The sequence below is a fragment of the Cinclus cinclus genome, chromosome 14 (assembly GCF_963662255.1).
Source record: "Cinclus cinclus chromosome 14, bCinCin1.1, whole genome shotgun sequence".
NCBI classification, from domain to species: domain Eukaryota; kingdom Metazoa; phylum Chordata; class Aves; order Passeriformes; family Cinclidae; genus Cinclus; species Cinclus cinclus.
Window position 1 is genome coordinate 11134436 of NC_085059.1, and position 288358 is coordinate 11422793.

Here is a 288358-nt window from a genome sequence, read left to right on the forward strand (position 1 = left end):
CTGAGAGACAGTCATAAAGCCTTGTACAGGGAGGGAAAAAGGTGGTCTTAGGGAAAAAAAATACAAAGGCATTATGGCATGCCCACATCTTTTATGAATAACCAGATTATTGCACACGTCTCCCCAGACTCTATTCCTGTGTTCCTGTTCGTTTTGTTGACCTGCTGTAGGGTCATACAGGGAATTAGCCATTATCTCCTTACAGAATTGAGATCTTGACCTGTTTTATTTATGTTTCTTGTTTTACACAGCATCCAGCCCTCTACCAGGCACTCTGGCAATTAAGACCTAATCATGGTATAAATCAGTAAGTACCTGTCAACAGGTCACCAGGACTGGTGTTCCTCTTGGGCAAAGATGTGTTCGTGGAAGTCAATGTGGCAAAATGGCCCAAGGCCTTCAAGGCAGAGTATTTTTCAATAGCCCCTCATGAAGTCTCTTTTACAGGGGGAACAAATCCAGCCTGTCAGTTCCCATCCCCCACCCATTCTGCAGACAAGCCCATCAAAATATTTTGGTACTTTTGTTGATTTTCTTTAGTGATATATATATGTGTATATATATATGTAAAGTATTAAATGATAAGAGTATGTTTACCATCACAGATTCCAAATAAGCGAATTGTGAGTTGTGCTTCTAGTTTAAAAGTGGATGGTTTCTGAACAGGCACTTCCATTCAGAAAGTGAAAATATTGAGGGAAATACTAAGACAAAACAGCTTTTCTATCATACTGCTGTTTAACCTCAGTGATGAAAGGCAAGTGCATCTGATCTTGGCATGGGAGTCTTAGTAGCAACCAAGGATTATTTTTCCCATTATTCTAGTGTCAGAACATCCTACTCACATATGATTGTGAAGGATAATGAAAAGGTCATTAATTAAATTTAGATCAATTACAATGATTAATTAATAATTTAGTAACTAGGATTAAATGTGAATTGGCGGGGAACCAAAATTATAGTGAAAGAAATTGCCCACAAGAAAATATGGTCTCTTTTTGACAGAGTTGAAAGGCAAATATGAGTTGAAAGATTTTTTTGAGTATATATAAAATTTCTGTGTCAAAAAAAAAAGAAGAATAACAAATGTGCAGCACTTTAATGTCAGATTTGACTGTCATTGGAACTGTTCACAGGTAGTGTGGACAATCTAAATTATACTTCATTTTCTAAATATGATATATAACCATTAGGATACTTTAGAAAAACATATCACCAGAACTTGGGCTGGAGAAGGAACAAGGGGAACATCTTTGGAAGGTCCAAGTGGGAATTTTTTCAATGGAATGCTATTCCAATACTTTGCAACAAACAGGAAAAAGTGGGGTCTGTTACACATCTTTCACAGCCTATATATAAACCAGCCTCAAGAATATTTACCTGAACATACATATACAGTTGTTTGGTTTTTTATAATATTCTTAAAAAATAATATTTGCTTGATCTATGACACAATTAATGTCTCTATAGGGAAAACTTAACACAGGCAGAATAAAATACTCAAGTCATCATAGAAGGTAACATGAGAGCAGTGTTTGGCCTTGGTGAAATACATTTAGGATGGCTGCAATGAATAGATACAGCTTTGTTCAAGAAAGGAGCTGTGCATATTTAAAGGTACTTACGAAGCTGGTCTTCTCCTTTCTTTGACATGGGATATCTTTCCTAATGGGATGAGTACAAAATCATGGGCACCATGCATTGCTAAAGGAAGGCTATGCCCATCTGTTTTACATGTCTGTGTTGCAGTGATGAAAGAGTCTCTTCTAACCCCTATGGCTCATAAGTGAAAGAAATGTAGGATTCAGCATATGGGTGTTGAAGGACAATTTCAAGGACTTAATGTTTAATGAATTCATATGATTCAGCTCCCTTTCTTCATGTGTTGGAACAGATTTTTATATTCTCTATAGAACTGAAATGGTGTGAAATACTTCAGATCTAGAGCCATGCTAAAATGCTGGTCTTCTGATAAAGTTAAACATTTCAAGCGAAGATTGTCAGTGTTATTCTGTATCCTTCTTTCTTAAAATCCCTCTATGTGTGTTGTGGAATGGGTGACTTTAAGCAACTGTTGAGGAAAATAATTCTGACACCACTACCTATCACTGCACATGTTCAAGGCCAGCTTTCTACAGGCTCTGGGCAACAAGGTCCTTGACAAACCAGGCTGGATCTTTCCAGAGGCCAGTGAGTGGTTCCAGTGCTACTGATATATACCTGCAGAGAGGTTTCACCCACCTGAAGATCCCATTTTCCAAGTGATGGTTACAGCTGCTTGGATGGCACCACTTCTTGCCTGGCTCTGCTGCCACAGCTGCTTTTGCTCTCGTTACTTCATGGTGATAGATATAGAAAGTCAGAAAAATGCAAACAGAAAAGTTTTTTATATCTTCCAAGTGTGAAAATAAATGGCTGTATGTTTTTACGGGAACTCGACTGAAATTTCTCAATGCCAGCTGTTGCATTCTTGGACAATTAACTGCTTTTGCATTAATGTCTTTGCTCATACCTAAAAGATAATTGACTATAAACAAGTGTACTATAAATAGAAAGAAAAAAAAAAAACACAAAGAAAAATTGTTTCCTGGTTGTTCTGAAAAGAAATAGGCAAATTAAAGCTATGACTAGAAAACGAGTTTTCTATTAAAAATAACCTCTGTTATTTTAACTGTTATTTTATGAAGAATGAAGTGATTCCAGTGCTCCTAAATATTTAATGAGACAAAACAATGATTTCCAGAAGTGTTGTTGTCTCTTGTGGGAATAGCCATAATGAATTCTCTGCCTGCAAAGAGTAGATTTTGCATATTGTTCCCGAACTGACCACACTGAGCTGTTGAAAGACTAATGCTGCCTTCTCAACAAAATTGTTTACATAAACTGACTTCCCCTGTCAGTTTTTTCCAGCTTTTTCCAGGCCTGGATGCGTAATGGCCTGGATATTTCATGGCAAATTTCTCAAAAACGATCGCACAAACATGCACTGGAAGAGTGCATCATCCCATTGCCTTCAGTAGGACCAAGAGCAAAATGAAGCGCAGAAGCAAGGGAGGTGACAGTTACTATTTCTGTGATGCCTCCTTCAGAAATCACATCAGCAAATCCTCTCAAAGCCATCCTGCAGAGAAAACTGATCAGTTTTCATTAAATCACTCTCCTAGGTTTCTCTGGGTTGAAAACTCCTCAGTAAACTGATGCTTACTTTGTCTCATCATCCAAAGGGGAATGAATATTCAAAGGTGAGTAGTCCTCACTACTGCTGTCTCCCTGTGCTGGGGTGGGGTAGTTAGAACATCCAGCAGGCAGGGGATGCAGGAAAGAAAAATGATTCTTGGGCATAACATAAAAGCTCCTCAGTACGAAAAGTCAAAATCTGTTTTGTTCTACAGAATTATTAGGTTTCGTGGCTTGTATGATATCTCAGTGGAGATATTATTTGCTTCCCAGCATTTTTCTCATAACCACAAATCATACCCATAAATAAAAACATCCCTTCAAAACCACTTTCTATTAGCAGAGCATACCTTATATTATAAAACTTGCAAGTAGACCAGTGTTGTACCATGAAGCCTATACAGTGTTTTTTGTCTTTTTCTTGTTTTCCCAGTGTAAAAATATACAATGCTACTGCTCATTTCCTGCAGTGTAAAGGTCCAATTGGTCCTTGCCTGCTGAAGACTACTGCTGCCCTTTCATACCTCCCCAACCCAGACCACTGTGTTACCCCTCCTTATACCTGAAACCTCACAGCGCAATGTATTTTGCCTCCCATTTATAACAAACAAGGAATCTTTAGCTGGTGTAATGAGATACTGTCCAAATAATCCACTGTCTTTCATAATTCTGTTGTGGCTGCTCCAGGGCCAGTCTTTGGATGTGATAGGGTCTTTTAAATTCTTCAGTACATTCATTCTCCCCGTTGACAGCTCTACAAAAAGCACATCTGTTTGCAAATGTGAAGCAGCATATATATAGTACTGATTGCCTTCAGTGAAAGAGGGTTGAAATGTCAGATCAGATACGTGTATGTTTGTTTTTAAGTCATACATCAACTTGATTTCCCCTCGGACAGTTAGAGCCTGGACTCTGATCCTGCCGCTGCCTTCGTCCGCGCTGATGAGATAGCGCCCATCAGGGGACACGTGCGGCGTGCCCGACACGTCACCGTTGGGGCCGACGATGGCGTCGCTGACGCTGTCGATGATGAGCTGCAGTGACGTGGCCGCCGAGTGGTTCCTCCTGCACTGCACGAAGTAGTAGCCACCCAGGTGCGTGTACGCCATGGCCTGAGGCACGCAGCTGTAGGCTTTGAGGTTGATGGTCTTGATGTGGGTCACCGTTTCCAGGTCAATCTTGTGAACCATGTGTTCTGACTGGTTAAAAATGAAGCCAAACCTGAAACAGAAGACAAGACACTGAAGGCACCTCTGGAGACATGGTGACATGCTTGCGCAAAGTCAGCAGAATTAGGAACATTTTATTCTGTTGGTTTTGGAAACATGTGAAATAATGCTGTCTCTTTTTGTAAGAAATGTCTTTTATTGCTTCTAAAACATCCTAGAAGGAGGGGTAATTTCAGTTCAAATTAGCAACCTCCTGATCCTGGAAATTTGAATATGTACTTAGCTGTTTGAATCTTCAAGAGCCAAAGTCGTTTATTGGGAAGATCAATTTCTACAGAAATTATATCAAGGTTTGGGTGTTCAGGAGGTTTAACACTGTCTGAGATTACAGTAGTGAAATTCTATATATACTCAAGCATTCAATCTCAAAATACAAAAGCATTCAAAATAAAGCATATTGCTGCCAAGTTGGGGTCGGAATGTAACTATATGTAATAAATATAGTTGTGTACAATATAATGTATAACCACTGAATGAAGACCATATCTAATCTCATCTCTTAACTGACAGCACCAGAGGGAAACTGTGGAACCACTGCAGGAGATGGCAAACCTGCAGTGCAGAGCAGACTCTTAAAAACCATCCTGCCAGCCCAGGGAAGGTGGAAAACATTTACTGAGGAACATAACCAGGGTGCCCCTAAAGATAAAGGGTCTTTATTTTCTGTCTCATGACAGGCAAAAAACAGTGAGCAGAGGATAAATTTTCTGTAAAAGATATATGCTGCAGCACATCTGACCTTTGTTGAAGACAAGAAAAGGTCAAGAATAGCCAAGAAAGGTTTCTGCTTAATTTGACAGGTAGCCCTTAGAAACAGCCTGTTTGTGTACTGCTGGATTCACTGATACTGACTTATAAAAACTAATTTTACATCGAGTATTTTTTCACCCATTCAATGCAGACAGAGGGAAATGAAGTGAGTGCTTTGTGTTGTATCTCTTCCTCAAAAGATGTAAAATTGCCTTTTGAAATGTGGAGGACAATGTGCTTCTGTGCAGATAATACATACTTTGTTTGAAACACTAGGTTTATTTCTTTATTCTTAATCCATCTGCCAATGAGACACCCAGTAATGATTTCTAAAGAAGGAGCCAATGTAGTGTGTGATCCCACGAAAATCACTGTGTCTTTCATTTCCCCATTATACTCACATACATTAGAGACTTCACAAAATATCTGCAGTTGAGAGTTGTAGTGCACTGTGTGTGTGGAAATTGGATATGACACTTGTATTTAACCTGGATGAATGCATTTTAATTTTAAAAAGTTCTTTCCCTTACAGCTTCTCCCCCCCCCCCCCCCCCCAAAAAAACAACCTTCCTTAATACTTGCCCAAATGCCTTAAGAAGTTAAGAAATGTTTATCATAAATGGTCAGGATATATTTTATGGGCCCACAGTTGCAGAAAAGACTCAGTCCTTGCATGAAATCTGTGATCTGAAATCTCTAATTAAACCTTGTTCTTGGAGAGTTTTTAATAGACATCAGTCTACCCCTGGAACTAATAAAAATGGATGTATTTCTAGATCCATCTGGATCCATCTAAAATAAGAGGCAGCTGAAACACATATTCAGGAGTATTTGCATACAAATATTATTTGGCTCATGGAAGAAATTGCTTAAATGTTCACCTTCCTGGGAAATGTTGGTACTGCCATTTATTGTTTCTGAATGGAGAATTTAGAACATCATCTCAATGAGTCACATTAGCCTGCAAGGAATTATTTTTTTTGTGCTGAGGGTGAGAGAGAACAGACAAAGATCTGGCCCTGAAAAAAGGCAACAGGAAATCATGGACAGCATTTGCAACTTTGCACACAGAAAAAATATAAACAATAATCTATATTTACAATTTCAGCCAACTAATCACACTGAAGCAAAAGGGCAATTGAATAAACAAGAATATGTAACTGTTCCACTTTCCTGTCTTTGAATCCAATTCTCACCTCAGCTCAGGCTTTAACATTCAGTAGAGTCATCTACCTCCTGGCAGTGCTATTAGTCATAATGAAATTGTGAAAGAAAACTGGAAATATGAAGTAGAGAGAAATTGCAAATGACAGCCATGAGGCATGCATAATTATTTTGTGTTTCAGCAGGCAAAATTATTTATTTTGGAACAGATTCAACATACAATCATTTAAGTGTAACCTCTTCTCTCTCGGCGTTTCCTGCAGGAAACCTAAGATGATTCTAAAGAGTTACATCATGCTTTTTGAGTGTTTAACTCAGTTAAACTATAGAGAGGACAGAAGATGGTTTAATAGTTGTTATGCTATAACATGGAAAGAATAGTATAAATTGTTGTGCAGCTATTATAAATTTTGATAATGTTAATGGGAGGCTTCCTGTGTCTGCTGGGAAGCAGCCAGTATTACTCCAGGTTATTAGTATGTTAGTTACACAACCTCATTAACCACTACATCACATTAACATTCAAAACTGATCGTTCATGGAGGGGGTTTTTTTTTATGTGCAGTGCATATAATTTTTCTGCTCCAGCCATAAACTCCATGCAGAGATCCAATACTTGAACAAGTTGGAAACGTGAAAGAACCACATCTTATGCTTCAGGCAAAGTATACTTTTACCACTTCAAGCAATATATCCTTTGTGGAGACCCTAAAAGGCAGTCCCTAGTTAGGGAGACACAAAAGGGTTCTCTCATAGCAAACCCTGTTCTGTAATGCCAGTGTACCCCTGTTCTGTTCCTTTGGTAGGCCCGTGCCCCCTTCCCTGTTCCTCAGTCTTTCAGTCACTCTCACCCTGTTTCCCCACTGGTTCCCATGCCCTAACCCTATCCTTGTGCCACCCCCATGTCCCCAGGTAATTGGTCTCTGATGCTCTCCCTGCCCCAAAGACCAAGGTACTTAAACCTAGACCCTCACCAGGAGTCTGCCCTTTGCCTTTGCTTCTAACCCCAGACCATCCACATGTGTGGCTTAAATAAACATCTCTGTGGAACCCATGCAAAAGCCCTTCCTGCTTCTTCACCTGCTGCCATCTCAACAGATACCCAGGTCACAACAATCCTTGACACAGATTTCTTCCCAGATCTGTAGAGGAGACGAATCCCTCTGCAGATATCCCTGTGAGGGCCCTCTGGCACTTCCTTTGAGATAAGAAAAACTACTTGCTTAGAATGATTCATGTTAGAAAAAATGCAAGCTCTTCTTATCTTTTTAGAATATTATTGGTTAGGTTTGATTCTTTATAATTGGTTGTCCCTAACAAAGAAAGATAATTTACTTGGCCAAAATGTGTTAACCCTGTTTTCCATTGGTTTACTTGTGATCCCCCCAAACCCTATAAAAGTACATGTGTGATCCCCCATCTTTGGATTTGTAGCCTGACCCCTTCAGGGACGATAATAAAGCCTGTGGAAAAAGTCTGAGCTGCTCTCCCAGTCTTTTTACGCTGGCTGGAAAGTAAGGTTTCTGTGAGAAACCATGAAGCTAAGTGCCTGAAAGGCCAGCACTCACAAACCTTGGAACTGTCCCCTGCCCAAGAACAACAGGAAAAAGTTACACAGATCCACAAGTTTTGTGGCAAGGAAGGTGATTTTTGGGCCATCAAATTCCTGGCACAAGTAAGCCAGGGCAGAGTGCCATAAGCTGCAAGGAGGAATGGCTGACTAAGGTGAGGTTTGAATACCTGTACATGGTCTAAGGGAAGCCCAGGATTGTTTCTTGCTGTCTTATTGATTAGCTGAATAACTACTGGCAACTTCCTCAACCATTTCTCCATTTCATGTGTGAAAATGGGGATAAATATAGTTAAGATTCATCACAAATTCATTCATTCATTCATTCATTCATTCATTCATTCATTCATTCACTCATTAATTCATTCACTCATTAGTTCCTTCATTTGTATCTGCAAAGTGCTTTAAGGTTAGGAGAAAGGAGCAGTATGGTCACCACTATTCTTCATTAAAATAATTTCTCACCTGACATGATTAATAATAAGATTTGTAGGTGGTATAAAAAAATCATCTACTCCTTCAAAAGGTGTGTGGATAACATGCGGATCCTCCCCAGTGCTCGCCTCTGGAATTACCTACAATAAATACACACAGGGTTGAGCACAGGATAAACTCTGAGTAAGGCAGAAAGGTAAATACAGATTAAAGACATGCATGGTACCGAGGGGCTCTTTCCAGGGTGTAGTAGACTCAATTGACTTCAAAACACCGTTTGGTGCATTTGTCTTGCAAAAGTGTGCTAGCAAGTAGTATTTGAGGCTTGACATTTGTAAGGTAAGTACATGACTTTCATAAGTTGTTTACATCTTGAGAAAGAACAGTCAAGCAGGAGCTGAAGCAGTATGACAACACTAGAACCATAATGATTTATCCCCCACTGTCTAAAACAAACATTTACTTCATGGACATATTTATTAATCTCACTTAAATGCACAGTGATAATTTACCACCCTGAAGGATCAAACACTAACTCACAACAGTTAATTATCACTTTGAAGGAGAAAAACTGCTCATCCATTTATATAAAGTCCAGGGAGAAGTGCCCTTTGGCTGTCCCCTGGTCCTGTCCTCCAGCACAGCACAGATCTCCATGGACAGGGGAACACACTGTTCCAGAAAGAAGTTTTCAAAAATTAAAATGTTAAACACTCAAATTGTTTGCTGAGTTTAAGATGACTTTAGTCCATTCATTAGGACCTTCTGCTGCTCTAATCTGTAGCAGTTGTTGCTTTGAATTGATAGCTACATAATTAAAGACCTGCTAAATCCCTAAAAGATTTCCTTCAGACAGCTGTTCTGCTCATGCCATTTAGATTTCTTCCAATTAGATTGCTCAAGAAGGATGCCCACCCTAGCACAGCGCTTTCAAGAGGCAAGACATTTGCTTCCAACAAGCCAGTAATGGCCAAACAGCAGCATCCTGTTAGTTGGTTGCACAGGCAGTTTGATATATACCTGACTTCCAGTTTGATATATACCTGACTTCCAGAGAACGAGTGGAAATTTATATCAACCTCTGCAGCAGCAACTTCATTAAAAAAAGATATTTATTGCATGTCTGCAACCAAACACTGCAGGTTTTAAGAAGGAACTTTGCTCAGTTAGTCATTGCCCACCTTTTGGGAGAGAAGGTCAGAAAAAAGAAAGGATCTGCTGCTGCTGATGCTAATCTCACCTCTACGTGTGTAACTACACATCATAAAGATAACAGAAAGGACTATCTGAGTCCTGGAGCCTTCTAACAAGTTTCCAACTGTGCAGATGGTGTGTTCTCCCTAATAATGACGTGCTTGTGCCATCTCTCCTTTAATTACAGAAGCTTCTCACAGCTGGATGGAAGAAAGTAAGTCAGAAAGAGTAAAAAGAGTCCATTTTGTATCCTTATAAGCTGTACAGGAAATTCGCATTCCCGAGTAAGACAACCTGGTGCTGCTGCCCTGGAACCCTTCATTTATATGCCTCCATTCTGGTTCTGGCATCTTTTCCTGAAATTGTGTGTGATGAGTAGCTGGTCCAGTTTTTATTATTGACTGTCAGCACTGGATGGAGCATGTGGATGGTGGGGATGGCTCACCCCATCTTCATGGGGCAGTATTTCCAGCGGAAGCCTTGGGTAGCCCCACAATTAATGTAGACTCCAATTTGTTGTTTTTTAGGTCAGAAAGCACAGCCCCCCTTCTTCTCCGCCTGTTGGGGAATGCTTTAATGTAGACTTAGCAGCAAACACCTCTGGCAGAAGAAGTATTCATATGACACCTGTTTCCAGAAAGGTTGGGCAGCAAGAAAACAGCTACCAGAGAATGGGATGTCTGGATGGATCAAATCACATCCATCAACTGGTGTCAAGTCTGTCATACAACATACAGCAGCAGAAAAGTGCACCACTAGGTGGCTATTCTCCCTGTTCTCTGTACTTTCAACAGAACAGCACATCTGCCAAGGTGATCCAGATGTGGAAGCTAATTTAGTTGTTCTAACTCGTGCAGTGCTGTGTGCCAGTGTCACTGTGGGTCTGGTGGTGCTGATCATGGAGGAGTTCCATGGATATAACTAGCACCCCTGCAGTGGAGTCACTAACATCCAAATAACACAATTTGTCCCTGAACTTTTACTTCTGTTATTTATTTATTTATTTACTCATTTATTTATTTTTATTTTTTTGTTTTTTTGATGCCCTAGAGAGGCTCTTTTTGCATTTTACTGTGAGAGAATCACAGAGTGACAAAATTGTTAAGGACAGAAAAGCCTTCTAAGATCATTGAGTCCAACTACTTCCCCAGCACTGCCAAGCCCACCACTGAACTATGCCCCCAAGTGTCACATCTACAGGTATTTTCAATCCTTCCAGGGACAGTGACTCCACCATTGCCCTTGGCATCCTGTTCCAGGGCTTGAGAAAGTTATCAGTGAAGACATTTTTCCTAATACCAACCTAAACCTAAACCTCCCCTGGCATAACTTTAAGCCATTTCCTCTTGTCCTCTCACTTGTTACGTGGGAGGAAAAACTGACTTCTATCTGGCTCCAACCTTCCTTCAGGGAATTGTAGAGACTGACTGAGCTTCTTCAGCTGCTTCTCATCAGATTTGTGCTCCAGACCCTTCCCCAGCTCTGTTGCCCTTCTCTGGACACATCCCAGCATCTCAAAGTCTGTCTTGTTGTGAGAGCCCAAAACTGAACCCAGGATTTGAGGTGCTTCACCAGTGCTACAGAGCACAGCAATCTTGTCCTGCTCACAGCCAACTGCCAGTCCTTGTTGTATAACTTCACGGCACTTGGCTCTCTCACCAGTCTTAAAACAAAACAGATTTGGCACAAAGCAGCCCTGCTGTCAGCCTGTGGCACAGTCATTGCTCAAAACCAAATTAAGCAGCAGGAAAAATATGTAAGGCTGGACAGAGGAGGGATGAATAAAACACACTGGATATGCAAATGAAACAGCAGCTTTATATCCAGGCCATTAAATGCTGTTAATTACCTGAAACACACCAGCCCCCAGTGTGTTATCACTGATACTGAGCCCAGGAGAAGCAAAGTGTAAGGACTTACCTGCAGTGTGGGTGATGATTGCCTCATATCCCCCCAGCTGAGCACCCACACTTGGTCATGGGACTTGTCGTAATGTAATTTGGTTGGTAATGGGTCCACATCCAAGAACTAAAAAAAACCCAGAGAGAGTTATTTACACAGTGACCCAAATGTACATGACAAATACCACATCAGTTCACTGCAGGAATTCTCATGCACCACTGTTATGTTCACTGTGAAGCTTTGTCTTCAAATCAAATGGGGGATCAGCAGCAATTGAAAAAATTAGCTGTTTATTGCCATTTTCACTCCATCTTATGCTGTTTGTTACTTATAGCCAGTAGATCAAGGGCCAATTTCTGTCTGAATTGTATCCACACCAGCTCCAAGCTGCTTAGAACCCAGGCAGCTAAGACAGGAATTCATCCCAGTGTTATTTTACCAGACTCACTGTAAGCTTGGCTGCAGAAGCAGCCCTGAGACTGTGATCTCCAACCCACAGAGGAGTTTATTCCTGCCATTGAGCTTAGAAAACAGTGAACCCCATGTGATCCCACTGGTGAAAGCAACATAAGTCCAGCTCTTTAGTGACCAGCAGATCTTTGCCCAGAAAATCCACTGGGAAAAATCTGATTTTTTGTCCTGTATCAAGTCTTTTGCCATTAGTGAATAATATGTTCACTTGTAAGTACCTGTATTGCTTTTTGAGTCTCGATATCAATTATCATTACTCTGTTATGCTTTGGCTGTGTCACATAAATGTACTTGTCTCTGACATTGACCGCTGAAGCCCAGAGGCAGGACTGAGTGTCTTCACCTTCCACTCTAGGACAGATCTCCTCCTGAGGGGTTAAAATATGAAAAGGTTTAATTTTTACAAGTTCCGGACCATGTGCACTGGGAATCTTAGCCTTGTAAACTGCAGGAAAAAATCCCTGGGGATTCCATTAGGATGATATTTCTCCCCTTTCTTTCCTGGAAAACATGAAATAATTAATTTATCAGGTACCACACTTCAGCCTGGCTCTATGCAATGACATTGAACAGCTGGAGCTCTTGCAAACTTGCATTGAATTTAAATAACCACAGAGCCTATGGATCGATCTTTTGAATCACACTGTGGTTCATCAAGACTTGCAGTGCTGTCAGCATTTATTAGCAACAAATATCACACTGTGCTTTGAAAAAACAGTGATTTACATTAATTGAGTCACTGCTTTATATTTTTTATAAAGTCTTCATTTTCTGCAGAGGAGAGTATGCTCTAAAACATCTGTGCTCAAGGAAACAGATGCAAAACAAGCAGGATCCTACAGGTATAGAAACTTCCCCTGTTCAAAAGGAACCATATTCTGCTGCTTTGGGCCAAATTCTGTTCACAGCTTCTGATGACATATTTTGTCTCTGATCCTCTACTCACTGAGTCCTGTGCAGAACTGGTACAGCTACCCTGAGTTTGAAGAGTCACTTTTGGTCTCACCAACAACTCTCTGAACGTTTTCTACTCCTCATCGCTCTTCCTCTGTCAAGATGATTTATTTGAAAGAGCATTTGTGTGGGACCAGGCTGTGGGGAGGAAATGGGGTAAAAAATGAGAATGAACATATATAAAATTCATTGATTTTAGATCATATATTGCGTAATATTAAATAATGGCCCAACCTACCTAAGGGAAATGTGATTGGAGCTATATCAGAGCTTGTTCAGGGGAAGAGGAGGTACAACAACGTCAACACTGTCTGCATTGGAGGAATGGAATGGAATGGAATGGAATGGAATGGAATGGAATGGAATAGAATAGAATAGAATAGAATAGAATAGAATAGAATAGAATAGAATAGAATAGAATAGAACAGAACAGAATATCCTGAGTTGGAAGGGACCTACACCGTGTGCAACAATTATGGATAGAAGGCTGTTGTCTCTAAGCAGCACAGCTCTGCTGGCTGAGTGTCTTGGTGGAGATCATGAGTAAGGGTTGAAGATACAAGACTCAGTAACTAGGCTGCATCTTCCTTTCTGTTCCTCCAGCCAGGCTGGGAATCTATGCTACAAGCTAAAAGATGATACAAAAGCTCAGGCTTGGGCTTCCAGCAGCCATTCATGCAGTCAGGCACCTGCCAGCCTCCACACTGCCCTCCTCATCCTCAGCTCTCACAACACAGCTTCCATCCAAGCCAAGGGGAGCAGGGAAGGGTCACCAGTCTTTCTGCTACAGGTCTCAGCTGCATCTGCTCCACCTGCTTTTGTACCCTCTAATAGCAAATGACGCAACCTTTTTTGTAGATCCACTCCTGAAGTTGGGCTGGTGTCACTGTCTGTGTAGCAAACACTCCAGATAGTAAAAGGGAAAAGGGAGGAAAAAAAGTCAATCCCTCCCTTTGAAATCTGTAGGAATTCCTCAGAGGCACCTCTGAAGAGCAGCCAAGTGATGTTAAAAATCCCTCTTATGCACACCAGTGTGCTGAAATTATTTCCTTAAGTGCCCTCTCTGTTTTTTTCTTTTCGATCTGTTTCTGCAGGACCATTTCTTCAATATTTACAATTCTTCAGAAAAGAAACACAGGATTTCTGTCGTTATAAAGCTTAGGTGTGGCTTAATAGTATTAAGTCCATGGTAAGGACTAGCCTTGGGGTGAGCATCAGTCTGGACTTCTCCTAAGGTATATTAAAATCTAGTGGAAAAAAAACCAAACAGTATCAACCACAAATTTATTGAGATTTAGAAAATACTTACTACAGACTCATAAGATGATCCTGACCTATAGCAGCAGAGCTTGACCCAACCTGCAGGGCTCATGACAGTAATTCTCTCCTTTGATTCCTCCCAAAATGGAAATTAAGGCTGAGCCCTTTTTTTCAGAAGAACCACATTCTTTAACCACATTTTCAGCCTCCCCTTTTAAAAATTAGAAAGTAAGTAAAGAAGTGACTAAAAAAGCATTTCTGAATGTATTTCAGCACCTGTGGTTTTTTTAGAACTGACAGTTTAATGAGGATATGCTGATGTATGTTCCTGTGCCAGAGTACATAACACAGGTCACGAGAACACTGACCCTCACAGAGCCTCCAGGCACGTGTTATCCCACTGGCCATGTTGAGCTTCACTGCCTACAAGCCTGTGCTTGACATTCCTGATGCCTGAAAAAAATTTTCCTTGTGATTTCCTAAAGCAAGGGCTAGGTAAATTCAGTGCTGACAGACAAGTGCCAACAGCAAACATGGACAGTGAAGTCTCTCTTTCAGTGGCAGAAGATGAAGAGGACATCCATGGCACCACCATTTTCTGGGCATTTTTATTTGCCTCCCTGCTGTGGTTTAACACAGCAAACACTTCCAAAGGGCAGAAAGTGGCCCAAATTAGCTCACTTCTTAGCCTATGGAGTCATCAGTAAAAGGAGCACCAGTGAATGATGTCTCTGCTATTGACTTTTGCAACTTCCCTGAAGCTCAGTTACAAATCTGGGGCATGCAAAAGTAAACAGATCAAAAGGACAAATGAAAATTTTGCTAATGTGATAAACTAGCCAAATTCTCTGCAGCATGTCAGTAAATCCTCCATGTCAGCCTTAGAACTTACGTGGATCCCCTGATTTTCAAGAGAAGATGCTAGACCTCAGGGATGCTGCATGAAGCTCACCAAGCTCCAATATCCCTGCGGCAAACAGATCCTTTAGCAATAACAACCTTTGAAGAGATTAAGAGAAAGTTTCCCATCTGTCAGCTGTTGCTGCTTGGGTTTAGGACTTACATAACTTGTGAAAATCCTTTCTTCGGGCCTGATATGTCTCCGGATTTCACATTCATTTGGCTGAAGGACTGTGATCCCATCATCAGAAAAGACATAGAACATATTCCAGACACTCAGGCCTTAAAGGGGGATAAAGAAGAAGGAGTTGGATTCTTTCTTTTTGCATGTATCCATAGCTGTTAGGACTTTTTTAAAGAACTTGTCTTCCTCTCCTGACAAACAAAATCTGCCTTGCATAAAAGTTGGTCATTTGGATGCAGTTGGAGCATTCACAAAATCAAATTTCATGTCACAAGGGCTCAAGGAGTGAAGAGGTACAAACACATTCAAAAATGCATTGTCTTGGTGGCAGTGGTTGTACCCAAATAAATATGACTGGGTTTTGTAAATAGGTACCAAAGCAGGACTTGATCCCAAGATGCCTGCCTCTCTGTTGCTTTGCTACTCCCCCTCAGATTATGAATTTGTTTTTTTCCTATGATTTAATTAAAAACAGATTTACAATTTGAGAACTGAAAGAAAAGCTTTAGTTAAAATTAAAGGTCATCCTGTTACAGGCAACTTGACCGTTGGTAACTGTAATGTTAAATGGAAGTGTTTAGCATCTGTACCATGAATGAAAATATATAGATTTCTCTATTTTCTTAAACTATCTGAAAGAACAGCCACCAAAATAAATACATTTTTGAAATCTTGCAAACTGTAATTCACAAATGTGGAGTAGTTCAGAATTGCATTAGCACTCATTTATCCAACGGGGACATTCCAGGAGATTTGGAAAACTGGCTGATTGTCATTGCTTTGCCATTAGGAGACTGTGTTTTATCACTTCTGTCATGCTACATAGAATTGCACTGACAATTTAAGAAATGTTCAGGATCCTATCAAACACTCTAGTTTCAAAGATCCAATCATTCCATTTTTTTTCACACCACCACCAGTAAGTGTTTGCAATGACCGCTGTCATCCCTAGCAGTATTGATAGTGTACTTTATCTGCCAACAATATGGTGGTGCTATAATTTGTACATTCTAATTAACTCTATTTTTCCCATGAAGAAATAAAGTCCCCATACTATGGTTCACCGTTCAGTGTTAAAAATTCCCTTTGCTGGTCCTGTGGAGGCAGCTCTAAATACTATTCACAGAGACAGAGTTTCTCACATTTCTTAACTGTTTGCAGGATTGAGATCTACATCATCACAGGAAATTTGACAGCAAAAATATGGATAATTTGGACAAATGCATTTTTGGAAAATTTTATAAAACACATTGCATTTAGTAAGGCTAGAAGGTGTTGTTTTTTATTTTTTGTTGCTTTTTTTTGTTGTTGCTTTTTTTTTGTTTGTTTGTTTTGGTTTTTTTTTGTTCTTAACCCCTTTATTTTGATGCCAAATAAGTAGCTTCAGAATACAATGTGACAGCATGTGCTGTTTGCTGTACTGATATGGTTCGAGTTGTGTGTCTGAACCATAGCACAGGAATCCCCCAGTTAGGGCATCAGATGGGTACAAGAGCTGTGATCCTCAAATGTGATTCCACAGAGCAGTATCATGCATCTAGGAAAAAAAGCTAAAAAGGCTCCATTGAGAGTTATTTCACGAACTAAAGGTTATTTTTTTCTTCCCCAAGTATATTGGTAAAACATTTTAATTCAGGCACTTTCGACCAAAACCTGCTCTCCCAGCATCCACACAACTCCCACCTGCTTTAGTGGGATTTGATGAACACATCAGAGGGCAGAATTTGACCATGGCCTGGAATGAGTGCCTGTATTTCATGGGTAAAGGATTTTAATCCTAAGAAGTGAAAACAGGCAGGCAATCAATTATGACTACTGTGAAGATGTTTATTATTAGTTTCATGCACAAAAGTAGTGTGATTTTATCTTATGATCTTATTACAATAAGGGTGTATTTAAGAATTAAGACCTTAATTATCCATAAAAATACTTTGATTAAAAATTTTACCCCAACAGGTTTAGAGTCAGAGACTTGGCAAGTTCTACTACTTGTTTTACAGTAAATTAAGTCCAAGTTTTTCTGCAGATGGATTAAAATATACTACAAATTCCTGAAAGCATTCAGTTACTATCTTTTTTGAAAAGTTGGTCAGTTTAGATTAAACCACTTTTTTCCCCAGAGATTGATCTTCACACTGATATTTAAGCCAAGCAGGATTTTACTAGACAAACTAGGTATTTTATTGTGACTTAAGAAACATTTGCCAAATCTTGGTTGGTGTACATCCTAAACAATCTCATGGACATCAGTAGAACAGACTCAGTTTTTGATTATACTGATGCAACTCCTTGGTGCAGGGAATTGGGAATTATTTCAGTACAGAGGTGGGCAATGAGGTATTTTGTGTTTTTCATAGTAGTGAGGCAGGTATAAATTGGGAAGTGGGGGACTAATGACGAGGATGAGGAATTTGTGGTTTTTTTCATTTTCAATTGAGGACATTTCAGGTTAGGTAATACAACTAGTTTGAAACCTAAAGGCATTATGAAAGGCAACATACCTCACCTGCATATCAAAAAACCCATAATACAAAAAAAGCCATTAAGAATGGGGAGGGTTACCTAAACATAACAGTTCTTATTTGATCCACTCCAGATGAAGTTGGCTCTAACAAAAAAAAACTTCAGGAGGACACCTGATATCAAAAAGAGCTTATTTGAGACATACAGTGTCTCCATCAGTGTGCATTTACACATCCCTCCTTTGAGATCAAAGGGCAAAACTTTTCACCATGGAATACTCTCCTCTGATCTGATACTTAAGTAATTTTCTTCAACTTAATCTAAATACTTAAATTTGGTAATGAAAAGGCTTTCAGCTTTTTAAGTGCATACATTCACATAACTGCTGATGGCCTGCTGGCACAAAATTCTCCTTTTCTCCAGGTGTCAAGTAAGCAATGCTCACTACGTAAATGAACACTGTCATGAAAACAAATCTCTGCTTTACATTTGGGCTACTCATGGTTTTCTCTGGACTAAATTAAAATCTATTTGTTTTGTTGAATAAATACTGCACATGCTTCCAGCCCTAGGTCTAACTGGCTGGTTGCCCTATGAGCACTTATTTCTTGAGGTGTTGCTTGTACATAGTCTGAAAGGTTTTGAGAACAAACTGACAGACTAACTTTTAAAATTAATAAATAGTTGTGTTAAAAGTTTGATTTGCAGCAAAAGTTTGTTCTACACCATATTTTGTTTGGGCATTTTCCCAAGGTTTTAATTACTTCAGACCTTGTGGGGATGAGGTTGTGATCATTTTAAAGGAGCTCAAATCTACCAATGCATTTGTTAATATTGCTACTTGCACATAGTAAGGTATTGAAAGAATACATTAAAATGTTAAACAAAAAATACCATTCCTGTCTTCCAGCTTTTTCTGTGCCAAGATTTCACATGCTGAAGTATATTCTAGAATGAATGTGCTCATCAAATTCTACGGAACAACACAAGCAGGGTAATAAACCTGCTTTACAGATACTGAATTGTTTAGGAACATCAATAGCAAATCTGCTTTACTGGCCATGTTTTGCCTCAGCGTTGCTCATACTTTTATTTAAACTGTGCAAGGTTGATAAGCAGAAAGTCCATTTATTTAGCAAAATTATATTAAGAGTTTCTGCAACCATCTTCTCAGCTGTTCTTTAAATATGACTCTACTATGTCTTGCTTTCTTCAAAAAGGAGCATAAGGGACACTGTATATAAACAGCCATGGAGCATCATCCAGGTGATGCTGGACTGATGAGATGCATTAGATATTTCATTTCCAAGCAGAAGGGAAATAGCAATTCTTAGTAATCATAATGCCATTTACAGGAATGTCAGCAGTGAAGATTCCTCACAGTCCTGCATGAGGAACCTGTAGGTGGGGTGTTTAGGAAGAAGTGCTGGGGAACTCTCCTAGGTGACTGTGCCACCTCTCTAACCTCCAGGGAGCTGCATTTGGCTTGCATTGGAAGGAACTTCAGAAATAAATTAGTGTATTTTCTGTATGTGTCTGTGGCCAACAGTGGAACTGACGGTGTACACCAGGTGTTTGCACACCCGGGCCAGGCTGCTCTGGTCACCATGCCCTGGCACCTTCCTTCTGCCCCTGAAATCCTTTGTGCCAAGCCCAAGCTACCCAGAAAGCTTCATGCTGAAGCCTGGAAGCCCAGCTATTGCTTTAGGTACCTGGAGGCACTACTTACAAAAGGGCCTTTGCACCCTCCAAAAGCAGAGTGAGCCTGATGCCCTTCTTGGAGGAGCAGTGTGAGAGTGTTTGGGTGTTCGCAGGGGGCAGGGAGACATAGCCAAGAGCAGTTTGTTACTGCACAGCAACTTTTCCCACACAGTTTGAAGGACACCAAGGTTTAAGCCGCCTCATAAGCAGTTGGCAGATGTTAAGAACTAGTTTACATCTGTGCTTCAATCTCAGAACCTTCCTCCAGCGAGTAGCTGTCCTGCTCACAGCCCTCCAGGAGCCCAAGGTCACAGGGTCTCTGCCACACACTTGGGCTCCACACCTACAGAGTCAGATGAAAAACCTGTGTGAGTGCCCCTCGGGCTGTTGCATGACGCTTCTTACTGGGTATTTTGGAAATTAGGACAGCACAAGCATGTACAAAATAAGCTGATTTTAAGTGCCTTCATAATATCTTTGAGGCAATTAGTTGCTCAGGATGGGGTTTTTCATACTTTAGCTTCCAAGATATGCAGTTGTTGACCTTGTGAAGGGCACACTGTAAGTTTGATCAAAGTAGAGCTCTTAACTGCCAATTAAAACAAGGAGAAATAGGGCAACCTTTACCCTGCATTGATTCAAAGGATAGAGGGAATAAAACCTGTTGTGGTTTGGATTTTTGTTTTGCCTAACAGTCAAGAACACAGTTTCTGTTGCTCACCTAGAAAACATCAATACATGCTACTTAAAAGGAAGAGTTTGAATTACTTGCTAAAAAATGCAGTATATTGAATTTATGCCTTACTTGTTCAATTATGGTAATTTGGGAGCACTTCTGACACTTGTGTGATTGCTAATGCAGTTTGAAAATCTCAGGCTACTCACATTTTTGGCAGTATATATAAAACTAATATTTTTATATCTTTTATGGTCATCTGTTATTTCATAGTAGGAAAATGCAAGAAGTTATAGGTAAAAGAGAAACATCTCTTATTTGAAGAATTTAGCTTTTAAAAGTCTGGTCTGTACTTAATCTGATGACTGTGAAAGTTGATAGGGTTAGTGGCAAGTCAGTGGAGAATGGCCCATCATGGAATTATTAAAGCAGACAAGCACATTATCACTACGACAAAAGAACTTTACTGCAGTACCTTCCTCTCGCCACAGTATGTTTGCAACTGCAGCATCAGAATATTGGGAAAGCCAGAAAATAATTAGGAAAAGAAAAAAAAAACAACAAAACATTGTCAAAACTTTCATTGTAACAAGTAACTGAATAAATACTCATGTTTACATGAACTGTTTAATTGGTGAAAATTTTGTAACATTCATTCAAATAAAACACCAGGAAAAACAGAGTTATAAACACTTTTGCTCCTTCTAGAGACAATTCAGAAACTTTGACATGGGAAAAATCATTCCTGAAATGAAGACAGCTGTGCAAAGACCAGTGACCTACTAAAGAGAAGCTGTTACCTTCAAATGCAGCTGGAGGTATGGTAGAGCCTGTGATTTTCTGTACAGGTTCAATAAGGAAACACAACATGGAATTATAGAATCATCAGGGTTGGAAAAAAACTCTAAAATCATTGAGTGTAACCATTAAACCAGCACTGTCAGGTCCAGCAGCATCTTTCAGAAGAAGCCTGAGACTGGCAGCTACAGCAGCTACAGCCTTGAACTTCATGCAACTGCATTCTTTCAGGATTCACATAAGCTTTGAAAGTATGCCTGCATTTGAATTTCTGTTCCAAAGAGATCCAATTATTTCTCAACATACTGTAATTTCCCTTGCTCAAGTATTCAAAGGAAAATGACCAATATTAACACGAGTACATAAATCTAATTAATCTCCTTTAAAGCCCATATGGATAGGCAACTTTGTTTTCAATTCTTGCTCTATATTAGCAGTCAGAAAAGCAGCAAAAAATCCCATTTGCACCTACACTTTTAGTATCACCATAAACCCAGGTAATCTCCCAGGCAGTTAAGATGGCAGAGCTAGAAAAGATTAGGCCTCTGGGAGCTTTTTCTACTGGGACAACTGATCATCTCCTTCAGCAATTCTGTTTCGGGGTCAGTGTGGTCAAGATAACTGCTGCACTCCTATGGGAGATGTGGGAAGAGTAGCTGGGAGAGCATTTGTATAATTTCATGCTGAGTAAAACCAATTTTGCCAGTCAGTGATGTAAAAACAGTTAATATAAACAATATTATCAACATTTTTCAGACATCTAAATACTCAAGAATTTTGACTGGTAATCTTGTACAGAAATCAATGAGGTTTATAGAATTTGACAAAATATTACATTTTGGATTCCCTGATACCTGAAACTATTGCCAATTTGTTACTCCAATAAAGCTGTTACCCATCACACACCCAGTATACTTCTGGCACATGAACGACCCCATCTTCCTGGACAAGATTTTACCTTCTCTGCATGATTCCTACCTCAAAAAGTGTCCAATCCTCTGATCAAAGTGCATTCAGAACTATCATTACCTTATGTAAGATCCAACTTACTGCATGCAATAGCCCGAACTATTAAATTACATGTATACCATCACATTCAAAAACTATTTAAAGAAATAAATACATGGAAAATTGAGCTTACGGGTCTTTCTCGCTGAATCTTCGATGAAAAGGGAAGATATGTCCTCGTCCACTCCCACCTCATTTTTAGCAATGCAGGTGTAGGCACCAGTGTCTTCATACCGAACACTACTGATATGAAGTTCACTTCCATTTGCTGTAAGAGAGACACTCATAAACAGTGCTCCTCACTGCTGCTAATTGCCTTCCCTGCCTTAATTATTGCCACAGCTGTCCAGTGATGGCTAAACACAGTGGTTCTATGCCATTGTGCTTCCCCCCTATTTAACTAGAGGTTTTTGGGGATTCTCATGAGAGCTGATGTCTTGCTCCTTTCCATCAGCACATACACACTCCACATCAGAAAAGAACAAAGAACAATCCCAAGTCAAACTATAAGTTGCATTTCATTTATTTCTTCTTTTTGTTAGAAAAATGCTTTGGTTTTAGTGAAGAAAAGTTAATTCCAATTTTGCAAACTGTTTTTCATCAGATCACCAAAAACTTTGGTTTAAAGGGGTCTCTCTACAGTTCCTCCTACCATTTTGCTTTCTGCAGTGGGACCATGTTTGTTTGGAATATGTCAAGATATTGGATGAGTTATGCAGTGGTATCAGCGCTACCAACACAGGCTGAAGGCTACAATCCACCAAAGCCAGAGTGGAACATGTGTTGAAGATGGGGATTGATATTTTTAAACAGAAAATTGCAAATAAATGTTTTTGCTTTTTGCTGTCCCTGTTGCACCCTCGTTTGAACAGGGACCTAGAGGAGTAAAAGTCCAATTCCTTCAGCAGAGCCAAGTGGGAGACTGATTCTCAGCTGACTTGCATCCAGTGTGGGCTTAGGCATGAACAAATAATTTAATGAATTTCTCTTCAAATAATTTAATGCATTTCTTTCCTGCTGTTCCATACACAAGAAGCAAGGCAATGAAGAAATAGGAAGGCTGTCCTTGAACAGAATGAAATTACCACTTACATCAATCAATAGAGTAATTCCCAGGAAATTTACAGGAGAAAGAGATAAAAAGAAAGAACAGGGGTTTAATAATTTTAAACAGGGGTTTTATAATTTATAATTATGATTTCCAACAACTGTGGCTTAGCAAAGTACAAGAACTTCTGGTTTAAACTGCAAAATAATCCTCCTTAATCCTTGTCTACAATACTTTAATTAATCAAAATTCTGTTCTTACCGAGGAGCGATAGTTGTTTGGACAGTTTTGGCATGATATCAATGCCGTTCTTTAGCCAGGTAATTCGGGGATTAGGGATGCCTTCAGCGTGACATTTCAGGCTTGCTGACACGCCTGGCTCCTGTGCCTGTGTTTCGGGGTAGACGCGAATCACTGGAGGCACTGTGGGAAGCAAGGAATTGGGAACTTGAAACCCTGTGCTGGGGCTCAAGAGCTGCTGCTGTCCTGCAGTCCCACAGGGGGCTCTGAGCTGAGAACTAGGGAGATAAGCTTGATCTGGCTGTCAGTGCAAGCTACAGGAATGATTTCACTACAGTTTGACTTTGGGGGCAGAAAATAGAAAATAATACTTTTCCAAGCACTGGCATATGAGAGAAGCTGTGGCTGCCCGTTCCTGAAAGTGTTCAAGGCCAGGCTGGATGGGGCTTGGAGCACCCTGGTCTAGTGGAAGGTGTCCCTGGCCATGGCAGGGGGTTGGAACGAGATGGTGTCTAGGATCCCTCCTGTCCCAAATCAGTCTGTGATCCTATGATTCTGTAACAGAAAAGAGTAAACTAATATACCAATGCCAGGGAGCAGCCTTGTGATCCAATTCTGTATTTAGACTGCTCTTGCTTTCATTGAGTGACTAACTAAATTTACTAGTTGGATTAAAACCTAACATGGGTACTGATATATTTAATAATTAAAATATAAACTTCAGATCTTCACTGAATCTAGGAGGGAATTTGAGATCTTGCCTATGAGAAATAACTTAATATTCAGTATTTAATTGAATATCCATCAGGAAGTAGCTTGTGTATTCACCACCTCTTATTCTGAACAAATAGAGTGATTATTAATTACTTCTTTTCACTGAGAGATTTTCAAAACATGACTTACCTTGTTTCGCAAAGGCACTCCTGAACTATGTAATAGACTCCATTGGCAGAACTACTAATTATATTACAATTTCAGAGATGTTCATTGATTTTCAATCATCTTTCCTTCCGTGCTCAAACCAAGGCATAATACCACCCATTAACCATTTCTTAACAATTTACTCAAACACTTAAAAATTTTTTTTCAATATTGCAACATCAGTGAAAGATACCAGTGACACTCTTTCACCTTGAGGGAAAAATAAAAGGAAATGTGAGGATGTCTCATACCATGGCTGATGGTATTTGTGTTTCACGATCAAGAAGTCAGCTTTTCTATCAGATTAGGAGATTTTGTGATTCAAGATGTAGCTGTTGAAAGCTGTACAGTTTTGTAAAACCATGGCCAGAGTCCAACGTGGATATGTGATATGTGGGGAGCCCAACTTTGTCCCCAAGGAAAATAAATAACTGCTAGTGGCAGTGGTGGAAGACATGAAAATTAGTGGGTTGTGTCTGGCTTTTTTAAAAATAAAGCCTGAACGATTTAACAATAAACTTCTGGAAATCACTGGCTTAAGATATCTAACTCACTGTTCTGTTTTTATATAGTACATCATTAGGCACCATGATTATCAAAATTAAATTGTCTTAACCATTGTTTTAGAATAAAACAAAATCCTGGTTTGCAGCTTGCTATGTGTCTACATATCCATATGGGTATAGTTTAAATAAATACATTCAGTAGCATATACTTCCCACCTTTCTATATTTATTTTTTTATGGGCCTTACCAGAGAGAGATGTATTTCACTTCTATCTTCTGCACCAACTGCCAAGAGTTAACCAGGCCTGAGCTGTCAGCTTGGAAGGAAATCAGCCACAAGAGAAAGCCCTCAAGTCTACTTGGGTTTTATAGCTTTAAAAGCAAGAGATTGTTGAAGTGTAATCTCAGAGACAATGCCTACAGCCAACTGCAGAGGAAAACAAAAAAATAAAAAAGGACCTCTAGCAAAGGAATGGCTTTGAACTCCACCTCTGCACTGGACCTGTGGGTTAGGTTCCCTATTTCCTTTACCTGAAGAAAGGGTGTTGTAACATGCAGGACGGTGAAGGAAATACCATTCAAGAACATTTTAATCAGCGGGTTATCGAAAAGAGGGTTTGTTTAATTGAGTTTTCAATTTCTAAATAGAAGCATTTTCTAGCATTTTATCTTCTCTTTCCCCCATTACTGTCAGGTTTGTAGCTCCTCCTGACTTCAGGAGGTGCCAGATCAAGGGGAAGGCAAGCAGGGGAAGGGACCTGCTGCCAGAGATGCTGTTGGCTGTTGGAGCCATCCCTGCTTTATTTAGGAATCAGCATCCCAGCAATTCAGCAGAACAGGACTGAGAGTCAGGAGCTCCTCATTTTATTAGTACTTTAGAAAATTAAAGTAAATTTCTCTGAGTCAGTGTCTCTAGGGATGATAGGATAAAGGTAATTTTTGTTAACTTTGACAGAATTTTATGAAAGTCCTGCACTTAATGATTTGCTTGCTACTAGTAACATTTATTGAATGAAATTATTTAGTAAGTGAGGTCCATTGAAGGCCTACAAGATTTATTTAGAATCACAGCCACAAGACGGTGTGCCTCCTACAAATACAGAGGAAAACTATTTACAATATTCAAGAAGGTTTGAATTTCAAATCCTGGTTAAATCAACTGACTTGGCTGAGATCTCACATGGCCAAAGGCACCAGAGAAATTTTACTCCAAGCCAAGTGTTTTCTCACCTGCCAGCTTCCAGAAACAGAGCCCATCCCAGTCATCACCTATTTAATGCTCTCAAACCAATTATGGTTGTTATTTACTTAATATTAGGGTTTCTTTAGGCTTTCCTGATCATCTTGGCAACTGTGTCAGCACTTCCCAGGATGGCCACAGCCATCAGCTCCCCAGAATCAGGGCACCCCTACACCAAACAGACTGTACTTTCATCTCTCATGCCTTGATAGTCTTCACATGAATAATCCACCTATTTTACCTGCAGGGCTGAAAACACAATAAATTTATACTGCCAAAGGTAGCTCACAGGTCCTAGACACTGAGTCAGAGCTCTGCATGAAAATTAACTTAGAATTATAGCAAGGTGTCTTTTCAAGAGTAATTAATAAGGAAACTCTTTGTTTTCACCTACAAAGAATATGTGCTTCACCTCCATTTCTGCTCTCTTACAGTTTTCCTTCTCCTACTATTTTTAAACATTTTATTTTTTCTCCCTTGATTCACTGTACAGGTAAATTATTGCATGTAAATGCCTTGTGATAACAGCAAACTGCAGAATATATTTTTATTGTCCTTCCTACAAATTAATACATTCCAGGTAAGCACATTAAACTTGCAAAGATTTCAGTTCCAGACTTTGGGATATATGGATTACCCTTTGCTTTTTCCCTTGGTGAATATATATCATTGCTAACCATTACTGTGTCTGCAGCCAAGGGCAATATAAAAATGCCATTATCTTGAGCAAAGTAGGGAAAAAAAAAAGGCATTGAAACAAGCACGAGATTGGGTAGATTGCCTACTACTGTATACTGAGCAGCACCTCACTTGTGAGCAGACCAATTCCTTATTATTAAACAGCTCAGGTGATAAAGCACATGATGAACACAGATGGTGGCACCAAGGTCCAAAGAGATCCATCACTACTGTAGGAGCTCTATACTCCAGGGTCTAGCAATAATTAACAGATTAATAATTTACTCGAGAGGTCTTACTCTTTCCATTTATGATTTGAATGGACTTTGCAGCATTTTATGTTTTCTCCTGAAAAGCTATATTAACAAAACATCCGTGCTTGTAACATCTGGCTTACTGGAAAATTTGGACCCTTATAATTGGGCTCAAATGGCTTTTTAAAAATTATTTTCAAGGAATACAATATTCTGATTTATGCTGATGTTTTCCTGAGTGCAAGGACCAAGGAAAATGATGCCATAAACTCAGCACTGATTTGCCAACTATCAGTTTTCATAGTTGATTACTATTTTATACGATTCTTTATCCTCAGGACCTCTTTTTTCCTCTTGAAAGTGCTAAATTGCTTCCTCCCTACAGTGTAGGAGGAGTGAGGGAGTGTATGCTGTACACATTTCCCAAGCAATTTCCTTCCTTATGTGGGAGAGAATATAATTTTCATGCTGTTCTTGGCTCCTCCTGATCGATGATACCAGAACGCAGGATGAACTTTTAATTCTTAAACTGTTTAAACAATGCCTTTCAGCAATTTATTTTCCTCCAGAGACCTTAAGGGCAAGCTGTATAAATACACTGACTTAAATTTTACTAGTAACTGTGAAGCCTAAGATTGATGAGCTCAACCAAACTTCTCACATCAAACAGGCTGATGTTCCCATTTCACATGTTTCATGCTTCTTGCCCAGATGTGAGCCAGCAGTTTGGGATATTCACCTGGTGATCTTCACATTTTCTGCCTAAGAGGATTTTCATCTCTGCTTGTCAAAATAAGCATCTGGATCTACCCCTGTTATTGGGGATATCCTGAACCATCTGATAAAAAGGGAAACACTGCATAGCATTCAGCAGTTGAGCAGTAGAAGAGCTCCAAATCTCAAAAACACTTATCATAATTGGGCTGCAAACTTTCTATTTAAGCTTGTATTTCCTTATTTTCTATATTACCTAATCAATGTGAGAATCTAGTGTTATATTCTAAAAAGAGGCAAAGAAAAAATGAGTTAAAGATCATCTAGTATGTTGGATAAGAGAGCACATGTAACTAGGATCAGATTCTTTTGTGAGCTCACTGATGGGTCTTAGTGGGAATAGTAAAACAGCGCCCAGGTGGTACAGAAAAGGACCCAAGGATGCTGGAAGAGTTACTGCAGCTTTGAAAACACTGAATTAACTAAAAAACAATCTAAAAATTAGAACCTGCCTGTATAGACACAGTGGGCTTGGGAAGGGCTGGGGATAAACCCTTTTACTTCGAGTTGGTTCTTCTTTGTCTGCTCTCTCCCACCCCCAACTCTCTCCCAGACAAACTTGGGAGGCGTGAAAAGAAAAATTCTGATAATTTTCTTAAAATAAAAAGCCACCATATTTTTGATGTTGAAAATAGATCAGTGCCTCCCTAGGGGAGACAGGTGAGAACATACACCTGAGTTCTGGCTGATTTGGTTCTGTCACATTCTCTTACCATTTTAGTCCAACACTGGAAAACAACAAATGCCCTTCCATGCTGAAGATGGAGTTTTCAGTTTGATACAGACAGACAGAAACAAGCCCCAGCACTGAACAGAGCCCATCAGCTACACTTAGATTGTCAGCATCTTCACTCAATTCAGTTTGGCTCAGTTTCTTCCCTCTACTCCTGTCAAGAAAAATTCCTCAATTTGTCCTTTAAGTTACTGAAACCCGAGGTTTCCTGGTGAAGGGTTCTGCCTTGGGAACCCTCCAATGCACCTGAAGGCAAACAACGTTGTCCTGCCATCAGGGCTGTCACCCCTGCATCAGTTGCTGGAGGAAACTGTGACGCAGGCACAAAAGGAGGGAATGTAGTGATGTGGGCAGCCACATCAAGAATTGCAAAAAGCCAGATTTGCAAAGCCTAATAGCTCACATGGGAATATCAGATCCTGTGAGACAAAGATTTCTAGACCCCGCAGTGTTTTCTTGCAGGCCTGAGTTGATACCAGAATGCAAGGCATTTTATTCTGCATTTAGTGACTATATAGCACATTAAAAAGTACACATAGATAGTGGTTTTTGTGCAACAGCATTTTTCTTTTGGTAGGAAAGCCCCCATACAGCTATGGTATGAAACTTGCACTTAAAAAGAAAATGTGATCATTCAATAACAAGTTAAATCTAAGTGGAAAGTACGAGTATGGAACAAATCACCATCTTCCCACACTCCATCCAGGTTACCTCTCATTCTGGTTTAAGTTTCAAAGCCTTTGGACCTTCTATTCTCAGTCCTGATAATGTCTACATTGTTGTCTGCCAACTAAACTCCATTCAGACCTCAAAATACATCACATAATAGATATGGGATTAAGTTGTTAGCTGGCTTTTCTTTCAACTGCCATTCATCAAATAAACAACACTTGGAGGAAGGAAACCTATTTTCTCAGCTGCAGCATACATGACTTAGTTATCCACTCTGCTGAGATTTACAGTTTACTTTCTCAAAAGATGACAAATTATTATGTAGAGACATTAAGTCAGCTTTCATTCAGATCAATCAGATACTTTGTGCTCTCCTCCAGGTACTTGTGTGGTGGGGTGAGCACTTATACACATCCAGCAGACCTGAGCTGCTGTCAAAACAAAACTTCATGTCCACAACAGCTCTTTTTAGAATACATAAGTATGCCTCTTTACTGTTTCTCCTCTTGTTACTGACCTCTGTGTTAACTGTCTGCTCTTTCTAGCTGAAAGCTCTCCTTTGTGTGGGTCAACACACACCTAGAGAAAGGACTAAATATTGGTTTTCCTTTTATTATATAAACCCAGTAATAAACTTACTGAATTCTCCTAAAAAAAAATACTTTAATTCCAGAGTACAACCCATAGTGTACATCCCATTTCATACCAGAATGCACCCATAGTTAGTAATGGGTGACCCTGTCCCCTGTTCTGGAGACACTGCTGGGCACCATCAGCACATGTAAAAATGGGTCTAAAGTTGAAAAATGCTGGTTGCTGCTATGGAGGTGGACACTCTATGGGCTGGTCCCTTGATTAAATGCTGGCTTAATCTAATGTAATTTTAAAGTAAATTTGACTGAGGGAGTTTGAGGTCAGGAGACAGATAGTGAATGCCTGAATATAAGTTCCAGCAGGAACAAATGAAGTCCAGGGGATGGAGGTGAACAAGAATGCTGGAATATGGACTATGTGATTCTCTTACCTGTAAATTGGTTTGCCCTCATTTTTCAATCCAGTGAGCCAGTGTAAATAGCCCTCAGCAAAACAAGCTCAGTATAACCAGGTGATAACCTGAATATGTAGCTGGGAGTTAGCAGGTTTTGGAAACATTGCTGTATTTATTTAAATATCTTGGGCTATTTCATGCAGCAGGAATGATTTGCTGGAAGAAGAAATTATTGAGGCAACACTTCTGTTGACAAAAGCAGTAATTACTGTAAGAGATACTTGGAAACGGTGCTCTGAACTCAATGGAAATGTCACTGACAGCTTGTTTTACAGTGAAGATACCTCCTGAAGCCCAGGTAATTATACACATACACCCTTTGATACTTTTAGTTTTGACTGCTTGCGTGACAGTGTAAGTGAGCAAACCCAAAGCTGCGTTCACTCTCATGCACAGATAATTTAGGCTGTGGCTTTACACATCTCTGTGTGAATGAGGTTAAGACACAATTTTTCTTAGGGAATGTTTCCATGGAATGTCATATATGCAATTTACTAACCATTCACCTGAAGGATGTGGGTCTGATACAGCTCTTCATAGCCGTAGGCATGACAGGTGTAATTGCCCATGTGAATAGTTGTTACCTTGGTGATGTAGAGGGAATCATCTTCTCCAAAATCCTGAATGGAACAAAAGACAGGAAAGGTGCCTTATTATTTAGTAACAATATTTTAAACACTACATGAATGGAGACTACCTGTTCAGAGGTTTTGATAGCAATGCAGCCTGGGGACACAGCTTGAATTTTGAACAGTAGGCTATAAAGTTCATAAATCAACATGCAGGGAGAAAATGAGCAGCGATTCAGGAGCAAGGTATAGTAACTCATCTGAGAATATGGACTTTTGCACTTGCTGCTAACAATGTGCTCTTTGCACATAAAGAGATTGCCATTTCCAGCTGTTTAATTTATGGGGGAATTTAATATCTACCTGTTAACCTCAGATGCATAAAATGCTAACATTTGGGTGGGTTAAGGTCTCCTTTATCTGTACTGGTTCTTAGAAAATGCACTTGCAGCCTTGAGACTTGATGAAAAAGAACTGAAGATCTTTTGTCACTTATCTCAGACAATATCCTAGGCAGGAGACAAGGAAAGAGACAAAAACCCTTTTCTCAAACATACCTGTTTAGTTCTGTAACTGCTTAACAAGTATCTTTCTTCATCCCCTTCTTCTTCCTAGATCTGCTCTTGCATTGTTTCAATTTTTGATTACAAATGTGAAGGATTGAGTTAGTAGACACATTTTTCGCATTTGAATATGTTGTACAAACACCCTGTGTAGGAATTTATTTCAATTCCTTATTTATTTGTTAATTTCAATATTTATTTACTGAATTATAGTTAAGAGAACCACAGCACTGACGGCTAAATGAAGCAGCTTCTTTTGTTACTCCACCAACCTTCAGATTTTCTGCAGCTTCACTGTTTGTGTTTCTAAGCAAACCAAGGAGGATACATTTAAAAACAGTTCATGACTGACAGAATGATTTTTCTGTAATCATTTCCCACATGTGAAGTATGCTAGATTGAACTCTTTGAGCAATTTCACTGCAGTATTAAGGGAAATTTCAACTTTGAGTCAGGTTGGCACAAACCCAGTACAACTGGGTGAATGTTGGAGAGCGGTTCTGCTTATGAAAACACAAGCACTTGTTTTCAAAGCACCAACACACAGCTGCAAGTCAGCCTGCAGCCCAGGGTGTGCAGGGGAAGTCCTTCCAAGGAGGTCCTGCCTGCTGCCACCCTCGTGTCTGGACTGTGCAGCAGTGTGTACAGTGAGGAGGTGACAGCTCATCACCTCCTCTGCTATGGCAGAAACCACGAGAGGGGACAGATTAAACAGGAACATCACTTTGATCTGCTGGCTCAGAGTCAAGAACTTGGGTTCTTTCTTTGTGCTGGAGGAAGGGGATCCAAACACAGAAGTTCTGCTGCTGCTCCTTCCCTGCCGCACCCATGGCAGCTCCAGCGCTGTAAGGAACCATCCACATCCACCTGCTGCTGCCAACCCCTGCCAAGCACTCAGAGATTACAAGCAGGAGTTGTTTGATCAGTGGATGGGCTGATTTCTAAACACAAACCTTTTGGGGCTCCTTACATCTTACATTTCCTGCCTCTTCAGGGTGCATGTTCTTTGCAGTTTGAACCTTCCTTTCCAGACACCACACTTTGAACATTTTTTGAAGGAAGCTGTGATTCTGCAGCAGATGTACAGTACCAGCTGGCACCCTTCAAGAGAAGTACAAAACAGCCTGTCTATTGCAGTATGGATTAATCTGGCACTACTTCTATCTGCTCATGAATCTTCTCAAAAATCTTCTATTTGGCACTAAGAAGCATCTTCATGACTCACCTCTCAGTGGCAGGTCAGCACTGGTAGAGGGGAGAGAATTTTGAGAACTTGCCTTGTTTTGAGACATTTTTAAACAAGGCAGATTGAAAGCAAGCACTAAGAAATAAGGACTTTACTGGCAGGACTTAACCCTTGCCAAAGCACAGACCATCACCTGAGAGGGTGCAGATATATCCACAATTATAACCTGGTTCTGCTGGCTGTGCAGCTCCAATGGACAGATGTATGAACAACTACAAAGAATCATATTAAATCCATAGATGATGTGAAATCCGTTATCTATAATTAAAAGCATCTCAAATATTCTTGTCACCTTGGTGTCAGGCATCTATGCTATGGAATAAGCTGGTTGAGTTATCCAATACATTATTACAAATATGTACTCAAAAATCCCCATTTCAAGCATTCACCCATATTTTGGTCAGCTAGATCTCTCCTGATGGAAAACAAAGATGCATGAGTAACTGCTAGTAGAAAAGACACCAACCCTGGTCAAATGATATTTGCATGAGATACAGAAAATGCCTGCACTGAAGGGGACTTAATAACAGTTTTTTTAAGTTAAAAGAAACGAAAATTGAATTTAGATCAATAAAAGCAGGATGGCTACTTTAGTAGAATGATTTATAAGGAGTTGTGGAAAAACAGGGCAATATAATCTTCTATATTTTAGTTTGCTATTTTATTTAAAATACCACAGAAGAATATTCTGAATGCTTGGTTTGTACTCTGTAATTGTCTTTTCAAGGATGATCTTTTTTCCCCAATGCATAAAAATGTATTAATATAAGCAAAAACTCTTGCACAACCAAATAGGTGCAGCACTATTGGATTACTATCTTCCTTTCCAAATGTGTTTTTCTTGAGAAGAGGGGCTTGTATTGGAAAAAGCACAGTTTGTGACTTTTAAAATCTATTTTTTATACTTCTGGTGCTTAAAGGAAATTATCAAAGATGATTTATGTTAGCCCCATATCACCATATCAGGCATAGAAGGGAATTATCAGCTGTGTATTAGAACTTCCACACACAGTAACTCCATACATAACTATAACATTATTAAGAATTAAAAGTGTTTAGGTGTGGGAAGGAAAAAGTGATTGTGGCATTAAATATTTAATGCTAAACCTTTTGTTGCTACAAAAAGTAGGCTGAATTCTCTAACAAATTAATTACTTTCTGTGTGTTTATTGCAGCTCATGGTTTCTCCTAGTGGATATAGTTAGTACATTAGGATTTCAATGTTACATTTTGTATCTATGGATGCATTCTTAGGCACAAGCACTTTCTTTGTGTATTTCATAAGAGTGTATTTGGAAGTGCTGTAAAAACCCAAGCCCTGAAGCATTAAGAAATGATGACTCTTTGATTCCTTAACAGCCTCTAATGTCACATCTTGCAGTCAAGAGTGCTGTGTTGCATTTGGAAGCTGTGAGGTGTATTTGGAATGTGTCCCATATCCCCCTCCATGCTGCACTGCCTCTGGGAGCTCTGAGGAGCTACTCAGCTGCTCACAGACCACTGCCCTGCACTAACAGGGTGTGAGTGGGCATTGACAGCTGCTGAGCTGCTGCTCCGGTTTGCTGGGATGTGGATGGGGTGGGTTGAGGGAATGGGAATAATTCACAATGGGGAAAAGTAGAGGGAATATTTCCACATATTTTGACTTAGTTCAGATGGCTTTTGCTTGTTAAGCCAGTTCTCCAAGTCACCACAAGCCTGAAAGCAGTCAGAGCAGAACAAAAACATCTACAAAACTGATGCAACATAATTATTCTCTCCCCAGATCTATCCCACCTTTAAGACTGAGTATTTCAGGGCTGTCTAGGAGGCTTAGCAAGTGCTACACACCCCAGGGAGCTGTTACTACCCTACTCGATCCTAGTAATGTCCCACAGTGAATTGAAAAGATATTTAAATGTATCATCCCATGAAGAACAGGCAGTGAAGAAAAAGGCAAACAAAGTTAAGTTCTGAGACACGGTTTTCTTCATTTCCATGGAAGGTGAATTATCATGGAATCATGGAAAAGTTTTGCTTGAAAGGGACCTGTAAGCTCATATGGTTGAACCTCCCCTGCCACAGGCAGGGGCACCTTTCACTAGACCAGGATGCTCCAAGCCCTGTCCAATATGGCCTTGAACAATTCCTGGGATGGGGTGTCTCTGGAATGGACGTGGGGGCTCAGGGATGGGGTATCTCACCATTTTCTTGTGAAAAGGAAGAAACAGAAGTGATGAAACTAGAAGGAGTACACATCTAACGTCACAGAATCATAAGCCCTGCATGAAAGCAGCCAGATAAGGACAGGTTGTTCATCACCTCGACCTTATGAATTTCATTATAAAGTAATTATTCTAATAAAAAAATTCAGAAAGCTATGCCTATAATTTCTTAAGATTGATAAGTTCAACTAGAGGCAGCTGATAAATTGACTACTCTAGCAGTTTGTATCACCTTTTTTCTCCCTTTTTCAAATAAAAAGTTCTCTATCCTTTATGAGCTTCTTTGACGACTTGCATTTACCCTTCAACCAAAGGATTGATTAAATGATCTCAGAATGTATTTCAACTTTTCAAGACTTAAAAAATGCGCCACCCTGCATTTTACATTGATAACTGCTTGGTAATCTATAAAATATTTTTTAAAAAGTTGTCTTTAAAAATTGCAAAGCAGATCCTAGAAAATGGATATATGTATTTACTTTCCTCTCCATCACTACTGATTACCCAAGGCACTGGACTCTGCAAACACAAGATTTTTCGTATTTATTTATCTCATTCCCATTCTAAAGCATTATGGTCATGTACTCTCCTGTGGTTTGGAGACACTGCACTCAGAGATGTATAAAAGATTGCATATTACTTGTAAATCATGTTCACATTCTGTGTCAAGTGAATTCCAATCTATGATTGTAACACTCACAAATCTTCTGCTCTGACACCCAGGAAGGAGCTGGCAGAGAGGAGCCACATTAACCCTGGATGCTGAGCTAGCTGTGATGCCACAAGGTGCAGGACACTGCCACCCACCTTTTGCTTGTTTCAGATGCATTTACATGAAACTTTCTAACATTCCTTGGGGCTGTTTCAACATTTAAAACCTTTAAATTTTTGTCAAAGTTTCTTGGTTTTCAGGAAGTGTGAAGAGGAATGAGCATAGATGCTTATTATTTTTTATGTTAACTTCCAGTTGCTTGAGAAAAAAAAAACCCAACTTGACTTCAAACCATAAATAGGAAGAAGAAACAGAAAAGTCAATCCCACTGACATAAAGCCTGAGATTCCCCACATCCCCAGCTCTCAGGGAGTGCACACAGGCACCAATCACCCCACAGTATAGCACTATGAGTTACACACCCTTCTCAAGCCATTTAAACCCACACAGTGATATTAAACCATCCAAGTTAGATATTGAATGCTCCTAATAAATACTGGGGGGAGGGGGGGAGAGAGGGGGAGCCCTAAAGACAGTCAATATCCTCTCACCATGATGGTTTAAAAGTGTGCATAGCAGAAATAATGGCAGAAGAATTAAGTTCCCTGAATGGTTCTTAGGAGATTTGCTTTCCAAATACTATTATTACTCCTCCTCCTACTACTAATAATAATTCACATAATTTTTAACCCCTACAACTAATAGTAATTCATGTAATTTTTAACCCCTTCCATTTCAGCCCCTTCCCAAGCCAGGGAAGCTGAAGACATTCTCCATTTGGCTTGCCTACTGACAAAACCAGTCCTGGCAAAAGGGCTTGCTGGTGTCAGCAGTTTTCCACTAGAATCCCAGGATACTTTGGGTTGGAAGAGTCCTTAAAGCTCATCTCGTCCCAACTCCCTACCACAGGCAGGGACACCTTCCACTGAAGCTGGCTGCTCCAAGCCCCATCCAACCTGGCCTTGAACACTTTCAGATGAAGAAGAATACCATTCTGATCTCATAATCACTAGCAAAGCAACTAGTATTAACCAGTTCACATTTAAAAAGCTTGCCTGATCCTTAGAGTCCTATAAATCTCTCTCTGATAATGTTTACAGGATTTTAAAACAAAATGTACCCAAGCATTTAATGAGATTATTATTATAAAAAATCTACAACAGTGGCTATTGCTTTGGAAATGATTTCTCCTCACTAATGAAATCTCTCTGATCTTTTTCGCAATAGATTAATGAGTGACTAATATAAAAATAATAAACACTAAATTAAACATGGGTCCTTAAATCACTTTCTTTGATGCTTTTAATAATTCATTTCTATGGACAAGCTGAGAACTTACACTTCATTAATATTATTTGTTCTTGGTTTTATACATCACTTTAGCCATTTACACAGAGAGAAATTCAGCCTTAAGCAAATGCCAGAATGCTGTTGCAAACACAGCCTGATGGGGCATTAATTTATCTTTTCTTGTTTTTCTGCTCAAAGAATTTAACATAACATAAGACTCGTGGTGAGTCAAAAAATTTTTTGTCTTGAAAATATGGAAATGAATTTTTTAGATAGTTGTGTAATTATAATATAAGTAAAAAATGGGTGAGTTTTACATCCTGAGAAACTAAAAAGATAACACGACAAGGAATATAAATAGGTACATTCCTCTAAAAATGTAAGTGGATACAATTTGTGTAATCTTCATTATGACAAAATGTGAGACTACATACTTTTAGTAGTAATTTTGCACTTAACCTCTATTTTAGAACCTGCAAATACCTTAAGAAACTATAAGCAATTTCATAAACTTTGATTTGAAGGAGAAAAAACTTGCTTCCAAATATGCAACTTTTTGTAACTTGCTCCTATCACTGCATTACTGCATTATCTAGGATGGCCCAGGGTTTGATCATTTTAATGGCCCTAATTCCATTAAGAGGGAATTAATGGGGTTATTCACACATGAGCTTTTTATTATTTAACAGTGAATCTGCATTAAAAACAACATGAATACATTTTCTACATACAGACTGCTTTAATGAGAAAAGCAATCCCAGTGACTTGCACTTTAACCGTTGGCTGTTTGCTTTGGGTTTTAAATATTGTGCATGGAAAAGGGACATTTTCATGAATATACATGAAATCAAGACAGGCAGGCACAGCTCTTGTAAGGGCCATGAGATGAACATGAAGGTGATTTCCCAGGTGGATGGGGAGTATGAGCAATCAAGGCTGTAGTCTGGAGCTCTGTGCTTGTCCCTGGGTGGGATGTTTTGAGAGAGCAAGGCCGTGCCATCCCACCTGATATCAACAGAAATTAAGAACTCTGTGTTTGCACAATTGATTATGTAAAGCCTGTTTTTGAACTAATGATCCAATGCCAGTGTGAGTTAAAGTGTACAGATTAAAATGAAATGAGTAATGAAAGACACTAATGAGCTTAGGCTATAGCTACCTGCATTACAACACTTGGTAATTCACCAAATTCTTATCTACCTCTACACCATATTCATTTTCTTATGATAATATTCTCTTTCACCGTGCTTCTGAAGGAGCAACTTATATTTATAAATTTGATCCATTTACACATGTTTCTCTGGAGATAATATCAAGTCATGTGAAACAATATCCTATAAATATTATCTGCATTTGACTCCATGAGGAATTTATTTTATTTTCAAATTGAGGAATGCTTTCATAATCACATACTTGAGAAAACATATCGCTTTTTCCTAAGAGGCAAAAGTATATTATTTTGAATGATGACACATTTTAACCACTTCACTTTTGTAGTCAGAAATCAATTTATAGCTATAACAATTTTATCAGTTTCAGCCACATTATGGTTATTTTCTGCCTGAGAAAAGTTGATGTGACTTTATAAAAGTGGAACTGCAAAGGGATTTCTAATGGATAAATAATATGGATAGGAAATTTATGGAGAAATAATATTTTTATGCTAAAAGCAATCTTAAATGCTTGCAAGAGAAACCATTTAATTACATGTACCATTAGGATGGCTCTTTTGCAATAGCTATGTGACAACTCATTAACAGAGCTCCCACAGACAGGACATGAGAAATTATTACTAGATGCTTATGGAAGCTTCTGATTAAGAGAGCAATGAAAAATTATAAATATTTTGTTGCCAGTCAAGATATCACATAAAAGTGATTTAACTAATGCAGTTAAACAACTAGACTTCATAGTAATCTTCAATATTTCAGTTCTGTGCAAATTTAGGATTATCTAGGTTTGTGTTGACTGTCTTTGTCCCTCCCAGTATTACTCTGGAACACAGGTTACCTTCTCAGATCACATTTGTCATGAATCTGGAGAGAATAAAGTAACAAAGGACACTTCAGCAATGCCTTTCCTCTGCTGCTCTCACACCTAGTTGGCAGGATTCTGTTTTTTTCAGAATTGAGCTTCTAATTTCATCGGATTTCTTGAATTAGTATTTAGAAGAGAAAGAGTTTAATTGAAATATAATACCAGGATTTTTCCAAGCGTGTGACTATCCTGTAGGGTCTCAATGTGATTAGCAATGTGCCAAGAGCAGTGAGGATTTTCTTGAAGTTAAAAAGGTACAATTAATCTCCTGTTGCACTTCCAATTAGCCAAATTGCCAACCTTATTGTGAAAAGCAGAAATGCAATTGAGTTTCTGCTTGAGGCGTACTAAAGGAAAACTGAAGTAATTTAATTAACTGCCTTCAAGTACATTAAGAATCATGCTGCCTTTACTTTCTGCTGTCAATGCTTTTAAATAGATTATTGTTTAATGTGAGTTTCTGTACCCATTTAAGGCTGAAGGTTTGAACTGTCTGCTGCCACCCCCTGACCTGAGCTGTTAGGTATCTAAGAAAAGACCAAGATGAACAGAGGGATGGAGCGCCTCTGCTGTAAGGAAAGGCTGAGAGAATTTGGATTCTTCAGCATGGAAAACAAGGATTAAGAGTGACCTAATGTGTCCTTCTAGTATCTGAAGGGAGCCTGCAAGAAAGTTTGAGAGGGGCTTTTAAACAAGGGTATGTAGTGACAGGACAATGAGGAATGGATTTAAAAAGAGTGGGATTAGATTAGATATTAGGAAAAAAATCCTCCTGGTGAGGGTGGTAATGCACTGACACATGCTTCCTATAAAAGCTGTAGATGCCCCATTCCTGGAAGTGTTCAAGGACAGGTTGGATGAAGTTTTTTGCAACCTGGTCTAGAGGAAGGTGTCCCTGCCCACGGCAGGGGGATTGGAACGAGATGAGTTTTAAAGCCCCTTCCAACCCAAACCATTCTGTGGTTCCATAAATAAAAGGCTGCATTTAGCAGCTGAAGGACTATCCCTGCTGCCATCAAGTGCTTCAGACATGCAGGTGCCTATCCTCAGTAGCCAGAGAGTAGACATGCCTGAGCTTCATCCACCGTGGAAGAGGGAAAATAAAAAATGGCAATCTTCAAATTGTGCCTCCTCAAGCAATCAAACCAGAATACAGATGGCAGTGTATATACAGAACATTAAAAAACTACACAGTGTAATTAAAGATGAAAAAGTTCTGGAAGTGTTCATTAGACTAGCAAAAATAATGTTCACTACTAGCAGGTGTTACATGACAAGGTGATAGAGGTCATGAACTGGTATGTGACATATTGAGGCATAAATCTTGTTTTTTTTCCTTCTAAAATGTCAGAGTGCTTTTCTGATATAGTTTCTCAGTGATATACTAATTGAAACAGACCAAAAAGTGATTTTCTTCCTGATGTATTATACTCCATGGGAGTGTTGAATCATTCAGGAAGCAGCTCATGTGCAAGGACATAACTCTGCCTCTTAACACAGAATCACCAATGAGATTATAAAATTATATAAAGTTATGAGATTATAAACAAACCAGAAATCCACTTGGGCCTAAATTATTAGTGCTAAATTATGTGAGGAACGGGCATTTCAGTCTGAAAACGTATTCAACATTCTGTTTAAAATAGTAGGAGTTGCAAATGTACCCTCAGATCCAAGTGTCATTAGTCCTTCAATAATATGTTTCTACTCAGATTCTTGGACTGTCATTTTGTGTCCAGCTCACCCATGAACTTTAATTCTTGAAGATTAATGTCATCATAACCACAACTTCATAAATGTAAGCTAAATACCTGGAATTTTCATTATTTTTTGGCCAAAAAATCCTACGACTGCTCTTGAGCCTTCAGAGGCTCTGTTGCATTTCCATGCCAAGCTCAAAGCAGTGACAAGAAATACAAAAAAATTTAAAAGGATAATACTTGCTGTGATGAAAAGAAGATGTTGAGGTGGTTTTAATTACTGAGTTTGTGCACACAGTAATTACCTATATATGGTGCACATGATTTTCCTGCTAAGGAGGAGTCAACAAATAAAGTAACTGAGATGCTATGTGTATTTCTGTCACGTGTGCTGTAATTTTCACATTTTACTGCAGAAGAATAAACCAAAGATTTTTCCCATTTCAACAATCCGGGATACACAACAAATTAGGGAGCTATAGTGTTGACTGTAACAACTCTGAACTGAGTTATCAAATTAACAGGAACTGAACGAAAATATAAATCAACTCTTGCTGTAGTGTAATTAAAATAAAACCTGATTTACCAAATACTCGAATGCAAAGAGAAATTAAATACAGCCCATATTTTTTGTACAATACTTTCCACTCTCTCCATAATGAAATGTTATTAAATAAATCAGTAAATTTATACCATCATTCAGGTATTGTCTTTACGACCAACTGTGTCCCACAGATCAGACCAGCACTGATTCGTCTTCCTTCCTGCAAGGACATTGCCACACCCTGCTGAATAATCCCATTTTTTAAACTGCTTGTCAGAAATAACAGCCAAGGAATGACAAAGGAAAATTGACTCTAAGGCAAGTGAAACAGGAGAATCAGAGATAAAAATGGATTATTTGGTTTAAAGAGAGGAGAGATTGATAGCCAACCATAAATGTTTTGTTTCATGTTCTTGATGAACGTGTTTCGTTGTACTGGGTAAGAAACCCCTGAGGACTGAATGGTCTCTAGAGCTGTTTTTCCCTGAGTTTCAAGGTCTCTGGACCACAGGTTGCAACAAGGAAAGAAGTGTAATTTCATATAACATATTCCAAGTACTCCTGCTCGCCCCTGTATATACGCTGCTTTGCTTTTGTTTCTTAGACATATTCACATACAATCTAAATATTACACCAGCTTCCACTTTCCATAATAATAAGATAAAAGTTGCACCCTTGTAACTACCATCTGTTAAATGAGGTCATACTCAACGTCTTGATCAGACATGACAGGAGTGGCTCAGGACGTACGTTGATGTCCTCCAGGTCGAGGAAGTTGAGGATGATGCCGTTGCGTTTCCAAATGATGGGAGGCCGCAGTGCCCCATGGATGCTGCAGGTCAGGACGGCGCTAAGGCCAACGGTGATGGTGGTCACAGTGACCCTCTGGTCCTCTGGCAGGCTCAGCTGAACCACCTCTGCAAAAGGCAAATTAACAGGGATAACATCAGATACGATACAGGGAAGCTGCTCCTCTTACAAATTACATCTGTCTCAATCAAACTCCCTGCACCCCTTTCCTGATGTGCCTTTGCTGTGGCATGAGGGCACTAAGATGGTCAGCAGGCCAGGCTGGCTGCAGTAGTTTATACAAAGCAGTCAGCAATAGGAGGACAAGCAAAGGCTCTCTGGCTTGAGATTATCTGGGCTTGTTTCTCTAGAATACTCCTCCCAAAGTCTTTTGAAAAGGTACAAGAATGAGTCATGTTTGTTCCCTGAAGAAGAATAATTAAGGTCAGACTGCTACCACTGAAATATAGATAAACCTAGTTTCAAATTACCCAAACACTGGAAGTCACCAAGCATGAAAACTTGTTTACTAAACACAGTCACATATGGCACCTCAGATGCAGATGTCCTAAAAAATAAAAGCTTTCTAATATTTTATTTAAATAAAACCCCCAGTTACTTTGACTTACACGTGCCACACAAGAAACTCCTGCGGCGGCAGCAGACCTTACTGAAAACCTCACCACCAGCTCTGAAACCACACTATGTCACATTGTTTTTTTCTGGCCAATGACACCAGATGTGGCTCCATCTTTTGTCCTGTGTGGTGACACAGAAAGGACAGACCTGATACCAGAACTACCCTGGGTACAGATTGCTGTTATGGAGCATTTTGGCAGCAGTGAGGCAGTGCCTGGGAAGTCAGGCCACATTGTCCAAACTCCTGTAGCCACAGCTTTTTAATTTACATGATGGCTTTTGCTTCTTCTCAGTCCCAAGCTCTGCAATTATTAAACTATATTGCATGAAAATGATGAAAACTCATCTTTCAAGGCAATGGCCCATTGAGAGGAATAAGGAGTGTTCACAGCTGGTGTTACTTTGCTTTAGCCAACTCCAAAACCTGGGCTGGGGAATGAAACAAGCTTTCTCAGCACCAATACTTTTCCTTCCTCATGTCCACTAGCAACAATGGCAGTAAAACAGAGATGAAAGAGACTGATGCTGCCTCACTCAAGGCCACGTACTTTGGGAAAAACCACTTCAAGCAGTGGTGGCACTGTAAAATGACACAGAGGGTCAGGTTACCCTGACCCATCAACTGATAAAATTACTCTTCATCCTGTACACTTAGCTCACAACTCTGTCATTACATCCCCCACGGATCTGAATGTCACTTGCATGGGAAAAAAAATGAAAAAAAACCAGGCAACATTTGCAAGCACTATTTTCTACCTTTTCACATATCTTCTGATTAAAAAATTGCTTTAACATCTCGTGAGTGGCCAATGTCTTAAATCTGTCACTAAAATATTCAGCCTATTTCAGCAGCCTTGGGCAGCCTGGACAGACTCAGTGCTCTGGTACAGCAATTGATTGTGAAGAATTAGTGGAAAACTTGCTTGTGAAAACATACTCCAGCAGCTAGGTGCCCCTCTTCTGCTTCTTACACCTAAGTGAGAAGCTAATGTGTCAAAAAGTGTATTCAGCACTATGGATCTGAGGCTGACTTTGGGCTGCAGGGTCCATACAGCATTGGTGTGTCTGCCAGCAGTGAGCATTTCTCCCACTTAAAATTCCCAGTGGTATTTCAGGAAGAATACAAACTGTTTTCAATAAAAGGTAACTATAGTTTTTATAGATGATTGATCAAAATTATGAATATTTGACTAATGTGATGCTACTCTTTGTGTTATGGTGGCTCCCAGAGGTATTACATGAGAAGACTGACACAGTCTGACCATCAAACCTTAAAAATCAAAAGGGGAGATGAAAGAATATTGGGAAGAAGAACATTACCCATTTAAGATCACTGAGCGGGTTACCAACTAAGATGGGAAGTCATAACACATGACTAAATTGCACTGCCTTCAGGTACCCCATGGAAGAAATCAGGGATGTAGCAACTCAGGGGCAATGGGAATAGAGATGTCCGAGGGAACCATTGAATGGTTTGGGTTAGAAGGGACATTAATGACCATCTTTGCAACCTCTGCCATGAGCAGGGACAACTTTCACTCGAGCAAGCTGCTCCAAGCCCCATCCAACCTGGCCTTGGACACTTCCAGGGATGGGGAGTCCATCCCACCATCCTCATCAAGCTGCCTGAAGCATGTAAACAGCATATAGGGCCAATAATGTAGTTATTTTCCATATAATAAAGAGCTTCTTTTAATGAATAAAATATTTGGAGTGCACTTGACAAGACAAAGAACTGATAATTACAATGATTTGTAGCATGCAGTAGGGCTAATGAGGACATCTCTCCTTGAGAAGAAATTAAATAGAGGGCCATTCATTTACAAGAGAATTGTTTTTCCATCTTACTGCTGTTTTCCTTAATTCACTCTGCTTTTTTTCATGGTGCCTTGAGCTCCCTGGATCATGCTGGGTTTCCATAAACTCCTTCAGCAATGTTTTTTCAGTGCTCTCTTGCACTGGAATTTAATGCTTCCTGCCCATCTTTATGAAAAATTGCTAAAGAGGCTTTAGCTTTTCCTTTTTAGAGGCACAGTAATGAAAAATACATTAACTTTTAATTAAAAAGGCACCTTGCACAGCTGCCATTCTTGAATGAACCATACAAGGCCAAGAGATGAGTTTTTTATGTTAAAGCATGTAATTAGCACAGATCACTTTAACAATACACACTCCTTTTTAGAGTATTTCTATGGAGTATATTTGACAGCATCTTATTACGAGTACATCTGAGGGACTGTTATTAACATCTAAAACTCCTTCTACTAATACAGAATTATTTTGTGAGGTTTCAGTTATTGCTTTTTTGTTTTCAATAGAAAAGAAAACCTTATACAAGCAAGTGTATTGGAGAGGAAACAGGATTCTCTAAGATGTTGTGAGGGATGAGCTTTTAAAAACTCTTTTTAAAGACTCAATATTGTATTAAGTTACATAACTTAGACACTGCTGCTATTGTTTATATGTAAAAATTATTCAAATCACCATAATGATTTTGTGTAGAGTTTTTAGATTAAGTATTGAACACTGTTCATTTTATTTTTAAAAACCTTTAGGAGATAAAAGGTTTTTTACCATGGGTATAAAACTGAACAGATCAAATAGGCAATATTCAAAGGGTGCTCATTTGCAGAAGAACACAAGCTGTTTGGGCCTAATATCAAGTAGTGTTATGTTCATTTGGAAATCCTGCAGGATGATGCATGCAAACCATTTTTCTACATTCCATAGGTTCAATCCTTGCTGACCATAGTTATCAAGTTGTGTCAAACCTGATAGTCTACTCTGGGATTTTAGCTGAAGTAGCTCCTCAGCTTATTCCAGCTGGAAATAAGTTCCTGCCAACTATTCTGCCATCAGAGAGATGCTATCATCAGAAAATGGGATGTTATCATTCTTCACTCAATTTTTAATGGTTCCAGACAGGGGTAAAGCCTTTGTAATGATCCCCTTTAAAAAGGAATTGATGCAAGCATGTGTCTGTGTATCAGAGGACCAGGACTAATCCCTAATCATGTAGATGAAAGCACACCAAATGTGGAACAAAATCAGGGTCAATGAAAGGCAACCAGGACACCAGAAACTCTCCACTGTTGATGGCAGCAGCTCAGTGCCTGAACACTGTTTGATTCAGGAATTAGGGCAGTGCCACCTTCAGACCCATCTGTCTTATTCAGAAGGGAAAGGGATCCCTCCCTGCGTGCTGGGGGTTAGTGCCAAGGGGTTATTCAGAGGAGGGACCACTCTTGTCCATCCTCTCCCACTTTTCCTGCCTGGTATGATATTCAGCCTGAAGCACTGAGCACCTTCGGTGACTCAGTTGTCACCATCTTGTTTTTACATTAAATTTCTTGCAATACCAGGTCCCACGGTGACATGTGACAATGTGAAGCCTTAGTAATTCCTTTCCTTGTAAAAAAGAGTGAAGATATTGCTGAACATTTTCCTCTGTTCATCCTCCTCTCCAGTGTTATTTAAGGTGCTAAGTTGGAGTTACACTGAACCTTCACAAGCTGTGCATACTAATGCAGCAGGTACTACCTGTTGTGCTGGTTATCATGGAAATCTTTTTCTCTGCTGTCATTTTCAGCCCACCAAAAGTAATCATAAATTCACAATGAAAAATAATTGAGGCCATTACAGGGAGCAACCTGAAATGAACATCTATGGAAAAATATGTTGGGCACCTGCCTTTGCTTGTGCTGCACTACCTACAGAAACAGGTTTCACACTTTAAATAGTGCTTAATATCATTAATGAGATCCGTTTCCTTAAATCTAAAGGAAATACACATTTTAATGCCTTGTTGCCAGCTTTAATTGCCGCTACAGTTGTGCATGGATATCTTGCCTTGCTGAAACAGAGTATTGTAGAATTTCAGAATGGTTTGGTTTGGAAGATCATCTCACTCCAATCTCTTGCTGTGGTCAGGGACACCTTCCACTAGAGCAGGTTGCTCAATGCCCCATCCAACCTGGTCTGGAACATTTCCAGGGATGGGACATCCACATCTTCTCTGAGAATCCTATGTTAGGGCCTCACCACCATCACAGGAAGAATTTCCCCATAATATTTAATTTACTCTTGTTCTATCGCTTAGATCCTGCTTATGAGACAAGGCAATACTTTCAAAATCCTGTAACTCATCTTCAGAAGGGAGACAATTAACCAAAACATAACTTTGTTTGATGTTCAACAGGAGAATGACTTTCAAAGAAGGTCTCCAGCACTGATTCTTGCCCTCAAATTAATGCAGAAAGTTTGTGAACTGAAGCATGGGTAACACAGTCCTAAATACATTGTGTTTCTCCAGCAGTGGTTCAAGTCAAGGGTGATTTAATGGGATGGAAACTTTAGTGTCTACTTAATTCTCCAAGTCCTGCAGCTGTGTTTATGCACTGCATTAGTAAAATTGTTTATTGCCTTGTGGCCATGAAGGTCAGTAGTGATTTTAACATTTGTTTCAACAGATAAAGGAGTTCTCTAGCTGAACACATTCTCAGGTGAGGAGTTAACTGAATCAAGAAAATAAAAACAATTAATAGAACATAGTTAAAAACAGTATATACCTTTTATAATTACTCTTTTCTCCAATAATTTTGATGAGATGTATTTGACTTTTCATAGAGTTTGGAGAAATTTTAGACCCTCTTAAAACGGAGCGAACTGCAGCTAATTGATTTTAAAATGACTTGTGTTATATGTGAGATGCATTTCTAAATGTGCAACTGAAGGTAAAGTTTGGCCAGCTAAGGAGGGACTCCAGTGATACTGCTGGGGACACACTAGGATGGGATGTCATCTTGTTAGTCACAGCAGGGAGAGGCTAAAAGCCTCTAAAGTAAAGGGTGAATCCATAAAACATTGTATAATATGCTTATAAATTACTTATGTTAGGATTTGATTTAGTTTCTACCCTACTCTATAGACCAAATTAATGAACTAATAACAACCTCAGAACACAAATTACCCTGAGTTTTCATGCCTTTGCAAACCTCTCCCACTGGCTGTTTCTAGGACTACGTCTAGAAGAAACACTGACATGCCATTCCATTTTGCTGGTTATTAAGGTTCAGCAAGCTGGTCTTACCCAGACACATTTGACATCTTCTCACCTGCCCAGAGTCAGGTGAAAGGATTATCCATCACCCAGTGAAAAAAACTCCATTTTCTGAATGCCAACTTAGAATTAGAGGAAAGCCAGTCACGCTACTAGAATTGTTTATGTTATTATTTAACAACCTTAGAGTCCTTAATGAACATGATTAAAGTTGTTCACAACTAATGAACCCAGAGAATTCCTACAGCTCCCACATCAGTTCAGTGCAGGTGACTGGGATGAGATTTCTCTCTTTATAACCTGTGAAAAACACTACCAGGAACTGACTCTGCCTCTGGCCACCCTTGGTGTGACCCACTACTGCCCAGCTGCCACTGTGGGACATCTCAGGAGCTTGGTGTCCCTCAAAAAGACATACCTCTAAGGATTGCAAGCTTAATTAATGTGAACAGGAAAATGATTTATAAAGCTGAACAGAAATGTTCCCGTCTCAGCTTTATTTTGTAACTGCAATAATTCAGGTTCTTAATGCAAATTATAAATCCTCAGGACCTTTTGTGAGCTACTTCAGAAAGCATTTTATTGTAAATTCTCTACTAAATTACTAATGCTGTTTTTTAAGTCATAAAAAGGTATAGTTATGTATCTAGCAGAATTTGTACCTGAAGCACTCTTCTGTCATTACTCTTGATGGCCACAGGCTATGACTGCCCAGGGCAGGTCCCAACCCTACATTTGAAGCTAAACCCTGTCTTGTTGTGGAATTCAAAATAAATGTGTGTGCAAATCCCCATGAGACTCAGCTCTGGTGTGGTGGCAAAGACACTGCTTCTCATCCCTATCTAGTCCAAGTCACCGTGACTTAGAACAAATGTAAGAGAAAAACAGCTATTGAAATAATTGAATATTATGATACTTTTTACTTTTCTTCAGCAACTCTGTCCATAATATGCTGTTGATGACATTTCATAGAATGGTTTAGGTTGGAATAGACCTTCAAAGCTCATCTTGTCAACCTCTTCCCACAGGCAGCGGGAACAAACACAAACAAGTTCCACTAGACCAGGCTCCTCAGAGTAGTCAATTATTTTTATAATGAGAATATGCCACCAAAAATAAAACACAACTTGAAAAAAATATTTAATGTCAGAGTTTGGGACAGTTTCTAAGGCATTAGACTTTCAAACAGATGACATTGTCCTTTTTCTATGAAATAGCAGCATGTTGCCCTCTGGAATGAGTGAAGAAATGCCCCAGGGGAAGGATAAGCTTCATTTCCAGAAGTTGGATTTGACAGCATCTGAGGATCAATTCAGATCTCCTGAACCTCAGATTTGGAGGCTGGTGGTCTGAGAGGATGCCTCAGTCCCCTTCTGAGCCCGCTTGGGATCCTGGGTCACCTTGCCTGGCTTGGTGATATGCTTCCAAGGAGTGACCAGAGAGAATCTTCAGATGCGTAATTCTGAGCCACCTGCACTGGAAATGTCACATCTGGAGAGCCAAACTCTGTTCAAACAGCTGCTTAAACAATTATCTAAATTATATATAAATGATACATCCCAAAAATTATACATATTTAAAGAAGTCTTGTTCTCTCATATGAATTTGTATCAAGCATATTCACGTTGCTAATAAATTTGCTTTAAAAAGTTTATATTGACTTTTAACCAAACACAGCTTTTTATGTACTTTATCCTAATGATCAATCTTCCTTTTTTAGAAAAGAAAATAACACACCTTCCATCACAAAATCCCATCACTGTCCTCCTGCTACTAATCAGAGGGAGAACATTAAGTTTGTGCAGGAACGGATAATTAACTCATTCTTGAAAGCACATGAATAAATATAAGTTTTTCAGTGCTTAATTATATAATCTCCTGAGGGTAGTGATAGATTCATTATGTAAATGGGCATAAGTAGTCTATTTTAGAGAAAAGTTTACACAAAAGCGTTTGTTTTTATTTTAAATTCCTGTTTCCCACAGATGAGAGCCATGTTGATATGATTAATTTCTGATAAAATATTCCCATGTTGTACCAAGAGTGTCCTGCTGAGATTGTAGCAGCCATGCATTTCTCCAGCCACTTTATTAATCTGAAAAGTGAAATTGCTAATGGGCTCTCAGAATTCCTTCAGGGAATCATAGAATCACAGAATGGTTTTGGTTGGAAGGGACTTTAAAGTTCATTTTGTTCTACCCTCCTGAGCAGGGACACCTTCCTCCTGACCAGTTGTTTCAAGCCCCATCCAACCTGGCCTTGAACACTTCCAAGGATGGGACAGCCACAGCTTCTCTGGGCAACTTGTTCACACAAGTTTAACATGAGACACAAAAGATTTGTCTCTTTCTTAAAAACAGTCAAAATCACACTACAAAGTCCTCCTCTGCCTCTTTCCCAATAACTGTGGGAGAGTAGAAATAAAATATTTCATTGACCCCACCAAAAAATAAAGAACATGATAAGTTTTTGGAGACAGATTTGAAGTGTTGCAGCTGCTCTCCAAGTTACACATTTTCTATCCTACTGGAACTGTAAGACACAATTAGCAGCAGTTGTTTCATTGCCACAAAAGCAACAGTTATTTCTTTTAAAAGGTTTATTTCAGCATTTTTAGAAGTTAAATAGTTTCTCCAAATCCAGAAATTCCTTAGCTTTGAGACTGAGAACTCTTTAGCACAGGCAGGCTCTGTCAAAGCAACACGACTTTGAATTGCCACCATCTGTATTCAAACTACGGTATTTCAGAGTTCCAGAAAAAAAAAAAGTACAAAACCACTAAACTTATTTTTGTAGCTTTTCTAAGCTACAACAACTGAACTGATTTATACCTGATTTAAGGTAGAAGAATATAGCTTTTGGTGGAGGATGTGGCATGCCAAGTTTCTCCCTGAAGTGAATTTTTATGGATGCTCTATAAACACCTAGGGTTTATCATGGAAATACTCTCAGAACATTAAGTTCAATGTGACTTGTGGGAACCACTAATATGTGTACATAAATTACTTCAAATATAGATACAAGTCAGGCCATGGGACATTTGGGGTTCAAGAAACATTCATATATAATTTAAAACCCCTGAGTCATCAAAAATGGCCTTATCACACTGCTCTAATCTTTTTGTTAATCTTTCTCTGTCCATCTTCCTTTGACTTCCTGGCCAGCATTATGCAATGAATGTGATACATGGAAAAATGGATGAAACAGGAAACAAGGATCCTAGAAAGTAAACTTGCATTTCTTATAAATATCAGATTAAGGGTTTGTAAAATAAAATCCAAAGCATTTAAAATCAAATATACAAATTGCTTTCATATTCCCACATTTACTGCAGTCATAAACAACCAAATCAGAGAGACCACACCTTTGGAGTCGTAAATAAGCATTAGTAATGTTTTCATGGAGTTTTCTTTGTTTTCTATGGATGACTACAAATTTAGCTGTGGTGATTATCTAGATTTTGCAACTTTCCTGACTATAGCTACATTCAGGATGCTTAATAAATGCAAGAACTCTGGTGTCCTGTGCTCATGACAATTCCAAGACAGAACCTGACATACTTAAGGTTGGATGGGGCTTGGAGTAACCTGGTCTAGTGGAAGGTGTCCCTGCCCATGGCAGTGGGGTTGGAACTGGATGATCTTTGAGGACCCTTCCAACCCAAACTATCTGTTTTGCATTTTTTCTCATCCTGATGTGCTGCTGGTCCTGCCCTTGAAGGTGACCAATTTAATGTCTGCTGCAATGATGTAACCAATCTGGAGATGGCACAAACAGCACAAATTTGGCTAGTGGGGATCCTGAAAGGTTACAGCAAGGTTGCTCTACAGGAACACTTATCCAGCTAACATCTTGCATTTTCAAAATACATTAGTTGCTACAAACTTTGGCATCAGCACTTTCACTATGTCCTTCCCTTATTCAGAGCTACCTGACTCAAGTTTAGGAGAAAGGAATGTGCAGAGGAACAGCGAAGAACCAGGTAATTCAATAACATTTCTTTCTGGAGAGGATGGTGCAGGGAAAGCAGAAAGCAAAGTACAGTTCCTAAAGAAAATTCCTGGTTTCCTGCTACCAGCAGGAAACACAGCAGTACTTGCTGTGGGCCGGTTTTGTCCTGCTTAAACCCTCCTCTACAGAAACCCCTGCAGAGAAGATTCTTTAACTGGGTAATTCATCAGAGCTCTAGTGCAATGCTGGGCAGGCAGCTGGGACCTTGGGACAAGATTTGTGATCAAAGTCGACAACAAAAAGTTTGGAAGGGACCAGTAAGGAATGAGTAAGTACAGCCACCAAGGTGGCTTCTTCAGCGGAGTGGAAATCTGGGCAGAGAGCTCCAGAGAGAGTGTCAAGCTGTAGCCATAGCAAGAGAAGCAGATTTCATCTTTGTCTAGACAGTTAAACCTGACTCTGCCTCAGTTTCCCCCATATGAAACCTCTCCAGGACATTCTAGGAATAAGGTGTCTGAGAAGATTTCATGGAACCATGATAATAGGGGTCACACAAATACCCACAAGCATGTTGTATTTCCCATTAAAGCCCCTCTGAGGTTCACAGATAAAATCCACATATAAAACTGAAAATTAATTACACAAAAATACTTTGAAGCTGAGATTTGAAGCCTTTGCTGCAAGAAACAAAAAAAAAAGATAAATACTGCATCCTTGAAAGGAATGGGAAAAGCAAATCTCCCAGACTACCATATGAAAAAGCATATAGAAAAGCAAGATATGCTGGCATAATGTGGCCAGTTGTACTTTGTGTACCAGCCTGACACCTGACACTTTTATATCTGCAGAGCAAAATGATTTATGGAAGCTGGTTTTTATCATTCAAGCTTATAAGTCTTATGTCACATAAAACCCTCTGGCACTGGAAGAACATTCTGATTGTGATAGGAAGTGGCTGCAGAAGTGGGGAGTGGTGACAGCCTCCATCACCTGGGCTGTCTAGCACCCTTCTCATTCTCTTGGCATACATCAAATTTGCACAGAACAGACAGGACTTTTTTAGAGAGCAGCTATTCAACAATTTTATTTTTCTTATATCCTCAACATTATTTTCAACTATTCAAATGCAGCCCTGAAGGCAGAAATGATTAATTGCTCCCTGGATTTTTCTGTAACACCCTTCACCATTAAATCATCTTCAGAAATGCTCGTGAGCACCTTTGGCATGGTTTGCTTTAGCTGATTTATGAGGCCTCAGAGAGAGATTTTCCATAAAGAACTTTTTAGCTCTTCTGCCTAATTTCTGCTCAGCCTGCTCCCAGCTCTGACCTGTCCAAAATCTCCCATTCCTGCTGAGCTTCAGTCACCCCACCTCACTGACTGTAACTGCGACTCACAGCTCTCACCAGTCATCCCATGGACAGCTGGTGCCCATCTCCCTTCCCCACAGCCACAGCAGAGCTCTTGCAGCACCTCCGGATTTGATGCCTTCCAGGTTTAGCAGAGGCTGATGGAACAAAGAATGGCCTGGTACTGCTTCTGCCTCTGCAGGGGCAGCCTTTACCGCTTCTCACCAAAGGAATTTCTCTGCCAAAACCCAAGAAGTTTTTCCCCGAGTCTGTGTTTTCTGAGTTTGCATCTCAGAACTTGGCCCCACTTGGGCTGTGCCAACCCCTCCAGTGCTCAGCCCACCTCTGCTCTCCAGACCACCAACCTGCTTCAACATGTGTTTCATCAACTCTTCCAAGCAACAGTATTTAAAATCATAGAACTATAGAAGCACAGAATTATTTGGGTTGGAAGGGACCTCAAAGAGCATCCAATTCCACCCTTCCTGCCCTGGGCAGGGACACCTTTTACCAGACCAGGTTGTTCCAAGCTCCATCCAACTTGGTCTTGAACATTTGCAGCAATTGGGCAGCTACCTCTCATCTCTAGTGGGCACATTTCCATTCCTTCTTCCTATGATAATGTTCTTTTAATTTTTTCCTGTATTTTAATTGTTTCCTTCTCAATTGCCATCAATTGTATCTCATTATCTCTTTGTATATGACATTAAATGGCTTTGTGCTACCCACCACCTTCTCTCTATACAAACAATTACAGACCATAGCAGGGAGATTTCTTTTGTACTAAAAGAATAGGATTCTAGATCTCACCATTTTGGTGAGGGCTGTTAATATTGACTTTTTAGGCTGATTGCAGTAGATACATGCCTTGTTTACATTTAATGATCACAAATTAATATCAGCTCAATGAACTGAACATTTGAGGAATGCACAGTGCACTATATATAATGTATTACTGTTGACTATGTCTATAAATTAAACTCAATCTTTAAACATATATTTAATTTAAAACAAAATTGTTTTGAAACCCAGTGGGCCAAATGAACAAATGGGCTAAGTAATTTGCCAGCATAGCCACCATATGCCAACACCACAAATAACAGTATTCATCACATCAAGAGTCTGACACAGTTTATTTTTAAGATCTTTAGCACAGCCCTGATCACAAATATTGTCAGCCAGATGCTCTGTTTTCCCAAGAAATAATGCATGCTTAATGTGAAGAAGAGCCCAGAAATTCTTTCAGAATGGATGACCACGTGCACATCACTACCATATTACAGAAATGGTAAAATGGTATCCATCCTCAGAGATGGTTCCTGCTTGAACATGAGCCTTCCTCACCTGCTCCAACCAGGCCTTCTTCTACATCTCCTTTATGAAGACACACAGAAACAACATTCACAATACATTTATTTACTTACCAAAGGTCAGATACCAATTAGTACATCATAAAGAGCCAAAACATCAGCCCTGATGGCTCAATTGCTTTTGAAATATTTTATTTAAGTTAAACTTTGGTGACAGGAAAACTACTGAAATCAAATTAAAGCATAGTTACTGGTCACAATGGTAATGCCAAAGTTAAAAATTCCCAATGCAAAACCCTCAGCCAATACGAGTATTAATAAGATCAGTGTTTTATTATCCATTGTGTAAATCAGGGCTTTGCTAATGAAATGATTTACAAAAAAAGTAACATGACATGCATTCACTAAGATACAACATACACCTGCAGGGCATGCAGTGAAAAGCCTTCTGCTGTATTTTAATTGATGTATACTCCTTTGTGGCTTATACTCCTTCAAAGTAATCTTAAATTCTACATTTAAACTGGCTCAACTGTGTTATTAATAATTTGAGTAAACAGTTAATGGTAATTTAAGGAGCTGTTTCATTAGTCCCAATGCTGTTACAGTGTCACACATAATGCCTGAAGCGGTTTGGTTTGGATTCTACATGTGAGCCACAGACATAGAAGGGCCCAACCATGGCCAGGACTTCACAGGGCAAAGCTGTGTTCAAAAATATATTAAAAATATTTTAGAAATGCACTTCCTACCCTAGAGATGTAAGGAAAATATACAACAAAGCCAGGAGATAGAATGGGAAATCAAGACATAGCTAGGGAAAATGACCTGTGTTGAGAAGAGCAAACCTTGTCTCCCTACTCCTGAGCTGTATGGACAAAAAAGTCACAAATTAGTGCGGGAAAAATTGTTTCTTCTTGCTGAATTTTGATTTAATGTCTTTTTACTGTGGTGACCAACTTAGCTACCAGTATTTGGGATTCCTCTGTCTCTGGCAAGACCCCAGGTACATGAATGAATGTTCCTGTCAGTGGAACACACAGAGTGTTCCCGTCAATAATTCTAGATGGAAGGGATTTAATAAGCATTACCTAGATTACGCTATTTAGGTGACATAAGTATTCTTTTGTTTGTTTTATGCCTCATCTTTTGCCAAAACCCTAATTTATCTATCTTTTGTGTTATTTTCTCCCTTCCCCTTATTAAGACTACATTGAGCAAGGCAAAAAAATGGCAACATATGGAGTTGAAAAGATTGCCTCTGATCCTACAACAAGGGCATCCTGTAAGTGAAAATGCCTCTAACTAGTGCCAAAAGCTGAGAGACGCTGCTTTTTATTCCAGGTCAGATCAAGGAGGATGTAATTTTCTACCCCTGATTCATTATAAGGAGACGACAGTACTCCTGCCATGAGTCAGGCAAACCTCACCTCCAACCATGGGCAAGATGAACTTTTCAGGAAAAAATCCCTCAGACATTCTGCAAAGCAGTGCTTGGATTACACAGGCTCACAGCACAGCAGGGTTATGGTAATGCTTGATAAACCTCACCAGATAGGCTGGAACAGAAGTGTAGGATGAAGTCTGTACCTATTCCTGAAAATGAAAAGCATCAGTGCACCTCAAGGTGTGCACCAAGGCATCCTTCCACAGGCATCCCTCTTCTTTCCTCCATCTAAAACTATGCCTGTAATTTTAAATCCCCCTGCCAAAGATATGACTGTTTCACTTAATGCACTGCCAATCAGCAACTTTTAATGTAAATCAAGAGCAATGTGGATATAGGAAACATCAAGGATGAAGTCAGGGATATACTGTGAAAAAAGGCTCTTAATGATTCAGAGTAATGTATTTCAGATGTCTGAGCAAACAAAGCATTCATAAACTGCAGCAGAACTGCAACAGAGGTTGGACATAAAAAGCAAGGAGATCCCTTCTTCTTAATCTCCCATTAATGCAAGGCACATCAGCCCTGTACATGCTTGAAGACCACTCTGAGGAGAAGTCTGGCCACCACACCTCCCAGAGCACTACTTGTGCAGAGAGGAGAAACCTGTATGGATGGTCTCTTGTGGACACAGTCTTGGGGAGACTTTAGGTCTAAAGCAGCCTCACTTCAGGACTTTGGGATCGTGTCACTAAATCTTGTGATTTGCTGTAACCTGCAGTGGCAGACACAAACCTGCGCTTGCTCAAGGCATGAACAGCATTCAGTGACCAAGAACTCAAAAGGGTATTTCATGAGAGAAGAGGACATGAGTTGTGTATGCTTGATGATTGACACTGAGTGGGAGAAGCTGGGATTTGCCCAGGATGTCAAGGTTAACAACCGTTCTATTACAAAAAATGTTATGGGTAAATCTTAAATGAATACAGATGGTCAGGTGTTGATTTTGCATGTCCTTTGAAAGACAGTACTGTCAGCAGAATAGTGCCATCTAACCAAATTTTGAAGTTCAATACTCTGTCAGCAAGGGAGAGTGTTGGCTCTTTGACTCACCAAAATACTGTTTCCTTAGTTACCTCTAGTGACTTTCATTTGAGTACTGCTCTGTGGCTGACTCACCAGGACAAGAATATCTGCACAATTCATAACTGTTTTTTTTTTTTTTTTCCTCTCCCCAGTAATATTCCTTTATGGAAAAGAACATAAAAATCCTTGCTTGACAGATGATGAGGTGAAGCAGAGATGGACATTATTTAGCTGCAGTAACACAGTGTATCTGAACCAGAATCAGACACATGCCTTACTTCCTAAGGTTACTTTCCCAGCCTCTCTGAGATTATTTTATAATCCCATTATGGGTGGAAGAGCTATGTACACACAACTGCCTCCTTGGATTGCTCCTCTTAAAATGTGAGGAAGGTGTGAGTTCTCAGTGATCATCATGCCCTATTTTGGCCTCGGCTTCTGTGGGGATTTGCAGAAGTGCGGAGTGGGGACAGTTACCTTAGAACCTGAAAAAACAGCCTGAGAGGAGACTGAAGGCTGGGCTAAAACATACAGCCATGGAACTAACAGCCTAACACCACAAGAAATGTCATCTTAAGACTTTCTGCACCTCCATGCTGTTACATTGCAATATTATCTGAGCAGTATTGCTGGAGTCTTTTGATCCTTGCTCAGCTTTTCTATGTGCTCTGAAGACAAGCTCCCCCTCCCAAGAGAAAAACAGAATATGCCACCCCATGGCAATACTGTCTATGTGACAAGGACAACAAATCCCCTTCTTTGCTGCGCTGGCACCTTTCTTGCCTATTTTCTACCTCAGATAGAAGCTTTTCTTCATCCCCAGTTCATTGAGAAGATGGCCCTGTGTTCTAGGGAGGGTGGGGTCCCAGCAGCACTGCTGTGCAGTGCTCTGCTCCTCCTGGGCTCCCTCCCAGCCTCATCATCCCAACATTGGTGTCACCTTTATCACTGAGTGATGCATGCAAACAGAAAATACAATAGACTAACTAATTTATTTCCACTTGCTATTGATGACCTTTCAGGACTTTCATAACTCTGCCTTGCTCTAACACTCATGCGTTATAGGGTCATCTGTTACTCAAGAAAATAAATGAAGTTTACCATCAGTCTTTTGTATATCCCCATTTATTACCTTTTAATGACCAACCTTTAAAGTTTTATCCTGCTAGTATCTTGTTTTACAGTGGTGTGACATTCAGATGCAGGGATGTATACGAATCAGGCCAAAGCATTTGAGTTGGGTCGGGTTTCAGTGGAGAAGTGCTGTGGTCGGTCCAGGTACAAGGGCTACTTTTTCTACACCATCAGACCATGTTTAAACCCCTATGATGAAATTATGCAAATGCTCAGGCTCCTTTGTTTCTACTAAATGAGGTACAGTGGTTTTTTAACCTAATGACTAATTCACCTCAAGATCACTTGTGGATCAAGCTTATCCATAGAAATAACAATAGTCATCACACAAATTATTGGTTCAAAGGTTTGGAGATGTTTGAGAGCTACTGCTAGAGGTTATGATGCGTGTACAGTGTTGTCTACAACATGCTGAATAATAATCCCTTAAAAAGCTTCAGCTGCAGCATTTCAGAGCAAGTGCAGTGCTGCTTTACAGAATACCTTTTGTCTGTGACCTGTCTGTAAAATGCCAGAGTACTGAAATCAGATGGTATAGTATGACTCAAGGTAATACTTAAAATTCTTTGTCTGCATTTATCACAGGAGATCCTGTGCCCTAGGTGCTTCAACCAGTATCGTGAGACAGGGCTGCCTTTGTGTATACCTTCATGGCTGTGCCAATTCCCGCAGAGGTGCTGCAGCTCATTTGGGAGCATGATAATAAATCATGAATTGAGCCATGGCCAGTGCTGTCCGGGGGACAGACATCCATGAGGTTGTGCTAAGAAAAGTAGAGCTGGACTTGCTGGACTTAGGGCAAGTGATGTCTCTTCTCCATGCAACAGAAAACCCCTAAGGTCTAGAATCATAGAATTGTTAAGATTGGAAAAAACCTCTGAGATCATCAAGTTCAAATGTCAACCCAGCATCACTACAATATTTACCAATAAATTTACCATGTCCACCCTATTCACATGTTTTTTGAACCCTTTCAGAAATGGTGAACCCACTGCTTTCCTGGGCAGGCTGTTCCAGGACTTGACAACCCCTTCCATGTAGAATTTTCTCCTAATAACTAAGCTAAGCCTCTCCTTGCACAACTTGAGGTCAACGAGGTCAAGCGGTTTCCTTAAGAGTGGCCATAGATTAAACCATGAAGAAGACTAGGGCTGTCTTCTAGAAGTCTTGTGTGAAAAAGAAGCTGCAGATGCAGAAATGAGGTGCTGCTCAGCACAGGCAAAAGTGAAATAACCAGCTCCAAGCACAGACCCCATGGTGGGAACAGCTGCTGACTAAGGCACTTGCACAACTCTGGGCAGGACATAAGGGTTAATTTATTTATCTATTTTGAACAGAAACCTGTAAGACCACCAGTTAGTGCACAGAAAGAAAGTCAAAGCAAAGCTATTATGCCACAAGAAAACAAACAAATTTGTGACTTCGCTTTTTGATTGCTATCTATATGAGGTGCCAGCAAGGAGCAGTGTCAAACAGATACTACAGCCCCAGAACCAGCCCAAGACCAGAAAGATTGAGGGTAGGGCATAAATAAAGGAATTTCCTCTTAACTTATGAGGAAAATACTGAAACTGCCCACCGAAGCTTTCAAAAAGTGAAAGAACTGAAGACCTGACAATACTGATATATTGCTGCATTCACCAGGAGTAAGAGAATGCTATAATAAGGAAATATGGGCAGACTTCAGAACCCAGAGCAGCTTCACAAAATAAAACAAACAGACCTTCAAAAATATTTTTTCAGGCAATTGACTGAAGTCAAGAATATGGAAGGAACACTGCCTTCCACAATGGGCTAGAAAATAAATTGAAAAGACATGGAATTCTCTCTGAATCATGACCAAATTCCACAGCTCAGGGGACCCCCTTCTACTGACTTCGTGGAAAGTAATTTACTCTGCAAATCCTAATGTAATGTCCTTCCTTACACCCAAATGAAGATTCACCCTACCTGGACTGCAGGGAGCTCCCCAACCCCATTTCATGCTGAAGGGCTTATTCCCCACAGATCAGAAGGTGGAGGAAAGAAGGGACAGGGGACTTGCACCAGCCTTGAACCATGGCTGGGATTTGACCCTAGAAAAATAATAGAACTGTGATCCCCTTCCTGAAAGGATGGGAAAAGAAAGAATATAATGTGCTTAAATACCCACAGCTCTTGGGAGAAAAGATCAGGAATGACCCTCTGCTTTTCACATAAGAAGTTCCTATTTCAGATCACACTTGTTTCATTTGCACTGGGAAAAAGCATTTCCTCAAGTACCCCTTCTTTGCAAAATTATTCCTTGTTTTGCAAACCAGCAGCTTCCCAAGTAATATTTCCCTACAAGTCCAGGTAGCACGGGTCTGGAGGAGCTGAGTAGCAGAGAATACAGCTTGCTGAAGACTGTATTGGCAGTAGGGTAGAAGTCTTTTACAATTCTTTACGGGTGAATGGGGAAAACTCAGTAATGTTCACTATCATTACTGAGTATAGTTATGAGCTTTGAACATTTTCTGAAGTAAGCCTGTCATTAAGATGAATGTCTTGTTAAGGGTAGGAATTTCCCAACTGAAGAATTAAAAATCCTGTAATGCCTGCATCATTAGCTGACTTGGAAGGCTCCTCTACCCTCTCCAGCTCCATGTCACAATCATCAGTGCCACCTTCAACTCCATTAATCTGCTCCATATCTGTGCACACATCCACTCTGGAACCTTTCCCATCATGATTCTTACACTCCACAAAGCCTCTCATGGCTCTGCCTGTGTGGGTCCTTTGTGTCTGCAGACAAAGAGGATCTCTACACTAACCTGTAGTGGAGGAGAACAACATTAGAAAAACTATATGACTCCCACAACTAAACTTCCTATGTAAGGAAAAGGCAACCAGAAAAAAATGGGCAAAACTATGCTCTCCTGAAAATACAGACCGACTATCAGCTAGATCTTGTCTAATTCTGTGCCCCTCTGCAGCTCTCACCTCCTCCTCAACCCACTCCCTTAGCTACCCATAACAGTACCCTCAAAAATCCCTTTTCCATTTCGCAGCTCACTCTGTCTTAATTTGTTATCATTTATCCAAATGATACCATCCAAAACAAGAGAGTAGGTGACTTCTAACAGCTGTGATCTACAAGTCAGGATTATGAAACTGGAGGTGTCCTCCATACTAAACACAGACAAAGTTGGAGGTACCCATCTCTAACTTGTGAAGGCAGTGAAAGCCCAAAGTAATCAAGGGATTAATTTAAGCCCTTCAGTCAGATGTCCTGATTATGTGGGATGAAAAAAAGGTGCCTCAGGACATACTTACATCACCTTTCTGTAAATAAAAACCATGTTTTCTATTACAAAATGAAAAAAAAGTAAAAAAATATTTTATAGCCCTGAGGGGAGCTGACATGTTTTTCTTTCCCTGCTAGGTTGAAGCCATTTTGTGCTCCCTGTTTCCATACAACAGAAGTAAATATTTTCAGTATTTGTATATGCTGTCCATGGAATCCAGGTTCATACCAAGTGTTTGCCAGCACATATCATGGAAAGGGTCACTATTAGGGAAAAATTACAATAATTTATTGAAAGATTTAACAATTTATATCTCTAAGTCATGATTCCTGTTTTCCATAGCTTGACTTTTAAATTTAACCTGATAATCAAAATTTTAATCTTGACAGAGGTATCACTGAGCCTCTGCTCTGGTGATACCACCTGGAGATAGCAAAGATCACCCTGACCTTGAAATAACCTTGGCAAAGTAACTTCTGTTGAAATAACTGGGCTTCCCAAGTTCTTCTCAAAATAACAGAAATTAATCTTCTGTAATGTAATTTTAGAACTAGCTAGTAGGCTGAGGGTAGTTTTGATTTTATTGATACTAGTTTAGTGAATACTGTATATTGTAAAACTGATAGAGTGGGCAAATGACTTCACTAGATTATCAAATTTGATGGTAGCTGACTACAAATGTAAACATGGGACCTATCATCTAAGGAGGTACTCCGTAGTTCATTGTGGATTTTTTAATGTTTCATATTCAGAACAACCTAAAACAGTGGCCCTGAAAACAGTAAAATATGCTTGTGCAATACTGCCATTTATGTGCATTTACACTTCATTATCCCCATAATCTAACATGGTGGCTCAAAAGGAGAAGCCGAACATTTTCTGAATGATTTAACAGGATGTTTTAATGATGTACTGAAAATGAACATTGACCCTATGTAATAGGTGCTAAACTGACACTCTTAAAGGACTCCATCCGTTTCACTCAGAATGACTATCCTCCTTAAATCATTGCTGTGTCATTTTTATGATGCAGATCCATCTACTGAGACTATGGGACTGTGAAATGTCACAAAAAAGGCAATAAGAAAAAAAAAATAAGTTGCAGGTGGCAAGTATTAGCATTTCAAATATGTTCTGTTGCATTACACTATTATTCCATCTCTGTCAAGGGGCAACAAGATTCAATTCTCACCTTCAACGGCCTGTATTGTTGAATGCATTAGCTCAGGCCATGAGAAGCTCCTGTGCCAGCTGAAAGGCATCTTGAAATAAAGGTAAAATATATCTAGGACTAGATTTGATAGGACACAAGGGTTAGCCTCCACTTCAGAGGACAAAGCCACCATTCCTTCTTTTCTTTCCTGCTGTGTTCCTAAGCTCCCAGGATTTTTACAAATTAAAGCCTTGAAACTTTTTTGCTCACCAGAAAAGCTGAAATAAAAGGCAGAGGGTCAAGGAGTTAATTGTAATACTAAAGGTTGGGTCTCCAGCTGGCAGGGCTCTCTGCTGTTTATGCAGTGCAGACCAAGGACACCAGGACAGCAAAAAAAGTGCATCCCTTCAGTTAATTTCCAGCTTTAAGCTGAAGTTAGATACTTGACTCCAAGTGTAGCTCAATTGCCAGGTTAAAATCCAGTACTGCAAAAAATCCAGTATTAAACCTTCACACTGCGGTAGTAATAAGATTTTTTTTCTGTAGCAGGGACTAAACACTGCACATTTTTCTAATCTCGTTACCAAAAGCTGCTGAGCAATTCTTAACACAGTTTCCAGCAAGCAAATTAAAACCACAAATTTATTTTCAGCAGGTTTCTGGGATGAAGAGTTTCAGTGCCAACAGATTTGGACTGGCAAAAGTGGGACTGGAAAGGAAGTCCCTATGGGGAGCATTGAGTGGATTGTGCTCTGTTTTGGTTTGAAAAGACAGGTGTCTGCAAAGGAAGGCAGGAGCCTTTCTTGAAATGGAAAATGTAGATTTTCTCTTTCTGAATTATTATAATTTTGAAATTAAGGAGCTTTCAGGAAAAGATATGGGATACATGAATAACAGTTATTTACTAGGAAAATTAAAATAAAAATACAGTAATACAAAAAAAACCCAGAACACTGGCAGAGTCAGAATACAACTTGATGCCCTGTTGGTCAGGGTGTTGGTAGTAGTTCATTTAAATGGTGGCTATAGTCTTCTTGGAGCGAGAGATGTGGTTCTGTGGAAGCAATGAACCTGAAGAAGAAGTAGTTTTCCTCTGGAGGTCTAGTGGTGATGAAGATTGGCCTGGTCTTTTTTTGGGAATCTAGTGGAAAAAGGCTGCTTTGATGCCTAAATCTTAGATTTTATCTAGGTAGGAGATGTTTGGCTCCTCCCCCTGGGTGGAGCATCTCACAATGGGATGACGTAATTTTATTGGTGATGCAGTGAAACTTAATGGCCTATTAACAGAAGATATCTTCCTGGACAAACGATGGGTTGTGGAAGAAATAAAGAAAACTGCCCCACTTGTTTTAATAGCTGGCCCATTAACAAAGGATATCCCCCTCAGAGTTATGAGGGATGGCTCCTAGAAGAGATAAGGAATACTGCTTCACTTGGTTTTAACAGATGGTGACAGAATACTGGTTACATTTTGCATTGCAACCTAAGACATGCTCCCAGCCTCATGCACAAGGCACATGGGCACCCCAAAGCCCCAGCTGGGCAGGACTGGAAAACTTCGTATTTTTCCCAAACTCTCCTCTTTTCTTGACTCATTTGCATTTTCATGCCTCCTTCTGAAACCATATTATAATTTCAAAGCCTTGACCTTATTCACCTCCTATGTCTTCTCCTCCCATCTCAAGTTTTGCTTATCTTCTCTCCATGACCAATACTCTGTCCATTTCAATAAACTCATCACAGGGTGAGAGAGTTGGGGTTCTTTAACCTGGAAAAGAGAAGGCTCCAGGAAGACCTTAGAACCCCTTCCAGTGCCTAGAGGGAGCTACAAAAAGCTGGATAGGGACTTTAGACAAGGGCATGGAGTGATAGGATAAGGGGGAATGGCTTTAAATTGAAGGAGGGTGGATTTAAGTATTACTGAGATATTTTGAAGAAATTTTTCCCTGTGATGGTGATGAGGCCCTTGCATATGTTTCCCAGAAAAATGATAAGTTGCCCCATCCCTGTAAGTGTTCAAGGCCAGGTTGAGCAGGGTTTGGAGCAACCTGATCCAGTGGAAGGTGTCCCTGCCCATGGCAGGGGATTGGAATGACATGAGCTTTAACCCCTCTAATGCAAATCATTCTGCAATTTTTGATCATCGAGGATGCAACGGGACCACAAGACCCACTGTCCTGCCCTTGGATCCTATAGGTCCTGCTGCCCCTCTACCTCCAACAGAGGCAGCTTCAGTGATCTTCACAAGGATTCAAAGTTTGTCAGTGACCAGAGGGCTGGAGCTACTTCCACTGCTCACAGTTCAATTTATCTTACTTATAATGGAAAATCTGACATACAATGATTTTTCAAGTTCTTGAACTGGCAGCCTCTTTTGTTCCCAGTATATGAATGTGTGAATTCCTCTATCTATAGATGCACACATGGTTACATACTCCTAAAGCACATCAGTTTAGGCACTTCCCCCTAAACCTGTTCAATTCCCAGATGGAAATGCACAATAAATACTTTTGCTTTGCCTATTTGTGCAATAACTGAATTGGGAGTGATTCACTCCTACAGTACGGAATTTGCAAAACACATTCTAACTGTTTACTATATCAAACAGCTTAAATTATGACTGCATTTTATCTTTCAATTCACAGAAGGCTGGCTCTTCCTTCACAGAGGCATTTATCTAATGGAATTCTGAGTGTGTTGCTTCTCCTGTGACTAGGAGCAGGAGTCTTTAGTCAGCAATTTGTCTCCTGGAATAGGTTTTATTTCTACAGGTGCTGGAGTATGAGTTACTCAGCAGTAAATAAGCACTAACCAAGCTGCAATGATTAAAGATCAATTAAGGCACAATACATTTTATAATAGATTGTGGAAACAGAAGATTTTTGTGCTTCTTGCTTTAAGGATTGAACCTCATAACACTGGAAAAGTCAAATGATGAACAGTTTTTCTCATTTTCCTTGATTACTCAATGGAAGATGGTCTATTTGGTTACAGTAAGGAGGAAAAATGTAAAGGAGGAAGGCAGAGGGTGGGAAGAGACCATGTTGTGATACTAGCACAATATATTGTCCTTGAGTTTCCTGAGGGATGCAGGTAAAGTTACGCTCTTTACTCCTACTGAAGTCAAGAAGGGAAGAACATTTCAGCACTTACATAAATATAACACATTAGATATCTCACATATAAAATTGACTTCAAAGGCAGCTGCATTTCTACTAACAAGAAGCTGACAACATACCTAACACAAAGCAGGTTCAATGGGCCAGTGCGATTTGTTTTCCTACCTGAAGTTTTCCCAGCAAATGCTTTACCTGCCAGCAATTAGCATGATGGGTGATTGAATTGTATGAGCTCTACAAAAGCATAGGACAGGGCTGTTCAAGTGAGTCATCAAATCTCCAGGGCAAACAAAAGTAATCTCCATCACATTGGAGTCAACCTGCTTGTTAACTGCATCCCCTGGTGCTCAGCTAAGTCACCCAGGGAGAGTCACCAATGCACATAAGTTAGCAACACAAACTCACCAACACCCTCTCACTCACCCCAGAGGATTTTAGCTCTGATGCTGAGTACTCAGTCCTCTTCCCAGAGGAAACTGGGAAGGAACTAAAGTTTTTCCATGTGACCATTAGTATTCTGATGTATTCTGGTGGATTTATATAAAATATATTATGCTATTGACTGTAGTTAAAGTGGCTCCCAGTACTGCTGTTGTTAGGAAGAAACATTTAAAACTGACAACAAACACTTCAAGTGCACGTCAGAGAGGAACTTTATGACACAACAGAGCCAAACAGCACCAAATTACTTGCCCATTTTTGAGAACCAATGGGACATATTATGGGCCTTTTACCCAGCACCAGATCTTAGTATTTCAGATAACTTAGGTTTTAAATATATTATATTATCCTCATATTCTTATTATTGTAATATATTACTGATCTTAAATCGCAATTAAATTAAAAATTTCATCTGGAGATAATTTATTCCATTCTAATTACTAATGGAATATTGCAGACTTGTTAGCATTTTCATACAGCAATGCACCTTGCAGTACTACTCCAGAAAAATAGAAATTATATTTCATCCCTTGACCATCATTGGAAGAGCTGGATATATCTTGCTTTGCATTTTTTCTGCCTGTGCTGAGGGAACATTTAAACTAGGAGTTTGTTAATGTATCAGCATCATTGTGTTGGGTGATGCACCCAGGACCAGCATCAGGGTGGAAGCAGAGTGGATGGACATTGGGCCCTCCTAGACAGCTTACATTCACAATGACCCCAGGGAACAGCAGGATGTGTAGGCAATAATAGGAATATTATTATTAGGATGATAAAACGGTATTTAAATATTAAAAGCTTAAAAGCAGTAATGGATAAAAGGCCTTCAGAAAGTTATTAAAAGATTTTCAAAAGTCTTCTGGTTATACAGAGGGTTGAGGAACAAAATCAAAATTGAAGATAGGTGCCTGCTAGGAAAAGGCTGCTGATAGTAGTCCAGCCATGATAAGCCACAGCAGCAAATCTGCCTTGTCCACGTGCCATTTATATGGGCATAAAATGAGCTTTGCTGCTACAGCTTATACCAGCCATCAATGAAATACCTATCCTGGCAAAAACACAAATGTGCTGAGTCCAATGCACCAATGATGGGATTATTTCAGGTATAAAAATATTATAAAAAAAACCTTCTACCCTGGAAGGGCAGAACTTGTTGTGATCAGTGGTCTCATTCACTGCAATGAAAAATAACTAGAGACAGTTTCTGTGCTGGAATACCTTTACGTAAATTACAGAAAGAAGAAAAGTACTGATTTAAATTCTACTTAGCAAGTCAATGGCATCACACTGTGTCCTTCAATACTGGCTGGACCTCCATGGACATGTGGAGGCTGGACAGGGGGGTGACCTACATCTTTGGTCCCTGATTTTGAGAACACCAGGTTGCAATCACCCAAAATTTCTACTTAGTCATCAGCAGTGCACATTGCCTCTTCATCCTGAGTGTGACTGACCTATGCAGTGACTGCCTTATGTGACAACTGCCTTATGTGACAATGCCTCGTGCTCCTCTCTGGGACCAGGGGGTGCAGAGCACATCACAATCTCACAGCACACAGGGAAGCCCAGCTCCATCCCCTATCAGGTTTTGAGGGTGAGAATGTTGCACAGCTTGAGCAACAAGATGCACACACTTGCTGTTCGTAACTGATGAAGGGCACTTGATGGTAATTTGCATCAGAAATTTAAAAAATGCATGTTGATTTTGTTTAAGATGGAATCTTGCAAGAGAGAACCACATGGATTGCATGGATTGAGCAGAACAGTGTAATTTCTGCTGGTGGGGTTTAGACACAAGGTTAACCACATCTCCTCCTACCTCCCCCCTGCCTCCCCGTGCTGCGGTGACCAGGGATGAGAGATGTCCCTGCTAATTAGAGGTAGATAATCACTGTGACAGTGATAAATGTAACTGAACACAGTAAATTTAATATTACAAACATTACAGTTTTTTTTACTGCTGTGTCATAGCCATATGTGGCACATTCAGCATGTAGATTATGAAGGAAGATTTTAAAGACTTTCCCTCTAAAAAGGAACAAACCCCAGAAAAGGTTACTCCAAGGCTCATAGATCATTAGCAGATTGCTCCTTAAACAGAGCATGCCTCTGACTTTCTGGTTATGGTTCTTGCATCGAGTTTAAATCCCAGCAATTTTGTAAAGCAGCAGTTTAGCTTTAATGCCCTGATGGATATTACAGACTTACTTTCATTCACTTTGCATGAATACAGAGAAACCCCAAATCCAGGAACAAATACTGCACATTGCTTGATAGGTAAATTACAGATTTTTTTGAGTTTTTTTTCCTAATTACACACTCATTAATAAAAAGATTTTATAACAGAGAGGGATGCAAGATCCCACAGCATTTGAGTAATGCTGATGGTGCCCGTATGATGCACTGGTGTTTTGCATCCAACAGGAAGGTTGTGGATGTTTCCTATAGACATACTCAACACATATCAGAGAAGGATAAACTCTCTCCACTTCAAAAAGTGAAACATTGGCTTGCTCAGCCCATGAAAGACTGGGAAAAATGTACACTGAGCAAAAACAGAGTAAACCTCCAAATTAACATCAGGAAAATAGCACCCAGGGATAGTGCAGAATGGGAAAGGGAAGTGCAGCTAATGGTCCAGTAAGGAAAACATCTCAAAATCCTCTTCCATATGGAAAAACAGGCAAATGCACAATCTTACTTTTACAGTACTATATCAAGACTCACAGCAGGGATCAATAACACTTAATTAACTAGCAGCACTAGAATTCTAAAATTATTAAAGTTAAGGTTTGTCTTTAAATATGGGCAAGGTCACGTTTGCAGGAATATGTCTCTCACTGCTTGATGTTCCCAACTTAATAGTCCTAAATATCCACTTATCTATCAAAATCCTTTAATCATAACTGAGCACTGATTAAGGGACCAATTGTTGTCCTTCTCTACATTATAATGCCATGTATTAGACTACTGGGAGTAGAAAGAAAACGTTACTCAAAACCTCCTCAGGCCCTGCGGATGTTATATACAACTTTGATTTCCCAGACCCTAAGCAGTTTATTTCCTCTGACCAGGACTTCCACTTGGGTCAACAGCAGACCCCTGAAAATGTCTAATGAAGGATCAATAGGAAAACCAAATCAAATCTTAGCTCTTATTCCCTTTTTCACTGTAGTTACACTATTAATGTCCCACTGCTTGGAAGGGACTGTACATGCTACTTGAAAGGACAATAAGATAACGTAATTAAATTGAAAGCTCTGTGTTTGGCTCTTATAGACTAGAATAGTCTAATTTTAAATTATAATAATTGAATGTAGATATTACTCAAGCAAGCTTCACCTTTTATAGTTATCTCTTTAATTTTAAATAACTGCAAGGTAACATGCACAGATGTTACTTACATGCTACCTAAAACAAGATATTCGAATAAAAATCCTTTGTAGCAAATGTGTGCACTTAAAGTTGGCATAACTGAGAAAATAAATCAGCAGATTGAGTCATCACGAGGCCAGGTCCATATCAGGTACCTCTTTCTCTACAGTTTTGCATTTTTAACTATGGCACATCATCACCCCCCTCCCCTCCTCCCACTGAACTTGCCTTTTTACAAAAGCAGTGACCTGCCTATTGCATTCATTTGAAGTCCCATTTGCTTATTTTCTTAGGAAAATAAAGGTTTCCTGGTCAGTACAGCCCTCTAAGTGAAATCTGCAGCACAGCATGAATCCAGCAATACCAACAGCAAGAGTGAAGCAACCTCAGGTTGCTATAGAACACACGTGGTTATTCAAATTATGGTTTGGTTTGTAAGTTTTAACAAATTTCTCAGTGAAGCTATGTGCATACAAAACATACAAAAAGGCACTGTTGCACTTTGGGATGGAAGTTAACAGTGCAAACACATCTGCACATCTTTTACTTAGGAATATGTTTGCAAAATAATGACATGGCAAGAAAACTAACATAATTAAAAAATAATACAATGCAAATGGTTGTGGAAATTTAATATTCTAAGCATGCCTTATTTCTTACTCCACTGGAAGTGTTGAAACAAAGATATTATTGTTGGTATTCCATAAATTTTATCTGGAATGCTTTAATGATTTCTAGGTTGTGATTTTATCTTGCCCTTTTTCTTTTTTTTTTTTTTTTTAACTACCACTTTGTTCAAGATGCATAATAAATGTGTGACTTTCCAATAAAGTCCCTGCCTGGCATGGAAAGCTGTTCACTTAGAATAAGTGAACTTAGTTCATTAGAATTCAATTTTCCTTAGACAGCAAAAGAAGCAGGAGGGCACAGCAGCATCCTCCGACTGGTCTGCACTATACAGTTCAGAGCATAATTTTTTACTGTATCAGCTCTAGTGGCAAAAACTCTCTCAAGTTCATACCACCTATAGTGGTATAAAAATCACTGATACTGGAGGAGAGCACTCACCTTCACTCCCCATGATAGGTTTTTGCTCCAGGCAGCTTTTCCCACTCTTTGCAGGAACCGTCTTGCAGTAGTGACTCTTCCACTCCTCAGTGTAGCAATGAAATGTTGGAAAGGTCATCTTGGCTGTAATAACTCTGTCATGTCCTTCAGATGTGCATGCCCCCCCCCCAGCCTTTGAAGGTTTTTGCTTTTTAAATGACTAAAAGTCAGATTTTATTAAACTGAAGTAATTAGAAATGATTTTATATTTACAGAGGGACCTCAACCCACTAGAAAAATGGGCCACCAGAAACTACATGAATATGAGTAAAGAGAATTGCCAAAGATGGAAAAAGTATGTTCATTCTCACAGGATTGAAAGACCTGACTCCCTCAACCCAAAGACTGCTCTCTTTGGACAGGTTCAAGACACAGCTTAGCTTTGGACTCACGGCAGCTGCTGACAAGGTCTGAGAGCTTGTTACACTTTCCACAGGCAGCTCTGCCCACACTGCTTCACCAAGAGAGAACAATGCTTTTGTCCAGAGCAAACTGATCTGGTTAAAAAAGAGGAGGTGTATCCAAAGGTCTCTGCATGCATTAAGTTATGTAGTAAATTTCCCATCAGCAATTCCATCCATCTCTCCCTTGTCATACACCTATGTGCATTATTTACAGATAAGTAAGAATGAAATGCAAACTCCTCCCAGATGAATAAGATACACAAGCTGTCTCACTGGGGCTCTGCAGCAAGCATTTATATAAAACAGCCTATGAATGGATGGAAGAGCAGCTCCTTCTATTTTGTGGAGACACTCATCCCTGTCCGATACAGAAATATTATTACAATTGGGCCCAGCTAGAATTGTTCATAAAGTTCAGGATTTTATTTCAAGTGCACCAGCCTAATTTCACAGATGTACACAAGAGTATATGAATTTCTGCAGAGACATGATGTTAGCTCAATGATACTGGAATTTATTAAAGAGAGGTTTTAAAATTGCAATTTTACTATTTCTATTCCTGCAGGAATGCTGCCAAACATTGTCAACATTAATCAGTTGGTTGATCTTGAGATTTTTGTTCAAATGAAGAATTTATTAATTCGAATGAAGAATTCAGTCGTCTTTCACTGATGAAAGTAAAAGTGCGCATGCTCACCTCATCTGCTGAGCATTGTGCTCCACATACTCAGCACCCACCACCAGATGTAGGGACCAAGATTTGGGCAGCTATGGACACTCATGGATTTGGGGACTGAAAAGGCCTACAGGAGGACTCTTGGGGAGGCCCCATCAGAAAAAAGGATGCATATCTGAAATGATCAGCAACTGAGTTCTTCTCAGAGCTTCAGAGGGAAGACAAAGCAGGGCGCTACACAACCCAACCGCCGTAACCGCCATCTCTCCACTCCTCCGGCTGCACATTGAGAGCTTTCCATGACAGCCCCATTATTAACACTATAAATCTGTTACACGTTTTATTCAAACATGCAACCAGGGATCCACAAACCTTGTGACAAGTAATTTACTTTAAGGGACATTAGAGGAGAAACCTTGTAAATCAATTTGCCATTTTAAAAAGGTAAAACTCTCAGTTTCAGATGAAACAACTTATCTTTCTATGTGTATTAGATTGGTGAAGAATTGTGGGTTTAAGATTCATGTTGAGATTTTATTAGCGTATGAGACACTGGGATAGTTTACTGCACTTGAGTGCTCCCTATGTTTTGCGAGAAGATATACAAAATAAATTATCATCTGTAATGTTTGCAACGAGCATTTTTTTCATTGAACTTTTTCATGCACAAATGAAAAATAAAGATACGAATGCATTTTTATGACAAATGTATTTTTTTCTTTCTGATCACTGAACAAAGAAATCTGATTCCTCTCTTCAGTCTGCAGAATAAACCCCTGAACACCAGAATTTCATATTTGAATATGGCACAGCTCTTTATCCTGGGCTGGTGTCACATCACAGCTAGTCTGTAGCTGGGCAAATAATTTGGCCATAAATAAGAAACCTAGTACAGCTAGCCTGGTTTTATAAACACACCTGTGGGTGAAAGGATAGGTTGGATTCAAACCTAGACAGGGACCTTCAGCCAATCTCATTCAGCCCTAAATGAAGATGTATCACTGGTCAAGGAGCTGGGCGGTGTTAAGACCTAAATCAGTCACATGTGCCAGCATGGGAAATTCAAACCCCTATAAACAGGGGGGGCATAATAAACTCAGTGCTGTTTGTTGATGGCCCTCGGTGAATTTGTGTCATTCTCTGTCTCCAGCCAATGACCCTATTGTAATAGGCTGGAATAAAGACAACCTGGGCATTTTCCTTGGGTTTGTATCCCCAGAACCCACACTTGATTTGCAAATTTAATCAGTGAATGGCACTCACACACCTACAACTCTGTCTCTATCTCCAACTGTACCACAGCAGAAGATCTATATGTTAAGGCCCTAAACAGGATTTGATGAACTTGCCACAAATCAACAACAGCTAAAAAATGGGAAGGATTTTGTGGCTTCACTCCATGCAGAATTGCGAACTGGGATGGTCCCTGTATTTTTTTTCTGTATCTGGCTATTTATTCTCATTTGGCTATTTGTTAACATTTATTTTTTAGCATCGTTTGGATTTTTATGAGACTTCAGGGATGCCCTAGCAAATCTTCATCTCCCACTGAGAAGCCATTTAAAATCCGCTCTCACACTTCTGAACTTCCATCAGGTATTTATGTCCTTTTCGAATGATTAAATGAATGTGACAACATGATCTGTATCATGTGGTGCTGTCCTCTAACTCTCCCTTGAGCAAAGAATGCAGACCTGCAAGACGTTCTGGTTTTCAAAACTATATAGAAAATTAATTCAATAATTATGCTATGGTAACAAACTTCTTGGCAGGCAGAGCCATCTTTCCAAAACTGTCGAGCCCTTGTTCAATCTCCTACTGAAAACCACAGGCTGAATTTCTCCAAAAGGAATGTATTACAATCCTCATTTTCTCATAAAGAAGTCTCAGCCAATGTCCTGTGAGGCACCGCGTCCTTTTGCAGCTCCCAGCAGCACATGCCGAGGCTTTTAATTGATGCACAGAGCATCCAGCTCTCCTCCAACCCCTCATCCTCATAAATCCCTTTGCAACTTTGGAAGGATATGGTCCTACTGGTATTTCTACTAACCACCTTCTCTTAATCTTATGATATTTCCCACACTATGCAAGCTACTGCCACAATATTTATTTCCCAAAATTGTTAAAGAATAAAAAAGAACGATGTTATGTTGAATGAGACAGGATTTGAATCTTTATCTAGTTTTCAGTTCTGATATTGGAATGCTTCTAAGCTTCTGATCCTGCAGATTCACAGTTAGTTTCTTCCATGCTTAATAAATACTATCTTCCACTGAATCAAGGCATTATAAACAGCCCAGTGCTGTGTGTAGTGCAGTGGATGTGACCACACTATCAGAAATAGTTCACCCTTGTGCCATCCACAGAATGAACTAACAATCCCACTAATCACATCAGGTAATGAATTTTAAGATATTTGCAATTATGTACCGTAGCACTTTCTGCATGTCAGACCACCTGGGAAAAGAGTGAGCATCTGTGCAGTGATGAACTGGGATTCTATACGTGGTTGTTATAGTTTGGGTTTGCTAATTTTAAATACATTTATTTTTTGTTGTGAAACAGAATTAGGAATAAAAGCAAAGCAGGCTTAAAACTTAACACAAGAGAAAGAAAAACTTTATTAACAACACAAAGAAAAATAATAATAAATTCAGAGCAGATCTTCAGATCACTTCCTTCTTCCTCTTTTTCGTATCTTAACAGCATACAGAGACACTTCAGTCAATTCCTTGCTTAAATAATCTTTTCAGTTCATTTTAGGGAGAGAAGTTTCTTTATGTTTAGCTATAAGGATTTTTTTTTTTTTCAAGAGAGGAAATAACCAATTCTCTCCTGACTCCACCTTTTCCCTGAATAACAGCTGCCTGGGATCTGCTATCATGAAACTCTTCCCACTTTCACAATCTTCCCAAAACTGTACCTGTGGGCTATGGTAAAAAAAAAGTCACGGGGTATTACTTTTAAGGATGAGTTGCTTAAAAGCAAAAGCTCTCTCCAGCTCACTTGTTTCTGTTCATACATTATTCCCAGGAACAGAGATCCCCCTTTTTTCCTCGGGGCAAAGGATTCTTCAAACACTTTACATACACCTTGCTCCACCCCGCCATGTCTCTCTTTTTTCATGGTTTAAAGGAATTTTTTCATGCAGTACAGTCCACCCCTATAACTTACAAAAAGATATTTCAGCCAACCTTCATAGCATCTCCTCATTCTCCTTCCATTTAGAAACTTAGCTTTTATTTAATTGACTTTAGTGTATCCTTTCTGTTCTTCTCCCTCTCACCCAAGGAAAGATGAAAGTCTGTAAGTCTTATCTGAGCACTGAAAAAAATAAATTAAAATCTCACACAGAAGTCGCAGGGTTTTTGCCAGGCCGTGCTGGAGCTGTGTCAGGATCTCAGGCCGCCCAGGCCACACTGGAGGGTCAGGATGAAAACTGCAAAGCGCAGCCAGAGGAGAAATGGGTGCCAAGGCTGTGTCTCCACGGTTCCCCCGGCGCTGCCCGCCCCCAGCTCCAGCCGCAGCCCGGGGGTTCTCCCTCTGCCCTGCCCAGCACACAAAGCCCTGGGGGCTCTCCCGAACCGGGCCCGGCTGCCTCCCCCCAGCCCGTGAGGGCGGCCGGGCGGGCTCGGCCACCCCAGGGCTGCTCCGAGCCGGGGCAGGGCAGGGACACACCGGGAAAAGGCGAGAATCCCAGCAATGGGCTCTGCTCCCCTTGGCCACTGGGACCCCTGGTTAAAAACGGGGCCCGGCAGCCTCCGGAACCCAACCCTGCCTGGCCTGGGCCAGGTCAGTGTTACCTCGTGAAAGGCCAGAAATGCAAGAGAGCTTTCCCGGCGTTTACTTGCTTCAAATGTGATTCACGGAGCGAACCGACTTCTCCAATTGGTTTCTCAGGCTGTCGACAACTAAACCAGCCTCCAACTGGTCCCATCAATTCACAGAGGAAGTTCTCATAGAAAAAACTTTCCTAGTGTGCCCTCCCCGCTGGTGCTTTCAAGGTAAAACCAGCACAGTGGTGGACACTTGTAGCACCTGTCAAGTGATCAAGTGATGTGCCCATGAGTAAATACACACCAGCTCACAGGATGGATGGGACAGTCTCCAGAAAGGGTGTGACAGGAGGAGTCAGAGCCAGTGATGCCAAGTACATGTGAATTCTGCTATTGTGTACAGAAATAACCCCTACTACACAATAACACCCAAATATGGAGCTCAAGGAACCACCAGCTGAGTCTGACAGAGAAGTGGAAAATTAAATGTCTCTTTGGAAAAGATCTCTGTCCTTTTAGACTGAGAAGAAGTTTGGATGTCTGGGTTGCACACAGAAGCAAGAAGACATGAACTGTACATGTGCATAAAGAGGTATGGATATGAGGAAAGGGTAAAGGTTAATGCAATCTGTATTTGTAAAAAAAAAAAGACCCTTTTTAAAATTAAAAATATATTTTAATCTTTTTAAGTAGATCTGGTTTATGGGTGATGGGCAGTTAATGCTATACACTCATAGTAATAAATATTCCACAATAATGTTAAAAGGATAGGATGAAGAGACATGCTCCAGGGCTGCATCTGAATTTCTAAAATTTAAGACTGAATCAATTCTCTGTTTACAGCAATCAGCCCATTCCTGGAGGGACAGAAGTGTTCTAGTAAACTACAGCTGACACACACAATGAACAATTCAATTTCTTCAAGATTCAATAAAAGATAATCTGAAGGGTCAAGTTCCCACTGCTGACAGCTGCCAGGTGAGAAAAGGGATTTGCTTTTATTAAAGACAGAGAAAGAACCAATAGGATTTTATTCACCAGGATCTAAACAAATATATGCTGATGAGTTTAACATTTTGGAGGGGGTTTTTGTTGTTAATTTTTGAGTATTGTCTTAGTTAATTTTTCTTTTTTCTGTGAGCTTATTAAAGAACTTGGCCACATTGGATGGGGCTTGGAGCAACCTGGGATAGTGGAAGGTGTCCCTGAACATGACAGGGGGGTGGAATGAGATGAATTTTAAAGGTCCTTTCCAACCCAAGCAGTTCTGTGATTCCATGACTTTGCTGTAGACAGTAATGAGTTGCTGTTCATAACAGATCTCACGACTTTGACCTGTCATATTTACTACTGTCTTACAATGAAACTATAGACCCCTCCACACTGGTAATCCTATTGCAGGCCTACACAAAGGGCTACTTGTATACAATCAGGAAACTCATGCAAACATTAGTGTTTTCAAGAAATTTTTTCCTCCACTGTCACAATGGAGAGGTCCTCCTTCTTCACAACGAGCGCCCAAACTGCCGAGCAAATCCTTGCAGAGCCAGCAAAGAAATAAAATACCATGAAGATGGGCAACTTCGAACTACATTAGGCTGTTATTAATGTTAAGTCCATGACAAATCCATTAAGTCCTGTAAAGCTCCATAAATAGCTTGCCAGGCTGTAAGAACAGAATGGCCCTAATATCAAATGGTGCAGCAATTTATACTCCTATATAAAAGATCTGGTTTTTCTGTTAAACCTGTGACTGGAATGATTTAAAACTACATTGCGAAATACACCGTGTTCTTCCCATTTCCCAGCTACTAAAACCATTGTTTATAAGGTATTAAACTCTAAGAAAAAAGGCAGATATTTTTAAAGTTCTCCAGCAAAAACTGTGTTTGCATCAATTAAAAAAACCCTCCACTTTCAAGCAACAAGCCAAAATCAAAACCTCACCTTGATAATATTTTGCTTGGAAACTGGCACTTCACCCTTTTACTCAAAATATTGCTGGACATCTGGAAGATATTAGATACAGTAATAATTTCTCTGCCTTCAGCCTACATTTTTCCTCTCGGTCACTCATGAAACATTTTTAATCCTATAAAATAGAAGCCTAAATCAAAAAGTATAGATTCCAGGTATCTTTTTTTTTTTCTCTCCCTGACTCAAAGCACTCTCTGCTGGGCCTGATCCCTGCACGGCTACATTGCATACTGAGGTAGAGCACACCATGATCCCAGATGTGCAAGACACAGAGTGACAGAATCCTTGGATTGGAAGGGTCCCTAAAGATGATCTCATTCTAACCTCCCTGCCATGGGCAGGGACACCTTCTACTATCCCAGGTTTCTCCAAGCCCTGTCCAGCCTGTCGTTGACCAAAGGATGAGGAAGCCGCAGCTTCTCTGAGCAACCTGTGCCAGGGTCATTACCATTTTACTTTTACCACCCCAAAAAATTAACCTGGCTGACATGTTACACCGTAAAAAAATGCGTAGGTGACATTTCACAGACACAGAAATATCTGAAAGAAAGCAAAGTTCGAAGGCAAGAGTCACAAAGAAGTCCTAAATCATTCCTACTGTATTAACAGTGACCAAAAGTCAAAATATCATCTGTGTTAATGTGAAACTTGGGTAGTTCTCAACCAACTATAAATATTAAAATCCTTATACATCTTCTCACAGTCCAGGTATAAATTATGACTACTTGGCCAAATTCCAGTTTAGCTAATTACAATCTCACATAAAATAATACCCTGTCTAATTTAATTGGAGTATGACATAGTAGGGGATTTCTATTAATCAGAAAATTCTGGAATAATAATTCATTTAAGGAACAATTTCACTACAGAATTCTATTAGTGGCAGTTTTCACCAAAAAATGTAAGATGTAACCACCATCTTATTATATTTTTGGAGTGATCCGTCTTTGGGTTTTGTATGATTCGCAATTTCTGTAGCACTTGAGTATATGTGAAATCAATAGCAATATCAAACCCCATAACTGGATAATGAAGTTTCTAAAATGACAACAGAGCTGAGATCTCTTCTCTAGCACCCTTGTTCTCTTCTGCTGTCATTTTAATTTCAGGGTTTTGCTTCTGTGGTTTTCTTCATGCTGTATTTTTTTTTCCAGCAACCACACAAGCACTTGTAAAAGAAGTATTGCAGAATCTGACATCAAATCTGATGCCTGGAAAACATTGGAATTTTCTGTCATGGAGCTTTTGAAGAGTGGATCAAATATGGGATGAGAGTTTCATGGAAAGAGGAGAACACATGTTGACAACACAAAACTGGAAATTAGTTCACAGCAGCAAAAAGAAGCATGGAAGTGACTACCTGACGTCACTGCCCATGGCAGCTGTGTGGTGGCCACAGATGCTTCCCATCTATTAGTCATGGTGAGCATGGCAGCCTTGTGTCCATTCCAGACAGAGAGTGGCTGCACTCTAGAAAAACTCCACTGATTCCAACAACATTGCCAGTCCAGTGATGTTACATGTTACTTTGCATTTAAACACCTCAAAACAGCATCAGTGCATCAAATTATGCTCTTTGGGCTTGATCCTATGGGGATGGGTCGACAGATGCCAACCCTGATTCAGGGCAGGACCTGCCTGAAGAACCCAAGCCCCTGATGTTCACTCTGCTGCTGGGCTGCCTGACACACAAAACTGGAGCTCCAAGCTAAAATTCTGATGCACATAAGGTTATGAGCCCTTTAAAATATCTGGCCAAGGGGTACCCATTGCTCTGGGCAGTCAGTTCCCTTCTATGCCCTGCTGGGCACAGGCATCCAGCCTGAACTATGCATAAACCACAAGCTGGGTAATAAAAACATAGGATTTGTGTGGCTCTGGTAAATAAATGCAACCCAGAAGTTGCTGTTATGGAAGGTTCACAGCTAAAACAAAAGCAGGTGACAGCAGGTAGCAGCACATAGTGTGCTGGCAGTGGCATGGCTCCCACCCCAGACACACATATTCCCCTTTTATTTAATGCTGGGAAAATAAAATTATAGGAAGAAGCTTAGATAATTTCTTCACTGAAGCTACATGCTTCTTTTACTACACAGACTGCTACCTCTAGCAATAATGCCTTAAATCTCCCTGGGCAGGCTAATAAAATTACACAGTAATAAAAATCTCTGTGCCCTTTTTATACCTCAGGTGCTCTCCCAGCAACAGCAGTGATGAACAACATCTTTGATTTTTTTCCTAGTATGGAGACACCCTTGTCTGTCATTGCTTTTCGTTATTGGTTTCTTTCCTTTACTTTCATTGCTGGAAAAACAGACTTCATAGTTTGCTGGGTGTGGCTGGCCTCTCCCAGAGGGTTTGTATGCAGCCATCAGCACTCTGGGTAACTGAGGTATCTCTTTGTGCAAGGCTCTCTGAATATTTGCCCACCTGAAAGGGCATTCAGACCACATTTCTCACAGTTAAGAACCCTGAACATCACTTCTCCATCTTGACTACACAGCTCAAATGCCCATGTCATTTACATCAAGTAAGATGAGGATTCTGGCCCCCAGGAGCCCAAAGCCCTAATTTCATTTCACTTAGCCTGCAGTCACAAGATTTTTTTCTGTTGAATTGTTACTGTTAGCATTAAGATATATGGCCTATCAAATATGTTTAAATTAGTATTTCATCCCCATCATCACCAGGAGAAAGCTAACAGAATCTGTCCAATCTGTCTAAATGGAGATGGGAGGGAGCTGGGAAGAGATTGCAGCATTTAATGAAGTGAAGAACGGAGGGTTTCTAAAGAGATGACAGACACTAAATAAGTAAATAAAAAATGGCAACAATGGCCTGAATGCCTAATTACATTGTCACCACAGGCTTATTTAAATCAGTTGTATGTACTTATTCTCTCTGGTTTCTAGGCAGACACAAGCAATCCTTAAATGATACAGTCCTCTGATTGAAGAACTGCAGAATTTTATTAGAAATATAAAAATCTATAAAAAAAGCTGCATAGGCCCATAGGTCACCTGTTACTTGCCACAATAGCAGAATGGTGCATCTGACGCGTGATGAAGGATGTGGCAAAAAATAACCCATCTCAGCCTCAGGACACATCACACCCTGCAGGTTCTCACCAAACCCTTAGCTTGATGTCCACGCACAACCGGTAAGTATTTACTTTTTCTTGTGAAATATATACCTTATGTGATTAATTAAGGCCACAAAACCTTGATGGGAAAGCTGCTATGTTATTTGATGAGATAATGGACAAAGGGAACAAAAGACAGAGGAAACAATCTACTATTGTTGGAATTGTAGAAGTAATGTATTTAAGAAAGAACAGGGAAAGCATTCTTGAATTTCCTTGTTAGACAGCACTTCAAACAGCCCACACCTCCACTGCATTCTTTACCAAAACAGGGGCACAGACCCAATCTTTATGTAAGTGTGCATAAAATGGACTCTTGAACACAGGAAGTTGTTCTACCTGAAATCACTCAACTGGTTTTAGCTTAAGTTCAAGCTACCAGAACATCCCATGCTTGTATTTAAGTGTCATATTAACCAAAAAGAAGCAATGAAATAAGAACTGTTTTTTACTTATCTCAATTAGTCCAGCCAGGCTGAATCTATCCAAAAGGCTCATGGAACTGTATTTCCAACTTTCATTCTTTATTTTCTGCATGAGATGATGCAGAAATTCTGAATATATACACAGCACTTAGCACAGAACAAATTTAGATAACTCAAAAAAATCTCAATCAACTTCTAAGAACACAGGATAGCATCTGATTGCAATGTATAGTTTAGCTTAAAACAACAATACCCAAAGTCAATTGGTTTTCCAAACTCCCAGTTTTCTCTATACCATGTGAACAACCAGGGCACAGTTCTTGTCCTGAGGATTCTGTGGTGTGAAATACTTTGCCAAGCTACAACTTCACCAATTTAACGGAACTCTGTCTGTTTTATTTTCCTCTTTGAGGAGAGAAAAATACATATAAAGAAAATAGTTTGAATTTTATTATTATGCAAATACAGTAAGATAAACTCTATGTCCTCTCTTAATGTATTTCTGCTTGCCCACAGGTGTAATAAAGAGGTGACTACTGTAAGCTTTTCATACCTCCAAGAAAAGAATAGAATAAAAGAGAAACTATTTCTCTAAACAATTCTAAGCAGTCAATTTGTTAAGCAACAATGCAAGTTCCCTCTGCTTGGAGCAACAGAGCAGTATCAACGAGGCTGTGAGCTGCCACATAGGCTGTATCAGGATTAATTATTTTATATTAAAACGTCTGGAAGTAGGGAAAGCGAAAGAATTAAATGGGACTTTATGTTTTCAGCCAGCAAGGGCTGTTCAGCCTATTGGCTTCTGTAAGTGAAGAGACAGCTTAAAGGAAAATGAATCTTCCTCCCTGGCCATATGTAACCTCCTGGAATCTGAATGCTCAACAATGAGTAAAGCAGAGCTGAATGGTTTGAAACACAGATGTGCTGAGACATGTTTAAGTTGGGCTGGGTGAACTGCTCAAACCCCTATTTTCAAAAATCTTTCAAGAGATAAGAAGAGATGATTAATAAATATCCTGTGAAAAAGCACATCCTACCAGGAAAAGTAAAACATGGGTTGTAATAAAGTCATTCTGCTTTTACTGTTATTGCAAACTAATACAGTGAGAAGGGAACTTAACAACTAACATCGGAGCATCTGATTATGCTTACAAAAGGGCATGTTTCAGCACTGGAACTGGAACAGTTTTGATTTATCCAGCAGCAGCCCAAGGTAGGTTGACTTTAGCATCTAAGATTATGTGAGCTCCCAAGGACGCTCTCAGCCTGTGGGAAGTTTGGCAGGATCTTCTCATTGGTGTGTCTCCCTATGTGTCCCCAGGCAGTGAGTTTATTCTTCAGTGCTCCCCTCACCTGGGACAAAAGTGCAATTTTTGTTTCTTTTTCAGTTGCTTTTAAAGATATTTTGTACATTTAAAACTTCTGCCTCTCAAGAAATGTGACTGAAACTAGTACACAGATGCAACAATTTTAGGGGAAGTGGGAAGGAGAGATGAAGCAAACAGCTACCTGGCAAATGCGTGAAAGGGATCAATACTGAAATACTGCAGTCAGATCCCAGACTGAACCATTCCAGACAGCCCATCAAATTGGTCATGAAGGCTCCTTCCTGCCTCCTGTAGCAGAGCTTGCTCAGAAAAACAAAATCTTTCCGTATGTCCTTATTTGCTGTTTCCAGCCAGGTAACATGATGGAAAAAGACCCATTGTTTGTACCGCCCTGACGTGGCAGGTAATGTAAAGGAACACTGCTGCTTTTAAAAAAGAATCCCCTACAAGGGAAATGACAGTTGGTTCACTGCTATACATTCAGGTTCACTGATTTAAGGACACAGAGCCTTGGAGTACAGATGATACCGCATTCTCTTTCTTACCATGTTCTGCAAGAGATGCTATTTTTCTGGGAGATAGTCAGGCTGGACAGTCCCATATTCTGCAGGGCAGAGTTACTCAGTTCTGCCTCAGAGGTTTTTTCCATAGATCCTTTCTTCATGTGCTCCTGCCACTGTTAAAGCAGATGTAGCTGCAGAAGAGGGTAATACAACTGTTCTCAGATATCACAAATATTACCCTGCAACAGTCAGGGAACCAGGCAACTCCTAAGCGGCTGCTGCAGACAGCTGCACCCAGGGCAGGTGTGCCACCAGCTCACCTTGTTCTACAGCTCTGGTCCAACAGAGTCTTGCTTAGTTATGAAAACCAGGAACTGCTTCTTTGCCTTCTTCCACCAATCAACCACAACCAACCATCCTCTCCTTGCTCCAACCCTGTCCTGTGAGGATGCTGCTGTCCTTTCCTGAAGGTGCTGTCTGGAGGCAGCAGTCCCCATGTCCTCCTCAATGTTCCCAATCAGAGAGACATGCTCTAACTCTTGGTGTCCATCCAGGACCCAACACTCCCTTTTCTGCATGCTCTGGAAGATGGTTATAAACTTAGTCTGTATCCTCTCCCATCAGCAGAGCTGCTTTGTTCCCAACACATGATGAACAATTTATTATTTTCTATAAAAATGAAACAATACCTTCTCTTGTAAAGTTTCTTTCATGGTCCAGGGTCCTCTAACTTTTATGATCACAATTAGGCTACTTATTGCAATGATATGATGTTATTTAAATAATTGGAAAATCTGGCACTTCTGTCCTAGGGTTTCTTTTTCTATCTGGTGAAAGGGGGTTTTGAGAGGAATCACCTACTTTAAAAGCAAACACATTGCTTTTAAAAATCCAGAGCATGATTCTTTACCAAGTTTGTAAATCACTCCTCAGCATTACTGCCATCTCAACTTTAAAGTCACTCCAGTCCCTGTGTGTCATACATGAGTGTGGCAGTCTCACTTTAGAGAGAGATAAAGAGTGGCTGGTGGCAGTGGTTCCCCTCAACACCCAGCTCTCAGCAGCTTTGGATGAAGACAGCAAGGTCAGATTCTGGGGAGAAGTCACTCTGAGGCACAGTGAAAATAAAGTATTCTTCAAAAGTTTAATTTGAGCTAGAAGGCACTTGGGCTTTAGCCAAGAGGGGAAAAAACTGCAATGCTCAGCATGAAAACCCTTTGCGGCAGTGAGTGACAATGTCCTTGTGAGGGGATCTGTGTCTGCCAGGGCCATGGCTAGCACTGAGCATCCCTGGCTACAGTGGGAGCTTCCTGGGCCAGGGCCATCTTCAGGCACTAGCCCTGCTCCAACTCCATTGACAGATCTCAACAGCTGCCTGTTTGGTGCTGGCTGCAGGAAGGGAATCTTTATAGTTTCTAAGTTCATTGCTGGAGGGCAGAAAAACAAAAAGTTGAGTACTATTAAAAACCCACACAACATTTTTCTGAAAGCTAAGAGGCTAAGTCTGACTGGGCACCCAAATGTTCCCCTTGTCTAGCCCTGCTGTACTGTAGCAAAAAGGGAAGCCTGAATCCCATTTAACAGAGACTGATTACTCTCAATTCTAGGAAAGCATTAGGCTCAGTGGAAATGTGTAAGTAGCTATGACAGGGAAGTGGTTGATCCCTTTGCTGCATTGAATAAAAAAAAAATTAAGAAAGTAATTCACGAAGATAGGAAGACCAAGAAATTTCTTGGGTGGTGTAATAAATAATCCCCAGTCATAATTTGCAATTTTATAAATTAAATCTTCAGAATAGAAATCACAAGGAAGTTACCCATGAAGGTCTTGCTATTTCCAGAAGTTCTTCAAACTAATTTCAATGTGTTTGCTGTACAAACTCAGACTCGAACCAATTTCTTCAGGTGATGGGTAAAATCGAAGGAAATTTCTTGTCATTTTGGTTTAACTAAAACCCTGTGATCTGATGAGATTGTGTGGTTGACATTGTACCTGTGTTCAAGCATACAAAATCCTGAAGACTTTATCTAATATATGGATTATTCTCTCCTTCACCTTGCAGCAGACACATATTTCTGCCAGGAAACACCACTCCCACAGCTACAGATCACACAAATCAACACTGAACAGAAAGACCCTGTTTTTTTGGCAGGGGCATTTCCATGCAGCTGACACCAACCTCCACCATCATGGGACTGACTACTAATGGAATGAGCAGTTTTAAGAAAATTACATAATGTGAAATCTGGATATAGTTCTTGATGTGCTGCCCAACTATTCAGATAAAAGAAACTCCTGAAGCATTGCTGCAGCAGGGAGATGCTGTCCATCCACTAGAGCAGGGATATCTCCCATTGGAATCCCTCCTTAGAAACCAGCAGAGCTTGCAACATCTAATTCACTTGGACAAAATCCCACCATTATTTCCACATCTAAGGCTGATGTGGATGTGTCTAAGAAGTTTGTAGCACAGGGATGAGCAGTGTAGTGCCAATATATTTCATTCTGCACTGGAGAGCACAGGGACATCAGAGACAGCCCACGACCAGAAGAGAAGGATGGTAAGTCTTGCAATAGATATGTTTAGAAGGACTTAAGATCGTGAAAAATTGGTTTCTTTCTTACTCTGGACAGAAAGAGATTTGTGAGATAAGACACAAAAGTTACCCTTGACTTTTCCAGCATTTCAGCACCTGTGAATTGAAGTGAGATGCTATAGGCCCTAACATCTGAGACCCATTTGCTGTTGACCCAGAAAAATTTCCAAGCAACAAAGGAAACATCTCTTGGATACCCAGTCAACTTTTTAATGAGCTATGCAAGGACAAGGCTTAGACATATAATATGCCAAAATAGGAATTGTTCCTGTTCCTCTTATGCCTTAATGTGAAAACCTTTCCCTTTATTTCCATCAGAGTAGAAAGAGGCAGGTATAGGAAAATATAGGCAAATTGAGAAGAGAAAGCCAGGCATGTGAAGATGGGGGTGGAGATGCTGGTGGCCATGGGCAGTCAACTTCTATGGCCCTGGGTGGGCAGCAAGAGGGCACAGGAAACCAGCAGGCTGCAGGATGCAATGGAATGCCACGTGGGATCCCTGATCCTGCACTGTATTAGCCTTCTGAAGGTAGGGAGTAGGTAAAAATAATATAAATTAGCAGCTTCTGTTTCTCCCTGGGATGATTCTCCTGCATGGTTGTTACTGGATTATTTATTTATTTTTAAGGCAGGCTGCCCTGGTGATCAATGTCTTCTTGATTTTATGAAGTGGGCAGAAAAAATGGGTCAAAAGAGACTGCAAAAATGCAAACCAGGAACAAGTCCACTTACAAGTAAATGAGCTTTTAAAAAATTACTGAAGTTACAGGCAGAGACAATTACCACCAGACCAGGTTGCTTCATCCAAGCCCCATCCAACCTGGCCTTGAACACTTTCAGGGATTGGACATCCACAACTACTCTGGGCAACCTGTTATTCCAGCTGACAACTGGAATAGGCAAGGACTCTCAGAGTGTGTAGAATACACATTTCAAACATAAACCTGATACATAACAGATTTACAAGAAGCAACACGCTTCAAAGTCAGACACTGCTGGGTTTGCTGGAGACTGGGCACACCATCTGGAGGCAACCGTGCAGCCCCCACATAACCTGGGGCTCACTTGGGCTCTGACAGCACAACCATCCAGAAGACTAATTAGATAAGACTTCACCACAGCAAAATCATCTTGATTATTCCGATTTATAATTAGGTAATTCTTCACAAGGAACTGAAAAGACAAACAGTGAGTCTCAGACAGCACTTTCACTGTCTCTGTACAGGTGTTAAAACTGCAGCATTTGCTGGGCTGCTTGCAGAGCCCAGCACCAGTTACCTCCACTGCACTGAAACACATCTGTTATTTCAAGCAACTTAAAATGGACTTTATTTGACAGCTTTTGATGCTGGAATTTTAAATTAGCCAGGCCTCACAATCCAGTTCCTATGGGGCATTGTCCATAAAAACTAATAACAAAAGCAATAATAACCATAGGAAGTCAAACATCCCCACAAGTCATATAACTGCTTCGTAAGATATTTCAACCTCTTCTATGAGCAACTTGTATCTGTTCCTCAGAGTAAATTATCCAGTAGGCTGACATGAGACATGTAATAAAATTACTTTGCCACTGGCCTTGTTGATTTCTTCAAAGTTTCTTCCATTATAGGAAATTAATGGATCACTAACACTTATTAAAGCACTTTTGGTTTCATGGGCTGCTTGCAGAGCCATATGGAAGATCTGCCCCTCAGACAGCGACTGCACAGGAGGATGAAGGTCATGGTTCTGTACAGTGCGGTAGCAAGTCCCCCGACCTTCCTCTTCCCTTCTCTTCTTCTTTCTCCTTATAGGAAATTACACCTGCCAAGTCTTCTCTTGCCTAATGTTTAACAAAAGGAGTACTGACCAATGATGGCTCAGAGCTGTTGATCCCCTCCCAAGAGCCAGAAGGATGAAACAAACCTGCCACTCTCTTTTTTATTACTTGTAAAGCTCTTGGACACATGATGCCTGGTGCAGGGGAAATCTTTCATTCCTCAACGTCTGCTATTAAAGAGCTCTCACAGAGCAAGAATCCAACAGTGCATTACTTTTATCTGCTCAACAGACTTTTGACATAATAATGCCTCATTGCAGGGCTTGAATAGTGAAATCTGAAAAGTAGCTTTTTGCCACTGGTTTATGTGTTTGCCAAAGCCCTGTTCATGTACTGGAATACAAACCACATTATTTGCAGCTCATATAATTTGTTTAATGCACTGCATTCAGAGGCCACCTGTGCTAATGCATCACAGCAGTAAGTGGGTTCCTCTCACCATGTTTGAGAAAGGAAAAAAACATTTTCTGAGCCAAATCCATCCCTCAATGTACTTGTTTTCACTGAATTCAACTTGGAGAAGCTGCAGGATAAAGGACAGGTGGAAGGGAGGACAAGGAGGAGACACTAGCTATGCTCACTTGGATGGCAGCAGCCAAGATTGTTCTTTTATGTCCTAAGCATCCCTCTCATTCATGGATAATGCCAGAGGGATGTGCAGCTCTCCAGAGGAGTTCATGCATTAGCAGCCCCTTCAACACCCACACTGTATTTCTGCCATGTAAGTAAGTTTTGCTATTGCCAAAAAACTCCCGCTTAGCAGAGAAAATGCATTTCCATTCTTTTTGAGAGTTCTTTGACTTGGTGGGTGTCCATATAGAACTGCAAGATGAATGCACACTCTGTCCTAAGTCTGTTTTCATCTTCCATTCAGCTACAGTCACTGCATGTCAATGTAATTATTACAATCCACAGTGCCTATTCACCCCATTACATGGAGGTATTCAATAAATACAGATTAACATATTGGAGTCTTTCTGTGAGTGCATCTTGGAGTGAATGGGTTAACAAAAATACATCTTAAAACAAAATGAGGAGGATAATAGCAATTCTGTAACAAAATTAGCCTCATTTTCATCTCATATTTTAGCAGATGATTGCTTAGCAAATTGCATTAAAAGTTACACAGCTCTCTAGACTTGCCAGAAAACACACTACAGGTCTGAGCAGACTCCAAGGCCACTCTATCTGGGAGACACACTTGTATTCTTTGTGCTTAATACTACACTTAATATATATTAATGGTAAAAAAAACCAATAATAATTAGTATTTGAATAAGTAGAGATGTGCTAAAACAGCAAAAACATATCTCCATTTTATACCTTCTTAAGCCTATAAATTACTTCATGGACTGTTCCAAAGGCTGGAGATAAATTTGGTGGCTACCAGTGTTACAGGAATTAAGGATAGACAGAGCAGACTTTTATGATGTTTAGTGTGGGAGAATCTGGCACAGAGCTTTTTTTTTGTTGCTACAAAAAACTGCAGTCCCCTGAAGTGAAGAGACTGAAGGCAACCACCTCCACTGTCAGATGCTAACCAGATGCAATCACTTGCTCTGAAAGAACTTTGCCTCCAGGTCCTACAGGAATGTAAACCCTATCTAGTGATGCCTGCATATGAGCTACAGAAGCCAGGACTGACAAGTTGTTTTTTGGGTATTTAGGGCAGAAAAAGGAGTTTTGGTTCCAGCTGGTTCAGTCTGTTGATGAATGTGGGTTTTCCTGCTGCAGGAGGATGAGAGATACCCATGTGCCACCCCAGACAAGGTGTCCTCAACAGGAAATTAAAGCATCTTGCTGCAGAACTAAAAAGATTAAAGGAAAACACATCAGCATTCCAAGAACAATAAAGAAATTAGACTCCTGTCCTGAAAGTTAGGACCTGAACAATGGTTATTTTTTAAGTTCACTGTTGTAAACTGCAGGAAATTGTAACTTTACATGTGGACTTATACCCACAATAGTCATCCTCTAGCGGAACCTTTTCCCAGATCTGTAAACTACCAAGTTCTTAGGCAGATACTGAGTAGCACATGACACAGCATATCATTCTGTTTCACCACACAAATATTAACAGATGTTTCTCCTCCAGCTCCCAGTTTTGAGTTTTGTTACAGGATGCACTAATGGACAGGCTAAACACTACCAACAACATTCAGCATGGACCAGCAGTAGCAAGATTCATTTCCTCTCATCAGTTTGCTAAGGGCTCCATGCACATCTCCCGAATTTTCCTGGCAGAAATTATGTCTTTTCCACATCCCAGCAATGCATTCCTTAGATCAACAGCCTTTCAGGAGTGAGCTGAATGTAAAAGGGACCATTTGTGCAGCAAGTTTTATGAGCTTAGCTGTAAGAGTTATCAAATAATAGCTGTGAGATGTTGTATTAAAATATGCATATATGTGTATTAAATATATGCATGTATTGCTGTAAAGGTTGGACTTGATGATCTTGGAGGTCTTTTCCTACCTTAATGATTCTATGATTCTATAAAAAACAAATTGTGCAGTGACAGTGCCTGACCTTGGCCATACAGTATCAGGACCTGTGACAGCTCTCAGGTTTTCACAGATCAGGGTCAAATTAACCTGGGTTGTTTTTGCTCCTACATGTGGACAGCAGGACAGCACCCCTGGCTACATGTGGAGCTTCAGCAAAGGGCTGTGATTGATGATGTCGCTTTTGGTAGCCCAAAACACTGGAGAAAGCTGAATTTTCTCCATTATTACAACAAAGTATGAACTACATGGAGAACCACGTCACAGAGCCAGATAGGAGAACAAAATCACAGAAGAGTCTGTCTGGGCAACATCTTTCAGGAAAAACTTCAAAATCAGTCTGTACCTGAAAGCAGTTCTAGCAGCCAATCCATCAGACCAGAGCCCTGTCCTGACACTGTAGGAAACTGGGATATGGGAGAACCCTGTGAAACACAGTTCATGTCAAAATACAGTCTGAAAGGGTATTTGAAATGCTACCCTGGTCTTTCAAGTTCTCAATTCACTCATTTAATTTCATATTTAAAAGGTACATATATACCCTATGAAATCCCAGGGTGAGGATATTTTCATTCTCTTCTCACTCCACTCCTTTTTGGTGCTTTGCTGGGTAATCATTGTCATTCCCACTCCCTGTTCCATTACCCTCTGCATTCCCCCCTCCAGCAATTTTTGGGGCTGTGGTATATGGTGCTACTAACCAACGCTGGGTTTCAGATGGCCACAGAACAGGACACCATTCCAAGTGCTTCAGTATCCAGGACAGGACCTGTGATCTTTACCAGTACATTATTCAAGTTTATATGATGAACAGAATAACAAATTATAGAGAGACATATACTTAGCATATTTCCTTTTTTTTTTTTCCTTCTTCCATTAATTCATGGCCACAAATTACTTCTCTAAGCAGCAAGTTTCAAATAGCACTGCTGGAATATCAGTGTCTGAACTGTGGTGAAAGCTACAGGAATCCAAGTGTGGCATAAAGCATGAGTTCAGTAGTGTCTGTACTTGTTTGCAAAAAGAGAAACAAAAATTATGCAGATGAATTTTATGTATTGTAGATGGAAAAGCTGACAGCAAGAACAGTGCTTGAGAGGCACATCAGGGCTGAGCTTTCCCTTATTTAAGTCTATCAATGGCTCTTGATATTCTTTCTCAAGTTTTGGTCATCAGGAATCTTGACACTAAGTTTTTTTATGGTGGTACTAAAGACAGATATTAGCAACAGCTGAGTTTCACCTCAAATCTTGATGCCACTGAAGCATCTCTGAAGCTTTTTACTCTTTTCTAAAGACTAACACCCTTTTAAATTCTTTTTGGAAGTATTAAAGCAGAACCAACCTTTGAGTTCAGCTTACTCAATTTTCTACTGCTATTCTTTTTAAAAAATTTCTATCTGGGCATCCTGGATTTGTCAAGGAGATTTTCTCCTGGCAAGAGCATGAAATAAAAACATCTCAGCTGTGACCCTCCATAAATTGTATCACTGCACGGGGGTATATGTACTGCGCTCAAAAAAAATTACTGTACTGTAATTTTCTGATGTCTGCTCTGGCATTTTGATTACAAAATTAGCACTGCAGCTCTGTAATGTTGTACAGCGTCAATAAAGTCTGTCCTAAATGAACTAAGAACTGGCTGATGGACAGATCTCTAGAAGCATTTCTCAGAGGGATCCATTCAAATGGGGCTGTTTCAAGAGCCATCCAAACCCCAAATTTGTTCAACATCTCCACTGTGATCTGGAATGAACACAGAAATACCAGCTGACACTTTGGTCACCTGAGAGTGTTGCAGTGGGAGGCAGGACTGTTGTGCTGAGCTTTTGGGGCTGGCCAGTAACCTGCCTCTGTGCATGGTGCAGCACTTTAATATAACCATGTATACAATTATATATCAAAGAGTGACCACACGGCCAGGAACAAGGAAGGCAGGGCAGAACTATGAAAAGGGATCCAGATGAAGTCACTAATCCTGGGAAAAGGGTCAGAAAGTGACAAAACACACAACAGCAGCATGATCCCTGCCTGGATGGTGAGGAAAGTAATATGGGAGAGGAAGGACAATAAAGGAAGTTTTACCCTCTGCACCTATTCCAGTGAGACTGAGGCTGTGTAAGTAATTTATATATTTTTTTATATATATCATGGAATGTTTTATGCCTTAAAAGCTATGAATCTGCTCAACCAGTGGAAGAAAAGACAAAGAACATGTAAATGGAGAAGCAATTCAGAGCATCCAAGAAGTGCCTGTAAAGGCAGAGAGACCATTCACAGCAGCTCTCCTCAGATGAAGGCAGATTTTGAAAAGAAAATAAAAGTCTAGCAATTACCCACTTGGAAATACAAGGAGAAAAAACAAGAAAGAAGAGGAGAACTGCAGATAAAAATGTTCTGGACTGTATCTAATAAAACAAGATCTGGCTCAGGATCCTACTGTATCATGCTTCTGACTTCATATAAAGTCTTAGGCATTGTAATTGTAATTTTGTCCATTTTTAACAAAAAGTCATTTTTGCTTCATTAAAATACTGAATTTGCTTCAAAAATTCCTCAGAAAGACAGAATATGACTAAAAATAAAAAAAAAAAACAAAAAACCAAAACAACCCAAACAACACAAAGTTTGGGTCCAATTTTCCTTCAGAAATGGCCTCTGGTTTTACAAGACCGTAAAGAAGCCACAGGAACTCCTGCAATTCTTCATTCCCAGCTCACAGAAAATGAAAATTATACATTTTAGACCCCTAACGACATGACTTGAACGTGCACAGAGAATCACAGAATCATTTTGGTTAGAAAAGCTCCTTAAAATCATTAAGTCCAGCTGTTAACCCAGCACTACCAACACCACCACTGAACCATGTCCTCAAGTGCCACATCTACGCATCTGTTTAAGGGTTGATGGTGACTCAACATGTGTCTAGGACTGTCAGCCATTCTGTGATTTCACCAATATTTGTATTTGCTCTTCAATTACATCATTTTGTGTTTTTAAGTAACTCAAATTACTATTATTTGTGCATGTAAAATTGTTTCAGTGAACACTGCTGGTGCAGATCAAATAATTTTTTGAGATATGGTATTTGCCTGGTTTATGTGCCAGTGAGTCACTTATGCATACTTATAAATATTTAAATATTCTAGTCTTGCAAGACTGTGTGTAGACATTTGATATGGTTTCTACTACTAAAACCAAGATTAACAAATCAATGCACCCTGGAAAACATTTTAAGATCAACCGTACATTGTCTTCTAGTGAGTTTTCTTTACAATTTGTAGACAATAGATTTCCAATAACAACTTGTAATTAAATCACTTTCTCTTATTCAGTCGTTGCATATTAAGATTGTTAACGTTTTACAGATGGTATCTTTGTAAATGAGAGATAATGAACGAGGGGGAATGGCTTTGAATGAAAGATCCTGGGTTTAGATTAGGTATTAGGAAGAAATTCTTCCCTGTGAGTATGGTGAGGCCCTGGCACAGGTTGCCCAGAGAAGCTGTGGGTGCCCCATCCCTGGAAATGCTCAAGGTTGGATAGGGCTTGGAGCAACCTGTTCTTAGTGGAAGATGTCCCTGTGGCAGGGGGTTAGGACAAGATGAGGTTAAGGTCCCACCCAACCTAAACAATTCTGCGCTTCCCTATTGGAAAAAATACTGGAGTTTGGCAATTGACACTTGAGTGTGCGGGTTCTGACAAGGAAACAGCCAAACCAAAGTGGGAGGCACACTCTCTGGCTTCCCATGAAAAAATGTGGCCTCTGTTCTTGACATGAAACCACAATCATTCTAACCACATCTATGTTTACTATTAATTCTGCTAAAATTTTATTTGAGGAGGTTCTCTTAATTGAAGTAATAATGCCCAAATGTATCAAGTGGGTAGAGTACAAAGCTGAGCAGCAGCCCTGATTAAATGAATTAATGTCTGATCTGAACATGGAAAAATATGCCTTTTTAGCCCAAGGCAAAACCATGTCCCACTCTCCACTGGCAAACATGCATCCACATACAACATAATTATTCTTGATCTGAGCACTTTTAACTTTTTCTCTGGAACCACATTTCAGCTTTTGAAGCATTTTACTTAGATTAAACTTGTCTTTCTTGCTACAAATTAATTCTGATTTATTTTTCTTCTGAGAAGATACCTTTTGATTTGTTCAAAATGCAGCAAAACAATTGAGACTACACAACAAACCTGATTCTAACAGCTGTTTTGTGGAACTGCAAACAATGCATAGCACTTTACTGGAGCCCTGAAATGTATTTTAGATTTGAAGTACAAAAGGTTTGCACAATGAGAAGAGCTTTAAAAGAGAGACAGAGAAACAAATAAACTTTTTTTCTTTGCAGAAGGTGTTTCTTTGACAGCAAGGGACAAAGAAAAAAGACTAAAAGAAAGAAAATCCAAGAAAGAAAATTTTTAACATTCAAGAAATTAGCTGCCCATTAAAATGCAGTACAGATGAACTCACTGTGATATCCCCAGCTGAGGCATCCTACCATACAAAAATTACATTTCCAGGTGCAGCAGGATTATTCCTAGTGCTCAAGCAAGCATCTTACACTGCATTTATGAGCGAGGCAAGGGGTTAGGTGCTTCTGAAAACGATCTAAAGTCAAAACATATTGAGAAGGGAGATCTCAGGAGCTGATCAAAGGAACCTCCATCCTCGAGCACATGCCCAGAGTTCAGCCCTGCCCACTCACAAGTCTTTGGGCACTCTTCCCTGTGCTGAGCTGCTGTGTTTGCCTCCAACATACACCAGCTCCATCCTCAAAATGCCTAAAAACCCAGCACGGTGTCAGGGCTCAGCTATGGGAATGCTGGTGACAAAGTGCTGTTGCAGTGGCTTGGGTGCTTGTTAGGTTTTTCTGTCATCCCTGTTTAGACACTTGCCACTTCTTGCAGGAATCAAGGTGAATTGTTTTCAAGTTCTGCTTTTTCCCTTGGTTTTTTAATATTTTTAGTTTTGTTTCTGCTTTAAGATTGCATTATTAAATTAGATTAATATACTAATAATGATTATAATAACATTAACAATAACAATATTACTACTACTTCTGCTACTACTACTGCTACTCCTTAATGCCCAGTAACTTGCCTTCATCCTCAGTAACTCATCTGTACACTATTCCTCAAAGCAATCAAGAACATGCTGCTTTGGGCAATTAAAGGAAACCTCATTTCTTTCCTGAGTAGCTCCTCTAACACCACATCAAACCAAAAGCAGAGGCCATGGCTCCCCAGCTTGCTCAGCTATGTTTGAAGATGGGATATCACATCACTCACAGGAGTAACAGTCAATGCTGGTAAACTAATGAATTATTTCCAAGTTTTTATCAATATCTGCAGGAACATGAAAGAAAAACCACATACTAGGGAGATGACAGCAGGACAGGCAGAGCATGAGGCACAAACTGTCAATATTTCAGACTATGATTCGATTCTGTAGATAACTGTTGCTACAACATTGCTTAAGAAAACACTGCAAAACAAAACAGTATCACAGTTTTTTTATCTCACAGTATATTTGTCCAATATAATTATCTGGACTTGACTAATTCAGTTGGAAGGAAACAGCATAAAATACCTGGCCGTAGGTGCTGTGCCATCAAGAACAGCTTCATGAATTTGTGACTAAACACTTCATGTGAATGTAGATTTTAGTGGTGCAATTGCTGCAGGAACATCTGGCTTGCCACATGTATGTGGAGTGCATATACACACACACACAGAGATAGCAAATAGGGGTATTTGCTTTTCTCAAACAGTATTTCTTTACCATTATCACCTTGTTTATTATCAGACCACAGAGTTGGATATGCTGATGTATCTACCAAGAATAGATACCCTGCTGAAAGATTCCTCCTCGCTTAATATCTTCCTCTCCCACTTGACCCCTCAAGCCTCTTTTTATGTTACATTCCCTGCTTCTCAGTGTAGAGCTTTGCTTTTTCCCAGTCAGCATCAATTCCCACAGTTTTTGGGACAATTAAAAGCTCTGTCCTAAAGTAGTTTCTAGTGAATCAGAAATATACACAAGTCAAATACAAATCTGTCTTATACTCCACACTTCTCTATGAGTGAGCCTCAGTAGGATGGCAGAGGAATCAGGAACGGACTGCTCCCTTCTCTACACCACATGGCTGTGGGGATTACAACTCCTGGAGATTTTAGGATCACTGCAGTAAATCTGGAAGCAGTCCAACACTGCTTCTCTGCATTGGTCGTGATTTACCTGACACCCATGCCCAGCCTAGGCTCTCAAATTCATGTTTTCACCCAGTTCATTCAAATTCAGTCTGGTCTCCCAGTCCCTGGTGGTAGTGCTGGGAGAGCCCTAGGGCCTGGGGCTGGCACCATCTACCCCTTCCTGGCTGTTATCCAGCATTTCCCTGACCTCCTGCTGAAAGTACATATATCTCATTTTCATATTTCTTCCTTGTGCTTTTTGGGTTAATATTAAGGACATACTTAAAAAGGGAAGATTTGACCTAAAACAGAACCAGGGAGGAAAGAAAAACATCATCTTATATTCCTTAATTGGAGTTAAGAGCACATTAATCCTGTAGCTGCTGCTGCATTCATTCCTGCATGAAAAATGTCCCTACTTGTGTTCTTTAGATAGCAATATATCCATAGATGACATGCCTCTCATCTTACAGAAACGGCAATTTCCCATCTACATGTAACTTATATGCAATAGACCATGGCACATAACGGCTGGACTGAAAAATAACAATTTAGTATTTTTCTTTCAAACTTCTTTTGTAGATTGTTTTGGTCCAGCTATGACATCAGGAAAGTACTTTAATAGGCCATGATCTAGAATTTAAGGGGATTTTGTTGGTTTAATAACTTCTTATTAGTTAAACAGAGTTGACAGGATAAAGGCTTTTTGATTGAATGCATCTTTTCTCTCCTCCTCAGTTATCTGTATTACAAATTGACCTGTCCATACTGATGATGATGAAGATGACAATGATGATGATGATACAGATCTAGAAAATTATGGAGACTTTTTTTCTTAAATTGGGCTTTCACATCTGCCAACCTGCCACTTGCCTATTAGGAAAGACAACAGGAATGCCAGAAGTGTCATGCCTAATTCTAATGACCTCCAGTCAGATACAGTGCCAGAAGTTATATCCAAAAACCACCCATCTGAGCATTCTTAAAAGTATGACTCAGCTGAGTGATATGCTTGCCAACTCACCAGACTATCTCCATGCTGATGAATTAGATGCATGCACTGCTTTAGCTCTTACGACAACTAAGACTCCATTTATTAATCATGTACTGAATCTTTGTGACAACTTAAAGAAAAGATGACAGACAAATAATCTTTCTAGTATTCTATTTTTGGCATATGAAAAATCTCAAGATCATAATATCAGATTTTTTTTTTTAATTATGATCCTGCAACTTCTTATCTAATGAAAATGTATTAATGAAGAATTAGAAGACACCTACAAGTGGTTCTTACCAGAGCTGTCAGGAGAGTGCCTCATCTGTCTTGTGCACTACTTGTGTATGATTAAGGCAATTTGAAGAGTTGACACTTTAATCCTATGTTAACAGATGTTTCTAGTCATCCTCATAGACACAAGAAAACTCTTAACAGTTCTATTCTTGGGGTTAAGGAACAAAAGAACTTTCAGAAAACCAGAAGAACAATGGTAGGTTTAGAATGAAGGCCACTATTTCTGTCCATAATCCAAAACTGTGCATTAAAATATGTATGAAAATTATTAGCATGGATAGAAGTTATGATGAAAAACAGCACCTATTAGATGTAGTGCTCATACTGGTAAAACCACTTTTCAGAAAATGTAAGACTCTGGATTTCTCTCATCCATGCACTTTTCATTTATTTATTTATGATCAACATGATAGGGAAGAAAAATAACATTTGGGTCCCTGGGGGTCTTAGAGAGAGAGGATGGGTCAATGGAAAGCAAGAGACATACATAAAGTGAGAGGAAGAGGCCATTTAGTGGCTCTGTGAGTTATAGCAAGGCTACAGGACTCTCTGAAATGAAATGCAACTTCTAATGCAGCACAAGAATGTCAAATTGGGAAGCTCTTCACATTATCAAGGTCATTTTCAAACCTTTCCAACACTGCGACACTCCACCAGAGCACAGAGCACCAAACAGACGTGACAGAGTTTTTGAGAGAATAAATTAGATTGAGACTTTCTGATGTCACTGAATTCTGGTAATTATGTTACTCAGCTTGCTGAGCAGCTGTGTCCATATCTTGCTGCCAGCCTGTGGCAGCCACAATTCATGGCTTGGGTGAACTTCAAGCAACAAAAAGTTCTTTCTAATAGGCAAAAAATAGGGGAAATGTTCAGGATGCTGTAGCTTTAAACTACTGCTGCAATAAATTCTGCACTAGTAAAATTCTGACTCATAACAAAACAGTAATCTTATAAACAAAATTTTCATAAATAAAAGTATGCCCTTAAGTGTTTAAAGTATTTCTGAGATTTTTTCCTACATCATTTAATAAAGGGAAAAAGTATAGTTTAATCAGCTACTAAATTTTCTTCCAGGTTTTGAGAAGCTGCAAGCAATTACCTTTGGTTTTAAATTAAAAGTTGGTGAGCCATTACCAGCTGTTGATAAAAATTGGGATTCTGGGAAAACTGAAAATGGAGAGGTCAGTCTGGTTTTCAGCTTCAGATGGTGAGCAGTTCTGTTCAGATACAAAATTCCTTGGACAAAAAATCATTGTTACACCTTGTGTTTTGTTACAATACTTTTACAGTTTATCAACACTATTGGTATTAATTAGTTAATATTTTGTACATGTCTTATTTTCATTGCCTACTTAAAATTCACTGAACCAAAATACATAGAAATGACTCTCAGAATTTAGGTTTAAGTGGATGTGACTGAGAACCCATTGATCCAAATATGCTCCCAAATAACTGCATGTCAAGCCTTCATAGCTGAGTTAATACACTTTATGCCTTCTTAATGTATGAGATTTTATGTTTTACTGTATATCTGCTGTGTTGAATTAAATGCATGTGTGGTTCAAACAGGTCCATGGTGACAACCAGGGTTAATCTTAAAGCACTTTAAACAGCCTTCCAATATTTAAGGGCGGCCTAAGGAGAGCTGAAGAGGGACTTTTGACAAGGTTATGGTATGACAGGACAAGGGGGAATGGCTTCAAACTGACAGAGCGCAGGGCTGGATTGGATATTTTATGGAGAAATTCTTCCCTGTGAGGGTGGTGGGGCCCTGGCACAGGCTTCCCAGAGGAGCTGTAGCTGTCCCATCCCTGGAAATGTTGAAAGCCAGGTTGGATGGGGCTTGGAGTGAAGTGCCAGGTGTCCTTGCCCATGGCAGGGGGATGGAACTTGATAATCTTTAAGGTCCCTTCCAACCCAAAACACTATGTGATTATTATCTATTTTTTTTTAATGAAAAGCTGTAAATAAAGAAAACAGACATTACCCTCTTTAGAACAGAATCTTGCTTAAGAGGTAACCAGCTTGTTATTGGCCCTTTCCCTGCACTCAACAGTGCAGTGTTTGAATCCTGCTTCATTTTTAGCCATGTCTTAACCACATCCAAGTTCTCTGTAGCTCACTATCCTGATTACTAACCCTCCCCTTTTCTCTTTTTCTTTAGTATCCCAAAGGAATGGGCAACAATACAACTTTCTATCACCCAGATGAAGGAGACAGTGTGGGCCTTTTCCAGGGAAAGACATCAATGAATGCTTAACTTAAAGCAAGAACATAAATTTATGAAGATAAATGAGATAACACAAGTATTTATTATATCCCACTGTTTACGTAGCTCTGTGATCCCCAGATGCTTGCACACGATGCTGATATTTATATCACGACTGCACACTTCAATACACTCATTAACATGGAAACAAAATGTAGAAAACATAATTCCCAGGCAAAATATTCAGTAAACACCTTCCCCACAGCAAACTAACTCATATTATCACAGCACCTTTGGACAGGTTTCCATCTTGTTTCTTTAGGGTTAATCAAACCACACACTCAGGTCTTCAGACCTTGGCCAGGCCACCATCTCTACTTTGCCATCAAGAAGCACAAAAAAACACAGAACAAAATAATAAACTTGACACACCTGTACCAACCTCCTGCTTCATGCTCACACTGTGCAGCACAGACACCTTTGGAAACAAGCCTTCCAAAGTGTTTTCATGGCATTAAAGACCAAAAAGGGATCATCTTCGCTGACCAAATCTTGGAAGACAACAGTGCCCTCATAGATATTCACATGCTTCAAACACCCAGGACAGACCAAAGCAGGGACTCACGAAAGGCTGTGTAGAGTTCCTGCAGGGTCAGGTGGCCGTCGTTATTGTAATCATCAAACTGGAGAAGGTCTTCAAGTGTACAACCCAGTAAATCATCTTCCAGGTCCTCCATCTTCATTAGCTGTAGCAAAGAGAACAGGCAATCTTACATGTAATTCCACACACTGCTCACCTTGTAGATTTTCCATGAAATGACCTTTGGGGACATAGATAGATAGATAGATAGATAGATAATCTATCATTATATATTTTCTTTCTATCAAGATATTCATATTCCTGCAGCACTTCATGGACCATGGACTGAAGAGCCCCTTCATTTACCAGAGTACAGAAATGCATTTTCATTTTGAAAACAGACTGAAAAATAAATTTTCAACAGAGAAAAACAAAAGTGTGCTTCTCCTTTCCCCTCTGTAAGTAAGGAAAAAATTGTATTCCCTGATTTTAGGACTAGAACAGGCAACTTACTCGACATTGATGGGCTTTTACAACCCTTGACAGTTTGCTTCTTCTGTTTTTTTAACATTTCATCTGTGTTCTCTGAATTTTTTGTAGAACATGAAGAAAACTGTTGAACTGTTGTATCTTCCAGACAGGAAAGCTTCTTCCTGTAGGTCAGGGACTCTTTTATTTACTATTCTAGTCCTGACCCATTATGCTGAAGCAATTTAAATAATGCTAAAAAAATGACCCTTCACCTAGGAGGTAAAAAATATTCAATAAAAGTGAGATCAACCATAACTCCCAACATCAATCCTCTAAAGATGGAAATTTCCCTCTGTCTATCCTTTGTATAGACAACTGATTAACTTTTTATAAGACTGACAAGTTTTTACTAGTCCTTTTGATTTAATGGTAGGAAAAAAAAAACAGTGGAAAACACTTCAGCTGTGACACACTTAGTTGATTTATAAATCTGACTTTAAAATACATTAAAGATTTAAATGGAAAAAACATTCCAATCACCATCATTGTTAATAGCCTTATCTATCCATGGTTGCAAAACTACATGGGAATTTCACTGTTGGGTCCAGAGGGAAAATACTGGATAGGATCTACCAGCAGAAAGGAGGCAAACCAGCTGTAAATAGAAGGGGATGGGGCATCTGTTGTCATTGTTTTGCTCAAAGCAATTCTGTTATGGAGAACAAACAAATGGGTACTGCATCATGAAGTACCATCCCCCTGGAGAGACTCTCCTTTGCCATGAATCCCTCTGCAATGAGCCTCCTGAAGATCCACTTTCAGGTCTTAAAAACTGCTTCTTACTGCAGCAGTGCAAGTTACCCATCTTGAGTTTTCGCTTACAGACAAGGTAATAGCACTCAAGAGATTATTCTTCTTCTAAATAAAACAAAGCAAAGGCATAGCACCAGCTCATCCAGCAGTCTGAGGAAACAAGATCTCACTGCATCATGTTCAGCCCAGCTTCCTCTGCCCATGGGCAATGAAATTGCCATTTTTGGGGGAAATTTGAAGTTATAGACAGGTAATGCAAATCAATCACAAATCTACCTGAGAAAGAGGAAAGAATAGTTCTGTTATGACTATAACCCGGGTTATTAAAAATTGCTCATTACCTAAAAAAATGTCCCTTGAATCCTGGGTGGATACCGGTCTTGTAAGAGCACGTAAAAAACCATCTTGTTAAAAAGAAAAAATAAAGAATTGGCATGATACAAATAAACTGTGAATCCTTCTGCTGTGAAAGCCCAGAGCTGCCCCACAGATATGTACCTAGCTTGGCTGGGACTCAGCTTGGGCACTAAGGCGCCCAAGACCAGAGCCACTCGACTCAGGATTAAGGGCACTCATGGCTTATCTTAATTGTGCATTAATTGGCATTATTTTGTCTTTTGAGAGGTGATCTCACTGTCAACTCAGCCATGCTGGTGGCCAGATTGTATAGAGAATGGTTGGGTGGGAGGGCTCCTGGCTGAGGCTGAACTTACTCTGGTCTATCAAACTGTAGTGGGCTCCAGATGTTCAGGCACATTTACTGATTTTGGTAACAGTGAGAATAATTAAAATAAAAGTAGCTAATGTCTTACCATGCACTTGTGAGAGAGACCTGGGCTGCAGGCACATCTGCAAACAAAATCCAGAGGAACTTTGAGGCAGACCTTACAGCACTGTTTGTGCTCCTTTGTAATAAAAGTTGCTTGCAGGCTGCCAAACCTTTATTTCCGTGAGAGTTTTTAAATCCCAATAAAATAAGTTTCATGTAAAAAGGGCAAAAAAATTAGAGAGCAGAGCAGACACTTAGATGCCACTATGTAAAAGTTGGCTTTGAATTCAGATAAAAGTGTGTTCTTACAGTTACCATGTCTTTATGAAAAAATCATTGCCTTCAGAGGAAATATTGCATGTATTCACAGCCGTCAGATCTAAGGGAATTTATGCTGACACTTTGCATTGTATGGAAAGGATCCAAGCATCCTGCCAACAGCCTGAGGACTAAACTGCAGTACAAACTGTCCTACAGAGGAGTAGGCTCAGGGAGAAGCAGGCTCATGCCTGCAACACGCTCTCTGTTCCCTGGGAAGTAAGAGCGCAAATGAGACACTCAAGGGTGAACTTACTCTGAACAACCTGGTCTAGTGGCAGGTGTCCCTGCCCATGGCAGGGGTTGGAATGAGACAAGCTTTAAGGTCCCTTCCCACCCAAACTATTCCATAACTCTATGAAGGAACAGCTGTGGAAGCTGGAATAGGTCCCAGATAGGACTGGCTTCCAAAGGGCTCTTAAAAGGCATTTGTTTCTAATTCTTCTCATGGATGATATAATGGAATGGAAAAGACATATTACAGGACTGTTTTCCCAGGTCTGCATGCACAAAAAGCAAGCTGAGGACACAGACTGAGTACCCAGGATGCCTGTTTGGTTCACTTTACCAATGAGATGAATTCCAACAGCACAGCATGCCTCAAATAACAGTTTTTTCAAGCTCTTATCTTTTCTATCAACTTCTGCTAATCAACGTTTCAGCATCTGCCCAGGGATTCTAGGACAATAAACCTGCTGAAAAACATTCCAACTTTGCTGCCACATTAGTCTATGTTAATGCACAGTTCAGAAGGCAGGAAGAAGAATGGAAAGATTTCTGCCTAACTTACATGCACTTAAAAAATCTAAATTAATTCTCCCCAAGCCTGCTAACTGAAAATACTTCAGAAGATGTCAGATAGCAGAGTGTTGTAATGCACATTCATGGTTTTATATTGCACTGAAAATGGTTTATCCCATTTCCCCCTCTCGGTCTGTAGCGTGGTTCATCCCTCCCCATAACCCCACCCCTTTTTCCCCGGCCAGCCCTGATTGGCTGTGACCAGGGTTGCTCCGCCCCTTACCGAGGTTTGAAAAAGCCCCGCGTTGCCCACAATCCCTCCCTCGGTCCCTGGAACCCTTCAGGGTAATGAGCTTGGATCATCCCGGGAAGGAGCGCCTCCTTTGGTCTTTTACCTTTGTCCATGCTGAAAACCCCTCATCTCTGACCCGGAGCTAGCCGAGGCAGGTCAGAGAGACCGGGGGACCCTGGCAGCAGAGCAAGGATTATTACCTATTTTGAGGAGTATGGGTGGGGCTAGAAAACTGCCATGCTTTTTTTGTTTGGAGATGAGCTTCAAATGTTTAAGACAACACTGATTCCTGGGAGATGCAGGGTGAGACTCATTGCCTGTGTTAGATTTTCCTCTTCTACCTGCAGCTGACTGGAAAGGTACAAATGACCATTCCCACATGAGTGCTGCTGTGTTACATTCAATTCACACTTTGAATGAAAATCCACTTCATAATTCCATTTTCACTGAACAATAAACCTACCTGAGCCAGTTCAGAGCTGCTGAGATGTTCATCACCGTTCAGATCCAAGTGCTTAAACAGCTCTTCAATTAGGAAGCGCTTCTGGGCGGCTCTGTCCTTGGCCAGGCTGCTCGGCGGGCTCTGCCGGCGAGCCTGCAGGTCCAGCAGGATGCTCTTGAGCTGGCTGTAGTCTGCCATTGTGCAGGTGTCACCTGAGAGATAAAACAGCATTACTGCACCACGTGCATTTACCTTGATCTTTTCAAAGGACTGAGGTCCTAAAGGGAAAAATTAGGCACATATGTCTGTCTGTGTATTCCGCTCCACTCAGCTCTGCACTTGAGGAGCTCCTGTAGTCATTACCTGTTGTAATAGCTGGCAGATTTGCTAAATCCTGCTGACAGGCATACACTCCAGCATGTTTCCTTCCAGATTTTATAGGGCTTCAGTTACAGACTTCTACAGTCAGTTTTGTAACTCTCACAAATATTAAATTGGCTCTATGCTTTTCTGTATGAATAAATTTATCCCCTAAAGTAAAAAACCTGGGGAAGCTGATGTTTAGGAAGTTCCACTAATGTAACTGGCAGCTCAGAGTGTCATCCTATGTCAAACATGGGGCTGATCTCAAGGACTCCTTAGAGGTGGTAAAGTCAGAGGAAGGACAGTGAGGAGCGCGGGGCTGTGGGGAGCCCCTGCAGCTGGGGTGTCACCAGTGCCTGCTCTCATCATCCTGCTGCAGGCTGAAATAAATGCTCTCCTGCCTCTGACCAGGGAAAAAGGTTATAATCAGGGAAAAGCCCTCAAGCCACTCTCTCTGAAGTGACTCTGGCTTGGCTTAAGAAATCAGATTGAACCCTCCTGACCCTGAAAGCTCACACTGTACCCCCAGCATACAGCTCTCCCACAGCTCTTCTCCTCCTCAAGGAAATACATCCATATGCCCAAAGTGGTTTAGGATATTATTACCCTTTTCTGTTCATCTGTTGTCTGGCAGAACTCAGCAAAATGAGAAATGGCAACTATGTTTTTGTGCAAATCTTTGTTTCCTTTAGTGCAGAGCACAGCAGCCGGTGCCTTGCAGGAGCCTTGGAGCAGACCCTGGAGAACCCTCAGGCTTCAGCTGTTCCACACTCTGGGTATCAACCATACTCCTCCAACAGCATCAACACGCTCAGCTGCTCCCCTCAGATGTCCTTATGTCTATAATGTAATTTCCCTACAATGTAAATAGCCTTGCTCTTTGCAATACTTGTTTTAAAACAAATTTTTTTTCTTTTAAATCCCAACACTGATCCTGTTGGATTAAATCAAAGAGACTTAATCTCTTAAATCTAAGAGAACATGGTCCCACTTCAGTTTAAGGGACAATACCCTTGTAGATCAGCTCCCCAAAGACTAAACATTATTCCTTTGAAAAATAACAGAAGACTGTCACAGTCACAACTAATGTTCCTGTCCTTTTCTTGCTGAGCTGCAACATTTTGGCCTTCTTGGTCCCACTCCAACTGAAATCCAAATAAAATTCCAGGTAGAAGGCATTTCTCTAATAGCAAACCCATCTACTGTCAAGCTTTTTTTTCACCCTTCATATTTTGTGCTCACACCTTCAAAAGTGTCATGACTTGAGAAGGTGAGAGAGGACACAGAAGCTGAACATGTGCTCACCAGTCAGGTCAGTGCCCTCCTGCTACATGAACAAGAATTGCAAGACAAGGCTTATTTCCTACCCTGAACTCAGTCCCATCTAGTTTCGAGAGTTTCTTGCTGCTCAGGGATATTAAGCAGCTGATAAATTTTTTCTTCCCTCTAAGCAACCTCCAAAAACCACCGGGTCCCACTTGGAATCAGTCTTGTTTAACAGAAAAAACAAGACTATTCAGCTACTATTAATTGTGTTTATTATTCTTGATTTCTTTATTCCCAACCATGTTATTTGATGGTTTGTGAAGGCAAGCATGAATTCTTTTTTATTCAATCATCAGGTTATTTAAGAGAAAATCTGATTACTGTATCCATTTAATCAAGCTATTCTGTTGTAAATACTGTTTTAACTACTCCAGTATTTTTTTCTCTGAGCTGGAATTTTATTTTCTGTCAAAAGTCAATCCCAGAAATGTATCAGGGGGTAACGAGGGTAGAGAAAGTGATTTAATTTTCTTCAGCTTCTCTTTCTGCTTTGTGGTTTCCATAAGTGAGCACCAGCACAGCTACAGGCAACACACACGGTGACACCTGGGTGGGCTGACCCACTGCTGACACTGAGCTGGTTTATAGGTCTTGGAGAGCAAAGCTCTGTATATCCCCTCCTTTCCTCTTGCCCTCTCCTGATCTCCTGACATCTGTAATCTTCTTACACTATGCCAAGGATCTACCACCTTTATCTACTAAATACTCTCTTTAGGCTTCTGCCACCTCTTGTTCTGTTCTTCCAGGTATTATAAACATGACTGCTAAACAAAAAGAATGTCATAGAAACTGTCTGTGTGCCCTCTCACTTATCCCCAGTCTCCTCTCTCTCGGCTGACTGTCCCCAGAAGTTTCCTTTGCAACACAAGCTCATCATAAGCAGTTCATCTCATCTCATCTCATCTCATCTCATCTCATCTCATCTCATCTCATCTCATCTCATCTCATCTCATCTCATCTCATCTCATCTCAGACTGCTCTCCTTGGTTGGCCTTGTTAATGGAAGTCTCTCAGTTTGGTTTCCTTGTTAGAGCTCCCCAGGGATTTGGATTCTGCTCACAACTGCAACCTGCATTGGGAGGTTTAGGTTGGATGTTAGGAAAAGGTTCTTCCCCCAGAGGGTGGTTGGCCACTCCCCAGGGAATGGTCATTGCACCAAGCCTGACAGAAATCAAGGAGCATTTGGACAATACTCTCGGGCACATGGTGGAATTTCTGGGGTTATCCTGTGCAGGGCCAGGAGCTGGACTTGATATCCTTGTGGACTTCTAACTTAGGATTTTCTGATTCTATGATTTTAGCTGACCACCACTGCTCTTCAGAGATGGGTTTTGAAGCGTTCCTTCCCTTCCCTGTTTCTAAACATCAGAAATGCCACCACACGTGTTCCAGGTTCCTGTGGGTACTGCCAGCTGACCCTGTGTGTACTCAGGCACCATCCCCACCACACAGTTGGGGAACAAATATACAGAGAGACACCCACACAAATTCTGGATGAGCTAAAACTGCTATCCTGTCATGCCCTAAACTGATTCTTCAATTCTAGTTCATTAGTTCCCTCTTCATGCTGGGGAAGCTCTCCAAAGAAACAAGCCCTTCTTACCAGTTTAGAGCATTTTCATAGCCAGTGAAACCTGCAACTATTTGAATAAAAAAACCCAAAAAAACCCCAAAACAAACCAAAAAAAACCCCAATAAGATAGAAGAGCAGTAAAAAAAAAAAAATCTAGCATATGAAGGTCTGATTGCTAAAATGTGGTAAATAACTATCAAATTTACATGCCCTGATCACTCCAGGCAATGGTGCTTCTTGCCCCGGTTTGCAGCAGCAATGTAATTCATCCTATTTAATACTTCTGCATGCTTTGGCAGATAAAATATTGATCAACCTGCCAAGAAACACAGAATGCCGTTATATTTTTATTTCAGAACTCAGTAATGATCTTCATTTATCAAGAGCATCCTCCCCGTGAAAGGTCACTGGTGAATGTGGCTAAATTGTGGTAACAGCTCATTAATCCAGCTCCCCCAATAACTGGTCTCTTTAAAAATTTTACTCCTGGTTTCTGTGAATTGCTACAGGTTTTTACACTTGGATCCCACAGCAATCTTCAACCCAGTTCTGAGTAAAAGCAGGTAACAGAGGAACAGCCAGGCTGGAGATGAAAGTGTCCTTCAAAGGAATGCAGAGTACAAAATAAAAATAAACTGAGGAAGTGAACGAGGAAACTAATCTCCCAGTGAAATATTACCATGCAAGGTGCCTTACAATACTATGATTACTCGAAATGTCAGTACTTCTTTAAATATCAAAAATGATCTGATAACACCTACAGAGTACCAATCTCTGAGACCCTGATGTGCAGATCACCTGACAGCAGATGTGAGCCGGAACATACACAGAAGTCTTTAGAGGATTTGAGTCCCACTGGTTCCTGAGCTATTTTTCAGCAAAACCATATGGGCTGCTAGAATGGCAGAGGGCACCTGCAGCTCTTCCTAAAATCCATGAGAGAAGCTATGCAGCCTTTAGCATCCAGGCTAAGTATAAGAGTGTGTGACTATCAAGAAACACACAAGAAGGCATACAAAGAGATTCAAACTTCTTGTGACCCTTCAAAAGCTCTCCAGAAGTTTCCCCTGACTGGCACCTCCACACAGCTGGAGCACAGGTCCACATGCTCTCAGATCTGTGGGCTCAAGCCCTTGAAAATCTGCAACTGTGCTGCCACTCCCAACACAGGATTAGACTCAGTGTGTTATCACTGCAGGTGAGATAAGACATAACCTGGCATCCCACACAGAGCTGCCAGCCCCATTTGGCTCCTGGATCCCACCATTACCTGCCTGAAATCCACCCACCATGGCAGTGCTCCTGCTCACTGTCCCTGGGGGAGGATGATAACAACCCAGTACAAATAACCCACCACTGAAGGGGCATCTCCAGTGGCACTAATTTTCTAGGCAACCCTTCAGCACCACCATATATGGTAATAAAGAATAGTTTGAAGCCAGCTGAAGAGTGTAATTTCTAAGGCAGGAGGCATCAGGGATGTCATTTTATTTGATAGATCATCTCAGACCATGCTGACTATTTTCAGCTGCTCCTATGGCAGTTTTCAAGCTCCAGGAGGAAATTCAGTGCGGGAGATGAGAGCAGTAAGATTTGTTTTCTCATCTGTACTATAGGGCAAAAAATATATTGTTGCTGAAAAAAACATTTCTAGACAAAATTAAAGGGGTTGGAGAAAAGTTCTGTTTTCAAAACAGCCCTTTCCCTGTATTTCACTCAGGCTTTATCTGGCATTGTTAGAACGATCAAAAAACAACTAAACTAAAATGTTACAAATTTATTTCTGAGTGTGGCTTCTTAATTGTTGTGCCATTTATGGCAAAATTCCTCATCAACACCAGCCTGTTTTCCTACACACAAAAAAGGAATGTGTTGGCTGAACAGTGGAAATGTGGTCGCAAAAGATCAGACTGCTGAACCTGAGCTGACTGCTGAACATTATGTGAACTCTTTACCCCAATGATCTGTTGCCTTACAGCCTGTTTGACTCGACAGAGTAAGTTCACATGGGGACAGGAAAATTAAAGATTACTTCAGTTCTTCAGGGGTCTACTTGCAAATCCCCATTCTGCCATGCAAATTTTTTATCTGTCTCTTTCTATCTTCCTCTTCCTTTAATTGCTAGTTTCTGCACATGCATGGAGAGTTTAGCTGGATTTTCCTCCATTTTCCTGTGTGGTTGGAAAGAAGAAAACAACCGCTTTTCTCAACAATTTACATGAACAGACTCCTCTGAGCAAATGCAGCTGCAGGAGCAGAACATCAAGAAACCTTTTTGGAACTGACAGTTTCTTCCCATTTAGAGATATCTGTGAGTTTTGGATCTTCCCAACTCTGATTTTTATAGGCTGTAAATACTACGGGTTGAACTCAAAAATTCTCCATTGAAACAGCAGTTAAACCTTGGAACAGGCTGCTCAGGGAAGAGGCAGAGTCATCATCCCTGAAAGAGTTCAAAAAATGAGCAGAGGTAGTGATTTGCAATGGGATAGTGGTAATGTTAGTATAGGGTTAAATGTTTCTAAAAATCATGTAAAACTAGGCTGAAGGAATGCTTTGTATTTGGGATAGTTCAGCAAGCTAAGATGTTTATAGTAATGGGGATCAGTACATGGGGTCTCTAAGATACTTATAGATAAGATTCGTACATGTTCGTACTAGCATGGGCTAAGTTCTAATGAAGCAATATTGATAAGGTTTAATGATAAGGTTGGTATAGCAATTAGTGCTACAGCTAAAATTGTATAAATATGTGCACTTTGGACAAAGATGGTGGAGCTAGATTTGGGTTGCTAATACCCCTAGCTCCCACACGCTCCTAGTAAAGCACCTGCATATAATCAATCTGTGATTATGTGTGGTCACTAACACTAACAGTAACAGGGATATTTGGCTGAATGTTGGACTTCATGATCCTGAAGGTCTTTTCCAACCTTAATGACTCCATGATTCTATACAAGGTCTGAGCAAGCCAATTAAGGCTGAAGAGAAATTAACACTAATTTTAATATATAAAAATCTGTGATAACAACCATTTAACTTCTGATCATTCAGAGAAAGCTTCCTATAAAATATCAGGCTGTGTTCTGCAGCAATTACACTGCACATAACCCCACTGCAGTGTTCCTGTATCACCTGATAATAACACAGGGAGCTTTTTGCTGCCTCCAAACATCACTGAAGACTATCTCTGTGCACAGAGGAAACCACACACCACAGATGTGACATTTAGGCAACACTGCTAATTACATCCTGCTCCCTCACAGCATTACTTGCCCACCTCCTTTACACACAGCCAAGTCCCTCAAAGGCTGAATACCTGTTTTACTCCTGATTTGAATTTACAGGTTAAGTGAAGCTCTGGTTAAGTTCCTGCTAAAAGGAGCAGATGTTTAACATCATGCAAATTCATGAACATCCTTCAGTTGCCTCTGCTAAAAAATGCAATTAACAATAAAAATCCAAATGAACTTGCTTATCTTAGGGATGTGTTTCAGCTAATAAGATGTACATTTATCAGGTATCCATATACAATTTAGCAGCAACTGGGAGCTCACCAAATTTGTCATAGAAATGGAATGGACTATATGCCATGAAGTAGATACTATTAAACAATAGACATTTATAACCTGGAAAAATTAAAGCTTGTCTCAGTGTATATTTGTTTCAATAGTTCATTTTATTACAAGATAAAGAACCCATCTAACTCTGTGAGTTTTAAAAATATATTAAAAACTTACAGCATGAGAATATTAATTCCCAGTTCTATAAACAAAAATTCTATTTCTACCTTAGACTATATACCTTCCAAACTGCATAAAGCTAAATGTATCATATGACTCAGACCCGAATGCACTGGAAGAGATGGATGAATTTTCAGCCTTTCTTGGGAAGCCCAAGAATTACAACTTGGTTTGCCAAGTCCAAAGGCAAAGTCCAAAGTCCTGTGTCCTACCAGGAAGGGAGCAGGAGCAGCCCCAGGGAGGGAGGCAGAAAGAAGCCTGCAGGTGGGAAAACACACAATAAACATAATCATCTGATGTTACACCTGTCCTCTCCAAGGAGCTGTGAGATACAATGGCTCTCACTAAGGCAGCTCACATTCTGAATGACTGGGTTTTCTCTGTTTTCTGGAAATTTTAACCCTCTGTGGTTGGCAACAAAATGACCATGGCCATCTTTGCAAGAACCTGTTTTTGGCTTCTGGTCAGCAGTGGGCGGCTCTTCCAAAATTCACACCCACCCACTAAGCTGGATCAGACCCTCCCTGGTACTACAGGGTGATACTGCACTGCCCACAAAGAGCCCAGACACGTTCCCAAGCCAGGGATTTCTAGATGATTTGGTGGATGATTGCTCTCATTCCACCAGAACATCTCTCCCAAAGATCCATTCAGACTGCATTCCCAAAAACTATTTAGCATAAAGAAGATGTAACTAACAGCCATGCCTGGCCTGGAAAAGCACAAAAGCAAACAAGGCTATTCTGATTATATTTGCTGCCTTCTGAGTATCAGCTGTTATTTGTGTGTTAAAAAAATAAAAATTATGTAAAGCCAGAGGGAAGAAACAATGTTATGAACATCAGTGCAGTTGAAGGAACACCATGCAGTCAAGGCAAACAACTCATAACTTTTATATCATTCTTTTATCAGCTATTAGGTGAGTGTAAATATAACAGAAATCCTGAGTGAATTATGTATGAGTCCTATACTGAAAACTGTGTGTTTCTAATGATTAATTTACCCAAAACACAGCCCACTCTGCTATAAATCTATTACTCCACACAGAGATGTGATCTTAGACACATACACTCTCGCACACTCAACTCTCTGTGACTGTTGTTCTGCTTTTTAAAAGCTATTAAGCTAAATTAGTGATGCTGCATCCTAAGGTGCAGACAAGAGAGAAAGTGAGCAGGAGAGGAAAATGTCCCTTATGCGGGGGCACAAATAACAGAATAACAAATAACAATAACAACAAAATTAGCTTAAGAATGTCTAATCACTTAAGATCCCAAAACAAACAGTGCAATGAATTGCTTCAGTGATTGAGAAACACTGTATTGAAAGAGCCAGGGAAGACAGTGAGGTTTTTATAAAGGGTAAGAAAGAGAAGAAAGTAAGACAAGAGAAGTGACTAGGCAGGTGCAAGGTGGGTGCTGGGGATTCTCACTCGGATCCATAAGGGATACTGCATAATACTTGTTTCTCATATGGAAAACAAAACAAAACAAAAAACAAAAAAAACCCAAACAAACAAACAAACAAACAAAAAAACCAAAACACAACAAAAAAGTAAAAATACTTATTTGTGAAAAGATATATTCCCAGCTAGTAAGTAACAGCTGAGCAGCACTCCTGCAAACAGGGGTGGTTCTCTATTTCTGTTTCATCACTTAAGCAAATCAAGGGTAATTAAAGGTAAACCTACTCTATGACTGACATCTCCATTTGTGTGATTTGCACTTCCTGGGCTCAAATAATCCATCCCAGAGCCATGATGCTGTGTGTGCTGCTCCATGGCAGCACAGTGGGACACTCCAGGAGCCTCCACACTCAGTCTGTACAGAGTGGCAAAATGAAACACTCTGCTTTAGCAAGAATTAACTAGATGGTATCCATTTTACATATTTCCTTGTGCTTTTGCTGTAAGGATGGTTGGATGACAGGTTTCTTTCCATGTGCTGAACCTTTGGGCCACCAGCAAAGGCAGGAAGGCTCTGATCAGCATGGTTTCATTGTGATGAGTTATGAAGGGGTATTTGGAGGACAGCTGTAGATCAGCAGGAAATTTTGGGGTGTTGGGAGCAGTCTGTACTAATCTACAGACTTCTCCCTGTCCATATCTGTCCAATCTTTAAAAGGCTTTCAGATAAGGCTCTTGCCATGCTTTCAGAGAGCTCCTGGCTTTCTGGGTTTAAAAAGAAAGCTCTGGCTTTCTGGCTCCTTGGGTTTAAAGCCTCAAGTGCTGCCCAAACAAAAATAGTAGAATAAACATGGTGCAATTGATATGCTGGGACCCTTCTATCTGTACACATAGCAGCATCAGATGCTGTGTCAGTGATGGATTACAGCCTCAATACAGAGGCAGTGAAAGCAGGAGACGGACAAAAAGCTGAGAGATATCACCCTCGTGCTTGATCCACGTGGCCTCAGACAAGGGAAAACCCAAACCAAATACATCAAAAGAGTTGTCTGAAAGCCAGTAATATATTTTGCAGTGTATCTGCTGTAAGCACCAGTTTACACCTCATGCTGAGCTTTAGCTTAATTCTTTGCACCTGAGATTGCTATTTTCAAATGAAGGGAATTAACCTGTCAGACCATTAATGTTTAGGGAGTGCTGCTTTGTTGACACTGAAGCCAAATGCTTCAGTAAGTGATGTCACGCAAGCTGCAGTTTGACATTTTGTAAACCTCTACCTTATTCCTATTAGAGAAAGCAAAATTCTCTGTATTCCTCAGGGAAGTACCCAATGCTCACTTTTTATGGCTGACTGGTACATCTATCAAATACTTCTAGACAGAAAATGTGTTATTTGGAAGCTTTAATAAACATCAAAGTCCTCTGGCACTAATGCAAATCCTGCTGATTTTGTTCTGCTCTGAAACACCTTTCCAAACAATTCACTGGCCGTGCTGTCAGAAGGAAAACTTCACTATCACTCAGTGCTTGTGATTTCATGAATCTGTTTCCCTGGAAAAGGTATTTTTCATTTTTACTGCCTGGTGTCTTATCTGTATGAAGTATGCACAGGAAAAGTGGCCAGCAATGTACATTATAAAGGCTACCATGCACCATCCTTGGTGATGGATGCAGTCAAGTACATTTTTTCTTTTTCTTGGGTATTTGTATGCACAGGTTTTCTCTGATAACTTCTTGGAGACACTCATGTTTCTATCACAAGACCACAGGATCTGCCACAGGACAGCTTTGTCCTCTATCACAGAGAACATTGCCTATGGCTACCTGTTCTCTCAAGAACATCCCTACTCAGGTGTGTGATTTTAACAACAAGGAGAGCAGAGGGTATGTACACACACACAGAGGGAAGTAGTTCTCATGACATTTCCAATCCAAAAGCAAGAGGAAAACACCATAATTCTCCCCAGACTGTGTCCTTCCACATCCTCAAAGGCGTCCAGAGAAATCCTCTGCAAAACACTGCTGATTTACAGCACTTCCCCAGCTTGCACTTGAATTGTGGAGTCTCTCATATCCTCTTGCTGAGCACTAAAGGACAACACATGTAATTACAGTAAGCAGGAGTATTTATTATTGTTAAGGATGTGTGTAATGGTTTGATAACGATGTGCTGTGCCTGTTATTCAGATGTCATTAGGAGACCTCTCAGACATCTCATTAGTAGACCACAATATACACCCTAAGGGCATTACTGCAATTATAAAATGTTAACTTCTGAAGAGGAAAACATGCACACAAGGGAGAGACAGTACTTCTAATGGGGAAAGAAAACGTCAAAAAGGAGTAAGAAACTTCACACAGAAAACTCTTAAATTAGTCCAGAAACAACAGATTAAAGGGAAATATTTACAACATGCACATGTAGACCTAATCCTCCAGAATTTAATGAGGTCAAAAGTACTCCATTTCATAGATATAAAGGTTTGCAAAAGAATAGTTGGATTTTTGTTATTATAATCACACACATATATAGTGTCATACACGTATGGCACTCCAGAAAACAATACAGTCTTCCACTACTGAGAGTGAAATTGTACCACATAATGACACAATGGCCAGGCTACATAAAGTGATAAACCCAATTCTTTCCATGTGACACACAGGGCAGATGAAGACTCCATTGCCTATTGCACCAACCTGCCCAAACAACCATAGCATTTGACACAACCTCTTAATACACCTTGACATGCCTATAAAAGGCAGCAGCAGGATTTACAACTCTGAGGGCTCCAACAGAGAGAAAAACACAAATTCATCTACTCTAACTTCCTATTTACACCACAAATCCACATCTTTGCTTCTTGTTCTCTCCCATCAGAGCCCAGGCAACATAAACAAGAAGATTTGTATTTCTGCTCTAAATCCATGTCATGCAACCAATCAAGCAACAGAATGAATAAATAAAAGCTCGCCAATGCTGCAGGCTGAATTTTGGGGATGAATTCCTCTCCTCTTTCTCTGTGGGATTTTTAAAAAATATTTTCTCTTGAGCACTATAATGATGGGACATTATCTGAGCACTGGAAGTACTTTACTACTGACAAGTCAAATCACCTTTCTGCAGCTCAGAGTACCAGTTCTGGAGTAGATCTGCTGGAGGCCTGTCAAGATAACAATATCCCCACACCAACTGTTGGCAGTGGGATTTTTCATTATTATGTCACTAAAGTACTGAGGGAAGCTTCTTACCACAGGAATAAGGGGAATGAAAACATACTTTTCATGAAGATTTTCAGCACTGAGAGTGCCATATTCCATGATAAACCATGAATGACAAATCACTGTTTTTTGATCCATGAGAGCACTACATTGAGAGGGAATTAGCACAGTTTAAGAACTGGGACAAAGGGAGCAATGGCCCCAAGGGATCTGCCTTGCCAAGCTGGCACTGGCACTTCTGTCAATCTTGCAGGGCTTCAGCTCATGTTCTGACTCAACAGACTCCCTCTAGAACTCCATAAAGAAAGGGGCTCCCCAAATTTCCATCTCTCATATGGACGTGAAATGCCTCGCCCATGGCAACACATCCCCAGTATCAGAGAGGGTTTGGAGGCTAGAAAAGAAAGATGGAAGAACATAAAAGCACATCTCTAGATTCACCCCAAAGAAGGAGTTTAAGCCATTTACAGGACAGCCTTCAAAACATTTTCTATCTTGTTCCCTTCCTGCCCAAATGGCACTGCAGCAGACCCCCAACTATGAATTTGTTTCACATCCCAGGAAATCCTTTAATTTCATTCTCTGCTCCACATTCATACCACTCAATATTTATTTCAAATGCATTAACTGTAACACAAGTGACAGATCCAAACGATGCATCCTTTGGCTCCCAGGGCTCTAATGAACTGACATGGCTTCGTGCCCTTATGCTCAGAGTAACCTTTAAGTGTCACAAGGGTTTGGGCTTATTACCAACTCACAGCCAATCTTCATCGCCACAAATCCCACCTAGCTGTTTCCAAACAGCACAGGATCCAAATGAAACTCAAACCCCTGGAGAGGATAAAACTCGGAGGTTTATTACAGTGGAGTTTAAAATTCAATATTGAAGCAGAGCAAAATGTTAAAATGCTGCACAGCTTTAGCTGTTTTTTGCTCAAAGAAGCAGTTAGGTAACAGTAAGTTAGGTTCAACACAGTTTTACTGACATAAATTCTATTTGTTGAGGGCTCTAAAGAAGAATTGATACTTATGCCTTGCACTTCCAGAAACAGGGTACCCAAAGTAATTTTCTTTCCTTTTCAGGAGACTAATGCAGCTCAACCTGCAGCATGAGGCAGGAATAAGTCACTGCATTGCTCAGCACCTGTGCTGGCATTACAATGAGAACAAAGGTCTGGATACTAAGTACTCTGAGAGTAGTTAAGGTTTATGTAAGGAAGCCCTTCCTTCATGGCAGGTTCTGTAAATAATAAGGCTTGTTGATAACGCACTAGTTTTCTCAGTGAAAACCTTCCCATATCATCTGGGTCTTTTGCTAACACAACCTGCAAAGCCTCAGTGATAATGAGACTCAAATCAGTCTTACACAAATGCTATTTTTTTTTATTTTTTTTTTTTTTGTCTTTAGCACCACATAGGAAATGAGTGAACGTTCCTGTTCAGGAGGATGAACCAAGGAATTTAATGTTGTGAGACAGTCCCTCAGTCATTTCAGGTCTTTCTAATACACCATGTGGTTTAGTGATATACAAAGATATATCATTCTAGGTTTCTTCTACTAAGCTGCTTGAAACGTGACAAAGTAAAAGTAAGAATTAATATTCAAGCTTTAATTAAAATTTAGCCAAAGCACATGGAGGTGATGAAATCAACTTGCACACCATTGATCCTCATTAACTTACAGTCCTGCCCAGCTTTTATGCATCTCAAAACCACAGCAGGCAATCAAAACAGCACCAAAAGTCTCCCACCTTTATAATTTTGCCTTTAAAGGAAGTGAAAGCTAACATATGTAGGCTGCAATTACAGGGTGATCACATTTTTCTCCCCTTGTCTGCTCTTTTTACAGAGGACTACTCCCACTCTCCTCAGCCCAGTTTTACCACGAGGGACTATCACTGACTTTGCTGGATTTAGTCTTCATTTGCAGCACAGAAAAGATGACTGGAATCAAGATCTGTGTTTATTTCAAGAGCTGTTTCCTGCAGCCAATAAAAACTAACTAACTAATTAACTTTTACAGATGGGTAATGCGATGGTTGGCTCTCGCAATTAAGGAATGAAAATGATGTGCATGTTAAGAGAAGTTGTACTGACTTATAGTTACGTTACTGTAATTTGTTCTCCCCGTAGTCCTCTTTCCCCTCATGCACCCGAGCGCCGCACTGTTCGGGCAGTTGGGGGTGAAGGAGGCGGGGCATCACAACACCTGACTGCCAATCAAATTGCAGGAGAACAGCTTCCACCAATGGATGGTGAAGAAGAGCTGATTGACAAGCTGTGGGAGGGGCCAGCATTGCCTGATGCACACCCCCTCAGGGACGTAAAAGGCAGAGCGGCCATTTTGTGAGTGAGCCGCTGGCTGAGGGTGACATGCTCCTGGTGCCCTGTCTCTTACCTTATTCGGTCCTTTGTGGTGTTTTGTTAAGGTGTAATAAACCTCTGAAAATTTTAAAAAGTGAGCGTAGTTTCTCACTCCCTCCCTCCCTCCATTTTCCCTGTTTAATTTCCAACCCATATAAGATACAAGTGTGGTACTTTCGTCTCCTTGGGCTGGAATGACCTCTATAAGAAAAAAAACCCAACATTCAGACCATTATTCATAGCTTTGTCTGCATCCACATCAACAGATTGAAAAAAAATTAACCATTCCCTCTGTTGGCTGATGCCAGTCACATTAAAGGGACAAAGCTCCCAGCTCAAACTTACCCAAGCAAGTAAAGTAACATCTTGAGCTTTGTTATTTTTAATACAATGGCAGCCAAATAGCTGAAGACTTTAAAACCTAATATTCTAAAATTTTATGCTTCATATACTAGAATTTGTAAAATCAGAAAATGTTTTGAGCTGCAATCGCTGAAGTAGAAAATATATCTATGGCTGTCAGATAAATTTATTTTCAGCTGTGAAAAAAATATATTGCTATCTCACATAAGGCAATATCCTGGCATCCCAAATACACCAGCCAACAGCCCATTTGTCTAATTTGTATATCAAGGATATTGCATGTGGCCCATATATGAAATGTGATGGTGGTATTTTTGAGTAGATTTGTTGCAGCAGTGTAAACTCATTGACTTTTATAAAAGCGAAATAGAAAGATTACACACCTGGATCTCTGCTAAGGGGTGCTGAAGGTCACCAGCAATGCCACCTATGCAGTTGGAGATGTTTGTACCACAGACACAGTGAGAAACTACAGAAATGCATTCCCCCACAGTTGTTTCCTTGCAAATCACTGTGCCCAGCACTTCTTACCTCCCACATCCATGGAAAACACAACATACACTAAGGCCCTGACCAAACCAGCAAATGTCAGAGGAGCAGCATCTTTAATAATACTCATTAAAATCTGATCATTGTTTCCTATGGCACACAAAGAACCCAGACCGTTCTGTGGCTGTGCCACTCAACAGGTCACCTTTTTTCCATGTCTTTGAAAACCTTATTTAGTCCTTGTGACTTCCAGCTCATTCACTCCCTTCTGATAGAACCTGCTGTTCCCTCCATACTTCCAGACCTGAGGAAACTGTTATAGGAAACCTTGGGCATTTCCTGCCCTGGAAAGCCAGGCATGGTCTCCTCCTGCAAATGAACAGCCTTTCCCTGCAATGGAGCTTTTGTCTCAGAAGCTTTGTGGCATATTATGGCATAATTGCTTTCTTACTGATATTCAAATGTCAAAACTTTAATTCATTACATCTTACAAAAGAATTCAATTTTCATGTCAAGTAGATCTCCATGGTATTCAGGTTCCCTACCCATGGCAGGGGGTTGGAATGAGATGATTTCTAAGGTCCCTTCCAATCCAAATGATTCTGTGGTTCTTTGATTCTAGGTTAAAAGACATTTTAAGGAAGTTAAGCCTGAACTTAAAAAAAAAAAACCAGCCCATTATTAGAAACCAGAGAAATAGAGAAATAAATTAGTTTTCCCAATTTTAATTTATTAAATCCTTAAAAGCCATTTAGGAAGGCTTTATCTGAGAAGGGGTCATGCTCCATGACCACACTTTTTCCATGGGCACATAGTTGTAATTGAGGGAGGTGTAGTTAACATACATTTGGCCAATACCTCATTCCATGGTACTTCCCACATGCTCCCTTGGCTGTTCCTCTGTGAGGGAGGGATGCAATGAATACCTCAGGTAAAAACCAAATCACATACTTCAGGATGGTGATAATGGCACGTTTAAAACAACACCTAGCAGAAGTACCTGCAGATGGGACTGAGTCATAAAAGAAGAGACTACAGCTGCAGTATTTCCTTCAAGGAATGCTGACAAAGTACAATTGCAGGAGCCTTGGCACTAAGTAGGTTGACAAATCAGGACACTTCTCAAGGAAAGATATCACCAACAATATCCTCCATCATTCCACCATGATGACACTGCTGTGAGACAGTGTCAAGCCTTGTGGAGGTTGCACTAGTAAATAAAAAATGGGAGCAGTCCTCAGCATCAAGCATGAAACTAACCCCTTAGCTCCAAAGTCATCAGCTATTGTTTATCTGCACATCAGCTTTTCTAATGCACTGCCTATAAGCTTGAAAATACCCCAAATCTGTATCAAGAGGTAGGGAGAAGGAGTTGAGGCTACCTTTTAACAGTGCTTTTTCACAGACATTAGGAGACTGCCTTGCACTATGAGACTGCAAATGCAGGTTTTGACTCTAAAACAACAATGAAATAATCAGCTGCATCTCTTAAATAGGACCTGGAACATACATTGATCTATATGGCTAGGATTATTTTTATGCCTTACAAGTTCAAATATGAAGTTTAACTGAAGATCACTCAAACACACATCATGATTCAGACCATGAAGACATTGAATTCCATTATTCCTCCTCTCTGCTAAGGCCAGAACTAAGGTTGGGGAGCATCATGACCTAGAAACTCAGGAATTTTTTAATCAAAACTATCATGATCTTGGTGGCAGCACATTGCCCTAAATTCAACCATTTCAGCAGGGCATGCATATTGTGATAATACCTTTATATACATTTATGTACACACATATAGCGCACACACAAGGACACAGTGGAGCAATAGTAGGGCCCAACTCTCTTTGGGTCTGAGACAGAAGGACACAGGGGAGCTGCTTGCTGGCAGATGCAGCACTGGCAGCCTTACAGTCAAAAATCATGCCCTAAAGTGCCAGCCAGGTCCATAATAGGAGTGAACCTTGGGACACAGATCTGCTTTTGCAGGTGAGCATCCACTGCATGGGAAAGCTTATGTGCTCAGAAAAACACATTCCAGATTAGAAAATAAGAATTTTAGGAATGGAACTGTACTGCTTTTCCTTTAATGCTGTATTCCTAGGGAAATATTAGTATTTTCTGCAGAAAAAAGGCATGTAATGAGTCAGAGCCAACAGCTTTCAAAACACCTAGTTTGGACTTGTTTGCTTCATTATTTTTTTCCCTCTGTAATGTTTAAATGGTGTTCTTCAGCAGGGATCCATCCCCATCTACTCATGCCATGGAGAGAAAGTCACATTTTCACCCTTCCAGCCTTAAACTCTCCTAACCTGAATGCTGGCAATACCTGGAAACAGATGTCTTGGCAGGAGAGCTGTTTATGTTTGACACTTGCTTTAAATGCAGAGCCAAAAGAAATTTCATTTCATTAAAATATATAATTAGAGATTCTTTTTAAACACTGGAAAAAAGTCCCGTCTTGTTTTGGATAAAGAGTTTCTGCTTCTTTGACTTGAAACAAAAAGAATCTGTTTTGGCAATCTCCCACCACAATTATACATCAGTTGTTAAAAACATCTTGAAAGGCACAAAATTAAATGAAACACTTCTGGAGCCAATTTGCACATGTATTTGTTTTCTAAACAGTATTAAACTCATATCAGTATCTTGACATGATAATATAAGCACATCAAAGTCAACAGAAATAATGAGAAATGGCCTTATTCATACCATGATTACTATCTGTATATATTACCAAAATACGGGTGGTCATAGCTCCTAAATAACATAATGGAGCTAACAGATCACAAAATCAGACTGAAATTAAAACTAAATATAAAGCCAAGCCCTTCAGTGACTCTATCCAGTCGACCTGCAAGAGGGGCAATACTTCAACATCCAAGTCATGGCTACTTGGAGCAGACAGGAAACATCCTTTACTTGTGTAAAATCTATGCTTTATTGATTCCTCCTTAGTGCAATTATTCAGACACAGCAAACATGCTAGCCTGTAAAATGCAGTCTATAGAGCTGTGTTTGCAATCACAAGCTATGTTCTCTGCAGAACCCCTAAAACATAAACCAGGTTTTTAGCTGATACAGCACAAAGGCAAAAGTTCAGTATGCAATGCCTGTCAGTGTCACCATTCCCATCTCTGATACTCAGTAAGCAGGCATGCACATTGCTCCATATCAGTTGCACTCTTCTCCACAGCCCTGCTCAACAGGCTCATGTGCTGAGGAAGAAGCGGATGTGATCAGGGCCACAGCATGGCACTGGGACCCACCACCACATTCATGTCAACATACACAGCCCCTGCTTCCCCCACCTTGAGCCTTGAGCTATCATCAGGACCTTCTCAGAGAGCTGCCTTTGGTTTTAGATGGTCATGATTTTTTGGAGTGGAAAAAGCACAACTCATGGGTTAAATCAGTCTGGTGGTTCAGGAGAAAGGCATGATGCTATCAAGTGCCCTTTCAGGGTGCTGGAGGTGTGGAAAGCACAAAACAAATTAAAACATCCACCAGAAAAAACCCTTTCCTGTGATGAGAGCACCTAATGAGTTTCAGAGCCAGCCAGGGTGCCACACGTATTGGAGTGAAACATTCTCTCTCACAGTCCCCAGACCGCACTGGGCTGACTGAGAAATAAATAGAGATTACTCAAGTTCATAATTTGGTCTGCAGAAAACAGCACAGATAAAACATCAGGACCATCAAGAAGGGCAAAATTGCTGGTAAGACAACAAAGTTTTGGAAAACATAGTTGGAAGTATAGAATGAAACATGACAGAATTAACTAATATTGTCAGTGACACTTTCTGGTGGCTGGGTACTTCCAGCAGTGTTTTCCCCCCCTGCTTACAAATAAAACATTAAATTAATAGAAGTAGAAAAATACACAGTTCAATTAAATGTTCACATTAATCCAGGGAGTTAAGACACATAGGGATTGAGATGATCTGTGTGGACCAAGACAAACATTTCCCAGCCCAGTAGCTGGAATAAAATCTCTTTTAAAAAATGCTGTAGTCTTGCAGGGTAACAAACTTCCAACAGTCTTCCTATAGAGACTTTTTCCTCCCAATTATTCCTAGGGACACTGGGCTTTCCTTGGTGGAGTCAGCCACCATGAAAAGATAGAGCATCCCCCTGACCTGGCCCAGCATCCACTCTCCTCTGTTGCTGGCACATTTGTGCTAGAGCAGAGGGTTTTACAGATGCCAGAAATGAAGCAGAGCAAGGTCAGGAGGACCTAGTTTACATAGTAATATGTCTTCAGAAAAGTCGGCTGTTCTTCCACCTTTATTTCCAATTTAAGAGCATCTCTTTTATATGGACAATGAATAAGGAGCCATGTAGTAATTCACAGCTGCCCTTCCTGACCTCTGAAACAAATCTGCCATTAGAGGAGATTGGATGCTGATTTCCAGGGCAGAAACCAGCACCGTTGTTAGAGGGTAAGTGCTAAGGACCCAGAACCTGGCAAGCTTTGAAATGACCCTGACTCACTGCAAGGAGGCTGCTAGCACAGGCAGTGAACACTGAGCCCAAAGAAGAGCTAAGGCTAATGCCACATATGACTTCCTCATGCCTCTGTGGCATCCTCAGAAGAACACACTCCATGAAGTCACAGTTCTCAGAGAACTTGGCATCCTTCTCTCTCCTGACAGGAAAAGTGCTAAAAATTCAAAACATAAAAATATTTTTTAAAGATATGTCCATTTTCTAAATAGGTAACCAAAATGCTCTGGTGCTCACAGGAATCAAGCAGCTCATATCCCTAATACAGGCAGATGATCGCCTCATCAAAAACCAAAAGATAATGTCTTTTGAGACAAGACAGAGCAACATCCTCAACATCTGTCAAGGATGAACTGTCCATGTCACAGGTGATAAAGCTCTTTACTACCAGTGATGATTGAGGTCTTAACATTGGCACAGGTTACCCAGAGAAGCTGTGGCTGCCCCATCCCTGAAAATGTTTCAGGCCAGGTTGAACAGGGCTTGGAGAACCTGGTCTAGGGAAAGATGTCCCTGCCCATGGTAGGGCGTTGAAACCAGATGGTCTTTACAGGTTCCTTCCCATCCAAATAATTTTGTGGTTCGATGAGTAAGAATACAAAAGATTACATGGCAGCAGGACCAAAAAAAGGTGCTAAAATGAACAATAAAATGCAGAAGGGAAACCTGAAAGACAATCTCAAACATCTTAATTAATATGAAAATCTTGAAGAATGAAACACCATAAATCCAAGCTGTATAGTCATCTGATTAAGGTCTGCTGCATTGCACACTGCAGAAAAATAAAAATGGTTTTAGTCTGCAAGCACATTCAGAACATGAGAACACGGTTTTGCTTTCCAAGATAAAGTAGAAAATTATTCAACTTAACAATCAAATGGGAATTGGGGACCCATGCTGAAGCTGTTACCAAGGACAGAGGTGCCTGGCTCACGCACTGATATTCTGGAAAAGAGATAAAGTAAAATAGTGAAAAAAGATCCAATCCTTCTCTGTCTTTAAAAAAAGAGCATCCATATTTCCTCAGCTACTCCTGCTGACATGACAAGTCTCCTCTACAAGGTGTGCCCACCAGATCTAGACCAAAATTAGAGAGGCAAGAGGGAATGAGGAGTAAAACATGTAGGTCAGGAGGGCTGGGATGTGGCTTCCATCTGTCCTTCAAGCTGCTTGTGCCCCAACACCCATCACTCCTCCTCTCAGGGCTGGAAAACCAAATGTAACCCAACCAAGCATCTGTGCAGCAACAGCTACAGCAGAAGCTGGATCTAGGTCCAGTACACAATAAATGCTGTCCTTCCCTGGGGACATCCAAGAGAAGCAGAGGCTTTCCATTCCTCTTCCAAGTTCTGGCACCTAAGTTGGCTGGCTCCTCCTGTGCAATGGCACAAAGTTGTTCCCAGAGCACTGGGACATAATGAGATAATCTCCAAATCTTTTCATATATAATGACTCTCTGTTATATCAGTTCTCTAGCATCTCACAAAATTCAGCTCCAGTCTTGACCTTCCACAGACAACCTCAACAGAGGCTCAAATTTCATGAAAACCACCATCCAGCTCTGCACCACTGTTTGTGCAGTTTGGTTGAAGTTAGTCAGAAAGTTCACAACACAAAATAGAGCACACTGCACTGGTCCACAGTGCAGTGATCCACAGTGCAATGATCCACAGTACTAGGAAGACATTTACTTGAACAGTAGCGAGGCACTGGCACCTTGCACAGAGAAGCTGTGGATGCCCCATCCCTCAAACAGAGCCAGCCCCATCCCTCAAGCAGCCACCTGGTCTAGTGAAAGGTGTTCCTGCCGATGGAAGAGGGGGTGGAACTGGATGCTCTTTGAGGTCCCTTCCAACCCAAACCATTCTGGAATTCTCTGGCCATTGAGAACCACAAACCAAGGTCACACCACTCTAAGTCCCACCTCCCTGCACAGAACAGAGCACAAGTCATTAAGGGACTGTTGTTTCCAAGCTGCTCCTTGCACTGGTATCTCCCCTGGCAAACCAGTGAGATAAAGAGTTGATAAGGATATGGTTTCCGTATCAGTGTATGCATTACCCTGTGTCTGCAAGGAGCCAGTTTTGTTTTCCACTTAATCTGGAGATATTATCAATAATGTCATCTTTTTGTGGCACTGAAAAACAACAGAAGGTCAGCCAGGGCTAACACTGAGACTCTTCCATTAATTCATGAGATCGTAAAGAGAAAGTCACATAGGGAAGGGAGAGCACTTCTCTGGATGTGATTAGGAAGATGCTATTTTCAAAATTACTATAAAACTGAACAGCAAGAGAAGATTGTACTTGATCAGAGAAATAAAAGAAGTGCTACCGTGGCCATTCCTGTGTGTTTCAGAACTCACTTTATTTACATCCCACACTTTCTCCAGAGATTATGCATACAGGCCTTACACATACTCAATTCAGATAATCTGAAGAGATCTTTTAAAAATAAATCCAAGCCAAGATTTTTTCAGAGTTTTCCATTCAGTGAAAGCATCTGCAGGTTGGCACCACACAAAGCACATGAACAGCTGCCCCTCTCCTGAAACACAGCAAAATTTACTGTACTGAGAGCAAATATTTGAGTTTAAACTGTGTTCCTTGAAAGATGCATCATATGCATGACATACATCTATTTGTACCCAGCTTGAGCGCCTGCATTCAAAGAATTGAAGTGTCCAAATCTCTTCAATAAAACTAGCTTTGCACAAAATGGGTGGGATTTTCTTAAGGGCTATTTTCCCATTTCCTGAATGCTTATTTTTGTTTACAATCATAGGACAGCTACAAGGCAGAGCACAATGAGAAACAAGGAATCATTCAGAACAGACTCTGAATTTTCAATGTAATATTTTAATTAACCCATAATTCTCTTCAAAGCTTTATAAAACAAAAGGGTAACTTTTTATGAGCAAGATTACTATTTAGAAAATAAAAGTATCATCAGACTTCAGACATATGCATGAATTTCACCGAATGAAAACATCTAAAAAATTTTAAAAAGCTATCACAAAACACAAAACAGGGTCAAGTGCGCTAAAATTAAAAACATTTTAAATCTTTATTTTGTTTTGCAAACAAAGGCAACATAGTGTGAATAGAGAGAATTTCACTGTCAGTAAAACCAGGCAAAGTTCTACAATCAAGCCAACATACTTATTTCCTTTAAAAGATATCAGTAAGTATCTTTTAACAGGGCTACCTTACTGTTCAGATTCACAGAGAAACCCACTGCAACCCAACCTGCCGCACATCAAAAAGTACCAAGAAAAGTATTAACAGTTTGGGTGTTGATTAAGAAAAACAACAGATGAGAAAATTGATGCCAACCATCATATTTATAAAATTATAGAATACTTTGGGTTGGAAGGGACTTTTAAAGACCATCTGGATCCAACACTCCTGCCAGGGCCAGGGGCACCTGCTGCTAGACCAAGTAACTCCAAGCCCCATCCAATCTTGAGTGGAGTGCTTCCAGGCGTGGGAAGTCCACAGCTTCTCTGGGCAACCTGTGCCAAGGCTTCACCACCATCACAGAGAATTTCTTTATAATACGTAATCTAACCCTGCCCTCTGTCAGTTTGAAACTATTCCTCCTTGTCCTGTAACTCCAGACCCTTGTGCAAGCTCCTCTCCAGCTCTCGTGGCCAGTTTAGGTATTGGAAGGTGCTCTAAGAGCTCTCCAGAGCCTTCTCTTCTCCAGGCTGAACAACCCCAATTTTCTCAGCCTTTCCTTACAGGAGAGGCAAAAAGCCCATCTGTCTGTTGGCAGCATATCCAGATACACTTGAAGGACTTCAATGCCAGCTGGGAAGCCCAGCACTGTGCAGATTCGTGGATGAAGCAGGGATGGAATCTCCCCACCTGATCAATTCATCATCAATACACTGAAGGACTCCAAAACAGCTTTCCATTATTTCACTTTTGCCCTATTAGACTACAAAAACAAATGACAAAATTATGAAGTAAAAAAACCTCTACCCTCTGCCCACAAATATAAATGCATTTAACTGAAGACAGAGTTGTTCTGATCCTGCAAACATCCCCCTGACATTCCCAAGAGCTCCCTGTGCCCATCTCACAGGGACCAGAGCATCAGAACTGCCCTTTTCATTTGGATAGGCTTTCATACAATCAGACCTAAGAGCCAAGGAACAACCTTTTTCACTTTGTGATATGCTCAAACCAGTATTTGCCCTGACACAGGTTCTGAATTTTCCTGAGCTGAGTGGCGGGCAGGGATTACATGCTAATAGCAGTTGCTCTCTCAGACACATTGCAAGACAAATCTTTGTGACTAAAAGGTTTATTTTGTTGGCAGACTTGAGAGGGTTCATAATAAGTGATCACCATATGTCACCAATTCTTCATAAAATACAACAGAAAGAACATTTTTTTTCCACAGCAAAAAACAACCCACAACCATCAAAGTGTAACAAGAGCCATAAATACACTGTTCTGGAGTATCTTTAGCCATAGTATAGATTCACTTTTTCTGATACATAGATAAAACACCTACTGAAAAAGGAACAAGGCATTCTAATGTCAGTGCTAGTGACAAGCTCTTATGAACAGATACTGACTTCACCCCTGCCTCCAACACAACGATTAACACATCTACAGCAGCACACTTGGCTCCAGCCCCCAGCACTGAATGCACCCCCATCAATGGAAGTGGAAAGGACCAGAGGAAATGGCCTCAAGTTGCAAAAGGGGAGGTTTACATTGGATACTGGGGAAAACTTCTTCATAGGAAAGGTTGTTCAGCCTTGAACAGGCTGCCCAGGGCAATGTCACCATCCAGAATCACCATCCCTGGAGGCATTTAACAGATGTGTGGCACTTGGGTCATGGTTTAGTGGTGGACTTGCCAGTGGCAGTGCTGAGTTAATGGTTGGACTTGATCTTGGAGGGCTTTTCCAACCTCAGCGACTTTATGAAGTAACACAACCTTGCAACCCAAGAGAACAAAAGGACAGCTGGGAATAGGATGATGCATCTTCATCTCTTTTTAAAGAAAACATGCAAGAGGGTAAAAAAAAAAAAAAAAAAAAAGGAAAATAAGTTTGTCACACAGACAGTGTGCTTTCCTAGGGGAATTCCCCAAGATGATGCAAATTAAAGGCAAACTGCCATCTAAACATCTACTCTGGAGCCCTGGCATCCTGGCATCTCTATCCAGGGGGTTTAAGCTGAAGACCAGAAGGTGTTTTCTCTTGCTAAATTTTCCCTGGCAATCCAAGAGACAAGGCTTCCAGAGGTAAACTACACACTTCAGCTGCTTATATTGCTTTTCCTGTTTTCAGATCTCAAATCACATTTGGGCACTGTTTTCATTATCAGCACAGAAAAGTGTCAGAGTGACTGCCGTCCCAAATCCATCAGGACACGTGTCACTCATCCCTGGTGCAGTGACACATGCTGTGGGTATACAGGCTGCCGCTCCAAACATTTAATCTATTTCTGCCTCCGGGTTGCTTCAAATGAAAATATTCTGTGCACAAACAGTGCATTGCTGCATGCAGAGCTGTCAGTTATGTTTATTTCACAAGCAGTTTAAGACATGACATGAACTGAGTTGCTGGTAAGATTCTACTACAAGCTATCAAAGACTTAAGCAGACACCATCTATAACTACTTACTTTCATCCTCACCCTCGCTGATTCACCTCCCTGTTCCAGCAGCAAGCACAGCCCCAGCTTCCAAATCCCACTGACTGTCTGCAGAGCTGGTATTATTTGGGCACTCATAGAAACCAAAAGTCACCAGGAGAAACCCAAATTTGTGATGGTCAGTCAGCAAACCCAGGAGTTTTCACTGCACAGGGGACACCAAACTCAAACCCATGCCTTGCCTCCATGCAGTAACCTTTAGCCATTGGAAGACTAAGAGATACATCAATCTGAGGAAGTACTAAAGTGTCCACAAGAATTTAGGAACAGCTACTAGGATCCATCCATGTACTGGAAAGCCAAGAGCTCCCTGGACTTACTGCTGCCAAGTAATTCCATTTTAATAGAGGTTGATTTGGGATAAGCCTGCAGAATCAAATGGCAAAGCTCTGCTGTTATTCTGAGGCTTACAGAGATATTAAGAATTATCTGTACTCTGTCTGAGCTCACTGGACATACGGCATTGACTTCTAGAGCAAATTATGACACATCAGTTACTTTTTTTCAGGCTTCAGGGACTTGGGGTGCAAAACCCAAGAGGTCCTCTATGAGCATCAGCCCACAGCCCCGGCCTGCAGTTTGGTTTGCTGGAGCTGTACTCCTACTCCAGATGTAGGGAAAATGCTTAGCAAAAGTGTTTTATCTTAGGCTATGACCCCAGCAATTTCTCAGGATATCAACAAGTCCTCAGAAGAACCAGGAAAAACCACCTTCAGCTGAAAGCTGGAGGGTATGAGCAGTTAAACCAGAATCCATTAACATGATGAGACACTAGACAGAGCGCATGACGCTGTGGAATTTCTTTGTATTAAGAATATATTTGGCCACTTCTACACATGAATCCAGTCTGAAGATAAAGATTTATTTATTTAATATTAAGGGGTTTCTGCAGATGGTGTTTCAAAGCAGCTCCTTAAAAATGTAAATTTACCTGCGAGATATGAGGACACATTTTACACAAATAAACATATTCACATTTAATTTGCTAAGTTCTATTTACATACACTTTTTCACATTTTATTGCAGTGTAAGTGTTGAGGGCTTCACCAATTAAGGCTTTATCCAATCATAATAACATTCAAAAGCAAAAAATGAAATCCCAACTTCGGTAAAGTTGTGTAAGGCCCCAAAAGTCCAAATGCAATAAAAAACCCCAAATCTTTACATTATGTAAAAAATTACTTATTCATATTGCCTCCTTGATGTCTTTAAAACATGTGCTCAAAACCAGCAGTTGAGCTTCCTATGGGAGTTATTCATATAAAATTTTGGGTGAGGTTTGTGTGTTCAATAGATGATGGACATAAAAAGGATACATTCCTCCTGAGGAAGAATGAAAGCAGCATCTTCTATAACACCCCACTCATGCCCTGCACGTCTCCTGCATGCACGAGAATTCCTTGCTCCCTGAGCACGTGCCTTTTGTAACAGATAGGCAGACTTTGATGTCAGAGTCAGCACCCAGTGGATGAACTCTGGGTTTCCCTGTGCTGCACATGCTGCTCCTCAGTCTCCCCACAGAGCTGCTTTCAACACCAGCCACATATCTGCTGCTGCTTGCTGAGCACTGACAAATCTGGCTGTGCTGAGTCTGGCAAGGAGCTTTGTTTCCAGCTGAGACATCTTCAATTGCTCCTCACATCACATATTTCCTGTTGCTCCACAATCAGTACATCTGTGCTGTTAAGCTTCCCCAGAAAAAAAATGCAGCATCTTGAGTTACAGAAAAAAAATTGAAAAGCAGGGTGAAAAGATGGGGAAGAGAAGAAGTGAGAAGGTAAGACAAGAGGGAAAAGAAAGAATCAACCAAGCCACTCTTCCTTATCTACTCCAAGCATCTTGGATACACTTTCTTGTAGATCATTTCGATAAATCAGGATGTACAAGCCATCTCTAAAGGGCCCAAAGCAACCTTAGACACTTGTACCTGGCTTGTGGGGGCTCTGCCCAAACTACATTTGGTTTGGAACTAACTGGAATAAGCAGTTGCATACATTTTGCACTAACATAGTATTACTTTACATCCAGTCTTTATATGACTCTGATCTCCTACCTGGAAACTTTTACAGAGTAAGTGCAAGTTTGGGCTTTTGGAGGTTGTTTCCAACAGATGGCAGAAATTTAGGAAAAGTGCTGGTGTTTCCTTTTCAAAAACTGTCTGCTGAAGCTTCCAAAGACAGTTCTGAGCATCTTCACTTGCAACTGTCCCAGCAATAAATTACACAAAAGGTACATAAAGGGGGTTATTGAAGCATGCAAGCTTTGGAACTCACAAGAGGAAAACATGCATGCAAACAGTAAATAGGATGTTGTGAAGTTGCAGAATTCACAGAGCTGATTCACAATGCTCACCTGCAGCTTTTAGAAGCTTTTTCATTGGCATAAAAGGAGAATGTGCCTCCTCTTCTCCCTTATCTTGTAAGGAAGTTTTGATTTTAGCCTTAAGAAGAGCTGTAATGCCTCAAAGACCCCAGCTGGGCTGAGGATGCTCTCCCAGCAAAGCACAGGATGCTAAAAAAAAATGGTAAAAGGGAAAAAGAAGTGGAGATGGGGAAAAGAGGTCAATGAGGTTGGAGGAAAGCATGGGTTTATCATGGCGAGTAGCAGGCCAGAATTCCACCTTCTGGCCAAGCTGCTGAATCCTTGCCACCTGTCTGATTACATAATGCTTCCTCTAGTTTATACCTAACAGCTTGAAAACTGGTGTAGAACATCAAGCTCTAAATCAGTGCTGCATGCTGATACACAGTATGTCAGCATGTATTTAGGTAGTCACCAAAAGTGCTAACAGCAATTATTTAAAAATTATTACAGTTTATTCATGCAGAGAATTCCTTCTTGCACTGACTCAAATCCTCCAAGACAAGAATTTTTTTATGAGCTGCAGTTTTCCTTCATTTTCAACCTGATTTTGTGGTCTTTAACTACTTTAATTTAATTTTGGTTTAAAACAATGTACTTTATTACTGAAGTATTCATTTACAGTGCTGTTTTTAAGAGAAATTATTTAATGGAACAAAAATTAAAATATTTTCCTCCGAAGCATGGCATTTTTCAGTGTTCCTTTGGTTCTGCAGAAGCAAGAAGACTGTCCTGTCTCCTGGTGCTGCTGTTTAGAACATCTGACCACAACACCTGGCAACAGCATCCACAGAAAAACCAGTAAAAAAGCCCTTCAGTGCCCTTAGGCCTTTCACTCAAGAGGCAGATAGAAAAAAAGCTGCACAGCAGAGCCTTTTTATAGTGTGCAGTCTCCACCACCCAGCTTGATGGTTATAAGTCGGTTGCTAAAGGAAAAAATTATAGTGTATAAATCCACACAAGGACTTGAAAATAAAAATAAGGGAGTAGAAGAGAGAGCCCATTCCCATGGGCTTTTCTCCTGTGGCACAGGCAGACCTGGGATGCTGCAGTCAGCACTAACACAGGCTCTCTCCCTCAGATGAAGACAGCATAAAGAAAAAGTTATTAGTGTAATCAAATAGTGAACTATTTAGCAGCTAATTAAAATACTCAAATAATCAATTTCTTCAAAACAGTCTGCTAAAAATGGGTCAATAATACCCACGAAGAAAAGAAACAGCCTATTTTGTCTTTATTTGGTGCCTAGCACTGCACACCTAATGGCACCTGCCTGACAGGGATCCATGTCGCAGGCAGCTCCCTGAACTAGATCCCAGATCCCTCAGACCAAAACTTCAGACCAGTCTTGCATCGAAACTGCTGATGCCTCATCATACAAATAGTATACAGAAAAGTGTAAATCAACCTAAAACAGGGGGCATGGCAATTCTCCTCCCTATTTCATGCTAACAAAATAGATTTTTCCATTTGTCTGCACCTTTTGCTGTATGGATCAGCAGTGCAGGGCTGGAGCAGAATTTTTTATGAAGCCAGTGGGAGCAGGGAGCCACAGTGGCACTGGCTTCACAAAAACCTGCTTGTGTCATCCATCATCCTTCCAGCTCCTCGCTACTTTTAAAATCTGGGAAGAATTCACAGTACTAAAAGGCACAGAGGGAAAAATACTCCTTCCAGTTTCTATCTGTTACAGGTACTAAATTCCTACAAACAGCCCTTATTGACAAAAAGTTCTTTCTATCATTGGGCTCATGCTTTCCTCATCAAAGATGACTGTAAACTGATGGTGGAAATACAACAGCAATAAATCAATAGCTGATGTTTTACTTGCTCCATGCTTTTTTTGTTATGAAACATTTGGGGGGTTGTTTTTTCATACTCTAACAAGCATCAAGCCAAATGCAATAATGAAGGAAAATTAAGACCAACATCTTCCAAAGTGCTTGGGAGTTTCCTCACATAGAATCACAGAATCATTAAGGCTGGAAAAGACCTCCAAGATTACTTCACAGTATTTACCATTAATGTCAGAGCAGAAGCTATATAGAAATAATAATACTTTGTTTTAAACTTTAAAAAAAATATGAATTTGAGTGCTAACATGTATCTTAGAAACATGCACACTTCATGCAGCATATAAAGGCAGGACTTATCAGAGAAACTAATTCATAAATACAGCTCCTGTTTATTCAGTATTTGTACTGTCTCAAGAGAGATAAATCTCACCTGGTTTGGCTTTAGACAGCAGCTGCTCACTCAAAAGCTCATACAAACCAAGACTACTTATTAGAACATTATTTCTACAAGACTGCTAAGCATTTCCTTCAACACACTCAATTAGATTATTCTTCTACCTTTCTTTGAACAAGTTTTTAGAAGGTTTTCCAACTCCGTAATTCAAAAGCCATGACAAAAGGATACAAAAGAAGCCGCTGCCAAAGGATACAATGAGCAACAGTCATGTGCAGTGCTAGGATATAATTTCCAGTGCCCCTAAAAATGCTCTTCCTGCATTTTAATTAAATACTGGTATTTCTTTTTTGACAACAACAAACATCAATAATCCTATTCCCAGCTTCCTTTGAACTTACTGATTGCAGATGCCTGTTATCATCAGGCACATTTTTGAATTTGGGTAAAGCCAAATAGGTAGGTTTTTTATGCTTCAGAATACAGCTGAGGAGGACCCTGAGCTACCTGATCCTTTCACTGCTGATGCTCTCCTTTGCCCTGCACTGATTTTTTAAATTCCAGCTTCCTTTTACAGTTTATCTTTCCTGACTAGTGCTCCAGCAGCAATGCTGAGCTCTGTGTCCTGACTGACCAGCCTCTTTACATAGGCACCTGAAATATAGCTAAAAATATCTGTCAGGATATTTTTATATATGTCAGCTGCTTCTCATGGGCTGACTCCAGTTTATGTTTGGTTAGGAAATCCCCTCAAAGAGCATGGCAGCCTCCTGCCTGACCCTGGGCATATGGAGATTTCTGCTTGGTGACCAAAAAGAGGAGAAAATTAGAACCACAAATAAATGGGGAAAACTACAGAAGCTTAAAAAAAAATCAAGAACTATAATATCCCATTCGATTATCGTATAAATAGCCTATACTTTATCCTATACAATGATTTCACATTCCCAGATCAAAACATTTCATGAAGCATTTTGCAAATGTAGCTCCAGGATGTTTTCTGATCCAATGAACATTATGAGATGATCTGAATGAAATGTCAGTAAACAGGTTAAAGATATCTGGAGATGCAGTAATCCTAACTGATTACTTTGAAATGTCTGAGTTCTCCAGTTCCTTGTTGGGGACAATGACTTTCTCTGAACCCTTTCCAAGGAAGAGGAAGACAAGATTTGGGGATTCAATACTACGTCTTTTCTAAATACTGTTAGTATTTTATGTATGTTAGTGTTAGTAAAAATAAGTTATCTTCATGATACTAAGTTATTGCAAAAGAACACTTGCCAATGGAACCTAACTGCATTCCCTGAGCTCAGGTTACCAAAAAACTTCCACTTGTGTGAACAAGGCAGTACAGATGAGATGCCAGTACAAACTTCATGGGTATTACATGGGTGTAACAGTATCAAACAGGATAATGAAAAATTCCTTTAACAATTCTCCAATTCTTCATCTTTTATGAAAGTGATTGAAAGGAAGTGTTAAGTAGATAAATGCACCAAGATTCAAAAGATGAAAGAGGATAAAAAACAACATTATGAAAAACACCTCAGCCCAGTGCAGAAAATTTAAAAAAAAGCAAACAAACAAAAAAATCCCCAAATTAAAAAGAGACACAGTGTTTCTGAAAACAAAAAGAAGCAAATTGAAGAAATCCAATCTATTAGGAGACTGCCATCCTTTTAAGAAAGTGGTGATATGTGACTTGAAGAAAAAAAAAAGCCTGCCAAAAATCCCATCAAGCCAGAAAGAGGGTGGATTTGGGAGAGAACTGCTCAGGAGGGAAGGGCTCCAATGATTTTCCTGGGCTGGTTGTAGCTGGAGCAGGCCTGTGTGCTGCTTGTGCCACCTTTTGCAAAGGAAAACAAAGCATTTCTGTTTTAAAAGAGCCAAAGGAATTAGCTATAACTGACGAGCCTGGAACAGCAGCCTGCAACCTGTTCACATTTCTTAAGTGAGCCCAGAGTAACTGCACTCCAATTTTCCCCAACTCATTATGTAAAATAAAAGCTAGCTCAAAGCCAGCGTGGGGCCACCAAATGCCTTCATTAGCTTTCAATTCTGTTCCAGTAAAAATGCGGCCAAAATCTACTGAGTTCAGAGAGGCTGAAATTTTAGCCTTAACAGCTTTTTACTTCCTCAACACTATACAGCTTCATCAAGATTCTCTGCCAGTTAGTTTGGACCTAACAAGCCATTTCCCCATTAACACAAAACTCAATGTGTCCAGGAGCATTAAGCATTTTCCACAAGGCCCTGTTTTACAGTCACTCCAAGAATGGCAATGCCAAATTATGAAACTAAGACAGATGTTTTCCAGATGTGCTGAACACCTTACTTAAATGTTGGATGCAGAGCTCCTCAGAATGCTGTAAGGGTTGTACCAGCTGCATTTAGATAGGCTGACCCCTGAGTTTCTGCTTATGAGAAACTATTCCTAAGGAAAAAAAACTCAAGAAAATGGGCACATCTCACACATGCCTATAGGAGGGTGAAGGATGAAGTCTGAAGTCAAGGTAACCATTGAAGGGAACAAATGGGAAAGGAATGGGAAACCATGTATGGAGAGGTGTGTAGCATTGCAAGCACGACTTCATATTATCATTTTAAAATGGTTTGGATTGAAAGGGACCTTAAAGCTCATTTCATCCAATTCTAACACCCTGCCATCAGCAAGGACCTTCCGCTATCCCAGGCTGCTCCAAGCTCCATTCATCCAGCCTGTCCTTGAACACTTCCAGGGATACAGCTGCCACAGCTTCTCTGGGAAGCCTATGCCAGGGCCTCTCCACCCTCACAGGGAAGAATTTCTTCATAAAATCCAATCTCTGCCCTCACTGATGGTATTGAGTCCACAGGAAAGAGCAGCTCCCTCACCACACGCTACTGAGACGTGTCTGTACAGCTTACACAATGGAGTGTTTGAGACAGAGATGGTGCTCCATGCTGAGCGGACTGAAGTCTCTCCCCTCCCTCCAAGCACCTGCCCAGAAGCACCTGAACATGTAACACCCACCCCACAGTCCTGCACTCTCACAGCCTTTGCACAGCTCACAGTGAGTTCACAGCACTTGGGAGTCCTTGCACTAAGTAGGTATTCATGCCACTTCATTTTTTTCCTAGTTATTCTGGAATTCAAGTATAGATACTTGAACACTCACCATATGAAAATAGTACTGCAGCAATTTTCTTTTAAGACTCTTTTACAACTCAAGCCAGGAGAATGCAGAAGAATCCAGAGTACAGTTCCCTTCAAAGACTTACACATTACATGACATGGGACATGCAAACCAAAAATATGTATTTCTAAATCTTCTCCTCAACACAGCTCTGATCCAAAAACCAGACCAAATAGAGATTCCTGCAAGCCCCTCAAGAGATGCTGCTATTGTTTCCAGTTTATCTGCAAGGCACTCAGGTGCTGTGCCAAGGGTGAGCTGCACATGGTTGATCCAGCTGTCTGTCAGTCTTTATTCAGAGATAGAACTCCATATCAGTTTACTCTTTATGAGTAGCTATGTATACCCTTTATGAGGCTATGAGAATCACATTTCCAAACAAGATTTGCTTTAATTGGCTGTTCTGGTTTTCCCAGAGGATTATTAAGATGGGGCTTAGATAAGGCTCCCACTGATGCAGAGACAGATTCTCTAACCAGTTAGAAGTTAGAAAGTGGTGTGATTATTATGACATTGGGTACACCCAGGAGAAATCTCCCACAGACATGTGCAAAATTGATGGATCTTATTTTATCTACAAAAGTCTTACATATTTGTATGATTATCCAATACACCTATACATATACATTACCTAACCCTGACTGCCCCCACCCCCATCTCACTTCATATTAAAATTTGGCAAGCTCTGTGGTCCCTGGCCATAGTCCAAGATCCCCAGCCTGGTTCTGGCTGGTTTTGGGGGCCAGGTGCAGTTATGGTTTCTTCATTCTGACAATAACCCATCCTCCCATCCTGACACAACAAAGGCAAACAAATGATACAGTGCCTTGTTCTACTAGCCCGTTCACTAATAATTAACTGTTCTACATTGCTTCTATTCTAATCATTATATGTATAGCTTCTATCCCCTAGCTAAGATCTTGACCCTTTAATTCTTAATTCACCAGAGCAAGTAACTGCAAACCCAAAGTTAATCTGCTTTTCTAACAAATATTCAGGAACATTTGCTTCCTGGCAACACTCCTGTAAATAAACCAATTTGCTAAAATATTCATGAATAGCAAACTACAGGACCATGGATACAGCAAAATGCTTACATATGACAGTACTACTAAATATACACCACAAATGTTATCACAGTATTTGGTTTGCTCTAGATTAAATGAAAAAAAAAAAAAACAAAAAAAAACCTATTACTATGACTGTTGTCATTGCTAACTAATTGCCCTGTGCCTTCAGGATTCTTGTATGTGGCAAACACTGCAGAAGCACCAACATAAGTCACCAGCATCTCCAAATCTGCCACAATACCTCCTGGTGAGCTGCTGTGCCAGAACAGGTAAATAAGGATTAATAAATAAAACCCTGCTAAAATTTCATATATTACTCTGAAATAATTTGGAAAATGAAATCCCCCTCATTATTCCTGAAAAACAGCAAAACTCTCAACTAAATTGCCAGCATGGTAGACTAAAAGCAAGCAAGGAAGAGGAAAGCCCTGACAGATCCTGACGGGAGCCTGCAGTCACTTGCAAGCCCATGCCCTCCATGGCAAACCCCTTCCAGGTGAGCCTTTGTTCAGCCCATCAGGCTGTTTGCAGTGCAACCAACCCTCATTCAAAATGTAAATGAAAATGTCTTCCTTTGGACACATGACACCAGTCAACTTTTACTGCAAAGGTTACATTTAAATATTTAAATACTTAGATACATTTCAATTGTGATCTTCCTCTCCATTGCATGGCTCATTCCTTCACAGTTTTTTGACGAGAAGAGCAGAAGAGACTGAGCTACGTTTTACTCCATCACATTGGGTCCATTACCTTGGGGATATTTTTTTTTCACCAAGATCATTATGAGATGAGGAGGCTGCAATTGAACTTACATATTTCCTTTCCCTTCCAGAGCCACAAATCCAAACACAGGTCATCTCTTTATGCTAGGACAGCATCCAGGTGGCTTTCAAACCCTGTTGTCCTGCATGCCAAGTACAATCCCACATTTAAAGACACAATGCTCCTCTTTGGACCACTCATTACCAGTTTCATCCCTGCGTGGGCACAAGGATTCTGTGTTCTGTAGCCCTGGCCCAGCCATACCCCTCCTTCACCCCTGCCAAAATGTATAGAAAAACCAGCACATGCCAGGGGATTTTATAGGGACAGGGAATTTAGAGTTGGGATCATTTAACATGAATTCTAATGCCTTTTTCTGTGACCTTGAGAATGTCACTGGCTCTCCTCTAGACTGCAGCTGCTCCTCTGCAGTGGGTGGATTACTATTTTCCTGGCATGCAAAGGTGTTGTGAGGTCTAATTCATTAATCTTTGTAAAGCATTTTAGGACACTTGATGGAAAATGTAAAATATTATCAGTAAAGGCTTTCCATTTAAATCTCACCTGGAAACCTTCCTCTTACTCCTTAATTTGTGATTGATCCCCACTCAATTAGAGGTAATGGGATTTACTTGTAGACTCCAGCAGTGGAGCAGACCCCACGGGAAGGTGCCAGCAAGAGCAGCAGTGTTAATCCACAGGAAGGAGCTGGACAATTGGTGCCTGCACTGCGTGATCCATGGCTGAATGCTGCATCCCTGCACTGCACTGGGACCACCTGAACCAGCTCTGGGCAAAGGGATGGGGCACAGACCCCCCTGCCACCGCAGCACCCATCCCTAGCAAACACCTAGCAATGACAGGACAAGGGGGAATGGCTTCACGCTGTCAGAAAGCAGGGTTAGATTGGATGTTGGGAAGAAATTCTTTCCTCTGAAGGTGGTGAGGCCCTGGCACAGATTGCCAGAGAAGCTGTGGCTGTCCCATACCGGTAAGTGTTCAAGGACAGGTTGGATGGGGCTTGGAGCAACCTTGTCTAGTGAAAGGTGTCCTTGCCCATGGCAGGGTGTTGGGACTGGATGAACTGGAAGGTCCCTTCCCACCCAAACCAGTCAATGATGATTCTGTGATGCTCTTACATCCTGCCCCCCCACCCCCATTCCTACAAGTGCACTGATAATTAACTATGTACTTTACATTTGAAATCAATCCCTATTAATAGGATTTCTAGCAGGAAAAAAAGTTTATACTCAAAAAGCCTTCAAGCCATGAGCAGACAGAATAAACCTGCAGATCACTCATTACCTCCCTATGTCAAGTTTTACTATTTGTGGGAGCAATTCCATTTCAGGCAGGCGAGCAAAGGCAGATAACCTCACCACAGCACTCGGTGAGCCCCTGATGAGAGAACAGCTTCAATCTACATGCAAAAAAAAAAACAACAGGGAAATTACAAAGGGCTTCATCAGTACCCCATGCTGTGGAGTGCTCATTTTAAATTGTATTCCCATGACTTCAGGACATCTCTGGTAGGATTCAGCTCTCACAAGCATGTTAGCAAGAACTGCCTGTTAAATCCTGGTGGAGAGAGGCAGGAAGGTAGTGAAGGCTGGGGGATGCTGGACCAACTTTTTCCTTGCAGCCACCTAATTGAATCCACAGCATCCAGCCTGCTGGCTTTCCCAGCTCAGAATCTCAATTTACTCCACAGATTTTTATACTGAGCTCCCAGAAAAATTAGCATTTGTGCCGAATAGCTTTTAATCAGCTATTTTAATCAGTTCTTTTTATCTTTAAAGCATTTCTAAATCTCTGTGCCTCAGTCTCCCCAGCCCTAAAATTTATTCCAGCCCTTTGTTTTCCTTCATTCAGCTTCCAGCACCCTTTACCATGATCTAATCATCTTAATCTTTAATGCTCATCTCTACCTTTCAACCTTTTCAGTTTTCATTTAAAGCAATCTCTCTATCTCTCTCAGGTTTGGAGCTTTTTGGTTTTTTATTATGAAATTAAGGTTTTCCTTGGCCCCTGTCTCAGCACAGAGCTGGAAGTGTCCTCTGGAGAGTCCTCTGGCATCAAGCTGCATGTTGCTTCTCAAAAAGTGACTTGTGGGGGCCTTAAGTAAATCAGCAATTTTTCTATTGATACAATTTATGTAGTTTTAGGGAAATAAAGGCAACTTCGAAAGTATTACAGTATTTGGTTTCATTCATTCAGAATTACTTGGCATGTGCTATTATTTCCTTACACTGGGAAAACTATGGATGTAGATACTTCATGGAATATTTTGGTTTGGAAAAGACCTTTAAGATAATTGAGTTGGGCAAAAAAGCAGATAAACTTTTGAGCATCCAAACTCTTTTCAGGATTGTGAGAGGTTCAGCAATGCAGAGGCTCAGTAAATGTGTCACTTTTTAATCACATGACTTTGTAATACCATGCCCCACTTTGCTGGCATTTCTCCAATTTTACACCACTTAGAGCATTCTGGAAAATCACTGATGGAATGGTGAGAGCTAATACTAAATTTAACACACTAAAAAAAGCAAAAACTTTCTTTACTGTTTTCTACATAAGTCTCTTCAGTATTTAAATATGGTTTGAGCTCCCAAATTAGTGTATAATAAACATGAATGTGACTTGCAAAGAGAAGCGATGTGGACGCAGTGAGTTCAGACTGACACCAAATTGCAACAAGCACATGTCAGAAGAGCACACAAAAACAGACAGAAAAAGAAAGACAAACACCCCCTGACATAATGAGTATCGCAGATAGCAGCACCAAAGCTGGCACAGGAACTTTCACTGGTGAATACAAACCACCTCCCTGATTCTCTTCCCGTACACTTTAATTTGATTCTCCATCCTCCTCCTCTGCTCCATCCCCCATCACAACTGCAAAGGTCGTGCTTCAAAAAAAGCTTCATTATCACCTCTCAGCTTTCCTGAAAGCACTGCAGTGAAGGTTTAGCAGACCCAGTCTTGGAGCAGATGGCTCTCTAAAGCTACCTGCATCTCATTTCCCTGCCCTCAAGAACATGAAGCAGAAACTTGGGGTGTTTCAAGTTGAGACCACCTCATGCCAGTATTGTCTTCCTCCGTACCACGGAGATTTAGGCTGACCTTTTCTATTTTCATGTAAGCACTTCCTCTCATAATTTACGTTCATGGAGGGTATGCACTGCTACACAGTGCTGGATGCTGGCGTGGTCCTCCAGCAAGGGAGCCAGGCTGCCCATTCCATTAACCATGGGCTTCAGTGACTGCAGTTCCACCAGTACATCCTCAGTTAAAAGGGGGGAAAAAATCAAAAATATTTTCTTTTTTAAGATATTAATACTGCTGCTGAAATACCCTTTAATTCCTTTGTTCACTAGCTGCTACATAATATGAAGCTTTTTGGTTTTATGGGAGATATGGCCATACACATCAAGATTGGGAACTGGAGAAGATTAATAGACTGGGCCTTAAATAAGATGAGACAGATAACAGTCACCAAATAAAATTGTTCATGGGGATCATGGTCATAACTGTTGTAAGCAAATGTTACACAATTTCATATTTAAAAAATAAAAAGCCACATCACAGTTACTCCTGCACTCCCCAGATGGCTGTTGTCTCAAACTGGAGCTATGAAAACGCCAAGACTGCTGGATAGGGATCATATTAGATAACACCACTTTTGCCACTAGCTCTATCCATGGTGTGTGTTCCTCCATTTCAGCTTTACTGACTGGAACTAAAATCTGTCACTGGACTATGCAGAGTCCCAGCACTAGGGAACAGAGACTAATTCTTGCCAAGCAGAAGCAGGTTATGGCTCCACTGAGAGGAATTCCAGTGGGCATAATTCATCTTCTGATTGATCATGTCAAATTCAGTGTCCATTGCAGTATTCCAGTCCCAATTTCTCTCCCACCTGTGGGATTCCCATTATAGCCATGAGGTCCCCAGCAAGGGTTTTCTATTACTAATATCTAATTAAAGAACCCTATTAGATTTCTTTAGGATCTCTGCTATTTTTGATTGTTTTTCTTATGCCTAGGCTTTCCCCACTATTGTTACTGGCATTTAATTTCCAGTCAAAGCCCACCTGTATCAAGGAGTTTCATGACTGAAAGCTAGGAGCAGACTAGCAGTCCATTGTTCGTATCCTTACATGTATCAATGGAATTTTCATAATTTACCCCAAAGATTGCAGTCTGTTTATTTGGTATAAAGCTATTAATCACATCTAAGAGCAGGTAGCCTGAAAAGCCAGGTAAAATTGATCCCTCCCAAAAAGACTAAGTGGAGGGAGCTGAAGAAGCAGTGTGGGAATAGAAAGGAATCCCTCTAGAATTCAGTTTATTATGAACTGTATCAGCTGTACTGACAGCAAACACATTCCTTCATTTTATATAGCACTTGCCTCTCTTTATTACACTTTAAACTCCTAATATATTTACACTGGACACTGAAATGATCATTAGAGGCTCAACCTCCATGTCAAAGCCCCCAGCCTCCTCCCACAGGGATTGTCTTCCTCCCAGCATCCCCCTTCCCAGCTCGCTGCCACCAAAACAGTCTGTCAGCACTGCTGCAAAGTTAAACTGGCAGATACTAATTGCCAGCTGGGAAAAGTGCCATTAGTTTGCACTCAGATTTTTTCCAGCTGGAAAGATAGAGTGTTAAATGGACCAGATTTCCTTCCAGCCTCCAGACCAGCAATGGAGCGGGTTTGCCTGTTCTGCAAACACATAATGAGCAAAACATTCAACACCTTCCCAGGGATGTTTTGAAATGCTATTCTATAGAACAAATTACTTCTGGAGGTAACAAAGCACAAAACTAACACATAGACAACAAATAAAGTACAGAAGAAATAAACCACCACCACCTGAGGCTGAATTCATATGTATTTGAGATTACTGCAGTGATATGAGTTATTGGTCTGCTTGTTTTTATTTCCAGGTTTGCAATTTAATAACATTAAACGTAGAAAATTTTCTGTCAACATGCAGAAGATTATCATTTTTCTCAATTAAAAAAAAACTTTTTGAGAACTGGAGGAAAGATGAAGTAGTTGAAAATTAAAGATGCCATATCTAAGGTCAGAAATCATAAGATTATGGGATGGTATGGGCTGGAAGAGGCTTCCATCAAAACATTTAGTGCAGGTCAGACTAAATTGCTCAGGGCTGTTCCCAGCCAGGTTCTGAAAGCTCCCAGAGATGGAGATGGCACCTGGGCAGCCTGTCCAAGCACTCAGCCAATCTCCAAGAGAAAGCCTTACATCAGGCTGAACATATCGTTTCAGCTGTGCCCTCTGCTTCTCATTTCCTCACCATGCAGATCCAGAGTCCATCCTCTACTACCCTACCTGTGCTTAAATGTCCTGAAAGAACACATTATTCTGGCTCAGTCAATGTGCAAGCACACTCACACGTGTGCACATGCACAGCAACCCAGCACACAGGCATCCCCAGTTTGGAAGACTTTATATATATAAATTCAGGGCATGAAATACTGTTCTGAGCAACACTGTAAGCCTCAAACCAAACAGTGGGACTGTGTGTGTGTAACAGAAAGGAGAAAGGCAGGTGGTTTTCACAAACATTTCTCATTAAATTCTGTACAAAATGTGTACAAAATGATGATTTATTATGGGACAAGAAACAACTTTGTATAAGGAGGAAAATTACTGTAAGATACTTGCTTTAAAGAAAGAAAAATAAATATATTTTAAGCAGTGGGACAAAATTATTGAAAAATTAATACTGACATTTCAGCAGGGAAGGAAGAAACAGAATGGGACCGGAATACCAGACATGAACAGGCTTTTACAGCACAATGTCTCTCCATATAAAGTTCCGTCAGATTTCATAAAATCAGAGCTTTGGTACAAGTTAGACCAAAAAAAAAAAAATAGGTATAGTGCATTTACATAATGGAAAGTTCAAGAATTTGGTCAGCTAAGTTGAACTGAATTCATGCCAGAGCAAAAACTCAATCTGACCAGCTGTAGCACAAAGCTGCTATACAGGCTGGCAAGAAAAGCTGAGCTTTTTATAAAAAACCCAATCCACCTGGATAAAGAGAGGATGTCAGAACCACAGAAAATAACGAATGAGCTTGGGCAAGCAAACATGGCTGCCTTCCTCTAGCAAGGGCTTGGCTGATGCATTGGAGCTTTGCGATTACTGATCAAGCAGAAAAAAGCAGAAAGAGAAAGAGAGAAAGACACAAAGAGAGAGAAATTACTTCTAAATCCTGGAAATGGAAAAGCACCATTCTAAACCAAATTTCTCTAATGCAAATGGCTAGGGAAGTGCATTGCTCTGATGTTTCTGGAGGAAGGAAGAGGGTAAGGGAAGAAAAATTATTGAACAGTGTCTGCACGGCTTTTGCTGGCCAAAAACAATGAGAGAAAAGTGAGTGTTTTGGGAGCAATGCAGGATGCAACTGAAAGTATGCATTCTATCACCTTCTCTTGAAACTAGGTGGGACAGTGATCCTTATCTCCACAGGAGATATTTTCTGTTAATGTGCCATCTGTTAAAACCAGGTGGGTCAGTGTTCTTGATCTTTTCCACAACCCACCCTTCCTCCAAGGAGATATCTTTTGTTAATGGCACATTGAGTCCAACTGCATGACTGATAAAATTACATCATCCCATTGGGAGATTCTCCACCCAGGGGGAGAAGCCAAGCATTTCCTGCCTAGATAAATACTGAGATTTGGAACATCAGAGCAGCCCTTTTTTTCTGAATTCCAGAGAAAAACCAGACCCTTCTTACATCACCACTGGACCTTCAGAGGGAAACTGCACCCTTCTCCTGACCCACTTTCAACTGAACCACATCCGTCACTCCAGGAGGACTGCAGCCACCATTTAATCAGATTGCTACCAACACCCTGACTGACAGGGTGTTAGGTTGTATTCTGACTGTCAATGTTTTGGCGTTTTCTCATTACTGTATTTTTATTTTAATTTTCCTAGTAAAGATCTGTAATTCCTATTCCCATATCTCTGCCTGAAAGCTCCTTAATTTCAAAAGTATAATATTTGGAAGGAGGGGGTTTACATTTTCCATTTCAAGAGAGGCTCCTGCCTTTCTTAGCAGACACCTGTCTTTTCAAACCAAGACATTGAGGGAAGAGACAGTGTAGGTGTAGACAGTCAAAAGGAAAGAAAAATGAAAAGAAGTGGAAAAAAGGGGACTACTGCTATGAAAAAGCAAAGTACAGTCCAAAATACCATATTAGAATTATATTACCTCATTATCCAAGGCATGTATTCAAGTAGGAACATTTTCAGGTGAAGTGCTCATTCTGGACATCCATGGGACAATTGTTATTATGAGCAGAGCTATCTTTCCAGTCTTTATGAGTATTGGGAGAGCTTTTGCAGAAGAAAACCACCTTTCCTCACCAGTTCAGCACACAGTAAAAGCACTTTCATATTTATGTGTTTTCTTACCCAGTTAAAATCACCAACACCCCAAACAAATGACTACGAAAACTCACAAAATAGTGAAAACATAGAAAATTTAAAAATCTACCACATGGTAGAAAAGTCTTAAATAGAAGATTTTCCTATGGGAAAACCAAACTGTATTTCACACCAGGAAAGAAAACCAGATCAAGGAGAATGCGAATGGCTATCAGTGGGATTGATGTTTATCCTGAGATATCTGGGTTTAGGACTTCTGCTTCATAATACTTCCCTTGTGACTTCAGATTCCCAGCTGAAGTTTCCCACCTATTTATCATATACTTTATCAGCTGAGGAAAAGGGACTGCATTTATAGCTTTCTGTATGCGGAACTGTACTGCAACAGAGGCTGTAGGATAAAGCCTGGGTAGATCATTCCTGTTGAGATCTCTTGTTGTTTCATTACATTTCCACAAGGTTTTTTTCAATGTTTTGGACTCTCAAGATTTCAAGGAGCCATTTTATTCCACTCTGGGCCAAGGAGAAATCAGTCATTTTCCCAGGGATAAATTCTTTTCTGCTCTTCCTAATACTATTGCTAGTACTGCTTCTACTCATACAGTAGTATCTGCTACCCACTAGTATTTACAAAGCACTTCACATCTGATAAATATGCTAAAAGATCAAAAAATCCTTTCCCAAAATACACAAAACAAATCTCTGCTGTTTGCTTTGTTATCAGTTGACTGTGGATAGACCTACCTCAGTCAAAGTAGAATCAGGGTATTTGATCTCTTAAGTCCATCAGTTTGTCACTGATAACTGGGTAAACTGGCAGAGTCCCTCAGCCCTCCACAGGAATTTAAGTCTTAACTGAACAAGTCAACAGGGACAAAAAAACATGAAGTAGCCCACTCATCAGTCTGAGTGCACCCAAATAATTAAATTATTTACTTGACCGAAAGCAAACAGAAAACATTCACTTAGTGATGTACACCTGAGCAGCCTGGTCTAGCAGAAGGTGTCCCTGACCACACCAATGGGATTGAAACAGGAGGCTCATGAAGACCCCTTCCAACCCAAATCACTTTGGGATTCTGTGAATTTGCACCTTAAAGGTTTTTCTCCAGTCAAAGTCTTACATTTCAGGTTACACTTATAATGGTGCTTCAAAACCTGTACCTTAATTGCTGACTGAAAATTCTGATTTAAAAGAAACCACTATCATTCTTGATTTAGAAACAGGTAACTATAGTACCAATAAACAGAGCAATACACAGAAGGTTACTCAGGAACTGCGTGGTGGAAGAAAGGGCTGAAGCCATGTATTTCTATGGAGTCCCACTCTCTGGGATTACTCCCCACTTAAGGTGAACTTTTTTCTGTATGTTATCTCTGCAAACAGGGCTGTGAAGTACATTTTTATTTATTCACGTGGGAAGAGAAGTGAGCTTGTTTCTTTCTTCCCTTCCATAAAGCTGTTATTCTGCTGAAAAGCAGATTTGAGCAGTGTTCCCTGGCAAGAGTTCAAGGGTTACTTTAAACTGGGACGCAAAACTCCTACTTTCTGACATAATTTCATGGTGCGTTCAGGGAAGTATTCAAGTGTGACATTGTATCATTAGGCATAATACAGCCAGTGTAGGGGCTGATTACTGCAATAAGAACTCATTTTCTTTAACGCTATATCCGATAAGGAACAAATAAAACCCCAGGCCAGATGCACTGTCATATAGAGGTGGGTGATGTCAAGAATGAAAACCCCAAGGAATGTTTTTGGTAGTCAGGAGAAGAAAATCCTCTGACTTGTGTGTGGGGGGGGGGGGGGGATTGCTGAGCATCTCTGAAATTAAGACTTTCCCTTTCTATGCAAGGTTTCTCATGCTGCAGAAGAGCCCCACCTGCATCTTACTCAGGGATGGACACTGTTTCCAGCCTGATCCATACCCTGACTTGACACCCAGAGGCAGAAGTACAGCAGTTGGAGCAAGGCACAAGTGTCATTTTTAGATTCTCCTTTTTAATGAGACAAGCAAAAAATCCCTCTTTGTCTTGATATTCTCATGTGCTTGAAATATGCCTTTGGGTGACCCCTCTCCATGATTAACTCGCTACAAGATCTACTGATCCTAATTACCTGCTTTGGTAAATTTAGAGGCTGCCTGTGACAAACTAAGCCAAGGTGTTCAACAAATTGATGCGCTGACCAGCTGTGCTGTCCTCTCCACAGCTAGATCTTCAAATCAAATGATTTGAAATGCACTGCCTACATGCTGCTGGAAAAATTTTGGTCACAAAAAGACACAAGGTCTTCTCCAAGGCACAAGAATGGCACTGTTTTTCTGTCTCCAAAGGGTATCACAAGGACATATTAATAAAACTCTTCAAATGGGCTCCTGTTTCTTAAATAGGTTCTTCTAGCATTACTTAGCAAAGAACTCATGATGGATAGCTCTGTATACAGCCAATCTCCATGGGGGCTTAAGTGAGCTGAAGATAAAGGAATTATTTTCATATTTGATCACATAAATGTCACTGGATATATTTGCAACAATCCACTCAAATCTTCCTGTAAGTATATGGAGTCATATTTGACAATGAGCTTTCAAGATATACTCTAGTGAGGCCCTTTATGAGACTTCTCATTAGAAGTAAAATAATTTACAGCTTCTTCCATTCCCTGGCATTTTATCACATGCTCCTACTACTCCTGCAGTCTCCCTTGATGACAGGATGGTACATGGCATACAAAATATTAATGGGAAAGACATGGGGCTGGCTTTGGTGCAAAGATGATAATGAACTTTGCTATTAAACTAGTAAAAGAGCTCCAGATGCATGCATCCCACTGTTAAACAGAATTGTCTTTAAAGTTATTTAAAGACTGTACCCATTCCTTATTTCATTTAAAGAGTTCCTTTCCTTTGCCTAACTAGATTTTAATTTCTCAATGTTGCAGCAAACTTTTGTTTATACCATCTTTTCTTAACATCTTTGTCTTGTTCAAAGCCTTTTCAAATTAATTGGATTGTAAAAAGTTATTACACTAGCAGCTGAAAGTACTGAGCAGCACAACTACAGTGCACACAATGCATACAGTGATGTTAATTGTTTACCAGTTCCCAGTATGATTACGTTTTGCACGGTGATGGCACTCAGGGGCTTAACAGCTGCATAAAACATTGTGTATGTTCTCTGCTGTCCTGGAATAAACAATCCCTGAAAACTTAGCTCTTAGAAACACAACATACCATTCAGCCATTTACCAGGATTACAACAAGTGATGAAAGCTCTACAGCGGTGTGTATTTTCAACAATTACCTACCTTTGAAGAAACAGTCCTTGCTGTGGATAATGTAGATTTTCTTCCTCTGCAGACACGAGGCTCGACGCAGCTGACAGTGATTTTCATAGAACCTGCCATCAGATCCGCAGATGGGCATGTAGTTGGACTTGCAAGCCTCAACACACCTGCACTCGGGCTGGTTTGTGTCCCTGTTCACCACACACGTGCTGCCCTGGCCGCAGTACTTCTTCTCACAGGACGCGCGCGGGCCGTCCTGCCCGTAGAGCACTGGGAAGAGCAGAAAATGCCACCGTAAGCCACGTTTGCCTCAATAGACCACACACGGCTGCTGCAGCAGCACAGCCCTGACGAGAGCAGAAGCAACAAAGGTTTTGGAAACAAAAACGCTCCCCTTTGAACAGCAAGCAGCTTGAAGAGACTGCTTAGATCTGCACTCCTAGACCTCCACCTCTCCCTTATCACAATACTGTGTGTGTGCTCAAAGTGCTTTATTGGAAAGTGATGCTCTTCTAACTCTTCACAAAACTGGGGCCCAGAATAAAATCCAGTGAGAGCATTTCAGTGCCCACACTTTCACCATGATTTACATTCAGAAAGCAACCTGAAACCCTACACTAGTCCAGCCACAAAACTCAGCAAAGTACTTAAAGTGTCAGCACTCAGCTCCTGTCCACATTTTGAATCTAACTCTCACCTTGGGAGCCAGAAGCTCCCACACAGAAGCAGAATATCCCCCAGGCTAAAATTCACAGGGGTTTCAAGGAAAGCTCAAACAACTACTTAGAGTTTTGAAAAACTAACCCCCAAGAAAGACTATTACTGAAAGGAATGTTACTGAGTGTCACTGAAGGGAATAAGATGGAAAAACACTTGTCATTGTAAAAGTGACCATCAGCATCTATTCCTACACTCCGAGTAATGCCATATAGTGAAAAAGAACTTTCTACTACTTTCAAGAACTCACTGGATATAATATTCTGACTATTACTGTGCTGTTTGATACTGTTAAAAGGGTGAGGAAGCTGCCTTTGTGCTATAACATTTTCTGTTTATGAAGTTTCCTCACTTAAAGGCTTACAGAGGACATTACTATAATTCACACAGGACAGGGCACTTCCAAACAAGCCACTACTCAGAGCAATAATTAGCATTACACTCAACGAAGAGAGTTTAAGGAAATTGGGTTATTCTATGCTAATTGGAATTCACCAAGTTGAGCATTACAAAGGGGAATTGCAAAAGGCATAATTATACCAGGAATAAGCCTTTCCTTGTGAAAAAATCCACTGCCAGCCTTGCACAGCCAGGGACTCTGGCTGCCCCTGAGCTAGGGACTCAGTCTAGACCAGCAAGATGGCTTGGAGGCAAATCCCTTTTCTCTACATTCACCACATGCAGGTTTGGTTCTTGCAAAGGTTTAGTTGTGTGCCAGCTCTCAGAGGAAATTCAAGTGCAAGCACTACTCCAGATGTGGAGTAGTGTTCCACCCAGTAGAACACATCCTACAGCCACATCTTCTAAGGTACATCCAGGGCTTTTCCCTTCAAAGATTTTTCCAGCAGCCAAACAGTTCAGTGTAGGAGCACAGACCAGATCTCATCCATAGCCCCTTATCACATATAAAAGAGATGTGAGAAGCATCAGTACCAGCTACTTCAATCCCACTTTATCACGTTAATTTCCCTGCTAACATCAACGAAGCCCTCCCTTGCCTGCCCAGCAAGGGACAATTTCATGCCAATACAAAATGTCCCAGTGTTGAAGCTCCATTTCATCTACTTGTGGTGAAGGGGTTAAAAGCATATGCACAGAGACAAGCAAGAGTTTCTAACAAAACTCCATTTTCCTGGTCCCCATTAAGCCTTTGTTTTTATCACTGTAAATCTGAAAGGGAAAAACGTCTGTTATTGGAGGATTAACTATTTGACTCAATAACTCATTAAAATTCCTCCAACTTGGCAAGCTAAGAAATATTGACTTTTCCTGACTTGTAATAAACTAGAAGGTCAGAGCATCTCTGGGCAGTGGAAAAAGTACAGTCCATCTCACTATTCTTTACTTTACTAATTGTTCCAGAATTTTTGCAAATTATCCTCAGAAATGCAAATTTTGTGACCTCAGGGAGACCTCACTGTAAAGGTCATATTATTTATCAGTGCCTGCTGTAAATCAGAGCAGCCCAAAGGATGAGGACCTGAGGAAACTCTGGTCCAGCATCCTTGTCCTCTTCCTCCCTGTCTCAGTGGCAGGACCTACATTGGTACAAGCACTTGCCTTTTCCATCACAATGTGCCTCAAAAGACTTGTTTCAGAGACTGTTGTTGATATTAAAGTTATTTAAAAATCAAGACTCAACAGCTATTATTGTCTATATAAATGCAATACAGGTATAGCTACAGCAAAGACATGCATGAGCTGTCTTGATTGCTAAAAATTGATCTCTCAGAATTTCTACCAGCCAAGGACTGTGTTATGTAACTTGCTGAAGGTTATTGCTGCCTCCTCATTCAAGGTAGTGCTCTGATTTAATACAACAGGTCCCATCTGCTGCACCCTGCCCTGACAGTACCAAAAACCCTCTTAAGAGCCTCAAGTCTCAGACTGACAACTCCTGTTTAGACACCTTAGTTTGGTAAGGGGATAAGAAAGATCCTGCAGCCAGGCAGAAAGGAAATAGTCAAGTATTCAGGAATCCACATGTGCTTCTCCTACTCCAAGTCCTCTGAAATCTGTGTGTCTGCAAGCACAGTGCTAACATCAGTTGTTGTTGCCAGAACCTTGTAACGCTGAGAGCAGCTCTTTAATTCAATTATTTCCATAATCCTTTGAAGAACTAAAGCTCCCCACAAGCTCACTGAGCTGTATCAATGTAGCCTCTGTCCAGCAGGGTGTGAAACAGAACAGAGCAGTGTAGATGGAGAGGAAATGAAGTGTTGGACTGTAAGATCACTGTTGTCTTTATCAGAGTAACTAATTCCTTTGGAGCAGCACCACGCATTATGGAAAGGGACTTTCCTTGATTGCATCAAGGTGGAGCCCACAGGCAGGACACTGGTGTGCAGCTCACAGGCATGAAACATGCCTTCCACTGCCTTTTTTTTTTTGGGAACCACTAAAACTAACTTGAATTCCTCATTCTTACAAGGATTATTAAAAAAAACAATTGGGAAGGTAATCAAATGAAACTACCAACTAACAGTACAAATTATTTATGAGCCCCACTGTACTTCATGGGAAAGGCATAATTTATTCAATTTATTAGTCACAAAGAAAACCATTTACATAGGTTAGAAGTTTATCATCTCACAAAACAAGCCACTTTTCAACACTAATTAGCTATACTCAACATAGTTAGAGTGTGAGGTGGTATACTGCATTGTCCAGAAGGATGGACAAAGGAAGCCCAGTCTGTTACACCCATGAACACCCTTGACTTATCAAATCAGTTCCTGGTTGCCCCTGAGAAATTTGGGATTCTAGTGGAAGACTGACAAGAGTTTGGTGCAGGCAGAAAATAACTGAATTCAGGAATTCCATAAGGCTGGTTAAGAGGCTGCCTGCTTCTCAAAGCAAGACTTCAATGAGGAAATTAAGAGGTTCCTGCCATGTTGGAGAATGCACATCCTCTAACTGCACATTAATTCTTAAAGACAAAGACCTCATCTACCTTTTGCACACTACTAAATGCGTTACAGATCAGACTAATGCATGTCAAGATTGTTATAGGTTTAGGTTCTTCAAAGAGGCAAGAGTAGTTGGTTGCTGTAAAGTTGTTTATTTGTAGAGGCACATCAGTCTCAAAGACAAAGTCCAGGCTAAAAGTTTCCTGGCATAGAATCCCAAATAAAAGGAGAAGCAGCTCTCTGGTGCAAAGTTCCAAGAAGAGGAGGAAGTGCAGCAGCAGCTCCTATCTTATACCAGGTGGTGAGGAGAGAGGAAGACAGAGAGCTCTCCCTAATACACAGAATTTTGTTAATTACCCAGTGCGCTAAAAACATGAACCTAAAGCATTTCTTCTAAACCTATTAGAATTTCAGTTCTAGTATAAAAGTGGTCATAATTCTTATGCATAACCTGTACATATAGCTCTATTTACCCAACTAGTTCTAGCTGTTCTATCTAAAGAATATAAGCAATATTCTTACTATGTTTTTACTGTGTCTAGAGTTAAGTTTCTCAACTCACAGTGAATCTTGCTTTCTACACTACTTCCTAAGGCTTTTTACTTTCTTAAGGCACTTAAAACATTCTTTCTTACTTAGAACTAAGACTCCTACTTCATATTTGTGTGGCTTAGTGTACTTTAATTTCTCTAAAGATTTTAATTCAATCCCTGCATTCCATTCTCTCTCTGAGGGACTCAAGAGAGGCCTCTGTTTTTCACACTCCAACAAAGGCACACATGCTTTTTTTCATTGTTCCCAAATACAATCCTAGTTCTTACTTCCTCAAAACTCTCAAAGGAAGGTTGGGTTCAGGACAAGCACTGGTTTCACTTAGGATCAACCAGACAAACCCATTGCAGAAAGTAAACCCAAAAATCAAACATCTCTATCATATCACTGCTCATAAGAAGTGACTTATACACAGCAGAAATGTAAATTATTACATTTATATGTAAAAAGCAAGTTTGCCCTCAAGTAACAGTGAGCTCCAGCAGGCAGCTGAGTATCCAGGTTTATTGCTGGAGGAAGAAGTTTAGACATTACATCACAGCTAGGGCTAAAACTAGAAACTTAAATTATTTATGACTTAAACTGGAAGCTTCTATGCCAAGTCCTTCCAAGGCAATGCTGCACCTTGCAAATGCTGTATGAAAATAAAAATAAAACTAAACCCTCTATGACAGTGATATACAGAGTTGTGTAGTTCAAGTATGTATTTACATACACCCATTCACACACAGATTATACACAACCACACACTTGCCATGCATTTCCCTTGCCACAACTAATTTTTTCTGATGATACAAAGTCAGATGCTAAACACAGCTTCCTAAACCTTCCTTACCCAGCACATCTCCAGTAGATCCCTGAGTAACTCATGGTTGGAAGCAACGAAAGTTGAACTACATACTGAGCTTGAGTTATGATCAGCAAGCAAACTGTGTGCTGCATATATTACTGTCATGATACAGTAAGAAAGGAAACAAAGCAGAAATTTCATAATTGTCTGCTCTAAGAGTTTCTGGACTTTTCATTGCATGCCTGACATAAGAGTAGAGAGGCAGAGAAGCTGTGGTAAATCACCTGGGGAAGGTAACAGCAATTTCATTGTCTCTGTTACTAGCCTACTGTTGCTATAATTTATTCATTTTTACAAAGCACAAATGGTGACTTGTCCTGGAGAATAACACAGAGAATAAGATGTGTTTCAAGCATATGATCTGCTATAGGTGCAAACTATTTTCTTTCAAGATCCATGAGACAACTCTCTGTGTTCGTGCGCATCGTGGAGCACGATGGAGAGGAACACACAAGCCTTAGAAGAGGAGTACAGAAAATCAACCATTTTCACCAGTCTAGGTGATCTACATGAAACAAAAGGCAGGATAATATGGACAGCCTTCTCAGAAGAAAAGATAGCCAGACTTCCTAGATAGTCATGTTATTTCAAGAGGATTCACATAGTTTAAAAAACAAAACTGACCTCAACAGGTAAGGAAAATAGACTCTGGAGAAGAGGGTTGTAACAAATAGGTGCACTAAGGACACCAGAATGAAGGGAAGTGCTGAAACCTGTGTCTGCAGTTTAATACCAAATGAAAACAAATTGTAATTGCTCATCGGAAGCTCAGTAACAGCAAGCAGTTATCCTGAAAACAGCACCAAGGAAGCACTCAATACTATAGAAAGATTTTCTGTATCAATTTTTACCTCTGAAAATGGGAATTAATGTTACTTTCTGTATCTGTCAGTACTCTGAAAACCAATGGAGGTCATACAATGAAAAGGCATTTGAAAATCAGAAGTAACTATGCTATTCTTAGTGTGATTAGCCTAATTTTCTCCTATTTCAAATCCATCTAACCACTATGAGATCAAAAGCTTAATCAAATATTATTTTTGGATGGTATTATGGCCTGTGAGGCTACTAACAGGAAAAAAGAGACAAAAGACACGTAGAGATGAAAAGATCCAAACTATGTAAAGTACATACAGAGATTACTGAGGAAGAAACACCAACACAGGTATGACACTATATATATTTAGATCCTTGCCATTAAACTTTACTGTGCACAATTTTTCTGATTGTTCTCTTCTCAAAAGATCTTAAAGAGGCAATTAATAAAAATGTTCTTTATTAAATATTTATGTAAATTTGTCTTTGATAGGTACTGCACACTGAAGGCAAATTTATTACACTATTCTTGTGCAGCAAGTATAGACAAAAGGTAAATTTGTGCAGTTCCCATTGGCATCACGTCTCCTCGCATTTGTGAGCGACTTAGCAGGTCCCTACAATCTGCTGGACAAGAGACAACACAATGTTTGCAGAAAATTCATATATTTCCTGCACTGATCAGAAGGACTGAATGTTTGGGGCCAACCTGCACATTGTTTGGAGCAACCTGGTCTAGTGGAAGGTGTACCTGGCCACTGCAGAGGAGTTGGAAAAAGATGAGCTTTTAAGCCACTTCCAACCCAGACCATTTCATGATCCTGTGATTTAATTTGATGTTTCCTTGGGCACCCATATTTCCAGTGCTGTGAGAAACCCAGTGAAGCATAGTAGCAACATGCATATGCACATACACATGTATTTTATTGGACTGTAGTTTTAATTTTCTCAGTATTCCACAGCCAAAAAAAACCAGCTGAAAAATTCTGTCTCAGACCTGGAGGGAATGGATCACATTAATAATTTGGTTCCTTTGGCAAAACTCTGTCTTCTGAGGGAAGGCATTGAAATTCCTGTAAGTTGCTACTCAAAAATTCAGTCTTGCTGCCTTTAATATCTCTCATGAATCTTGCGACTCTTCTGCTTCTTCATTCTTACTCTCAGGACAAGCCTTCCTTGTTTTCAGTGGGTTTTTATCCTTTGTGTCATGTATGTTTCTGCTATTCCTTCAATGAGAGACTAGGGGGAGGTTACCATCCAGTAATAAAACAACTATGGATGACTTGCCTGTTTTCATGTCGACTTCTCCAACTTCATTACCAGTGGAGCTCCTGTAGGGAAGCTGAACTGCTTGGATCTTTCCCAGCTGTTAGCCCTTAAATCTGTCCATGGATGTTGCCTTTGACTTGCTCCCCTCTCTCCCTGGACACACAATCCAAAGCTTTTCCCCCACAAGATGCTCAACACCTTCCCTGGCTCCTCCACCACCACCATGAACCCAGAGATCTTTGCACAGCTGCCCCCAAAGCTCCATGGAACCAGGCAGAAATCTCTCACTTCCACCTATTTTTTAACATCGAATTCTAAAATTTTCATGGTTTTGCCCTCACTTGGATCATTTCTACTTGGAGGAGGGTGGAATTGATAAACCAAGTGCACTGGACATGCTGCAGTGGCAGAGAAGATGCTTGGGCATCACTTACAACAGCTGTGTAAAAACATCTTGCAGTATTTCCAATGGTTCAAAACCAAAAGACACCCTGTTCCCATCTGAGGAGCATTCTTCAATCTCACAGATATCTCTTCTTTTTCTATTTTTTGACTCATTACTTCTCAATAAGAACATTTATTAGAAAATAAATCTCTTTACTGTATGGCTATTTTCCCCTTATATATGCACAAATGCAATATTATTTCAGATTGGATAGAAAGACCGGTCCAGTTTCCTATTTATTTTCTCATTCAGACATCAGTTTATAAAGCTCATTGAGGCCAAAGAACAGAAGCAGAAAGACATTTCATCATTGCAGTAACAAAAAAAAAAAAAAAGAACATTATTCTGATTTATTTTTAATTGGAAGAGGAACAGATAAGAATCTATAATTAATACTCATTTAGTTTTCTTATCACATTACTCCTGAATTCAGCTCTATGTAAATTTAAAAATTGTCTGACTTGCACCAAACCATTCAAATGCTGCTGCAGGAGGTTTCATAATGACAGGTTAGAATCTTCCATTAGTGCCACCACAGTGTCAGCACTTCCAGAAGCAATTTTCCTTTAAGTGGCACATGTCACACACTTCAACCTTACAAATGAAGTCATGTTCTTGATTGACATCTTTAAAGCTTTGTTTAAACACAAGCCAAAGATGTATAAGAGGTAGAAACAACAGATTAGAAAACTATGGAGGTCAGCAGAGAGTACAAGCTGAATATACAGTAATTAAATCACAAGATCACAGAATGCTTAGGGTTGGAACAGACCTTAAAACTCATTCTAACCTCCTGCCATGGCCAGGGACACCTTCCATTAGGTGAAATTGCTTCAAGCCCCATCCAACCTGGCCTTCAACACTTAGGATAGGGCAGAGACAGCTTCTGTGGGCAACCTGTGCCAAGGCCTCAGCACACTCAGAAATTTTTTTCCAAATATCTAATCTAAATCTGCCCTCCTTGCTCAATCCCCTCACTGGAGAAAAGACCATGCATGCTATGAAGGAGGGAAAAAAAATCTTTAGGATGATAATGTAAAAGAACAATTCAGCTTGATCTACTGGGAAACGGAACCTATAGAGTCCTTTACTGTCCTTTCCTTCTGCCCCTTTGTCCCAAGCAGATTAATTTACAAGGGTAAAAGCTTCCAGATGGAATCTATCAATACTTCCATCTATGTAAAACCTGCAACACTTCTGTCATTTACCACTACACATAAAGGAAAACAGACAGTTCTATGGGAAAATTAGGGACTAGATTAATTTTCTGAGTCTGCTTCTGAGAACTGATGCTTTTCTGTAAAAGTTGACATCCGCTGAAAATAAAAGGGAAAAAAGTATTAAAGCAATTAAGTTGTAATGGGATTTCTGTTAGTGCAGGCATTTTGTGTTTGGGTGTTTTTTCCTCCTAGGTAAAGCCAAACTTGTATTTGACTCATGGACATTTTTCTTGATTGAGGAGCAGCCCCAGCAACAAGATTAGTGCCCCTCCTGCATCACACCTTGTGTTACGTTGCAATGCAAGATGTAACCAGAAGTATGTATTCTCTCACCATCTGTAAAAAACAGGTGGGGCAGTGTTCTTTATCTCTTCCATGACCCATCCTTCCTCCAGGGAGATATCCTCTGTTAATGGATCATTAAGTCTCACTGCATGACTGATAAAATTACATCATCCCATTGTAAAATGCTCGACCCAGGGGGAGGAGCCAGGCATTTCCTACCTAAATAAAATCTGAAATGTAGAACATCAGAGCATCCTTTTTCCACTAGATTCCCCAAAAAAAGACCAGGTCCATCTTTATCGTCACTAGACCTTCAGAAAAAACTACACCCCTCTCCAAAATCATTGTATCAACAAAACCACATCTGTCACTCCAGAAAGACTGTAGCCACCATTTAACTGGACTGCTACCAACACCCTAGCCAACAGTGTCAAATTGTATTCTGACTCTGTCAGTGTTTTGGTTTTTATATTACTGTATTTTTATTTTAATTTTCCTAATAAAGAAATGTTATTCCTATTCCCATATCTCTGCCTGAAAGCTCCTTAATTTCAAAATTATAATAATTTGGAAGGAGGGGGTTTATATTTTCCATTTCAAAAGAGGCTCCTGCCTTCCTTAGCAGACACCTGTCTTTCAAACTAAAACACCTAAATCAGAATAAACCTCCAGCTCGAAACTCTTGAGGCTGCACAGTGTCTTTTCACATTTTTTCCCCCAAGATATTTCATTTATGTTTTCCCAGCTAGATGTGTTAGAGCCTCAGATAATGAGTGCAGGAGCATTACCACACAGCACAAATATGAGGCAGGAGTCAAACAGATCCATTATGGGGAGAATTACAATCACACAAATACTGAAGAAAGACGTGTTCTAGCTGCATTGGGCTTATTGTTTTCCTATAATCATAGAATGGTTTGGGTTGAAAGGGATCTTAAACATCATCTTGTTTCAACCCCCTCACTGTGGGCAGGGACACTTTCCACCAGACCAGGTTGCTCCAAGTGCCATCCAACCTGGCTTTGAACACTTCCAGTGATGTGCAAGGCAGACATATGAGGCACATTGCTGGCAGCGTGTGCAGGAACACATCCCACCTCGGGATTGCCCTTAAAATTAGTAAGAATAGGATGTGTTTTTAAAATGTTCTCTACATACATTATGTAGTGCCTGTCTATTACAGTTCATAAAAACTCAGGAACAAAGCACATTTAAATGAAAGCAAATCCAAACAAACCAAACATCTTCCAATGGGACAGTCATGAAGAAAAATGTACATGTTGCACTGAGACTGCAGATAACCCCAAAATTAACACACAGTTCTGCTCATTGGTGGCATCTGCTTAGCAGCTCAAAGGTTGTATTCAGATCATTGCTCAAGCCAAGCCATGGAGCAAAAGCTACATTTAGGTGTGTGCATGACCAGGCAGAGTGAGTTGCTTTTAATTGCAGTATTACTAACATATATGAAAAAACCACAAGCATCCCAGCCAAATTCTTGACTCCAGATGTGCCCCTGCAGCTCCCCTTCCTCTAGCACAAGAGACTGCAGCGCTCCAAGCTTTAATTCAGTGCTGGTCAGCGACAGTCAGTAGGAAATGCTTCAGGAGCTGGAAACAAGACTGAAACATCTCCACAGCCCAACACCAATCAATAACAATTTGTAATCCCCTTTCCCATTTTCTGTTATCCTTAATGAACTCCTGTTCCAAGTCTAAGAAATAAGGACAAGCGCTATTTTTAAAGCAACTGCATGCAGGTCTTCTGCACCTAGTGCTAATTTTGTAGTTCTCCACTAGTTCAATTTTCTATTTGTTGTCAGGACACTTGTATTTTGTGGACACACAAAATATTTTGTTCATCTCCATCTGAAGCCAAAATTAACACATGGACACCTTGATGTCACACAGGAAAAAGCCCTTGAGTCTGTCAGCAAGTGCCCATCAGACCTAACAGCCATTGGTAATACCCAGACTTTTGAGGCTTTGTCCCCAAGGCAAACCTAATTCTCAACCCCTCCCTGAGGATTTCACTTTTGCATCAATAATGGAAATTACTCTGACTGTGATTAAAGATTTATTTCCTCCTAATATGACATTTCAAGATCTCTTCCTACTCGAGGTAAATAACCCCGGTACTTTTCCCTGTGCTGTTATATAAAGGAAGACAGCAGAATTAATGCCATTTCTCCTGCATTACAAACCTTTTACTCTCTCTGTATTTGCTCTGTGCTGAAGGAAGCATTTTAAAGTGCATTTACCTGATGGAAGAGTTATCAGCTACTGAAACTACTGAAAGGATAACACAGTAACATGAAAAAAACTAGTAAAAAGCTATTTTGAAAGTGAAAAGCTTTTAAACTTCATATATGTTAAAACTGGCTCTGAAGATACCAGTGCAGAAATGGAGCATTAGCATCAAAATGCTAAGATTAGCTGCTTTTCCTTTTAATGCTGAGGAATAGAATGCATCATTGGTTTCTCAGGTTAAGACTTACAAACTAAAAAGAAAAATTCAAGAGATAAAAAAATAGCCAAAAATACATAACTAATTAAGGATTTATTCAATGGCTGTATTTTTGTTTCAGGTAGTTTTAATTTAATATGATTTTTCTTAATTTGTAAGGCTGGGCATCTGGTTTGGGAAATTACCCAGGAGGGCAGAGCCCCTTCCCCTCAACCCCACAGTGAGCTTTTTCCCTTCCATGGCATCAGTGCTGGTCCACAACCATGCAGACAGTCCATCCAGGATTTCCCCTGCTGCCAAAGACAGCAGCCTGCATTCAGGGTGTGGGAGCCCTCCTCAGTCACCCACACCAGGAAACCATGGGGAGAGCTAGATCTGAAAGGGTGGATATGAAATAAGAGTATGTGTATTCGCTCCCTTCCCTTTGACAGTGCTCCATACATGGAATAAAAACAAGCAACAAGTGATAAAATCAACTGAACACTGTTTCACTTCGAATACAAAGGCACCAAATGAAAACTAGAGGGTCACATTTAATAGCAGAAGAGGAAAAGCTTGAGATAAAAAGCTGGAATAAGTAGCAATCACCAGCTCATCAACATCAGAGTATATTGGGCAAAGGCAGCATTATGGGGCTTTTTATTCTTTTAAGAAAGGGAATGGAACAAAATGCATTTTGGTGCAGGGCATGTTGTGGGGCTGATCCACGTGGATATGGCATAATTACACCAAGAAAGGAGTACAAGGTGAGCATGAACACCTGGGAGCTCAAAGCAGTAGTTACATCTGAACACAGATGAGATGAATGCCATGAAAGCCCCAGAAAACCAGTAGCACCGATTTAAAGCAGAGATGTGAGATGCCCAGCATGAGCCAAGAACAGGGAGGCACCATATTTTGGATAGGAGAGAGGAACTGGGCTTTTCTACTACCTTGTATTTCAAACTCATTCCCTGATGTGTTAGAAAAAATGAAGTAAATCTCATTGTAAAAAGGGGGGACAACTCAAGAAACTCCCTAGTTTGCTGCCCCCCTCTCTGTATTGCCACTTGTCCCTTTGGATCAGCACACAGAGCTCTTGGGCAGCTTGCAGGGAACAAGGGAATGATGTAACAGATCAGAAGAAAGAGGCAGCACTTCCACCAATTTTTTTGGATGACTAACCATAAAGAAAAAAAAAAAAAGGCAGTTGAAGTCACTATATTTGACTCTTCAAGAGTAAAAGCAATAAACAAACAAATACAAATAGTAAATAGGAACATCCTGTGCCAAGGACACAACTCTTTTCCACAAGCACATAGAGCTCAAGTGATGAATTACCAGCAGAGAGGTAGCTGGCACTGCCCTCTGACAAGGAACCTAGGTACCCCCACTCTGCAGACCCCATCCAGGACCCGCCAATGCCTTTGCACCAGCCTGGCATGCTGGAATATTCTATATCTTAGCACAGCAATACAGGAGCCTAAAGCTTGCAAAGAAAATACACGAGCAGCATCACAGGGATGGCTGGGAATGCCTGGGGGAAAAGTTCACTTCCAGAAACATTTGCTTTAGAGACAAAAATTGTGTTTGATCCCTTCCAGCCTGGCTCTTCCCAATCACATCATGACTTGGAAAGGGCTGACAGTCCCCACCCATGGCTGGGCAGTGTATCCCTGTGTGCAGCTCAGTGGATCCACGGCAGCACAAAACCACGTCGGCCCATTCATAACAAAACATCACATCCATCAGCCAAAATACAGCTGGCATTTTGTGCTCACAGTAAATAGGATTACTGGCAGCAATGAAAGGTGAAGTCCTCTCCTGAACAACACACTGGGGATAGCAGCTGCTTTCCAGTCTTGGACTGCAAATACTACCTTGCCAAAGCTTTCTGTACTAATGGGGCCTATTTTCTGTATAGGAAAGAAAAGGCAGGAGAGAACTCAATTTTTATGCTTCTGAGTCTCCTACTGATGTGCATGTTATGTGCACTCTGTTCCCATTAATACCCAGTATGGGAGATTCAAACAACTTCAGAGCTGCTACAGCTGGGGTTGTCCATGAGATAGAGCTCATGCTAAATATATATATATATATATATATAAACTGAAAATTTTCTAATTTTCTGCACTAAATAATACAGCACAGCTTTGACTTTAAAACCTGCACTTTTCAAGGGAAATATTTGTCTCTATATAAAGCACAAACCAAAGCTGCCAACTATTCATGTTCATAATCCTCACTGGCACCAATGGGAGCTGCATCTGCAGAGCAGGTCCCCACAGGGATCCTGGAGGGTGATTTACTGACTCCAACATGACCTTCAGGCATTAAATGGCTGCCTCCAGGTTACTCAGGTGGAAGAACATACAGAGGCTTGATTTTGGGGGAAAAAAGGTCTTAGAATGTCAATAAATAAAAAACCCCTTGGGTCTCACTGTAAAATGGAGTGAATGGCAAGCTGGCAAGGAGGGCAGAGGGGAAGAAAAAAGAAAATGAGAAACAGGCAAATTTCTCTCTGTGTGATGCCAGGAGTGATTCTGAACTGCAGTCAAGTTTCCCAACGTTCACATTTAAAGTCCTATTTGCCTCAACAATGCCCACTTTAGTGGCTAAAACATATAAAACGATTAAAAACTACAGCATCCCTTCCTGTGCAAATATCCCTTCATTAGAAAGAGGGCCCAGATTCTCAGGAAAGAAGTTTAGGGGTGAGGAGAATGACCATTTTTCTTGGGTTTCTTTTGTGTGAAAACTCAATGCATGTCCCTGATCAGTAAGGAACCTGGGACAGGGGATCAGTGTCCCCAAGTTGGCACAGGCAGCTTTGTGGGCTTGAATTCCCTTATAAGACCAGAGCTACCAGGCTCCAAAAACTGTCCAAAATTTCCTCCCAGTGGATTTGTTGCACACATTTGTACTGGCAATTCCAATTGATTTTATACTGAAATATTGCTGTGGGATTAGATACCATTGTGTGAGGTGCAAAGGTATTTAACAGAATCATCAGTAGCAAACACACAGTTATTAAACAGAGGGGTGAGAATAAAAAGATGGTATTCAATACTCTTAAAAGCAAATACTGCATTTTGAAAGGAAAACCAAGGGTCTCATCTCTTCTTGGGCATCTCTCCCAGCACAACTATTCCCCATGTGCAAACAACAAAAACAAAGAAATGCCTGAAAGTCTTGGAGGGCATAAATTGGGATAGAAAGGAAAAAAAAAAAAAAAAAAAAAAAGAAAAAAAGCTGCCAACACTGAGATTTTTACCAGAGGGTCCAAAGGGAGTCCACAGCAGGGACACAGCAGAATGCATTAAATCTCAATCAGATCATAGCACACAACAAAGCACGGAACATTCTCATCATATTTGCTCACCGAAGGATTAAGGGATTTTCTTTGGAGGTGTCTCTGCTTGCAAAGCTTCTTGGGGATCACACGGCTCTTGGCAGGGAAGAACGGGCACCTCTCTTTTCTGTCGTAATGAACTGCACCCATTCAATGGTCTCATAACAGTATTTTACACATATACGTGCCAGTGAGAGACTGTAGCCATGAAGAGACACAGTTCAATACTTTGGAAGGGTTTCCACAGCACTTTTGGTAAATATATCTTACTGGTGACTGTCTGGATATGCCAAAATGTCAAAAATAGAAGTGCAGAAAGAAAAATCCAGAAAACAGAAAAATAAGAAAAATATGAAAGGAAATAAAACTTTGATGGCATACATAACATTTTAAACATTACTGTAATAAGGTAATGTTCTAGCCACTTTCAAAGCAATGATTTCAGCAATATTATGAAGTCATTATATGTAAATGTGTTTGTTATACAATGCTTACTATTAATAAGAACCTCCTAATTATGCCTGTAAGGAGTATTACAGTATTATAATATTGGCAAGCCAAGTGCCCTCAGAAGCCTGATGTGCAGCAATGGGCAGCAGAGCTGGGAGCAGTATCCAGCCCAGATTCCCACTCGCTCCTGCTGGCTGGTCCTGCTGCATGAGCTTCTATGGCAACACCTTGTTCTGCAAAAGGATCTGCAGGAGGATTCATTTGGCCACATCCAAGAATTTTACATCCCATCCCCATGTCCTCTGAGCAAAACTAAGATTTGCTTCCATATGGCTTCACAAGCCTCAAGACTTTTTCTGTGAAATCACAAAATCATGGAAACATTTAGGTTGGAAAAGCCCACAAGGCCATCACTATACCATGTCTTCAAGTGCCACATCTACACATCTTTTAAATCCCTCCAGGGATGGTGACTCCACCACTCTCCTGGGCAACCTGTTCCTCCAGCACTGGGCATTTCGAGGGCTAGCAGCAAGGACAGGCTTCACCCAATGCAAACAGTTTGCACTTTCCTCCTCAAGATCAGTTAATGAAGTGCAACACTTCAGAGCTCTTTAATCAAAGTGTTATTGCTTGTAAAAGCAATATGCCAGAGAGTGGAGCTTTCTTCATAATTAAGCAAGAAAAATAGTCTTAAATTTTATGTTGAATCCAGATGCAGCAACAGGAGTGCAGACACACTGTTTGGAGCTGCATCATATAGTTTACAAACACCTGCTGTTAGTACACCTTAAAACACACATTATTCAATAAATGCTGCAGAAATTATCTTAAAAGCAGCAGTGCCTTGACTTGCTTCTACAAAAGTTCTACGGTATCCACACGCAGCACCTGCAGCTTGGCAGGTCCCCATCACCTTTGGAGTGTGCTGCTTTAATTTGCTCCAGGCAAAGCCATTCCCTACCCACACAAGAGTATTCAGTCAACTAAGTTAATAGCTTGATAAATGCATTCCACTGCCACACATTTGGGCTGGAAAACTTCAAAGCAAGGCAATCATAATATTTTCATTACAGACAGAAGCTATTATTCCTCCCCACAATGAAGCCTGGAAGACAGGCTCTAACCCCCACAACAGAGGGCTTCAAAAGCCCATCAGGGACATGGAGTTCACAGCTATGAAACCTTCCAGCCTCGGCAGGTCAAACCTGGCATCAAAGCACCCACCCTGTCCCAAAATAGCTCCAAGTTTCAGATGTTATAACTCCCTAAATGGTGAGGGTACAAGCTATATGGTCATAGCCCAAATTATGTTACACATCCCCATCCCCTGACTGCAGACACAGAGATTATGACTGCTCAGCGCACTCAGCATACACACAGTCACAAGGGAACACTAAAAGCAAATTCTAGCCCTGTCTATCATCCATAATTCAAGAGAAATCAGGGTTAAAAAAAGTGCATAAGCAACTGGCATAATTTATATGCTGCAAGCAGGAGAGTTGGCAGTCTCTTGCATCATAAACTTTAAATAATAGTAGCTTAACATCAGATGTACCCAGAGCTGTATTGCCATTAGCTCCATTACACCGTGGAGCAACCGCTTCCCGAGCTGCACAGCCCCCACCTTGTCCCACCAACAGCTTGCTTCACACAGGATTTCACCACGAATGATCAGTCAAGCACAAACCACTCGGTACTAACAGCAGGAAAAAGGAAAAACAAGAAAAAAAAAAAATCAAACCAACAAAATCAACACACCTTGAAAGGTTTAGTGATGCAGTTGCTATTGAAGGGTACCTTTAAAATTAAAGGAGGAAAGAAAGGAAGGTATTGAGCAGTGGCAACAAATTTTGGAGATGTTGTTGCCAATTTTCATCAATATCATGACATTCATTGTTTCAGGATATGATTTCTTCTTGTTGTACACTAACAACAAAAACTATTTTTCTTTACCCAAGGGATTATCAAATTAATTCACTGTGTGTGCATGCTGAGGGTTATTAATTGATCATTCACTCTAAACCAGTCAATATTTCTTATGGAAATGAAAGCTGGAACAGTGACTGCTTTGTGCCACCTTTCTCAGGTTCACCCACAGCATACTGTTTTCAGTGGAAAACCTAAATTCATAGAAATTAGGGATCCCATGAGGGTCAGGAATTGGGAATGAGGCTGCCAAAAGTACCACCTGAAAATTAACTTTTAAAACCAATCCATTCTCTGTCTCATCAGTCCCTCAACTATTAGTCATAGGATGACTCTGAAGCAGTACAATGTAACTTTTACTATCCTCAAATGTAGAACTGAATTGAGGGAATGCACAGCCTAGAAAGCCCAAGCCAAGCCTACAGTCTGGCCACAGCTCCTGCTATTCAGAAAAACTCTTTTCAACAGGGGAGTTCTGCAGAAATCAAACAAGAACTTGAAGACAGGAATCCCTAAAGTAAAAGGAGTTAATGAAAAATCACCTGGTTTCACAGCACCCTGAACTTATCAGGACTCCATCACCACTCTAAGTACCACTGTTCTGCAGTTAGTGCTGTATTACCAGATTTTCAGGGGTTTTTCTTTGCTTCCTTCTTGTCGTGCTCAGCTGACAAGTCTGGCTAAACTGTGCCAAAAATAACTAAAAAAATAATAACAATTAAAAAAAAAAAAAACCAAAACAAAACATCAGCACAGAGCCTGAATCTTTGGTCCAAAAGTCATTTTTTACATCCCATGTGCAGATTCAGCACATCCATGTTTATGACACAAAGAGGAAGAGGCACATCCCAATTTAATCCTGAAACACAATTTCCCCTTCCCCCCCAGTCAGCTGAAAACAGTAGCAACAAAGTGGAGCAGGTATGGTGGCAAGGGGTAGCAGTTGCACCCTTCTGTCTCTCAGAGCAGAATATGGAAGCTTGGCAGAGAGCTGAAGCCTCATATAAGAAAAACCCAAAAGACTCAATCTCCCCTTTTTACCTTCAGCAGCACCAGCACTTCTTAATTTCACTGCATCCCAGGAGATCATTCTCCATCCCCAGGTGTGCTGAGCATGTTCCATATTATCTGAAGGAACAAGAAACCCTGAGTTATGGAGGCGCTTTAACCTTTTATTTTTCCTTTCTAGGTCATTATATTCTTATCTGAGCTTGCAGAGCACATCATCCAGACAAACTGTTGTCTTTCTCCCCCAGTTGCACCCAAGAGCATGCTTGCATGAGGAAAATAAAAGGTGCCCAAGATTTGAAATATGGCAGTGAGCATCCCTTTAACACAGCCATGGAAACTGTCAGCAAAAAGTACTTCACAGGGGATTTACAACATGGCTTCTTCTACTACATGAGGTGGGGAAAAAATCTGCAAAGAAGGCAGATCATAATTTAAGTTTATTTATTGTTTATTACAGTGGCTGGAGAAGACTTAAAACAGGCATTTCCAATGCTTCTTTGAATGCCTGAACCACCAGACACCCACGAAGCTCAGTAAAAGCCCCGGACTATGTTACCCCTGACTAACAAAACACAGTGTATGCAACCCTGCTGCCACAGCATTAGAATGCATAGCACATATGGAACTAGCAAAAAATTTCAAGGAAATTAGTAAGATAAGTGACTTGAAAAAATCTTTATGTCTGAGCTAGACAGCCTAAGGCTGAGTCATGAAAACATAGAAGAAAAAAAAAATATCAAAATCCTGTATTCTAACTTGAACATCCAACCAGAGGACTGATGCAGCCTCCTTTAGGCACCAAAGGGTATCTCTGCATGAAAGCTTTAAAACATTCCTTAACTTGCTCTCTATTGAAGGATCCCATCAGCTTTTCCCAAGTCCTCTCCCAGCCACATGGAACAGCAGAGCAATGGATACCTCATTACCAACAACAGCTGATAGTGCTGCAATGACCCCAGTGGGCTCTTCCAGGGCTATGAATGGTACAGTCATTCAAAATCATGCTTAAGAGAGAATAAGGCATCCCTGCTACAGAAGCACTTCTCACTGACCTAAGGGGAAAGAAGTCCTTCATTACAATTACAAATCAGAATTACTCTACAAAGTATTTTGATCCCACTTGGATGTGCCCCCACCAAGCACAAGCCAGGCTCTGCCTCACCTGGCTGATAAGCACATCTCAGGACACAGACCTGCTCCTCCAGCAGCTGGGAACTTCCAGCCCCAGGCTTATTTTGGGTTTGTATTTGAGGGGGCACAAGATTGATGCTTTCCAGCACACACATCCCATTTCTGGTTTTTTGCCACCATAAGGAGCATTGTCTGTCCCCTGGAGCATAGAAAAAATGCACACTTCACCTTCCTATGCCACACATTTTGGGTGAGCACCAACCCTTGCAGGGGATCCAGGACCCTCATTCACACTGCACACCTGGCAAAGTCCTGCCAGGTCATGCCAGACATCAGACCACCTGACTAGTCTAACCAGTGCTTACTCACCTGCTATATCCACCTCTGCCTGGTACACTGCCTCCTGCTCACTATTCCTAATCCTCTCCCATAATATGACCACAGAAAAGCACACCAAGGCAGCAACTCAAGGGAACAGAGATTTACCAGCACTGGAGGTTCCCCACCCTACCTCCCACCAGCACCACCAGGTGTGATGCATCAGCAGGACTCAACCTTCCTTTGCCTGCTCCCACCCACACCTGAGCCCCATCACATTCATCTGCCTGATCTAGGTTCCCAAGAATCAGGGTATAGGCAGGTTACACAGCAAAAAGGGTTTTTTCCCTTCAAATGAAGCACAAAACAATTGAAACTTTGGAAAAATTTACACTTTTTCTTTTAAAAAATTGTATTTTAAAAATCGGAGCTTTAAAATCCACAACATTTTAGGGACAAAGCAGTTCTACTTGCGAAATCCTTCCCACTAACATGGGTTGTCTGACGACCACCTTACGAAGGCTTTCCCTTCCTGATCCTTGCAGTGCCTTTCCCATTTAGAACATCTGGAGATCACAGCCCTTACAGGAGGCCTCAGCACAACTCCCTGCCCAGCAGTGCTCAGTGTTCAGGTACTGGCAGAAAGCAGCACAGTAGCACCAAGAGTGCCTTCAAAAAGAGTGTAGAATTCTGGTTATTTGTATATGTCTGCATTTAACACCTCTGCTCATCTTCACCTGCATTTTGCCCCACATACAAATTAAAATTTGCAATTTGTAAAGTGCTGAATTTAAGGACAGTGGAGTTAAAGCATGAATGTGGTTAACAGATGCTGCATTTTACACCTACCACAATGAATTACAGAATATCCTGAGCTGGAACGGATCCATAAGGATCACTGAGACACAAAGGAAACTAAACCCCTCACCCCCTTTTTATTTTCTGGAAGTGTTGTTGGGGTCTCACACTTAACAATAATTTCAGAATCTCCTGGAAGTACTGTGGGAGTGCCACCATTAAGATCGGTGGGAAGACAACTCCTGGTTGTATGTATTCCCTCCAGACTGCCAAGCTATATTTAAATCCCATTTCTCAATCGGAAGGAACTTAACCAACCTGGAAAACAACAAATCAATGCTGCTTGCATTGTTTTTCATGTGAATCCACATTAATGCTGTGTCAGACACCATCAGCATCAGAAGAGGCTACACCAGCCTTTGCCAGAACTGTTGCATTTTTTCAATGAAAAAGGGAAATAGGTAAGAGGGATGAGAAAATTATCCATTTCCCAGGATCCTTTTTGTGTTGCACCTCCCCTGTAATTTGGGCAGGGCTCCTGCCCCTGTAAACAAGAACTAGAAGAGAGAAGCTGTGGCTGGCTCTACCCCTGGAAGTGTTCAAGGTGAGATTAGATGTGGCTTACAGCAACCTGGTCTAGAGGAAGGTGTCACTGTCCATGGCAGGGAGTTGGAACAAAATCATCTTTTAAGGTCTCTTCCAACCCAAACCATTCTATGTACCCACACTGAGAATAGGGATTTCCTTACAGTACAATTGGTAGATGGAGAATTAGTTTCCTCATCAGTAAAAATGAGCCCAGTGGGAAACTCTACTCTCTGCACCAGATCAGGACATTTCCAAGCAAATATTGAGCCAAAAACTCAACATTGTGCTGTCAAAGAAAATTCCCCTAAGTGCAGCAGCTACCTCCCCACAGTCTTCAAAAACCTGATAGCATGTGGCATCTATTTGTCTCTGTTTAATCAGCTCTGGTTAATGAGTGAGACTTGTTTGCAGCATTTTCAGGGACAAGTTAACTCATTTCAGAATACAACTGCACTTACAAGGAAACATAAAAAACAGACAGTAAAAACACAGAGGGTTTATGCATATCCTTTCCTGATGTGTCTAGCTGCATTTGAAATGGCTTCAGTTGCAGATCTGTTAACAGTTACGTGAGCTGGTCTCCCAGGGAATCCTGCAAGCTGGAGGGACAAGTCAAAGTGTCACAGTCAAGAAATTATAGACAGCAACAGCAGAAGCCATGTGAGTGGAACTATTTAATCCTTTGCTGCTGAAAACTAATTGGATATAGGAGATTAAATATAGAATACTGAATACATAAGATTGAATACAGAAGATATAGAAGAACTATTGAATATAGAAGATGTATACAGCTGTATGTAAAGGGAGATGAGTAAGGAAAGGTTCCAAAACCAGTGCATTTGGAAAGCAAACGTTATCCCACTGAAATTCAGAAAAGCCTGCAAAATAATTTTATGTCTTCTCCAATAAACATTCAGCAGAACATAAGGAATAAAATTAAACTCTTTGTACAAAAGATTATTTAAATACATTCTATTACTAAATTTTTGTGCAACTAAGAACTTGTAGCAAAGATTGAAAAGAGTGTTCATAAAAGCAATAAACATTACATGAACAGTAAAAATACAGTGGAGATTTGCAGACCAAAGTCTTCTATCACACCCAAATTAAAACATAAACCCATGGCAATATACTCTCCCTGTTAGCTCTCCTAAAGCCTTAACCAAAGTACACTGCAATAGACTGTGGAGACAGAGAGGAATGTCTCCTCAAATACAATGAAAACAGCTTTCCTGAAGGACAGGTGAGCTTATGGCTGTTTCCTGTGCATCGTGGACCTTAAGGATGCTGATGTTTAATAAACCTTAAGGACCAATAAAGAATGTAAAACAATCCTTTAAAAAACACCTACAGGGCCTTTAAGAAACCATAAACAAAATTCCATTACATTTTCAGAGATTTACAACACATTATCTTGGCTGTGCGATAAGGGGAATCCCTTTGCATGCCAGAGAACCTCATCCCAAGCATCTGAGCAATGCCCAAGGTCCTGCTCCTGCTGAGCTCACACCACAGACCCTGGAGGAATTGACTGCTGCAGCAGCAGGTTCACTAGTGCCACAGCAGGGACACGCAGGCTCTCTGCCTTGGGAACGCCAGGCTGAGGTCCCTGCAGGAGCGCAGCTACGCTGGCAGCAGCACTGGCACTCACCCTGCCAGGACCTCCCAAAGCCCAACTAATTCAGACAAATGGAAATGCATTCTGGACAGGTGAAGCTTTAATCCCCTCCTTGCAGCTCCACAGCCCAGTCAAATTACAACAGTTTGCAGACTATCAAAGCTCTGCATCTGAGCTGGACTATTTAGAAGGATGGGACCAGCCATTTTAACAGTCAATTTCTGTGTGACATTCTTTGCTTTTGAATATTTGAGCAGTGCTGTGTTTTCACCAGCTATGCTTTTGTAGCCAAAAAAAAAAAGTGCTTGAGTGTATTAAAGCATCTTTGTTCACACACAGCACTGAACTTCTTTGAAATATTCAAAATTTAACCGATTGATTTTGCTTCCAGCAAGTCTCCCTGCATGTAGTATTGCTGAGTGTGTAGATCTCCACACTCAAAGAGCTACTTATCACCTACATGATCTATTTATGGAAGAATGGGCAAATATCCATTAATACAGAGTTAAAGTCTAGGAGAGAGAGCATGGTCAATATGGAGCAAAGAAATCAGAGTAAAGAGCAAGAAACTTTCTTTGATGTAGAATCTCAACTTCCACTGCCTTTGCTTGGCAATACAGCAGGAGCAAGAAGGATAAATGACAGAAGGGACAGGAATGCAAAATGCTAATACCCATTCACTTTGTCTTGTTTGTGGCTTGCTGTTTATTCATGGATTTCACATGAAGTTTACATCTGGAAAATCATGTAGAAATTTATCACCATGCCCATTCAAAATGCCACATAAATATTAACTGTCCTTAATTGTTGTGTGGTTGGAATTAATGAATGTGTTCCTTAATGCAAAGAAGTTTCTATATGCAGCCAAACAAATCATTCTAGATCCATCACATTTCATGTTATATCATCGAAACTGTTAATTTGGGCTGTTCCAGAGGAAGATGGAGAAGCAAGACTCAGAAAATGGTTAAGGAGGGCTGATTTTTTGAGAAAACAGACTTAACCTCCTGGCCTTGTGCATAAACATCTCATTGAAATTCAGTGCTTAATAGTAACTGGGTTCCTGGCACAGTGATGAGATTGGAAATCATGATCTAAAGCATTACATGTGGATTGCTTCTCTCATCCTGAACTATTCTGGTACCCAGACTTTGCACTTTTTTTCCAAGAACAGAAGTAAACAGAAACACTGTCCTTGCCAACTGAAAGAACAAGTCTCCATACCACATTTTCTACTAATGCTGTAAGATTCAGCTGTCTCTAAAAATGTGGTTTTTTTTGCTTTCCAAATCCACTATGCCCAGTGACAAGTGGATGGCAGTTGTCACATAACTGACACTGCTGGATCCTGACACTGCAAAGCAAGGGGGACAAATGAAACTTTCTGCAGAAGGTGTGCAGTTTCCCTGCTGGTTTTCTGGGAGACACTCCCAAGGCTGAGCCATCCTCACTCCTGAGGCTCAGTGCACAGCCAGACCTCCTGTAGCACAGGTTCCATTGGTCAGGCTCATGTCAGCAACCTTGGTGCAAAGTAAGCACTAAGAGTGAGACCACAGGACTGAGTGTGTTAACTTCCAGAATGCAAAAGGGTAACACAAAATAAACCTAACACACTAACAGTTCTTTTTAGAAAGGTCTTTGCAAGATAAATGATTGCTCTGTTTTGTTTTTTTTTCCTTAATACAAATAGTTACATGAAGAGACAGCAGTATTCCTATTCATAATGCCTTAAACAGACCCTAAAGGTTTCCTGTCTTCAATTTAACTCAGCCTCTAATAATCATGAAAATCTATGAAAATGCCAGTTGAGCCAATGTAAGCTTAGATGCTTTTTCAAGATACAATTTCCTTTATGTTTCAGAGATACTCTTCACATCAGACCAAGCTGTGAAAAAAAATAAGCTACCCCTTGAAGTGCTCCAGAACTTATCAAAATATTTGAATAGTTTTCAAAAGACACCTTGTCACTTTTCTCTGAATGTAATTAATACCTTTCTCTTTCAAGTATACAAATGGATAAACATACTGAAGTATTAAAAAACAGTATTTGGAGGGTTTGTCCTTTTCAGAACTTTACTCTTTGCTCTGTTCCTCTGTCCTATCTTGTCACCTCAACCATGCATTTCTGTTGGTGGGACTTTTCTCTCTAGGCTCAGTGACAGCAGAATTTATTGCAGCATGAACACCTCTTCCATGCCAGACTGGTCCTGGAGGCTCCTGGTCACACCATGCCTTGGGTCCCATTTCCAGCACAGCTGGGTAATGCAGGTCCTCCTATCACAGCTTCATCTGCAAATCTCAGCTCATCTGATGCTTCCTTAATCAGGAGTGTTGAAAGCTGCCTGTAAAGCCTTTTACTGTGCTTGCATGTCTCCTTTATTAATTCTCACAATTTTGATGCAGTTAGATCTCAAAAAAAGTTATTCACAGCCCTATTGCAAGGTTCACAGAAGCAATAATTTGTATATGTCCTGAAAGGTTTCTAAATAAACACAGCCCTCAAATGCTGATGGGTATGAATGCTCCTAATTCCTGACCTTGGTATTACTTCAGCAATTGAACTGAAGACTTACAGAGCAAAATACGCAACAGGTGACAAGACGAGAGAAAATGGCATCAAGTTGCACCAGGAGAAGTTTAGATTAGGTGTCAGGAAAAAATTTCTTCATGGAAAAGATTGTCAAGCATTGAAACAGATTACATAGGGAAGTGGTAAAGTCACCATCTCCAGGAATGTTCAGAAACATGTGGCTAGGGCACCTGGGGACATAGTTGAATGGTGATCGTGGTGGTGGTGCTGGGTTGATGGTGGGACTTGATAAAGGTCTTTTCCAACCTTCACAATTCTGTGATTCTGTGAAAGCGATATAAACTTTTCCCACAACAATTAATTAGCACCATTGTGATTTACCATCCCATTATTCCCCTGAACAGATGCAGCAGATACATTCCTGAAGGAGTCATTTAAGCCACACAAGGCAGAGTAGGGCTTTGTTGCAGGGATTTTGGCAACCTGCAGTCCCAGACCAGTAAGCTGAAGCTGGTCACAGGCTGCCTGAGCTGCAGTTCAGTGCCAGCACCAAAGCATGACCTCATCCAGACTTCTTGCCCTTTCATCTACCTTTCCCTTTCAAGGACATTCATTTTTATGCTAAACCAACATGTATGTTAAACCTCCAACTCATCACTCATCTCAGGTATCCCAAGGACAGCTCAAACAGGATTTTCTTCTCACCAGAGGAATCCACACCCTGGCCATGTTACTCATCACCACCATGGCATTTCCTACAATGCACACCCAGACATCCTGCACATGTTGCAGCTTGCTTTATCATATCTTGAATCTGTGTTTGACTCTGTTAATGCCCTAGAAAATGTCTGTGTGCCAGCTTCTCTACTTACTTGGAGAGCTGGTGCCATCTCTCATGGAGAAGGAAGAGACTATGTATCAGCAAAGAGAATAAAGGAAACACTTTCAAGCCTGAAAATATTCCTTCCAGCTCTTTGAATGCATTGCAAATTTAATTGCAATTTCTTCTGTGATTTTTTGAGTTTATGGTTAGATCCTCTAGGCCCATAAAGAATGATGCTGTGTAGTTACCTAGTAAGAATGTTGGAATTCATGTTCTGAAGTTGCTTCACTAGTTTATTTCATGCTTTCCAAATGATCAAAGCAGATCTAAATTTTTCATTAAGAGGAAAATTGCACCTTTTGCATGGTAGAACAACTGGGTTAATTGCCAACATTAATATTATATTTGTTTCTCAAGAAGCCACCAAGAATTTCTGTCATAACTTAATAAATATGAATCAAGGCACAGCCAATTCAGAAAGCAAGGAAAGCTGGGTCCTTCCTTCAAGCATTTATACACATCAACAGCAGTTTGGACCTGCTATTTCAGTTTTACATTTTGGGATGATCAACCACCTACCTCCAATAGCTCATTTTTGCACAGAATGGGAAACCTTAGAGCACTGCAAATATGGATGTTTTTATTGGTAAGAGGCATTTATCCAATTTTCCACATTCAGCTTGACTATTTTATGTTTTAGGGAAAAGAAACTACATCTTCCTTTACAGCTAAAAAAACGTAGCATATCTTGAAGCCTTTAATGAAGCTTGAATACCTTCCTAGAATTTTCCTTAGTAGTTTAGTAGCCTATGGGTCATCACATTGATGTCCAGATCACAAAAGACACTATAGGAATCATCAGGTGAAGTTTCACAGGTTGGATTGAAGCAAAGAACATAACTCTAAACAAACCTTCCACTACAAAAGTTGATACTGAATTTGAAATCTGGCCTTGGTGAGGTGATACCCACAGCTGCTTTCTGGCAAGTCAAATGGAAGATATGGGTAGGGAAGAGAGAGATGCTTTGGCTCCACAAAACCCACAGTTTCAAGCTCAGATGGTGGGTACCAGTAAAAGTTGCTGATGGGTCTTTTTAATCTGAATCTGAATCAACTCCAGCAGTGGGAGGGGAGCATCAGACAATGTGCTGATATCACCCATTTCTTTGTGAACCGACAACATCAAAATAAGGCAGCAACCCCACTCCTGCAGACACCCTCCTTCTTCCTTGGGCAGAAGTGACACATTACATCTAAAAAGGGAACTTTAATGAACAGAAGTGAACTTCTAACAAAGGCAGTATTGATAAAATGTCAAGAGCAAGGGCTCTGCTTCCAACTCATTTAAATACACTTGGAGAGAGAAACAAGTAGTTATGCTTCTCAGCTTCCCCAGGGGTGTGGCACATCTTTCTCAGCCCAAGTCCCAGGGAATGACAGGAAGGGAGTGCAGAAACAGGAATTAATTGCTAGGCACAAGATCTATCTGTGCTGCAGAGCATGTGAGGCTGCACAGGACACTGCAGTGTGCCTGCACACACACCAATGCCATCCCAGCAGCATCCTGCACACTTTATGTCTGAAACAAGAGAAAGAATAGAAAAGACAAGTCTGGTTCCCACAGAAGAAGTAGAAATAATGGGAAAAGGATGGGACCTGGGACCTGAAAAAACCATGGGACTGCAGCAATGCTGCACTGTGTTATTCAAAGCTCCATTAACACCATTACAGATAAGGATGTGCAGCAAGGAATTTTCATGCACTTCTACTACAAAGTACATTTCAAGAGACAGGGCTTTTAAAGGTCTCTGCTTTTTTCTGTCTGTGCAGTGTACTTGTTTTTCCAACCTCAACTCCTTTCAACCTTGTTTTATGGAGAAAGTCCTCCAAAAGCACAAAGTCAGTACTTACCAGCTTGGTATGCTGATGGCTCTGACACCTCTCCCATGAAACCTAACTTGCAGCATCTATTTTGTATGTAATAAGGAATTCTGAGATTTTTAATGAACACAGCTCTCTGTAGATGACGTATGGGCTTCCTATTAATTGGGCACTGCTCTGGTTGGAAAAGCAGCAAGGAAACTTAAGCTTTGCTCCCACTGTGAAGGGCAGAGGTGTTTGAGAGTTCAATGCATCAGTGTGCCTGTGTGGCTTCTCTGTGGTGATTCTACAAAGCCACGGGACAACAGCTTGTCCAATGGGAAACTGGAATCTGAGCAAGACTGACTAGATCACCCTCAAAAAATAAATAAAAGACACAAAAAAGGAGGAGGGATTTACATAGAGGCAACAGAGTAGTTTTGCATGGTGGATACAAGTAGCAAACTACTGCAGTAAGGCAGAAGACTTCAGGCTTTCATTAGCTATTCCAAATAACACCTCTAGCAGAAACTGCATCATAAGATGAGGTTTCCTCACTTGGCACAGGATCCTCATTTCTGGATCAAGCAATTTCAAAACAAAACAGAAGAACGGAGCAGAACTATATTAGCAAATATTGGATCAATTAAAATGTATTTTAATGTTTTTACAGAAAGTACCAAAAGAGAAAAGAAGCAATCCTCAGAAAAAGATTCACTACCATCACAACCATAACCATTTGACATCTGTGACAATACACTCATTAATCCTTCTAATGCAAGCTATATTTTCATTTTATGGAGTTGTGGGTATTAGCCAGGTTTCCTTATGGAGAACGTTCTTTACTTGCAGTGTTTTAACTGAAAAGAAGGACAACAGCCTTGAAGAGAAGCTGGGCAAGGTACTATGGCATGTGGACATCCTTGAATCAGTTTGAAGGCATTCACAGAGGTATTGAAGCATTTATAAAAAAAAAACATAGTTATAAATGCATTTTGGAGTCTTAACTATGTGGTCTGCCAATGCCAATTTTCCGTTTTCATTGCAATGTGATGTTTACAACACTCCTTCATTCAGCTTAACTAAATGTCTCCCATCATATTTACTCCAATCACACTTTATTTAGAGATCAGTAAATAAATAGTGAGATTTTGTTATTGATGATGATGTTTGGTTTCATTGTAATCTCATTACAGGATGTATTTTACAGCCTGCTGTCTCACAAATGATTGAACATAACTGCTGCCATATTACAGACCAAGTAAAATTAACATCCCCTTTTACTTCTGATCTTTTTTATTAACCATCGTGTTTTAAAGTTATAATAAAGCCACTGTAAAAGCACAAAGCTTTGCCTGACTCTAATCCCCTCTTTTGTGCTAACAGAAAAAAACCCTTTAAAATTACCTTGATCAAGAATACAACTTAGTGTGCAATCTCACAAGGGGCACTCTCTCACCAGGTGTATTTTAAAGTCTACTTTGTTGCCACATGCAGGGACTTCAGTGACTGACAGATGTACACATTTCATGTTGCTATCAGTTTCCAAAGTCATTATTTAAATTTTCAGCGACATTGTGAGTCCTTCCTTGAGACATGTGGATTCACAGAGGAGTTTAAAGTCATTGATTTCAAATTCTCTTGATGGAATTGCTTTAAAAGTAAAGCAAGAGGCATAACAGGAGTTCCTGTGTTTTAAATAATTGAATTGCTTCACATATTGTGTGTGCTCCTAAGTTCCTGACTTTAACAAGATTTGAAATGGTTTTTCTATAAGAATGAATGACCTCCATGTGGAGCCACAGACATGTGCTTATTGGAATCAGGTTTGGTAATTACACTGCCCCATTGAAAAGTAAGAAGTGCATCTTAAACACTCCTATCTCCAAGGAAAAGTATAGATTTGGGATTTAGAATTGATGTGACAGTTAAATCACAGAAACATTTATGTTGGAAAATACCTCCAAGATCATTAAGTCCAAACTTTGAATTCTTACAAAAGAAACCCCTGGCTTCCACATGGCTGAACAAAGTTAGGGATGCTTTAGCAGACTGTGCAATAGTATTAATTAGTAGAGGTTAAACATTTGAGGAAAGAGAATTGTCTTAGCCAGTTCAGCTGCAGGTGTCAATTGATTCTATCAATTACGTTTACCTTGTAAAATAATTAAGTTTTAAAAGTCTGCAAAAATACTCCATTTTACTCACATCTTCTTTGTGAAAGGATCATTAAGATTTGAGACACCAAGACCTGAGGCTGGTTGAGACCTTGCAGTAAAGCTAACAGCCTTAAGGTGTCTTTCAAATGTGGGCAAGAAATTATGAGAGGTCATATGCTCAAATTATATTATATGCTAGTATTGCTCAAATTATTTACAAGTTTCTCTTTTCTCTGTCACTCTTTCTGCTTGTACTGTGCTATGCTTGTACTGCTTCTATGCAAGAACAGGGAGAAACTTCACATTGAACTTTTACTCTTTAAGACTCTCTAGAGTAACATTTATTCTCAAGTAACCTTGCTTTGCCTGCTCCCCCATCATTATCTCCTCTCTTACCCCTGGAAATAGGAAAGCAACATCTCAAGAAAAACTTGTAATACTCTTAAAACATCCTGTGAAAGGATGTGATTTAAGAGCCTTATACACTGATCAAATTTAAACATGCTGGGCTGGCCAGAAGTGAATTATTTTTGGAAAATAATAAGCCTATCATGGTCCTTCCCTGGTAGGAATTAGAGCATTTTCCAAGACATTTCCACCACTTTTACACTTGCCTGGTCCCACACTCCCAAAAAGCTGCTACCTCTTCAACACATCAGCTTGATATCCCAGCCAAGCGTAGAAATTGCACCATCTCCAAATATCTCCTCTTTCCCTTCCCATTCTCACACTATTTACCTCTTTCTCTCCTCCTCTGCATCTCTTTCTAGTAAAGCTTCTGAAAATGAAGAGCAACAACCAGGCCGCTAAATTGGTGAAATGAAGTCTTTACTAATTTTAAATGTTTTGGTTTTGCCTTTACTGGGCTTTATTCTGATAGAAAAATCTAGATCAGTTTTTGTCACCATAGCAAATAGCATTCTAGTTTGAAAATCCACACTAGGATAAGCTGTCCTTATCAGATAAAAACACATTCTCATAGTGACTTTTGACTGTCTGTACCACTTATCTTAAAATCCAATTGAGAAAGCACTTTCTTCATAAGCAAAAGTTTCAATCACCAGGACCAGAGACCTCTGCAAAGGTGTGGTCAGAGCTGCTGGCTGGGCAGTGGGACCTGCTGTCAGGGGTTTAGAAGGGAATTCAGACAACCCTTCAGTTAAAGTGCAAAGCTGCTATTGCATTTCATACTGAAAATATTCATATAAAACACTTTACCAAGTGATTTTTTCTTAGTTAGTATAGTTATTCCCAAACTGATTGCACAAGAAAGTACTTTGCCACGTCGGTAAACTCCTGTACATATTGTCAGATTATTTTTCAAACTGATAATGGGAAAGGCTTCTCCTTATTTCCCTGCCATCTGATGGGAATCATCCCAGAACATCACTAGGGAAAGCCATGCAAAACCCCCCAAGAAGGATGCAGAGTGAACTAGAGATGCACATAATTATAGAAACATTTGCAGAAATATGCAACAGCAAAAAGCAGCAACTAATCCCACAAAATCCTCTGAGAGAACAGGAAGATTTTTTTCTCTCTAAAATGTGACAATGAAAAAAATTCCCAGATGCTCCACCAGATGAACTCATCTTGTTTCAAAGTTTATAATCAAATATGTTAAATGCATCAGTCCACTTTCAAGATTAGTGATAATGATCTTAAATTTCTAATAGAGCCCTTCATCCACTGGGATTTGATGTGAGCTTACATAGGCACTCCAGGACTGCTGCAGTTACCTGTAGCTTGAGATGTAGCAGCTGTTTAATGTCACTGCATATGATGTAAACAACACACTGTTGTACAGAATAAGTAAAGGATACTGTGTTTGTTTTGCATGGCCTGGTTTTTGGGAGCAAGGGTCTACAGAGGCGGCTTCTGTGAGAAGCTGCTCGAAGCTTCCACCATGTCAGGTAGAGCCGATCTCTGATGGACATGCTGCAACGAGAGAGGCTGCTAACGCCTCTATGAAAACATATTGAAAAAGAAAAATCAAAATGAAGTGAGACGTGGAGATTCAGTAGCCTAGTCCAGCCAGTGAGCCAGCCTTAGCCAAGGTCAGCCCTAGGCTTTGGAGAACCCCACCCCAAGTTCAGAGACATTGTTTTTTGAAGTTACAGCTACAGTTTGTCCGCAAAGGATCACAGGGGTTATTATGTTAATATGGGTTACATGTACGTCTGTTATTGGTTAGAATGTTTCTAGAATGATCATTACTAGGCTATGTAAGTTGTAGTCCCCCGTTGTTCAGGGTCTTTGTGTGCCTACATTCAGGAGCGTCCATGCTGTTGCATAATAAAGAACCCTCAGATTTCACAAAAGACCCATCCCTGCTCTTCATTTCTGCAGCTGACCAGTCACATTAGTGCCTGTCCCCGCAGGCAGTGGGCAGTGTGGCACGACAGAGACACACACAATTTTTCATCGAGTCAGAGAAGAGGAGGAAGTGAGAACATGTGAGGAAAACAACATGGAGACACCAAGGTGAATGGAGAAGGAGGGGGAGGAGCTGTTCCAGGCACCAGAGCTGATATTCCCCTGCAGGCCATGGTGAGACCATGGTGAAGCAGCTGTGCCCCTGCAGCCCATGGGGATCCATGGGGGATGCAGAGTTCTACCTGCAACCCCTGGGGAAGGTGTCCATGCCACAGCAGGTGGATGCCTAGAGGAGGCTGTGACCCAGTGGAGAGAGGGCCCTGCTTCCAGGCTGGAACAGCTGTCCTTGGAGGGCTGCACCCCATGGAAGAGTGACCCAGGCTGCAGCAGTTGTGGGAGGACTGTGTGCCTATGGGGGAATTCACATTGCAGCAGTTTTGGCAGGACTGCTGCTTGTGAGAGTGGACCCACACTGGAGAAGTTCACAGGGAACTGTTTCCCATGGGAGGGACTCCACAGCATAGCCAGGGAAGGACTCCTTCCCAGAGCAGCAGAAGAAAACCTCAGGTGACAACCTGACTAAAACCCCCATGCCCTATCCTCCTGCACTTATTTTACTTCTCATTATCCTCCTCTGATTCTGATAACAATAAATTCATTTTGTACCTTTGAGTTGAGCCTGTTTTGCCCTGAAGTGTTTTCTCCCAGTTCTTATCTTAACTCATGAACCCTTTGTTAATTTTTTTTCTCTCCTTTGCCCAGCTGTGGCAGGGGAGGGTGAGTGAGCAGCTTTTGTGGGTGCCTGGTGTTCGGTCAGTGTCAAACCGCAACAGTCTTCTTGGTGGAGAATTGTGGGCCATCATGAGGACTTTGATATAAAGATATTAATTGGGAGAAATAATGGGCAAAACAAGTATTCAATCATATTAAGTAGAATTATAGTAGGAAATTGTACCATAACTGCAGTGAAGGGTCTAGGACTGGATTTTTGTGTAATTTGTCTTTTGTGTTCTGTGCTGTGATTATTGTTGGATCTGGTGTGGAGAATTTTTTTCCTTCTGTTTAGTTTAGTTGCTTGTGTTGTTCTAAGTGAAGATTGTGTCTTTAATGTGGTTTTGATGATAATTCCTAAATATGTTATCAGTGTCAAACCACAATAGACACTCAGAGTAAGGATGTTAGAGGAAAGCCTCCCTCAGCCCTTCCCTTTTCCATAGAAGAGGTCAAGAAAAGAAAAAAGGATGTTATGCATCACTAGAAGAGAAGAAAACCACAAGGACCCGCAGCATTTTATATCTGTTGGGAAGCACATGCAGCATTTGAGGCAAAGACCTGAAATTGCAGCTTTCCAGACCCAACACAAGAACCACAGAGTGGAACAGAGCTCCAGCATCCACTGGCTGGGCAGCAGCACCAACTCCTTGACTTAGTCACAGGAAAGAGCTGAACTGGCACATGTTCAAATGGGCTGTAAACAAATCCAGTGTCATGGCTGACCACTTGAAAAGATCCCCCGACCTTTCGACCATGCTGGCTTTCTTCATTTCCAAAGAGAACAGCTGTGATCAGAGAAGCTACTGTAGAGCAAAAGAACTGGCATTAAAGTGTTCAAGAAAATTTCCTCACCTCTGGACATAGCCCTGCAGGGTCATGGCAGGACAGGTCACCAAATATAGACTGTCACTATGGGATGAATGGAAAAACAGCATCACCCCTCAAGAACATCCTGCAAACCAGCCTTGAACTCTAATTTACAAACAAGACCTTTGATTTCTGCTCTCAAGTGTAGCCCTTGAGCTTTATCACAGGTAACTGGAGATGGCAGAAGAGAAGCCATTTAACCTCTTCATCTTTAAATCATGAGGAGTCAGCAGAAAGTGGCAACATAGAGAAAAGCCAGGGAGTTGTTGGAGCTACAGCATGAAATAAAGTGAAAAAGGAAGCCTTATGATTGATTTTAATAGGTTTTAAATTAAGCTCTTCAAACTGGAGAGCAGAACTGAAGAGATAACACAGATGAACAGACTGAATGTTACCACTACAGGTGATATTACTAATTCCCAATAAAAAATTGTAGTCAAGGGCATGTCTGAATACTGTGATGGAGGTACAAAAGTGGGAGATGTATTGTAGTTATTCAGTTCTGCATTCTTTACTTTATTCTTTTTTATAAAGATAAGCTCAAGCCACAGAAATTGTTGAAGGGCTTTGACTTTCCTTAGACACCTGCAAGTCTTCGTACACTTTCCAAAGAAATATTCCCAGAAAAATAAGTGTTGCTTGCTGCTAACATTCTGGGCTGAAGGCTTAGCATGGCACACAGCCACTCTCCTCATCACAGTTTGAGGCCTAACTAATCAATAACAGGTTCTTAATGCCAATGTATTCAGACCAGCAGTTTGTTTTTAAAATGAAGTTACTGAAACAAAACAAAACATTGCCTAAATCAAATTAGCTGCACTAGCAGTAAATAATTGAAGTAATAAACTAGTTCATAAATGGAGAACATAATTTATTTTACCACCATGTATAGCAACATCAATACTGCAGCAAGATGGAGTGCAGGGAGCTAAGGCAGTTTTGCATCCACACACAAGCAGCACAATAGCAAAATGATTTGATACATATAGAAATCAAATCCAAGCAGTAATAGAGAATTTTGGAAGAATAAGTAGTTGCTGAGAGGCAGATAACTGGCTCAAGCAGGGAGACACTGTGTATGTGAAATATATTTTGCAAGGCTGAAGGAGAGATAAGGACAGAGCAGGATGAGTTATTTGTAGTAAAATCTTCACTAGCTCTAGATAAAGCACTGTGCTCATGATCTGTTCTTGCTGATGCCACCGTGTGCCCTTTCCTGTGTTCCCCATGACCACAGACAAATCTGTAAAGGCTTCAGTCTTCTCTCACCTCCTACAGATAAGCAACCAGGAGCAAAACACAGGAAACTCAGTACTGAAAATGGGATGTGCTGGTGGGTTGCTGCCATGCCTTCCTGGTTCAATCATTACTCAATTTACACTAAATGCATGCACAAGTTCCTGCACTCCCAGGATTTGGGGTCGCTTGGTTTAACTGAATAGAGGATCACAGATGGCCATGAAATAAAGATTTTGTTTTCTGTCTGAATGTATTAGAACAAGGCAAATGTGCATACCCATATTCTTTCATGACTCTGGATCAGATAGACACACATCTGCTTTTCTTTTACTAAAGAAAAACCTTTCAGGACGAGTAAGATCTGTTCAAATAATGAAATACAAAACTGAAGAGATTTTACAAGTGTCAGCTGCAGAGTATTGCTCCAGTACTACAGTATTAACAAAGCCTGGCTCTATTCAAAGAAAGTAGTCACAAAATACCAGGATAACAGTTATCTCATGCTGTGGCAATGTTTATTTGTTTTTAAAGGAGCTAAGTGAAGCCCTTGCAATCTCATCTTTCTCTCAATGGAAAGCACTGCCTTCTCCAGAGAGAGCTCTAAGAAGCTGTTTTGAAGAGCTGTGTATTACAAAGTCATTGAAGGCTGGTCCATAGCACAGAAACATCTAACCAAAATAATTCAGCACAGCTAAACAGAGCAGTCTTACCCCCTCTGACAGCAGAGTTCTCTAAAGACAATTCACCTCCAGCATCCTTAGTGCTACTTGTTAAAGGTAGGGAGGGTATCTTAAAGGGGCACAGTGATGTCTGACAGACAGAGGGGTGCTGGTCTGGGAGGTGGTGGCTGGGATGTCAAATTCTGTTACTTTTTCTTTCCCTTTAAGCTTGCCCTTGCTACAAGAGAAGCTCTGAACACAAACATCACAAAGATTCTCTTTCAAAACGTGCTCAAGCTATAACACAAACCAGACATTTCATCGTTATTCACTGCACACAGCCACATCCCTCTGTATGTTCTGTATGATCTCTCCAGCTGTCAACAAAACAGGAGACCAAGCAGCTAAAGGCCAAATTTGCAAACACAGCCAAGCACACAAGTCCCACTGCTGCCGCCAGAGACACGGAGTGAGCAGCACAGTCTGAGGGGGAGTGAAGGCAGCTTAGCAAGCAGATCTGCCCCACAGCAATTCTGCAGGGTCACGGGAAGGAGGCCATGACTTCCAGGGAAATTTGGGACAGAAGGACAGTTTTTCATACAGAAGTGAGGCCAGCAATACCCTGTGGACCAGAGCACACAGCAAGCTTCCAACATTGAAAGAACACAAGTATCTGTCTGTTGTGGCATGCCATGCTAAAATGCCCTGTGTTTCCCTTCAGAATGCACCTAAGAATGTCAAGCTTTATTCTTTTGAGTTCTTCAACAGGAGAATCACTAGCTCCAAATATGCACACAGAAAAAGCACTAGAAAGCACCAGCAGCTGCCTGGCAAATCATTTCTGCAGAAAGCAAACCCATCTGCTAGCATCCTGGAAGTCACTGCCTTACCTCCATGAATAACTAAGTCAATCAGGTTTTAGGCTGGTAAAGCAGACTAGACCTGGGGCTTTTGCCTTCCCAAGTACTTGCTTCCTTTTGTTCCACTCACCTCTCTCTCACCCTTTCTAATCGTTACAGGATAGAATTTGAGATCTTCCTCATCTTCCTGTACTTCCCTCCTAGTTTTTCTCCCTAGAGCAAGCAGAGTCCCTGGCAGCCTTTCAATTTTGCTGCTGTTTTCATGGGGGATCCCATCAACTTTCCTTTAGCCATTAAGTTTTCCTCACAGAGAAATTTTGAAGTTCTTTCCGAAGAGACTTGAAGAATCCCTTTCCCTGCCCACCCACACATGATGCAGTATTGCAGAGCAAGCCCAGCGGGAACTAGAGACATTTCAATGAGGTTCCCAAAGATATAATGTCCCCGTATAATTTTATATGTAACATCTGACAGTACCAGGTACACTTTGGCCTGAACTATGTTGCAGAAAAGAGCCCTACTGGATAAGGGGTCAGAGAAGCACAGCAGATGATGCCTTCACCAAGCACAGAGGTCCCCCCACTAGGCTTCTGATGGGCAAATCGTGCTCCTGCCATATGTCTTTCCTTCTACACATCCATCAATAGGGGACAAGAGTCTGAGTGACAGCCTTCCTGTCTTAGTAACCTAAGTAAGAGAGAGATGACCTGCATACCTTGAAAGGGATGCTGCTGAGGAATATTCAAACCTTACACATCAATACCGGGCAAGTTCTGACCCAATTATCACAGTGGCTCCCCACCCCCTCAGTAATTTTAGCAGGTTTCTGTACCTGGCTCTATCACTGATCCACAAAGTGTCATCAACTGAACCTCGGCAGAAAGCAAAGTACATTGCTGACACACACAGATTTATTTTAAAGAGACCAATATACTTCAATCACCCCACGCAACATTTCTAAGTTTACACAGTGTTATCCCCATTTCACACATGAGAAAGGTTACTTGCTATGATTAAGATAACACAGTGACTTTTGGGGTAAAAACCCAACAGTCAATTGAATTCAATATAAAATGCCGAAATCCATCTGAGAACATACATATAGTCCACATAAACAAAGAATTCCTCTTGTTTTCAAAATTATGTGACTATGAGCTAAATTATTGCTTCATCCAAGTCACTCAGGTATCAGACTCAAGATAGTCAAGATAGATCCTAGGGTGTCCAAACCCATGAAGGCCAAACAACAGGTTTATCAGTTACACCCTGATTTGCCAAAGTAAAGCAACTTATTGCTGAAATAATGTACACAAACCCAGTAAATCCATACACTCAGTGCAAGCAGGGCTGATACATGATAAAGCATTGGAGCACCAGCATTCCAGAGGAGCCAGCAACTCCCTGCTGCTCTTCCCAATGCTATGCCTGCTTTTCCACTTACAGCTTGATGGTTGACTGATATTACCTTTCCTTTACACCTCCCTCACTGAAATCACAACAAAGGCAGAAAATAACAACTGAATGAGGTTTTCATACAGAGAAACTACTGAGACTAACTAAACTCCAGTAATCAACATGACCTTTAGTCACTCTCAAAAAATTTCTTCTTTGCTTCTGCTACTGGGAGTACCAGAATAGATGGAGCCTCTTGGGCACCAAGAGAGTCTAGCTCATGGTATTCTGGTTTGCTTCCTCAAAAGCTTTAGTAAGACATGACATGTCAGGGATGGGGTCTTGGCTCATGGCCTTCAGTGATCAGCCACTTTGCTGTGCTTCTAATCTTAAAAACTAAATACAAACAACAGCAAAAAACAGCAGCAGAAGAATACTCCTTCCTGTACATTTTCCTTTTCCAGGTGATACGCTAAAAACGTGCTCCACATTAGTCCCACCTAGGGAGGAAAGCTTTCCTCTTGCCATGCAAAAAACCCTCACTTTTTTTGACAAATAATGATCCAATTACATAAATAACTGTGGGACTGCTTATCTCACTAATACCAGCCCATCTCACTCAGAGGGTCACATCTTTCTTGCAAACTAAGAGATAGCAATTACAGAAGGAAATGCTAAAAGCTGTGCTCCAATGTTGCAGGATATTCTGCTACTGAAGTTTCTTTCCTTTTTTCCTATACAAGCACACAATTTTACTTATTTAGAGCTCAGAGTCAATAGAGTCGGATCAGCAACATGACAGACTGCCACTGTCAGGCAGCAAGACCTAAAGGATTCACTAACACTCTGTAAGGAAAAAAGCACATCGTGACTATCAGATTAGAGAATATTGACACTTGTGACAGTATTAGAAAGTTAAATGTTATGATAATTACTTTTTGCTGATTTTATCTCTGAAAATCACACCAGCTTTAGTGATGCTTGCATTCCAGTGAACTCTAGTTCTATGGGGCTTTTCTTATCAGAGGATGCAGAAGAACGGAATCTTGAGGGGAAAAATGCATCACTGAAGAAGTGATCATTACTTTTTAACTTCTTCTATCAGAGTTAATTCCTGTTAAATCCTGACCGAGGTCTCAGTGCAAGAAACAAGAATTGCAGCTAAAACCCTCACCTCTCAGTACCAGCTGGCAGACTGGCCAGCCTGGCAGCATGCACGGGCAGAGAGCTGGGATCTGGATATGCAGCATCACACCCTGAATCTGCTCCATGAATTTTAATTTCTAATAACCTAACTCCCAAATAAGGTCTATCTCTGGGCAAAATAACACCCCAGACAGCTAATACAGAAACTGTGCCACACACTGGGCATTTAGCTGCAATCCCCATACTGTCATCCACACAAAGCACAGAAACAGAGAAATGTTTAGGCTGGAAAACATCCCTAAGATCACTGAGTACAACTATTGATCCAGCACTGCCAAACCTACAACTAACCATGTCTCCAAGTGTCACATCTACATGCCTTTTAAATCTTTCCATGAGAATGTGGGCTCCACCACTGCCCTGGGCAGCCTGTGCCAGGGCTTGGCAACCCTTCCAGTGAAGAAATTTTTCCTAATATCCAATCTACACCATCTCATATAACAGCATGAAGACAGCAGCACTCCTTATGGCACACATTATCCCTGCATAGATGGGAACCTTGGTCCCACTCTCAAGAGGACAGAATGAACTTATAGCAGGACTGTAGGGGACACTCACAGCAGGGTGGCCCCACCCAACAACAAGAAGAAAATTCCAAAATAACAAATATAAATTGTAAGCTAGAAGGTATATAAAGGAAAAAGGAAATATACCCATCTCAGACTCCATTGTCATTACCCCCCATTACAGTGTACCTGCAAAGTATTTGCTGGCAAATCACACTCAGTTACCTAAGTCCTATAGTCAGTTGGCATCACAGGAAACACTCTCCAAAGTTATCCCTTTTTTCCCATCAAAAGAAAAGACAAAAAAACAAAAAAAAACCCACAAAAACAAAACAAAACAAAAAAACAACTAACAAACAAAAACCACCAAAAAAGAAAAAAATTAAAACAACCCCCAAGGAGATAAGAATGGGAGACCTGAAAGCTGTTTTTATCTTAATAGCTGGCAAACACACATCATTAGATACTGATAGCAAGTAAAAAGACTGTGTTTACACTAACTTTAAAACCAGAAAATTCTGTTTAAGTATAAGGGGAGTTAATTCACTATCTGACAGTTGCAAGTAACATTCTAGACCTGATGAACAGTCCCTATGCTCAACAGCTTCCCACATTTCCTTTTCTCTCCACTGGCCTAGTAAAAGATACTTCTTTACCCTACAAACCATGACCTTCATATTCTAATGCCTGATAAATTAGCAGCACAGAAACCAGATTTTTATCTGACCTTAAAAAATAAAGCTTGTGTGTTCTCTCAAGGACTAAATGAATCTTGTTAAACAAAACCCAATCCACTGGCTTTAGAAAACTTTGCCTGTAGCTCATGAGTATGTTCCTGGAAACCTCAGACCTTCCTTTTGTGATATGGCATTGCCTGTAGGAAAACAGGGATAGTACCAGCAATTTTTACAGTAGCTAAAAAGAAATACTAACATAAGTGGCATTTGTTGGAAATAACACTTATTTTTACTACAGCACGTGTAGCATCAAGTAGTGAGGAATTTGTTTCATTGAAGATCTAGACAATGCTTAGCTTCATCTCTGTTCATAAAGAGGCAAAATCTGAACTCATCCCTTCTTACCAGAAGTAAAAATACAAGAAAAAAACAAAACAAACAAAAAAGCTTTGTTGCATTTAAGTCAGCAAAAATCCAAGTTTTAATAATTATTAGCTCATCTTACCTTATTCTTGCTCAAATACATTTTACCTATAAGTAATGCTAGAGGGTGCCTGTTTACATGTTGGAGATGAGATTTTGCGAGTGAGCTAAAAACATCTAGTTTGGGGTTGGGTTTCTGCCTGTTTATTTCAATTGCAAACCCAACAAAGCAATTCTGACCAACCCCTTCTAACTATTTAATGACCTAAAGCCCTTGGAGCCACCAAAGATGTGCAGACCCCTCACCGCAGCAGTGACTAATCAGCATGGGTCAGCACACAGCTTGAGAGAGCTCCCAGGAACACTGCAGTGCCAGGTTAATGCCTGGATTCAATGATCCTAGAGGCTTTTTCCAACCTTACCAATTCCATATTTCAGTGGTCACATTCTCCTCCAAGCCTTTCCCCAAAAGCTACATCCACTCCTCCAGCTGCTGAGGAGAATTTTAAGCCAACAAAGGAGTGCTTGTTTGTGCTAAAAAAGAGATTTAATGACTAAATTAAATAAGTGCACTATGCTTAGCTCCCAACGACAAAACAGCTGGATATTAATGGCTCTCCTGCTGGAGCTGGCTCTCTCTGGAGAGCTGTGCTCACACCAGCCGTGTGCTGATCAGCACACATCAGCAACGGGGGCACGCACGCACTGAGCTGTGCGCCCCCTCCCCGCTCCTCCCTGTCTCCAGTTAGCTTCCTGAAAGGAATTGTTCTGCTGTTTTGACACAAATCCTTTTGTCTCCTGGGAATACGCTGGAAGAACAAACCATAGGTTTGGTTTAAGGAAGGTCTGAAAATTATTGCTACAAAATCAGGAAAGTGAAATTGAAACTTCACTGGTAGAGGACCGAGTCAAAATCAGCTCCTGGAGGCAAAGGAAATGATTTTCATCATGTTCCAGTTGCTAAATGAGTACAATGAAAGATGTTTCAGTTATGTAATTCCAAACAGTAATTGCTGTGACATTTGAAACTGAAAATAATCGCACAGGTTTCCCAAACAGAGAGAAATCCATGTCTGCACAGTGGTGTTCAGCAAGGCCAGCAGTGCTGTTCTCCCAACAAGAACAGCCTCTCACCCTCCAGTGAACAAAACAGCATCCTGAGAAATAATCACATTAGAGCATCTGCCTGTTGGAAAGGCAGAGGGGTGAAAGGAAAGACAGAGGGCTGTAATTATTGTTCCTGTTTCAGAATACTAGTGGGTGCTCAGTTAAAGATGTTGGAATGATGATAGGATCATCTAATCAGAGCCAACACAGCTCAGATGTGATAAACAAGGCCTGATGAACATGCTTCCTCTGAAGAGGGAACTGCAATGCCCAACACACAGATCAGGCAGGACTTGTTCTGGTGATGTTATTTATATTGGGTGAACATTAAAAGAGTGAAAGAGTCATTCTCAGCATTGTCTCACAGTCAAACAGAAATTTTCTTGACATTTACTCAGAGCCATTACTTCCACCAGCACCTCCACACTTCCTAGGACATGTTAGGATGATCCAGTGATAATACAAACTCTTCGACTCACCAAAAATGATCACTTAGCACTCTCTCTAATCCAGCTGACCTGTTTGGAACACACTTAGAAGTGTCATCCAAATGCAAATCTCCCCATGTAGGAAGCATTTGTTATACATCCAAAAGGAAAAGAGTCTTTCTGCCGTCTCTGCTCCTTTACTGCTACCTTTGTGAAGACAGCTCTAATTGGGACACCTTGTAGTACTGAAGAGCAGTCAGGGTTTTCTGGACAATTTAATGTACTGGTAAGGGCTTCGACTTAATCCACATGCTCTGCCTTAAAGTAAAGAGTTGCTCCTTACTGGTCTTGAAACCCCCAGCCCACTAGAAGCTGTTACAGTCCTATATCCAGCACACACACTGGAGCCCTGGCTGGCCAGTTCACCATCATGAAAGCAAAACCCATCCAGCTTGGTTTTACAAGCATGTAAAAACCTGTACTTCTCTCCAACTTTCCTATCACTCCAGCTGCTTGTTCCAAAATCAGCATCACAAACAGGTACACTAGTCCAGCCACCTGAACCAGCAAGAGCCCCTCTCTGACATACCCACTCAGGGTCTCATCCTGTCTCCTACTGAGGGTCTCTGCTTAAAGTATCATGACAGAGTTAGGAGAATGTGCTTCTTTATTCATCAGAATTTTCTGTGGGTCACACAGTTATTTAATCATTGCACATCAAGTGTTCAGATATGGCTTGGATCCCAACTCCTGCATACCAGGGAAATTCCATCAGCATATTGGGTTGCACACACAGGCATCTCACAGGCTGGGATATCTGCTCAAACCACAGCCAGCCTCTCATTTCACAAACTGGTGTTTTCCCATGAAAATGTCTCTGGCAATGGATCATCTCTCACTGACATTGGTGCCAACAGAGTTGGACCCGTTGATAACAGCAGAGAAGCTGCACAGGCTGCTTCCAATTTCTGGCTTCACTGATTCTATTTCCCAGGGAATAAGAGTTGCCACAATGTTGATTCTGTTAAAAGCAGCTGATGAACTTCTGTATTTAACAGGCAATAGGAGCTCAAATCTAAATATGACTATAATATAATTTATGGAAAACTAATAATTTTTGAAAAACAAGTATAGGTAAAGAAGAAATAATTCTATGGAATAAAATCTAACTTCAATAATGGAGAAAAATTATTCTTTAAAGCATTCAGATATGAAAAATAAAGAAAAAAGATCCTATTATAAGCAATTCATATAATAGAATTTCAATGGGAAAAGCAAAACAACTAGAAGCAGGGGCACTGCATGCCACTGTCACCTATTCTGCAGTTGCAACAAGAAACTAAATTTAACTTGTAAGAAGTGACATTTTGAAAAATTTCCATATCTGCAGATGGAAAACACAACACTTTTTTCTTGTATTTTATATTTTCCAAGCTAGAGCATAATTTGATGCTATTATCTGCTGGCCGAGCAAGATAGATTTCAACCCTTGCAACAACTATTGTGCACACAAACCCCAGGAACAGATGCATTGATAACAAAGCTGGTCCCCCGTGCTGAACAAATTTAAAAGCCAAAAATCTAACTCATGCCTTTGGAAGGAATCAGCTTGTGAAGTCTATTGGTCCAGAATCACTTTTCACATATGCCAGTTTCATCCTGGTAAAACATATTTCAGGTATCACAAAACTCATCCAGTAACGAGTCAAATAGTTTTACACTCAATTAGGAAAAGCATCTGGGTCAATATTCAGTCCTAATGACTGTAACATCATTGGAGACACTTTATCACACAGAACTCAGAAGTTCAGTAGAAAGAAAACACACCTTAACCTCACTAAAACTGAGAGAGTAAACAGAATGACAACAATACATACCACCTATTGCCACCTATGAGGGAGAGGCAAGGATAATAATGAAGAGGAGATGGGGACAAAAATACGAGGATCATTCTCATGCTACTTCATAAATACACAGTGCCCATTATGTTATATGCAAAACAAAAAACCTGTCTAATATTCTTCAAAAGTTCTCATCAAACACAATCATCAGCAAGGCATGGATAAATAACTCCTGTCTCATGACAAACAAGGAAATATTTATGAAAGTCTATTAAACTTGGATAACTGAGACATTGGAGCACTTGCAGAGTGGCCAATCAGCTCTGCTGACTAAATACATATTTATAAATGCTTTACCTCTTTTATTTACCCAATTGACCAAAATGGCTTATTCATTCTGTTCTGGTTTTATTTGGGTCTATCAAGTACAATAAATGTGTAGTTAGATGCATAATAAAAACTCCTTTAGAAAAGTAATTACATTATCTTACACAGAGCGGATTTTTTTTCCCAAGCACCAAGAACAACTGGACCATTTCACAGGCTCTTAAGTTCTTATTAAAAAATATACTGAAACATGCTAATTACTGAAATGAAATCTTGCTTAGAAAGTAAAGTCCAAAAGAACCATTTATACACAAAGCAGAACCCCCTGAAAACCACTAACTTAAGCAGAGTATTTGCTATGGCAGCAGCCAGAGACATGGCTATAGCACCAAGCACCTGAATGGTTCATTCTTCACATCCTATTAGGAAAAAAATTTTCCCTGAGAGGGTAGTGAGGCCCTGGCACCCAGGTTGTCCAGAGAAGCTGTGGCTGTCCCATCCATGGAAGTGTTCAAGGCCAGCTTGGACATGACTTGAAGCAACCCGGAATAGTGGACAGCATCCCTGACCATGGCAGAGGGCTGTAATGAAATAACCTTTAAAGTCCCTTCCAATACAAACCATTCTGGGATTCTATGATTCTGCCAGTTTTGGCTAGAGCAGGATGTTGTGCAAGAATATAACAGCCCCACAGTTAAGAACTGCAAGGATCACTGATGGTCTCAGTCAGTACCCTGGTCACCTCCAGGAGAGGCCACCAGAACTCCCTTAGAGCCTCCCCCGCCATAAAACAGCACCCCTAGCTGGGCTGACCCAGTGACAGGCTCAACAACTCCATCTGCCACAGGCCAAGGCCATGACCACCTGGGAGTAAGTACCTGAACTAAGACAGAACCAAGAGGGTCATTCCTCTCTTATTTTTAGCTCATATTTGAGTTGAAGCTCAAGTAATATTAATCTAATTGCTCTGCTTTACAGTTAAAGCTCAGTTTGGGAGGAAATGGCATGTTGAAACCTATTAAGTCTGAAATTGAAAATACACCATTCTCTTACACATATTAGGTAGACTAGTAGCATATTCAAAAATCATTACTCAAAAATCTGACTGGACCCAGAAGCGATCCTGCACTTTGGGTGTTTTGTCTCCAAGTCCAAGTCGACTCTTTTTCTGACATCTAAGACATGCTGGATAAACTGATTTGTTGCAGAGTGTTTGCAGATTACATTATATTGCCATTATCAGAAACATCTGCTGCCAGTTTCTTATTCAGCTGTTACAAATGAGTTTATGTTATTGCTGGTCTGAAAACTCTGGGTTTACAGTGCATTTGCACCTTTCAATATCATGTGCATTCATCACACGTCTGCTCCGTATGAGAGGGGCCTCCACACCGTGCAATGCTCTCCATTACAACAGCATTTCACCAGAGTTATGTGGCTGGACACAAAAGTAGAATTTCATAGAAAGAACCATGCATCACTGAAAACAACCAAAAAATTAAATCCAACATGACTTCAAACCTCACTGTGTATTTCAAACTGGCTGCTGCTTATGACACTTAAGAAAAGACCATTTATCTGAAAATACATCATCCTATTCATAAAGACACGTTCTCAGAAGACCAGGGCAAACCAGTCCTGCTTTACAGCTCTGGGTCAACTGGAAAAAAGTGCTTTAGTGAGGATGAAGATGCAGCCAAAAGAAGGTTCGTAGGACAAAGCAACATCTTCCAAAAGACTGCCAGATTAGATGGAAAAAGTAGAGAAGCTTGTGGAGTCAAGGGATGACAGAAGCCAACAGCACAAGCGGCTTTTTCATCTACCAAATCAGCAGTTTGTTCTGATTTCAGAAGGAAAAAGAGATGCTTTCAGGCACATCCAACTTCAGCACTCTGCACTGGGGAGACCTATTTATGATGTATAGTGGTATGGAATACATATATTTATTTTGTATCTCCCTGTAAGTCCTCAAAAGGCCTCAAGATTTCTGGCTCATCTCCAACTCCTCCCTCTTCCCACACTGGGAACTGAAGTCTGTCCACTTCCTAAACTCGTCTACAAGCTCCTTGATCCAACCTGCTGCTGGGAAACAGTTTCCTGATTTCCTGCCACTTGAAATTTTTACTTCAGGTCCTTCAGATGCATCAATCTGCTGCTCTAGCAGCAGATTTACTTACTAAACATTCATGCTCATTCTACCATGAAGAGAATTCATTCCTCCTCCTGCCCCAAAATATTCAACTACAGAAACTGATGGATCCATTTACAAGAACCTTAACTCTGCAATACCACTCTGTTTCCACCAGTCAGAGAGCTGGGCATGCAAGGGGTTTGCTATGCCTATGGCAAAGCTGAGCTAAACCACAGCTGCATTCACATTTTCAGAAGTAATCCACCTCCGTGAACAGCTATTTGTCAGCCAAATGTGAACACCAGGACCAGCTCTGTTTGGTTCAGGAGCTGCTCAGAAACTCCCTGGCTAAGCTGCAATTCTCTGCTCTTCATCCCAGACACATGCACAGTATGGACAGCAATAATAAGACTTCCCAGGACCATTCATATTTCTGTTTAACTTACTACTGCGCCTAACACTGGCTAAAGTGTTGATAATTTGATGTTCTTTCCCCTCCACATGCTTTTACTCCCTCTTTTGAATCCTGCCACTTAAAAGCATGAAATATGCCAAGTTATAATTAAACACCACTGCTGATAGATGTGTGGGAGCAAACAACTTTGCCCCTTCCCAACTAGAGCTAGGCTGTTCAAGTAGGATAAAGCACAAAAAAAAAGCTGAGAAACTGTGGTTTCATAAGATTGGAAACACAGGCACTAAACATCAGACTAACGTCTTGATGTAAATATCCTTCCCTGGGTAACAGATTTCAAATCATATATTATCAATGAATGGCAAAGCCAGAGATAAAAACCTTTCCACAAAAATAAAGCAGCTAAGACAGGACGAGACAAAAAACTTTGTCTGAAGTGAAGACTGAGTTATTGTTGAAACCAATATAACAAACATGGAAAATATTCCAACTTGTGATTCAACAAAACAGGTATTTTTAGTATAAAAGCTGTCCTTCAGACTTTGGAGGAATGTCCTGAAATACAGACAGCATGCTTCTGAGCACCCAACTCTGTACAGCGCATATACATAAAAATATTTACTTTCATGTCAGATCTGGATGTAACTGGGATAGCCAGACAACCAAAATTCTGGGGGTACAGTTGCTTCTAAAGAGCAACACAGGCACAGGTACTGATTTTTGGTGGGCTTTGACCAAGTCATAAGGAAAACAGATTTTCCGGATTCCAGTAACAGGAAAAAAACAACATAATGATAAATTAATAGGTGATTTACTACAAAAGTAATTGTGGCTGACCACTTTGTGTTTGTGTTCCTGAAGGATTTCAGGAAAGCAACTTCTCATTCCTGCCAATTTTGGAGAGCCTGTCATCTTCCATGGAGAGGCAAAAATTTGAAGAGGGCAAAAAGAAAGGAGGAAGTAAATAGAATTTCTGAAGGGCATTACTGTTTTATAACCATGAGTCACTTCTTCATGTAGGGCATTGTGGTGGTTTGTATTAATTTCTTTTTTTTTTTTTTTTTTTAAGGAAGGAAAGGAACTAGTATGGAAATAACTCCCCGTAAGGACCTTGGCAGCTTCCTTTAGACCCAACCAAAAAAACCCAATCAGTGTCTAATTTTTAACACATACTGACAATGTTATTACACCCAATGAAAAAGTTAACGAGCCTTTGTGAACACAAAGGCGAATAGGTAAAGACAAAGCCCAGGAAGTCACTTTTCTTTCCGCCCTGAGTACAGGTGACAGGCTGACCAGGCCGCAGGGCCGGCCCAGGCCTGGCGGGGGCCGCGCCGGACGCGTTCCCCCTTCCAGCACGGCCGGGCTGAAACGCTGCCCTGCTAACAAATAGCTGGCATTGAGGCCAGGGAAGCTGCGGGAGCAGCCCTGGACAAAAGCCAGAAAACAGCGATGGAGTAGCCAGAGCGGTCACTGTAAGCAGCTCCCACCCGCGCCCGGCAGGGAGCACGCGACCGTCCGCAGGCCCGGGCAGGATCTTCACTCTGTCACGGAACAGATGAGACTTGCAGACCTTTCATCCCCTCTTGAGTGAAAGAAAAAGAGATGAAGACACGCACAGAAACAGCATTAAGATACCAAGGTCAGGAAGAAGGAAGTCAGGTCCCACTTGAGGGAGGGGATGGATGAGGAGATGTCTTGGACTGAAATTCTCTTGTAAGCTATGGAGAAGATATGATGGATAAATCAGACTTTTTTTTTTCCCCTGTAACTCATATAATGCCTATGGGGTGGTGGAGCATTCACAATGTAGACATCAGCAAAGGCATTCATGCTAAAGTAAGCACATGTTGAAGTATGTGTGATCTCATGAGAAGTTTGAACAGAGAGAGAGACAGCGATGCCCTTTGCCCCCAGGGATGAAGAGAAGATCTCTGTCCCCAGAGTTGATTTCAGAGTTAGATGAAGAGAACTTTGCTCTGAACTGCTCATCCTTAAAATAAAACCCCATGAGTTGACACGGCCCATAAATCCAGCAGTGGGACAACTGAAAAAAATGGGAGGGATTTCACAATTGCAGATTTCCTGGGTGGCTTGCTATTTGTGGAAATTGAAACCACAAGAGAACTATTTCTTGTGGAAAAGTCTCCATACACTGAACACAGAGACCCCTCTCCCTAAGCTAATTGGAGAAAGACTATTCTAGAGATGGTAAACTGACTGATTTGTTTCTGTACATTGTCAGTGTGAAAGAAAAAAAGGGTATGGGGGGAAGAGAAAGTGTTCTGAGGGTTTTATTCTGATTATTATTATTCAATTATGTTAATAAAGTTTTCTTTATACCCTTCAAAGTTTATGCCTGCTTTGCTCCTCCTCCTAATCCTATCTCACAGCAGGAAATGAGTAAATAATTCTAGTGGGTGCACTGGCAATTTGGCCAGCATTAAACCCACCACATAAATCAGTGCGTTGGCTGGGAAACCTTAAATTGGCAAATCAAAACATGAAAATGGTGTTTCTACCCAGTTACTGAAACCACTACAGACATAAAAATTAATGTCAAGTGGAGAATGAATCTACCACTGCTGATTGATGCAGAGATTTTTCAGTAAAACTCTGGCAATTTGGGAAAGCTCAGTGTATACTATATTCTATTCCTCTGTATTGTGATTAGGAATCACAGTGTAACAATGAGGATTGTGCATTTGTAATAAATATGTACAAATAGGACATCCACAACACAGAGCTTGTTGAAAACTTCAAAGAAATTTTAACTCAAACCAGTTATTTAAAGTTTGTATCTTTATGGCAGCGTGCTGTCATCTGTCTGAATAAATCTAGAGTTGCATCTCATTTAGTAAGATTATATGGTCAGAGCAGAAGCAATTTGCTTGAACATTTCTTGGCTGAATGGTTCCAAAAGCATCTTTTGACACTAATTTGTTGAACAAATGATTGTGAACCACATAAAAACAAATTAAAAGTTTTAAGTTCTTGGGTTAGATTCTCTCTTGGGTTAGCTGGTAAAAAGCAAAGGTGGTCCATTAATTCAGCAGAGTTTGGTTATTTCTGTCTGCTGAACACCTGATTCTTTATGCTAAATGTGACTATACATATGCTTGGGCATAGTTCTACTCAGGAGACAATTTGTTCTAGTACTCAGCATCCTTCAGTACCCCACAGTGCAAACTGAAATGGGAACACTTGTCAGCTCCAGAATATGCAGAGATTAGTTCCTGCATTCTTGCCACTAAAATAACTGGGGAAACCACTGGAGGCTCTGTTCTGCCAGACATGGGGAATTTAACAGACACAAATACACATGGCTTTAACACATATAAGTTGTATGGTGCAATTTACAGCAACAGGTAAGTATTATGCATTCATGTATAAGCATTACACAGGGAAAAGTCACCAATCTTTAAAATTAAACCCTGCCACTGTCCAGCCTAGTCTGCACATGCTTTCTATAAACTTCGTCCTGCGTTTCCAACAATCTAACATACACCCTCCAGTCTCCCAGCTTCCTGCACAAGGTCTTCTCGTCAGATTACACAGATTTTTTCAGAAGAAATTCTCCCCTGTGAGGGTGGTGAGACACTGACCCAGAGAAGCTGGGGCTACCCCGTCTCTGGAAGTACTCAAGGCCAGGTTAGACAGAGCTTGGAGCAACCTGGGATAGCAGAAGGTGTCCCTGCCCATTACAGGGGGTGGAACTTCCAACCATTCCAACTTCCAATGAAGTGCCATTCTGGCACTTCATCCTTTTCACTACTCTCTTCATCCTTTTCACTAAATGCCTGCTATGTCCACCTGATCCACACAAACTGCTGCTTTTCCCAGCTCCCTACTCCTGTTTTGCTCTTCCCCATCTGCTCTCCTGCAATATTGCATTGCCTGGGACAGTGGACAGGAGTGTGCATGTTATTCATCTTTTGGCTCCATTCCCCTTTCCTATGCATTAAGGGCAGGAAAACTATGGAAATTTAACACAGAAATGGGAAAAGAGAAAAGAGTCAGTTGGTGAAAAAAGATCTGCCTGCCCAAACATGCCCTATGGTTTTAGTTCAACAGAGCAATATGGAGGGCTGGTATTCAAATCCTGTGCTTGTTTATCACACGATGGGGTTTCTTGAGTTTGCATTTTGAGGTTTTTTGGCTAGTTGGGAGTTTGTTTGTTTTCAAAGCACAGCACAAAACCTGGCACCCTACCCCACTGCATGTGCACAACACAGATTGATACCACAGTGGGTCATACACGTGACCAACTTGGAGACAAATTTCAAGTGAATTCAGTAAAATACTCCTGCAGCTTCTAATGAAATCCCAGATTAAGTTTTTTTATTAAAATATTTTTAGTCAAAAAGGGAAATATTTGCACACCAGATAGGTATCCCAGGAACAAAACAGTTCTGCAGCTGTTTCCATTTCATTTAATAAGAAAATCAGTCTCCAAACATCACTGAGAGGTGGCTGAAAATTGCAGTCAGGGAAGCATCTCTCCTCCATACCACAGCAATTAAAAGAACACGCAATTACTGCTGATCTCATGCCACAGAAGTCAAAGGAAACCATTCATTGACTGTAATGGGCTTTGGAGCACATTCAAAGTTTCTCCAGCATATGAAATCCAGACACTTTGGAAACCAAAAGCCTTCCAGTTTAACTACACTGATCCACAACCCAAAAAAGGAAAAAAGTGTTTTCATGCTCAACAACAATCAAGGCTTTGCTCCCTTTGAAAGAAAAGTGTCTGCTCTAAATCTAAAGGATTCAAAGCTTTTGTCCCAAAATAAAGAAAAATTCTGAAAAGTCTAAACCAGGATTGCCCCTCCTTTCACCAAAAGCTCTTTTTCTAATTGTCTTGGATCATCCATAAGCCTGGTATAATAAAAGCAAATACAGAGTAAGTCTGCTGAGCTCCCCCATTTATGGGTGCTTCTATGAGATATTTTTTAGTTTTTCGGCTTTTTAAGAGAAAGCCAAAATTTCTACCAAGAGAACAGAACAAGGATAAACCTTCAACCCCCAAACTCCTCCAATCATCTCATTTCTTCAGGTAAAAACCATTCTCTGCAAAATTTACCATTTTTAGGGGAAAAAGGCTTGCATCTTAGAGTCACCTCACACCATATCACAGAATTTACATGAAATCCTTTGGTGTGCATAATAAGCATTCTAACCTTCCTGATATTTTCCTTACACCAAATAATATCTTCTCTGTGCACATTTTAGTACTGAAGAGGTTTCTGAAGGAGCCTTTAGTCGAATTATTTTACAGGCACTATTGAGGGATAACTCCAGAGAGGAAGATACTTTAAACAACTTTAAACATTGCTGAAAATCCCCACGGAGCTCTGGAAATCCACAGGCTTTTGTGATCAAGAGGTATTTACCATGTTTGTTAACATTTTCTTGACTTCTGAGGAGTTTGCAGTTCTTCAGACAGACTTGATAATCCACATATTGCCTTGCTGGGCATAAGCCAAATTTGTCCATCATTTTTAGTCCCTCAGTTGCCATCCCCTTCACTCCAGCCATAGATCTAAGAAGCTTCCAACAGAGAAGTCCATTACATTGAATTCACTTCTGAAATAAATTATGGTTTTACCCCTCAAAATAAAAGTTAAGTCTTACCCATCCTCTTCAAGCAATGACCAATCAGCCTCACTTAGCCTGGAAATTTGATGTCTTGAGGCACTGATCTCCAAATTCCATTATTGTTCTGAAGTAAGACTCTCCAAGCACGTGATCTGTAAACTCAATCCTGATTTCAAAAATTGCTGTCCCTAAGCTCTCATATGTGTTGGTTACTGTGATTGGGAAGAAAGCTTTGGAAAAACAGAACTCATCTGAAAAAGGACTAGAGGTACACCCACAATACTGGATTCAGTCTCAGTGTCTATAATGATCTGTACCACAAACTACAGCCAGAGCATGCCTGAAATGTGTCCAGTGTCCACAATATCAAGATGCTTTTCTGCATCTCAAAGCAGCCTTGACACACCCAAGAGCCATCCTCAGTTTGAGACTGAGGGAAGTACAATAGAACTGGATTTCTTTATGAAGAGTGGCAGAAGTTTGATCAAATACACACATGCACTGGATATCTAAATGGAATAGATTTCACCTTTAGCAATAGCTGTATTTTTAATTAATTCAATCCTCTCTGCTGCCTCAGCCTCATAGAAGAAAAAAACCACATAAACACAACCACAAAAAAATAGATTTGCCCAAATGACAAGTACCCTTGGACCTGACCTTCTTTGATTATGCAGTAAAACATTGGTAGTTACAACCTCTTCCCAATATTCAGGATGCCTGAAGCAATTCAAGAAGCTGCTGGAAGGGAACAGGGAATGCATTAATCCATTGAACAGGAGAGTGCCACCTGCTTCACATTCTACCAAGACAGATGAATATAGCAACTGCCTGATCCAGAAAACATCTGCTGAACAAAATCAAAATTAATGATAACCAGAATGAGCTCTTTGATGGCCAATCCTCCCTCAGCTGCCAGGAGCCATCAAAGAGCCACTCCTGCCAGAAGCCAACTAGTTACTGAGGCAGCAAAGTTCCCAGGAGCAGGAGCTGATCTCAGAGCATCAATGCACCTTTGCACAGAGCTGAGGTGTGCTGAGGCATGGAAAGCCTTGTCTGCACCTTTTTCTCCCTCAAATTCTCCAGGTTTTGAGTTTATCACAGAATGTTTCGGGTTAGAAAGGACCTTAAGATTCATCCAGTTCCAAACCCCTACCAGGCCTTCCACTATTCCAGGTTGCTCCAAGCCCCCTCCAACCTGGCCTTGAACACTTCCAGGGATAGGGCAGCCCCAGCTTCTCTGGGCAACCTGAGCCAGGGTCCCATTGCCCTCAGGGAAGAACTGCTTCCTAATATCTAATCAAAATTATCTTCCTTTAGCTTAAAGCCATGTAGATGCTCAGCCAGCACCCAAACCTTGACAGGCACACCCAACACCATCATGAAATTCTGCACTTAAAGAGCACCTTTTCTTTAAAAAGCAATTAAAAATTTACAGTTTGCAACACTAAGAACTGTCAGACAACTGCTAGGCACAGACTGTTGGAAAAACCCACAGCAGCACCACCTTTCAAGTGTGTGAACTCATGCTTGTTTTACAAAGTTACTACAAGCATACTCAACACAAACACAAAGAAAACTGGTTTTCTTACCTTTTCTTCTTGTAACTTCAAGCCTTCTGGAGTCCTATAAGGAAAAAAAGAATTTTTTGTTGTTTTTCATTAAATACAAAAATTGTTCAAAAGCAGGATGAACAAAACCCCCTAAAAACATTAGTCACTTAACAGGGAAGCATATATGAAGCTCAGTACAATAATTGAGGAGTAATTACAAGCACTCATTGCAGTTTGTCCACAGATACTTAATGGATATAACACCTAAAATTACTCATCACTGTGTGATACATTGTGAAACACAACATTTGTCTTGAAAACTGGTTTTTTTTCCCCTCTATTGATGCAAAAAGGGCGCAGTTAGGAGAGTTATTGCTACATCAAAGATTTGGGGTTGAGGAAGGAGGTACCATTACAGATATTTTTAAAAGAGACTTCTTCAAATATCAGAATAATTTCAAAGCTACTGGATGACTCATGCTGAAAGCTGAGGGCTCATTTCAATCTTTGCAAACCTGCATAATTTTTTTGCATTTTTTTTTCCAAATCATGACAACCATCTCTAATATGGAAACTTGTTTTAAATCAACACTGTCTCAAAAGGTACTGCATTCCCAGGCAACACTATCTGCTTATACTAATGGTCAGACTTCAGAGGAATAAATATTGAATTCCACACAGTAACATTATTTATGGGTTAATTTCAAATATGTCCAAGTTTCCACTGTTACTTCTTGCAGCCAGTATTAGAAAGAGTAGAATTGTGAAGACCATCTGGAGTACCTCTGTTGTGGAGACAGGCAGAGTGAGGTGGGGTTGTCCAGCCTGGAGAGAAAGCTCTGGGCACCACACACTGCAGTGCTGTGGGTACCCATTTACTGCCTACAGAAATGCCCCTTTCTGCCTCCTGCCCCCTGCCAGAAAGTACCAGGGCAGGACAGAGCCACAGCTGAGGTCTCCTCCAGTCCAGGGGCCACCTCACATCACCCACGTCCTGGCCCAAACATGGTCACAATCTATACTGTCCTTTTTCATCACTTGTGCAGGCAGCAGAAGCTGCTGCTCCTTCCTTCAACACCATCACAAGCAGCCTTCCTCAAAGCTTCCACCATATTAGAGAAGGATCAGAATAGCAGAAATTATCTCCTTGGCACCCTTCAAGTCAGCTGAAGGGGATAAACAACAAAAAAATGGATATTTGCTTATAAAAATACTGTCATTATTCCCTGTAGGATACCGCCTCAGTGATCTTAAACAATACATAAAATGGCATTCAGGATTAGTACAGACTTCAAAACATTTATCCTCTTTATGCAGCAGAGCTCTGAGCTGTGCAGGAAGATATACTCAGGGACCTCTCCAAGCTTTTCAAAATACTAGTTTGAGAGGTGGGGCACAGGATAAAAAAAAAACCTCAGCTACAGCTGCTGTCATTAGGTCTTTATACATGCAATACATGCAAAAGGGAAGAATACTTCTAAAGCATCCCAGAGTTCTTCACACTAACAAGTTGTTTGAATTCTCTGCAGTTCAAAAGCTTAGAAACACTAAAACTAATTACAACTATTATATTGATCAAAAGGAAATAGACTATAAAGACTATTAAACAAATATCAAGTCTCATCTCACTTTTATAAAATGCCCTTTTGTTATTTCCATGTCTGCATAGACATCATGAAAGACAAAGGATGGTCTTCAAAGTTTCCCTTCTTTTACTCTGTTCCACTTGCAACTGTTAGCTCTGATGAATATAAACTATCCCAAAAAATAGATGCAAGGTTCAGAGGAAAAGCTTGTTAGAACTGCAGTGGGAGAACACAAGGTCAGCCTGCAAGCCACCACTTCTCATTTTTGGGAAAAAAGCAGTGCTTGGTGTGTCCCTCAAAACATTCCTTCCCTGGAGAAACTCCAATGACACTGAGAATGTTCAAGATTTCAGGAGGGTACACCAAAAAATGGAAAAATACCTGGCAGCCACAGCAGGGCTTAAAGTACAGCACAAAAAGGAAGCAGCTCCAGTTAGACTTCTCTTGAAGATGATACTGATCTCAAGTCAAAAAAAAAAAAAAAAAATCACACAGATGTTTCAGCAGTTTTAATAGAGTTACCAGCAAAGACCCAAACTATTTTGATAAAAATAACAAACTTCTTGAATGCAATGCCTGAGAAATACTTTTCTGCAGAAGCCATAAAGCAGATGGTTATAAATTACTTATTTCATGGTCACCCTTTAATGACCGCTAATTCCTTTAACTAAAAATCTAATTTTAACAGAGCATAAATCATCTGCTTTGAAGGGAAAAAAACTGTTTTGGATTTTCCATTCTTTGTAAAAAGCATCTTCATGTACCACTTTAAATAGCATTTCATTAGTGCAATACAACACTTTTATTTGTCAAGGTTCACTTTTAGCATCTATTTTCTACTTTTTAATGTTAGTCAATTGAGTACAGAATGAAACAGAACTACAGAATTCTTTTTTATCAGGCATGACACTGTATCTGAAGCGCCCAATCACTATGTAGAAATCAATGTATTATGTCTGGTGAAAGGCAGTCCTGAAGCAGACATGTAGCTAAAGAAAAACTGCATCTCTGAAAGACCAAGCACCCCAGTGTCACCAAGTATGATAAATATTTCTACCTGGATTAGGAGGGATGAAGATCAAAATCAAATAGAGTTCAGTACCTGCTGTGACACTCTCCTGTAGCTGCAGCATGTTGTACCAACACATGTGAACCTGATGTGATTTAACAACTGGTTTGCACAAAGCCCTTTTCTGCTCTTACAAAAGGAATGCCAAGGCATAAGAGCCAGTTTATATATCTCCTGATTAATGATCAGTCAAGGGTCCATGGATGAGCAGAGCACTAGTGATAAATCAGATTTCATTCAGAACAAACACTGAACATTGGGAACTTCATTGTGCAGAGCTAAAACACAACAGCACAGAGGGAATAAACAACATAAAATGGTGCTTGGTAGCCAGCGTGCCACCAACAGGTTGACCAGTGGTCATTAGCAGTGGATGAAAGCAGCAAAACCACTTTTTGGTTGTTTTGTATAGAATCACAGAATGGTTTGGGTTAGGAAGAACAATAAAACTCTTCTCATTCCCAACCCCTGCCACAGGCAGGGACACCTTCCACTAGTTCCATTCAACCTGGCCTTGAACACTTCTCCCGGGGTGAATTCAGTATTTAGAGATTTTGACATGGCTGGCTGTGCATTTCCCATCCCTGTTTGCTACTGGCCACTGAGCCCAGGGGGGCATGATGCTGAGCATGGATCACCAAAGCAGATAGAGAGATACCAACTGCCCTCAAGCACAATAATCCACTGGATAACCTTGCAATGGTTTCAGTCGCTTGCCCTTTAATACCGATTTAGATTTAGTCAAAAGGTACCCCTTTTTATAACCAAAATTTAATACAGGCTACTTTGCAAAACAAAAACCCAAAACTTTAAAACAAAACAAGCAAACAAAAACAAAACAAAAAAAAAAAACACAACCAGCAGCAAAAAAACCCCAAATTGCTGGCCTTACCAGACCCTTTGTGGGACACACGGCAACGCAAGCAGATAAATCAAACCCAGTCCCTGCAGCTGGGCTCATGCTGGGTCTCACAATAAATCAAATGTTACCTCTGCACACTCCAGGTCTCCAGGGACCTGCTCTCCAGATCAGCCTAACTCCTGTACATTTTCTAAATATCTAACTCATTTCGCAAATTAATAATGAAGTGGCTGTTCCTATTAATAGATTATCATGTCATGGATTTTTTCCTCCCTTCAAGAGGCTTCTCCTCATCTCCAGTGAGGGGTCACACAAACAATAAATTTAGATTAGATACTAGGAATAAATTCCTCCCTGTGAGGGTAGTGAGGTCCTGGCACAGGCTCCCCAGAGAAGCTGTGGCTGCCCCAAGCCTAGAAGTGTTCAAGGCCTGGCTGGGAGGGGACTAGAACAACCTGGGATAGTGGAAGGCATCCCTGCCCATAGTAGGGGGGTAGAATTAGATGAGTTTTGACACAAACCCAAATCATTCCATTAAATAACATGCAGTTCAGGGCTGGCATGACACTCTGCAAGGGGACTGGGGCATCAAGACAGTCTATGACTAATACACAGCTTAGTTTGACAATCAAGATTTTCTGTTTACAGACATAAATACATAGTATTTTTTTAAAAAAAACATGCTAATCAGGCAGAAAAAAAACCACTTTTTTTATCAGGCATGAGAAAAAAATAGACCATGTGCTACTGCTTGGAGAAAGCTTGCTATTGGTACAAACACTGGCAATTTAGATTTGTACTGTCTGGTATGAACACAGAGGAACTCTATCTCACACCACACAGTATCATCTGCTCATCTATACAGTAGCTAATTGAGATAATTGTTGCATCTCTGATTTTACTCACTATTTCTGGACTCCAGATGAGAAACCCAGGTATAATTCCATAAATTTCCACATTGTGATGGGGAAGCTCAGGGGACAGCTGGTTTTAGAAATCCCAAATTTGTGGGTGTACTCTTGCTAATTTAAAAAACTGAAAATTCCCCTGCTTGGTGGTTAGAAGTACTTCAAGTAGAACTGTCTTCCTTTGAAAACTAATGCAACAGCCTTTGTTCCAAAGAGAGAATATTTCACATTTAGAAAAAAAAAGAATTGCTAGATATTTAGTCTTTTAAGGTTGAGTAGCTTCTAAACAGAATATCAGAAAGTTTAACCTTCTGCCACATCATAACCAAGTTAAGATTGCCTTGATTCCCTTTATTTTTGCAACATGATTTACTCTAGTCTTATTCTCTTCCTCAGAATCATACCACCATTTCCCCATCTCAGTATGATCTTTCACAGTTGCTCAAATGTGACATGAGAAAAACTTACTGAAATTTGATTCCTGCAGTCAGTGTGCGCCACAGCTCACCACACAGCCAGACACCATGAGCCCACATACCTCTGCTCCCCAGGGACAGCAAATGCCCAAAATTCAAGGTCATTAACATCCAGTGCACCCCATGCAGCAGCAAGGGGCCTGTTTTCTTATCTGGAAGGTGACAGCCCCCAGGAAACTCAGAAGGGCAGGAACACCATGAGGTATCACACACTGCATCCTACCAGAAATTTAAAAAAACAAAGGAAAGAGGATTTTTGTTCTGTAAGGGACTGCAAGCAAGTGGGTTTCATCTGCACATTGTGCTTTAGATGCATCTTGACAATCCCTGACACTCACTATTGAGCCATAACCACTTATGAACCAAAATTCTTTTAATTTTCTGCTGTTATTCAAGTGTACAGTACCTATTTTCTAGTACTTCAAGCACAAGAACATTTCATAAGATAGAGCATTTAAGCCTTCTGAGTACACAGAAAAAAAACAGAGGGGGAGGCTGGGGACACAGAGGAAGGACCTCAATATGCCTAATATAAATATTATCAAAAAACATTCCATAGCACCTTGAGCTTCAGATGCTCTGGTAGCCAGCACTCAGAGCAAAAACTTCTCATCTCCTCAGGGATAATATGTCTGTTAAGATTTAGGATGCTTTACAAATAGCAAATACTGCTTATTATAGATACCACATAAATGCAGGTAACAAGGAATGAATTATTACTACATACCAAAGTGATACAAAAATAAACTTAAGTCCTGTCTCCCTGTACTTTCATTAATGCTTGAAACAGGAACAGGCTGTATAGATTTAAATTCAGATCTGATTTTCTTCCTTTCTCCCAACTGAAAAGCAGGAAGAAAACATCCATGGTAGACAATACATTACTACTACTAACAGTTAAAATAAATACCAGGATATTAGTTTTTCAATGGTATAAAAATTTATACACTATGCCTATTTTATTACAAGCTCGTCCTCTGAAATTGTGTCTCTACTTGAATTAGAAGCAAAAAGCTTTTATCAAAAGCTTTGCAATTTTTACCTTGCTTTAGAAAACAATCCTTTCCTAGTCTGTCAGATTAGGAAACATGACTTCACTGGGAGAAGGAACCCAAAATCATCCCTACGAGTCTCTTGCTGCCCAGAATAAACTACTGTGGTCTTTATATGCAGCAGTAAGTGATGCAACATTTAAGAATCTGAATATAACTAGAAATTTCAGCAATAATTGATACTCTTAGACAAGCACAGTTGAGGCTGTGAATGGACTCCAAAGAGATGCTTTATTCTTTATTTATGCTTTATTCTTCAGTGCAGGAGGGCACTGAAGGGGTGGTCTGGTCCAGCTGTTTGCCATATATTTATAGTTGGAGATTTTAAGCAGTTCAGGTTCCATAAAATAATAGAACCACAGAATGCTTTGAATTCAAAGGGATCCTAAAGATCATTAAATCCACCACCCTGCCATGGGCAGAAACACCTTCCACTAGACCAGGTTGCACAGAGCCCCATCCAACCTGGCCTTGAACACTTCCAGGGATGGAAATCTATGCTCTCCAAGTAATAATGAATGAACAAAAACAATGGATAGCAAACAGAGCCAATACCTGCCAAATGCCAGCAAGAAGGTGGTTATGGTACCTTGAAAAATAAGCATGTGGAGCATCAGCTGTGAGCTCAGTACAGAGGAGCTTCCCCAGGGACAGAGCTCTTCTCCCCACAGGAATGTGGGAAGCTGTGCACAGGCTCCTGAGACTTCTTAAGTAGGAAAATGGGTGGCAAAAAAAAAGTATAGCATGAAAGCAAAATTAAAGCAATTAAGTATTTCTAGAAAACCACAGAATTTCTAGAAAACCACATTGTTCTGTAGCCTTGAGCAGACCACAGGATGCCTGCCAGCCTTTGCTGCCACTGCTGAGGACTTTGGTGGCATCTAAGTACTTAACAATGCAGCACAAAACAACTCTCCCTGTACCACAACACAGGATTATTCTGCACTTTCACACTATCAGGCTAGGACAATATTATTTAACCTACCCACCAGCAGTGCCCCAGAAAACATAACACATTAATTTAAATTTCCAGAATACAGTTCTGTGATGATTTGTGTTATAGAAGCTCTGCTCCTGGAAGGACAAATGAAGACAAGCAGCACTGCTCTCCTTATTTTAGGTTCAGAAAAGGAGATGCAAAGTCTGCCCCAAGAACCATGGCAAAACCAGCTTGGCTTCAGCACACACACAGGAAATCAGTCTCTCACAGAGAAAGCAGGGAATGAGAGAAGCTGGCTGTCAAATTTCAGTATTTAATAGGATGCTTTGCAAAACACCCCAGTAGGCTGAAAAAAAAAGAATCAGCCTAAGCTACTAGTGTGGATTACCTAGTAGAGACTGAGCAGACTAGCACTGCTGGCTTTCCATCAGAACCTCTTGGCCAAGGTCTCCTCCAAACCCAAACTCCAGGGTTATTTCAGATCCAGACTGATTGTTTCTTTTCCATTCATACTGGAAAGTTTCTTCATTACCACTGGCAATGACTCAGAAAGCTACATTTTTTGAGAATTCCTTTCTAGAAGGAAGAGGTGACCCCAGATCACATCACCTGGTGGACCACCCAAAGCCTTTCTGAACCAGCACAGAGCTGCCCATGAATTGTAGTCACCCCTAGAACATCCAGCTTGAACATGCAATCAGACTTGCTGAAGGCAGAGGCAAAAACTTGTCCATAAACAACACCTCCAAGCATTGTTATATCTGTTATTTTGGCATATATGCCACTGAATAAGATCTAGTACCATGATGGTTCAACCCTGAGAAGCTTCACTCAAGTTCATGTTCAATTCCCAGAAGCTTCAAGACCTTTCCAGCAACCCCTGGAACCAGCCTGTAAGAAGTTGTACACAACACAGTAGTAGTCAGCAAAATTAATACAAACCAGGAATGTTGCAGCTTCCCGGTCAAACACTAATGTTGTCTTTTTTAAAAAAGTTTTTCTATTTTAGCTCTTTCATTGAAACCAGAATTCCATACTGCATATACAGAGTTATTAACTATTTTTATCAGGACTAAAAATATTCCAGAAAACAAACCTCTTCTCAGGAACACCCCATAAACTTGAGGGGCAAAAGGCTATGCATCAAGAAAAAACACACCACTGTTATATCAGAGGGTTGATTTATGATCAGAAAAACTTGTAGTCTTTATTTTCTTCAGTAAACTCAAAGCACAACTGCAATAATTCTACCACATACCATGAAGAAATTGATTTAGCAATCTGAACACAAATTAAGCAATGCTTTTGATTCAGTGAACTCGTTCCTATGTAAATAAGAACAAGTATTAGTGAAGGTCAGTGACCCACACCCACATATTTGCTTTGATGAGGTTCACAGGAATTTTCCATCAGAGCACACTTCAAAATTACTCGACCTATAAATTAACATTTTACTCATTTTTAAAGCAGTTTTAGTGACTTGCTAAGAGCATTTCTAGTTGTGATTAATACATAGATCCATTAATATGCACTGAATCAAACCATAAGATTTGGAACCTAACAAACTTCTCATGGATAAGGAGCTCCAAATTGAACAAAGCCTTATAATGCTATAAAAGGACTTCAGGCAATTTATATTATTAGAAAGGTATTACAGATAAACTATTTCCTGCAAGAGCAAGTATCTGCTGTTTACTTTCAAAAGATGATTATCTCAGTTTCACTAGCCTACCCAAAAGCTATGCTCAGAGCTTTCAGATTAATTTTGGTGATTGGTGCCACACTATAAACACGATTTCTTGTGGAAACAAGCTTTCTGTACAGCTATTTTTTCAGAAATCTAATTATAACTTACATTTATTGAATATATTTTAATTACATTCTTTGTACATTCATAATTTTAATAGTCACTTGCTAAATTCTGTGCAAACCTGAGCAAATACATTTTTAGCTGAGATCCTTTCTTGGTACGATAACATTATGGTCTTAAGAGAAAGATCAAATGAATTAGTGTCTTTCAAGTAACATAATAATTCTGTGATTTATGCTAAAGTAAATTGAGAAAAGACTAATTCCTCAGAGCAACATTCTTAAAATTAAAACTAATGTGCATTAATGAAGAATGAGATTTTTTTAACTGCATAAGAATGCAGAACATTTAATAATTTTTAATAAAAAAAGCAAAATTGATCAGAGATTCTGAAAGAACAAGTTTAACAAAGTACCAGTGTGTACTACCTGAGGCTACACAGCAGCAAAGTAACAGTGGAAGTGCAGAAGGGAGCTGTTTTTCTTCACTTTTACAGAAAAGATGTTGGATACCTCAAGGACAAAGTACACCTGAAACAGATCTCAGCTGTGGAACATACAACACCATTGAAATTACTTTTAAGCCCTGCTAAGCAGCAAAAAACACTTTTGTTAATTGGCTTAAATATAATGCAGATTACTGGGTATTTGTAGACAGAATGCAACTGGGAGAAATGGGATCCTCCAGCTACAACCAAATCCCAAGGCTTAAACAGATACAATTGCAACATGAATCCATCAAGGGCTTATCATTAGCCTGGCACTGACTGATGTGTCTGCCAGCACAGAAGTGTTCAAGGCAATAGCAGCTAAAAAATAGCCAAGTGTCCTTTTCCCTGTCCTCCTGCACCATCTCCCACTTTCACACGTTTGAGCAACCATTTAGTGAACATACAGGAACTAATTAAATAAATTGTTTCAGCATTCATTCATCATTTACAGCTCAACAAAGTCACAGTTCTAATATTTTGTGTCTTTATTCACAGGTCTCAGCCTCAGAGTTGTGAAAACCTGAGTCTACATCTGTGCCACAAGCAGTCCTGAGCTCTGGTTCAGAAATCCAGCATCCTGCTGGGACAGCCTGCTCCAGCAATGCTGGGACAGGGACTGCTCCATCCACAACCCTGTGACAGCAGCCAACACTCATCTTCAGCACAGGAAACAGGCTCAGCTGCTTCTCCACTCCCAGAGCCCAGGACTGAGCACTGAGGAGGCACTGCTGTCCTGTCCCAGTGCCATATCAAGATGGACACTGGTGTGGAAGGAGATCACTGTAGTCACTGCTCCCTGCTCCCTTTTCTATTCCTCTGTGCTTCTGAAAGGTGTCATATCAGTAAGTCTGGAGGGAAACATTCTGGGCAGTAATTTTGGTCACTCTCTCAGAGCCACCTATGGCTTAGTTTTCCTTCAAAAGAATTTTTTATAGGTTTCACTTAAATGTCCACTGACCCAACTATAGAGCCAGGACAGTTTGCTTGTTAAATTTAGTTTCACTAGTGTCAGCAGCCCCAGGACACAGCACACTGTAAAGTCTTTGGGGCAAAGACAGTATCCTCACAACAGCCAGATGCACAATTTCACTTCCAGATGATATCAGCATATCAATATATGTAAGTTTCTGTTTCACTATTTTCACTGACCTAGGGAGTTGTTTAATATAAACATACATGGATAAGCCCACACTTATTTTCAGTTTGCAGTATGAAGAGCCTGAACATAGCCCAAGAACAGAAACCCAAGAGCTGTAGCTGCAGCAGCAGCTGGTGTACAATACCTCTTGATGCAACCTCCCCACATCCGAATACAGGCTTCTGCTCTGGTCCACATCCATCCATTCCCTTGTGGTGACCAGCGGGAAAACCCCCAGCAATACAAGAAAACACCAAAAGCTCCTTGATGTCATCATTTCAAGTCTGTTAAAAAAAAAAAAAACAACAAAAAACAACATAATAGTTATAGAACACTCATCTTAAAACCCAGCTCAGGTTCAGTAACACAGAAGCTTCAGCTGACAGTGTCCATCCAGTGTCTACAGAGCTCTTACAGTCTCTAGTGTATTGGCAATTAAATCCCATATTGTAGTAGCTTTACCCCAAAACTTCCTTCCGTGGGACATGCTGTTCCCAGCCTGTTGCCACACAGCACCTGTACAACCAGAGTTCCAGGATTTCTGTAACTACTGTGGCCAAAACCAAACCACATCAAAACATGGTCTTATGGTATTGCAGAAGTCAAAGGGTGAATTTTATCCCTTCTCCAGAACCCCCAGCAGCATAGGGTCACTCACAGTAGGGACTCACACCTGTACCCTCAGCAGATTTTCAGGAAAATGCCACACGCCTTTGCTTCTCTGACCACTAGAGTCTCACAGCAATGTGACAGAAAATAATAACATTACTCCCCTCTGACTCAGAGGGGGACATTGCCTTGAGCAGATACAGCCACTGCCCCTTGGCTACTATCAGGTGTGTAGGGTGGCTGAGAGCTGATACCAGCATATAGGGACAGGCATTTGTCCTCCTGATGAGGATGGTCACCAAACACACCCAAACGTGAAAGACACAAAACAAATCCTGTGCTGAAGAAGGCTGACATGTTTTTCCAACCATGACAGAGGTGAGCCCTACCTAGGGCTGTGATCTCTGCACTCATATTCCTCCGTCCCAAGCAGAGATATTTTCAATCCCTCCCACACTCACTCCACTCAAGAGCAGCACCATTTCCCTGGCAAAAGCCTACCACAGCCCTACACCATCTGTGGGGAACTGGAGGTATTTCCATCACATCTGTATACACTTTGAGCAGTGGTTCTTCTCTTGTGTAGGTTTCTAATGAATTTGGAAAGAACACTAACACAGGTACTCAAAGTGGTGTCAGATGGAGCTCCTGTGTTTCACACATTACATCCCTGCTCTGTTGTCCTGAAGCTAAACCAGGAGTTATGTATGCTTCCTCTGGACTTACAAGATTGTGTCATTACTTTCTACAATTAAACTACCAAAGGAACATCCAGGCCTGGAACCATTTCTGAGATGACTGACAAAGGCTAAAATGGACCTGTTAATGAAGCATAATGACCCTTAATGAAATGATGGCATTTCTAAGGATGAGGCACAGGCTGCTGCCTGCCTGGCTTGAGCCATACACATCAACAAGGAGGGTTACCTGCTAATGGCAAAATTCAGCCAAGCTGAATTAACTCACCATGACGTATCTTGTCTTGACAAGACTCCTTTTACAGTGTTTTCATGCCATGCATTTGCCATAGGATATACGCACGCCTTGGTGCATCACTCCTAACTTTGGAGCCACTACCATTTACACCACCAGTGACAGTTTCAGGTATTTTGTTTGCCCAAAGACACCCCATCACTAGATTGAGCACAGCATACAGCACCCACAGAGCTCAGGCAATGACTTTTCTTGGCACTATTGTAAACACACTGACTGGAGAGCATTCAGGATGAAATCAAAATTTATTAGGCTCTCTCAATTCCAATTATGAGCCTCAGATGCAATGCTACTGGGGCTACAAATAAATGGTTAATAAACCAAAGTAAGTATTTCAAAAGGAGACAAGTACATTGCTACTTTATTATTGCTCTTGCACAGCAACATTGTTTCTCATGGGAGTTTTGGTTGCCTTTGTTTTGTTTTTGTTTTTTTTTTTTTTTTTTTAGAAAGGTATTTAGTGTGTTCATTTGATGCCATCACAGCAAATAACTTCACAGTTCTAGAGACCTCTGAATCATATCCTGCTTGAAATTACAATCCTGGAGCAAAACAGGGAAATCACTAGTTTGATGTATATTTAGTAAACAACTGACAGAAAGCATGAAGGTATTTGGATTAGGATCTGTAACACTGATGAAACTGAAAGGGCAGACTCTACCTGACAGAAACTCCAGCTGCTTTATAAATAGAATTTCTAGAACATCTTTAGTCAATTTAGAAATCGTTTATTTTTATTGCATGCTGACAGCACACTAATTGCTCTCAGTCACAGTAAGAGGAGGACACATTAATACACATTATATATCTTAACAGCCTCAACCAAACAACAAATATGTACCATAAATATCAACTGAGAACTTACTCTGGGGTCACACAGCATTTTCATGTCACTTGGCAACCTAAACCACAGCTCAGTACTGCACTGGCCTGAGCTAAAGGGAAGGCTCCTTACAGAACCCAGTCTCCAGCTACACCACACAATACAGCTACCAGATTGCAGGTTGAAAGTTCCCTGAAGTCAACAGAAAATCCCAAATTGATTTAATAGATCCAGACCACCACTATAAGCTCAGGCAAGATTTACTATCCATTTCCTTTCCTCACTTGAGGGACAGATTTGCTGGACTTGAGCATGTGTGGACATCGCTGTCCAGAGAAATCAAAGTCTGCATATGGAAATGTCCACATAAAACAAGCAGTTGTACTCAAAAGAAAGAATAAATATTGGCCCTTGTAGTAAAGAATACACAATGCAAAGCCAAAAAGTTTACCTGAAGGTTGTGGTTTCCTCCTCTGAGCAAGAACAGCCTTCCAGCTTCCCTTGCAGCTGGCACTGCTCTAGCAAGAGCCACTCCACAAGTACAGCAGCACCAGGCTATGCACTGTTATCTGAAGCAGCTCAAACACCATGGTGACAGCAAAACACCTATCCCAAGGCCAGATGGGTCTGGGCAGGCACCAATACACAGGGACAGCCTCGAATTTAAAGCAAATGAGTGCCATGTCTCCAGTGGAAGAACAGCAAGCAGATGCAAGCCAGAGACAAGCACAGGTTTTAGGGTACAGGTTTGGGAGCTACTCAAGCAAAAAAGGTCACCTTGAAAAACAAAAGGAATTAAGCATCTTGGCCATCTGAGTGGAGAACAGCACAAACAGTCTAAAGCATTTCTGTGGCATGCAAAAAACAGATCCTGCAGTAATCCCACAACTTTTCCTCCACAACACAAAAGCTTTAAGAATTCAATTATGTTAACTGTAAGGCAATTAAAAAATTTACCAAAAGCACTTATTGGTTTTGTTTCAGGGCTACTTAAATTGTATCTTATTTGAGAAATTACTGGTTTGCAATAGCTTTCAACAATTTCCAACAATCTTCACTCAGAAAGAGGCAGAACTTAATAACCTGAAGTTCTGACTGTTGTTATAGCAAAAAGAAAGCATTTGGACATAACTATTACCTCTATTCAAACCATTGCTATTAAAACCAGACAAGAATCTTGTCCTTAGTTCCTGCCATCAACCTTCCCAATTGATCCAGCCTGGTCTTAACAGAATTCCTATTGCTGGAAAAATAATTTTGACAGCCATAATTTCTTGTTAAGTGCTACAAAACTGAGATACAAAATTAAGTAGAAAAGCCCATTGTTTTGGAAAGATTTAATGAAACTGAATAATTATTTGGGTCAGCTGTCTGCAGTTAAATACTTAAAGTTTGAGTGCATTAAGAACTCATTGGAACCAGCTTTGATGTTTAAGTATAAACGGGACTTTTCATTTGAGCAAAAGCTACTTAAAAATATTTCATTTGATTAAATTTCACTTACTAAGTTTCATTTCATTGACATTCTCTAAGACACTTCAAAACTCCAGAATAAATCTGGGAAGCATCAATCCAACAAGCATGCAGGACTACCAATGAACTCCCAAACCTCGCAGAGATATTCAGTTTCCAAAGCTGCCCCCACCACACGTTTCAAAACGCCTTTGCTCCGAGGTAAGACTTAGAGAAGTCCCATGCCATCCCTTCTGTGACCCTCCGCTGGGCAGCGAGCACCGCCGGGCAGCCAAATATTCCCAGTGTTCCCAGGCACTGGGTGAGCTGGTCCAGGACACCACCAGTATCCCCAGCATTCCCGGGCACTGGGTGAGCAGGCCCAGGACACCACCAGTATCCCCAGCATTCCCGGGCACCGGGTGAGCAGGCCCAGGACACCACCAGTATTCCCAGGCACCGGGTGAGCTGGTCCAGGACACCACCAGTATTCCCGGGCACCGGGTGAGCTGGTCCAGGACACCACCAGTATTCCCGGGCACCGGGTGAGCTGGTCCAGGACACCACCAGTATTCCCGGGCACCGGGTGAGCTGGTCCCGGACACCACCAGTATTCCCGGGCACCGGGTGAGCTGGTCCAGGACACCACCAGCATTCCCAGCGTTCCCGGGCACGGGATGAACTGGTCCAGGACACCACCAGCATTCCCGGGCACGGGATGAACTGGTCCAGGACACCACCAGCATTCCCAGCGTTCCCGGGCACGGGATGAACTGGTCCAGGACACCACCAGCATTCCCAGCGTTCCCGGGCACGGGATGAACTGGTCCAGGACACCACCAGCATTCCCAGCGTTCCCGGGCACGGGATGAACTGGTCCAGGACACCACCAGCATTCCCAGCGTTCCCGGGCACGGGATGAACTGGTCCAGGACACCACCAGCATTCCCAGCGTTCCCGGGCACGGGATGAACTGGTCCAGGACACCACCAGCATTCCCAGCGTTCCCGGGCACGGGATGAACTGGTCCAGGACACCACCAGCATTCCCAGCGTTCCCGGGCACGGGATGAACTGGTCCAGGACACCACCAGCATTCCCAGCGTTCCCGGGCACGGGATGAACTGGTCCAGGACACCACCAGCATTCCCAGCGTTCCCGAGCACGGGATGAACTGGTCCAGGACACCACCAGCATTCCCAGCGTTCCCGGGCACGGGATGAACTGGTCCAGGACACCACCAGCATTCCCAGCGTTCCCGGGCACGGGATGAACTGGTCCAGGACACCACCAGCATTCCCAGCGTTCCCGGGCACGGGATGAACTGGTCCAGGATACCACCAGCATTCCCAGTGTTCCCGGGCACTGGATGAACTGGTCCAGGACACCACCAGCATTCCCAGCGTTCCCGGGCACGGGATGAACTGGTCCAGGACACCACCAGCATTCCCAGCGTTCCCGGGCACGGGATGAACTGGTCCAGGATACCACCAGCATTCCCAGCGTTCCCAGGCACTGGATGAACTGGTCCAGGATACCACCTCAGCCCCGGCCCCGACGGGCGCTGCGCGGCCCGGCGCATGGCGCCACCCAGCGGCCAAGTCGGGAACCGCCGGCCCCACGCGCGACCGCGGCGGGACCCGCGCCCACCGACGGCGGCCCCCGCAGGGCGAGCACTGCGGCACCGCGGCCCCCGCGCCCCAGGTACGTCAGCCACGCCCACCCCATCCCACCGCTCGGGCGGCATATCCACGGTGCAACACGCGAGGTAAGGAGGACGAGGTTCCCCACTGCCGGCCCGTCCCGTCCCGTCCCGTCCCATCCCACCCCGTCCCGTCCCGCCGCCTCCCGGCCTCGTGACCGGCACACGCCTGTAACCTCGCCCGGCCCGCGGGCGCGGAGCGAGCACTCGGCGAGACGCGGCGGCGGCACCGGGAGACTGCCCAGCCACCGGCGCGTCCGCGGAGCGGACAGCGGAGAGAAGGGACGCGGTGCCGCGAGCGGGCGGGGACGGGGACGCGGCACCGCGCGGGGCAGAGCGGGGAGCAGCGGAACCGCGCGGGGCGCTGCCGGCGGCACTCACCTGGAGAGCAGCCGGGGCAGCGAGCCCAGTCCGGCGGGGCCCGGTGCGGATGCGGTGCGGGTCGGCCCTATTTCTGCTCTCCGGGCCGGAGCCGCCTGACGTCAGCGCTGCATTTGAATATCACGCCCAATCCCGGCACCTGTGCGGGCGGCGGGACCGCCCCCGGGGGCACCGCGGGGCGGGGGAACGGGCACCGTGTCGGAGCATCCCGGCGCGGTGCCAGAACCGCGGGGCCGTCGGGGGGTCGGGAACACGGGGAGATCCTCGTGGAGCCGGTGGTACCTCGGGGTGCGGCTGCTGAGCCCCTCGTTCTGACCGCCCCCCCCGGCAGCCGAGTGCTCGGGAGAGCTGCTGTGGGGTAATGCGCTCCCGGCTGCCCGGAGCTGGGCGACACGGGACCGCCGGCCCCTCGCCATGTGGCCGTCAAACGGGGGAGACGTGGTGGGACACCGGATTGTCTGCGGTGGGACGCCGTGATCCGCCGCAGCAGGCATTGCACGGCGTTGGGCTGTTCTGGAGGTGTGCCTTCTATTCCCACATAACCATGCTTATAAAGCGAGGCAAATACTAATACTAATTCACTCTCCTCTTCCTCTTCATCTCGTTTCAAAAAAAAAAAAAAAAAAAATCAACATAATAATCTCTTATCTAGTTTTAATCAAGGGTGTTTGCATGGGCAGGAACACAGAACCAGAGTACGTGGGGTATTTCTTCTGAAGGCTGCAAGGAGGTTTAGGCAAAGGCGATGAAACACTCAGCATTAGCAACAGGAGAGGAGCAGTCTAAAAGACCTGAAAAAAAACATGTCAAATTTTGCTTCTTCCTGTAAAGAATCTTACAGCTGGACCCTGCAGAATTATGTTGGATTTGCTATTGGCTTCAGCATGAAAAGGACAGGACCCCCAAGTTCTGATAGTTTAAGGGACATGGGCTACGCCGGGAAACTGGGTCTGAGTCCAGGAGAAAAGGTGCTTAGTAAAAAATAATTCCACAAAATTCAGCATGAGGTTGCAGAAGAGGCTCTTTCATTACAAAATTTTGGGGATTTTATTTTTTATTTTCTTTTTTCTTTGCAGGAAATACCAAGTAATCAGACTGTTTGGTTTTCCAGAACCTTTGTTTCTGGCCTGTTAAATCCAATACCACTAAAATATTTTCAGTGGTTGCAAGTAAATGGAGCTTGTTCTCCCAAACCACGCATAAAGGCTCATAGGGATTTGTTATTTTGTGGTTTCCTTCTTTAGGAAGATCTGAAATTGCAGATTTAAGCTTTGGAATTTAAAAACAAATCACAAATGTAATTTTAAAAAAGGAGTATCCACCTTGAATTGTGCCCATGCAACATAACAGAGGTCTTTGCAGAGTGTCCTGGAAGAAATGAGTGTGTATTTCATAGGTGCCCTACAGGTTTAAGAGATCTGAGGGTTTAAAAAAATAACACTGAAATCTAAGCAGCAACAAATGTCATATCTTCAGTGAGATGTCTTTCTCTTTCCTGATAGAAAAAAAAGAATGGAAATAACATCACTGGAGACAACTCTTCCCCATTTCCTGAAGGAAAGGAAGAAAAGTCTCTCCACTTACCAGCATCATTTATTCTATGAAAATATGTCTGTGGTGTCAGTTTGAAGTATTTACTAATCTCCCTATATCTCTTCAAGTTGGACATAAATACAAGATGCATTAGTAGACATTTGAAGTATCTGCACACCCTTGTTTATATCCACACATGCTGGAGGATGTGGAGTTTCTTCCCCACCAACAGCTTGTCTGGGTGGTATTTGACACCTCACTTTTGTAGCAGGAGGAACATTTTGCTCCTTTTACATAATCTGGTGCAGTTTTTAATGCACAGGCTGGGGCTGCTGTGTTTCTTCAAGACCCTGGCAGTCAGGATAGGTGGGAGAATGTGGTGTGGGCAGTGCCATGAGCTTGCCACGACGTCCCCATGCCATGAGCTGTGTACCCCCAGTGAGGGGCTATGGAGTCCCTCCATGGAACTCTTGGGGCTCACCCCTCCTCCTGCACCAGAAGTGCTGCTGCTGCTTTCCCACCTGTTCATGAACCTCTAAATAAGCACCCTGAGCACCCCAATAGCTAAATAAGGAGTATATTTGCCCTGCATAGTGTGTTGGAAAACTTGGCCCATGTAAAGTCTGGTCTTCCATCAGCTCTCAGGTGCTGAGGGTGTCCATGTTCCCAAGCCAGATGTCCCTTTACCACCACTGACAGAAGTAGGTACCTACAAACGTTTTTAGTGCCTTTTCTTGCACATTTGCATCCTGTGCATTTCTTCAGTATTCTGGTTCAAAATCTTTTGATGTTTCCAACCTTTTGAAAATCTTGATCATAAAAAACAGATGGAGGCACCCTTCTAAACACCCTCAGCTCCAGCCAGATACCTCACTTCTTCAAACACTTGCAGTCTCTCCTGAGACCTTTAAAAGCCCTGTGGAAGTGTGTCTGCATCCCAAGAGGTGTTTTTTGAATGGATGCTGTGGAAGTTTTACCAGGAGGGAGTCGGCAGTCTCCCTGCTCTGGTTCACCCACCTTTGTGAAGCTGAGTAAAGCAAACAGCTTGCTTAGAGAACTGGAGAAATAAACTGAGCAGGTTGGCAATGAAAAAGTGGAAAATTCCTCATCATCAGGTCTGGATGAGTTTGAAGCAAAATAATTGTTGCTTTCTTTTGAACTGGGAATTGAAGAGACCCAAAAAAAAATTATTGTAGTTAAAAAGAAGAGAAAAATGGATGGTTTTAAAGACAGACTTGAGCACCTAGAAATTCTCAGGGAGAAAAAGGGGAGAAATAAGCTTTTTTTCATGGAAACACAGGATAACCTGTTCACTGTAATGAGATTTAAAATACCATCCCATTCCTTCTGTTTAAAAATATATATATTAGAACCAGAAAACTCTGAAAGTTTAGAGGAATTGAAGCTGCAAGAGACAATAGATTAATATGATGTGGGCAAATTTGAGGACTGTGAAGAAGGAGAGACTTGTGCCAGTCCCAGCCTTGTGTACTTCAGTGAGAGAAGTATTCATTGGAAACAAGAAGCTGAGGAGGTAATAGGACAACAAGATTCATGTTCATCACTTCGAGTAATTTGAACCAAGAGCCTAAATCAGACCTGATTAAGTTCAGAACTCAAAACAAGATTCAATCAAAACTAGAGATATTGAACAAATACAAATGTGACAAGAGTCATGATTCAATTATTAGAAGTCCATCTTTTAATTACTCATTAAGATGACAGTGTGTATCTTTGCCAATGTACATTTAGCAAAGCCTTTTCACTTTGACAGTGCATAAAATTACCCCTGCCAACTGTACTTCTCTGACTTTTTATGTCAACTTTAGAGTTACCAGTTTTTATTATTATCCTCTTGCTCAGAAATTAACAGGGAGAACAAATTTAATAGCAGATGCAAACCTTTAGATATTATGTCAGCCTTGTTTGTCTGTGCCAGTTAAATTACCATTTATTTCTGCTTAAATTTAATGTGGTCATCTTCACACAAACATGCACATATTCAGAGCCTGCTCTTGGTAAAGGCAAGCACACAATGAGGGGCTGCTCTGAAAAGCTGACAGGGATCTTGGACTTGAACTTTTCTAATCACATCACACTGTTTCAGATGCAGCAAATGGAGAGGACCAAGGTCAAGAGCTTCAAATGTGCACGAGGATTCTCTGGGTGCTGCTCTCCCACATCATTACAAGCTGCAATACCCAAGGATGAATGTCTGCAGCAGTGGGAATTCTATTGGGGTGGTCAAAATGGGTTGAGGCACAGATCTAGGCAAGGTGCTGGCCTTGGTGACCCATCCTCTGTCTTCGGTGTGTTTTAGTAAATGATTGCTCTGTCTGGTGGGTGCTGGGTTGCAGTGCTTCATCCCTGCCTTCCTAGCTGTAAGCCCAAAATACAACAATTGTATTTTTTTTTTTGTTGTAAAAGTAGTTTTATACTGAAGGAAATACAAAGGGTAGGAACAGCGGTTTGATTCATTTCACAGCTGTAGTCCATTTTGATTTGTTCATAATTTTCTATGCTACTGGTTCCAGTTTGATAGTGTCTGGGCATTAGATGACAATGGGAATGGGATAATAGATGACAAGCTCAAAACACTGAGCACAGTCATACTCACCCTTACGTGTACCCACAATCAATATGTCACTTTGAGGAAGGAACCATCAGCCACTGGGCAAAGTTAGGAATATAAAATGCCACAGGAACTCAAGGCACATTTCTTATTTCTTGGGAGTTGTCAGAGCAGCTGGCTTGTTGCTGTGTAGGGAGCATGTGCAGTGTTCAAATAAATAGCCCCAGAGACCTGAATTCAAATTGATGTGGCAATTTTGAGCAGCTTCCTCTTCCTCCGTTGCCCTGGGAGCCACAGGCACATAGCCAAATATAGGGCTAATGGAGGGACCAGTGGGAACAGGTCCCATGGCCATTGATCCAATTTGTGGCTTTGGGAATGGCACAAATTTTCTTCATCTTTTTCCTCATTCTGAATATTTTGTTGGTTTCTTCTCCCAGACATATTCAAAAGCAGCGGGCAGCATTCATCTGAAAACAAGAAGGGACTTTGATCCACGAGTGTGAATAATAACAAGGTGTTTAGATTTTTCCCAAGCTTGTTGGCTATTTGTAAATAGAGTCAAGTCATGCAAAAGTCTTGGTGCATATTCTAGAGCATTTGGTGATCTTTCCTTCAAGCTTGTTTTCAAGAGGAAGTTTAAAGCACGGAGCTCTAGCAGAGATAGAGAGAGACACAGTACTCCTAATCCATGTCATCAAAATTCCTTGTGTCAGAGAGAAAGAGGCAGATGGATGAAACAGGTGAAGATGAAAGAATAAGCAGAAGAAAAAAACAGCAAGAAATGTGAGCCTGCTTATTTTGAAACATTGGAAAAAGCTTTCTAAAGCATCTTTACATTTTATCTTATTTAATAGGTTTCACTTTGCACCTGTGCATACCTGTGATGTGTATCACGTTCTAGAAATGCCTATGAGCAAGGGTGAATTGTCTGCAGATTCCAAAAACTGCCTTTGCAGACAGATGGCCAGCAAGCAGCTGGGAGGGAGAGTACAAGCAAGGAGGATGTTGTTCTTCAAGAAAAATTAAGAAAGTAAGTAGCACTATCAGTGCTAAGAAAGACAAACCTTTGCAAAGCGTGAGCTGGGGCTCATGTTAAACAGCAGTTTAAACAGCAGTTTAGAACAGCAATTAAATTATTTACAACAAGTCTGTGATCATTTACAATTTTTGAAGGTGAAAGGTGTGATTTTGGTAATGCCTTAAAATTAAAAGGCCAGCCACTCCATCTTTAAAATTATGGTTTCTCTCCTGAAGACTTATCTCATTGTCATTCCATTAGCAGCCAGCCAGAACCCATCCTTACAAAAATAATTGGCTATTGATATATGGAAATACTGAAAAGTTATTCTTACTTTTGTTCATTGCTATGGAAAGATGTCCTCTCCAGCCTACACTTTCAATCATTATAAATGCTACTTTGAAAGACTGAAAACACTGTTCTGAGATAAATTAGCATCCACTTCACAAATAAATAAATTTTACCACTAAGAGAAGAAGTAAATGTCACTGGTACTGAGTGTTTTATACACAGTAGAGACCACTTAGGCTGAAATATTCCCCTTGCGTTAGTGTCGTTGGCCATACAGAGTTCTCTCTACATGACAGGCTCCTGTGCAGGCTTTATACCTGCTGTGCTCAAGTGAAGAATTGGCTCTGAAGCACAACAGCAGCCCCCATTTCCCATGAAGGGGAGTGAAAAAGATGGTTTACCTTGAAAAAGGATGGCTTACCTCAGAAAAGGATGGTTTAAAAAGACAGGCAGAGTCCACTGTTCTCTGTAGTGACCAAGGTGCCAACTTCCCCTTGGCCCAAGAAAGGGTTGCATCCTGTGCACTGCTGCAGTGCCTGGATCCTGGAGGAACTGGAATATTTGGAACAACAAAACCCACCTCCACCACCATCCACTGTGCCCTGTAAAATTTGTGCCCAGGCTGGGAAGTTTGCACTGAGGCTGTTAAAAGTGCGGGGAGCTGGTGGCAGATGCTGCTCTTGCCAGCTAAGCACCCCTCTAGAAGAGCTAATAAAACCAGAGGACATTAGGCTTCAGAATGCCATATTTTAAAGATAAAGAGTCTCTGGTTGGAATCGTACTAGGCTTTTTACTTTCTTGTGGATAGCTATTTGGCTGCTCTGAAGCAAAATCTTGAGCTGAAGTGAAACAGTGTGTTATAAATCTCTGTCTGGGACAAAATGCAAGGGAGCAGAGAGAAAGTGAGGAAATTATCAAGCATAATAGAGAATATTTGGGACCATTTCTTGAGCCAGTAGTCAAAATTCTTCATGCTTAAGGCTCAAGGACACACCGATGAGAAAGTAAGGTGTTAAATGGCTTAAAGAAATCTGACTTTGAGACCTTGTATAGATAATTGATTTTTGGTTGTTTTGCCTTATATATGGCAACTCATTTGTGGCAGTTTTTGATAAAATGTTTTAAGGGGTAAAAAAATAGTTTTAGATTCGTTTCAGCTGCTTACAGAATTATTTTTTCCTTATGTATTTTTCATGTTTGGCCAAAATTCTATGGTAACTCTTCTAATACAAATATATCACTCTTAGTAGTTACTACACTGAGTCACTGTTATCCATTTAGCAACAGCCTCTTCTGCAATAAAAAGAAATGTATTTTTTCTTCTCTCCTATTGCTCAGAATTACACTTGGATATTACATTGTCAATGTTTAGTATTATATCATTTCCCTGACAATTCATTGTAATCAAATCTTCCACAAAGTCAACAGCAGTGACATTTTTATAAGACATTGTCTCCCTCAACCTATTAGGTGATTTCATATCTTTGCGTTTTCTGTCCTGAAAATAATAGTGACCTGGAAGAAAGCATAAAATCTGGGGAAGTCACTCAAGCAGCCATGCCATTGCTCAGCAACCAAACCTATGGGTCAGAGCTCTCACTAGTTTAGACAGGTCACTCAATCATATGAGTGACTTCCATTTTCTCTGGAAAACAATGCAAAATAAATAAATGAGCTACCAAGCCTACTGGAACCAATAACAGTATTTCTATTGCACTTAATGGGACCAGATGTTGTCTTTGCAGATTTTTATGTGATGTTACACTGGGTACCTCTGTGCTGCAATGCAAATATGGCACTACAAGTCACAGGGAGGTACTTAAGCTGGTTTAAAGGAGGCACCAACAGCTGCAGCACTGCAGAAAAGACAGAAGGCTAGAAATCCCAACCCAGCCCCAATGATTTGTTTGCACCATGAACTGGTGCATAGTTGTGTGCCATCACAGCCACTGTGAGCCACTAAGACCTCTTCCTTCAGCATCCTTTCAGCTGAACATAGCTTTCACCACCTGCCTCTTATTCAGCTCCTCAGGATAAATTTCATTTTCATGTTCTTCTGTCTTTAGGAATGGCAGGGTCACACTGCTGGGGGTTACTCAAGAGTGGAAGGAACCCAAATGGGAGCAAAGTCAAAATTAGGTATTAATTGGTTGAAAGTACACAGTTTGCAGAGAGCCAACAGAAGTTTTGTATGAAAGGAAATGGCACAAGTACAGCTTCCTATTTTGGCTATTTACAAATACAAGTTGATAAAATATTACCGTGAATTAAACAAAAATTCTTTATAGTTATGTTTGCTACACTGGAATGTCATAAAAAAGAATAAAGGCATATCTAAATAAGTTCAGCCTTTAGAGGAAGACTCAGGAGGTACATCACTGCACTTGCAGCCAGAGAGGGAGGGTGGCAAGGTGAACTGAGTGTATCCCTTGGGCACACAGTTAATGGACATGGCCAAGGGTGCAAGGTGCATGATCTAGGGGATGAAAAATAATCCCAAGGACAGTTAAAGACAGGAATAAGTATTCGAAGCGGTTGTAGGATCTTTACTTCAAGATATTTAGAATTTGAATTGATGAGTCTCTGAACAACCAACCTGCTCTGGCAGACCGTGCCTTGAGCAGGAATTTGGGCTGAATGACCTCCATAGGTGCCATCCACATTATTCTGTCTATAGCTCTGTTATTTTCCAAATAATTTTTGATTTTGGCCTCTAGAAAAAGGAGCATCTGTTAGAGAGTATAACCACTTAAATCCATTACCACTTTCAGCCAATCAGGTTGGGATGTGCATATTTTTATGCTTTTGAAAGTAACAAGTCTCCATCTGACTTCTAACTAAAAGAGAAAAGCAGAGGCTCAGATTCTAAATCAGTAGTGAAAACTGATCTACAAAGTCTTTTTTTATGCCCAGAAGCAGAAGTTCTGATGAAAAACACATATAGGATATTATGATGAACAGTTGCTGCTGTGGTATTAAATAAGATTAATACATGTAAAAAGTTTCTTATTTCATTCTCACTCTCCGAACAGCGCCTGATGCAGTCTGAACTGAGGTATTTCACCTACACTGTGTCTATTGTCTTGTGGTTGTGAATGTTCTGGGTGATACTTCTCCATGTGGCTGCCCATGCTTCAGCAGAGATTTCCAACATAGAAATCCAGCATCTTCAGGAATTTTCTCACAGAGCTCCCTTCAACCTGAGGTTTCTTGACTTGGCTTTAAATAATATTAGTGAATTCTTGAATCACTTCCACAGCTTATTGGCACAAACTTGGTACATACATCCCTCTTCTGTGTATTTCAATGTTACTAGAATATCTCTCAAATCCTGAGGCAGCAGTCCAAGAGGTGACTTAGTTCTTCTTTCACTTACAACATAAATCCTACAGTCAGTGAACTCTCTACATCTGGCAGCTTATAAATAATGAACAAACCTAACTAAAAATAAGTGTGTACCAGACACAACACAGGCTGTGAAATAGCTGTTCTTTCTTAGTTTAATTTGAGCTTTGAGGGAGTGCAGTAACCTCAGTGTCACCAAGACATCAGCAGCACAACCCTCAATTAGCTTATTGTTTCCACAGCAAGAAGCAAAAGCAATGCTGTTTTTGAAGAGACTTCAATTTCTCTAATCCAACAGTATTACAAAGAAGAGCAATGGTCTGAAAGGGACCATATGCTGATGAGTGGCTTTCTCCCAAGAGTTGCTTAAACATGAAAGATGAAGTGTGGAAGTACTTTGCAAGCACTTATGGGTCATAGAGCTACATCTGTGTAAACCACAGGCATGAGCTTCATTGATTTGGATGGGTAATTTATTTCTGACTCTTCAAGGTAAACCCATGGGGACCAGCAGTCAATACCAGTAGAAGTGGATTAGCAAAAGAACACATCTTGTGGGTCAGTGGGCAGAAAAAACAGTTATTATTCCTACTAGCTCAGATTCAGGTGGAAAAAGAAAGGAAAAAGTTAGTGTCAGCTCCAGGCTCTATATATCGTATTTCTACTTTTTCTTTGACAAATTACAGAATCTGCCACTATTCTGTTTGGTGGGGGTTTTTTGTTCTTTGGTGGGTTTTTTAAAATAACATTGGTGCATTTTAAACAGGAAGAAATATGAGAATAGGGACAGATATAGTCTCTAGTCTCATCTCACCTTCTTCATGTATTGTGTAACTTCCTAATGGCTGAGAACCTGTTCAAGACTTCTCATTATCAGTGTTTTTAGGACATGACCCACAGCTAATATTCAAGACAATATATTCCTGCCTATGAATAACATGAAGAAATTAATCATTTTTTTTCTTTTCCCTCTCACATGGTCTTAATGATGATTTTGCAACCCAGTCTCCCTAGGGCAATAGCTACCATCTAATATTTTCATTTAAATATTCTCTCCCTGCCTCAAGCCCCAAACTGAAATCTGAAAACCAGGAAAATTGTTCACTCCAGGCTTACCAAGCAATCTACAAATAAGTTTCTGCAAATAACTAGAGCTTAAAACTAAAAAAGCCACAGTACAAAGAGGAAATATGGCTGAGCTTAGAGGTCTTTACAGGGATGCTGGAGTCAAGGCATGAATCTGATGAAACTTGATATAAAAGACTTTTAAAACCAGGATAAAACCTATTTTTACAGCATTGTCCCCATGTGAAGTAGATAAAACTTCCCACTTTCCTCCTGCTCTTAAATGTCCTCCCACTCTCCATGTTCCTAAATGTCTTTCCAGCTCACACAAGAGATAACTGGCCCCATAGAAGATGTAAGCTTTGTGGGGACCTTTTAGCTCCATATGGAGAGCTTTTTCCCCTGGGAAGGAAGGAAGGAAGAGCTCCTAATTAGCTCCTCAATTTTGCTCTCATTCACTTACAGATGTGCAGTATTTCCAAAATTATATCTGGCCTTGAAATATTTTGAAAATCCATGAACTTCTGTGCTCCAAGACCAATGTTGGATGTAGTTTTGAAAATCCTGCTGGAGAGTACATGCAGCCCTTCTCCAGCAACACTTGATTGTGGTGTGTGTATGTGGCACTCCTGTCTCCACCATGTAAGAACAAGTTATTATCCATAAAAAACTCCCAATGTTTGTGGTAAAATGTGAAAAAAAAGTGAAAGTGGACATCTAGGCCAAGATTTGGCCCTCAGTTCAACTGTCTAACTGGAAGCTTTCTGTGATTCAAATTCAAGAAGCAAATGAAGCCAACTATAATAGAGTTTGAAGGAAGTGGGCAAGAATTAGAAAAGCACACATGAATATATTACCCCTTGTCTCCTGTTCTTTCAAAGATTACAAATATTTAGAATGCCACAAATGTCACATCATTAAAAAGTTCAAATTCAGCAGGTATTAAAGCTTACTCTCCCACTGGAAATGTTAGAAGCATCTAGGTGGAAATGATACTGTGTGGCCTCGCAAACCAGTCACTGATCCTGGTAGACAACCAGGATGCAATCAAAATAGGAAGACTATAAAAAACTGATGTGCTGGTTTAAATTATTTATCCAAGCAACTTGATTAATATCTATAAATAAGAAATACAATAGCAGTGTCTGTAGTTGGCTCAAAAATTATCCACAATTAATAAATTGACTTATCCCATGTACTGTATCATTTTCCCTGACAATTTCACAAGCTACAAATCTGATAATACAATTAAATGACAAGTTCAATCACTTCTTTCTTTCATATGTATGTATAATACAATATTTTATAGCTATATCACAGAAAAGACTGTTTACTCACATTGTATCTTCCCTAGCATAATTCAGAGCTTTGATTGCCTAAGAAATTACTTGTCTGCATTTTGATTAAAAAAACAAAACCTTACAGTTCCCAAGGAAAATGAATTCAGTCTTCAAATGAAACTCATTGTCACATCCTTTTCTATGAAGCAAAAGCTTCTGGAATGGCTTTAACCTACAGCACAGCACTTTTGTGTCTGTACCTGATCCACCAATAACTCATCCTTCTTCCTAAGCTTCATCAGTGTTTGTGCTTTGTACTTAGTTCCCAATGAACTGTCTATAATGCAGTCTTTACAGCTCCCTGGAAAATGACACACAGTAACTCTGTCAAGTTTTTTATTAGCTTGGATAGGTCTTTTATTTTAGCAATGTCTTTTATTACCTCAGATACCTTTGAACTAGTTCTGAAGTGGGTGAGTGAAGACCTGGAGATCCAATTTTATATTGAGAGCCATTAATTTTTTTTAACCACAACTCCTTGATTATTGATAAGCTTTTGTTCTTTACAGTCATTGCATAACACATTGTTTGAAGTGAATCAGAGTGCACAAACTTTCACAGTTACTTATTGGGAGTTTGGATGGGTCATAGCAACTAGCCAGCAGAAGTCCTCTGACTTCCAGGATGCAAGAGGCATCTGCTCTTGATCAGAAGCTACTCTGATCCTTTCTATTCTATATTACTTCTCAAAAAAAAAAAATCCTTAAAATGTTATAGAGAAAAGAAGAACCTGTAAATCTCAACTTGTGGTTACTGCTTTGCCCATTAATCCTCAGGTACGCACAAATCCAGCCCATTTGGAATAGTTTAGCATTCCACTTCCATAACTTCGTGAATCAAGATGTACTCCATCAAAATAAATTAATAGGAATGAAGAACCACGATGAGGATCAAGCCATAGAAGTGGATAAACTATATTTTTATTTTAAAAATTATTTTTTATAAAAAATATAAGCAGAATTGAATTGAAAAGTCAGTGTCAAAAATGGTGTAAATCCTTGCCAAAATCACATGTAATTCACCTTAATCTCAATTCCCTGAGCCCAGTAACTCTTCATTTATATGCCTTCAGTTATACTTTTAGGACTTCAACATTTGTTAAATTTGAACTGTTCTCATAATCTAGATTCCTTGACCAGCATAAAATAAGAAAATGAATCTTAGAAGAAATTTTGGAAAATTACCAAAAAATTAATTTGCTCCCTTCTTCTAATGAAGACTTCTTTACATTATCAAAGTACTTAAGCAATCTAAAGCTTTAAAATTAAAACAGATTGTAAAATTTTTGATTGCCTTTTTTCTTTACAAAAAAGTGCTGAGAATGAAAAATTTCTCTTATGAACCACAACACAATTTCCTTACAAGTTCAGTTGTTCAAAGAGGATTTCTTTTTAAATTCAAAATTAAAAGGCAACATTATTTAAAGTTTGAGTCCTTTCAAACTTTTAGGTCTCTGAAATCAGCCTATGACTATTACTTGATAAAGTTGAATCCTTTTAAATGAATCAGACTTATTTATGAATCAAATAAAACTGTATCAATCAAAATTTTCCTTTGCATTAGAATTCTCTTGGCACTGGGCTATGGCATGTAACGTTTTCCTGTGCTTCTCCTTTGTTTGTTTGTATCATTGTGGCCTCCAGAGACTCACATCACAGGATAAACATTCTTGCTACTGTTAATACGACTATAAATTCCAACAAATCCCCAGATTTGTCAAGCAGTTAAATAAATTGAAATCCATGTTTCCCCAATACCTGCTTGGAAAAGGTTCAGCTGTAGACTTGGCAACAACAAGAAGAAATCTCATTTTGACTTGAATGCTAAAGACCCTTTTCTTTCTTGCTCCGGGTGTCCATATTGCAGCTATGACCTAAAACGTATGAAGTGAAAGAACAAAGGCATGGTTTTAAACTGAAAGAGAGGAGGTTTAGATTCAATCTTAGGAAGAAATTCCTCCCTGGGAGGGTGGTGAGGCCCTGGCACAGGTTGCCCAGAGAAGCTGTGGCTGTCCCATCCCTGGAAGTGTTCAAGGCCAGGTTGGATGGGGCTTGAAGAAACCTGGTCTATGGAAACTCCTGCTCATGGGAGGGGACTGGAGGTAGATGATTGCTAAGGTTCCTTCCAACCTAAACCATTCTATGCTTCTAGGACTGAGCAGCGGGGCCAGGAGCTGGACAGAGCATCTACAGAAGGCCCCCAAGGAGCAGTATGGTTGTGGTGAATGTCCAGATTATGCCAAACCTTGTCCTTTCTCAGGAGAAAAAGTCAGTAGTGCTTGGCAGGACTTAGATTTCTTTGCAGACCACGTCTGATCACAACACATCCTCATGGGTTTACATTTAATTCTCAAGATTGAGAAGTTTCCACTGTCCTTATGGACTCTTACGTCCTTATGGACTCTGTTGTCAACTTCTCCCAGACAGATTACACTTTCCTGCTAAAATATTCATACTGTAGGGGTCAGCTAAAGTTAAATATAAGGGAAACAATAGTTTACCCTAGAATTGGACTCATCTTTCAAACAGGTTGTTTGCTGGATAAGATTTTACATGGTGAGTAAAGGAAGCAGAGTATGGACTAAATGGGCTGGAGGGGGAATGAGGAACATCCCAGGAGCTGCACATGGCATGTGGAATAGGGTCAAGGTACTCGAGGGATATCTCTTCCTCTGCTACACCTTAAAGAAGAGAGGGAAGACTGCTTTGGAAATATTACTGGTTTTATACAGTTTTTAAGAAGTCTGGAAGCAAATTATAAAATATGGAGAAAAGGCCATAGATGGGAAAGTGTCCATAGTTTTTTTGGAAAAGCACAGTATATATGAGTTGCAATGTGAAGGGAAATAGCAGCATTCCTATGCAACCCTTGATGAATCCATGGCCATTCTCCCTGCTAGAGGGGTGAGCAACATCATCATCTTGTGTAATTCAACCTGGAGAGAGGTTGCTGTGTACCTGAGGACAATTCCTTAGGCTGCATCATACATTCACATCAAAACTCACATTTTCTTCCAAAGCAGCTGACTCCCCTCTTCCTACCAACATTTGCTTCCTGTTTGTCCAAGACTCACAACAGAAAGAAAACAAAGAGCTCACAGGAGATAGTAGTTTGAAAAATTAATCCAAGAACCTGCAATGTCACCAAAAAGAGCTGGAACTAAACATGTCTGGGAAGACAAATTCCATAACTGTTCAGTGCTGAAGGACATGATAGGTAACATTAACTTGGCTAATTGTTTACTTGCTTAGCTAATCTAATATAATCTGCATTGATTAGATTTTGATTTCATGCTGGATGAGTATACTGCTTCTCTGTGCCTTTCAGTTAATTTGTGAACCGTACCAAAAAGACATTTTTATAACAAGTTTAACGCTCCAAAGCTACAAGGGAACAGCAGCAAGAGTGAAGGAGGACAGCTCTGCTGGTATTAAAAGGGTCATTAAACTCAGCATTAGGTAAAGATCTTGTTTTGGGTTGTATTCAACATGCCTGATTAAAAATGAAGTGTAAGCAAAAGGCATTGAAGAGAAATATTTAAATGCAAAGTACAGTGCTGGTCCTTGTGTGTGTAACTCTATAGAGTTTATGGATGCTCACTCTCCCATTTGAGCTCCTTCCATAGGTCTTTAAAGATTTCAAAGCCTCAGTTCATGGGCTCAATACTCCAACGGTTTAATGGTAAAATGTTATAATGAGCATAACAAGACAGCCATGTACTTAATAAATCCTAAACATTCACAGAGAAGAACAGAGGTACTTTTAAGCCTAATGAAATCTATAAATATGTAAGTTTTTGATCACTTTTCTGAGTTTTACTGCCATGGGGCCAGAAAGTTTCCAAAAAGTTTATTTAAAGCATTTATTGCTTTCAACAGAAGAAGGAAGGGAGCACTGAATTTGGCCTAAAGAAATTAAGTCAACTTTGATGGAGGTAATCTGCAGAAATACAGATTTATTGCATTTAATGCTATGGAATTTTGACATATAAACAATACTTTCTCCAGCACAGGAGTTTAGGAGTCCTGTTCTAGCTAAAAATAGAAAAGCTTGGATGCTTCATGGGCCTTTAATATGTGGCGAAGTTCACGGCCATCACCTTGACGCCTCCAGTTGAAATTTAGACTGATTGTGACTAAAACTAATTTCTGTCTGACAGCTCATGTGAAGAGAGTTACTTCATTTCATAATAAATGTGTGGCCAACAGCCTAAAAATTATGATCACAGTTTAACAATCCATTGGCAGTTCAAGGAGCACCATGGATAAATGGAAGTCAATCCTGTCTGTTTGGGGCTGAGTGAAGTCAAGGTGAGGTAGGGAAAAATATCAGAACAAAGTCTATGAATGTTGTAATTCTTCTGTGGAAGAGCTCACAAATTCATTTGCTTGTAGGAGTAAAATTTACCTATTTTCACAGATAAAGCTGCTGACTGGCTAATGTATGATTTTTGTTCCATAGAGCTGACTTATATGGTGTGCAAAAAAAAGAAAAAAAAAGGAAAATGAGCATTTTAGGTCATGACCACTTGGGAAGGAGATTATTTTCTTCAGAAAATACCATGTTTTTTTCAGTCTTAGGAGGGCAATGCTAGCAAATGATAAAACCAAGGTTCAGTTGTGTGGCTCAGTTAAATCCCAAAACTAGGTGGGATGAGCCAAGCCACATTGCCTGAGATTGCTCTTCTGCAACTGCTGAATGACAAACACATTCCAACATAGCTTCTATTACCTAATTCAACAGACATTATTCTATTCAAATAAAACTGAAGAAGCTATGAAGCAAAGAAATAAGCCTATATTCATACAAATTTTAAATTATTTTTGCTCATATGTGAAAAATGTTCACTGCCTTTCCTGGAGTAATTGATGTATTTGTAAAAAACGAATTTAAAGGACTCAGAAAGCATGTTCATGAAATGCAGATTTCAGGTCCTCCTAAATAAATGTGCCAGGCAAAATATTTGCAAACATATCCATTCAGGAACCTGAAATGCAAAGCAGCTTCTCTGTCCAATCACAGCTAGAAATATTCCTACCATTTAGCAATAATAATCAGCTATTTAATGTAAATTATATTTAAGAACTAGTCACTTCCTATTAGTGACAGTCCTGAGAAGGGAAAGTGAGTGTGAATTAAGGTTACTGGCAAAGAATGCTTTCAGCTTCATAGTTCTAGCTAATTCTCATGGTGGCACTGCTTCATGCTGTTGTATTATACATACAGAATATGGGAGTAAATCCAAGGAAGTCACACTTGAAAACCCTTATTTTACTTCTGGGGTTATTTATCTATTGGGGTTATAGTTGTCTGAAACAACTATTCATGGACACACACAAAAAAAGAAATAATAATCTTGATAAATCAAAGTAAATTATTATTGTGGCATGAGATTTTATATGTGTCTATTTATCCATCTGTACATACACATGTATAACAAGGATCTATGGACTAATTTTTACAAAAAAACTGTTAAGATAGTTCATTGTTAAGGAGAAATATATAATTGATGATTGAATTATTTATTTTGACATGGTGCAGATTTAAATTATGGACTTTTCACATTTGTTTTTTTATGTCAGAGTATGGTCAATATTTTTCTCCTTGTGCTGGTCCCATTGTTTCTTGGTCAGCTCAGTTTTTTCCATTGTTGCACGGGACAAGTTCTGTCTGAGAAAAGCAGGATTGATTTCAGTCAGAAGTAATGTGTTTGTGCACCCAAGAACTGGCTTTTGTTCTGAAACAACCACTCTCACTGACTTATGCCCCATACTTTCAAAAATATAATAGCATTGCATCGTCTAAATCAGGAATGTGTCAATTATCCCAAAAGCTGAGATGCAGGAGAGAAGAACACCTTAGTCAGGTCAAGAAAAGTGATTATTTCTATAGCTACCAGCAACTCTTAATTGCCACATTAGTCTCTTATTCAGAGAGTAGTTAGATTTACAAAGAAGAGTGAATACATACTTTGTGAGAAAACCATTAACTACAGAGAAAAGTTCTCAATGTACAACTGAAATATGGAACAAAATACAGGCAGCTGCTTGGAATGTCCAGGAATAGTACATGGGGTGTTATTAGTCATTCATGTCTTCTGCAGGGAAAACAACAAAAATATCTCATTAAAATCCCTTAATTACTGTAATATTCCTTATTACCAACTCAAAATACATATGAGATCCCCAGTTCCCCATCTTGTGGTTCCTATTGAATTTTATAACAAATTTTCCAGACAATCAACACAATGTTATGTGAAAATAAGCCACCTCTGTTTGTGGACTCTCTACTGGTTCCCAGTTTGTCACTACTAGAAAGTTATTCCACTGAGGATGTGGGAAAACAGTGAATGTCTAAAATTATGACACTGAAAAGAATAATACCTTCATAATAAATAATGTAAAACATTAGTTCACTTGGCCTAGCCTAGATAAAGATTAATTTTGAATCTTTCATTACCTGAGGCTAAAAGCGTTCTAACTTTAGGTAACGTGCATTTAAAAAAATGTTTTATAGTATTAAAGATACTTCAAATTAAATATTGCAATCAAAGCACACAACTCCTGTAATTGTTAATATCTGGAAGGTTTCATGAAAGGACCAGTTAGTCATGGTAGTACTCTGTGATGTGATTTAAACCTGTGCTAGAAAGCCACAGATTTTAATGGTAGGGACAGCAGCTCTCTAAGGATAGTGGCTCTGGTGTTCAGCCTTGGAAGCTTAGAGAAGAAGCTAAGTTTGTTTTTAGTGGGCTCTGTGTGTAGAAATGCTCAGTGCACCACCGATGTTTTTCAAGAAAATAGTGTTCTAGGATCATAGAATCACAGAATTGTTAGTGTTGGAAGGGACCTTATAGATCATCTAGCCAACCCAGCTGATGCTGAACACTAAAAAGGTATTAAACTGTTCAGGGATTCACAATATTTGAAGACTGCATTTGATCCTTCTTTTAAAAAATATTACAAATCTATCAGTTGATGTGAGGTTATTGAAAAATGTAATTATACTCCTAACTTCACACCAAGGCTGCCTTTTCTTTTCAAATTTTGAGCTCATCGGAGCATAGATCATCTACTTTTCTGAATTTATATGGCTCCTAGCAGAATGCAGTCCAGTTTTTGATAATTATTATTTTTGATAATAACTATAAAAGCAGTGGGAGTTCAGTCTTTTAGGGGGAGCTTGCAGTGAATGTTTTCCATCTGTTTACTTGTTGGGAAGGGTCACTGCAGATTACATCAGTGTCTAATGCTTACATAACTGTAAGTTTCAAATTTACAGTATCTCTACATTAAATTTCACACACAAAGTGTCTTTCAAGATAGGTTAAAAGAAGACCAATTTTCCTCATTGTGAAACAAAAGCACTAAAGCACCCAGTGATTGTAATACAGAGAACAGATGGTATTGAGTGACGCATCTGTCTGCCAGATCTTGAAAGGAAATACAATGTTCTTTGGCTTGCTTTTGCTCACTTGAGGTATTCAATCTAAACAGTCATTTCAGAGTTTTACAGAAGACAATACAAGATACTGTGCGATAATGGACAAGAGCTTTCGATGACAAAGAGCAAATAGACAGGGAATTCTTTCAGGCTCACAATATAGATAAAAGGACATTTCTGTATTTCCAAATGATACTCACGGCTCAGGTGTTGCAGACAGTACAAAAATAATGTAGAATTGATTCTCTCCAATGTACTTTTACTTCTAGAGTTAGTTCACTTATATTGATTCACTGATGGTCCTTATTCTCTATCAGCTTCACACCCCATTTTTTAAGAGGTCAGTGCACAATATAAAGATAATACTGCACCTGGGAGGGAAAAAGTAAGGTTATTTGTGAGACTAGAGTTGAAATTGCCTCCTTGCTCCATTTAGTTCTTCAAGAACATAAAGCAGAAAGTTCTTTCATGCCTTGTTTCCATTATCTGTCATATTTGATGACTTTTCTCCCAAAGCAAATAAAGAAAACATACCTGTTACATTGAAGTTCTAATCAAGCATTCTGCATATTGGTTGTGGAAGAGGAGAAGACTGAAGGAAGGAGAAAAAGGAATAGCTATACCTGGTCTTTGTATGCAACAGACAACTATTGTTTCCAAAAGTTTTATTTATACACAATTTTCAATGGCTTCAGTGGAAATTCTCTTGAGGCATAAAGCTCGAATAAAGTTTATAAAGTCAAAGGTTGTTCCTGCAGGCAACACACACTGTTTAGATTAAGTTGTGCCCAATGAGCAGGGCATCACTGCTGTGAGTTAGAGCTGATACAAGCATACAGGCATCAGAGGGGTTCTTTACACTGATGGCATGGGAAGAAACAGCCACAGACTGACACTCATTATCCAAATGGAATGTAGAGCACATGACAAAAACTGGCATGTCAATTCTGATGTTACTACAAAATTTGAAAAGCAGTAGTGTTAATCCTAGAAGTTGCTCCCTAATGAGTTTCCTATCCATCTTCTTAGAACATTAAATCCTCCATGAGTGTAACTTTTTTCCACCTTGCCCCTGCTTTTCTTGGGCAGGTTTCAGTTACCAGGTATGTAAGCACTGGCCCATCAGGCAGTCAGCTTTGTTGTGATTTCATCTTTGCTCACAGGGACCTTCTCCAGCCAACGTAAAAAGACCAGGAAACTGCTCAGACTTTTCCACAGGCTTTATTCTGTGAAGGGAGGTCGTGCAGGAATCCAAATATAGGGGGTACTACATGTACTTTTATAGGGTTTTGGGGGGGGTCAAAAGTAAATCAATTGGGTATTTAAAACACTTAGCCAACTACATAAGGTTTCTTTGTGTAGGACAGCCAATTACAAAGAATCAAATCTAATCAATAATATTCTAAAAAAGTAAGAGAAGGTCTACATTTTTTTAACATGAGTAATTTCTAAGTATGTGGTTTATCTTATCTCAGAGAGAATACCAAGGGGGCCTCACAGGGGTATCTGCAGAGGAATTTGTCTCTTCTACACATTAACAAATCATTTGGAACATTATTTTTAAAAGTGTTTTTGGTTGCTTTCTTTATAAAGTAAATTGTAACGGAAAGTGACCAATCGCTCTTAAGTTAAACCTCAGAACTGGACACCCAGTAACAACTGAATCAACAGAATGAAATACAATAGTACTCTCTAGTCAATCATAGAGACCAGAATAGGGAGAGAGATCACTAAATAAAGCCAAGTCAAAAAAGAGAAGTTTGATGTATTTTTTAGCAGTATATTAATTTTTAAGGTTGTACATTGATAAAGGTCACGGTGACAGTGATTCATTATTGACTTTCAAAGGCCATCAAAGTCAGCAGAAGTCTCCATGGAGCCTCATTCGATCACTCTTGTCAGGTGCAAGTCAGTTCCTGTCATAGACTTGGTCAGTGTGAAAATCTGCTTTGACTGTGGTGAGTGTGAAGAGCAGCACCCAAGACCTATCAGTATCCTCCAGGCCAGGCTCTTGGGTACAGGAGAAGGTACTTTTCAGGAGTATGAAGAGAAGATCAGTATCAGAAAATAGTTCAGGTTGGTAGAAAGACTAAGATGCCTTAGGACCACATAAGTGGGTAAGAAATGAGACAAACATGTACTAAAAAGTAAAAATAAATATTACTTTTTTTTAACTAGAGGAAGGTAAACATGCCCCCAGACCTCAGGGGAGTTGCAGCCATCTGATTTTTACAGAGGCTTTTCACAGTACCATATTACCATCCTGCCTCTAAAGAACATTTCAGTCCTGTTCCTTTGGCCTTCAGTGGAAAATATTAAAACAAGACTTGAAATTTGTCTTGAGTTGGGCACAATGTATCTCTAACACCAACTGGGAATTTTGGCCAAATATCTGCATATAGATGATAAATGTGAAGAATTGCTCTGTTCCTTCAGCATTTCCTGACCCTTTTTCCTTTAAATGCCAAGAGGTCCTTCCTCTTTTTTATTCTTCATAAAACCACTTTCAGTCCAGCATAATTTTCCAGGCAAACTGCACACTTGTCAGATCACCTGATTAAGAGCCCCGTATTCATTACTATAAAAAACAACATGCTCACTGATTCATTGAAAAGCAGATAGGTCAGTAATAATAATCAGTTTTCTGCTAATAAATACAGCTCAGCATGCCTAATTCTGTGTCCTACTCAAATACCAAGAATGAAGAATTTAGCTTTTAAAAAGTACATTACTGAATGTACTATTAGTGCATCGTTCTTCATAAGGAACATTACTGCTGTCTTTATAGGACAGCCAGTTATGTCACTCAAAGAGTACACTGACTTCTTGAAAATCCCTTCATGCATAAAAGCAATTTGAATATTGTATATGGCTCAACCCTCTCAATCAACTTGACTACAAAGAAAGACCAAAGAAGTGCTTGAGTTCAAGAGCTGGCATCAGGAATAGAAGCACAAGTAAATGAATTCAGTGCACTTTTCATCATCACATGTCTCTGGGGCAAGCACCTTCAGAGACATATGGCAAACCTGGACAGGAGGAACAAGCTACCATGGTCACAGAGCAAGGCTGCAGAGGGATATCATGTGACATCAAGATATATTTTGAGACGTTCATGGAGAAAATGGTGGAGAAAGATTCATAAGGAGAGCTTGGATGTCACCATGGGATTCAGCAGCAGCAGAGTTACATCAGTAAGGTAATTTCCAACTGCATCAATTATATCAAGCAATTAATATGTTAGATTATATGTATTGCAAAACAAATATAATGTTAAAATTCCATCTGTATTTAGACTTTCATCAGCCTTTAGTTGAACCCTAAATTAAGTCTAGATCTGATTTTTTCACTTAAATAAGAACTTTTGGACAATATTTATTGTTTGTGCTGCTTGCAATCTGTCTCATTTTAGATTATTTTATCTTCCAGCCACAATCCTCCTGTCCTTATGCAAGGGAAGCTCCAAACCCCATAAAAATCACTCTGAGGAAAGAGCTGTATCGTCCTCTCCTGCCTTTCTACAATATTTATTAGAATTTCTGATGGAATCCTCCTGGTCTCTCTGACCTGCCTCGGCTAGCTCCGGGTCAGAGATGAGGGGTTTTCAGCATGGACAAAGGTAAAAGACCAAAGGAGGCGCTCCTTCCCGGGATGATCCAAGCTCATTACCCTGCAGGGTTCCAGGGACAGAGGGAGGGATTGTGGGCAACGCGGGGCTTTTTCAAACCTCGGTAAGGGGCGGAGCAACCCTGGTCACAGCCAATCAGGGCTGGCCGGGGGAAAAGGGGAGGGGCTAAGGGGAGGGATGAACCACGCTACAGACCGAGAGGGGGAAATGGGATAAACCATTTTCAGTGCAATATAAAACCATGAATGTGCATTACAACAAATTTCTACAATGGTATTTATAAAGAAATCCATCTATTGTGATTTTCTCAACAGGGGTCAAGAGAATTTCACATTCTGAAACCCAAAAACTTCACTATACTAGAGGTTAAACTGAAAGTACCTGGGGTTCTGGAGTGCTATCAACAGTTATTCTGTAGAACAAGTGTGTTCAGTGAAAATCCTCTGAAGAGGAAAAAGGTCAGGAAATGTGTCATTTTACAAGAATGATCTTAGTAGTACATAAAGGAGTTCTCCAGAATGTGAACTAACATCTACTGAGAAAAACAATAGGAGTACAATTATTGAAATACCACTGACTTCCTATAACTGCTCATTATTACTGTAATGCAGATTATTTCTTCAAAAGAAAAGCTCTCATTTTGATTTGAAAGGTTCATTGTTTTGCTCTCTCCTCAATATAATGAATCTTTGACTCATGGGCTAAAGAAATTAAAGGGAGTAGGAAGAAACCAGAGAACGTGGGCACACAGAAAAGAGTATACTAAAACAAGGGCTTGGTGTGATAGCTCTAAGAGATACAGTTTGAAAAAGCAATACAGAATTGCATATAGGCTTGGAAATGAAGTAAAAATGCAGAAAAGAAAAGGAAAAAACCTTAGGGTCTTACTGCTAAAACACATCATTGAAAGCAAACCCTTAGATGAGAGACTTAATATTCAAAAAAGTTATTTGTTTGTCCCAGCTCAATTCATTAGTTCTGAGCAAGTGCCATAGCTAAGAATATAAATTTCAAGAGTGTTCTTGGTTGATGATAGGTGCTGCCTAATGGCAGGAAGTTATTTCCCTGCTCAGAAGCTCCTGGTTTCTGTGTGATTTAAAATGCCACTAGAAATAAAGGAATTATCAAGGCTTGGCCTTGATATATGAGCCTATTTAAATCCTTGGGATAAGACAATGAGGACTACTCTTCCAAAACAATCTGAATAGGCTCATTAAGCAGTGCAATAATAGGTTGGAACTCATTCCTGCAGTTTAAGGATGAAGCTGTAGTGGGTATGCTGGGAAGAGCTGCTCAATTACAGACAGCTGAGCACAAAGTCTAAATAGGACATGGGATACAGTGAACATTTCAAGCTGCTGAAAGACTGCAAGTGGAACTGACTATCCACCAAACATTCCTCCCTGATTCAGGCCAGGATGAAAATTAAAATACTTGACATGTGTTGGAGGAATCTGGTTTCTCAAAGGCATGCTTTGGGGAGAGCTATTCCTTCTATGGTGATAGTCCAAACTTGCACATCCAAAGCTAGGGATCATGGTCCATGACCATTCTGTCTCTCTGAAACCAAAACCACCTGTGCCTTTGGGAGCTCATGAAATGGAGGGAATTTTTGTTTGCATGCTCATTTTGTTTCACAGAGAATCACTGAATTTTCTGAGTTGGAAGGAACTCACAAGGATCATCAAGTCCAAATCTGCAGTGAATTACCCCAGTGGGGATTGAATCCACAACCTTGGTGTTATTAGCACCATACTCCAACCAATGGAGCTGACCTCTTACCTACCTGGAAATATAAAGGAGGACGGTCTTATTCAATGGGGCTGGAAAGACAAACAGTACACCACAAAACTCCATTGTTACCTAGAAAAGCTGCTCCTTACTGGGTGTATGGATGCTGAAGATGAAGGTGATAACATTGCTCTTGGAAATACACTGGACACTAGCGCTGAGCTGCTCTGAACACTTAAAGACTGACATAAATTATTTAACTGCAGACAAAAAGAGAAATAAAGTTCTAAGGCTACCTGGCCTCTAACTGCTTTGATACATCATTTTGCCATTTATTTTGTACATTTCTTGAGATTTCTGGTAAAATCCCCAACATAACCATGGTAAACTCTACTCTGTCTTAAATCATCAGAATTCTGGTGGTTTTCTTACAACAGCATCTCCTTGGACTGGGTCCTGTGAGGCTGCCTAATTGATCCTTAGTCATTAAAAAGCCTCACTGTAAAAATACTGAAATCCAAGTCCCCATCTTACAAACATACACATGGATTTGTTAGCTCATCATATGCACTGTATTAATATGGTGCCCAGGTAAGAAGAGGTGAGAAAGTAGATAAGGTTTTAACGAGTTTACTTGAATGTAAACAAGCATATAGAACATTATAAGAGAAGAATCCAAAGGAAGGGATGGGAGAACCACAGCTGGCTGCCTGAATGCAATAGGTGTTGGGTCAAACTGCTGCTCCCTTCTGAGAGATCTGTCTGATCTCAGAGGTGTTCTCTGATTCCCTCTGCCTTCTCACTGGGTAGCTGAAACTTTTTAATAAAACCATGATAAATAAGCAATAGAAATATTGTTCTTCTGCTTTGTGTTCTAATTTGAGATCCAACTGGTAAAGTTCACAGACAATTGTCCAAGCCCTTGTGAAAAGCTCTCTCCAGCCCAACTAAAGACAGTGGAGAACTTGTGATGGTCTTCAGCCATCTCTTTCATTTTGTCCCCTAATACATGGTATCCACTGAATACTTTTTAAGGGATACCTCTTCTCATAGGTCTTGCCCTTCTTGAATAATTACTATGTAATAAATTATTTTATCAGTTTAGCTTACATATTGCATTTCTGAAAACAAAACAATAAATGGCTGTGAAAACAATATAATGTACTGGGCTAGTGGTTTATTACACACAAGCCAATACCATACACTGCAGCATATTTTTCAGCTCAGTGCACCAGGATTCTTATTGTCCAGGTGAATGTTCCTGGCTGTAAATTACAGCACTATAGCTCTTTTCCAGCACACTCTAAAACTTCTTTAGGTTGATGTGCCTTAAAACACTCCTAGTCCTTGGACAAATTTATGGGGAGGATAAAGCTTAGTAGTCTTATGCCAAGGTGTTCTTAAGTTTGCCAACCATCCTGGAAGCACTTCGGGATGCTACACAGGGAGCACAGACCCCACAGTTCAGCTGGACAGCATCCCTCAGCACCCCTTCAAACACAGCCCTGGGCTGCCTCCAGCATCAGGGCATAACAGTAACAGAGGAATCATAGAGTCCTGGAATGGTTTGGTTTAGAAAGGACCTTAAACCTCATCTTCTTCCACCCCCTGCCATGAGCAGGGACACCTTCCACTTGATCAGGTTGTTCCAAGCCCCTTCCAACCTGGCCTTCAACACTTCCAGGAATGGGGCAGTCACAGCTCCTCTGGGCAACCTGTGCCAGGGCCTCACCACCCTCACAGGAAAGAATTTCTTCCTAAGATTGAATATTAATCTACCCTCTCTCAGGTTGAATCCATTACCCTTTGTTTTGATCCAGCCAATGGACCAATGGACAATTTACTAACTTTGATTTAGTAAATCCAAAACTCTGCATATCTTTCTGGCAATGCTCATACTTACTGCAGCTTTGAATAAGACTAATACTGAATAAAAAAGCTTCAGTAAGACTCTTCAGCATGTTTCCTCCAATTTTTCCTGTTCATTTTCTTCAGTCATTGCTTACTGTCCCACAAACAAGCTTTTTTGGCAAGGGCCTCTTGGAAAGGCTCTGAATCTCAATGCAGTGCTTCTAATGTGAAGTTATATCAGACTGTAAGGCACTGTCTTCTACACCAGCCAATTTTTCAGAACCAACTCCTTCACAAGGAGGATCACTCACCCAGGGCTGGTGTCCAAGGGCTTGAGACTCAGCTGGATTTGATCCTGCTGGTGTGGGAGCCCACAGTGCAAACCAAAGCATGAGCACACAACTGATAAAATGATTTCTTAAGATAACTTTTTTTTGTGAGCTCAGAGTTTGCATCTGTGAAATTGGTAGAATAATAATATGCACATATTCAACAAAATGTGCATCCAATAATTAAATCAATTCACTTTTCTAACTGCTACATAAAGCAAGTAGTTGTTTTCTGAGGAATTTACGCAGTAGTAATGCAGCTGCTATTTTTGCTGAAGTAATCACCAGTGATCTGCAGCACATGTGAAGTGGCCATATATTACTGGAATTTCCTTAGAGACTACTGGAGTAATTTCATGCCCAGGAGAAAGCAACTTTCCTAAAACACCTCAATCTTATCAGCAGCACTTGGAGCCATCAACACTTGATTGTCGGTCTCTGAGCAGCACAGTGTGACAAGAAGTTTGAAACAATCCTTTCCTAAACACTGTGTCACTTTATCACGTTATGATAAAGATCAGATCCTTTTCCTCATCCATGTACTGTAAGAGTTGATCATTCCCAAATGAGGAATTCTATATTCTTTTTGGACAACCCTCACTCAAAATCACCAGTGACTAAAACCAATACCGAGCATGGAAAGCAAAAGTATTTCAAGGCTGGACATGACTTCTGAGTCCATATACTAATATCACTTTGGTCAATATTATAATTCATGCAGGAGGCATAGTTTTCCCTTTGCTACAGGCTGCTTCCCCATGTGTAGCTGCTGTTTTTCTTAGCATATGGACAATGCAGACTGTGAGATCCTCGGTGTTCAGTCCCAGCTCCCACAGCATGTTACAAATATACAGATGGATTCTAGAAAATGGGTCACACATTTACAGGAGGAAAGTTTTCTTAAGAGAAAATACTTTTAGTATTAATGTCAGGCAATAATTTTCATGCTCTTTTCTGATTCTCACCTTTCATTTCAGTTTTCTGTTGAAAACAGTTTAAGATAAAATACACTTGATCCTATTACACAGAAATACATGCTAGGCTTGCCAGTAATCTCAGCAGAGTGCAATTAGGAAGACAAGTATGATAATGAAACTGTTGCATCACATTTTTCTAGTTTGATACTGTCTGAGCTTACTTTATTTATCTATTTATAGGCTTTCATGCATATGTAAGAAGATGGGTTTATTCCTTGCCTAGACCAATATAGCAGGAAGAGCTCCTCTGCCTCTTCTTTGTTCCCATCAGACATGTTATAGATAACCTCCACAAATGCCACCCCAGCAGTGTGTTCTTAAAGCCAGAAGGATTTTTGAGGGGAACCCATTTCAGAGGTAAAGATCCTCCCCAGTATCTACCATTGCCTTTATCCATGAAGTCAGCCTGACTCTCCTTTGACAAAAACTGCTGTTTTGTCAGCAGAGTGAAATGAAGTTGTAGATCTCAGACAGCTGAGGACTCTACAGTCTGACATGAGGACCTGAGCTTTGGTAAAATGAATAGCAGAGAACTAACTCAAGCATTGGGATACTTGTGACATTTGGTCTCACTGAAAAAGCCCTGCTCAACTGATGTCTGTGACACTAATGGAAACGCAGCCCTGCATTGGAAAGATCCTTCCCCACAGGTCTTTACAAAACTTCAAGTAAAGTGCACACAGTTCTGCAAAGGAGGAAACAAATCCTCAAGGGCAGAAATGTCACTGAAGTGAACTTAAATCACATGAGTGATAACTCCACTGGGAGAACAGCAGACATCAGTCATCTGTGTGCTTGCTTAATATCCTCTGTTTCGGAATATTTCTGCTGCCAGTCATTTTGCTCATCTGCTGGGCAGACAGGATGAACGGAATTGCTCTTAGCAGACTAAAGCCATGGACCATTGCAAACAGTCTCTAACAAGAGCACTTGAGAAGCACCTGAGACTGATGATTCATCATTTTCCCCACTTTTTATAGATACCTGGTTAAAGGTGCCAGATTAACAGCCCTGGCAACTAAACTCCTCCATCCCTCTCAGAGGCATGGCATGCAGAGGCCAATATGCACAGCAGCCTTGACCTTGTCCCTCTCCTCTTACTTATGAGAGGAGGGCTCCATGATCAGCTTCCTTGGATGATGGACCCTTTTTCCCCATTGGTTATAGTTAATGGAAAAACGTTATCTGGGTGCAACAGAGGGTTAAACTTTTAGTACACACTTTTATAAAACAGGTAGAAAAGTATGCTATAAAGGGAGATAGTACCACAAATCCCTTTTATAAGAGTGGGAAACTGAGGCTGGAAGCAATAAAACAACTTACTCAAGATTAGAAAAAGAGCTGAAAAGCCAAAAATAAACCCTAAAGCTTCTGAGCTCAAATCTCTGTTGACAAGACTGTTTAGATTAGTGCTTCATCAAAGACTGGAAGGTTTACCCCTGTTGTCTGCACTGAAGCTTTTTTCCCCTTCAGTCTCCTGAGATGTTGTGCCTAAAACCATCTTGGCTTATTGCTCTTTGCACAAGTTCATCTTGGAGCTCTCCCAGTGTTACCTGCTTGAAATCTACATTAAATACTGTATTGTCCTTAAATAGGAAATTGTTCATAACTCAGCCTTCAGCATAGAGAACATATGTATCCTGCAGTGATTTCAGTGCCAAAGTGATCCACAGACATCAGCTTTTCTTTCCCAAATCCCTGGGATTTCTTCCACTCCACCTCTTACATGTGGGGAGAAACTTCAGTAAAATCCCAGAACATCAGCTTGATCTTCCTTTAAAATTTCCTCTAATATCTCTGCTATGGTGGCTGGAAAATCTAATCCTGATTCTAAGTTCATGAGTGTCAAACTCTGCTTTAAGCCTACTTAAAAAACATGACCAAAAACCTAACTAACCAAACCTGTATTTTTCTCTACCTTCACTTCCACCTAAAAGGATAAAAAATAAAACTGGGCCAAATTCATACTACTCAAACACTTCCTAAAACCAAAGAGTTGCTCAAGAAATTTCTAAGTGAAACAGCTCTGAAAATTAGATCAGTGTCTCTTAAGTGTTGAAAAGAACTGCAGTGACCAGTTTTGATAAAAGTCAGGAACACAAAACTGACACTTATTTTTGATATTTACTGAGCAAACAACACAACCATGGCTCAAAGCTTCCCTTCAAGCTCCAGGGTCCTGCATTTGGAAGCTCATATGCCTCAGGCTGCCAGGTCATAGCACCCTGATAAATACCTGTTAGAAATGAAGGGAAAAATCCAACACACTCCTATATCAATATTGATTTTTATGTCAATTGTTTTATATTCCCACTGATGCAGACTGCAAGTCATTGATGGAGAGGATCCTCAGAAAGCAAAATTAAAATGAACTGTCATCCAGCAGCAGTGAAAACAAGAAATAAGCAATAATGATTTAGAGGACTTCAGTGTCTCCAGCTACTCTATAGTGTGGTAGAAACATAGCTCTTCTTCATTTTCTTTCAGCAGCTCATAGATCTATCAGGGGCTACACTTAACTTGAAGATCAAACAAACAACAGATACTGGTAAACACTGAAGCTTCTTCAAAGTTCATTATTAAAAAAAAAGCCAGGAGTAGCTCTTTTTTTTCTAGCAGGATCTGGTGATTGAAGTATAATGATAGATCTCCAGATTAGGCAGCTCTCATAATCTTTTGAGCCCTATTTTTCTTATATATGATTATTAGTTGACAATTGCTCTCAGAGTACATCTTCACTCACACACACCAGCATAAACCACATCAAAGCTAGGTGTGAGCCAGGAGAGCATCAAACCCGATGCACCAAAAGTACATTCAGCAATGCCTTTGTGTAGCCAGAGTAGCTGGGTATTACTGGTAGAGTTGCTCCACAGTCCATCCAGAAAAAACTAATTTTACAACAGAGTAGTCTTAGATCTTTTTATTTTATAGATGCAGTTCTCATTGTGTTTGTGTTCTTTGTCCTCTCTTTGGGTCCTCTGCTCTTCTCATCCCGTATTCCTCTTCCATTTTTCATTTTTTCCTGCCTTTCAATTTTCTCTTAGCTTTAACTTTGGATTCCCTTTACACAGCAGAGAGTGAGGTTGCTTGTCTCTCTAAGCTGAGATGTGATCTCTCTGCTTCGATTATGTCTTGGTTTGAAAGACAGGTGTCTGCTAGGGAAGGCAGGAGCCTGCTTTGGAATTGAGAATGAAAACCCCTGTGGAACTGAGAATGCAAACCCCCTCCCTCTGAATTATTATAATTTTGAAATCAAGGGGCTCTCAGGCAAAGATATGAGGATAGGAATAATGAATCTTTACTAGTATGTATAACAAGGCAAAGATACAACAATAACTATGGCATCAACACCAAACAGACTCACAAACCCACTGACAGGCCTCCAGGCTGCAGGAACTTTCCCCTCTGGTGCAGTTCTGGGCACAGCCAGCAAGGAGCGCTGCTGGCTCCCGGCCAGGCAGGGCAGGCGCGAGGATTCCCCCGCAGCTGCAGGGAGCTCGGGGAGGGATGGAAGAGAAGTTTTGTTTCATAAATCTCCCATGGGACTCAAGGAAACAGCAAGCTGGGCCAGCAGGAATGAGCAAGGTGTATCAGAAACTCCGGAGCTGTGACTGGAACCACCAGATGTCTTGGGGGATGGGGGAAGGGGGGGTGCAGGGCTATGGTGTGGTGGAAACTCGGAGCAGTACAGGAGAAGCAGCGGGGACGGGACAGTGGCAGCCTGGCTACCAGCAGGGCAGGGAGACACGAGCTCAGGATCCCAGGCACCCGAGCAAATGGGGATAGGTCTCTCTTTTAGTGAGGTGGGTGTTAATAAAATCCCAGTTCAGTGGCTGCTCTTGGAAGCAAAGGCTAACCTCATGGCAGACAAAACAGCTCTTGGCACTCTGGCGGCAGCAACCATCCTCCACCAAAAAGCAGAGAGTGAGAGAGCTAGCAGCTCCCCCAGCCCCCGTCCTTTACCTGCCCCAAAAATCCCAAGGTATCTCTATCCTTCGGACAGAAACTCCTCAGATGAGAGAAAAAGCAACCAGGTGCCCCCCTTCCACCTGGGCTTAGGCAATTCTTTGTTTTCTTAAGTACCCGTAAGTGCCTAGTAATCAGTGTTTCTTAGCAACCTATGGGAAAAATTCTATAGGTAAGAATGAGCAAAACAAAAGAAACGTAATCCCCAACAGGTTATAAGGAGGCCAAAGCAATATTATTTATTTCAAAATCCTCCAAACAGATTTAATTGCATTTAACTTTCTGGTTCTTTTCTTTACACCTGAATTACTTACTTTGTCCCTCTCCATGTTCTCAAGCTAATAGGGGAATAAAAAGAAGGCACTTTCAGTGTTTGAGTTATAAGTGAGAGTTTCCTGACAATACACGTCCAGCAAGTCCATGTCTACCCAAACCACAGCTGGTGCTCATTTGTCAAAATCCTTTGACTAGTAGAGCTCAGTTGCTGCTTTCTAAGCACCAGTCCATACCATTAGAAATCTGACTATACTTTCATGGGGAACACATAGCAGAACATGAGTAAATGTCTGGGTAAATGAGGCAAGGAATTTGGAAGTGGTTAACCTGTCCAACTCTGATAGAATGATTGGTGTTAAAATTCAGAGCACTGGTATTTGAGAAAGCATACTGTGTACACAGAGGATAAAAGCATCTGAGGTCAAATATTTTGAGTAATAACTCCCTTGACTTTTCCAAATCTGGATTTAAAAGTCAAATCCAAATTTCAATGCAGCTGAAAGTCCTGCCTCCTGTGTTTGAAGAGGAGGAAAGATGGGCTGGCCATCATGTTTGAAACCTTCTCCTTTGCCCTCATTAATGTTTTATTAACAGCTCATGTCACATCAAAGCAAATTTTCCTTTGTGCCTGGCATTAAATGCTAATCAGTATTAATGTTTGATTTCTATTTCTGAGAAACGGACAGAAAGAGGGAGCAAGACTGAGACTGGAAACAGGATTTACATGAACTTCAATAGAGCTGTAAAAACAGCAAGGTTGTTGAAATAGTTGGAAAAGGAACTGGCTAACAAATGAGGTCTAGGCTGTGACAGCACCTGGTCACAGTCTGCTCACGGGGAACTGAGTGTTGCAGGAGGGGGAACTGTGAGTTGGCATGAATTTTTGCATGATCTGAAAAGACACTGAGCAGTGAGGCAGGATTTTGTGCCTTTAAATCAAGAGGACTACAGCCACAAGAAGGGGTCAGGAGACACCAGACTGCTGTAGCAGTAGAGAGGAGGCTGGTGGAGGAGACAAGAAAACAGCTTGGCCATCTGTTGTCTGAAGAGGTGCAGGTTGTGATCAAGAGACTTTTGTGAGGCTGGAGAGGAATGGGGCAGAAGGTGAAGCCCCAGTCAGAGTTCAGAATGAATTTTCAAAGGAGACAAAGACAGAAAACCAGAGGAGGAGAAAGTGAAGCTGCTGGGCACAGGGGACACATGAGGCATGCCAGGAGCCACTGGCACGTGTGGTGTTAAGCCAGAGGTATAGATGTACATAGGTGTACAAGGGCATGAAATAATTGGAGAAAGGCGAATGGCTTTAAGATCAGGGAGGGTAGTGTTAGATTAAATATTAGGAAGAAATTCTTCCCTGTGAGGATGGTGAGGCCCGGGCACAGGTTGCCCACAGAAGATATGGATCCTCCATCCCTAGAAGTGCTCAAGGCCAGGTTGGATGAGGCTTGGAGCAACCTGGTCTAGTAGAAGGTGTTCTTGCTGAGGGCACAGTTGGGTTGGAATGAGATGAGCTTTGAGGTCCCTTCCAAACTGTTCTATAAGTCTATGATGTATTAAAGAAGTGGAGCACTGGGGTCTGTTGCTGCTTTATAAAAATGAACCTCCAGCAAGGCTTGCTGGGTGTGTGAATTGACCAAGAGATGGGGCCGAGACAATAATGGGGATGGTTTGGAAAAGCAAAGGAAATTCACGGCATTTGTGACACTTGTGAAATTTGAAGGTGATAGCTGTAAGGAGGAGGGATAATGCACAGCACTAAAAAACATTCCATTCTGAAACCTAAATGAAAGACAAGTTACAGGAGTGCCATGTTTTTAATTGCTCAATATTCATAGAATTCTAGAATAGTTTGAGTTGCAAGGAACCTTAAAGCTCATCTAGTTCCAAGCCCCCTGCCATGGGCAGGGACATCTTCCACTAGACCAGGTTGCTCAAAGCCCCATTATAATAGAACCTGCATTTCAACACAGCAGGAGAACAAAGGAGCAAGAGCCTTGTGCCAGCCTCTGTAATGAAACACAACCTGGCTGAGAGGAGGAGACATGCAGAAAATTTATGCTCTGAAGTTATTCTTGATTTGCTCCTTTTTTTCCAATAGCAGTAGCCAAATGAAGAGGTGTTCCTACAAATGATATCAGAGGAAAGTCCCTACAGATAGCTATAATTGTGGGCAAAATCACAGGTTACACCATCCATTGTGGTTGAGCAGATTAGATCAAAGGAAAATGGAAAAAAAGAGTGGGAGGTAAGGAATGCTTCACAAGGCATTAGCAGTCAGATAGGCTGCTTGGTTTGCCTATGGCATTTTGCAGACTTGGTCTGGGAGGTTCATAAGGTCAGACTGATACCTTGATGCCCTTTTTGCTCGGAATATGCTCATGGATACAAGCAGTCCCCAGGAGCCAGCTTCCAGATGCCCATTAAAGACAGTGGGCACAGTAATATTAAAAACTCTCTAAGCTGATGGCTCTAGCCAACTGACAGCAGATTGGCAACACCTGACAGATTATTAGAGCTGAACTGCCTTGCTAAATGCAAATATGCCTATGCAGAAATGGAAAATTACCATAAAATCTTTAGGACTGCAGGAAACCTCAAAGCTAATTTGTGTCTTCAACTAAAACTTCAATGTCCCTAAAACTTCAGTGTCCCTGTTAGCAATGTAACACTGCTCTATTATCATTGTAATTAGAACAGCTTGGACAGGGGCATAGGAGAGAAAGCAGCTTTGATAACAAAATTACACAGGTTAGAAAGTTGGTGTCTAGTTGATCCAGGAGAATTTTGATTTAGATTCTCCCTTTATTAGGGAAATCTTTCCTGTCACAAGAGATGACTTAGACTACTCTCTAGTAGCTTATTTTTTGGGTACTTAACAGTCAGAGCCAGAGTGGGTATGATCACTTCTGCTGCATAACTACAACTGCAGCTGCACTATTCTCACTTTCAGATACTAAAGTTCAAGTGTAAAACACTCTATTCTCCATGTAGACATTAACAAAGGGTACATACGTATTAGCAGAAATTAAATCCTAGAATTGGTGGAAATAGGTTACAGTGTGTTAGCTGCTTTCTTCACAAGTCTTTTTAATGCAGCAAACCATTTCACTTTCAAGGTAAAATCTGTGAGTAATGTCAAAATACTGGGGCAAATCCAACCTTTCCTTCCTGATGAAAAAAATACTTCTGTCTCAGAGAAGCCTGCTTTTCTCATTTTTTCAGGAGAGGGATGAAGAAAATATTTGAAGAAAGAGACTCTCTGGAGAGAAATTCATGTACAGTGCTTTGTATGCTGCATGTCAGCAATTAGACACAAGTGTCAGTGTAGAAATAACTAACTGCTGGTGAAACCTGTCCTTCACTCAGCATGGTTCAGTGCACTACTCAGTCCTCAGCACTTCAGTAAATATGGAAATACCCACAGAATGCATGTCTTAAGTAAATGCTTCAGCAAATTTGCTCTTCAAAGACATGTATATTCAGGACTATTTCCTAAGGTTGTGAAAATTACTGCTTAGTTGGCTGGAACTGCTCTAGTTTGTACAAGTGGAGATCAAGCCCCAAATCTCCAGGTTCATTTGATGGAGTCCCTCAAGCTCATCATCCCTGGCAAAGAATGGCTTTATTAATGACCACACAGAAAAGGCATTTTAAAAAGATCCTTACTGCTCTTTAAAGCTGAGACTCTCTTAAGGTAAAGCTGTTGAAACAACTTTCTGGAGCATTACATTAGGCAACTATCAATTGCCAGTACTACTCTTCCCATTTTTCCACCAGGAAAAGCACTGGCCATCTAAGCACAGAAGAATTCTAGTTGCTTCCCTGCCAGGGGCAGTGCCAGCCCTGGGGCAATCCCAGTAAAGGCAATATTGGTAGGATTGTCTAAAACAGTGATTTTATGTCCCTCTGTGTCCTCTTTGTGCTGCCCTAGGGTGTGGGAGCTCTGAGCATCTCTGAACTGAAAGAAACTGCCACCCATAAGTATTCCCTCTGCTAGAAGGCTCAGAGCTGGTCATTAATAGTAGCAAAGGCTCTACGTTTGCATTTTCAATTCCTCACTTAGTTCAGTGTCTTGGCTTGCAAAGCAGAATGTAACCAAAAGTATGTATTCTATCACCATCTGTTGAAACCAGGTGGGGCAGTGACCTTTATTTTTTCCACAACCCATCCTTCCTCCAGGGAGCTGTCTTCTGTTAATGGGTCATTGAATCCCACTGCATGGCTGATAAAATTACATCATCCCATTGGGAGATGCTCCACCCAGGGGGAGGAGGCAAGCATTTCCTATCTAGATAAAATTTGAGATTTGGAACATCAGAGCAACCTTTTACCACTGTTTTCTAGTGGAAAACCAGACCCTTCTACATCATCACTGGACCTTTGGAGAAAAACTGCACCTTCTACAGGAGCACTGCTTCAACAGAACCACATCTGTCACTGCAGGAGGACTGCAGCCACCATTTAATGGGACTGCAACCAACACCCTGACTGACTGATGGGGTGTCAGGTTGTATTCTGACTCTGACAGTGTTTTGTTGTTTCATATTACTGTATTTTTATTTTATTTTTCCTAGTAAAGAACTATTATTCCTATTCCCATACCTTTGCCTGAGAGCCCCTTGATTTCAAAATGATAATAATTTGGAGGGAGGGGTTTTACATCTGACATTTGAAGGGAGGCTCCTGCCTTCCATAGAAGACATCTGTCTTTCAAATCAAGACACTCAGTAATTTCAGCTCATCACATAATCCCTTATGCTCATTATGTCTGCAGTGTGAGAAGAAAAAAAATAGGACAAAATTGCTGCTTTATAATAATCTGACAGCTGCTCACCTGACAAGCTACAGTGGTGGAGAGCCTTGTTGGAGCTTTATATTCAAACAAGGAAGTATTAAATATTATAAATGTTGCTTGCTTGTCATTCATGTGAAAGCAGAAGGGTCTAGGCTAACCCTCAGAGAGGAGAAAATGGAGAATGAATAGATCATCTCAGCTGCAGAAAATGTCCTGCCAGTGATCATGGATTTATGAATTCTTACGGATGCACTTCTCCACACAGAGCTGAATTGTCTAGTCATTTTAAAGATAAATATTGCAGATGGGTGAATAATTTACTTGTACAAATGTTCACTGAAAACAAATTAACTGGCTTGTGTGTACAGGTAATGTGAAATCGTAATAGTTATTTTACTGAATGTTTGAGAAGGCAGTTTCTAGAATTCATCCAGCCCATCTCAGCAAGCATCTAAGCTACTAAAATCTTCAAAAAAAGCTTTAGAATCTTGTCCAATGTTAACTTCTAGGTTCCAGAGGGGATGTTAATTAGATTACCACAGTGTGCATACAGAATACTGCAGCTAGGACAGCTGGCAGTGATCTTTCCAGAAGTAAACACATTGCTGTATTTCACAGAAATATCAGCACCAACACATATTTAAAGTCAGACTGGAATAGAGGGGAGTTTAAAATACAGGCATGAGAGGTGTTCTCAGCTTGGTCAGGAATTGCTCACACTGTGCCACCACCACCAAGAGAAGATGCTGTGCTGAATCCAAAGGCATTTATCACCCACCAGATTAAGTCTATAAAATGGGGATTATGGGCAGTCCATTTGCAGCACAACACAGATATAAAAGTATAGTAAGTTTCTGAGATAATGAGGCAGCAGGACATAAAAACTCCTGCACACAAAGCCAGCCTGTGCTCTCAGAACCAAGAATTCATTTAGAAGCATACCTTCCCTGCAAGCCTCTTCATAACTATCCATGCTGTTTCCTCTATCTCATTTAAGAGTATTCCCAGAAGCTGGAGTGAAAATTACAATTATCTCCTAGGCTGGCGAGATGTTTTCACTCTAAAATCCTTTTGCCTTCCTCACGGCAGTTCAGTCCTAGTCCCCGTTTAGGATAGAGGGACCAAGCACAGCTTCCCAAACACAACTTCAGCATAGCTTTGAGCCTGTTGATTTTCCTTATGGCCTTAGGGGACACCGACTTACATAAATCTACAAATAATAATTTGTTCCTCTCAATTCAGCTCAAAAAAGAAGCAAAACACACCAAGGAAGGAGAACCTTACCCAAAATGTTTCTTGATCAATTTGATGAAAAGAAAATGGATCATATCACTAAAAAAATCCTGCCTTCAAGAGGAAGTCTCATCCATCTGCTTCCAAATAATATCACCAGTTATTAGCTGGAAATGTCCCGTCTTATTTTTTCCAGCTTCCCTTTCTATTTCTTTCCTCTTGCTCTTTGAATTTGACTTTGCCATGTTCTGAGGAGGAAAGCCCTTAATCATACATAGCCTTTGCTAAAGGAATATTTCTGAGGCAGACCTGTGTAAATACACAGTATCTCAATTACCCTCCAATAGCTGTAGCATTCTTGGTTTGAAATGTTGCCCTCTGATGGCCTTCACCCTCCCATCTATCACAGTGACCATTCAAAGGCCCACAATACACTAATAACAGGAAAGACATTTTGGGAGCACAGACAAGCTGCCTGTGATATACACCAATTGCTGAACGGAAATATTTTATTTTTCACAGCAGCCAATATATGAGACACAGCTACAAGGATTTAAATATGATACTCAAGCTCATTAGTAAAGCAAGCACGGATAACAAGGATTTACTGAATGTTACTGTCTGACTTGGCCAGCTCTCCCAAAGGGATCATTCAGATGCTAAGAAAGTTTTTTGTCTGCATTTTTGAGGGAATTTAGTCTGCTTTCAGGAGTACCTGCATATTCCACAGAAAAACTTAGAGATATTTGAATTTTGCTTGGCCCAAACTCAGACAAGTAGCACTTTTGTGGGAAGGATCTGTAAAAAGTTGGCTTGTAAGTACTTTGCACCTCCTGCAGCCAGCCTGATGGTCCCTGGCCGTGTCCATAGGTGGGAGCAGCCCCAGGGCACAGACTGGGATCACAGCTTCAGGCAAAAACACTGCTTTTGCTGAGCACAGGGGTCACCCAAAAAGCAGTTGTTGCCAAAACACACATGGTCAGCCAACAGTTCTGGATACCTTCCTTACAGAAATCAAAAAAAGCGCCCTGTTTTGCCACACTCTGCTGACCATCACCACATCACTGACTTCAGTTGCTGCTGTGTTGCAGTGGTTCACACCTTGGGTTATTTTTACACGAATATACACCCTGAAGGTGGCATCACCTGGACTTTGACAACTAACCAGTGAGATACAAGCATATAAGCACAGATTTTCTCTATTTCTTTAAGTCCAAAATTACTGAGATATGCAAGGTCCTTTTGAATCACATTTTTATCCTGACCCTTCTTACCCTACATTAATGTAATGTTCAAATTACAAGGCACATAAAAGTCACTTCTGATACTTCATTAATGGGTCTACAGCCTACAGAAGGCCCAAATTTTACTCCCCTCAAGTTCTGAACAGGTGATAAGTAAATTTATGTGCTTGAACTGCAATGTGCTCCTCATTGCCTTTTATCTGTCTTTGCTGCTCTGTTCAGGAAAGGTTGATCTTAGAGAAGTGTTTACTTCAGCTTAATTCATTAATGTTTATGAAGTGCTGTCAAAATACAAAGTGTTGTATGTTTAGTGAGGGTGACTTTAACATTACTGTGGTGTCAACTAATACATAAATAATCATGGGACAAAGTAGTGTTGAATAACTGTCATTGTGGCTCTCTATTGCCTCTACTTAGAGCTCATTTTTGTCCTTTGATTATACCACAGAGCTTTGTTTGCCTGTGTACAAGTGAAGCATGATCCACCCGGGTTCTTTGTATCTTCTTCAGTCTGTCTAAAATTAACAGGTTTTCAAGGGTTTAAAGGTCAATTCAAGTCCTTTTGAACACAAGAGTTTAATTCATGGCTTGGACAGCAAGGTTTGCTGGAGCTCTATGTGATTTTCTTAAACCAGTGAATACACCTAAAGAGCAAAAATGCTTTTGGGCACACATGCTCTTCTTTAGGTCAGAAACTTTGCATTGTGCAGAGCCTCAGAGCACAGCTTCAGCTGTAACACTAGTGCATTTGTACTGGGTAAACCTTGAACAGAAGCAATTTTATTTCTGAAAAGCAGCCCTTTTTTTCTCAGAATGATATTTAAAAGGGAGCAGATTTCTTTATGCCTCTGTTAGGTCAGCAAGGGCACATCTTCATGGTGCCATGGAAGGTGGTACAGAGGTGTCAGAAATAGCATTGAACCAAGGTGGTAAGGGCAGCTCAACACCACACAAACACCAGCCTGGTCCTGAATGATGCATCCATGTCAGTGCACTGGTAAAGCCAGCCTAGCTTTTTATTTGATTCTTCTGCTTACAATTATAAAATGATCTTGTCCTTTTAGGATAGCCATATCTTAATTTTGATAGTAAGTATGGATGGGGCAGTGTCAGCAAGCTTTGCTTTGGACCAGTGGCACATCCTGGTGTGGGATGGAGCACATGTCCATGCAGACACTGCTGTGGTCCTACCTATAGGATAAAAAAGTGTCATCCTCTCATAGCATACATCCTCATTTGGGGGTTTCTCTCATCACTACAAACACTGGAAGATGCACCAATCATTTGTTCATTGGTTACAGGGATCATAACTAATTTGCACTCCTTTTAAGCTCCATTTCAAAGTAAATGTCTCTTCTATTGGAGTCACTTGGGAAAAAATCAGTTTTCTGCCTAAACAAGACTTCACAACAATCAGGTTAATAGGAGCATTAGAACATTTCCTAATTATAACTACAAACATATGCAGGCTTCCTAGTGATGAGCACTCATCCCATCCCATCCCATCCCATCCCATCCCATCCCATCCCATCCCATCCCATCCCATCCCATCCCATCCCATCCCATCCCATCCCATCCCATCCCATCCCATTCCATCCCATCCCATCCCATCCCATGCCATCCCATCATGTTAAATCACCTCGGGGCTGCCTGGTAAGTAAGCACAAGGCTAGCAGGATGGCAGCAGCCCTCAGCCTGCCCTATACTAGGTGCATCATTAGCAGTGGCTAACACAGGGTTCTGGTCCTCAGGCAGATGAAGTACAGACCTAACACGGATGGGCAGTGATGAGGTGCCCCTGGTCAGATTCAGATATGGGATGTCACTCCCACACAAAGTTCTTTCCTTGTTGCATTTAATATCCTGACACCAGTCCCAGGGCAGCCCCTTGTCATGCTTTTCTAGCCTCAGGCTATGGCAATGAGCTTACAGTGAGTGCAAGGGAGAGAGACCAGCCTAGAAAAGAAGAGCACCTGCTAGCATCAAGGCCAGCAAGGAAATAGCACAGAGCCCTGAGTCTCAAATCTATAAACTAAAAAAAAAGAAATAAAATTTATAATAAAGGCGCTTGAATTGATCTGAGTCATTCAGCACCAACCAAACACTCAAGTAAGTGAAAAAATAAACCCTGTAACACGATCATAAAACTGCACTCACAATAAAAGCACAGGCAAACGTACCCCAGCACTCTTCCAATACCCACATAGGAAGGTCTTCAGTGAGAAGAAATATAATTATTTCACTCCCCAGGTTTATTTCAGAATTTGCTTAACCTGCTAGACTGGCACTGCCACAGTTGCAGATATCACTGCCCTGCCCAGTGTGTGGCTGCATCTATCTGAAAAATTCCACTGTCAGTTTTCCTGTGCTTAGCAAGAAGTTTTGAACCCAAAATGCATATGCCCTTTAAGGTATGTAAGGTATTGCAGTGGGTCTAATGCTTGCCAAATGCCCCTGCACCCACTAGAATTATTTACGTATTTTCTGCTGTGAGATAAGACATAGGAGGAGAGCAAAGCGGGCCCAAACTTTAAAGAGTATAAAGAATATTCTTTTAATACTAACATAATTAAAAGAAAAATAATAAGAAATCAGAATAAACCTTCAGAACACTTCTCCTCCCCATGCCCTCTTTTCTTTCCCACTGACAATGCAAAGAGGCAAAACCTGGGACTTTCGTCCAGTTTAAAAACTGACCTCTAAAAATAGTGTTTCTCTAGTTCACTTAAGGAGAGGAGTCTCTCCTGCCATGCCATGGAGACTTCTCCACAAGAAAGCAGTTCTCTCGTGGCTTCAATGTCACAGCGATCAGCTGCCTGGTAAAGGCAGTGTTAGAGTTCCTCCCATTCCTTTCAGCCTTCAATCTTATGTTGGCAAGATGTTAGCAGCCATGGCCCAGCCTGGCAGTGGAGCAGGAGTTAATGTTGGTAAGATGTCAGCAGCCATGGCCCAGCCTGGCAGTGGAGCAGGAGTTAATGTTGGTAAGATGTCAGCAGCCATGGCCCAGCCTGGCAGTGGAGCAGGATTTAATGTTGGTAAGATGTCAGCAGCCATGGCCCAGCCTGGCAGTGGAGCAGGATTTAATCTTGTTAAGATGTTAGCAGCCATGGCCGGGGCTCTGCAGCCTCCCCTTCCTTGCCCGGCCACCACGCACTGGGAGAGGGGGGAACTTCCCTCTGCAAAGGCTGTAAACAAGAGAGTTTTACCCAGGCTTGCCCATCCTCAAAATGTGTTTCCACTGAGGCATATTTAACTCTTTAGGTGGTTTAACCGGGTGCCAACCTTCAAAACTTGGTTTTGTCAGGCACAGAGGAAGCTCTTAACAGCTCCTCTCAGAAAAATCACTTCCATGGTTTGCTCCTTCCCTCCTCACCAAAAATCAATTATACAAAACCAGCTCAGGTGTATATATTCTCATATCTTTCTGTAGGATTTGCCCACTTTTCTCTCATTAATACAAACTGAGATAAGTGATTAAAATTAATGTACCAGTTTCAGACTACCCCATATCCATTAATCACATAATAGTCAAAAGTACCTTGAAAAATACCTATACTGCAGATCTTGAGTTGGGATTTTTAAAGTGCTATTAATAGTATATACTTATCAAAAAGTACCTAGCTAGCACATGTACTTGCACCTTCTTAAAGTTTAATAACTTCAATAACCTAGTTTCAATTCAGCTTTCAGAGCATTGAGAGAACCTCTCTTGTTGGAGCCCTTGCCTGAGGCTGTGCACTGGGGAGGAGTTGGCCAAGCATCAACATCAAAGATGTGCAACCAACTTAGTAGTGTGCTCCATATTTGAACAAAGTCCCCAAAGAAGTTCCCTTGGATTTTTTTCCTCAAAGAAAAAAATTGCAATTTCTCTGCTAAGAGCATGCCTTGCTGTAGACACTGGACTGTATAAGATTGTCCTGGTGTTAATCATCAAATTTTAGTTTAGTTTGGAAGTGTCCTTAAAGCTCATCTCCTTCCACCCCTTGCCATGGGCAGGGACACCTTCCACTAGACAAGGTTACTCCAAGTCATACTGAACTTGGCCTTGAACACTTCCAGGGATGGGGAGTCCAAAGCCTCTCTGAGCAACCTGTTCCAGGGCCTCACTGCCCTCACAGTCAAGGATTCTTCCTAAGATCTAATCTAACCATGCTCTCTGGCAATGGGAAGACCCCTTGTCCCATCACTCCAGGCCCTTGCCTAAAGTCCTTCTCCTGCTCTTTCTTCTTCAGGTGCTGGAAGGGGCTCTAAGGCCTTACCAGAGCTTTCCCTTCTCCAGGCTAAGCAACCCCTACTCATAGTGCATGTGCCTCAGGACTGGGGATCCAGTCACCACCTCTGGATTGTAATAAATGCGATTCGTGCTGACTAAATTGTAACCATATTGGCAAAATTGCACTCGTATTAATAGAAAACAATTGTTATTAAGCAAAGCAAGGAAATAGTCTGGAAAAAGCAGATGGACTCCCTCAGATGTTAGGTGGGAGTAGTAGAAGGTTGTAGGTTTGATAAGCCACATCTAGAAATAAAAATTTTGACCTTGGTCTTGGCCAAAGTGGGATGACTCCAAGCATGGAATTTGAAATTGCATAGCACCAAGCTTAGTGCGCCTGTGCTACCTGCAAGGTTATATAGTGGACATAGATAAAGACAAGAGCTTTCATTGGGTTTAAGACCCCCAAAAGGAAGAGAGACCACTATTAGTAGAGCATGTGAAACACAATATAGTGATGCAGATTTTAGGACTAGAAACTAGGAGGAGTTTTCCAGAAAATTCTGTATTAATATGTATTAGCATATAGTATACCAGTGAGATTTTTCACTTGATTGTTTGATACATGAGGAAGGGCAGGGCCCTCCCCGTATCCCCAGTTGGTTATGCTGATGTTTTATATGAACCTTAATTATACTGAATTACTCACGGCCAAATTTTGTATACTTTTAAATATGTGTATTTAATATATTTGATTGTATTCATTTATATACAATTGCTGCTATTAAAAAATTGCTGCTAAATTTATTCTTGTTGTTTGATAAATTGGACAGATAGAACAACATTTAAAACAGGATGAAGGATACTGCTTAATTATGTTGATCTTGCACTAAGCCAACTGGGCCACCAAACTACTCTGCTGACTACCAGCTCTTTAGGAGGCAGCTCTTTAGGCACAGGGGCTGCTTGGGTTCAGCTGATGGAGGTCCTGGATGATGTATTCACCTGAGAGGAGGATGGGGCAGATGTCCCACGGTGATGGCACTACCTGTGCTTTTGTGCTCTGAACACAGCTTGAAGGAAATGGGAATTTAAGAAACACCTTAGCATTGACTTAACCATGCTTCCACTTCATTGTCATTACAGAGACCAGTAACAATAATGCTGAAACAGCTGACTCCTGGTGTTTGGAGAAGCCAGAACAGACTTTAGTGCAAGTATTTATGGGAATTTCTTCCCCAAACCTGACTCCTGAATGTCCAATAAATATTACATTTGGGGTCTAATCACTAGCTGCCTGCCTCTGTCCTGCAGACAAAAGGAGGCTCAGCCCAGGTTTTTAAATTGCAAATCCTACAGCCTGGGAAGGATGAAATCTCTCTTGCCTTTTTTGTTCGTTGGGGTTTGAGGATTTAGAGTTTTGGGGGGAGTTTTGGTGGGCTTTTTTAAAACTGAGCTGCAACTACGCAAGACAAAATTTGCAAAATCTGTTCACAGAGTCTGTGAATGTATTCTTGAAAGAAATAATAGATCAGAAAACATGGGGCAGCTTCTTGAACTGCTTCCAAGTAGGACAGGAAAAGTCATGATCAAAAGCAAGATAACTGAAATACTCTGTACACCTCAGTTATTTCCTTCAACTCCTCCCTAAATCAAACCATTTGTTTCCCACATTTACTCACTGAGATACTTGAACTGATAGTAGGACCTTTAATTCCCAAGATAGTCTCTCTTGCTTACTCCTCAACTAAAAATCAGCCTGACTTGCCACAGAAATTGTTTGGTTGTATCAGGAAAACGATGATGTCAGGAGCAGATGGGAAATAAACAGGAAGAGCAGACAAATTCTTTAAGAAACAAGGATTCTGTTTTCATGCAAATTCTGTTTAATAAGAAAAGTTGAGATCTGAACAGAAAACAGTGTATGCGAAGAGTTGCTCGAAACATAATTGGTTCTAAACATAATACTTCTTAATCTTTCCCAATAACTATAAACATTTCTTTAAATATTCTTTCCTCTTCTCTCTTGCAGTATTTCCCACTGACTTTAACAAAGTGCTGCATAATCACCTGTTTTGGAAGTTTTGCAAGCATTTGAACAACAAACAGAAGTTACTTGGAGAATAAAAAAGTTCCTCATTACTGGCAGGTGTTTCTAAGAGCTTTTACAAAGTTTTATTTTGTAGTTTTTCAAGCTGACTCACATTCATATATAATACAGATATCTCTGATGCTGTTTTTAGTTGTTTTATACCTATGAATGTGCACATGCAAGGGGGATTGTATAAACACAAAATCACATTTTGCTTCTCAGATAAGAAAAACTGAATATTTGAAAGGAAATTGCATTGGTATTACCTTTAAATGACAGTTCTCCTCATTTTTATGTTTTCTCAGACATACCAAAATAATAGCCTGAGAGATTAATTGTGAGGGGACTAGAAATCATTATACACCTTTTGGTCTTTGGAAACTAAGAACTAAATTACTGTAATTGGCACATTATTAACAGGAAAATTATGCTAAACAATGTCATGTTGCTGTCAGGAATCACATTTGGTAAGCTGTGAAGATGGGGCCCTTGGTGCAACATTTTCATTTTCTCATTTAGAAAGAACAATGATAATAGATGAGTGAAGCATGTACAAATTATACACCAAAGAACATTTGCATGGCTAAAAAAGGCTGTCTTGATACTGGAGTGATTAAGCCTGTAATTCATGCAGTACAGGTGTAAGGGGGAAGGGGAAGTGGGGAACACATTAACTTTATTTAGAGGCATATATAAAGTGAACTTCAGTCAAAAAGATTTGAATTTCAAGCAGATCTAGATTGTAATAGCATCTGATTATATTGCATTTATTATGCAGTGTTAGTATCAGGGTTTTTTCCTTGCATTAGATGAGGTCTGAAGACGTAACAGTGACAACCTCTGTTGTTACCCATGTCTTTATTTTGGCTGCCACCTCCCCAAACCCTTTGCTTATTGACTCACTGTTTCTCCTGCAAAGCAGTGAACCCTGTGCAGCATGCCATGGACATGAGCCAAGCAGCCTATCTACAGAAACCTGACCACTTAGTCCAGATACCATGGTTTTTTTGGATGTTTTTCTTTATCAGCAATTTCTACGTCTTAAGAGTTGCCATTCTTCAAAGAATGACTTTACATATTGCCAGTTCTTATAAGCAAGGGAAGATAATAGCAAAGCAGGGGGAAATTGGGTCATTCTAATGCCCTTATGAAAACCAACAGGGACAGTGCACTCAGTGACATGGGCTGCCTCTGTGAAACCAGGACATGGTATCCTCCTCTCCCTTTATACATAACTGTCTTCTCTTCCAGGAAACTCTGAAGCACGGAGAGTTCAAATAAGTTATTCAGTAACTCCAAAACTTGGCTGGCCTAAGGAGAAATTTGTTGGCTTAAATGAGATGTCATTAGGATTTGAGCAGTCCCTTGAGCAATGGCAGTTTCAGAAGTTCTCATTCTGTATCACAGTCTGTAGGCAAGACCCTTACACAATTGCCCTTTTTAACCCTTGTTAGTTATTTACAAAGATGAGCCATGAGAAATTTATGTAAGAATGTGCGGCTTGTAAGATTGCAGCAGGGAAAGCTACAAACCAGGAGAAAGCATTGGAATAGAAAGACTGTTTCCATGGCTGTCACAGGGTTATGGTCCCAGATGTTTGTCTAACCTAATTTTGAATGCACTGCGTGGGGAGGGTGATGTCTTTTTTTAGCACTATTCCCACCATTTCTATCTTCAACATTAGAAAAGCTGTTCCTTAATGTCCAATCTGGCTCTCCTTCAGTATGAAGCTGTTTCCTCTTGACACAAGGGTAAAAAAATCATACCAGTCATTTCTGCAGCAGCCTTTTACATCCTTGGAGACACTTATAATTTCTATCTTGGCTGTCTGCCCCTTGTTTTAAGCAATGCCAGTTGAGACCTACTCATGAGTTCAGTGGAACTGGCCACAGGTGTCCATGGGAGCAAGAATAACTATTAAATGCTGCTTCTCAGAAAAATTCGGTTGTGGCTCAACATAAAATATTTGGTGGAATTGTACAACAGAAGTAGCATCACCACAGTGTAAGTATCTGCTGTAAGCTGGAGGAAGGACTCCTAGAAGGTATTTCAATAATCTGTGGTGGTTTTGGTGCTGGGGGCATGCAAAGGCCACTGTCCTCTGGGAATGATCAGTATGGTGGCTGCAGAGTGCCCCCAGTGTACAGATACAATTCCCAGAGTGAATTATTTACAGTGACCAAGGTAGCCAACAGATTGTGGAATATCCTCTGGCAGACCACTGTTTCCCAAAAAACAAGTCACTGTTCAATTGGCTTTTGTAGCTCTGAGTGACCAAGGCTGCTTGGCCCCTTAGCTGCTCAGCTCAGGCTGGGTTGCTGCTCTGACTCCAGCACAGCATTTGGAGTGCTGAATCGTGGATCACATTTCCCTTGAATCAGGAACCATGGATCACATCTCCCGTGACTACACAAACCACGTGCATTACGTTTGAATGTAACAATTCACACATAATGATACAGAGCTCATTTCCCCTGCATAATTGGTTTGGAATCTGATACCAACATCTTAATTAGGCCTGATCCCTGGAGTATTTGACCTAACATCATTTGCCAGCTCCAAAACATTCACACTGCAAATAAGCATCCTCCCAGTAGTTGTCATTTCTGTAGGAGTAATTTCAATGTCATTCTCCTCTTATAATACAGCCAAGTGCAGGGATCCTTGGATGCTGCTGTAGCCCCACACCCCTGACTGCCCTACATGTGGCAGCACTCTCCTTGCATTCCTGCATCAGTGCTAAAGCTGGGGTTACACTCACTTAAGATAACCTATTTAGTTAAACTAGGCTGACTGTAGCAGCATACAACTCACCCTAGACTTGATACCTAATTATATTCCCAACAGATTTCCAGGGAAAGCATTCTCAGTAATGATTTCCCTGAGCTCCCTGCAGCCACTGCTAACCAAGTTAAGCAGCCTCTCAACCCAATGGGATCTACCTGCAAGGGCTTCAGACACACCTTTATTTCTAGGAAAGACAGCAAAAGAAGCAGCTGGGGAGCAGTCTAGATCATAGGCTGAGTGTGGACCTCATAAAGCATCCCCACATTTATAGACATGAAACACTTCACCAGGGAGCAGCAGCTCAGGTTTGCGAGCAGGGCTGTATCGCTGAGCTCAGACAGAGCCTGGTCCCTGAAGCATAGCACAATTTTCCTCCAAGGAAAGATGCCCATACATTATGCAAGGAATTTACTGTTGGTTTTGAAATACTGCTTGATAGGAAGAATGAAACATGTGTCAGATGTTAGCCACAACATTTAAAAGTGCTATGGGAAGAAATGCAGATAGTGCGGCAAGAGCAGTGATGTAAGAGAAGAGGAAATTAGCATCTATATTTCCTTCTTTAAGCAAAGCTTTTAAATGCACTTAGTTTCATTTTAAAGACCTTAATCCAATCTACAGGTGTTTAATGTAGTGCCTTTATTTTTGAAGCCAAGGCACATAAAAAACAAAACCAAGCTCAGCACCCAAAAAATGCCCAATATTGCTTTGACAAAATTAGCATTCACACAGGAAGCAGACACAAGCCACCCTTGCTGCAGTTCAGGTCATGGTTCTCTAAGGCTCTGGGGAGGCAGAAGGAGAAACTCACCTTCACCTTGTTGCTGGAATTCATTTATTTCCCCATCTCTATCAGCAGCAGTCAAGAATCAGGTTCCAGCCCTTGTGTTGTTTGTTCACTCCCTGGCTGAGGGAGAAGGACTCATTCATTCTGCTATTTTCTCTCACCCTGGAACATCTCCTCTGCCCCTTAATTCCTCCCTATCACTGTGCTAGTAATAACTAGCCTCACTAACCTTCCCTGGAACAGCAGCAGTAATTTAGTGGTGCCTGAGTTATGGTCAGGCTCTCACACTGTTTGAGGCAGTGGGAGTCCTGCCGTGAGGTTTCACTGGGTATTTACTTGCCATTTCACTCCCATGGAAATTCCTCTATTTCCATAATACACTGAATTATCTGAGAATGTAGGGGCTGTGATCCATTTTTTATTTGATGTCCTCTCTCTTGACCTTATAATGTAAAGCACAAGAAGAGTTCAACAACCACCTTTAGCATGGAGAGCATTTCTGTGCTCAGAAGAGAGCACAAACAAAATGGAGCCAAATAGCCACAAGGATCTTTTTATATGATGAGAAATATCCCCAGTGCTGCAGTCCAAGGGATGGTCACATCACCCATTTACTGTGTCAAAAATTGAAAAGGAAATATGTGTGCTCATTACATTATTCAAAAGGCTGTTTGAAAGTCTTTCACTGGCCTTAGTCTTGGGTTTTCCTGTAATAATTAATATTTTGACTATTACATGTGTCCCCATTAAAACTGGAGGTACACACAGAACACAAATTCCTGTGCTTGCATATACAAGTACAATTGTAGTCACTATGACACTATTTTAAAAACCACAAACCTTTCTACATTAGGAAATCTGTGATAGACCACATTTTAATTAACTTTATATTTAAACCCTGATGATACAAAGATCCTGAAAGTGGTGTAGGAAGGCTAGGAGCCTCCAGCATAGGACACTTGAAAGTAGCACAATGATTGTCTTCTCTGAAGATGTGACCTTGCCCCCAGCATGATATTGGATTGATCCCAATAGGACATGAGGGCTCTGCCCAGTCCATTCCACCCCAGTTTGCTCCAGTCCCATCCTGAGTTCTACCAGCCAGAAAGCAGAGTAATCCCCACCACTTTTCAGACCTGGTGCTGGTTTATGGGTACTGCTACAATCTGTCACACCAAAAGGAAAATCCCCTGTTGATTTAAGGAAGAGGAGGACTAGGACCTGTGGTTTTTAATTTTATATTTAATTTTTTTAGACCTCTCTTGTTATAGTTACATTATTTGTGCATATATTAGCCCTGAGACTGGGCTGTGTAATTAGTGTCTGTCAATAATAGGACCTGATGTGTCTGTTCAAATCCACATTGCCTTGGCATTAATGTTTCATATATACACAAACATCCTCTGCCTTCCAAGAGGAAAAGTAGCTGGTTTACTCAGAAAATCCTCAAATATGGCCAGCCACACACTGATTCCCAGCTTGGATTTACACTTGTAAAACAAAAGGAAAAACAATTAAACTAGATGAAAATGCTTATACAGTATTTCAGTCCTCTCACTTAAACTGTGCAGAAACTTGCCACAAGCTCAGACCTACCTAGCCATGGTGTCTTGGGTTTGATTTGTGACACTGATCATCCAATTTTATGGAAATGTGAAATTTAAAAAAAACTCTGAAACTATAAAGAATTTAACCACGTCCTTAATTTTACACAGTGTCAGTGCATGAGATTTAAAAAGCAATAAACAAACATGTTACTGCAATAGAATCGAAGACAAATCATAAACCCACTGAAGTTACAGAGCTAAAATATGGTGTGGAGAATGGACAATGGCAACATTTATTCAATAAAACTCATTTATATGTAAAAGATTGAAGAAAAATATACACCAGTATGCAGGCACAACAAATTATATAAGAGACAAAGAAAGTTTTATGGGCAAGATATTTTATATTATGCATGCAAACATCATAGTTGTATGGGCAAAGGTGTTAGCCACATCTGCAATCATGCTGTAAAGTGCCACAGAGGTGATGGGAAATGTGGCACTAGCCATACAAAGGATGACATCTTAATAGTTTTCTGTAATAAGCCGACTGCAAGAGCTACTCCTATTTACTATTTGTATTTTTCCCCTGAGATATAAACCCAGTCCTCTATCTGCTTATGAAATCTAAATATCTAAAGGGCTTTTCTTCAAGAATGATGGTGTATTAATTCTGATGGCTGGGTCAAATTTCAGCCTGGGTAATTGCTTTTTGCAAAGACGTAGTTAAACTTATAGTTTTAATTTAAAGATGCTTCTCCAAGGTCTGCTGCCTGTGCTGTATTCAGCATACATTCAAACACTCTCCACTGTCAGAATCAGTGTTTTAACATGTTACTTGAGCCCTGCTAAAGTTTATCTCAGCTACTAAAATTACAAGGACCCTATTTAATAGGAAAGGTCACATTTGCTTCCTCTGCTACAAATATGGCCTGAATATTTGCTGCATTTAGAGATTATGGATATTTTATAGACACAGACAAACAGGTAGAAAGATGCTGCAGGTTTTTCTATTCAAATACTTCCCCAGAGTTAAAATGGGGACATGGTTCAAGGTAATAGCACTGCCACAAATTCGGGGGAGCACCCAGGCAGATTTGCCATTGTGGTAACTAACAGTCTTGTGGCAATCAATCAATTAACTGAATGTGAGAAACTAGCGAGAACAAGCTTGCAGATAAGAGTAAACAATCTGGGCTGGAATTGTGGAGGAGAAAGTGAAATTCCATTTTCAAGGCTGTCAGAGGGATTTAAACGATCACTCAGAAGAAAGGTTTTATTTTTTCCCTTTGTTTTTTCTTTATTTTCTCCCGGCTGAGGGTTTCCATAGATCTTTTCATTGATCTGAAGTGGCCAGGGGCAGAAAAAGCCAATTTTGTCTGCATTAGCTTGTCTTCCTTCCACTATAGCTTAACACAAAGAGAAATGCCACCCACACCCCAGAATGACTCCATGCCAAAGGCTTGTCTCAGAAAGCCAGATTCAAGCCAGGCACTTCAAATCTGAAAGTCAAATGCTCCCAAAACCAGTGGAGGGAGAGATCCTGAACTAGTACCAGCCCACACACTCCTGCAGGCAAAGGCTCCAGGCAATGGCCATATGCAAATTGCAGAACAACTCACCCATGCATAAGTGGTGTTGAGGTTTGGATGGATTTTTCCCACCACCTTTATTTTTTAATTTGCAAAAGCATTTGCAGCCCAGACTTCTATTCTATTACTTGGTAGCTAAAAGTAAAAATCCCCATTACATAAGGTACTCTGGAAGGCCAGGACACAGGGCCCCACAGGCGGGCCAGCAGCTATGTGCATGCAAGAGGATCTTGCATAAAAGTGTTTAGTTCTCTGCTTGTAAAGTCTCCGGCAGGAGTCACTGAGGGAGCTGCACTTGTCCAATTACATTTAGAAAATGCCTCAAAACCAGAACATTTTTTTTTCTAACAGAGAAACTCTCTTTTATCCCTCCAGTTCCCCATCCCTGAAATGAGCTAAAGAGCCCCTTTTCCAAGACTGTCGAACTGAATTTGCCTTATGAGAGGAGTTCAAATGCTCTGTGGCTGCAGAGCACTTGCCTGCTGCCTTCCAACTCTGACTGAATCCCAGTGGCAGAGAATGTTTTTCTGGGAGAGGACCCCAAACCCACAGTGATGACAGATGGTCCTCAGTCCCTGCTGAAAATGGGTTCAGGACTCCTTCCTTCTGTCTACTTCCTTCCTAAAGTCAGCAGGAGCTGGAACAAGAAGAGCCATTTATAAATCCTTCCCTGTTTGCACCCTATGCAGAGGTTATGAGGTTTGCCCTTCTCCAGAGCTACATACAACTATCACAAAGTACATCAGTACAGCCATACAGTGTCATTTTTGTAATTAAAGCCCCTGACACTGACTTTCCTGTTTAACCTGCTGTATTGGCACTGCTCTCTGTTCTTCCTTTAATGTAGCTGCTGATCTTTCAAAGATCTTGGTTGCATCTCAAAAGCCAGCTGAAGGTCGACTCTTCAAATAGAGTCAAGGAAGAATCAACATGAGTAAAGTTAACTAAACTTTAACTCAAAGAAAAGTTTTCTCTTCAGTTTGGAGTAAATACTGAGACCTGCTTTAATACAAAACCACTATGCCATATTGCCAAGGGCTTATGTCTGACTTAACACATACACAGTCAATCGCCTGGCCAAAAGAGTTGAAACCTGGGAAAATGAGAAAAATGGACATCATAAATGTCATATTAAAGGGGAAGATCATAAGTGTGAAGTAGAAGGTTGAGTTGTTCTTGTATCTTTATATAATTACAGCAACTGCATTCATTCTGCAGACCGCAACACAATGGGACCATCTGTGTTCAAACAGGAATAACTATAAAAATACCAGACAACCAGATCAAGAGACGCTTCAGTGGGAAAGTAAATTCAGATGGAGTGAAATCTACAGCACACTTTGCTTGCTGAGTATCCACACATATTAAAATTTCAGGCTCAAGCATACATAAATGCCATTGCACAAATGATTCTGGAAATTTCTGACTGTATTATGATAAAAACATACTATTTTGCTGGCATGCTTGCAGTGGTGTAATGTCTCACCAGAGTTAATTGCTCAGGGGAGACCATGGGGATGCTTGTATATGAAAGGGTTTTAGGCAACTTCTGAGATATCTGTCCTCTGAGGGCAGCATTATGCTGGCAAAGAGGCCAGATCTGTCCTTGAGTCATATTTAATGGCATACATCTCTAAGTACTTGCTGAGCCTTGAAACAGAAGATACCAGAAGCAGGACTGCCCAAAAATCATCTCGGCAAACTGAAGAGGCATCTGATAGTTACATGATAAGAAAATCCTTGATCTTTGGTCTTGTTGATATAAATTACACATCTTTGGGCTGCATATATTTATGTAGCTTTAGACAAGTAATAGGAGCTATGGGTTGGTTTTTGTAGATCTATTTGCTTTCAGATATAGAATAATGAATAAACACTTGGGCACTCATTCTGGAAACTGAGACTGCCTTATGAGATTATCTGCAGCTCAATAGTCGGGGAGAAGGGAAATAAAAGGATTCACATTACGAATTTTTTAACGACTTACTGCTCACTTACCTGAAAAATAGTTGGAGTCATAATTAGCCAGCATTTTCAGTGCTTTAAGTTGAAGAGATTTCTACTGCTGCACACCTTAGAATTTGCATTTTAATGGGTTAAAGATGTGTATCAGTAATAGCACCACTGGATGCTCTCTTATCACTAGTATTAATACAATATATAGCTTAGGAGACTAACCTATCCACAGTACAGCAGGCTTGATCAATAAAGAGCACAGAGTGACCAAAGCAAGTCAAATCTAAATGTCACTGTAGTGACATGCCTCTAAATAACAAACTCCAGCCTGCAGTCTGGACCATATCAATATCAAACCATATCAATGCCATGAACATGGTTCAGCCAGATGTAGTAAATACAGGGATCATTTTCACCTGTGCAACTGTATGAGGAAAAGTTCAATACAAAATGCAGCTGCCTATGGTGGAGAACACATTACTCATGAAAAAAACCTCAAATCCAGAGCGTCATGGACATTTAAATTTCTTTTTTCAAGAAAAAAAAAAGACTTGACTCCATCTAAGGCAGAATATTATTCTGGTTTCTGCTTGTTTTTAATTCTAGACCTGTAGTAGGACTAGTAACTGCTAGAGAGTTTTTTTTTCCCTTCAGCTTTTAGGAGCAAACCCAACCTCTCACGACCAGAAAGCAATGTTACTGCTCCCTCAGCATAATTTCCACAATCATGGCAGCAAGGTGGGGAAAAGAAAGTAAATCTGACAAAATAAGCCACTGGTGAACAATAGAACATCATTTCCACAGCTCCCTTGGCGTGGCTTACCTGGGGACACTGAGTACCTCTAGGTTTTGGCCCAATGCACAGCACAGAAGAACTTCAGCAGCACTGTTTACCATGGATTAACTACAAGTATTTCTGTATAACAGATCTGCTGGAGCAGATTCTTTCAGGTGGACACTGACAAAAAGGAGAGGGTGATAAAAGCTGGCCACAGACAAAAGGTGGAAAATGCAGTGATAGATGATGGAGGCCTTCTGACATGAGGGACTTCATCTCCAGATAAGATATTTCTCTGACATAAATAATTTGAGAAAATGACATATTTTTCTTCTTGAAGATCAAAGAAATACTTAATTTGGGAAGATTGGATTAAGCAGGGATTAAGTTCACTGTTGAAACTGTCGCTCCATGGCTGGATGGAACTGAGGGGCTGAGCCACCTCCTTCTTGCCATGTTTTCCAACATGCTTCTCAGAAATAATTTCTAGTTTTAGCTTTGCTTAACTGTGCATCAAAATGGTGGGACTTGGAAGGGAGACCAACACTGCTTCCTCTCCTAAAACCTGGAAAAGTCATGGTGTCAGCAGCTGACATAAACTTGAATAGTGGTAAAACTGCAGATAAGGAGTAAACATATAGGAAGACAGAACACAGAACTCAGAGCTATATACAGAAAACTTAACATTCCTAGTGAGTAAAGTCTCTGGAGAAAATCCAAGAAACATCTCATTTTTAGCGAGGGTCTAAGGTAAATGTGTGTAATTCAAGGGCACATAATTCAACCACAGAAGGATTGGATAAAACTGCTAAAGCCTTTCAAACCCTTTGGTCTTCCAGCAAGTTTAAATGGTGTTTGAAATATCCCACACTTTGAGGGCTCTTTGTAATGGCAGCAAGTTACCTTAAAGACAACTGAAATCAGTCCCAAAGAGAAGTACAGAAACAGAGCCTAGCTTGGGGTTTTAATTAAGACTGGCTGGAAAACAAAGATCCATTTCATAAATGGAAATGGATTTTAATTTGCATTATAATTGAAACGAGGCACTTTGAGAAGCAGGAGAAGGAGGAATAGAGACAGAAAAGGGGGCAATAGCCACACTGTAGTCTGGTGTTTACCACCCTCACTGCAATACTGGAGGTCTGGGTTCAAGTGCTGCAATCCCTAAAGTACCAAACCCCAACAGTCCAATAAATAGTTTCTCTTCCAATAATCACAGAAGGAGTCATATCAAATAAGAAATTTGTTTATCAGAAGATTACTTTAACCACTTTAATCAAAAGACCTACCACTTCTCCTCATCAACAACTGGAGCTCCTCACCAAAATGGAGTTTTGAAGAATATTCCCAAAAGGGAGCTCAGAAGCCTCTTAGTGACAATTCCAAGACCACATGTTACTTGATGCCTGTCATTAAGAGATTTTCCTGCAACTAAAACTTCCTCAATTTAAACCTCATGAGGTTCTGCAGTAATCTTTGATCTCTTATAGTTAGGACAGTCCTTCACATCTGAATTGAATCCTATTGGCAGCACTGTTTAGCTGTAACTGCAGAGGGAACAGCATCATTCTTGAAAATGAAAAGCAGGTGTGGGGATGTGCTAGTCAGGTGTCCTCCATCAATTTGAACTTCTTCAACCACAAGTCTTGTTAATTGCTCTTTTCTCAATGTTGAGTTAGTACAGGAAAATCATCAAACCAAAGTCTAAATATGCTGAGGATGTTTTTTTGGGGGGGTCAACAGGTTATAGATTTCTCTTGGGAAACAGCACACTCTAGAAGATGCTTATTTTGGTTTTTTCTTTTAATCCAGAATTCTCCAAGTGCTAGTAAAAGTATAGTGCATGTCTCTTGTCTTTTCTTTTATATAGTTTGATTTTCATGTGTTTATATAGACTTATATCTCAAAGTTAGAAAGACCCTTGCAGTCACCGTGCCCTGCCATACAACAGACAATGCAGCTACTTGATACAGGAAAATCCATGTTCAATATTACTATCTTTATTCACTCTCTGCCAGGCAAATCTGAATATTAAAAATTACTTTGTGTCCGTTTTATTTTCTTTAGCTTGGAACTTTGCCTGTTTAGGGGCTGAAAACTCTTTGTTATGTTTTCATAACACAAAACTGTTGAATAAATTCTTAAGAGGTTCTTTAACATTCCATCTTGGAAAGAAAATGGTGGATGGAGGGAATTGTTAAATATAGCAACTTTATTTCTGCAATGTTTATATTCCTATTTAATGTTTTACAGGGAGTTAACTGCTACCAAGATGGAATAAAAGAAAAATACCAGCAAAAATTTAGATTATGTGCAATAAAGTCAAATATCCTAACTTTTCCAGCTAGTATCTGCCCTTCTCAGTAAAAGTCATCAGCCATAAGTTTGCCAGAGCCATCCAGCTTCCCATGTGCAGGTGAGTCAGAGGTGCCATGAGTAGGGGAGGACCCCATTTACCAGCTCAGTTTATGCATATGTCTCCTCAGTTAATGATGCTATCCTGTTATTTTAATAAACTTCTTGGAACTATCAGTCAGAAGTCCCAGTTATAAGCCTTGAGTATCCCATGGCCTCATTTCACCATAATCTGCAGCAATGAAAGGTGTTTCTCTCCCATGCATACCTGAAGTAAATGTAAAGGGAGACTATAAGGTGTTTCATGATTTACCAAGAGCAGGGAGATTGCACTGAAATTTAGGAAGGACATTTTCAAAGGTACAAATCTCAGTTAGGAGCATAGCTGTGGCTTTGAATACATCCCTCAATGCTTGAAGTTGTGCTTCAAAAGGAAATTCAGTTCCTGCCCAGCTGATTTGGCTCTTGTCACCAGCCTGATTTACCATCACAGAGGAACCCCCTCCATCTGCTTCTCTTGACTGAAGAGATTATATTTTAAAACACCATTTTATGAACTTGGAAGGCTTCACTATATTTTGGTAGAAAATCCAGCAAAAAGTGCCTGTCCTGCTCCTTCCCTTTCAGCTTTCCTGAACTGCCTTTCACCTCTGTTTTCATATTTTCTTTCTGAAATTTCTCAGGAATGATGCCATCTCATCTTTTATAGTTCTGGTTCTCCTGGCCAGGCCAGGACAGCAGTCCAGGTCAGGAGAGCAGTCCAGGTCACACACCCAACCACAGCCACCATAGCTGGGATGCCAGGTCAGGTCCACCTGGAGCATCTCAAATTCAAAAATTTTGTGGCAGGTTATAAAACAGGTAAAATTAGGAAACTTTAAGATGGTCACAAATACCAGATCCTACACTTGCATTAAACCTCCATCTTCCAATCTTCTGCCATGGTGTACAACTCTCTGTGCAAGGCTGATCATGGATTTTAAAGGCAGTTCCTTGAATGTGATTCCATTTTTTTTGTTCAAAAAACTAATCAACTCACTCTGAGTTGATTAACTTACTCTGTTTGAGATGCACATTCAAAAACTAAGAGAAGTTTATTGTTGTCTGGGAACACTATAGACTACTTGGCTTTAATTGCACCATGCTGAAGCACAGCTTTGACTTGTACATACCTTAATCAGAAAGTTAAATGTTTTCATCATCCAGCCATCCTGAATAGTTAAGACTGGCAGTACTACTTATTAAACACACAGATGTTTTAAAGTTTGATTAGGAAACTGTAACAAACAGTCTAAGTTTCATTAACATGTAGAAAATAAGGCAGCAGAGTTGAAAATGCACAAAAAGTTACTTAAGGACTAAGAGCAATGCTGAAAAATCAGAGCCTTGTGGAGAAAACATTAAATACTAAACAACTGGAAGGCACCCATGGAAGTGGGTTTTATTCCCAAAGCCAAACAGAACACAGCTGCCTCCTCCCCTCATCACAGCCACTTGGGTGTAGAGCATCAGCCAGCCCAGGCAGAGAAAGTAATCTTTATATATTCCACAAAATCAAAGTTTTTACACCTGCCAAACAAGACATACTTTAAAAAAATAACAGCTATTGGATAGCTCCACTGGGGCTTTTTCTATATTTGAAAGTTTTAAAAAAATGTAAAATTAAAAGAGAACTAGAAAAACTAACAAAATAATTGTTTTTCTATTCAGAGGATCATTCAAATACTCCTTTCCTTTGCGTATGGCGAAATTAAAGACAGAAGGTGAAAGCTTTTTTGTTTAGTGACCTCAACTTTCTGCACAAACAGCTGGACATTTTGTATCAGCAGCATTTGAGACACTCACAGTTATTGGATTTGTTCTCTTAATACCACTCCTGACAAATGGAAACATCCATCCTATTTTAGCAAAAAGGGAACAGACTGACTGGACATGTGGTGTGTGGCTGAGCTAAAAATGTAGTGTGCAAATCCTAATCCAAGACTTCCTCTATTAAAGCATCTTTTCATAGACTCTTGTCACTACGTATGGGCCTGTAGGATTTAATCCACACTGACCTGTCCCATGGGTTTCAGTGTTCCCTGGATGCTCCAAAATATATTCAAAATTTGAAAAATGATTGATTTTGAGATTCATGTGTGAAAATATTTAACCTAACTACACATCCAAACCCCTGTTTAGACTAGACAGAGAGCAGGAATTTTATGCTTAATAGAGCAGTAATTCTCTGTTTGTCTTTGAGGCCTCAACTAAAATAATCCTTTATTTATACATGTTTCTGAAACACACATCCTTCACTATCCTTGGTCCACTTAGAGGACAACTTGGAGAAAGAAAGAAAAGAAAGAAAAGAAAGAAAAGAAAGAAAGGAAAGAAAGGAAGAAAGAAAGGAAGAGAAAAAGAAAAAAGAAAAAGAAAAAGAAAAAGAAAAAGAAAAAGAAAAAGAAAAAGAAAAAGAAGAAGAAAAAGAAAAAGAAAAAGAAAAAGAAAAAAGAAAAAAGAAGGAAAAAGAAAAAGAAAAAGAAAAAGAAAAAGAAAAAGAAAAAGAAAAAGAAAAAGAAAAAGAAAAAGAAAAAGAAAAAGAAAAAGAAAAAGAAAAAAAAAGAAAAAGAAAAAGAAAAAGGAAGGAAGGAAGGAAGGAAGGAAGGAAGGAAGGAAGGAAGGAAGGAAGGAAGGAAGGAAGGAAGGAAGGAAGGAAGGAGAAAGAAAGGAAGGAAGGAGAAAGAAAGAAAGAAAGAAAGAAAGAAAGAAAGAAAGAAAGAAAGAAAGAAAGAAAGAAAGAAAGAAAGAAAGAAAGAAAGAAAGAAAGAAAGATCCATTAATGGGTGTCTGTATGTCTGATGGTGCTTTATAGACTGAATCACAAGATGGTTTGGTTTGAAAGGGACCTCAAAGATCATCTCATTCTAGCCTCCTGCTATGGGCAGGGGCTTCCAGATTGCTACAAGCCACTATCCCAAGTTGCTGAGGGCCTGTCCAAACTTGCCTTGAACAATTTTAGGGATGGGGCAGCCACAGCTTCTCTGGACAACCAGTGTTCCCCCTCAGATTTCTTTCCAATACCCAACCTGAACCTGTCCTTTATCAGTGTGAAGTCATTACCTCTTGTCCTAGATGAGCATTTCTTTAACGTGCTGTGCCTGAAGCAACTGTTTAAACAGCATCAAGCAGCTGAAGGACAAGTTCTGCACCTCCCAGCCAGCCCCAGGAGTACCTGCAATGGTAACCCAAAAGGGGCATTAATACAGCAGCTCTGGGGAGTACAGAACAAACTTCAATTTGGGTTAATGGCCATTGGTCCTCCAGGGAAATAAGCCCATTACGCTACATCTTTAGTCTGCTCGGGATTTCACTTCAAAGTATTTATGTCCTACCATGTCCTACTGGCATAAAACAACTCTCTCCTCCACCAGTTTTATGAGGGTCTTTAAGTACACATAATTTTCAATGTAATTGTGTAGGAAGATGTGCATATTAAATATTGCATTTACTGATGTGTCTTAAGATATGTGATTAATGGCTTCATTTTACCTGTCCTAAAAGGAGAAGAATTTTAATATAAAAAGTTGTGCAATGTTCGCATTCCAGAGGGATTTTTGTGGGCTCAAATCCAAAACAAACTAATGAACAAATGAACTAGAGAAAATTCTAAAAACACACTCTATGCTACTTTGGTTGAACCAGAAGAAATCCAGCAACCTGGGAATTAAATTGATGCAATTTGGTACTTCTTCAGGACATAAATTTTGTTGGAAGTTAACTGCTTCAGTGCTCAAGGGACTTTTCAACTCCAGCCTTCAGTGGAAATTGCATTCCAGCTTTTAAATCATATTAAAACCATAAATGGAACAATATAAATATAAAATTTCTTACACTTAATTTAGAACAAGACCTGAGCAGGGTGTAAATGACATTGCTTGGGCCGAGCAGAGAAGACTCCTGGGGTCTGCTCTGAAATTCCTGGCTGACTTCAGGAGTGACTTTGGAGCAAGTTGCACAGGTCATCCTCCTCAAACACCTGTTAACTTAAGTAACGTACCCAAGTGTTGCTTAATCAAGTGCCTACACATCAACTGCTTCAGTTTATGCACCAAAGCTTAAACCCCCTTTGCCCAGTGTTAAGTCAGGTTGAAAATCTGCTGATCAGCCATAACAGTGCTCTCCTCCATGGCTGTAGTTAGTTTGCAATATTAATTCACTACACAAAATATTTAAAACTGAGAGTCTCCATTCTTACTCTATAACCTTTTCTGGCAAATCACTTGTTATCTCAGTTCTCACCGAACTCCAAGACCCTCTCAGTGCACGCATGGCAGGAGGTCAGGGTCAGAAGTGCCACGTCTCTGCAGAATTAGGGGCTTGCAATAGGAGATCTCTAACATGCAAGAGGGAGCACTCTGCAGAGACTCAATTGCCCACAATCCACCTCTGAAGTCTCAACAACACATCTCAGCCAAACAAACAGCAAGTCTTTGCCCACAGCTTGCATGTACCACGTGAAGCCCTCTGTGGGACAAGAACATGCAAGATACAGCCATGAAGGAGAACTGCCCACACTGCTCCTGCCACTCAGCATGGCAAGGCAGAAATGAGTTCCCACAGCACCCTGCTCCACCCATAGCCCCTAGATAAAGCAAGCATCTTCACAGATTTAACCCCCAGATAAGGGGGCAACTTCCCAGTTGTATCCCCAGCCCCTGGTTTCCCAAGTCTCTGAGTCCACACTGTTGAGTTCTGTTCAGTGTTACCTGGTATTTGGCAGTTCTTAGGGCTTATTTGACCCATGCAGCCTCTCACTATATAAAAATCCCCAGGGCTCACCTTAGGTCCTTTGCCTCCAGAAACTGCTCCCTCTGCTCCACTTCCCAAACTTCCCAGCATGGCATATTGTAGTTCTCCAACAAACCACTCCAACTTAAGACAAAGTCACAACTAACCTTCTTTTACCTCATTCAATAACTTCTACAAATTATTTCAGTTCTAATATGAGTCCCTGAGATCCCTTGTACCCTCCCAGATTTGCAGCTCCCCTTTTTACAAGGAGGCTCATATCTTCTCACTGCCATCTCCCTGATGTTCTCATGGCAGCAGCTCACTCAGTCCCCTCCACTCCAAGCTTCTCGTTCAACTGAGCACCATCAAGCCAGAGCAACAGCAGCCTAAAGGACCTCTTAAAAAGAAATCTGGAAGGTATAAACCCACTTCAGGACATAAAAAAAGGAATGCTTATTAGAGTTTTTCTGGTTGTTTTGAGTAACTCTTATGATGGGAAAACATAAAGGATTTTATGCTTTTGGGGGTCTAATAAGATTTCCCAGATCTCATACAGCAATTTCAAAGTTCAAAATATCTAGTTGGTTTTGAGCCCCTGCTCTATTTATTTATTTAACAAAAAATAAAATAAAGGAAGATAACAAAACAAGAAACATTAATTGTATGTGAAACTGTGTTTTGCAGCTTCTGGAACTTATCTTGTACCTGTCATTGATCTTACCTGAAGCAAGAGTGTATTTTTAAAGAAACCCCCAAACTGTATGTTTGCATACGGTTTTATTTGCAGATGTAGCGGAGGATTATTGTGAAAACTTTGAAGAGTACTGGATATTTCAATGAAGGAGGCTGAAAGAGTTTTTCAGAATCATTGTTGTGTTAACACACAGGAATAAAAAAATTAAAATTTTGACCATAATGTCTGTATTACTATGTCATGGAAATATGAGCTGTAGCATGCATCAGTGCCTGAATCATTGAAGTATCTGAAATGCATCTCATGACTTTGATACATTCCATAAAAAATACTGTGGAGTTTTATCTAAAGATTTTTATCTGTTTAACCTTGCCTATCTTCTCTCCCAACAGAGAAAATTATTTATTTACAGATGAAATCTCTGAAGTCTGATTGATTCAAACTATAAAAAGTAAACTTAAAATATAAAACAAAGCATTCCTAAACTTATTCAAACTTCTGGCCTTTGGGAAGTACCAACGGCAAGTCTGTGACCCACTTGGCAATCCTTCAACCTCCCTTTGCCTAATGAACTTCACCACTGCAACAGGGAAAAAGAAAGCAAAAAGCTATATGTTTTACTAGCCTTAAAAACTCATCAATTTTTTCCCTTTAATTACTTTCTCTTAGCACTCCAATGGGTGAAGGATACCAGCATGCTGCAGCATCTGGGATATTCATGCTCTGTTTTCTGAAGAGAAAGAGTAAATGGAAGTAAGTGTTGACATTGCATAAGAAATGAGGTGTTTCTCTAATGGGTTATTACACAGGAACAAATGAAAGGTAAACTTTGCTGTGTGAAAGTCTTCTGTCAGCAATAAGGTACAGAGAAGGAAAATGCTCAGGTTTAATATTAAAAAAATACTGTCTTGATGCTATTTGTAAAACCCATGCTATTTGTAATAGCCCATATTGCTATAAAGGCAACTGTGCATTTCAGCCTTCCCCATTTTCCTTCTTCCAATTCCCACTTTTTTTTTTTTTTTTTGGAGGGGATATCCCCTTTAATCTTTTCCTGAAGAACTTTTGTCTCACCAAAAAGCCATAGAGCAACTCAATGATGGAAAACCCCCTGTGTGGCAAATGAGTGGTTTAGGTCACTTGCAGAAGCACTCCCAGGGGTACTAGTAAAAGTAGGGTTTGTATAAATTTGTCACCTATTCCCTGCCCAGGGCCCTTCCCTAATACTGCTCTGAGGACTTCCTGTCATTGACAAATGGGAAGTCATTTTGTCTCCTGCTCTAGAAAAATCCCAGTAAGAAAACAAGGTAGAAGGAGGGATTTGTTCCCTCTCTCTGAGCTGCATTTGAGGATTGAAGGCTCTGACCAAACTTCCCCATTGTAAAGGGGCACAGAGTAAGATGAACATCTGGGTAAAAGAAGAGGAGAACTGACAATAAGTCTTGACCACGCTCACTTCAATACATAAAAATGTTTCTGTGTATATTTTGGATGTGTCAATTGCCTTCCTCTTTTTCCTTCCTACTTCCATTTGGAACAGAGAGGAAAAATGATCAAAATGTCCTCATTCTTCTTGTGCTGTTTCACGTCTGGAAGCATACATAATCCTGGGGGAAAAGCACTTCACCTTGTCACATCTGCAGTGAGACAACTTGAGACAACACCTGGTGACCCTGGGAGCTCCTGAGTGACACTCAAACCCCTACCAAAATCCTTGGAACAGGGCCCCTTCCCCTTCAGTCAGAGGAGGGGAACCACATCCTCTTCAACCCAATTTACTTCCAGACAATATCTATAGTCATTACCAAACTTAAAGAAAAGTGGCACTGATTTTGCGATTGCAAACACACTTAACATTTTATCCTTGCTCTTTTTTTATCCTGTCCCTTCCAATAGTCATTAAATTTATTAAGTGGCTTCTGTAAGTGACTCCTCTCACTTCTAAAAAAAAACCAGATTGTCAGCACAGAAAATATATCTAGGTTCAGTCCCTCTTTTCTTATCTTTTCTGACAAACCATTCTCCTTCACAGTTTTATCTATATAATTGATGACCCACACATGACGTAATTTCCAGCCCTCTCTAGCAACCTTCTAAACAGTGCACCAATCATTCCAGGATCCCACTCAATGCTGCTGCTCCAGCTGGCCATTATAAAATGATGGTTTTTTTAATTTAGTCTATACAGAACTACAGTGGAATAACCAAGAACAGAGGCTTAACTAAGATTTCAGACAAAGTATGCCAAATGCAAAAAACAAACAAAAAAAACAAACAAAAAAAAAAGAGAGAAAAAGGAAAAATAAAACCCCCTAAAGTTAATGGAATTATCTGCATTTATTGTTTGTGCACACAAAGGCACAGCTCAGCCCTTTGTGCAGGTGAAGGGAATTCAGGACTAGAAGACACACTAATAGATGGAGAAAAAGGATGCTGCTCTGGCTTTCCCTTCCCTTCCTCTTAATGTCTGGAAGACATTGTATTTATTGGTTTTCTGTTAGGAAATCAGGAGCTGTGTCTAAGGAAGAAATCCCTTCCATCGCTTCTCCTGATGGTGGTGTGTGGCAGAAAAATGAACAGCATCAATCCTTCCAGGAGCAGAAGAGTACAGCTGCAGATACAAAGTAGCTTCTGCATAACAGAAATCATCATTATAGGGTTGGCAAGCATGAAAAAGTGCCTTTATGAGGCCTGAGACAAATTACAAGATCTCTATTAATTGTGGGGAGAATAGAGACAAAGCCTCTCTCTACAACTACAGGAAAAATAAAAGGGCACAAATACATGTAGAGAGAGGAAAAACACAATGACACAGTCCTATATGGTAGAAATGCCAGAGCCAGTCCCTAATTCAGCTTGCTTTATGAACTCATTTTAACTCAGAGTTTCAGCCTGAGTTTCTGATGTTCAGGCTAGCAAAACTCACTTTCACCCCAAAAAATCCCTGAGGAGTAACACTTGACTGCATAGAGCTTTCCCTTCCTATTCCATTTAGCTTATTTTATTAGGAATATTTTTCTGCTGTGGTAGGCAGGATCCTGGAAAAAGGAGATAAATTCTTTTAATTATTGTGTCTCCTGTAGCTCAGCAGCAAGCTGTGGTGGGGCAGCATGACAACCTGCAGACATGAAGGCATCTGCCTGGAACAGCACAGAGGAGCCTCTGTCACTGCCTAAAGCTCCCAGAGACAAAGACTCAGAGCAGCCTGCGGAAGAAAACCTGCTTTTGTAGGGGAGGTCCTTGCTCTGCTCCTGAATGATGTGAAATTTTATATTTAGTATAGAAATTTTATATTTATTTTCCCAGACTCTGCTGTGTCCTCCAACTTTATCTTATAGGACCTGGAAAACCTATTGTTCCCTTCAGGCTACCCACAACATCCTGAAAAAAAAAAAAAAAAAGGAAAAATCCCCACAAGATGAAAATCAACATACACCCTCTTTTCTGTAGATATTTTGTTGGAATTGAACCCTGAAGAAAAAAACATATGACCACAGCTCAGCATAGCAGAGCCACCTGACTTATTTCTGACTTAAAATGGAAAATCTATTCTTCTTTGATTTTAAAAGTCCTTTTATTTTTAAAAGTGATGTATCAAATATGCATGAATGGGCACGTCTTTTCCATTGAGTGATTCCAACAAGAGGGTTTGGCTCAGATCCCGCCACCCTGCTTGTTAGACCTCAAAAGCAAGCTTTGAAACACAGGCAGAAGTTCCACAGAAGGAGCTGGAGAAAGAGACTAGGAGAGTGTCATGAAGTATAATGGTCAGAAAAGGTAACAATCAGAGAGACAAATTAATTTTCATGAACTTCCTTCCCCTCCTGCAGAAAAGTCCTGATTGAGGAGCATTTTCCCTGATCACAACAGAAAACCTCTGGTGAATGAGCTTGTTAACTGGGTACCACACTGTGACCAGATTTGCCACATACTAGTTTTTAATAGGCAGTTGCTGACTATTTGCAAATAATCAGTTATCTCAAAGCATGAGAAGAGAGTTGGCTGTCCATATTTTTCTACTTTTAAATGAGAAGGAAAATATATTGCCCTTTTTTCCTTTGCCACAGCATTCAGAATCACCAGCTGTGTGCCTGTTCCCTCCTCACCTCTTGCTCTGCAAACATCACTCCAGTGTGGATCTTCTTAGTGCCCCTGACCTACCTTAGTTGACCATCACAAGCAGGGAGGGAGGGAATCACTCAGAATTCCATTCAAGCCTCTTCCCTCTTACCAAGCCACAGTATTTCATCACACTTGGTCCAGCACAGATTTGAAGAAAACCCCTCATGTTATCTCCAGGTATCAGCTGGACATTTTAGGACATGAAGATTTTTTGTTGTTTAATTTGATGACATACATAGAACAAGTGCATGAACACTTGCCTAACAATTTAAATGCAGGAATTTTGTTTCTTTGCAATTTTTCAATCTGTTTAACTATTTTATAAATTTATTTCCAAATTGCCCTTTCAAGCCTTGCAGCAAAATGTGCATAATTGCGATGGATTTTTTCCTTCCCTTGCCTTTGTCAACAAATGCCTAATCAATTCTAGTAAAGTAAAAAATCCAAACCACCAGAAACAGGCTAACAAGTCCTTCCAGCTATTTATCTAATTTGTATTGACATGAAAACTCATTAATTCAATCTAAAAGAATAAGTAAGAGTCAGGATGTCTTGTTGGACATCAAAAGAAGACTTTTAGAGTGCTGGTCACATAAAAAAGCTGTTTGAGGATCTGGTGGCAAATTTCAGCTTTGTCGTGGTAAATATGATCATGATAAATGTGTTTGAAGAAGATAAAGCACGAGAGACTAAAATGATATGGTAAGAGTAGCTTTCCTGATGTTTATATGTTTATGTAACTGGATGCTTGGGACACTGATATTTATCTGAGGAGCTTAAATTACTGTGCACTCTAACTCATCTTTGAGCTCAGTTTAATAGCAACCTCAGCTGTGCATTTTATGTGTGTAGACCAACAGAGATCCTTCCTTCCCATCAAAACACAGGAAACAGGTAAGTGCATGAGTATTAAATCCACCCTGGCTTGAATTTCACCACCTAGAGCCACAAATGAAGCCCATCAGAGATGCTCAGCAGTGCTAAAGATCACACCCCTTTTCAAGCAGTGCTACTTTTGGCTGTGATGCTGAGCACTGTTTGACTTTTCCATGCCCAAATTTACCCATGTGTAAAACCTGCATGATAAAATGAAGGTGTTTGGAAATTAATTAATACTGGTAGAGCCCTGAGAATCTTGAGAGGAAAGGGCTTCAGGAATTTGTAATAGGATCATTAAGTGAAATGCCAGCAGAGATATTAAAAGCAGGGTCAAATTTTTCAAGCTATGAGGGAAAGTCAAAGAGGAAGGGCAGAGAGATGAAGACCCTAGAAGAGCATGAAAGTGGAGAAGAGACAATGAAACAACCTGCCAGACACCAGGAGCAGAGACAGAACAAGAGTCTGAATTACTAACTCTAATTAGCAACTTAATAAAGAGACAAGTCCTTAAAAACGAAATGCTTACACTACATTATGAGGGAACTTGAGAGACTTTGGTCACCTAAACAGAAAACAAATTGTAAGAGAGCAGTGGAGAGGCAGATTTTCCCCAAGCTGGAGAGGGGGTCAGCAGGCACAGGGGCAGATGGCAGAGCCAGTGGGACCCTCCCAGCAGAACAGGCTTCATGTTTCAGTCACTTTCTCTTGGGAACTTCTACCTCCTGAACAAATCAAATTCATGTCCATGGCCTTCCACTGATTATAGGTTCATGTATATCCCAGCAGCCTAGTAGCCAGTAGCTCATTATTCTTTTCATCTCTTCCTCTGAAATTTCTGGAAACAGGTCTGGAGAGATTTTCATGGGACTCTGCTTAGAGCAGCCTCTGGCAGTTTCTTTTACATGTTTCATTGATTTGTGATGTTAGAGAGGGTGTGCTGATTCCATCTGTTTCCTTGGTACAAACAAAAATGAGAACTAAGAATTCATATTAAATCTTTATCATACCTGTTTCAGTGTTCAAAAGGCAAAACTAATGGTGAAGGAGAGGAGAGGAGAGGAGAGGAGAGGAGAGGAGAGGAGAGGAGAGGAGAGGAGAGGAGAGGAGAGGAGAGGAGAGGAGAGGAGAGGAGAGGAGAGGAGAGGAGAGGAGAGGAGAGGAGAGGAGAGGAGAGGAGAGGAGAGGAGAGGAGAGGAGAGGAGAGGAGAGGAGAGGAGAGGAGAGGAGAGGAGAGGAGAGGAGAGGAGAGGAGAGGAGAGGAGAGGATTGCAAAGACAATCCTAAACTGAACTTCACTGTTAGTCTGTGGAAGAAAAGAGATGGGAAGACAGAAACAAGAACAGTCTACACTGTGACACTTCTAAATGAAAAGAACAAAACAAAGATGACATCTCGTCTGGCTTGAAAGGGTCTCCTTAAAAGCTGTGTTTGTTTTCATAAAGACTGAGAGTACATGTATGCATGAACACACACCCACTTACATGGTAAATGAAGCAACTCTATTGGAAACCTTTGAGCAGGGATTTTCACAGTAATAGCTCTGAATCCAGCACTCAGACATCAAAGGGAGATAATGGAGCCCAGCAGCACCTCCAGAGATAAATGATTTCCACAGAGCCAGAAGGAAGAGATACTCCTCAGCAGCCACAGGACTCTCCTCATACACATCATGTCCATAGGATTTTCCTGGCCACACAAAACTAATTTCACAAGTTTGATAATTGCCCTTACAAGAGATATTGCTGCAAAACTGCAACTGCTAAATAGGATAAGTAGCATATTTTTAAAGCAAGAAATCA

General features: G+C 40.6%; 1 protein-coding gene across 1 annotated transcript; it reads right to left on the reverse strand.

Moving 5' to 3' along the window:
- Window positions 1–3695: 3695 nt before the first annotated feature.
- Window positions 3696–214039, reverse strand: FSTL4 (follistatin like 4). Its single transcript, XM_062502164.1, has 15 exons — window positions 213528–214039; window positions 203091–203124; window positions 148616–148864; window positions 103292–103482; window positions 99470–99590; window positions 41566–41732; window positions 30450–30570; window positions 23146–23307; window positions 21970–22104; window positions 20506–20532; window positions 15170–15288; window positions 12111–12260; window positions 11440–11547; window positions 8356–8465; window positions 3696–4398 (listed from the first exon to the last, which is right to left on the reverse strand). Exons 1-15 carry the CDS (start codon window positions 213699–213701, stop codon window positions 3696–3698), a joined length of 2571 nt encoding a protein of 856 aa, XP_062358148.1. The 5' UTR covers window positions 213702–214039.
- Between the last annotated feature and the right edge of the window lie 74319 nt (window positions 214040–288358).

Excerpts from the sequence above, each read along its gene's own strand:
- FSTL4 (XM_062502164.1), bottom strand. The coding sequence starts at position 213,701 with ATGTTGTTTTTTGTTGTTTTTTTTTTTTTTAACAGACTTGAAATGATG. Across the intron at positions 103,483-148,615 it reads CAAGGACTGTTTCTTCAAAG|GTGACACCTGCACAATGGCA; the intron begins GTAGGTAATTGT and ends TTTATCTCTCAG. Across the intron at positions 41,733-99,469 it reads GGAACTCTACACAGCCTTTC|AGGTGGTTCAGCTGAGCCTG; the intron begins GTGAGTCCCTGC and ends TGCCTTTTGCAG.